Source organism: Anastrepha obliqua, chromosome 2 (genome assembly GCF_027943255.1).
Source record: "Anastrepha obliqua isolate idAnaObli1 chromosome 2, idAnaObli1_1.0, whole genome shotgun sequence".
NCBI classification, from domain to species: Eukaryota; Metazoa; Arthropoda; class Insecta; order Diptera; family Tephritidae; genus Anastrepha; species Anastrepha obliqua.
In genome coordinates, this window is record NC_072893.1 from 99,217,327 (window position 1) to 99,450,990 (window position 233,664).

The 233,664-nt window shown below is 38.4% G+C and overlaps 7 protein-coding genes across 21 annotated transcripts in view; 2 read left to right on the forward strand and 5 right to left on the reverse strand.

Annotated features, from left to right (window-relative positions):
* The window catches only part of LOC129238475 (casein kinase I), a 17,078-nt gene extending 12,111 nt beyond the window's left edge, over nucleotides 1–4,967 (reverse strand). Inside the window, exons 1-2 of one of the 2 annotated variants that reach the window (XM_054873503.1) lie at nucleotides 4,805–4,967; nucleotides 1–113 (exon numbers count right to left, since the gene is read on the reverse strand). The exon at nucleotides 1–113 is cut by the window's left edge and continues 1 nt beyond it. In XM_054873503.1, the coding sequence (XP_054729478.1) occupies nucleotides 1–78 (78 nt within the window). In that variant the 5' untranslated portion in view covers nucleotides 79–113; nucleotides 4,805–4,967. Of the gene's footprint in view, nucleotides 114–4,757 lie in introns of both variants that reach the window. The other variant, XM_054873502.1, reaches the window with a different exon arrangement.
* Nucleotides 4,968–39,348: 34,381 nt separating this feature from the next.
* Nucleotides 39,349–86,770, reverse strand: LOC129237796 (uncharacterized). Of its 5 annotated transcripts, none has more exons than XM_054872733.1 (5): nucleotides 86,670–86,770; nucleotides 64,367–64,546; nucleotides 64,217–64,299; nucleotides 55,814–55,926; nucleotides 39,349–39,843 (listed from the first exon to the last, which is right to left on the reverse strand). In XM_054872733.1, the coding sequence occupies exons 2-5, from the start codon at nucleotides 64,531–64,533 to the stop codon at nucleotides 39,637–39,639; spliced, it is 570 nt and encodes a 189-aa protein (XP_054728708.1). In that variant the 5' UTR covers nucleotides 64,534–64,546; nucleotides 86,670–86,770; the 3' UTR covers nucleotides 39,349–39,636. The 5 variants fall into 5 exon arrangements, with proteins under 5 accessions (XP_054728708.1, XP_054728709.1, XP_054728707.1 ...); XM_054872734.1 differs by having other exon boundaries at nucleotides 86,551–86,749; XM_054872732.1 differs by having other exon boundaries at nucleotides 86,580–86,748.
* Nucleotides 86,771–93,748: 6,978 nt separating this feature from the next.
* LOC129237134 (probable cyclin-dependent serine/threonine-protein kinase DDB_G0292550) lies at nucleotides 93,749–166,984 on the forward strand. 6 transcript variants are annotated; one of them, XM_054871612.1, is made up of 10 exons: nucleotides 93,753–94,079; nucleotides 99,604–99,906; nucleotides 99,974–100,727; nucleotides 119,259–120,332; nucleotides 139,485–139,579; nucleotides 139,651–139,819; nucleotides 165,465–165,555; nucleotides 165,615–165,722; nucleotides 165,797–165,929; nucleotides 166,339–166,984. In XM_054871612.1, exons 2-10 carry the CDS (start codon nucleotides 99,622–99,624, stop codon nucleotides 166,339–166,341), a joined length of 2,712 nt encoding a protein of 903 aa, XP_054727587.1. In that variant the 5' UTR covers nucleotides 93,753–94,079; nucleotides 99,604–99,621; the 3' UTR covers nucleotides 166,342–166,984. The 6 variants fall into 6 exon arrangements, 4 of the variants coding, with proteins under 4 accessions (XP_054727589.1, XP_054727585.1, XP_054727586.1 ...); XM_054871610.1 differs by lacking the exon at nucleotides 166,339–166,984 and having other exon boundaries at nucleotides 93,752–94,079; nucleotides 165,797–165,971; XM_054871611.1 differs by lacking the exon at nucleotides 166,339–166,984 and having other exon boundaries at nucleotides 93,752–94,014; nucleotides 165,797–165,971.
* Nucleotides 166,985–182,605: 15,621 nt separating this feature from the next.
* On the reverse strand, nucleotides 182,606–185,917 carry LOC129237928 (HEAT repeat-containing protein 6). 4 transcript variants are annotated; one of them, XM_054872918.1, is made up of 2 exons: nucleotides 185,502–185,591; nucleotides 182,606–185,436 (listed from the first exon to the last, which is right to left on the reverse strand). In XM_054872918.1, exon 2 carries the CDS (start codon nucleotides 185,319–185,321, stop codon nucleotides 182,649–182,651), a length of 2,673 nt encoding a protein of 890 aa, XP_054728893.1. In that variant the 5' UTR covers nucleotides 185,322–185,436; nucleotides 185,502–185,591; the 3' UTR covers nucleotides 182,606–182,648. The 4 variants fall into 4 exon arrangements, with proteins under 4 accessions (XP_054728893.1, XP_054728894.1, XP_054728895.1 ...); XM_054872919.1 differs by lacking the exon at nucleotides 185,502–185,591 and having other exon boundaries at nucleotides 182,606–185,210; nucleotides 185,285–185,368; XM_054872920.1 differs by having other exon boundaries at nucleotides 185,121–185,210; nucleotides 185,285–185,917.
* Nucleotides 185,918–189,047: 3,130 nt separating this feature from the next.
* On the reverse strand, nucleotides 189,048–189,783 carry LOC129237791 (survival motor neuron protein). Its single transcript, XM_054872723.1, has one exon. The coding sequence runs from the start codon at nucleotides 189,695–189,697 to the stop codon at nucleotides 189,092–189,094; it is 606 nt and encodes a 201-aa protein (XP_054728698.1). The 5' UTR covers nucleotides 189,698–189,783; the 3' UTR covers nucleotides 189,048–189,091.
* Nucleotides 189,784–195,764: 5,981 nt separating this feature from the next.
* LOC129237759 (cystathionine gamma-lyase) lies at nucleotides 195,765–228,855 on the reverse strand. Its single transcript, XM_054872686.1, has 6 exons — nucleotides 228,543–228,855; nucleotides 215,743–215,939; nucleotides 200,754–200,844; nucleotides 198,316–198,580; nucleotides 197,938–198,265; nucleotides 195,765–195,970 (listed from the first exon to the last, which is right to left on the reverse strand). Exons 1-6 carry the CDS (start codon nucleotides 228,690–228,692, stop codon nucleotides 195,820–195,822), a joined length of 1,182 nt encoding a protein of 393 aa, XP_054728661.1. The 5' UTR covers nucleotides 228,693–228,855; the 3' UTR covers nucleotides 195,765–195,819.
* Nucleotides 228,856–228,947: 92 nt separating this feature from the next.
* On the forward strand, nucleotides 228,948–231,792 carry LOC129237761 (piggyBac transposable element-derived protein 4-like). Of its 2 annotated transcripts, none has more exons than XM_054872687.1 (2): nucleotides 228,948–229,234; nucleotides 231,402–231,792. In XM_054872687.1, the coding sequence occupies exons 1-2, from the start codon at nucleotides 229,230–229,232 to the stop codon at nucleotides 231,766–231,768; spliced, it is 372 nt and encodes a 123-aa protein (XP_054728662.1). In that variant the 5' UTR covers nucleotides 228,948–229,229; the 3' UTR covers nucleotides 231,769–231,792. The 2 variants fall into 2 exon arrangements, 1 of the variants encoding a protein (XP_054728662.1); XR_008581772.1 differs by lacking the exon at nucleotides 228,948–229,234 and adding an exon at nucleotides 231,291–231,340.
* Nucleotides 231,793–233,664: the final 1,872 nt, after the last annotated feature.

The following is a 233,664-nucleotide window of genomic DNA, read 5'->3' on the forward strand; positions in this document are numbered from 1 at the left end:
TATTTTTCGAATTATTCTGTATTTCCCGCCAACAATTATTTCTGAGCGATTATCTTTCATGAGTCGTAACTTCTCCATACTGATAGAAAATTGTATTTGGCAAATATCCAATACTAGAAGAAAATAAGAGAGTAATTATATTTATGCGTATTCGTACAGTGAGTAAAATATTCGGTAACAACTATCAGTAAACTTTCAAAAAATAAGGTATATCACTATATTGTAAATAATTTGATCGTTACGCTTTGTATGATCAAAATTCGTTAAGTCGGTGAATCTTTTCTTTGGTTTTATCATGAATAAATGTATGCCATGAATAAATAAAAAAAGTGACTACTTTGACAATTTAATTCCTCAATAATTTATTTTAGTTGGATCTTCGAGTACGCAGCACCGATGCCCCGCGTCCAAGTATAGAAATATGGGATTAACCCTTGCGACCCGACATTCGCACAGCAATCCTGGTATAAAATTGTTTATCGAAGTTGGTTAATTAGGTGATGTATAATTAAAAATTATTAAAAATCTGAGATGCAATAACAGGGTGGCGCGGTGAGTGGTGGTACCACTCGGGATGTTATGTGGTACAAATAAGTACCAGCCGTCCTGTAAAACACACTTTAGAAATAAGAAATAATATACACAAAAATTTTTATTTTGTTTTATTTTTATTTTTTTAATTGTTATATTATTCCAGAAAATTTTAGTGAAAAATATCTTTATACATAAAACTCACGTATGGTAAGGTGCGAAGCACTTTTTGCAAAGCGGTACTTGGCACTCTTTACATATTGTCTTAGTGCGAGTCTGAATTTTTTGAGAACTGCAATTGGTACAACGACGTCGTGTAGTACCTTCAACAGGAAGGTGTATTGTCTTGCATTTGGCAATTTGTGGCTGTAGTTTAAAAGCCGTCCTGGATCAATGCCTTAACTACCATAAAGTAACTAAAAAGGATTTGAATGGTATCTTTTTCCGGTTGAGGTCGTTATAAATAAAGCCCAGACATCTGATCAGCCAAGTCGACTCCTCCCATGATATCCCTATAAAATTTGACTTGGACATTGCATTCGAATTTTTTCAGCTGTTTAACGTTTTTGTAACATTAGTGACATAACGTTCCTGACAATTACTCAATACCAATACTTCTTTCTTCTGGAACATAAACAAGCTAAACCCAGCGACGCTCTTTGCAACTAGTGACGAAAATAAAACGACGATTTGTACGAATAGTACAGCAAAAACACTAGTCAAGACAACAATGCAATGCATTACGACAGGTTGCAACGCATCTATGCCTAAAATAGATAAGAACAAAAAAAGAAATTCTGTATACTGGTGGACACATGAGATCGCAGAACTTATAGATATGTGCATCCATAAGCGTAGAAAGTATACTAGAGCCAGAAGATTGGGCCCGGCGATAACGGAATCCGAAGAGTGCTAAGCAAAATAGTGCTGAGAGGGAAGAACTCGAGTATGAAGCAACGGAACCTGTCCCATTCACAGAAGAAGAGCTTATGGATGCTGCAAAAGCAGTGAAATGCAATAAAGCGCCAGGACCTGATGGCATAGTTGCAGAAATATTGAAACTATTGGCAATCGAACGCCCTTTTTTGCTGCTAAACATGTACAACGCATACCTAAAAGAAGGAATTTTTCCAGAAATATGGTAAAAACAAAAACTAGTACTAATCAGTAAGGGAAAGGGAGACCAACATTAGCGTCCGCTTTTAGACCGTTATGTATGCTGGATAGCGCAGGAAAACTCTTTGAGAAACTGATAAAGCACAGGCTTAGCGAAGCCGTAGAGAACAATGGCGGCCTCTCTGGCAGGCAGCATGGTTTTAGAAGTGGCAGATCTACCTTAGGAGCCATCCAAGATGTAATAGCTAGCGTAGAACATTTCCAGGTAGGCAATCGATACTCCAAACGCTTAGTATTACTAGCCACACTGGATATTAGAAATGCTTTCAACAGTTTAAGTTGGGACGACGTAATTGAAGCCTTAAAGGTAAAATTCAAGATCCCGAATAATTTATTGAAGGTTATTCGTAGCTATCTTATTAATCGCGTGCTCTTATACGAAACGCGAGAAGGGTGCAAGACTAAACAAATAACAGCAGGTGCGGCCCAAGGATCAATTCTCCTACCTGAACTATGGAATATAAGCTACGATGAAATCCTTCGAATAGAGATGCCTGAGGATGCGCATTTAGTGGGATACGCAGATGACATTGCAGCTGTAATAATCGCCCGAAACACTGACGAAGCCAAAAGGAAGTTAAATCAGGTGATGATCCAAGTTCTGACATGGCTAGAGGACCATGGATGAAAGCTGGCTACAGAGAAAACAGAGCTAATCCTTCTACCGAACAGACGTATCCCGTTAGAAGTAGACATACAAGTACTCGATGCCACTTTATCGACAAAAAGAGTGGTCAAGTACCTAGGGGGGCAATTAGACACAAGGCTAACTTACTGGGCGCAACCAATGCTGCCTCAAGAGCTGCCAAAGTAAGCGGCATGTTAAGTAAGCTCATGGCAAACCTTGGAGGTCCAACGCAGAACAAGTGAAAACTTTTAATGGACACGACGAACTCGATTCTCTTATACGGATGCGAAATATGGGCAGATTCGCTAAGGGTGCAATGCCGGCGGAAAACTCTGGAATCTGTGCAACACACCTGTGCTCTTAGAGTGGCTTCGTCATACAGAACAGTATCTGAAGCAGCGGTGTTAGTTGTCAGCGGAACTATCCCTATAGATATCCTAGCACAAGAGCGCAACCGGCGATGGGAGGCAAAAAACACAGGAGTCCCAGTACCACGCTTCTCCGATATTAGAGTTCAAACGCTCACACTTGGGCAGGCAAGATGGAACTCTGAACGGTATGGTAGATGGACAGCGAGACTAATACGCGATCTAAAAAAGTGGGTAGAAAGAAAGCACGGTGAGGTTAACTATTACCTCACACAGTTTTTGTCCGGACATGGATCCTTTCGCAAGTATTTGTGGCGAATGGGTAAAGTTGGCTCACTTTACCAAACTGAATATATGGAGATACTGAGTATGATGATGCGGAGCACACCATCTTTAAATGCGAGAGGTGGAACGTAGAGAGACAGGTCTGCAACGTGCTATTGGTGTATTTACACCTGAAGAAATTATCAAGAAAATGATCATAGGCGAAGAGAAATGGAACGCCGTTGCAAATTTTGTGGAGCATATTATCCGAAAAAAGAAGCGCGAAATGGAAAGTTATGCTGAAAAGCATTGATCATAGGTTTCTCAAAACAGGCGGCCCTGGACGTAGGGTGAGTAAGTAAGTGTCCTTCTTAGGACGCCGTCTTGGCCCTCTACCTCGTAGCAATGCGGAAGCAGTCCCGGGTGGAGGGAAAAATCCAAGAGAAGAGGAGAGATATTTTTAGTGGAATCATCACACACGTAGTAGCGACGGTTACTATATGGTGCGAAGGCATTTTTAACCCAACCTCACCGCCGAAAAAAAAAAAATAAATAAAAATATACTTCTTTGGTGTCGTTTTCAGTTCAGCACAGGGTCGATTCAAGACCTTAAAGATGGAATTTGTGAGGATATCGAGGACATAGAGCTGTCTCTTTGCAATTCAGTTATGGAAAAGTTCAAGAAAAGGGTATTGTCCTGTAAGCGTGGTTGTGGTGGTCATTTGCCTGATGTTATTTTCCACTATTAACAGCATACCTTCCCCTTTATAATGATATAAACATCCGATCATTTATATTAAAAAATTGCGTTTTTTTAATATAAAAATAATACCGCTTATTAGATAACCCTATATATATTATAGGGTTCTTAACTATAATGAAGTTCCCGAATGCACTTTAAAGCAAATAATTAACAAACTATTACTTCCGGAATAGTTGGGGGTTATAAAGATTGTTCCTGAACCACTCCCTAAAATCTCCACCAAGTTTCTTTAAATAAGACATTCTAGTTTGATTAAAATGTCCCGTGTTACATTATAGCAATTCCCAGCCATTTATTCGTTAGATGTTGCGATCTAAAATGATTTACGAATTTTCTTTAAAAAGTTTAATGGTGTTATATAGTTAAAAATTCCAAACCAAAAAAAAGCAAAATTCGAAAACTAAAACACTTTTCTTCATGTTACTTTTTCAACTACCCACAAGAACGAGGACTTATTATGAAAAATGTCTATGAGTTTGTTCGTGGGGCTTTTAGCTTAAGTAACTCGGCATTGTCTTTGCAGAAATGGTGTTTTTACATAATTTTTAAACGGCTCCCCTGCGGCCTGTGCATGGGTTAGTAGTGAAATTTGGGAATTTCCTTAAAATTTGTCCTTTTGTTGTTGCTGCAGTTTATGTACTAAAATTTGTTCTCTTTCTAATGGGTGGTGCTCTATGTTTTATGTCCAAAAACTATAAGTATCCGCAGCTGAAAGTGGGTATATTTAGATAGAGGAGTCCAATTTTCCCACGGTACCACTTTTACCACAAATTTGGTTGTTCGAAATCTCCGCTGAAAATTGTATTGCATTCTTTAATTTCTTGAAGAACATATTTGTGTCATCATATTATATACATTCCCATGCTAGTCTTTAATTATTCCATAATAAATCGAATATAAATCATTTCGCTGTAAAACTTATTGCAGTCAAGCTTAATAACAACTTGAAGTATTAACCTTGCACTTTATTTTGGTTGAATTGCAATATAACTAAGTACGTACATATATAAGTGTTAAGAAAACAAACCTTATACTGCCAATCTTTCTTGGATGGCAGATTCCTAGGTTTCTTACCACACAAACAATGCTTTGGCGAGAATATCCTACTCCAAATGTGTATTCTAAAATTATAACACTACCAATTGTACAAATTTCAACACTTCCAAGATATGCATATATCGCACAAAGATTCGGAATACGGAATTTTCTATAACCACATACAAATGAAAAATTGTTCATTGGGGTTGCCAGGGTCTTACAAAGAAAACCAAAATATTTATTGAGTGATGGCAATTATAGCACATGTAATAATACGTAGTCCGTACTCGTTTAAAATAAAAATATATGAAGTACAGAGCTGCGCAAACAGCCAGGATTTTGCACAACCAGATATATTGCTATTGTGCGATAAGTTATGATGTCAAATTAAATGTATTCCACACCACAGGATATATTGGCTTAGAGATTATTTTACTAAAATTAACACCACCCCTATTCAGTGAACAACAGGTTTTCAGTAATTCAACATTCGCTTTCGACATGTCGTGCAAAATTAATTGTCATAATTATTGACTGACAGGGTGACTTGGTGATAAACAAAACGTATTAATTTAATGGCAATATTTCAACATGTATTAGCATTTCTTAACTCACATTTTCAAAGAGAAAGTGGTCAAGTTTATATGATATTTAATGAATCGCTAAAATAATATTTTTTTTTAAATAATATTCCCGTCTTTAATAAGGAACTTGCAGCTCGCGTTCCTAAGTTATTGCATTCGTGGACTTGAACTAACTAAGGAATATTCGTCTCGACTATCAGTCATAGCACAGAAACCCAAGTAAACACTTTAGATTTTGAAAACATCCTGCATCAGCCAAGAGCTCGCGTAGCATATATCTTGCGGGTGTTTGAGATCTGCAACCCGAATCTTCTGATGAGTAATTGGATGAATTCTTGCACTTTTAGCCAGGTGATAGGGAGAGTCAGCATCGAATCCTTGGCGCTGTATGTTCAGTCTCCTCACTCATTTGCAATATAGGTGAGGAACCAACTTTTGTTGCTAGAGAACTAAACGAAATATATCAAAATATACTACTAGCCAAACATGCATATTTTCTCCGCCTTAATAGATTGCTGTAGCATAGGTATATTGAGTTTAATCTTTTAGACTCCCTACCTGTTTCAATATTTCGAAGAAATATTAGGAATACCAATTGGGTATTGTACAGAACTACCTTTATGGAATCATTTGAAAAGTTTAGATATAAACACCAACCTCAATCAAGCAGTAGAAAAGCTCACTAGTAGCTACAACAAAGCAAGGCAGACCCTGGTCTGGTAGACGATTGGAACGGCATAAAAATAGCCTCAGATTTTATAAAAGTGTTGCTAGCAAAATGTAGTTCGTGACGAAATTTTTGTAACTCAGTTGATGGGTATACGGAAGTTTCTAAGCTTAAGAAATATTTTTTAACTCTAAGCGATCTAAAGCAGATCGCTCTTAATAAGCAGTGGCTCTAATTAGCGGTTTGTTCCCAATATGCTAACAAGTTGTCACAAAGTCAAAGCTCCATCCTTTGATGGCGCTATACCATTCCCGATACTTAAGCTCCAGTATGAAACAACGGCAAAAACAAATCATTGGAGTACTGCAGACAAAGTTGCTGCATTTGTTGTCTCGCCTAAGGGTTCCGTCGTCAAATTCCTGTAAGCAGTTCCAAAAATCTAGAGGAGTAGCTACGATAGTCCGATGGCAGCGATAGAGAGACGCTACAGAAATGATCATAGACAGAAATGTTCGAAATGGAACTGACAAATCGCTGCCAGAAGAACGAGATCTGAACACGAAACGTGTAGCATACTCAACACCGAAGATGGCATATGCTGAGACAATGGCTTTGGACTAACAAAGGAACAGCAGCTCTTCTGAGCAAGCCAGCGTATAAAGTCTATCGTTTTGAAGTTGACGATCCTACCTCGATGAGGAAAGTAATACGGAGCCGTTTCCTCAATTTACACGACCCAAAAGTTCGGATTTAAGGCGTCAGACCGGTCATATGGCCCGCAATTGCAGTATACCTCGCAGCCAACCGAGAACTATGTCTGGTGGAAGAAACAGAAGCGGCTACAAGCTCCAGACAGCTACGCGAGAGAGAGCTATAATTCCAGAAAGGTAGTTTGCGAAGTCGTTATTGGAGTTCTGTCAGTGATTCTCACATTTTTACTGGCTAAATTTTCGGATGAAATAATTAATGGTGAAGATTTCATACTGCTGCACAAATCCACCTTGGATTTGGTTCTGTCGCGTCAGAATTTGGAGATACCGCTGAGCACCGGTTATACGCTGGTTGCCTTTCTTGACTAAGTGTGCAGTCAAGAAACATTACGAAACATTACGTAAACGAAACCTTCAGCATAGACAGGGGCAGTTTCCAAAAACGCCTTTTGGATTATGCAACACACCAGCAACCTTTAAACACCTGATGGGCCCCAGAGGCGACTAAAATCCGGCAGGAGCAGAAGGGGTTAGCTCGAAAGGCCTCATATACTCCGAGTACCTCCAGCGGCATGGTGAGGAGTATATGAGGCCCATAAGATCATCAGGATCGAGACCAGTAAGATCCTGATTACGGTATACTGGAAAATATTATTAGATTAGGAAGTCTATGGGCTGATGAAAGTAGTATTCTATCGCCTCAGTACAGGAGTGTGACACCTCACCGAAATGGCTGAAAGGCTAATGCTATAATCGCCCCCGTCCCATTATAACTCTGGCAAGCCTTCGGATACGTTCCTTACATGTCAACATTAAGTAAGTGGTGCAGGCGCAGTTGAGAAATCCTGACTAGTTCCTGTCCTGGCTCTGAACTCTATTGCCCATGAAGCGTAGAGTCAATCCTCGCATGGCCTCCCTGCTTACACAGATAACCATGGGGACACTTAGGGAAACTACACTTTCGTGTAAGGATAGCGGCCCGAAATCGGGACTCAAAAGAATTTGAAAATAAATAAACAAATTTGAAAACAAACCACCGAGCAAAAAATAGGTGAAGGAACTAGAGATAGTCGAAATGATAATGTGGATGCAAGAGCGGTCTTGAGAAAAAGTTGTTTACTACTAAGATCCTCGCCGGCAAAGATCGCACCAAACTTTAACGCAGCTGGAAACGGACAAGCCGGCAATGCGTTCAAAAATGTTGAAGCTGATAGCCCGGCAAACGGCAACGTGGACAGTAACATCAGCTTTCCGATGAAGGATGCCTCCAATACCACCATTGGAGGGCTACAATCAGCGCAGTATACGCCCACCACCACTCTTACAGTGGCAGAACGGCTCGTCACTCCCATTCCAGCGAATGGCAATACAGAAACGATCCCTACAAAAGAGAGCGCGTCAATCGACACTATTGAAAGCCTCCTCGGCTCGAGCTAATAAAAAACATGAGGAGGATGGAGGAAGATGCGATCTTCCAATGTAAGTTGGTGATAAGGTTTATGCAGCAGGCGTTCAGACGTCAAAAGAACACTAGCAATGAAGTCAAAGCTGGAGTATCCAAAATGGCTGAGATGCTAGATGTAACGCTGAACTACAGACGTTCGTGGAAGGCAGCAGAAGAGGGAAGGTCGCTCTCGAACCCCCGTAAGAACACTGCCAAACAAATAACAGATACTCCCACCTCTGCGACGACGAACCCGAAGCGAATGGCAACCAGCCCGGCTGCCCCTGAGAGCTGTAAAAAAGCCAGGGCAAATGGACCCACAGGCAACAAAAAGGAGTTTGGTATGGGAGAGAAGGTCCCGCCCGAGTTCGTGAATCAGTTGAACAGCACTGTGCAGGATACGGCTTCCATCGCGAAGTTAAAACCGAGCGCCACGATTGAGATACGATATCTCGACTCTTTGACGGCGAAGGTGGAGGTAGAAGCAGCAGTCCGGCAATTACTTACCAATCAAGAGGAACAGATACAGACGAGGATAACGGCGGCGAATGCGCGGGAGCAAGTACGCGCTTTCCTCACGCTATCTGCAGAAGAGGCCGCGAAGCTAATCGAGAACGGCGATATAAAAATCGGTTGGATCCGAGCAAAGATGCGACCATGCGAACAAATTAAGAGATGCTATCGCTGCCTTGGGATAGGGCTCACACAAGCAAACTGCAGTGGCCCTGATAGAAGGGATACGTGCATCAGATGTGGGAAACCGGGGCACAAAAACAAAGACTGCAAAGCAGCCCCCAATTGCATTCACTGCGTAGACGCGAAACGCGACCGCACTGGCCACCTGCCAGGGTCAAGGAGATGCCCTCAACCTACAAAGTGATGCGAGTACTCCTGGTGAATATGCATAGAAGTCGTACAGCAGACGCTCTGCTCGAACAAATAGCTATCGGGATGGAGCTAGATGCGCCTATCATCAGTGAACAGTACGGACCGATTGCCCAGGGAACCTGGTTCGAAGACGAAACAGGAACGGGCGCACTCTGGCTACCAAGCGGTAGCGCAGTCACCGTCACACAGGACGGAGCCGGTCGTTGCTACACATACGTTCAAAATAAACGCTTCACAATGCTAAGCTGCTACCTTACCCGCAGCGACAGTATTGAACAGTTTAGAGCGAAACTGGACCTTATTGAGGATAAGGTTCGGGAAATAGGTGGCCCCTTCATCGTAGCCGGAGACTCCAACACCAAGGCTGCCGAGTGGGGCGTCCCTACTACGAACACACGGGCTTGTAGTGGTAAACACAGGAAACGCCACTACTTTTAGGAGACCAGGAAGTGAACACACCACGCCGGATATCACCCTAGTGACTGATAGCCTGGCTAGGGCAGTCTACGGGTGGGAAGTTCTGGAAGAATATAAAGGAAGTGACCATCAGTATACCACATTCCGGATCAGTACGAGAACTGATCCTACCCCAACCCCTCAAACAAAGGGCGCTCGCAAATGAAACATGGCCAAAGTGAACACTAAAGCATTTCTAGCTCACCTTAATGCAAATTCCATTTCGCACATAAGTAGTGACGCTGGCTCACTTGCAAGCCCCTTGATGCAGCGCATTGTCAAAAGCTGTGACGCATCGGCGCCCCGCGCGGGGTTACGTTCAAAAAGACGACCTGTGTACTGGTGGATGTCAGAAATCGCAGAGCTCAGAAGAACCTGCTTCCGTAATAGAAAGAGGTATACCACAGCCAGACGAAACAGAGAAACAGAGGCGGAAGCTGCTGATATCAGACAATCCCGAAAAGCGCTGAAGCAAGCAGTCATCGCCAGTAAGAAGGCAAAATGGGAGGAACTCCGAAGGGTTCTAAATAACAACCCTTGGGGTCTGGGCTATAAAATTGTAACGGGGTAGCTAAACGCCAACTCCACCGCCGTCCATCTAGACAGTGATGCTATCAGCAAAGTAGTGGACAGACCGTTCCCCACGCACCCTATGCTGTGCGGGGACCGAGACCCCCAATGTGACGAGATGCTCCACTCTTCACCGAGGAAGAGCTTAAGACCGCGACAAGAAGCCTCAAAAGAAACATAGCTCCAGGTCCAGATGGCATCCCAGCTGAAGCACTCAAACTTGTGGCTGAAAGCCGACCAGATTGATGTTTGACGTTTACAATGCATGCATTACTCAAAGCATCTTCACTTAGTTGTGGAAAATACAGAAACTGATGCTGATCAGTGAGGGTAGGGCTGACTCAGCGTAACCGTCAGCTTGGCGTCCCCTTTGCATGCTGGACAGCGCCGGGAAATTGTTTGAGAAACTCATACAGCGTAGACTTGGAGAGTCTGTTGAGAGAGTAGGAGAATTGTCAGCAAGGCAATACGGTTTCTGACGCGGAAAATCAATCCTTGGCGTAATAGAGCAGCGCTCAACGCAGACGCCGCTACCCGAACCGCATCACCGTCCTGGCAACACTTGATGTACGAAACGCCTTTAACAGCTCACGATGGACAGACATTATAAAGGCACTACGAGAAAGGTTTCAAAAACTTGCATACCTGCTAAGGATTCTCCAGAGCTACCTGAGCGAGCGTGAACTGCTGTACGACACACCAGATGGTCAGAAAAAAAAGCGATAACGTCTGGAGCTGCTCAAGGATCTATTTTCGGCTCCGATCTCTGGAATCTGAGCTAAGATGAGATATGGAGCATGGAAATGGCAAAAGATACATATCTAGTGGGATACGCGGACGATATAGTGGCGGTCATACCAGCTCGGGACACTGAGGGCGCTAGAAGGAAGCTGAACCAAGTCATGATAAGGACGCAAATATGGCTTGAGGACCACGGCTCGCCAAACATAAAACCGAAGTCATCCTTATGACACGAGGTCACATGCTACTCGAGGTCAGCATGCAAATAGGCGACACGTCCTTAGTGACCCAAAAAGTAGTAAAATACTTAGGTATTCAACTTGACTGCTGGCTTACTTTCTGGGCCCAGATACTTCATGCGGCTACCACAGCAGCAAAGGTCACGGGTATGCTAAGTAGATGAATGGCAAACATCGGTGGGCCCATACAGAGCAAAAGAAAACTAATTATGGCGGCCGCAAGCAAAATTCTCCTGTGCGGCAGCGAAGTATGGCGAATTGTGCTAAACTGCACAGTCAAGAGCAAAGCACTGGAGGCTTTGCAACGAACAGCGGCACTCAAGGTTTCGTCAGCCTACCACGCTGTCTGAGACCCTGCAATTTTCGGGATCAGCGGTCAGATACCCATCGACCTCATGATCCGGGAACGAATGAATGCGTGGGACTCCCAAAAGAAACATTTTATCACTAGCTTCCCAGAACGGAGACGCCAAACCAAGCTGCGGTAGCAAAGCCGATGGGATACTGAACCGAGTGGCAGATGGACGGCGAAACTTATTCCATCAATTGACAAATTGGTCCAAAGTAACTTCGGAGAAGTGAACTACTGCTTAACTCAGTTCCTCTCGGGCGCCGGATACTTCCGGAGTTACCTTTACCGTATGGGCAAGGTAACCGATCCCAAGTGCATATACTGCGAAGCACCGAGCGATCACGCAGAACACACGTTTTTTAGTTGTGACAGATGGCTCGCGGAAAGAAATGCTCTGAGGGAGCAGATTGGCGATATCGCACCGAGTAACATAATCAGCAAAATGCTCCAACGTGGGAACAGCTGGAACGCGGTAAAGAAATACACAGAGAACGTACTACAAAAAAAAGATCGACCTCGACACAGTGCAACAAAGTGAAGCCGCACAGATGGAGACACAAGAAGACGAGCCTATTGCATGCATGAAAGCTGGCTACAAATATGATGGACCCAGGTGAATAGAATTGGTCCTTTATGGATGCCGTTCTAGACCCTCCCGAAGTAATATAAACAGCAGTTCTGAGAAGGGTGTCTCCCCAGAAGGAGAACAGAAATTGTTTTAGTGGCCACATCACACGACGTAGTAGACAACGGTCGCTGTAAGTGCGAAGGCATTTTGAACCTTACCTCACCCATTAAAAAAAATGTATCGTGCAGCAAGTACCAAATAACCCTAGAGTTACGGTAGTTATGAATGAAAAATAATATCGTTGAAATGATTGTCACGACTGGCTTTACGATCAACTCAAGCTCCAAATTTCATGAATGGCAACTTCGATTTCGTGTTTAAAAGCATCAGTCGTCTCTGGATGGTTCGCATAGCAATGTTTCTTAACGGCTCCCCACAACAAATAGTCCAACGGGCTTAAATCACAGCTCCGAGGCGGCCAATTGATATCGGAATTCAAAAACGGTAGGCAAAAGTTCGAATGTAACTTTGGCAGTGTGACAAGTTGCACCGTCCTGTTGAAACCAAATGGCGTCCATGTCATCCTCTTCAATTTTTTGAAACAAAAACTCGTTGAGCATGTCACGGTAACGCTCGCCATTTACTGTAACCGCAGAAGAAGAAGAAGACTCACCACTTTGGAAATAGGTTTTCAATATTCCCAATTTTGTTCAAGCGTACAGCGTCCCATTTCGTAAATGTCAAACCTTTAAGTAAATTATGAACACATGTTATATGTGTTACCATTCTCAAAAAAATAGGTGGTTAAAAAAGCAAACACTATATGGCCCACCCGTTATATATATAATTGTCGCGTACAGCCTTTTTGGGTGTTTGGCCGAGCTCCTCCTCCTATTTGTGGTGTGCGTCTTGTTGTTGTTCCACAAATGTAGGGACCTACAGTTTCAAGCCGACTCCGTGCTTGAAATTGTAGGTCCCTACATTTGTGGAACAACAACAAGACGCACATATATATATAATTGGCGCGTACAGCCTTTTTGGGTGTTTGGCCGAACTCCCCCTCGTATTTGTGGTGTGCGTCTTGATGTTGTTCCACAAATGGAGGGACCTACAGTTTCAAGCCGACTCCGAACGGCAGATATTTTTATGTGGAGCTTTTTCATGGCAAAAACACACTCGGCGGTTTGCCATTGCCTGCCGAGGAGCGACAGCTATTAGAAAAATGTTTTTATTAATTTTTGGTGTTTATAATTATTAATTCGGTAAGTATGATGATGATAAAATTGATTTTATTTTAATTTCTTCAAGTAAATCAAATTAATAATCCTCATAGAGAAATGCTTCATTACCATGCACGCAGGAAGAAGGCATATGCAAATACAAATATGTGAATTTATATACATATGCACATATACATACATATATATGCTCACTCAAGTAGGAGGGAGCCAGATGTCGAACTTTGCCGAACGCAGCGGCCGATTGTGCCTCTTTGTCGTTCGTTCCGCGCTTTCGCTTGCAGTTGAAGCAAGGTAACGCCGCATGAGGAAGATAACGCCGCATTTTTTGATGCGTGCAGCAGGCTACATCGAAATATAAGACGTTATCATGTGAAAAAAATAATTATATTTGAAATATACAAATAGAGAATAGCTTAATACAGGTAAAATGGGATATTTTTCACATTTCATTTTACTACATCTATTCACATATATCATGTAAAAAGTTTCAACATAAGCTATCCATTTATAAGTGATGTGCTAAGTGCTGTTAGACTACCTTTTGAACAAGAGAACGACATACCAAACCCGCTAAATACAATATACAATGAAATGGACGACTACATGAAAAGGCAAGTGGAAGCTAGGTGGACTAATCTGGCCACATGGAAAACAGCAAAAGTCATGTGTAGAACTAACGACAAAAAACTGACTCAATTCGTACTTACTCTCTCGTGAAAGGACTGCAGAACTATCATAGGTATGCTAACAGGTCATAACCTATTGGCTGCACATGCGTACAAGATAGGAATTGCTAACACGGACAAATGCAGGAAATGCATAGAGGATGTTGAGGAAACTTTAGAACACCTTCTGTGCATTTGTCCGGCATTATTAAAAACGCGTTTGAAATGCCTGGGAGCCCCACTGTTTGAGTGTCTGGAGGACGTCTCAAAAGCGGATCTCCCAGCGCCGCTTAGATTCACCAAAAGCGCTGGCATCCTACATGATATCTACTTTCGATATTCATAGAGGTCGGTCTCCATCTGGTATCGCTAGGGACCAAAAGGTCTATGCGTGGCTTGTTGCCAACCAGGCTAACCTAACCTATCTATTTGTATATGTTTCAACTTTTTGAAGTGAAAACTTCTTTAGAATCGTTGGGAGTGATTTGAGACTCGATGAAACGAAAAGGCGACACTCTTGGCTACGAAGCGTTATATGATGATATACGTATATGTGTGTGGCTGCGTACTGCTGAGCCACGCTAGTATAGTGAGTATTGTAGTATGTATACTACACTGCCTATTACTTGCTTTGGTGTTTAGTTCAAGCATCATACGTATGTATGTTTGTATGTATGCTAGTACGTATGTGTGCGCGCCTGCGTATTACGGAGCCACGGTGAGCGTGAAGGCATGATGTATACCTATACTACACTATCTAATACTTGCTTAGACCAAGCGTCCTACGAATGTTTGTGTGTATGTTAGTACGTCTGTGTAATATACGCGTTACGACGCTCATAATAGTAACCGCGCGTGCTGTATTGCGTCCGTATTTTTATATTCGTAAATATTTTCATTTTTAAATATTTACCGCAATTATGCCGAAAAATAATGCAGAAAAGTGTCGTGAATATCGACAGAAAAAAAAATCAATAAATAGCATCACGGAATTCATTCACGAAAATTTAATAAAGTATACACCAGAAATATCGCGGATACTTAGAAAAGATTACAATAAAGTTCCAATGATTTTAAGTGGCGATTTTAACGTAAATTTTGCATTGGACACAGCGGTTCCTTTAATAGACGTTCTCAATACAACATTCAATTTAAAAATGTGTAACAATCGCACTGAATCGACAACACGATCAAAAACAACAATTGACTCGGTATTTCAAAGACATGTTGACAACATCGAAACCAAAGCATTTGTATCATATTTTAGCTATCATAAGCCACTCGTATCATTTGTTGAAATTGAAAACATTGAGGATGAATAATAATAAAATGAAGAAAATAAAATATGAACTTTATAGCAATATTATAATGAACCTATAATTATCTTGCTCCTAATGCTGCTTTCGTCTTATTCTCTCTCAGTTTGTTTTACGGAAGGTTTCACTTCTATCGCGTCTAACCGTTAGACTGGTATTTTTTTCTATGACTATAAATACTAAAAAAAAGGTATGACTAAATTTTGCTCTCCGTATTTATATAACGTCGAATAACGTCGAAATTTCGACGCATGGGCGATCCTAGTATTTATTAAAACGCAAAAGTTTATCCCAATGATAATTTTCCCCATTGATAATCTCAATCAGTTGTGAATCACTTAAGGTAAATTTTCCGAAAAAGACCTTTCTATATTCTCTTAGAAATAAATATAAAATAAAGTCCCGAAATACGTACATACATATGTACGAATACATGTAATGTAATAACTTCGCATAGAATGCTCCGAAAAGCAAGGTTTGTTTTGCATTTGAAAGCTATCCAGGAAGTTTATTTTCAACATAATTTAAAGTAGTCTGTAAAAGGGGTGTGGCAATATGGTTCCCACGATATTGGAGAGTTTTTATTCATAATGTAACGTTTTGGCGGCCGCCGTAGCCGAATGAGTTGGTGCGTGACTACCATTCGGAATTCGGAGAGAACGTACATTCGAGTTTCCGTAAAACACCAAAATGAAGAAAAATGTTTTCTTATAGCTCCTCATAAAAATATCTGACGTTCTGTGTCGGCTTGAAACTGTAGGTCCCTCCATTTGTGGAACAACATCAAGACGCACGCTACAAATAAGAGAAGGAGCTCGGCCAAATTCCCAAAAAGGGTGTACGCGCCAATCATTCAAACTTTCAAACAACAATGGAAGACTAAATCGTTTCCATTTATGGTGAAAAGATTTTCTACTTATCAGACCGTTTCGGCTCTGAGCGAATTTGACAGAGTCAGCAATTTGGCTGACGTGACTTGGGTCACGAAGCCCTTTCTTTTTAACGAAAAAACTGAGATTGTGTTATGATATACGAAACAATCAACCAATGACCACACTTCATCGCTATCTGAACAACGACTGATTGGACGATTGTGTTAATACTCGTACATGTGAAATGTTTGTGCTATTATGTTAGTGATATATGAAAAAACTCAGATTGTGTTATTGATATACGAAACAATCAACCAATGACCACACTTCATCGCTATCTGAACAACGACTGATTGTACGATTGTGTTAATACATGTGAAATGTTTGTGCTATTATATTAGTGATATACGAAAAATCTGAGATTGTGTTATTGATATACGAAAATTGCAATCAACCAATGACCACACTTCATTGCTATCTGAACAACCACTGATTGGACGATTGTCTTAATACATGTGAAATGTTTGTGCTATTATATTAGTGATATGCTTTTTTCCGTTTTAGAGGTTTTGATTTTGTTTTAATTCATATTAAACAGGTAGCAGTAATAGCGGTACAGTTGTGGGCTTTTTTAAAGGGGAAAGTGAGCAAACATAGCCCATCTAATAAAGCCGCTCTCATAAGTGCCATTGAGGTTGAATGGCCGAAAATATCAGAGATTTACGACTTGAAAACCCTTATTCATTCCATGCCCCGTCGCCTGTTACATAAATACTGTGTATTCAAAATTTCGAACATGTAATTTCAGTTGGTAAAATAAAGTTATTAAAATGTATTTAAGAAGCTTTTATCATGTTGCAAACAATTGACATACTGTATATATTTGTATTCTTAACACACATTTCTAGGAGCAAAGTTCATTAATAAAACGAGCGCATTACATCTGATTTCACGCGTCTGAGTCGCCAATATGCCAAATTTCTGGAACTAAAATTGAAAAAATTGCTGTCGACAATGGAATATTGTCAAATAATTAAGAATTGTGAATTTTTTTAGTACATATGTACGTACATCTGCACGATGGCAGATACTGTTTATTTCACTTTATTTTTGACGAATGGTGGTTGTTTTTTTAAGTGCTGCAGGTAAGTTTGTACAGAGGACGTGTGTATGAATGATTTTTGATTTGGAGATATTAATTTCATTGCATTGATTAAAGGAGTTTAATAATATTGCAAATATATTTAATTTGATATTTTTAAGAAAGTTATAGTTTTTTAATATTATCGATTATGGGGTTGGAAATGCATTGAATAGGACCAGTTTTATGGAATATATAGTATGGTTACAATCATTCATAACGTGATTCATGGATATCGGGGCGGAGTTAAACAACTGACATGTCCCGGGGTATTGCTGTCCATAAGGTGATTATAGGTTAATTTTGAATGGCCGAGACGAATTCGTGTGAGTTTAACAAGGTCCATTATAGAAAGGGAATGGTTGGCATGTTTTGGGAGGTTGCTTAAATGAAGCTCTTGCACATTTTGCGCTTTGTACCAAGTTGAGCATTTTTGCCAAAGCTCAGACTGAAAAAAAATAAAATTAACTTTTTTTGTTTTTAACTAGATCAACACCCGACACCCTAAATCGCCTGCCATTAGGGTGGATAATTGGAAGGTTTCTCAGAGAAATTCCTTTTCGGATCACAGGTTGATGCTTTTCGAAATCAATTTCGCACGGGAAACCATATCTTCCCACAGGAACCCTAAAAGAACTGACTGGTCTCTGTTCAATAGGGAAAGACTTTCCTCCCTGATGGAGCAAGACGCTGACTGACTTGAAAAAGAAGGTTAGAAGGGTTTTTAACGTATGCTACCAAACTAAAAGCTTTAAAAATTACCGTGGAAGGAGTACTGCGAGTCCATTGAATCCGTGAAGAATTCTGCCAGGCTAAGCAAGATCCTTTCGAGAGACCTCTCCTGCAGAACTCTTGCAAAAATAGAGGACGGGGAGTGGGCTGAATCTGCAGAAGAATCTTTGACTATCGTGGTGAATAACCACTTTCCGAAAATTCTTTATACCCCACGTGACATTGTCGACACGAGTCGACAGCTAGGGCTACTCGATGTTTCCCTGGGATCTATTCTGTCAGTTGACAGAATCACGTGGGCAATAAATAGTTTTCTTCCTTTAAAATCTCCTGGTTCTGACGATATCTTGCCTGTGATGCTTCAGAAAACAAGTACCTCGGTGGTTCCCGTCCTGCAAGAAATCTACTTGGCGTGTATCGCTCTTAATCACGTTCCCGCCAACTGGAAGAAAACGAGGGTTGTTTTCATACCCAAGGCAGGGAGGAGGGGTCACGACTCGGGCAAGGACTTTAGGCCTATAAGTCTTACCTCATTTATGCTAAAAATGTTTGAAAGATTGATTGATTATCATATCCGAGAGCACATCGAATCCAAATTATCTCCAGCGCAACATGCTTACCTGAAAGGGAAATCCACGGAATCAGCCTTACACGAAAAATCTCTAGAAGCTTTTAATAACATCAGGGCGGAGTCAATTATCATTTGCTTGACTGGTCGTGGTCGCAAGAGGCGCTGAAGTCACGAGATCCGTTCACAGGGGGACGCCGCAGGAAGGTGTACTTTCGCCCCTACTTTGGCTAGTTGTAATTGATGAAGTTCTGAAAATTCTAAATAAGGGTGGGGTTAAAGTAGTAGCATACGCCGATGACTTGGTCCTGATGGTATCGGGACCGTTTCCCTCAGTCATGGCTGAGATTTTGGAAAGGTCAGTGGGCTGCCACTTATGACCTACAATTCAACTCTGACAAAACGGAGCTGGTGCTATTTACCAGAAAATATAAACCTTCACCCTTTCAACTTCCAACTTCAACGACGTTCTCCCGCTCTTATTAGAAGTTAGGTATCTTGGAGTGATACTTGACTACAAACTACATTGGAGGCTACACATTGAAAATCGGGTAAAGAAGGCCACTATAGCCTTCTATTCCTGCAAATATATGTTCGGTAAAAAGTGGGACTCAAGCCACAGGTCGTCCTGTTGATGTACAACGCAGCGGTTTTACCAATTTTAACGTATGGATGTCTGGTTTGGTGAGAAGCTCCTCGGAATGGCTATAATATCACTAAACTGTGAAGGGTGCAAATACTGCATGAATTGGCATCACCGGAGTATGTAAAACTTGCCCCAGTGTTGCCCTGAATGAAATTGGTAACGGGCTCAGAGACCTCCTACTCGGTCATCGGCATCCCGTTGACAGTTGTTAAAGGAGAACTGCGCAAATTATTTCTCAGGAAAGCGCAGAAAAGATGGAGCTCCATTTCTTCATGTGCTATTTCGAAAACCCTTTGGCCCCAATATGATATACGAAGGACTCAGAAAGTCCTTTGGACTACTCGCCATTCAATTTCCAAACTCGTAGCTATGTTTACCGGTCACTGGATGATCGGCACATACGCGGAAAAGCTAGGGTTAGCATTTAACCCCCATTGCAGAAGCTGTGGGGACCTTTCAGAGAAGGAGACTGTAGAGTGCGTTTTCTGCATTTCCTCTGTAAATGCCCGGGTTTGGCAGCTAGAAGACTAAGGTCACTGGGAGCTCCTTTCTTCGACAGCCTGGGGCAGTGCGGCAACCTAAATCCAATCAATCTTCTCCATTATATCAACAGCTCCGGTTGGCTATAGATATCTGCCTGTTGGAGGTCTCATAATGGTATCAAAACGGGGCTTTAGTGCTACTTGAGGAGTGCAAGGTGCACTTCAACCATTTCGCCTACCTTCCTAACACCCGATATGAAGGCAATTAATCCCGTTGAAGCTACGTTACTAGATCCTGTTAAGTTTTCATTTTCAGTAGTTACGCCAAATACGATTATATTAGTTTGGGAGTCGTCTGTGTGCATGAAGGTGCAATCCTTGAGTTCGTTTTGTATATATGCAAATGCTTGTTAATATTTTATGGCGGGTATTTCAAATTTTTTGTATTTTCAGAGCTCAGTGTTTCAAAAATATATCTTCTTCTTCTTAATTGGCGCTATAACCGCTTACGCGATTTTGGCCGAGATTAACAAAGCGCGCCAGTCGTTTCTTTCTCGTGCTAAACGGCGCCAATTGGACACACCAAGTGAAGCCAAGTCCTTCTCCACCTGATCTTTCCAACGCAGAGGAGGCCTTCCTCTTCCTCTGCTACCACCAGCTGGTACCGCATTGAATACTTTTAAAGCCGGAGCGTTTGTATCCATTCGGACGACATGACCCAGCCAATGAAGCCGCTGAATCTTTGTTCGCTGCGCTATGTCTATGTCATCGTAAAGCTCATACAGCTCATCGTTCCACCGTCTACGATATTCGCCGTTGCCAACGTGCAAAGGTCCAAAAATCTTAGGCAGAATCTTTCTCTCGAACACTCCAAGCGTCGCTTCATCGGATGTTGTCATCGTCCAAGTTTCTGCGCCATACGTTAGGACGGGCATGATGAGAGTCTTGTAGAGTGTTAGTTTTGTTCGTCGAGAGAGGACTTTACTGCTCAATTGCCTACTTAGTCCAAAGTAGCATTTGTCGGCAAGAGAGATTCTACGTTGGATTTCAAGGCTGACATTGTTATCGGTGTTAATGCTGGTTCCCAAATACACGAAGTCTTTTACAACCTCAAAATTATAACTGTCAACAGTGACGTGGGTGCCGATACGCGGGTGCGCCGACTGTTTGTTTGAAGACAGGAGGTACTTCGTTTTGTCCTCGTTCACCACCAGACCCATTCGCTTTGCCTCTTTATCCAGTTTGGAGAAGGCAGAACTAACAGCGCGGTTGTTAAGGCCGATGATGTCAATATCATCGGCATACGCCAACAATTGTACGCTCTTATAAAAAATTGTGCCTGAGCGATTAAGTTCTGCGGCTCGTACGATGCTCTCCAACATCAGGTTAAAGAAGTCACACGACAGCGAGTCACCCTGTCTGAAACCTCGTTTGGTATCAAACGGCTCGGAGAGGTCCTTCCCAATTCTGACGGCGCTGCTGGTGTTGAGCAACGTCATCTTACATAGCCGTATTAGTTTTGCGGGGATACCAAATTCAGACATCGCGGCATACAGGTAACTCCTTTCCGTACTGTCGAATGCAGCTTTGAAGTCGACGAAAAGATGGTGTGTGTCGATTCTCCTTTCATGGGTCTTTTCCAAGATTTGGCGTATTATGAATATTTGGTCGATGGTAGACTTTCCAGGTCTGAAGCCACACTGATAAGGTCCAATCAGTTGGTTGACGGTGGGCTTCAGCCTTTCACACAATACGCTCGCTAGAACCTTATAGGCGATATTTAGAAGACTAATCCAGCGGTAATTGGCACAAATTGCAGGATCGCCCTTCTTATGGATTGGGCAGAGCACACTTAAATTCCAATCGGCAGGCATGCTTTCATCCGACCATATTTTGCATAGAAGATGATGCATGCACCTTACCAGCTCCTCGCCGCCATGTTTGAATAGCTCAGCCGGCAGTCCGTCGGCGCCCGCGGCTTTGTTGTTCTTTAGCCGCATTATCGCTAGTCTCACCTTGTCATGGTCGGGTAACGGAACGACAATTCCGTCGTCAACGATTGGGGTATCGGCATCTTCACATTCTCTATGACATGCGCAGCTGTCACCGTTTAACAGGTTCGAGAAGTGTTCCCTCCATAATTTAAGATTGCTCTGTACGTCAGTCACCAGATCGCCGTCTTTGTTCTTGTGTTGTGTATATTTTGAACATTTGCTATCCTTTAATTCCTATTTGGAGCATAGGGCGTCAAAAAGGCGTGTTTCAAAAATAATATTATTAATCGGGGACGCTCTAAGTGTCCCCATTCAATGTAGTTTTTAACTTATTTAGAGAAAATTTAGGTGCGAAGCCATATAGAAAGAGGTCGAAATCAATTCTTAATATCAAAGCGCTTTCGTTATTTGTATAAGAGTTACTGAATTGCAATTAAATTTTTACTTAGAGAGACGCTTGATAATATTAAGGCGCTGTGAAAGATCTTGTTGTAGAAGTACACTGTGTGAAATCCAATAATATTGTTTGTTGAAAGAGACTAAAAAAATCATATGTACTTTATTTACTCAGATGTTGTTGCAGTGGACTTAAGGCGAACACACTTTTCTACGGAATATATAGTATGATACGTCTTTGCAGGAGTTAGTGCTTTCAAATAAATTATTTAGATAATTACTAACATTTTTACCCTTTCCTGTTTAACTAAAAGATTAAAATCATCTGCATAAGCGCAGAACGAAACTTCTTTGTAAAGGAAATTGTGGTGCTCTGGAACCTTTGGCGCGTAGGCGGCTTGATCCGCGCTTAAAAAAAAAAACACTCATAAATTACAGCGTCATATGTAGTATGAAGGCACAATAACATCATCAGCACTGAACTGAAATATTTCATTTTCGTTCATTCCCATGGCACCCGGTTCTACGTTCCGGGACTGGAAGTTTTCCCGATCAAGAGCTGCCGCTTCAGTACACTAGCCTTGTCTATGCTGCAATGCTTCATCGATACGTGTGGCGCGGTCGCCACCCACCATCAGGCCAAAACATTAAAAGCGACCGAAAAGCGACTCTCATTCCAAGGAGCTTTAAGTTACTACAAATTAACTGCGACAGACTCTACAGACATATTTTAATGAGTAGAGAAGAATAGAATAACGAACTTATAGAAAATATCAACACCATTAAAGATAGCTCCAGCTTGTGGAAATTCGTTAAGAGGATAAAGTGTGAAGCTTTGGAAATAGGTCCCGCTATATCAACGTATGGATTTAAGGTTTATTTTGAAAATCTGCTGAGCCTTACTGCTAATAACAAGGAAATTTTGTATGCACACAACTTTCACGCTGACGATCTGCTTGAGGCAGTTTTTTCACCAGACGAAGTTCGATCTGTGCTAAACAAAGTTAAGTTAAACAAAGCTCCAGGGATTGATATAATTCCTTACGAGTTCTTAAAAAATACCCCTGATACTTTCATTACGGCTATGCTTACACAAATATTTATGAAAAATGGAAAGTAGACGAGGCTTTTAGAACTAGCGTAGTTTTTCCTATCTTCAAAAAAGTGGATCGTTCCCTAGTAAGAAACTACAGAAGAATTTCATTTACGAACTGCATTGTTAGAGTTTTGATGGGCATAATTAACGAAAGAATATCTTCTTGGACTGAAAGGAACAATATTTTAAACAAGTATCAAGCTGGCTTCAGAAAGAATTACTCCACAGTCGACAATATATTCAATTAAGCCGCTTTGTCAATTTAAAATTCAAAGAAAAGAAAAAAGTTTACGCGTATTTCGTCGATTTTAAAGCGGCGTTTGATAGAGTGTAAAGACATGCCTTGATATATTATATAAGCTGGACCATATTGGTCTTGCAACGAAACTAGTGAAGTTCATAGAGAATATATACAGCGATACAAGGTTATTTGTATGGAATGGCTCAGAAATTGCAGATGCATTCAAAACAAACTCAGTCGTCTAACAGGGGCTTATTCTAGCCAATACATTTGCTCTTTACATAAATGTTTTACATGAAAGCTTAGAAGAAGGTTTAAACATACATATATAGAAGGGAAAAATATTAGAATTCTAATGTATGCGGATTATACCATTTTGTTAGCGGATCACCCAGGCAAACTAAAAGAGATGATTAACCTCCTCGAAAATTACTGCATTTTATGGAACCTTGAAGTACCCCGCTCAAAGTCACAAATAATGGTGTTCAGAAAAGGTGGGAAACTTAGTAAAGAGGAGAAATGGTATTATAGTAAAGAAGAAATATATTGTATCTCGATTACTTACTTCGGAGTTGAAATAACACCTCAGATGAATTTTAAAAAACTGGTTGAAAACAGAACAGCTGCAGCAAAAAATTATATTAATGCTTCGTGGACTTGTCTATTAAAATTAAAGAAATTTCTGTTGAAGCTAAATGGTAACTTTTTCTTGGAGTTTGTCGTTCAATGCAGTCATACGCAGTACAGGTGTGGTCTTTTGGGTGGTTTGAAGAAGTTGATATACTGCAAAAAAAATAGGTTGTCTGTAAAGTCGGTTTACTGACAATAGTTTAACGTGACAACGTCATAAGAAAATATTGATGGAATGGTTGCAATTTTCAAAACAAAATTTTAATTTTATTTGTTTGATAGATATTTTGTATGGATATAGAGGAGGAGATAAATGGAATTCCACTGGAATAGGTCAAGTTACCATACATTTACACAAACGTGCAAAATGACGAAACATTTGTCAAATTCATGAAAGATATGTTCAATTTCGATTGTGCATCAGACGTTAATAAGTCAACAACACTAAGAGGCACCATCATCGATTTGCCTTTTTCAAGACACTTTACACTCAAAACACTCCCTTTCATTTCCTACTTTTTCTATCATCGTCCTATTCTCAACAGAGAAATGGTTCATTACCATGCACACAGGAAGAAGGCATATGCAAATACAAGTATGTGAATTTATATACCTACATATGCGCATATACATACATATATATGCTCACTCAAGTAGGACAGAGCCAGATGTCGAACGTTGCCGAACGCGGGGGCCGATTGTGCTCTTTATCGTTCGTTCCGCGCTCTCACTTGCAGTTCAAGCACATTAGCTTACATTTGCTTGCGTACGGAATAGATTCGTATATTTGATATGTCCATATGATTTGTATGCATCTTTACATATAGATTTGTTCTTTTTGAAAATTGCGCGAAATTGTATATGTATATGCATGTTTATATACATATATTAGTATACAACATATCTTATAAGGTATGTGGTAAATATTACCATACATTTTTTCCTTCATATATAATAAAAAAAATTAACAATAATAACATTAAGACAACAGGTATTATTAACAAACTTGGTTTTATTTTAAATTCTTCAAGTAAATCAAATTAATAATAATCAATAAGAGGGCATATGCAAATACAAATACGTGAATTTATATATGTACATATGCGCATATACATACACATATTCGCTCACTTAAGTAGGAGAGAGCAAGATCTCGAACGTTGCCGTTCGTTTGCTTTTTTCGTTCCGCGCTTTCGCTTGCAGTTCATTCAAGGTAACGGCAATGAGCAAGGTAACGACATATGAGCAAGGTAACACTAATGAGCAAGGTAACGACAAATGAGCAAGGTAACGACACATTTTTTCGTGCGTGCAGCCTGTTAAATCGAATTATAAGACGTTATCACGTCAAAAATGTGTAAAGCGAATTCTGAAGCTACCATAACATATGCCTACATACATACTTTTTTTGGAAACTAACATACAAGAAAATCATTCGTTTACTTTAGAACTCTTCCTTAAGTATATGCACAGAATTTTGTTTGTGTACTCAGAAAATCGGCTGCCACATTATCTGTCCAAAATTGTTAAAAAGAAAGAAGTCTTCTGGATTAGAGATTTAAAGAACTTGTTTAGTAAACATACAATCAGAAAGCTGGATAGAAGATGTAAAATTACTTTTTACAAACCATAACGAGCAAGGAATGTGTACATACAAAAAGCCTTAAGTACTAGTAGGATATATAAAAAATTAGATTGGTCAAAAGGTCTGGTTTATTTAAAAAAATATGGCTTGGAAACAAGCATGTGGATAAAGAGGGCTAGAAGTGGCATGGTAATTCTAAATAACAACGGATTTGACACAGAACATAAAACTTGCTAAATGTATAATTCAGGCGAGCTTGAAAACATAGCACATTTCCTAGCGCACTGCCCAATATTAATTGATTGAGATTATCAATGGGGAAAATGCTCATTGGGATAAACCATTGCGCTTTATTAAATATGCCCTTATAATATGTTCACATGTAAGCAGATGATCTATTTTTTCGCGCTTAACTCAAAATCCGTAATTAAAAAGCGCGATTTCAAAAATCTTACAAAATTTCTCTCCCAAAATCTGAGATTATAAAATAATGCCAGATAATAACGATACTTATTGACCTGCAACCATGTGTTTTCTGTGTTATCGATAATTATTATTACGAATGTAAGGAGAAACATCAAAATAAAAACTAAATTAAATGGATGCCGGCAAAGCAAACAGGTCTGTAAACATAATTCTAATAAAATTTTTGTTAAATATTATTTATTAGGGATTCATTTTACAGAAAAAAGTGTGTATCCATAAACGTTTTGTTCTTTTATTACTTATTATAAAATGTAATATAGAATATCCCATGCGCATTGCTGCCATAATTTTTTGCAACCTCAGTAAAGCTATTAAATTAGCTATTCCTTCTTCTTGCATTTTCTTCATATCGTTAATAATAATTAAAGAAACCAAAAACCTCTCAAAACAGTATTAACAGCTGATTGTCAATTTTACAGGTAATCTGCCATATGTGAACGGGTAGATTAATTTGGTGGATTTATAGGTGATTAGTGCATGTGTGAACGTATTATTAGGTAGAGAGATTACTTAATAAAAGAGTTAAACTGGTTTTAAAAACAGTAAACCTAACCTTCTATAATTGAATCATGGATCAGCCTTGAGCTCTTCACTTTTATTGGTATATTTTTCATTAATTATACCTTTACATTTGTTTCTGTTTTCACAAGTATTTCTCGTTTGATTATTTAATATCTCTGTTTTAAAATTTCTATTTTTTTGAGTTTACTTTATGTTCTTTCATTATCAATACAAAATTATTAAAATTAAGATTTGTATCGGCAAATTGATTACCATAGATATTATTTAGTACTTTTGTTGCCTTCTCTTCGCCACTCACCAATATTTATAGGGATTCCAATCCACGAAAAACCTTGAGAGTAGGGTTATAGCGCTTGAGAAGATATTTAGTAAGGCTTTCAAAACGCCCTGTCCCATAAAATTTAGCAAAAAAACTTACCACAAAAAGTAAAATAAGAAAGAGAAAAATCCAGATTAAAGTTTCACCTCAGCTACTCGACAAGAAATTGGGAATAGTACAAAGGGAGTTTTGTTCGTCAATCGAATCTACCAGGGATTCTGCTAGGTTTAGGTTTAGCTGTGTTCTTTCCCCAGATCCTTCAATGGCATCTTGGGTAAAGAAACCAGGTGATAATAGGCCTGTTCGACAGAAGAATCGCTAGAACTTCTTTTAAACACTCATCTACCGGGATGCAGCGCAAGGGGACATGAATCAGCGAAGGATTTTTGGCCAATCAGTCTTTCGTCTTTCCTGTTAAAAACCTTTGAAAGCATGAAAATCTTCGGAGGGCTCTGGTGTATCAACTACTCAACATGCGTACCTTAAAGGCAAATCTACGGAGACTGCTCTTAACGAGGTGATTCGAATAATAGAGGACTTCAACAACGTTAGTGCTGATGCCATCCAACGGGCGTTGATAGTCTTAGGAGTGCACAATTACACTACTAATTGGGTAATATGTGTGCTAGAAACCTGGATCATTAAAGCCAACATGGGTCCATAGGGGCACTCCACAGGGCGGAGTATTATCTTCTTAATAAAACTTAATAGAAGTGGGGTAAAAGAGGTAGTGTACGCTGATGATGTGGGGCCAATGGCATCAGGACTGTGTCCCAATACGATCAGTGGGATTATTCAAAGGCCCTAGGCGAGCTTAACTCTTGGGCTACAGGCTGTCGCCAAAGTTTAAACGCGCATTGAATAGAACTCATGATTTTACGATCAGATACAAGATACCAATCTTTACCCTACCAAATATAAATCGACAAACTCTCTCACTTTAACCCAGTGCAAAGTGATTAGGGGCTATTCTGGACTCCAAACTTAGCTGGAAATTAAACGTCGAAGGACGGGTAAGAAAAGTAGAAAATGCTTTGTACATATGCCTGTAAGCGTATGCTTAGAAGAAGATGGGTTAGAAGAAGATCGGTTATACGACCAATTATATCGTATGGTTCGGTAGTTTGGTGTAAATCTGTAGGAAGAGATTACAAAACAGAATTACTTGGCAGAATACAAAGATCAGTCGGTGCAATGACGGTTGGTGCAATCAGAAGCACTTAATGTCCTGACGCACGTTATTACAATAGACCTACATATTAAGAAGATGGCAACGAGTTAACTATTGATGATATTACGGGCGGTCGCCGTAGCCGAATGGATTGGTGCGTTACTACCATTAGGAATTCACAGAGAGAACGTAGGTTCGAATCTAGGTGAAACATCAAAATTAAGAAACAAGTTTTTTCTAATAGCGGTCGCCCCTCGGCAGGCAATGGCAAACCTCCGAGTGTATTTCTGCCAAGAAAAAGGTCCTCATAAAAATATCTGCTGTTCGGGGTCGGCTTGAAACTGTAGGTTCCTACATTTGTGGCACAACATCAAGACGCACGCCACAAATAGAACGAGGAGCTCGGTCAAATACCCAAATGGATATACGCGCCAATTATATAATATATATATATATATTCACCACATGAAAAGTTCACGGCAAGTGGATGTTGATGGATTATCATTTTTTTGTGAAACAAAAATTATACTTCGCTGTGAAACGTAATATATCAAGTAATCAGTATGGTTTTATGATTGGTAGATCAACTGTCCCTAAGTCCTCTGTTTTTTTTTCAGATTTTAGGACGACAGCTTTCAATAATAGCCTTGTAATTGATGCTGTTTATATGCATTTTTCCAAGGTTTTCGTTAAAGTCTTCCACTAAACCTTCATCTTAAAACTAATAAGTATTGGGTTTCATTATATTTTCCTTAAATGGATAAAGGCTTTTAAGTCCTTTTCAATCGAGAATGTGTAGTTGTTGTCGATAATGCATCTTCTTATAGTCCGGTGTCCCTCAGGGTAACATTTTGGGTCCTTTTACTCTTTGTAATTTTTGTTAGGCGGCCGCCGTAGCCGAATGGGGTGAAAAGGGTGTACGCGCCAATTATATATTGGGAGGTTGAATTAGTTTTAAAGGTTTTTTTTCGAAGATTTGGGGCTTTATTGTGAAAAAACGGTACAAAATATTTTATTCGAAGTATTGGCCATCGCTAGCTACAACTTTCGCCCATCTTTCGGGCAATTTCCGGATGCCGTTTCTCCAAAATTCTGGCCGCTGCTTGACTATCCATGACTCAACCCATATTTTGGTAGCCTCGTACGAGGAGAACCGCTGGTCCGCCAAATCGAGACTCATATGCCGGAACAAATGATAATCGGAGGGAGCTATGTCTGGACTATACGGCGGGTGGGGTAACACTTCCCAGCCAAGCGTTCCAAGGTATTTTTTGACAGGTTGAGCAACATGCGGCCGAGCGTTGTCATGTTGAAAAATAACCTTGTCGTGCCTTTTTACCGTTTCCGGCCGTTTTTCTTTCAATGCCCGGCTTAAACGCATCAATTGCAGTCGGTAGCGATCCCCCGTGATTGTTTCGCCCGGTTGGAGCAGCTCAAAATATACGACGCCGACCTGATCCCACCAAATGCAGAGCATGATTTTCTTGCCGTGAATATTCTGCTTGGCCGTCGACGTTGATGCGTGGTCGGGCAAACCCCGTGATTTTTTGCGTTTTGGGTTATCGTAGTGGATCCATTTTTCGTCGCCAGTCACCACCCGATGCAAAAAACCCTTCCGATTTTGTCGCTCGATCAGCAATTCGCACGTAAAAAATCGCCGTTCGACGTCGTGCAGCTTCAACTCGTACGGGACCCAATGTCCTTGCTTTTGGATCATTCCCATCGCTTTTAGACGCTTGCAAACGGTTGATTTATCAACGCCCAATGATTCAGCAAGCTCTTCTTGGGTTTGGCACGAGTCCTCGTTTACCAATTCCCCCAATTCCGCGTCCTCGAACTTTTTGGGCTGGCCAAGACGCTCCTTGTCTTCGGTGTGAAAATCACCACTTTTGAATCGTCGAAACCAGTACTCACATGTTGAAATCGACGGAGTATGGTCTGGGTAGGCCTCCTGCAGCAATTCACGGGCTTGGGCTGTATTTTTTTTTTCAAATTGAAGCAGAAAAGCAAAGCTTCCCGCAAATTGCGTTTCGACGGCACGAAAGTTGACATACTCGGAGCACGAAAACACTGCATTGTTTATACTTTAGCGAAATGACAGATACTGATAAACAAAGCCTAGGGATGAGGCTTTGTCATGAATATATATTCAGTATTGCCAACGCGATAAAGTGATAAATAGCGCCATCTGTGTGCCACCTTTAAAACTAATTCAACCTCCTAATATATATACAGGGTGGGCCATGTAAAATTTGCTTTTTGAATCGGCTATTTTTTCAAATTTTTTTTTTTTTTATTTTGAAGATTAAACATTGTCATTTATGAATGAAAAATAATATCGTTCAAATGACTGCCACGACTGATTTTACAATAGGCCATTCGATCAACCCAATTTTTAAGCACATTTTCCATTGTTTGGGCTCAAATTTCATGAATGGCAACTTCGATTTCGTGTTTTAAAGCATCAATCGCATATCATTTGTCCTTAACGGATCCCCACAAAAAATAGTCCAACGGGCTTAAATCACAGCTCCGAGACGGCCAATTTATATCGGAATTTCGGCTGATTATTCGGTTTTCAAAAACGGTAGCCAAAAGTTCGAGTGTAACTTTGGCAGTGTGTCAAGTTGCAGCGTCCTGTTGAAACCAATTGTCGTCCATGTTATCCTCTTCAATTTTTGGAAACAACTCGTTGAGCATGTCACGGTAACTCTCGCCATTTACTGTAACCGCGGCTCCTCGCTCATTTGCGAAAAAAAAAATGGCCCGATGATGCCGCCAGATCAAAAACTACACCAGACAGTGACTCGTTGTGGATGCATTTGCTTCTCTACAGTAAGGTGTGGATTTTCTGAGCCCCAAATCCGACAATTTTGCTTATTGACGTAGCCACCAATGTGAAAATCAGAAAAGAAGAAGAAGACTCACCACTTTGGAAATAAGTTTTCAATATTTCCCAATTTCGTTCAAGGGATAGCGTCCCATTTCGTAAATGTCAAACCTTTAAGTAAATTATGAACACATTTGACATGCCATTTGTTTTACCATTCTCAAAAAAATAGGTGGTTCAGAAAGCAAACGCTGTATCGCCCACCCTGTATATATAATTTTTGTTAATGTGTTGTCTGAATGTTTACATATCTGAGTTTCTTTTATATGTAGACGACTTGAAAATTTTTAAAACTGTGCTAAGCCTGTCTGATTCTTATAATCTTCATTGGCATGGTGTGATAGGAATCTACTTCAACTAAATATTAAGATTTGCTCTCATATGCCGTTTTCTACGTCAAAGCATTTAATTTCTACCTCATATTTTATAAAGAACTTGTATCTTAATACTCTTAATGAAATTACTGATTTGGGAGTAATATTTGGGCCCACTTTCCAGTTTCTTAGTCAATTCAATTTTTTCATCACCAAATCATATTCTACACTTGCCTTTATTCGGCAGTTTGCTTCCCATTTTACGGATCCTTACACTTTGAAGTCCCTATTTAAAGGGTTTTTCAATAAGGGCGGGTAGATGTTGAAATGGAATAAAATGGCGTTTGCTGTGTGGCACGTAGCGCCGTCCTGCTGGAACCGCATGTCGTCTAGGTCCATATGGTTCAATATGGGCCATAAGAAATTGGAAGGGCCACCATGTCTACCGAAAAATGGGCATAATGCGCGCAATGTTTAATAAACAAAAGATTTGACGAATGTCACCAAAACAAAATGGCTGCCACAGCGTGCCAAAATCGACCCGAGCCAATTGAAAAACCCGTTACTTCATTCGTACGATCCAAGCTGGATTATGCCGTCTGTATTTGGAGGTCATGTCATCACTGCCATATCAATAGACTTGAACACGTTCAAAAGAAATTTCTTCGTTTTACACTCAGATCTTCGACCATCACTGATCCGATTCCTTCATATAATGCAAGGCAATTAAAATCGTTACAAAATAGAAGTCTAGTTTCACTCTGCTTTGCTTTTGATGTTATAAATGGGACAGTTGACTCGCCATTACTCTTAGAGCGCATTCATTTTCACATACATGCCTCGAAAAAATCTTCTGAGTACGATTTATTCTTCCCAGAGCGGGTTAAAACTGTTTATGCCTCGAAATCGCCTTTGATTAGAGTATTGAATAATTTTTTGATTTTTCGCTTTCTCAATATAAATTAAAATTTTCACTTAATGAATTTTTTAAATAGTAACGATACTGGTATACAGGGTCCAGCACCCGAGCTGTAAGCAACTTTAGACCGCTCAACATTTAGTTAGCTGAATGAAAGTTCAGAATATTGTTTACAAGCGCGCGGAAGCATTTTGCCGAGAGTAAACGCGTTAAAAGAATATCAGTAATGGATTTCAAACGAAATTGTGTGATTGCATTATAGTTGGCTGGAAAATCACAACCAACGATTGTTCGTGAGCTTGAGCACCTTAACGTAAATAAAGTTTTTGTTTATCGTTACAATGATACTGGTAGCATCGCGAAACGTCGTGGAGGTGGTCATCAAAACACTGCAACGTCTCGTGAAATGGTTTAAAAAGTGAAGAAGCGACATGAGCGAAATCTCAGACGAAGTGCCAATCAAATGGCGAAAGAACTGAAAATATCTGACAGTAGCATCCGCCGCATACTGAAACATGATCGTCAAGTCAAGCCTTACAAGATCCAAAAGGCGCATAATCTCATACCAAAGCAGCAACAAGTCAGACTTGAGAGAGCGAGGAAGCTGCTTCGCGTAGCTGAAAGCGGTATATTTCCGAACATTGTGTTTTCTGATGAGGAAAATTTTCAAATTGAGCAATTCGTAAACTCCCAAAACGATAGGGTCTATTTAACCGACCGTCCATAAGAGAATTTGAGTAATCGATTGGCCACCAGGAGGCAGCACCCGCCACAGGTAATAGTTTGGGCCGCTGTAACCGCAGATGCGCGCTCTCCAATCGTTTTCATCGAGACTGGCGTCAAGGTAAATGCGAAATATTATCATACAAACATTGAAGGGGCAGACCTTGGGCATTTCAACAGGACTCGGGGCACCGTTTCGCAAAGCTCGAGTGAACCAAGAATGTCTAAAAAACAACGTTCCGAGCTTCATATAATGCACTCAATGGCTCTCAAACTCACCAGACGCGAACCCGATGGATTATTCTCTTTGGGCCATTTCGGAGAGCAAGGTCCGAACTAAAAGATTCACCAGACTCGAGGCGCTGAAAAATGCTATTATTCACGAGTGGGCCAAAATACCTGCAACTCACATTCGGGCAGCTTACGATTCGTTTCTGGACCGTCTCAAGGGGATAGTCAAGCAAAAGGTGATCATATTGAGCAAAATTAAATTGATTCTTTATTTTGTATTATGTAATATTATATATTATATTATGTATTATTTTCATACATTTCTTACTTTCTATTGAATAAAAGTAATTTTCCAAACTAAATGTATGCCATTTTTAATTGGTTACACTTCGAGTGCCGAACCCTGTATATATAAAATTTTTGCAAACACTGTTAGTTCTATGTATTTTGTAATATACGCTTTATTTCTAGATTAAGTAAATGAAGTAATAAATATATAAATAAAAGGTTCTCGCTACACACAAAACTCTACAAAGCTTGAAGGCGGTACTGTTGTGGCATTTGGACACGAATATAAACTCTTGAAAACAAGAGATTTTCTACTAAACAATAAGGTTCTTCCTCTGTATTCTGATATTCTTTTCATTTAACACAATCTACTCCTAAAAACGTCAAATTCGTATCCAGCTCTTACTGGTACTACTTCTATGTAATTGAGTTTTATGAGGAAACGTGGGATATATCAGACACCGCTTACAGCGGTAGCTAATTCTAAAGAAAGTAAGTATACAACTTTCCAAGAAAATTTGTAGAGATAATTTAGTTAACCAAGAAGAAAACCTATAGAGAATGTTTTCACAAAATGAATCTACTCTCTCCCAAAATCTGAGATTACAAAATAATCCTAGATTATTAAATACCATACTTTTTACATACGACCCTGTGTTTTCTGTGTTATAGATAATTATTTTAGCGAATATAAAGAGAGTAAAGTAAAAACTAAATAAAATGGATACCGGCACAGAAACCAGGTTTATAGACATAATTCTAATACAATTCTTGTTAGGTTTTATTAATTAGTGTCCATAACGTGTGTCCTCTTATTACTTATTACAAGATTTAATATCGAATTTCGAATGCGTATTGCGCCATAATTTTTTGAAACCTCAATAAACGTCGTTTACGGATTTCCTCCAACTGTTTTTATTAGCAGCCAATTGCGCAATAAAATTAGCTATTACTTCTACTTTTTGTTCTTCATATCGTTAATAATAATTAAACAAACCAAAAATTCCAAAAAATTACACCAAGCAAATTTCTATGAAGAAATACCTTTCACTTGCATATATGTATTTTGAATTACATATAAATTTAACGGTTTGAATTCTGCTTATTTATTGACATGCATACAAGGTGAAGTCTAAAATAAACAAGACTGAACTAAAATAGGTAGAAACGACAGGAGCTTTGTTCTGATAACTTCGTCTTTATTTATTCAAAATAGTTCCCTCTGGCCCCGATATACTGTTTTGTACAATCTAAAAGCTTTTCGAAAGAGTGTTTTAAGTCATTGACCGGAATGTCCCTCAGGATGCCGGTACAAACCTTTTGGATGGTCTCTGCGGACGCAAAACGTATTTTTCGAATAGGTAGAAGTCACAGGGAGCCATATCAGGCGAATACGGTGAGTGATTGATGGTTAAAATGCGATTTCTAGTGAAATAATCAGTCACAAGAGTGGATCGATGAGATGGTGCATTATCATGCAATAAGCGCCAGCTTCCTCCTTCGACGGTATTCAGAGCGATGCAACGAACGCTTCAAAACGCTAAGATAGAAAATTGCATTGACGGTTTGGCCCGTTGTCACGAACTCCTTGTGGACAATTCTCTTGGAATCGTAAAAACAAATAAGCATCGACTTGATTTTTGAACTCTCCAAACGCGATTTTTTGGGTGGTGGCTCATCTGGGGCCTTCCATTCGGTACTTTGATGCTTAGTTTCAAGTTCATGTTGTAAAGGAAGTTCTCGTCTTTTCTCGCCTCTTCAATGAGGTCCTTCGAATGTTGAATTCTGAGCAATTTTTGGTCCTCAGATAACTTGTGCGGAAAGAAACGTGCACAGAATTGCGTAAGCCCAAATGATCAGTTAAAATGTTTTGGAGATATTCAACCCAGATTCCATGAAATTCAACGATGATTTCGGTTCATTTTTGATAAATTTGCGAACAATTTCGATGGAGTTTTTGGTGAATACTGATTTGTTCATTGTCATTTATGTCCTCACACCCATCTCTGAAACGTTTAAACCACTCATGAACTCTGGCGCGAAATAGACAATCATCGCCATAAACTGTTTTCATCAATTCAAATGTTTCGGTAAACGTTTTACCGATTTTAAAACAAAATTTGATATTAGTTCGAAAGTCATTTTTGTACCGATGACACAAACATACTGACACTTTAGACGCAATAATTTCGCTTCCACTGAACGGAATGCCACCAAACTTTCAATGGAAGTCAGCTACGGATGTAACTAACTCATTAAAAAGATGGTGCAATCAAAAACATTTTTATGATGCCAGTCTTGATTATTTTGGACTTCACCTTGTATTTATTGACACATGTGCTTGCATGTGCAACGTTGCTTTTGATAGTTTTCCGTAATGCGATATTCGCATTCCGTTGTTTTCGTATATTCCTAAGTTTCCTTATTTATGTTCGCATTCTATTGAATTATATTTTTATGCATTTACCGCAATGTTGCGCAATACCTCAGTATTCGAATACCTTACTAATATATATATTCATTTATATCAGGGAGAAAATGCTTTTAAAAATATAAAAATTACATTGGCCCTTCTCATGGTGCTAATCAGTTTTTCTCGATTTTTGAACATTGTGATTTTTTGATTTGACCGCTTCATGTTTCAATTAGCTAATATGATAAGATTTCTTTGGTATTGTTCTTGATAAAACATCGACAGGTATACATACTTATATGTATGTGCATAACTAATTGTGCATAAAAACATCAGAGCGTTTCTAAAAACATATTTGGTTTTCCGTCGTAACAATTCTTGTGTTTAGACGCCTTAATATTAATATTAGGGTGGCCCGCATCGCACTTTTCAATTTCCCATATAAATTGTATGGAGAAATATGATTTTACATTTTCTATGTCCGCATCGTATTATACGATAACGGATCGAAATAATGGTTTTCTCTCAAACGATAAATATGGAGCCTTAAAATCTTCTTTTGCTTAATCTACAGATTTGGAAGTTATTCAAGGCCAAGAATTATATACTTATTTATGTACACATGCAGATTGCTTTGAAATTGGATTGATGCGCAAATGCATGTGTGTATGTATCTATGTATGTATGTAATTTAAAAAAATTACGCTATAGAAGAAATAAAATAAAAATATCACTTACTTTTTGTTGCTAATGTGTGTACCTAAGCTCGGTATTGAACAACAGATGCATGACATATGTATACAGTGGCTCAATAAAGAACTCGGACAAACCTTAGTTAAAACTTTGTATAGAAAACACTGCTAAAATAAAGGCAATTTGAAACAATATGCACTTCTTTTACAATAACAAAAAACTTTCAAAATGAGGAGAATTCACGCCAAAAAAGAACTCGGACATCTGACATCACTTCGTAATTTCTGACAGCTTAAATGGGGGAATCCCATTTTTTAAATTATATACAGTTAATTGAGGAACGATCGACAGTTTTGGAAGTAAATTGTGTCAAGTAGTGAAATCGGCAAACTTGTAAATCGACCGCGATCAACTGTATGTGACACCATAAAACGCTTTAAAGAAACAAAATCTGTACAAAACAAAGTGAAAACAGGACGGCCAAAGCTTTTTACGGACGCTAACGAGCGGTGGATAGTAAACCAAGTCAGAGCAAATCCTCATTTAAGTGCTCCAAAACTTACAACACAAGTTAAAGAACATCTTGAAATTGACTGCAATCCAGAAACTTTGCGATTAGTTCTAAGAAAAAACAACCTCAATGGCAGAGTCGCAAGAAAAAAACCCTACATTAGTAAGGAAAATAAAAACAAACGAATTAATTTTGCAAAAACCTATAAAAATAAGGACATTGGATTCTGGAAAGATGTGATATTTTGCGACGAAAGCAAATACAACATATTCAGATCAGATGGGCAGTCGTATGTATGGAGGAAGCCAAATGAGGAGCTGAAAGAGAAAAACCTGCGTGCCACTGTTAAACACGGTGGCGGTTCAGTGATGGTTTGGGGATGTATGTCCGCTTCCGGACCCGGAAATCTTTGTTTTGTTGATGGAATAATGGATCACAAGCAATATCTTTCAATTTTAAAAAGAAATTTAATTCAAAGTGCTGAAAAATTGGGTATAAAGGAACAATAATATTTTTACCAAGACAATGACCCCAAGCATAAGGCGCTTGATGTTCGCTTGTGGTTAATGTATAACTACCCGGAAGTGCTCGAAACTCCACCACAGTCCCCTGATATAAACGTCATTGAGCATTTATGGGCGCATTTGGAGAATAAACTCAAAAATCACAAAATTTCAAACAAAAAGGACCTCGAAGCTGCTCTTAAGGACGAATGGGCTAAAATTGATCCTTCCGTTTGCAGAAATTTGGTGGAGTCAAAGCCGAAACGACTAAATGCTGTTATTAAATCCAAAGGGTTTCCCACAAAATATTAATTTTTATTTTTATTGGCTTTTAAAGTAAAATTAATTTCCATGTCCGAGTTCTTTTTTGGCGTGAATTCTCCTCATTTTGAAAGTTTTTTGTTATTGTAAAAGAAGTGCACACGACTTATCTTATGTTTTTGTTATTTTTTAAATTATAATATATAAATAAAGCATTTAGAAATCGAAAAATATTGTTTCAAATTGCCTTTATTTTAGCAGTGTTTTTTATACAAAGTTTTAACTAAAGTTTGTCCGAGTTCTTTATTGAGCCACTGTATGTACATGTACCTACCCTGCTGAGTGGTCAATAGTAGGTAGATATTTCTTTGTATATTTAGTTACAAGACAATATTTGTAATAAATAATTATCACAGTAAATGGCTTATGAAGTATAATTTCACGCCTCAAGCAAGAGTAGTCCGCTAATCTAAGTAAATATTTAACAAAATATGAAACAAAAACAAAGCGCCGACACAATAAAAAGTAGGTAGTATTTTCATTTAATATAAGCCTTTGCGTGGTTTTTGAATTTGCATACATAGGTACATGCACTTGTACAGAAACCGATTAGTAGTCCGCTAATCTAAGTAAATATTTACCAAAAATATTCGAATAGTGAAGTATTCGAATAGTGATGTATTCGAATAGTAAGGTATTCGAATAGTAAGGTATTCGAATAGTGAGGTATTCGAATAGCATTATTCGAATAAACGAATAAAGAATTCGAATAAATATTTTTCGCATTACGAACACCTCTCGAATAAAAGATTTTATTATTCGAATAATTTTTATTCGAATAGTTCCACCACTAATTAGCACTTTTAAATAAAATATGGAACGAGAAAAGTCCTAATAAAGTAACAGAATTATTAAAAGGAACAAACTGTAGCAGACTTTCTGATTGGTATATTTATATGTTGCTGCAATTACTTAAAAAAAAAAAATAAATAATTGGCGCGTACACTTCTGTTGGGTGTTTGGCCGAGCTCTTCCTCCTATTTGTGGTGTGCGTCTTGGTGTTGTTCCACAAATGGAGGGACCTACAGTTTCAAGCCGACTCCGAACGGCAGATATTTTTATGAGGAGCTTTTTCATGGCAGAAATACACTCGGAGGTTTGCCATTGCCTGCCTAGGGGCGACCGCTATTAGACAAATGTTTTTTTTTTTTTTTTTTTTTTTTTTTTTTTTTATTAATTTTGCTTTCACTGAGATTCGAACCAACGACCTCTCAGTGAATTCCGAATGGTGATCACGCACCAACCCATTCGGCTACGGCGGCTGCAATTACTTACCGTTATGTAAACAATGGAGTGAAAAATCTTGTTATTTTCTTTTGCTTTTGTTACTTAAGGATACAAAATAGAATAAATAGTATTGTTTTTTTATAGAAAGGAACCACGTATAGTAGGATCGAAGTATGTGCATAAAATTCATCAGTGGGATTGACGACAATGTATTTGAAACAAGAGTTAGGTGCTTTATTATTTATTTGTGATAAATAACTTAACATAATATCAGACATTTACATAACTACAATCGATTTTTAATTTGTGTATATTAAATCTTCATATTAATAAAAGTTTGGTTACATAAATACTTTTACAATAATGATAAACTCGTACAACTTGTGATGTGTAATTTAAAAAACATGGCTCTCATGACGTCAACTTAAGCTTTCCTGAAATACGTTAAATATATATCCAACAAGTGCAATATTTATAAAGCCGGTATTGACGGAATAAACCGAAAGCGTGTTTTTATTGTATTAAGCAGCACCCTTTGTTTGAATTTTTCTTCTCGTCAATCATAATATGACTAGCAGAAGCTGGACCAGGTACTACTTTTTTTGAAACTTGAGCCACAGAGGATCCATTGCTCTCCGTGGACACTGGAGCTTTTGTCATTACAGCAGATTGCACACTGGTGGATTTCATACCGTTTAGTGCCGACTGATTTTGCGATATCTATAAGGAAAAAACATAACCGTGATCTTATTGTATTAATAAAATGTTAAATAAATACATAAATGAAATGAATAGGGGTATTCTGACCTAGCAACGAGTACATTACCATTCGGTAAATGTGAAAACTTTGGACTTGTTCGAGGCGTGTAATAAAAACAGCAGTATTGTATTGCAGCACTTATAAACGTTTACAACCCTGTTGCAAATGCTAAGCTTATTTTACTTAAATAGATTAAGTGAACACATAAATAAAACGAATGAGTTTTCTATAAATATACTACTGGATTCTTCTTGCAATGAAACGCTTAATACGCAGCTGTGTCAAACGCTGTCGACATAGTTAATTAACTGATGGTAACGCTTTGGCAATAAACCGTTCTCGTTTATACACACCGGCGTCAGCGGCTCGACTCTTCAATATATGAGCAAACAAAGGGTGGAGCAAAGAAGCTGTAAAGGTTACGTTGCGTTATTGTTATTCAGCATAAATATTATCCATACATTTACGGAGAATGCTGCTGGAGTGACAGTCCTTGACCGGATATAAATCCAGTTTGTAGAATCGCCTGTCGTGGGAACGCGTTGCATTTTTCGTCTATCATTCATATTCAATTGGTAAGCGACATCAATCACTTATTCTTGTATTGTAACGTTTTGTAGCTGCTCAGATACCCATAGGTACTACATTTGTTGGTACCGACGCGCTTATGAAAGAAGAAATTGAAGACCTGCTATCCCTCACAAACTGGTAATTCCTGGCATTTTTTACTCCCAAAAACTCCAAACTAAGGTGGGCTTAAACGCACAATGAATACTGCAACACTTTTGAAGAATTTTAGGTATTTGTTTTCAATCGAAGGCTTTAACAGCTGCAGAACTATTTTTTCGAATAGTTTGGACATTATAGGTAGCAAGCAGATGGGACGGTGTAATGACACTTCATGAGGACTTTTGCCAGGTTTTGGTATCATTATTACTTCTGACATTTTCTAGGACGTTGGCATATATTTTAGCTTAAGACAGCCGTTTATGATTTTTATAAGCTTAATCAAAGTTTTTTGAGGAAGATTTTTTAAGGTTTCTGCAGTGGTAAGATCGAAGCCGAGTTCTTTTTTTAAATTTAAGAAGATTTATTTCACGCTTTGTCCCTGCAGGCGAAGACAAAAAGAACTGATTTTCAGCTTGATGAATATCTGTAAGCAGTGGTGCATAATGTGCTTCTTGTGACTTAAATGTTTTTTTCTAAATGATCAGCAAAGACTTCCGTTTTTCTAGTATCGCCCATAGCCCACAACAAGGCATTGAGTTTTTTAAATGGACGGTTTTGAATAGTTGGTCTTTTTAGATATTTTTTTCCGATGTTAGATCCTTTATATAGTGATTGAAAGATGAATTACTTCTTCATCAATTTCATTATATGACATTAGTGTATTTTGTTATTCAACATTTTGGTTCAGTTCCCAATCAGTAAATTTGTTGGTCAGAGTAGGCGCTTGTTGTTTAATTTCAATTCTTTATTTAGTATCAAATATACGCGTGAATGCTCTGAATTTCATATACTTGCATTTTGCAAAATTTTTTTTACAATGAAGAAATCAATTAAATGTGGAGTTTTATTTTGATCTGTTGGCCTATAAGAAGGCTTGCCGGTGGACATATGGTTTTGAAGTAGTTGTTTATACTGCTCTGATTTGATATTACTCGTATGTCCTGGATGACTATGCTATACTGCAGTTAAACATAATTCGTTCGTTTCGACATGCTGGTGGATTGAAATTCTTCAAGGCAGACTTTTTCTTTTTCAATATGTCTTATACTATTTTTAACCAACTTCCTCCTCTGGCGATGTAAGGGTGATTTATATAAGTGATGTAATTTTTAATCTTTGTGCGGGTTATTAAGTGGGTTTCTAATATAAGACACACATCTATTTTTTCTATTTGGAGAACTAGTTGTAATTAATTTACTCATTCGACATTATTCGAAGTGATTTCTCCATTCTTGTAATTTTTATTTGCGATCTTTTCGAGTCGATCTAGATGTCTTTCCAGAGATTTATAAAAAGTTTCTTGCATGGTTTAAAAGTAAAAGAATTTAAGAAAGTGTATCGCTACTGTTGTTTTCGTTGTGTTTTAAATTTTATATATATTTGGAGTTTGTTGGCTGGTATTCGGAACTGTCCCACTGTCGCTTAGTTCTTCTAATACATCGTCGTCCGCTAAGAGAGCAAACTTGTTTGAAGAGGCTGGATTGCTCAGCTAGTACTATTTTAGTGTTGTCTGTGTTGTATTTTGTGCTTTGGGTTTATGTTTTTCGCTGCTCTTAAGCTCTTCTGTTTGTTTGTTTGGTGATTGAGTTTCACGATTTCTTTTTTGACTAAACTGCTCTTTACAGTTGGTATAATTTAAATTATTTGCATATAGTACTTGCGTGTTTGTTGTTAGTGATGCAATTGGGGAGGCGATCGTTGCTGTGGTAGTATACACGGTTGTTGTTGTGGCTGTTGATACTGTGGTAGTTAATTGTATTTGTGTTGTTATTGTTGTTGTAGACTTTTTGAGAGTGCGAAGTTGAAATAGTATAGGTATATTTATTTTTGTTGGAGAGGGAAGCAGTTGGTGATAGTGAAGTGATTGGGGTATTCGTATTGTACGTATTACTCCCCTTTACTAGCTGTACTTCTGTGTACAAGCATGTTATTTTGTATTCTCGCTTTTTAAATTGCTTGTACTACCTAACATATGAGGGTGGACAATGAGGGGTTTTAGTCTCATTTTTCTCGAAACCAGAAACAACTTTTTTCTATTGTCGAATGAAGAAGAAAAAATAACGGAGAAACCTCTTGAGTATCATCGGAGTACAGTAATGAAAGAAAAAATCATGTCAAAGGGATTATTTTTTTATTCATCGCTTAGGAAAAAAAAATCTCACTTCAAGTTCAACTGGGTATTTACTCACTCGTTTATACACTTATACATTTTTGAAACATTTGATGCATAAATATATTCTAATGATCCTATTTCGTAAATATCGCACAAAGCTAGGATTGTATTCCAAAAGGAATTTTCACCTTAAGAAATCAACAAATACATTCCCGTCTACAGTATTTGTCGACATTTGAATGCTCCCTGCCGTGGCGATTATCGGCTACATAGACAGACAGTTGAAAACTTGAGTTTTATCAACGGATTATTCCATAAATTGGTCGGATGAACATTCCTTATTTTAAATTTATACTATACGAAAATATTTCTTGGAATTTCATTATAATTTCTCAAACCGGTTAGAAAGACATAATTGACCTAAGGATATTGCTACAACAACAACCTATTTGGTAAGACCTTCGAATAAATTAGACATACTCTAGCATCGAATATGACTGTATGACGACATACCACAGTTAGCATTACTAGAATCGAAATAAAACCTAAGTCTTCATCCATCAACCGATTTTAAAGAGGAGCCAGCAATACTATACGAAGTAGGCACAGTCGTAATCGATTTATAAAACGTTACGTGGAAGCATTTGTTAATATTTAACCATAAACGACTTAAACAACACCAGTTGTGAGAGAGAACTTCTGGGAGGCTTTGACCTCAGAAATGAAGCATGATATTGTATATATGGAGGCCAAAAAAGGTGTGGAATCGGTTCCGAAATTTGAAAAAGTTTATTAACGAGCTCGTCAACACAACAACTATATCATGAACTATAATTTCCCAGTTCTGCTGATAGTACCTAACTTTCAGCCATATGTCTACCAATTACCCAACTAAAAAATAGAAAATCGCCGGTCATTGACAATATGGATAACGATTTAATCAAATATGGAGGAACAACACTACGCAACAAAATATGCAAACTATTCCACAAAATTTGCGAGACAACGACCATACCGAAAAAATTGTAGAAATACAACAAATCAGACCATCTATGCTTTGAAGACCTTACTAAAGAATAAAACACGTAATAGCGTTGCTCAGCAAAAACAAAATGCTGCAAATATATCTTGGAAATAATTTCCTAAGCATACTCAAAGCCAACATGTCTAATACCGATACCATCAGGAATAAGACAAGGTGACAACCTGAGTCCAACATAATTTAATATTAAAATGGTATAGAGAAGTAAGCACATGAGGACCAAAAGCAAAGTAAGAATCTATAAGACATGCACTCGACCAATTCTTACGTATGCTGCGGTAACAAGGGCGGACACTGCTTTTATGCAAAAAGACATGGCGACACCTGGAATAAAAAGATTGTGTGCAATGGTTGAATACACCATGTATGGCCGAAAGACAAACGAAGGAATAAGAAACATTTGCATCGTAGCAGAAATAACGATATAAAAAGCATGGAGAGACCACGTCCGAAGAATGTCGAATGGAGGCTTGGTGAAGAAGCATTAAACGGCAAAGTTAATCAACGCAGACCAGGAAGACCAAACAGCTGAAACATGTGTGTTGTTCGTCGGGATCTGCTGATACGCAAAGCTATACACACAGTATAATAAAACAAACATTTATATAATATTGTTACGTATTTTATTACGTTGAAATTCAAATAAATATTTCACAATAACTCTCTGAGTTCGATCACTGGATTGTTGAATAAATGACAAAAATTAATGGCAACACACTTGCTTTACTTTACTTTAGATGTACACGTTCAGCTTAAGACTGAATCACTCTTTTACTTTTCCTTTATTCGCTCACAAGTTTAATTTCCAACCTGAATCGCCCACGCATATGATCCTCGGCTTATATACATGTGCTTAATAACTATCGTAATTTCTAGATCTGGCAGCTCGTATCTCATGGCAAGTTCCGTTGTAACATAAGCTTACTAGTCACCTGTCATTGGTTGACTCAGAAAGCGTGCAATGTTTCGCTATCTCCTGTCGTCCCGATCGGGACAGACAGATGTACGAGTACTACTTTGACTTTCTCCTAGTTTTGCATTGCTGTATACAATATACCACATCATTGAATCTTTTAATCATCTAATATGGACCTTCCCAGGACGCTTGTAGTTTTAGAGAAATCCCTTTTTTCTCTGCGGATTATAAAGTACCGAACTTTCAGTCAAATCTGTCCTTCATATTATTACTCTTTAGCTGGGTATGCTTCCTCAGATGATGGTGTAATTCTTCCATGTCATTCTGCAGTGTTTCCCAATGACTGCCTACGTCCATTTTAGAAGCGGTACCTCTTTCAAGTGATAAATCACCCTGAAGCTTTAAATCGCTTCCACAAATGGTTCTAGTAGGCGGCTGGTCAGTAGTCAACAGCATTTGGATGTGTTTATCTCAATTTCGTTGGCACTTCTCAACTACCTTTCGTTGGTGCTCCTCCAGAGTTGAATCTTTCGACCATTCTATCTGATAGGGGGTGCAAGGGTGTTGAACACTTTTTCTTAATTCCAAACAAGCTACGCATTTGTTTGAATACCACGGATTCGAAGTTCCTTGGTCTGAATGCAACTCAATAGGTACTCCAAGCCGAGTCACCCAATTCTGCATAAAAACCGCTGCAATGGTTTTGGCCTATTAGTTTAGTAGAGCGTACACTTCTGGCCACTTACTGAATTAGTCCATAACAATGAGCACATATTTATTGCCGGAATCATTTGTTGGAAACGCGCCCGCAACAACCATGGTCACTCGCTCAAATGGTGAACCTGCGTTGTATTGCTGTAATCTTCCACGACTTCTCTACTTTGGACCTTTCGCTGCCATACACTCCACTCAATTTCGAATCCATTCGGCTACTGATACTATGTAATTTACCCAGTAAAACTGTTGCTTAATCTTCGCCAGCGTTTTGGGATACGCATATGACCCCAGCGTGGCCCATTGTGGAATTCCTCTAACACATATGCAATTCTGGATTTAGAACTATAATCAGATCACGCGGCTGCCGTAGCCAAATGGGTTGGTGCGTGACTACCATTCGGAATTCGGAGAGAACGTAGGTTCGCATCTTGGTGAAATACCAAAAATGAAGAAATAGTGTTTTCTAATCGCATTCGCCCCTCGGCAGACAATGGCAAACCTCCGAGTGTATTTTTACCATGAAAAAGCTTCTCATAAAAAATATCACTCAAACATGCTGCACGCGAAAATTATATGTTTTTTGTTTTTGCCTTGTTCAATCCACTTGGGAGCATAGGGCCTCGACAAGACTCAGTCTTGCATTGGTTTCGTTAATCTATTTTGCTTTATAACAGGGTAGGTGATTAGCCTGCCGCTACCAGTCCTAATTAGTGGGAATCATGCCCACACGTCGTTGCTTAGGAACAACGCCTTCTTACTGCTTGAAGCGCCATTTTTCTGGCAGAAGGATCACACAGATGGTTGAGGGTTTCGCTAAATTTGGTGTGTCTGCGCTATTACCGCCATTACCCGCTTCCTCTTGCTGGCGCCGCTGATGTAATGCTTGTTTAAGCAGCCAAAATTCACTAAGATGCGCTGACTTTCGTGCGGGAGTTCGGGTTGGAAGGATAAGATTGTTGGGGTTCTTGTTTTTTTTTTTTTTTTTTTTTATAGAAACTAAGAAAGTAGGTAAGTTTGGAAAAGTGCGACGACCGTGCTTTACGTGGGGTTTGAACCCACAACGTCTGGCTAGTACACTTACGCTAGACTACCGCGGCCGGCAAAAGTTGTATATATATATAATCAGATCACGGGAATGATTTCTATTTTCATTTTCCCATGCGGAATGCAGAACTCCATCAATTATTTTAAGACTAGTCCACTGTACCCAATACGCTTTAGCCACAGGATCTTTTTTCGCCATTTCATTTTTTAATGGTCTCCTCGAGCCTCTTTCGCCTCCATGATCTTTCCCAGGTAAGCATCATTCAATTGACTTCTTCTTATTGCTCTTGGTTCCCATTCCTCATCGGGTTGCATTTGCATTAGTCTGATATAAACTATCCGCACATATCTCCCGACTTTGGAGCAATGCTTACACTCTTTCCATGCTGTTCCTCTTTTCGATTCTCGATCTCGGAGTCGTAATGTTGCAGTCTTTCGATCCACCGTGCATTTGTCCTTCCGGATGCTTGAACTGGAGTAACCATCTCAATGCAAGTACAAGTATTGTGGAAATGTTGTACGCACTCAACCACAGCTAACAGTTCTCGCCTGGTCACACAGTAATTCATCTCCTGCTTTCCGCGGACTATGCTATAGTTTGCGATTACTTTTTCTTGCCCATAGATGATCTGTGACAGTATTCCACATATTCCGTATGCGCTAGCATCTGTATCGACAACGAACTTTTATCCGCGACCAGATACGCTAACAAAGACACAGTACAGAGAAGCTCTTTCAATTTCTAAGGCTTCCTCCTGTTCTTTGTGTCATCCAAATGCGCAATTCTTCTTAGTGGGATTATGGAGACTCCGAGTAACGTTTGGGAATCCTGGAACAAAATGACGGCAATGCGTGCACAGGCCTAGGAAACTTCGCACTTCTTGCACATTTCTTGGTCCTGGCCAATCTTTTACTGTTTTTATTTTCTCCTCGCCCGTTTAGATGCCCTCGGTCGTCACCTTATGTCCAAGATAATTGGCTTCTGTTTTAAACAGGACATACTTCTTCAGATTCAATCGCAATCCCGCGATGGCAGTGCGCTGAAACACTTCTTCAAAATTTTTCAGATGGTCGCTAAACTTTTTAAGCTAAAGCTCCACGGGCTTATTGATTGTTCAATAATTCCACTTTGCTGCATAACCTTGGTTATTTGATTGGCTACTTCGCGCTCTGCTAGTGGAACTGGGCGAATTGGCTTTGCATCTACTGTATCTATTCAATGTTTCACCGTTGCAGACTTTCCAAAATCTCCGTTGAATAGGTAGCCGTATGTCTTCTTAATTCCTGCAACCAAGTTCTTATCAAATTGGAGATTTTTCTCCTACTTTCTGGAGATCTTCCCTTTCCTGATGTGGTCCATCGCAGCTCACTATGGCTTCTACATCCTGGATTTTCCCAATAACAGCTTCTTTAGCCAAAATAACTGGTAACTTGAAACTATTTATGACTCTTATTGGAACCCTCGTGTCTTTTTTCGTTTACACTAGTGTCTTTCCTACGATTATGTTTGCCGTCTCCTTAGCAGCTTCTATAACGCACATTTCACCTATGCCACAACCTCCTTTCCCATTAGCCCATATGACTACTTCAGATTTTGGCGGAATCCGTTGACGGTGACTAAGGGGTACCTTTCTGGACTGTACACTTGGCTCATGCCCGGTACTCAGCGGTATCTCTATATTCTGACACGACAGAACCTTTTTACCCAAATCCAAGGTAAATATGCGCAGCAGCATGAAACCTACGTCATATATTACTTCATCCATTATTTCAGCCAGTAAAAATGTGTGAACTACTGACAAAGCGCCAATAACGACTTCGCACTACCTTTCCGGAAATCGTTGCTCTCTCTCCTGTAGCTGTCTGGAGTTTGTAGCCTACCAGTGGTTCCACATTACTATTTACCAAATCTGACCTGATGATTGAGTTCGTTGCACCTATGTCTACAGTAAGCACCTGAGATCGACCATTTATAGTTCCCCTTATCGTGAAGTTGTTGCTTTTCCGTCGAGAATGTGAGACAAAGACTGCGAGGTATTCAGTTGTAGCAACCAGTTCTCGACCCTTAGAGCTGGTTTATATTAGTTTAACGCTCGCTGTGTACGGGAGCGCCATTGTCAGGGTCAGCGCTTCGCTTTCTTCCTCCTGGGTTCTTCTTCGGCTGGCTGCATGGTATTCTGGAATCGCGGACCATATGTGGGGTCATACCGCAGTTTTAACACTTTAAATTCGAGCTTCTTCGAGGAAAGAACTTCCTTATTACTTTCCTCATGATTTCCTCCATCGAGACAGCCTCTTCACTCCTGTGGATTTTTTGCACTGGCCTGCTCAAGAAAGCTTCTATTCCTGTGTCAGCGCAGATGATACTGTTTCCGTAAAAATACCCTTCGGTGTTGAGTATGATGCCCCTTTCGTGTCCGGATCTCCTATACCTCTCATGAATGCCTGTCACTTCATCTTCTCAACGAAGTCTGCTGTTTCTTTCGCATACGTCAAATGTGCCAACCTATGGCTGCTATCAGACTCTCGTAGTTTCCCCGATCGGCTTATGTCATTGTTTGCAATAGCCCTTGATTAATTGCTGCTGTTGTTTCGAGCTGGAGCTTTAATATCGGGAATGGTATACTGCTGTCGAATGATGGTGCTTTTACTTTTAGACCACTGCTTAACATATTCGAAGGATTCAATTTCAATTCACAGAGGCGAGTCCTCACTGCATCTAGCACAGTCTCAATCGTTTCCAGTTGCGACCTCATATGTGTCTTCACAACATATACCTCAACCTCCATCGTCTCCAGTTGCGACGTCATATATGTTTTCACAGCTTCTAACTTAGATATACGTTGCGCATCTATCTTCGACAATAATTCGGCGGACATTTGTGACGAAATTCGCGAAAATCCAGCCATATCACACTCATGTCTATAACTGGTGAAGGTCTTGTCTTTTCTTCCATTTTGGTGAATTATCCACTATCTTCCAGCTGGAACACTAATTCATCTACATCGACGCCCTCTGTCTCCATATGTCTCCATAGCTTCGCGCAGTCGTACTTGTAACTCTGCCTAACAAGCTACGCCGTTCCAGCTCTTTCTTAAGCTGCTAAACCTTGAGTTCGCTCAACTTTTTTGCCATTTTCACGATTTTGTTCTTGGGACTTTATTCAACAGTCCTACTTCTGACACTAATTGTTACGAATTTTCTCACGATAAAATTCAAATAGCTCTCTTACAATAAATCTCTGAGTTCGATCACTGGATTGTTGAATAAAACACAAAAATTAATAATAACACACTTGGTTTACTTTATTTCCTACACTTTACTTCTAAATGTACATGTTCAGCTTACTTTCCAACTCAATATCTCATGCGCTTGCACCTCGGCTGATATACATTAGGCACATGTTAGGCACAACTATCTTAATTTCTAGATCTGCTAGCTCGTATCTTCTTGCGAGTTTTGTTGTAGCAGCTTATTAATCACCTGTCGTCTTCGTTTAACTCATATAGCGGTAGATTCAGAAAACGTGCAGTGTCTACCTGCTATCGCCATCAACGCTAATTCATGCTTTTGTTTTAGCCTCTCATTCACTATTGTTGCCAGTCGGCTCACGAAACTTGGCGATTGTAACAATATTATATAGCCCATAACAGTTATTGTAATCCTAAATAAACGATGAAGAAGAATACAAAGAAGGTCGAAATTTTAACAACAAATACAAATTGAAGGACGTCATTAGGGCGCTGTGGGAAAACATTCCGCAGTTCACAATCAAAGTGTCGTTTGGCAGCCTTTCACGCTGAATCATCGCACTACAAGGTGCTAGAGGTAAATGGTCCAAATACTAATCGCCATTATTAGGTGAATGTAACTTAATATAAATTAATACAAAGTATAACTCGAAGAAGGTAATGTTGGTGACTATACATTTTATTGAATATATATATAAGTATATATATATCGTATAAGCCCATACAATGCAGTTTGTTAGAATCGAATTGGTCAAATAAATTCTAAGTTATGGTGGTCACGCTTCTATTAGATAGATTGTATGTATGCGAGAGTTGCCTTTTACATTTTACATCATCAACACTGAGCTCGTGGTTATACCGTATACAGTATGTACAAGTACCGTCTTCTAATCGTATAGGGCCGAATATTCTTCTAAGAATTTTTCTTTCAAATCGCATCAGTAAATTCACGTCATTAACTTTAAGGACCCATGCTTCACAGCCGGTCTTATTATAGTTTGGACATCTGTAGTTTTGTTCCTTTGATATCAATGAAGACTTCATAAGTTTGATATGGCCAAAATATGCTCTGTTAGCTTCCTGAATACGGTCTTGTATGGATAAGAACATATCCTTATTTATGCTAAGTACTACGCCTAAATATTTAAAACTCTTGCATGAACTCAAAAACACAACTTCCGATTCTGATGCGACTATCATGAAAGGATCGAGCAATGTACTTCGTCTTTTCTTCATTCATTCACATGAAAACCTCCTGAAGAGCCTCCTTCTTGCAATAATCACAATGTCGTTAACGTATACGCATATTTGTGTCGATTTATAAAATATTGTACTACCTTGAGCTATTTCGGTTATTGCTGAATACAGTATTAACTTAAATAAAAGCGTTGAATTCGTCAGATATTTCGCCATTCATTATTACTTTAGCGTTTGAGTGTATAAGATTCATATTGATCAAATTCATGTATTTTTGTGGTATACCTAGTACTTTTAAGTGATGGTCGATATATTTTCTGTTGAGTTTATCAAACGCTTGCTTAAAGTCTATGAAGAGACTGTGTAGATTTATATTTGTAACATAACATTTTTCGAATATCTTCGACATGATAACGCATTGATCTGTTGTCGAGCGTCCGATTCTAAAACCGCATTGATAATCTCCGTCGATCTCTTCTGCATACACATTTAGTTTCTCATACAGTTGGCTTGTATACCATTTTTCAGGCATGTTTTCTGTTCTCCAAATTTTAAGTATTATTTCATGTATCTGTCTTATCAACTCTTCTCCGCCATATTTGATGAGCTCTACATTTATACAGTCTTCACCACTTGTCTTGTGGTTTTTCGGCTTCTTTATTGTTCTTTTCGTGTCATTAAGAACGGGGCGTAAGTCAGAATTCGAAAGTTTTGAGAAAAAAGGAAGAAAAAAAAAACAGAAAACCTTATAAATAATATAAACTATTCTATTCGTCCATTAGTAATTTTTGTAACTTTGCTAGCTGGTGGACAGTGGAGATAAACTGTTTCAGACAAACCGACGACAGGTAAAGACGCTTGAGTCAAACACTCACAACAGTATCAAACAGAAGACAAGACAATAGTGTATCAGCATATTGCACATTTTCCGATGTTTCACTTCCTCCAAAGTTTTCTGAAAAGGCAGTGGAAGGAGTAAATACTATCGATGGCGTAAAGTCTCCATACGCCCACAAGAGCGGAACCTGGACGCAGTTGACATAAACGCGGCTCCACCTTGAAAATATGTTAACGCGATCCCAGGATAGAAATCAGCCGAGGAGGAGGAGTGATATAGTGTTAGTGGGAGCATGCCCCACATACTATTGGTGTGACGGCACCTTTACACCTCCTGACTAAAGAAAAAAAAAAAAAAAAAAACATAAAATGATCGGGGTCTTCCAGACTATTTTCTACTGTGTATACTGTACCAATAGGCGCTTCATCTTCATTATTATTTAAGAGCTCATTAAAATGTTTTTTCCAGATATTTAGCTAACTAAATCACCTTTTTTGTTCTTGTTCTTGCAAGCCATCAATCTCGGCTGGAATTGGCTCGTGTGTTTGTTTATCCTACGGTACATAGATCTCGTTTGTTTGTTTGTAATGGAATTTGTGCATTATTATTTTAAGTTCCCTTTTCATATAATCTTTTTTCTGCAGATTTTCTTGCTGCATTCTTTGCTTTATTGAGCTTTCCACATTCTGCGTCATACCATTCGTTGGTAATAACAGCTTTTTGGTCAATGGTTTTATTTGCAGCGCTAAGAATGGCTTCTTTAAGACTTTGACATTTTGATGTTATATCTGCTTCTATTAAAATTTCTTTCATATCACCTAGTTTACGCTCAACCTTCTCTTGATGATTTTTTCTTGTAGACTCATTCGCTATGACTTCCTCAACGATCCAGTGTTTCTTTTCAAATTCGTTTTTTATGATTCGCGATATTATTCTTTTACGCACACGCGCTACAACCATATAGTGATCGGAGTCACAATTTGCACAATGATAAAATCTTACATGTGCCTTTTATCTATTACTATGTGATCAATTTGATTACCACCATTGTGACCTGGGAATTTGCAAGTTTGTTTGTGCACTCGTTTGTGTTATAAATAGTACTGGAAGTTCGGGAAAGTTGCATAAACGCAGAACATTATAATTGCAATATTCGTGTAACGAATGCTTTCATGCAACTTACTGTATTATTGCAGACTCCTTTCCAGTTTTCGTGTTGAAGTCACCGCAGAGTAGTTTGATGTCATATCTGCTTATTTTATTGCAAATGTGTGACATTTTGTCGTAAAATTCATCTATAAAATACGTTCATCCACCAGCTCAAAAGCCATCGCACTCTTCCGGGCTTTTTTATCAACACAAAAACCAACGCCTTTATAACCTTGACTTTCGGCGCTACTACAGTAGATGCTATATGTATAACCTCATTTCTTTATTTCACCTTGTCCTTTCCATCTTACATTTTACGCCCAATAATAAAAACACAGTGAAATAATAATGAAAATGGCTTTTGTTGCTTTTCAAATATTCTTCTTAGAAGTCGATATATTTCTGCAATCGCTTGAACCAATTTTCAAAGCACTTTTACCACTTAGAAGTGGATACCTCCAAAATAAGCTGTTTAAAGGCCAGATTTTCCACGTAACTTTTGTGGGACTAAGCTCGTCTTGGAACACCCATACTGTCGATTAATATTTTGCTTTCGATTGCGCGATTCGTTACGTGTTACGATGTCATAGACGTGCTTTGAACCACCGCAGCTGAATTTCTTTAACATTCCTTTATACCAATCCATATGATTTTTTTTAAGCTATTGCCAAATTATGCGGTATCAAATGAGAACAGATGATCTGTGACGGCCAAATATTCGTGCAATAGTGAATGTATTCTGGCCCCACTAATGCCCAAGGATGGTTCTGACTCGCGACGCACAACATCGACTGTTTCTGGCACAACAGCTATTTCTGGACTGCCATAATAAAATTCATCCAGTACTAAATTCCATCTGAACTCCTCAAAATTACAAATAGTTAAAACTCGAGGTATTATCAGGAAAAAAAGTTCAAAAGCCTGGAAGTATGTCTGTATATTAGTGTTTCAGAAATCGTAAGTCTGGCTTTTTTCATTTATTTATCTTCCAAAATTGTTTCTTAGATGGTTTGCAGTCAAACTAGTTTGTTTGTCTAGCGACAATGCTGACAAAAACGCTATAATTCGTTGAACTCCAAAAATATTCTGTTCCTTTATTTGATTACGAATTCTCAATTTATGTATATCCTACGGTAAATACAGGGTTTGATTTAAAAGTAATGAGCCTTATTTTTTTCAAGCAGTTTTATTAAACCTTTTGGCGTATACAACTAATATTTTTCAAAATAGGACCCTTGAGCGTCAATACACCGCTGGTAGCGGTCCTTCCACTGTAGGAAACATTTTTTAAACTCATCCGCCGGAATCGCGTTCAATTCGGCTGTCACAGTTTTTTGGATCGCCTAGGCGGGTTGCGCCGGCGCATTGTCGGGATGAAGGGTCCAATTGTTGACGAGGTCCTCTCGGCCTTCCTTAACGACTTGTGCCGCCGTTTTACCTGGGCACTGGACAGAGATTTGTCCCCGTAAGCCTCCTTGAGTAGCCCAATAGTTTCGATACTCGTTTTGTTTAGCTTTACGCAAAATTTGATCGCAACGATCGCTGCATTTTCGCCATTGCAAAATCCTAACACACTTTTAAAACAGCTTTCAGGCGCGATGCGATGTTGACTGCACCGCTGTTACCAGCGAACTGGGACCGGTTTCTAGTGGAAGGTCCAACGATAATTTTCCCCCACCAGCCGATTCGGTTGATCGCTTGGCAGACGCTCCGCGCGGGAAGGCTCATTACTTTTCAACCAAACCCTGTACATTGTACATAACATATTTGTAAGTATGGATACCGATGCATAAGTACACAAACATTTTTACATATAATATTTGGAAATTTGCGGAAACAGTGGGTACATATTTATGCAGGAACTATCGGTAAATACAATATATATGTACAATTCTATTTCGCACTCAGATCTCCATGCTTACATACCAACACACATACTTAATTGTAATGTTATTAAAAGTACCAGATCACCTGTGTACTATAATATGACCAAACAGATGGGTTAGTTCTTTCAAAAGAAAATTGGCTAAGTTAGGAGCTTATTTTAAATCTATGTTACGAGTTTTATGGATAGAATAAAGTGGAGAAAAATTGTTGATGAAGCTATGGTCCACCACGGACTGTGAGGCTAAGAAGAAGAAGAAGTTACGAGTTTGCAACATATGCAATGTGATTATAAACTCGTTTTTTCATGACACAACTCAATAAATTAGCTTCATCAGACACTCTATTAGAAGATAATTTTGTCTAGGGTTAGCACTCACCCGCCATCGTAACTTAACAAAAACATTAACCAAGTTGTATCCTTCATCCTTCCAAGAAGTACACATTTTTTTTAAGTTTTTGGAGATGATAAATATTAAATTTTTCGCAATTCTGTTTAAAACAGACAACTAGTTTAGGGGTGCTAAAAAAGTCAAATTTTTTTCTATAAATCTATGACTCGGGAATTTATAAGACATAAATATGGAAAATAAGTATCATTACAAAACAAAAAACCCAAAAGAAAGAGACTTGGTTGGAGTGCGGAAGGTAAAGTCACATATGAGAAGAGCGAATGGAGGAGATCCGAAGGCAGCGGGTGAACCCAGTTCTACTTGACCTTCAAAAACAAAGATTGTCGATTCTATAACAAATGAAACATGATTGATTGGACCAAAACTTATTTAAATCTCATTTACCGGCATCCACAATGACCTATGAGTTCCATTTCATTCTAATACTGCAAGGAGCAAATAAACTTTGAAGAATTAGCAAGTTATCCTTCTGAACAAAGCCAGGCGAACTCAAAGCTCGATTGTATTAACCAACAAAGTTCAATATTTCTATTATAAACTAATAAGCTTCGTTCTAAAGCTAAATTTTTCTCCATTTTGCTCACACCGAATTTTTCACAAACAAAATCAAAACAGAAAAGTAATTATACAAACTTACATTTAATTGATTAACATCGGCATCTATTATAGAACTGCTGCAATTATCTTCAAATTTTGGATTTCCATTCCTTAAAAAGTCCTCCTCCTCTGTTGGTGTTATAGGTTTTCCACCTGGAAAGAAGAATGATTTTAACAACGCTGCAGGATACTCATAACTACTCGCTAAACTTTTTTTTTACAGTACATAGATAATTTTCAGTTAATGTCTAAAAACTAATATTATCCGTTTAATTATCCAAACTAATAACAACATGTATCCAAAATCCCACTTAAAAGCGATATGCGAGCCCTGTACTTAAACAATGTGTCTGTGGACTGGATGGGATACGATGTGCTAACGGATTGTATGACGAAAACTCCGTTAATATGAAAATTCACTTTACAGAGACTAGATTTGGTTATAGGCGGATACAGCTTTCAGAATGGATGAAAACACCGTATCACAGACTTCTTATTGCCGCCATCTCTGCGGAAGGTAGCAGATGCCGCTTTCAATTCGCTACTTCCGCGCTTGCTTAAGCTAATTTCTGCTCGGTGAAGGATAAATATGTAAATGAATAGAAGCACTCTTAAATAATAGTCTGTTTTATTACTTTTTCCTTGCGTACAGTGATCCCAAATGCATATGCAACAAGCCATTTTTGTTGGAATATGAAAAAGGTGATTAATCGAAAGGTAGATAATTATCAATTATAATTGTTCAATTTAACACGAGCCGTACAAAGTAGTCAAAAGTCGATATTTTATATGAGAAAACTTTTCAATCATGAGTGTAATCTCTGCATGGGAGAGATTATTTTTGGTATTGTCCAAAAAACTAGGTTGATTCAAGACTAATAAGGCCTTTTATGTAGATACGATTTTTTTTGCAAAAAAATAAACAAAAAACATGCAGAAAATTCACATCGCAGCTTAAATGATACACCAGCATTTTGGAGGACCGTACTTTTTGCAGACGAAGTAAAAATAAACTTATTTGAACCAGGTGACAGACCTTTTATACGGCACGAGGCCAATACGGAGCTGAAACCACAAAATTTGCCATCTACCATAAAATATGACGGTAGCAATGTTATTTTTTGGGAGTTGGAAATTCGACCTTCTTTTTCGAAGAAGCAGTGAACAAATATGCAAGGAATTTGGTTCAAAGCACTAGAAAATTACAAATTGAAGATGACATTCGCTTTTATCAGAACACACAAAAAAAATGGTTAACTCCATACCACGTAAACTTCAAGCTGTAATTAATATATAATAAAGATACCCAAGAAAGTACTAAATATAGGATTTTTCAGTAAGAGCGCTTCAACTTTTGAACTTTTTTGAATAAAACACAAACGGTTTGACTTTTTTAACTAATTTTTTTTTTATTATCGAGTTTGAACATATACATTTAAGTATGACATTCGATTTCTTTTGCATGACCACCGCGTGCACGTTTTACGAAATCCAATCGTTGAACCCAATTTTCGACCACTCTTTTGCATAAATCGGCCGAAATTCCAGCAATTTCGCGTTCAATATTGGCTCTGAGCTCACAAATCGTCGCCGGCTTGTTACTGTAGACCAATGACTTCACATAACCCCAAAACGGGACGGCTTGTTAAATGGACCGTAAAATGGCCGTAATGCTCTTAAAGTAGCAGCAACAGAACGATTATTTTCATAAAAAATTTGCACGATTTGCAATCGTTGCTCAAGTGTGTAGCGTTCCATGATGAAATGTATACTAATGAAGTTTACAAATGACAAGCGAAAAATAAAAAATATTGCGTCGTTCGCCCTCCCTATCGGAAAAAAGTTGAAGCGCACCTATTGAATAACCCTATATATTAGTTCCTCTTTTTTAACTGCATGTGTTTTTGTTTTGCCTTACAATGAAATGAGTGGACACTTTTTTGTATTTTATGTTGAGAAATGAAATAAAACAAAATAAAAAAAATATCTGCATACTCAGTTTTTCCGTTTCCGCAAATTGTTATGAAATATAGAACACTTTACACAAACATTGTATCTGTATCACATCAGGTGCAAGTGATTGCATACTTCATGAGTTGCTCGAAAGAAACTCTCTGCATATTTAAAAGTGGTTATCTTTCGCTAAAATGGACCTAACTCAACCATTCATTAATTTCTTCGTGCCTTGAAACGTAAGCCAAAATATCAGCTGTGGTGTGTAAACGAAGAAACTACCGGAAAGAGGATAATTCGTTGTTACTATTAGAGCCAACGACAATGGGTTGACGATAGCTCATTCGAACGTTTCGGGTAACCATTTCCTGTAGGGGTTTCAAATACGCAGCAGTGTACATGCATGAGCTGAATTTGGATCCGTTGTCCCAGCAATTCATGTGAGATGTGTACCAGATGAAGAAGACTGAGAAACAACAGCCGAAGCAAAACAGGTTGCCGAGTCAGAGCAGGGGTATATTCAGAAACGCATTATAATGCGCAACGTACTTTTGCAGTGTTGGCAATGGGTTCAGAAATGCAAATATGGTAGTACTTCAAATGCATCGCGTTCCAAAACGCCATTTTTGTATCAAACGTCACGCATTATTTGCAGGAGAAATTTTAATACTGCCGCTGATTACGCTAATATGATGTCTGATGAAAAGTGAGTATAAAACTAATTTTTTTAGCTTTTAATGCAAAGATATATAATATTAAATATACGTTATTAAAACAATATTTTATTACATTTTTCTTGATTTTAGCGATTATCTAAGTACATCGGAAGTAAAGTTGCTTCTCAGAGTCCGACTGAGCATGGAAAGTGAACTTGCTTCAGGGAGGAGGAAAAAGAGTGTTTTGTGGAATAAGGTGGCGGAAGAAATAAAAAAAGTGAATAAAGATTTGAAAATAGACGGGCAAATCGCGCAGCGAAAATTTTCTAATTGTTTCAAAAAACGATTTTTTTTTTTTTTTTTTTTTTTGAAAATTGGAAAAGTAATGAATTACAATCACAATAAATTAAAAAGCATTAGCGACTAGGAAAAAAGATTTATTTTTGGGAATTTTTCGTTTTAATGAACATCTTACTATATGTGATCTTCTTTTTAGCTTTACATGTCTTTTTTTTCTTAAATTTAGCAAAAAACTATCACTCTTTACTTCAAATATATCGTCAACACCTAAACTCAATAATACTTCCATTTTAGTGTAAAACGCGTTCATAAATGCAACAAATCTTTTTGCAAATCTATCAATTGCATGAATTGTTACATTGACAGTGCTGCCAGCGCTGCAAGTACTGCGCATTTATAATGCGTTTCTGAATATACCCCAGAAGCTGCACTTGGCGTGGTTTTCATTACTTTGTCTGCAGTAGAACTATGCTTGGTAGATAAACATAGAGCAGCTTTAAAGGCAAGGCTAGAATTTGGCGAAGAGTTCTCAAAAAAACAAAAAGCATCAGAGGGAAAAGGCGACAAAAGCCGCTGTTATTGACAGCAAAAACACCAAAACTTGGAGGAAAAGTATTTCACCACACTGAAAGTATCAATTTTTTTAAAATCGAGGAATAATTTTTGTATAATATGTATTATAACAAGTGATATCTTTGAACCATCCTCCCATAGCTAAAATGAATCGGTTTTGTGCAGCACCCTCTTACAAGGAAATATGTATACGCCCTACAATGGAGAGAATAGTGAGATGACGCCTATCGTGGTCCTGTTACTTTGTTCTTAACGAATTTGAAAATATCAGCTGATTTTCGTGACATCACACTAGCCCAATTGGTGATCAGTATGTCCAGATTACCATTTTCGTAACATAATTTAGCATTTTTTTTGTTCTTTAGCCCAGGAGTTTTTATTTATTTAATTTAGCAGACAATATAAAGGTTCTTAATGACTATTGATTTAGTGCTAATATAAACAATATATTAATAGAATGACAAAACAAGCTAAAACTAAACCTCAACTTGATTAGAAAGAATACAATTATATTAGCGAATTAAATGATGCAGGAAAGCAAAAAATTTATTTCTAGTTATTGTAAAATCTAACGATGTGGAATTCGAGATCTCATTAAATGCGCGCAGAGTCCGGGCAATAAATGCATTGGACTCGAAATTTGTTTCGTTCTCGCCCGAAAATAAGAAAGTTACTGGGCTGCAAAAGAAACGCACTATCAATTTCTTCTTGAATTACATTGAACACAAAATAAAGCGATAGAATCGATATTCTGCACCCAGACGATTTTAATCAAATTAATAACAAACAAGCGGGAGCTATGTGAAGAATTTGGGACAGAAAATTTTAAAGATACTTAAGAAACATCTTTTGTACCCGTTCTATTCTTGTGATAGCAAATTGGTGAAAAAGTCTCCAAATAAATGAAGCATATTATAGTTCTTTCTTCCTGACATTTTTCTAGCCTTTTTTAATGAAAATCTATGTTTATAATTACATATGTAAAATATAATTTTTTTTTTAATTAGTTAATAATTCACTCAGTTCTATTTAGTTTTACTTTTTTTATCATCTGATCACACTTCCGGCGATTGCGATTATTGCTGGTGTTGGTGATTATTCGTGTGTTTTGTGCGTATATTATAAGCAGGTCACAGATGGGAAACAAATCGAAACAATCGGTTGAAGCTTATTTCGCCACACACGTGTAATTTTTTGCCGATTTTAGTTTCACATTATTCGTTGCCGAGTGAACAGAACATGGCACACGGAAAAAAATTATTGCCATGTATGCTATTTGAATATTTATTTATATTTGCGTGAAAAGGGAAAAGAGCACGAAAAAACGATCGTTTAGTTTGCGTGCAGGACTAGTTTAAAATCTGACACGAGTTTCCGCATTTAACGCGTGATTTTGAACTTCCGTTAAACATTTTGGTGTATAATAGGCATTGTATATTACAAAAATACAAGGAAAAACCCTATTCATCTTCCTATTTTTTGACAGGCACTCTCGGTATGAGTTTGGCAAGCAGTCAAGTGTGTGATGGTGTGAATGCTTGGTCTCTTTGTTGGAGCGTATTGACGCGGTTGCTATGCCAAATTAAAATTTTTATGGTAACATTAAAAGTAATAGAAAGCTTGCAAATGATATGTTTAACTTGAAAAATTTACAATAACAAATATTTTTAATATATTTCTTAGCCATAATAACGCTTTTTATTGAGAAATATCGGAAGTTTAACGTCACTTTTTAGAATTTTTGATACGATTTTCTATGAATTTGAATAATTTCTTATGCCGCCATGTTTCATAAAAGAGCGTTTTGAAATCAGGTGATCTCTCAATTTGGTGCCTCCTGTGTGGAACGAATCGCGCAGGTTTTTGGTACAATGCGGGCGGCAGATTTTTCACTGTACTTAGTGGAAGTGGACTATACCAGCAATATTGGGATGGCTTAGTAGAACACCATTTTAGCCTTGTTGCCACCTCGTTACCTTCTTCTTCTTCTTAATTGGGACGAAAATCACTTAAATGATTTGAACCGAGTTTAACATATCGCGCCAGTCGATTTTTCTCGTATTAACCGGCGCCAGTTCGACACACCAAATGAAGCCAAGCTCTTTTTCACTTGATCTTTCCAACGCAGACTAGGTCTTCCTCTTCCTCTGCCACCACTAGCCGTTACCGCATCGAATACTCTCAGAGTCGGAGCGTTTGCATCCATTCGGACGACATAACCTAGCCAACAGAACCGCTGGATTTTTATTCGCTGCGCTAAGTCTATGTCGTCGTAAAGCTCATATAACTCATCATAACATCGCCTACCATACTCGCCGTCACCAACGTCCAAAGATCCAAAAATCTTCCGCAAAATCTCTCTCTAACACTCCAACGGGCGCCTCATCGGATACTGTCATCGTCCAAGCTCCACATTGTTACCTACGGAGGTAGAAGTGAATGATGAGCTGTTCGCGGAGACGGAAGATTTGTTCACAAAAGCTTGTCTTCGCCTAGACCGAATGCGTCCTCACCTGATAACCGAGCATGTTACGCGAGGTACATAGTTTCTACAAATCAATGCACATGAGATTTGAAGCCGATTTAGAACCCATTTGAATACCAGAATTTGATGGTCAACTTTCAAATCGACTGGTATTCAAGGACATATAAGAGGGGCTTATGCATAAACATGCAACTTGGTAATTTGCTCCAATATGTAAAGGACTAAAGGGTTCCCATGATCGGCGGACTAGGCAGTTATGAAGAAGTATGGTCAAAGCTTAAACACCATTGTGATAACGCTATGTTACTTTTGCAAATTCACATACAGCGCATATTGGACTTGCCTAGCAATCCAGCTGACACATACGAGATGTTGCGTGCCAGTTCATGAGTGAGATGATATCATTGTCCCGGTTGTACTGCCAAACTTGCCGGATGCTGCCAAAAACGATTTTGACATGAGACCGACATTACAAATCATGAGGACTTACTGGTGATTTTAGAATAATATTCCGATCAGAACCAATGCTCGTATGTTGCAGCAACGCCTCGTCGAACTCCCCAACGTCTAGCGAAGGTTCATCTGGGCCCACCAATAATATTAACTTGCTCGTCTTGTCAACAAACGCATTAATTAAACAAATATCAACATTTCCGCAATTTACCAGTACTTGACCGTTGGGCGACAGTAAAACGGTTAGGTCTATACTTTAATTGCTTGCAATGAGGGCACGGGTCTACTTTGCCGCGGTGGAAATAAGGGAACAACAATTTCAACTGCTCTTACTTCATCGGCAGAACTGTCACCAACCGCTTCAACGAAAATGATAACTCCAGCCAATGCAATCAAACATTGAAGTCAATGACTAACCGACAAAGTGCAGTCATTCCTCATCCATGCTGATCACATCGTATTGTTCGCTACAGCCAAAGTACGGATAATTGACCACCATGACAATAAACATCATTTCCGAGCACTGTGTGATATTGGATATTAGGTTAGTATTATAACTGAATCAATGGTTAATAAACTAAATTTTAGTAGAATTTTAGATGCTGTGAGGTGCAGGCGAAGTTTCGCGTAGTGTTCAACTTCTCAGACAAATCTAGCAACGGATATCCCTGAACGATACACACTTTGCCGGTTCTCAACTCCACGACAACCTAGTTGACATTTTACACTGGTTTCGGCAATTTGCAGTGGCGATCTCTGGAGGGAGTATTTTGACGATTCCCTTCGTACCTATAAACTGAGCACAGTGACTTTTGGAATGGTTTGTAATCTATCATATAATGCTGTTCGTGCATTGCAGCAGTGCGCGATTGATTATTACGAAACAATTACTAACGCTAGCCGGGCAGCAGCGGTACTAGATAACTACTTGGATAGTGTAGACGATGCATATGAAGCAGTGATTCGATGTCGCGACGTGTATGTTTAGATGAAAAGCAAATTCGTGGTATATAAGTGGAATTCCAATAGCGCAGAAGTTTTGAAGGCTCTTAATGCCGTCGCGATATCTGCCCCAGACATGTATTGGAGTGTGTGCCACACTAAGGTCTATGGACCACAGTGGGACTTAATAAGTGACGAACCACCCTATAAGGTGCGAGTAAACTGAGAACAGGTAACGTTTATCTCAATATCTCACCAAAGTCGCACGGTTATAAAATCCGATTGGTATATTAGCTCCAATTGTGGTTTCCGTGAAAATATTTATACAAGAACTGATGGAAGCGAATATATGTTGGAACTACTAGCTGATTTGAGAGAATGGTGGGGAACATTTCGTAAAGGATTAGTCTAAAAAGGTCGGATTCGTGCCTCACGTTGGCTTGGAATGCAAGGTACTATCACGTAACGCTACATGGTTTTTGCGATGCAAGCAGCAAAGCTTACGCTGCTGTGATTCACATGCGAAGTGAAACCCCGGACGGGCGGCTTCGTATCGCCCCGATCGCATTTAAAACTAAGATCGCACCAGTAAGGGTTTTTACCATACCACGATTAGAAATGAAGCAAGCCCATCTTCTGGTCACTACTTTAGTAAATATTCGTACGTACCTACAGTGAGATAATGCGCAATATCCTTTGGAGCGACCCAGATGTCGTCATTTACTGGATACAAAAGCCGCTATCAGCTCTAAGGCCATTTTTTTTTACGCCGCAACTTAATAATCCGAGTATGTTTTTGTGCGGTAGATCAATCGTTTTCCCCAAACGTCTGAAGTAACAGACGAAAAAGAATTCGCAGAAATCCCCTTGGAAATCAGAAAATCATGTCCACGGAAACTAATGTATCGACCAGATTCATGTTAAGACTAATTATAATTCATGAGTCGACAAAAATAAAAATTCAGCGAATTTGTTCTTGTCGTTTGCATTGTAAAATTTGTCACAGAATTTATGGCAAGACTCTAAATTGCATATGTATATTAAAAAAAAAATGTTTTTGTTTCTACTTGATACCAAATACCTCTTATCATATTGACTATTTCATCCGCTTCTCTGGACAAATCACCGCCAGGTCTAAAAGGGTTATCCCAACCAGAATCAGTACTAAAAAGCAAATAAAAATGGCCGAAATTAAGTGTTTGATTATTTTTTGTTTAATAGTTATGAGTACCTTTGCTGCCTATTATAGTTTGGTATTGTTGTCACAGTTGCCATTGCGTCGTTTACGTTAAAAACGTAACTATTCAGTATGTTGCTATTATCCTCAAATTTGAAAACTTGTAGTGGAGAATTGATTCGCTCTAATATATTGCTTTGATAAATTGTGACACGTACCATAGAACGTTCCAATCTGTAAAAATATATACGGATACATTTATTATTATAAATTGTTATATATCAGGCTCCGTCATAATTTAAAAAAAAAAATAGCTAAAAAATGTGTAGGCCATTGAATCGCGGTAATCCGAGAAACGCTATGAAAGACGATGTCGATTTATCGAATTTGTCGGTACGACATACAATATATATGAACTTATAAATTGAATAAGATTTTCGTATTGTTTCTATTGCGAATTAATTTATTTCTCTTACAATTCACACAAAAAATGTTTGCAACTCTTAAATGAAACTAAAAGTACGTTCACATATGAATTAATTACCAATAAGTCCCTAAAATTAATATACTCGTTCACATATGGCAGATTAACTGCAACATTGACAATCAGATGTCAATACTGTTGTGAAAGCTTTTTCTTCATAGAAATTATATTGGTGGAATATTTCGGTGTTTCTGGTTTGTTCAATTACTATTTGAAGAAGAAACAAGGAGAAGGAAAGGCTAATTTACTTGTGCAATTGGCTTCTAATAATAAACAGTTGGAGGAAATCCGTAAACGACGTTTACTGAAGTTTCAAAAAATTATGGCAGGCATTCGAAATCCGATATTACATTTTATAATAAATAATAATAGGACACACATTTATTATACACGCTGTTTTTCTGTTATATGAATGCAGGATTAATAATATTTAACAAGAATTGTATTAGAATTATGTCTACAAACCTGTTTTCTTTGCCGGCATTCATTTTATTTAGTTTTTACTTTGCGGTTTTTCTTTACACTCGTAAAAATAATGATCTATTACACAGGAAACACAGAGTTGTATCAAAAAGTATGGTTATTATCTGGGATTATTTTATAATCTCAGATTTTGGGAGAGAAATTTTGTATGGTAAATCTCGCTTTTTAATTACGGATTGGGAGTTAATCACGAAAAAGTCGATCCCCTACTTTTATGTGAACGTATTATAATATAAGTAACTATTTGAAACTAAGTATCATAATTCTTATTACGCACAAAAAGTTTTACAGAAACTTTTAAGCATTTTTTTGGTTTGCACACACATTTTGGTTAGAAAGTAGACATAGTGTAAAGATGTTATTCACGAGTCTAAAAAAGTGCCAATGATCTCCTGGAATCAATAAAGAAATTCAACGAACGCAAGATGCAATACAAATAATACAAAAGCATGTCAAGCAATCATAATTGAAGTGAAAAAATTAAGTTGATAGCTGATATTGAGAAAAGGGAGAGCCAAGATTATGCGAAGCTATGGCGTGAAGTGAAATGTTAGTCAACAATATGAAGAAATAAAATAATCAACCTCGGTGGAAATACAAATTAAACAAAGTGCCAAAGGCACGAGAACAAAAAAACCAATTATCATACAAAGCGAAAACGATTCGGAGCTAAAAAACGTGATTGCGAATTAAATTACCGACCGCTACGGAATTAAGGTGGTTAATGTGGCCAAGCCAAGAGGGTGTATACAATGTGTTTTAAACACGAAATTGAGCTTCTCATTGAGATGGTAAAAAATGATTTTTTTTTTAAATGCACACCTAAATTCGTAAAATTGTTCATGTGAAAAAAGAAAAGGAATTATACTACATATAATGTGCTAATGAAGCCAGATGTGGATTCTTTACAGTCATACGTATGTAAGAAAAAGAAAACATTGGGTGGAAGAAATGTCGCATTAATTAATTAGATACAAAACCTGAGGTCAAAATGACGACTCACCCAGTAAACGAAGTCATGAAAGCAAGACAAGCAATGACTTCACTGAGAAAACGAGATATATTGGTTTGAAATTAGGAGCATGACATACTTATAATACAATGTTTTACATATTTATATATTTACTTATTTTTAATTCTTTTATAAAAATATATTTCACACTACAACTCAATTATTCAAAGATTCAAACTTTGTACGAAATTTAAATAACTACACATTTTCGTAAAATTTTTAACTTTTTAGTCATGCTTACTAATAGACACAGATTATAGTTGTACTTGTTTATACTTAGTAAACAACTTGCCCAAAAAATGTAGGCAATCATATATTTAAGCTAAGAAGAAAACTATAGAAATAATGTCGACTTGGAATAAAGTGCTACCTTCGTAACCACCACTGTATATTCAATATGATTATTAAATTTTAATTCGTTACTAATTATTTTTTTTCTTTGTTATTTTAAATGTTCCGGTAATATTAATTTCTAGCGATTTTGTTTTTTTCGTCCAATTTATGTTTGTTCATTTTTAACCTTTTTTTGACGTGTTCCATATCAGCTAACATTTTATTTTTGGTCATCATTATGAGTTGTATTTTATTTTCGGTCTTCACTGATTATCGAAAGTCGAAGATCAAATTTTAAATTCATAGTAATGCATTCTGTAGAAATTTTTTTTTAACCTTTTTAGAACTTTTTTATTAACTATTATTTAATTGGCGGGATGAAAATCCACACAACTCCAGTGCATCCCACCGTCTACGAGATCACTATTTGAGTTTATATAGACCGACTAAACAGTGTATTTCGACATGGAACTGTACTGGTCTGTACCGTTACTACGGTAGCTCCTTATTTTTATTTCTGGTGTTATATTTTGAATTGAATTAAATTATTTTTATTTGAAATCGCTGGTTTGACTTTTTTCTTCGTGTATTTCGTTTTCATTTATTAATTTTTTTCCTTTGATTTTTCAAGTGTTTTTATCTTGTATGAACTCGGTTTGGAAATTAATTAATTTCGACAAACATTTTCTTTTATTATTATTCTTTAATAATGCGTTCTTGACTTTGAAATCATTTTAATATGAAACTTTTCTTATAATAGAGAATTTTTTTAAATCATTTCAGTTTCTTTACATACTTATAATACTTATTTATAATATATATATATATATATTTAAATAGCCACATCTAACAATTACGATAGTTATTAAACGCACCTCTGCTTAGCAGAAGGTAATCAGTCTTCAGTTGAATAATGTGAGAAAGAATTGACATTCTATAAAATACACAAATTTTGTTGTCATTAGTTTGTGACTTTTATAATCTCCTCTGAGATTATAGAGAGACGTTTAATTGGATAAAAACGTAACAATATATCCATTTAAGTAAATACTAAAATACAAAAATTTATGATGATGGCAACGGAGGAAATATTGAAGCTCAAAGGTCAAATTCACGCATATTAAAAATGTGAATATTTAGAAAACTCCAATGAAAATACCTTTATTCTACTTCAGCTTAAGTTTTTGAGAAAATACAGTTTTAATGAAAAAATTAGATAAAAGTTACACAAAACGGCATTTTTTTTTTTTAAATTACACAAGGAAATGTAATTAATTCTGCTTTTTTCAATGAACATTTAATGCCATTAACTAGCTTCTTATTTAAAATTACCATGTACATCACTATATTTTTAATGGCAAATGTACAAATGTTATGAGAAAATAACATAACAACCATTTGTCTACTTATATATACAGTGTGCCACTTAAGTCACCGTACTCTTGTTATATTTGTACAAATCACCCTGTACTTGGCCAAATTTTTGTTTATTTTAAAAAACTTTGATGCAGTCTAACAAAACAATATATTTTCTTTTAAATAATGAAATAAAAATAATAAGATTTCAAACTTAATGTAAGATTATTAATTAAAACCAAAAGGAACTTCAGTATCTGCGTCAACAAAAGTCTACGTACTCTTACAAACTAATATAAACTTATTATACATTACAACTTTTAACTTAGTAAAGGGTGTTTTTTTAGAGGTTAGGTTTTCAAGTTGGCACTACTTTTTTCGTAGATGGTCTTTTTGACAGCTGTCACTTGATTTATGCTCAGTTTGGTTTGCCATTTCATAATGAATAGACTTACACCTGAACAACGTTTGCAAATCGTGCAAATTTGGGCCCAAAACGAGATGGCCACCGATCCCGATTTTCACAAGAAAATTTTGTTCAGCGATGAAGCTCACTTTTGGTTGAATGGGTATGTCAATAAGCAAAATTGTCGCATTTGGTGTGAACATAATCCACAAGCCATTGCTGAGACGCCGTTACATCCTCAAAAAGTCACTGTTTGGTGTGCTCTATGGGCAGAGGGAATCATTGGTCCATATTTCTTTAAAAATGAAGCCGGCCATAATGTTACAGTCAATGGAGAGCGCTATAGAGCCATGAATAATGACTTTTTCGTGCCTGAATTGGACGATGTTGATGTGGACGACCTTTGGTTCCAACAAGACGGCGCTACATGGTTCCAACAGGCCAACGCAACAATCGATTTATTAAAGGAAACTTTTGGTGAGCGCATTATCTCGCGCCGTGGACCTGTGGCGTGGCCTCCAAGATCGTGCGATATAACACCGCTGGACAATTTCTTGTGGGGCTATGTGAAGTCGCTTGTCTACGCAGATAAGCCCGAGACGATTGACGTCTTGGAAGAGAATATTCGGCGCGTTATTGCTGACATACGGCCCCAATTGCTGCAAAAAGTGGTCGAAAATTGGGACTCTCGGCTGGAATTTATTCGAGCCAGCCGCGGCGGCCACTTGCCCGAAATCATTTTTAAAACATAATGGCAAACCCTTATCTTTACAATAACCTAACCTCTAAAAAAACACCCTTTATCATGTGGGATAACCCTTGATCTTAATCACCTCTCTGAGACGATTTGGCATTGACATCACCAGTTTTTCAATGTAATTCGAATCCATTGCTCACCACTCTTGGTACAATACCTCTCGCAGGAGGTTTTTATTGCTTACGTGGTGCTTTCTTATTTTTTTTTCAGCATATTCTACACGTGTTCAATCGGATTGATATTCGGGATCTGTTGTGGCGTCTCCAAAAGGTGTGGAGTGTTGTACGCGAGGTACAGCCTTGTGTTCATTGCTTTGTGTTTATGGTCGGTGTCTTGCTGAAAATAGAAATCGGAAACTATTTCCAATTTCTCGGCGCTGCTCTTCATCTTTTTTTTTCAAAATATTAATATACACGTACAGGTCCATCGCTCCGTCGATAAATTCCAAATTTCCTACTCCTGATGCAGCTATGCAGCCCCAAATCATAATAATAATTCCGTTTTTTACGGTTTTTATGGTATTTTTTGTATTTAGTGTATGTGTCTCATCTGAGAAGATGACCTTCCGCCAGAAGTTAATTGATTTGTCCACATACGCTTTGGTAAACTCTGAGTGCTTCCTCCTATTATTTAAATTTACGTGCGAGGAGTGAAGGACCTAAAGTTATATGTTTTTATCGCTCTACGGGCTGTTTCTGGGTGCACCTCCTTGGCAATGTTGCGTCCTAGCTCTGACGAAATCTGCACTGCGCTACAAAACGCATCCTTGTCCATCAGATGCCTTATTGTGCGCCTATCACAATAGGTAAATGCAGGTGGCCGGCCGGATCTTTTCTTATTTTTAATGCCCCCTTCGTATTTAAATCCCCAATGACAGTCTGAATAGACCCATAATCTTAACTATTTCTGCATAAGATTTTTGCTCCTTTGTGTGGAAATGCTGGATCTTTCCACGATCATCGAGTGATAACTCTTTTCGAGGCATTTTGTCTATAAAAATCGAATATTTTGTCCAGCTCAAGTAAAACACGCCAACTATAATGAATTTACTCATTACTGCAGACATTTTTCAAAAATCCCCGTTATTTCTAAGAAGAACGCTGCGGTCAGACAGCGCAAGAAATTAAGAGTACGTAGACTTTTGTTGACGCCAATATTTGAGTATGTGTAGTATACATTTGTTGCAATAATATGAGACTAAAATTAAAAGTAATTGTTTTTCCTTTGTACCTTAGAAGAAAATATATTGCTTTATTAGCCTATATCAAAGTTTTTTTAACCAAATTTAACCAAAATTTGGCCAAGTTGCAGGGTGATTTGTGCAAATATAACAAGAGTACGGTGATTTAAGTGGCAGACTGTAGATATATATAATTGGCGCGTACACCCCTTTTGTGCGTTTGGCCGAGCTCCTCCTCCTATTTGTGACGTGCGTCTTGATGTTGTTACACAAAATGGAGGGACCTACAGCTTCAAGCCGATTCCGAATGGCAGATATTTTTTATGAGGAGCTTTTTCATGGCAGAAATACACTCAGAGGTTTGCCATTGCCTGCCGAGGGGCGACCACTATTAGAAAAAACTTTTTCTTCATTTTAGTGTTTCACAGAGATTCGAACCTACGTTCTCTCCGCTTCCGAATGGTAGTCATGCACCAAGCCATTCGGCTACGGCGGCCGCCTAAGTCATGAAAAATGACAAATCACCATTTAACCACTTTGCTTTCCAATGGACTACGCAAGAAGCCCTTTACTTACTTACTTACTGCTGTCCTGATTTCCTCGTGGATCAGTCACGATATTTAAGGCAATTGGCCGGTTCTAAACTATGCTGCGTCTGTCTGGTCACCTGGCACTAGTGACACGCAGTGGATAAAGCTACATACATGTCAAAATACTGTCATTCGGAGAGCGACCGGTTGCCTCCTGATGTCCCCTATTCAACACCTTCACAATGAGGCATAAATGTAATGGAGCACAATAAACTGCTCCGCAAGCAGTTCGTGCTGGGGTGCTACCGTAGGTTTCACCCTTGCAGACACCTGCTTGAGCCACAGCCGCCTCCTATGCACGTCAGGAGAAACCTTTTAAACTATGCCAAGACAAAACTGACAGAAATCTACTGGACCAGACAGTATTTAGACATTCAATAAACGACATTCACCGGGAGACCGTCACCACCTGCTTAAGCTCCCGTCCTGTGAATGCCGTAATCGGAGACCAAACACCACCTATTGCAGATGAAGAGCTCCAGCTTCCCCGTGAGACACGTGTAACACTGGCACAATTACGGTCTGGATACTGTAGCAGGTTATACTCCTACTTATCCAGAATTGACTCCGACATACCAAACATATGTCCGGCATGTGAAGATACTCCGCACAACACTAACCACCTCTTCACCTTAAACCTACTCATCTAACACCCCTCTCCCTCTGGACCCAACCAGTCGAAACAGCTTGTTTCCTGGGCCTACCATTAGATGAGCCAGACGAAAACGATCGGTGATATACACTCACGGGGCTTCTATTACTGTTAAAACAACAACAACGTTCACATATTAGTAGAAGATCTACTTTTTCGTGTTGAACTCCCAATCCGTAATTAAAAAGCGGTATTTACCATACAAATAATCTGAGAATATAAAATAATCTTAGATAATAACCATACTTTTTGACATACCACTCTGTGTTTCCTGTGTAACAGATCATTATTTTTACGAGTGTGAAGAAAAACCGCAAAGTTAAAACTAAATAAAATGGATGTCGGCAAAGAAAACAGGTTTGTAGGCATAGGCATATTATTACCTATTCATTCATATAACAGGCAAAACGCGTTTGTCCATAAACATGTGTCCTCTTTTTACTTATTACAAAATGTAATATCGAATGCGTATTGCCCCATAATTTTTTAAAGAATCAGTAAACGTCGGTTACGGATTTCCTCTAACTGTTTATTATTAGCAGCCAATTGCACAATTAAATTAGCTATTCCTTCCGCTTGTCTTTTCTTCATATCGTTTATAATAATTAAACAAACCAAAAACACCGAAATATTCCACCAAAATAATTTTTATGAAGAAAACCCTTTCACAGCTGTCAATACTGCTGATTGTCAATTTTGCAGTCAATCTGCCATATGTGAACGGGTAGGTTAATTTTGTAGATTTATCGGTAATAAATGCGTACGTTAACGTATTTTAACAGTAATTTTGGAATTAGTAATATAATATTTTCCTTTCTACAATTTTTTGAAGCAGTTTGGTAGAAAAGCATAGGTGGTGCATTGGTGCAATCGATTGTATGGTACATGCGTGGCAATTCTTGTTAAACCCTCCAACAATCCCGTACGTTCTTCGAATATGTTTATGAACAGAAAAGGGTTTAACAGTATTAATTTAGAAAATGTAAGAAATATTTGGAATCGATATATAATAAAAAATGGAATAAATAATTATGAATTTATTTTCTCTATATCAACTAATTCGGCGCCAATAACACCAGCAACAACAAAATACACGCAAGTAAATACACATTCATACACATTGAACGAAGAAAAACAACCAGGACAGGAAAAAACCAAGAACGATCACGTTCTCACGACAAGCAATCACCTTCAAAAAAACCTGAACCCAACACTACACAAACAACCCTTCAAAAATACTGTCTTAGTGCACCAACTTCAACGAACAAGTTCGAACTTTTAGCTGAAGAAAACGACAGTGGGCTAGAAACAAATTCCTATAACCAAAACAAAAATACAGACGAGACTTCAACAACAAAAGAAACGGTGAAAATTTCGAAACCGCCGCCAATCTATGTAGAAGTCGTCGAACAAATAAAAGCTCTCAACTCTGCCCTCATCCAAGCAATTGGTAAGAATTACATTCTTAAAACTTTACGAAATAATGAAGTAAGAATACAAACAAAGGAGTTGATACACTACACAACTGTAACTAAAATGTTAAAAGAAAAACAAACTAAATTTTACACATTTAAGTTAAAAGAAGAAAGGAGCTTGAAGGTAGTGTTAAGAAACTTGCACCCATTTTCAGACCCTGAAGAAATTAAAATTGCACTTAGTGATCTTGGGCATGATATACATGTGCGTATACGTATGCGTTAAATGTGCTGGTAAAAACAAAACACTTGATTGCACTGTGACAACAACAGAGGGACAAGTTAAGTGTACTCTGTGCTCAGGCAATCACACTGCCAATTACAAAGGACGCGAAATCTATAAGGCCCTCAAAATACAACGTTTCCCAGCTCTACGCCATAAAAGAAATAATGCCCACGATCCTGCTACGCCAACCCCGAGTAGGGCTTTAGAGCTACCTGTAAAAACTCCCATTAACAACAACCAAAACGATGGAAAGGAAGAAATAAAGGATATGCTAAAGCAGTTAATTCAACAAACTTCAAACATTGCTTCAAAATTTCGCGATACACATTAATAAATACAAACCACCCAGAGGGCAGAGGGCATGCTGGAACAGCAATAATAATTAAAAATACAATAAAATTCACAGAGGTGGGGCACTTCAAAAAAGATTTTATCCAATCTACAAATATTCAAATTAGTGATGGAAAGTGTATTCACAATATCTGCACTTTTCAGCCCACCTAAACACAAAATCTCTGCAGAACAATGATTACAAATTTTTAATAGTCTCGGTGATAGATTCATATGTGCCGGAGACTGTAACGCAAAGCATACAATTTGGGGTTCAAAAATTACAAATAAAAAAGGGAAGAATCTCTTACAAGCAATCCAATCTATAAGGGGAAAGCACATAAGTATGGAAGAACCAACATATTGGCCCACTGACAGAAATAAAACACCTGACTTACTCGATTTTTGCGTCGTAAAAAATTTGACTGTCATCTTTTCGAAATAAAAAGCCTGTACGACCTTTCATCTGACCACTTACCAATCCTACTAACGTACGGAGAAAAAGTTAGTAGGGCAGGAAAACCTAATAAACTAACAAATGGAAAAACTGACTGGAAATCATTTCGTGATTATATAGATTTAAATCTACAATTACAAATTGCTTTAACATTAATGACATCATACAAGAAGCAGCTCATAACTACTCAATCTGGAAAGCAACCAAACAGCTTCTAAGCAAAACAATTCACCAATCGCCTATAAGGAAGGAAAACGGAAACTGGGCAAGAACGGATGAAGAAAAGGCAGCAACACCAGCAGACTATTACGCAGAAATATTTTCAAGCCCTACAACTCCTAATACATTCCCGTTTGCATCAGAACGAACTTATATTCAAGATTATAAATTAAGACCGGTGACTACATGAGAAATCCAAAAAATAATAAAGACTGATATAAAACCAAAAAAATCCCCTGGATTTGACGAAATCACAGGACTTATATTAAAACAACTACCATCTCGCACAATAACCTACATATGCAACATATTTAACGCTATGGTTAAGCTTAAATATTTTCCACAGGTTTGGAAAATAGCGGAAATAATTGCTTTTCCCAAACCGGCAATAACATCATCATATAGACCAATTAGCCTACTTCCTATTATATATATATATATTATATTATATATATATAATTGGCGCGTACACCCTTTTTGGGTGTTTGGCCGAGCTCCTCCATTGCCGCTGCCTGCCGAGGACTGACCGCTATTAGAAAAAACTTTTTCTTAATTTTGGTGTTTCACAGAGATTGGAACCTACGTTCTCTCTGTGAATTGCGAATGGTAGTCACGCACCAACCCACTCGGCTACGGCGGCCGCCATATCCTTTCCATTTCTATTATGAGTAAGATATTCGAAAAGCTGCTCATTATGGGAATAAGACCAATTATTGACCAAAACAAAGTGACCATTAACTTAGATTCAGAAAAAAAAACACTCGACAATACAACAAATACATCGAGTATCACATAAAATATTAAGTGAGCTAGACGCAAAGAAGTTTGGGGCTGGCATTTATTTGGACGTAGAACAAGCTTTTGACAATGTTTGGCACTAAGGACTGATCACTAAGTTAAAACTAGTGCTTCCTAACAATATATGCAACTGGAAAGTTACATTACGGATCGGAATTACAGCAGGAATTCTACAGGATAGCGTTCTCGAGCCACTGCTTTACAATCTATACACTACTGACATACTGGTGCCCACTGACGTAAATGCAATGTTGGCTACATTCGCAGATGACACAGTTTTATTTTACGGACATACAAGCTTAGCGAAAGCTACAAAGAAGATGCAACAAATATTTAACAAAACCAAAGAATGGAATATTAAAATAAATGCTCTAAAAACGCAGCAGCTTATATACACAACAAAAAGGTACTTCATACCCAGGAACTCCTATTCTTACATCCTTATCTGCGAAATACCTAGGTATACATCTGGACAGCAAACTACTACGGAAGCATCACATTCAAAGTAAGAAGGATCAAATCAAAAATAGATTCACACAACTCTACCGGTTGCTAAACAAAAACTCAACTTTTTCCCTGTGCAATAAAGTAACTCATGACTCCAAAATATAGACTACTTCCAATATTCGTTCGCATCTCATACGTAGCCATATTTTTAGATCAAACAATAGGCAAGGAAGTTGGTTGATAGGAGACCAAGGTCATCCTCTCGAGCTCTGGTTATTATCATCAGAGAGAACGGCCGAGATTACAGTAGAAGCTGATATGGAAAACAACGAGAGGAGAGGATTGTCACATATACCGATTTATCACAATATGCCAAAGATGGTGCTAGAGCAAGTAACCAATATTTTTTTACCCTTAAAATGTATGGAAAATAAAAACAAATTTATCTGAATGAATAAATTTGCCGATTTTTCATCCATTTTGTACAAAGTTTGAAACTCTGGGTTACATGGTATTTGTTATATATGTAATAGTACGAACTATATTTCAATAAAAACTAACGAAACAACATTACCGTGAAAAACATTGTACATATTGTTACGTTAAAATCCAAATAAATCTCTAACAATAAGTCCTCTGAGTTCGATCATTGGATTATCAAATAAAAGTGACAAATTAATAGCAACACAACTTGCTTTACTTTGTTTCCAATACTTAACTGCTTTACTTTACGTGAACACCTTCACCTTAAGACAGAATTACTCTATTATTTTTCGTTCACTCGCTTACACGTTTAACTTATGACTGAATACGAGGGGTGCCTTTTATATTTCGGCATTTGGCAACCCTGGTGTTGCAATCTGGCAACTGACAGCTGTATCGCAAAGTTTTGAAATACCAGCGCTATTTGTGTTGTTTACAGTAACTTAAAAGATTCATCTCGGTCCAAAAATGGAATTAAGCTTCCTAGACTTAACAACCAGCGTCTTACACTTTCATCGGAAGTCAAGTATCTTGGTGTAATACTTGACCCCAAGCTCCACTGGAAGCTGCACATAGAAAATCGAGTAAAGAAGGCCAATATAGCCTTCTACGCCTGTAAATCTATGTTCGGCAAAAAATTGGGTCTCAAGCCACGTGTCGTACTTTGGATGTACAACTTAGTGGTTCTGCCAATTTTGACATACGGTTGCCTAGTTTGGTGGGTAGCTCTTCAGAAGGGCTACAACTTCTCTAAATTAGAGAGAGTGCAGAGAACTGCATGTGTGGGCATCACTGGTGCCTGTAGAACATGTCCCACCGCTGCGCTCAACGTTATTCTCCACTTAATTCCTGTGGATCTGCAAGTTAAATCCATTGCTGCTCAGAGTGTTATTAGACTGAAGGAGTTTGGCCTTTGGAGACAACTTCCTGTAGGACATAGCAGCATCTTGAAGCAGATCTCCCCTTCCTTCTCTGATATTCGCACCGACCTCTCCATCCGCAAACTGTGCTTTGGGGGTTGTGCTAGGGCTATCTTTCCGAGCAGGCAAGAATGGAAAGAGGGGAGAGTTGGTGCGGATATAGATGCCTCTGTTTTCACTGACAAAATGGAGTCTGGAGTGGGAGCGGGGGTCTACTCTAAATCAGCCAGCATTTCGGTCTCTTATAAACTGCCGGAGACAAGCAGCGTCTTTCAAGCAGAGGTCTTCGCGATCCTGCAGGCATGCAAAATGCTTCGGGATCGCTGTTGGGAGGGAGACATTAGTATTTTTTCCGATAGCCAAGCTGCAATCAAGGCACTGTCGTCGCCGTATTGCAGCTCTCTTCTCGTGAACTCCTGTAAGGAGGAACTTAAACGCCTCAAACGTGCAGGAAACATTCCCCTCATCTGGGTTCCTGGGCACGGGAATATAGAGGTAAATGAAATTGCCGATGAGCTTGCCAGGAAGGGGGCGGCAGAACCCGATCCAGCTGCCCTCTTCTCAGACATCGATATCCCCTTGGCCGTCGTTAAAGGGAAACTACACAACTTCTTTCTAAGAAAAGCGCAAGACAGATGGAGGTCTGTCTCATCGTGTGCCATTTCAAAAGCACTATGGCCTCAATACGATATAAACAGAACGCTTAAGGTGATGGGAACCCCCCGCCATTCAATTTCCAAACTCATTGCGCTGATCACTGGCCACTGGGTGATCGGCACTCATGCGGAGAAGCTTGGAATTCCGTACAACCCCCATTGCAGAAGCTGTGGGGATCCTGCAGAGAAAGAGACTGTGGAACACTTTCTCTGCAGATGTCCGGCTTTGGCGGCTAGGCGCTTGAGATTCCTCAGCGTGCCCTTTGGGGATGACTTGATGAAATTCTCCAGCCTAGATCCCTTTTCTCCCCTCCGCTACATCAACAGCACTGGATGGCTGTAGACGGTTTTATCTCCTCCCTTAATCCTTTCACAGGTAGTGGTCCACTTTATGGTATCAAAACGGCACGTAAGTGCTACTTGTAGTGTACCTGGGGTACTCTTGCCATCTTACCTACCTACCTACCTACCTACATGTTCTTAATAAATATCATAATTTCTATATCTGATAGCTCGCATCTTCTGGCAAGTTCTGTACGGTGCACTAGACAGGGCTCGTTTACTAAGGGTGACAACCCTAGGCGGGGAGAAACCCCCCGAGTGATTCAGGTAACGTAAAACCGGCTGCCATGGGCAAGTTCTGTCTCGCCATTTGATGCCGCCATCAAAGCGAATTCATGTTTTTGCTTTGACATTTCATTCGCCCGTTATTGTTGCCTGTTGGTTCGCGAAATTTACCGTTCGAAAAATATTTTACGAAAACTCACTTAACAACCCCTGGGGGAACCTGTTATCCCTAGAGGGTGCGTCCCCAGGTGGCGGATAGGGGAACCCCTCCCAGATATGTGTGGTAGGAGGACATCTCCCGCGAACCCCACAGGTCGAAGATGTAAACTTCGTTAAAAACTCCCACAACCCAAGGTGTGATGCGACCCATTCCTATTGGGTGGGTTTGGCAGCCGGGAGACAAAATTAGGCTGTATTCTATGGGGCGCTGCCACGGCTGACCGGTTATTTCCCCGAAATCCTCTTTGGTCACCGCACATGGCGACATGTGCAGCCCCCTGGCGTGGCAGGTGACCGTACGAAACAGAACGAAATATCGAACCGCAGTAAACCTGCATTGTCAAGGGCCAGGATTTGACTCTTTGGAGGTGGTCCGCGGATACAGGGTGATCAAATGCGATGATCAACTCTCCCTTGATTTCGTGCAAACAGTTGTTGGTAAAGTCCAGAACGACTGGGAAGGTTTGAGACTCAAACTAATTACGGCCTGCGAGAACCCTCGACGGCCGAGGGCTCGCATTTGGATACAGAACATGGAGTTCGAAGCCAAACAGCTGATTCCATACCTACAAGCTTATAACCGCAATGTTCCGATGGATGACTGAAGCATGATAAAAGTGGAGGCTCCGCAAAACTATTATTAAATGTAGTAAAGTAGGCAGGCGTAGCCCAACGGATTGGTGCGTGACTACCATTCGAAAGTGCGTGGGCTCGAATCTCCGTGCATGAAACACCAAAATAATAGAACAAGTTTTTTCTAATGCGGTCGCCCGTCGGCAGGCAATAGCAAACCTCCGAGTGTATTTCTGCCATGAAAAAGTTTCTCATAAAAAACATTTGAGTGATCCTTATTTTCTTATTTTGAACATGCTGCTACCACTCAGGTGAGCGGAGGTTTCTAGAAAGTAAGTAGGCCATTGCGCAATTTAACTTGGCCTACACTCTGTGGAAAAAAAACATTTCTGCTCACAATAAAATATCTATACGTGTTGAAATTATAAACGGCTGATTCGTGAGCCAAATGTAGCTTCCAGGAGGAAACATTGACAAACTGGTAAGGCTTTTCTTTCATTAACGTATAAAACTGTATCGAATTCTCATAGTCATCCAAATGATTTACTTACAGATTGTGCCAAGTCCATTAGCACCCTTCACATCTAGCGCACGCAATATTTTTCGCAATTTAATGTCTGCGCCAAGGAATCGCACATCAGATTTAATTAATTTATCAGTTTTTAATCAATATGATAGCAGTTGCCAAATACAGCATTAATTTCAAATTTGTGCCCAACTCAGCCTTTTTCGACGTTGCACCTTGATAGTTACTGCACCGCATCGGTTTCATTCAATGTCGTTCCGTCGTCTTTTAAATGCAGTAATACATGATGAAAAGCGACTGCCGTAGCCGAATGGGTTCGCGCGTGACTACCATTCGGAATTCACAGAAAGAACGTATGTAAGAATCTCGGGGAAACACCGAAATGAAGAAAAGGTTTTTTCTAATAGCGGTCGCCCCTCGATAGGCAATGGCAAACCTCCGAGTGTATTTTTGCCATAAAAAAGCTCCTCATAAAAAAAGGGTGTACGCGACAATTATATATATATAAAGGGTGGGCCATATAGTGTTTGCTTTTTGAACCACCTATTTTTTTGAGAATGGTAACACAAATGGCATGTCAAATGTGTTTATAATTTACTTAAAGGTTTGACATTTACGAAATGGGACGCTATACGCTTGAACAAAATTTGGAAATATTGAATACCTATTTCCAAAGTGGTGAGTCTTTTTCTTCTTCCGCGGTTACAGTTAATGGCAAGCGTTACCGTGACAAGCTCAACGAGTTTTTGTTTCCAAAAATTGAAGAGGATGACATGGACGACATTTGGTTTCAACAGGACGGTGCAACTTGTCACACTGCCAAAGTTACACTCGAACTTTTGGCTACCGTTTTTGAATTCCGATATCAATTGGCCGCCTCGGAGCTATGATTTAAGCCTGCTGGACTATTTTTTGTGAACGTTAAGGACAAATGCTATACGAACCATCCAGAGACGATTGATGCTTTAAAACACGAAATCGAAGTTGCCATTCATGAAATTGGAGCCCAAACAATCGAAAATGTGCTTAAAAATTGGGTTGATCGACTGGCCTACTGTAAAGCCAGTCGTGGCAGTCATTTTAACGATATTATTTTTCATTCATAAATGACAATGTTCAAATTTTACATTGCCCACCCTATAGTATATATTACATGATGAAATAATTTGATACCGCTACACAGATTGCACCAATATCTTTTCATTAAGCATAATAAACATAGCTTATATGCACGCGCATTCACATACGGTTTATTTAGCGACCATTCAGAAGCCGACATCAGACCGTTAACTGGCTCTCAGCCATTTTGAAGGAATCAGCTGACGTGCTGACGTCTCAGCGGATATGACAGCGATTTGTTTACAGCACTCTGAGGCAAATTATGTTGGTGATAAAAGAAAAAAAACAACGCAGCCATTGTTCATGCTACTTCGTCGAATGAACGGCTAATTGGAAGAGCTTAAGTAAGAATACGGATCAAATGAGCGGGTACAATTTTGCTGCCAAATCCCCTATGACGTGGCAGCCGAAATTACTTTAACAATTTTGCTTCGGATGGTCAAACTTTGTCTCCATCATTCTTGATTAGTAAGCTTGTTCCCCAGTTCATGCTCACCTTTAGATCACACTTTAATTGCTTTAAAGTCAATTATTTAAATACATTCCGCTTATTGAACACGCTCTGAAGATCCCTTGTAGACCCCGACCAGTAAACTAGCCCGGCCTATTGAACAGCATATAACCGCACATATTCCATCATAGGAGCAACTCCTTGCAGAAATCTTGCTCCAAATACTTCTCCTCAGGGTTGGTATTGAATCCAACCCTGGGCCAGAGGTATTCTATTACTGCGTATGCCATAAACGGCTCCACCCGAACTCCACCTCGGTTAGGTGCAATAAGTGCAACGGGTGGAGCCATCTTAGGACCTGTGCAGGCCTTAAGTCACATAGGGAGTGGTCCACCCGGTATGTGGTCACGTGTTGCTCCCGCCAGCAGGCGTCTGATGCCTCAACGGCTACTACACCCCATACCTCCACGGTAAGGAGCCAATCGGAACAACATAACTCCCCCAACACATACCATCCCATTCCCTCCTGCTCCAAACCCAGTGCAAGGACATACAGTCACCTCTTGGTCCCCCGCACGGTCTGTTCCGTGTGCCAGAACAGAATACCTTGGAACCTGGCATCAGTCAAATGCAATTTTTGCAATGGCTGGTGCCACTTTCAGAGATGTTCCAGCCTGCGCACCACCCGTGAGAGAACAACTGACTACGTTACATAATCAGGCCGCAACAACAACTACGGAACGTACAGTAGGCCCAACGAAGGCAACCCCTCGCATCCCTCACACCCCCGAGTTACGCCAGTCTCACCGAGGAGCACCAAGCTTCTGCAATTTAATCGTAACGGACTTACGAGCAAGATAGAAGAGATAATCGACTTTATGAGCCGACACGGAATCCCAATAGCTGCGGTCCAAGAAACCAAGCTGCACGCTAGCTGCTCCCTGATAACCAGAGATGGCTTTAACGTGCGCAGAAAAGATCGCGAACGAGACAATGGTGGTGGCCTAGCGTTTATAGTCCACCACACAGTGCAGTATCGTCTGATCGACAGCACCTTAGAATGTCAAGGTATACATATGTAGCTGTCCGGTCAGGCGATGCCGAGCTCGAAATCTCTAACATATACTCCTGTCACCTACTGCCCGGCTGGATATCACCCTGATATTAGTGCGCTCCTCAGAGCTGAAAACCGTTGGTAGTAGTCGACTATAATTCGTATCACGATCTTTGGCAGTAAAGCCTGCCAAACGATAGTAGGGGGCATCTATTGGCAAAGCAGATAAACGATTCGACATTCAGCATTGTGAACGACGATGCCCGCGCCAGGGTAGTGGGCAATTGACACAACTCGCCTGATATAACAATACCTATCGCGGGTCTGATAAATAGCATAACCTGGCGACCTATGCTATCGCTTGTATCAGACCACTTGACTATTATCGTCTCGATGGAGAGACCTGCCGACTTTGTTTCCGCGAATCATCGATCCTACATTAACTTTGTTAAGCTAGTTGCGCCGGCTTAGCGGAATTCACTGAGGACACCTTCGCCGCTCTTCCCATTCCCCCTGATGTGCGCGTAGGCGAACGCGCATTCCGCAAGGTGCTCACAGCTGCTGCGGCTCGCTTCATCCCTGCTGGAAGACTCAAGGACATTCGACCTAATTTCCCAGCCGAAGCAACCTGTTTAGCAAACGAGCGTGACCACTTATGCCAGGTCGATCCCGGGGATCCCCGCATAAGTGATCTCAATTCCGAGATTCGGCAACTGGTAAATCAACATAAACGGACCAAATGGGTTGAGCACCTGAAGACCTGCAATCTCACCACTGGTGTGAGTAAACTCTGGTCCACCGTTAGGTCCCTGTCGAACATGATAAAGCACAACGAAGGGGTGGTTATCACCTTCAACGGTTGCACCTCGTCGGACCCGAAGAGATAAGCGAGCTATTTTAGCCGACTTTTTACACAGCATCCTCCGGCCGACAGAACCACGCGTCGTGTCTCCCGAAGGCTGCACAAACTGACGAACGACAGTGCGCCACTTACTTTCTTCGGTGACGAGGTTCAGGGGCCCATCAACAAATCAAAAACATCTAAAGCCATTGGCCCTGACGGACTAAACGTGCTGATGCTGAAGCACCTCCGACCATTTGGAGTAGGATTTCTCACAAGAGTCTTCAATCTGTCCTTGGCCACTCTCATCATCCCTGACAAGTGGAGTGGTCCCACTATTGAAACCTGGGAAACCCGCCAACCAAGGGGAATCTTATCGTCCGATAACTCTCCCTAGCCCCACATCAGCACGGCTTCCGACGAGTGCATAGCATCACCACTGCGCTCACCGTCATAAACGCCCAAATAAACCGCGGGCCTAACCAAAACCACCCCTGCGAGAGGACTGTCCTAGTAGCCTTGGACCTGAAGAAGGCTTTCGACACAGTCAGCCATTCCACGCTACTAGATGATATTTATCAGACGACACTTCCGCCAGGGCTGAAGAGGTGGTCCGCAAACTATCTGAGTGGTCGTCACTCGTCAGTGATTTTTCGAGATCAAACATCAAAACATAGGAAGATAAAGCAAGGTGTACCGCAGGGTGTTGTTCTTTCTCCCTTGCTGTTCAACTTCTACATCTCGAAGCTCCCCCAACCACCAGCGGGAATTTCCCTGGTCTCATACGCTGACGACTTCATAAAAATGGCGTCGGGCAATGACATCGATGGTCTGTGCTCCAAAGTGAACAACTACCTCACCGACCTTTCTTGCTTTTTCACTGCGAAGAATCTACAACTTTCCCCCGCTAAACCCACGGCGACCCTCTTTACCACCTGGACAAAGGAGGTCAAACTGTCCCTTAAGGTAAAAGTTGCCAACACACCAATTCCGACGGTAAACAACCCGAAAATCTTGGGTGTAACCTTTGACAGTTTGCTCTCCTTCTCAACCCACACAACCGCAATTGCCACTAAAGTCCAAAACCGCAACAAGGTCCTCAAATCGCTTGCCGGCAGCACTTGGGCAAAGACAAAGAACTGCTGCTATCGGCATTTAAGGCAATTGGTCGGCCGTTTCTAAACTATGCAACGCCTGTCCGGTCGCCGTAACTAGTGACACGCAGTGGACAAAGCTACATACATTCCAAAATACTGTCATTCGGACAGCGACCGGTTGCCTCCTGATGTCCCCTATTCAACACCTTCACAATTAGGCACAAATGCTCCCTGTAGTGGAGCACAATTAACTGCTCAGCAAGCAGTTGCTGCTGGGGTGCTACCGTAGGTTTCACCCTTGCAGACACCTGCTTGAGCCAGAGCCGTTTTTTAGGCACGTCAGGAGAAAAATTTTAAACTATGCCGACGAGATCCAAGTCAAAACTGACAGAAATCTACTAGACCAAACAGTATTTAAACAGTCAGTAAACGAGATTCACCGGGAGACCGTCACCAGCTGCTTAAGCTCCCGTCCTGTGAATGCCGTAATCGGAGACCAAACACTACCTATTGCAGAATCGATCCCTACTATCCTACTTATCCAGAATCGACCCCGACATACCAAACATACATCCGGCATGTGAAGGCACCCCGCCCGACACTAACCACCTTTTCACATGCCCCCTCAAACCTACTCATCTAACACCCCTCTCCCTCTGGACCCAAACTGTCGAAACAGCATATTTTCTGGGCCTACCTTTAGATGACATACCCTACACTGGCGGGGCTTCTATTACTGTTAAAACAACAACAACAGCAACAGCGGTTAGAGAAAGAATTGTATTGATATTCCACACTTTATCTCTAAATTAATATTTTCAGGTATAAGTAAAAAAGGCGAGGACTCCTTACGATGACCCGTCACTTGTTTTGAGAGAAATATTACGAATTTTCCAGTGAAACTCCCAGGAGATGTTGATTTAACGGTTATCTTGCTAAAACTAGCACCAACCTTATTCAGTTAATAATAGTTTTTAAGTTATTTGTTAATAAAATTTGTCTCTTACCTTCACCAAATTTTGATACAATAAGTGCACTTGTCACATTTATTTTAATAATTATTAAAACTGACACACACGTTTCTTACACTTTTTATTGATATATACCATAAATTAAGTTGCAAATTCCAAATATGTTAGGCAAATTGACAATAACTAAAAAGCATCGCTGAAATGGCCAAAAGCAAAGAAAACAATGTGAACGCGAATTAAAACGAAGCAACATCATTTCCACACACTCTTCTATTAGAATAATGAGACGATTTGCGCCTGTAGCGCTTTTTTTTAATATAACTTATATATTATATATGTATCAAATATTAATAATATGGTGAAATCGCGCGATATTTGTTCCGAATTTTTACCATCAGTGCTTTTGTTTTTGTTAAATAAAACATATATATAATATGTAGGTATATATATATATATATCAAATATTAATAATACAGTGAAAATTTGGAATAAGAAATTGCGGCGCTATTTTTTTAGATATAACATATGTATATAGATGTATGTATAAACAAGTATATCAAATACTAATAATATTGAAAATTTGGAATTAAAAATTCCGCGTTTTATATATATATATATTTATTATGCCTAGACGTATATAATATAGAAATAAACTAGAAAATTTTGTATTTTTATTGATTATCTTCTAAAATGTTTTATATTGCTTATTTATAAGATGTCTGGCAGCACTTCTGCTTGTTGAAATATCCAAAATAGGAGAATTCTTGGTCAATTTTACAAACTTCGAAATCAAATAACTTTTAAACTATAACCCCGCGACCGGTGAGGTTTTCACTTTTAGAAAGTAGAATACCCCGTCAACCCCCCTTATACACTTTTTTTTAATTTCTGGGGCACCATATGGAAATGTTCCCCTTTCTATTTCTATTGGGCGGCGCCACGCCCTCTCTCCCTACAAATATATTGTGGTAGTAATGGAAAGTTTAGATCGAGGTTTTGACTTGTAGAACTGGGGAAAAAACCTCCAACATCCCTGTTTCTAAAAGGGGGTATATGACTCCCGCTTTCAATGGTAACTTTTGTACCCCATTCTAATATTTACTGAAGAACACGCAAAAATCATTACATATACATAAATTCACTAGAATCACACTAGTTCGGTCCGTTTGGAGTAACTGTAATTGTTAATCCATAGCTTCACAATATATGGTTCCTAAATCAATAATCAAATGATTAAAACCACTATACAATTCCCAGAGCAAAATTGCAATGTTTCAAAAAAAATCCTTTACCGAGCTCTCCCTTATACTTCAGGGTCACTATTGACGCCTCTTACACCCAAAAATTTCGCATTAAACGATAACCTTTTGAAAATACTTAATTTCACACAAATTATTCATGTACTCTAGTACAACTCCCAAAATATAAAAGTTTTCATGAATTAGTTTACGCTGCTAACAAATTTGTGGGTATTGCTTTAAGCTATGACAACATCATTTCAACAAATACACACGCATGTAAGATATCAATATATTTGTCAACTCCAGAAACACTACCAGCCAATAATTTGTGAAGAAACACTTGCCAATAAAATACGATTTATATCAATGTATATTCTATCATAGCGCTTAAGTTGAACATTTTTAGTCACGTCTTTGCGATCAAATCTAATGACCTTTCCACAGCTTTCGAAATTTTTGTTATTAAACACCTTTCAACAACGCACCAAAATATTACAAACTCCTAAATAACATGCAAAATGTCGTAATATTGCCACACCCTTACGAAAGTAGTTAATTGAAACGCTCTAATACCACGTCTACATAGAGTTCAAACACACAATATCTGTTAAGGAATTAAAAATTATGTATGAGATGGGTTAAAAAATTAAGTAGAATTTAAAAATTTAGCAGGCTACGTACATTCGAGTTTCGATTACTATTTTTTGAATGTTGGTGCACTCGTCTCGAAGATATGTTCACGGTTTTAGCAATATGGTATATCATGTTTAGTTTGTTTGTGAGAGGCATAAATAAGACAAGTGTTTTGCATGCTCGGCGATTTTGTGCTATCGACTCTTAGCACTCTTGGACTATTCCATTGGGACAGCTGGGCTTTGGTTTCGATGTCATAACCAGCTATGACCCTTTTAATAAATCTGGATCGTGAACGATGATCATTTCATAATTCCTCAGCGATGCTCATGCAACGCTGTTTTTGGTACAAATTCAGCAATTTTTGAACGAGCTTTGCTGTCACATGCTTCATGACTGCAATGTCCGAAAAGATTGCATGGTATGGGCCAACCGATATGCGGACATCCTCAGCAACTTCCCTAATTGCGATCCCACGATTCTCCGTAACAAGTTTCCTCACTTTCTCAACCATTTTTTACACGGAATTTAATGCAACTTCTTTGATAAATTTTTTCGATAGCAGAAAATCGCCGAACGCGCAAAACACAAATCTTATTTATGCCTATCACAAAAAAACTAAACATGCTATATTGCTAAAAGTGTACGAATATATAAAAATAATAGTAATCGAAAATCGATGTGTACGTAGCCCGCGAAATTTGAAACTTAGAGTTAATTTTTGAACACACCTCGTATATGTACATCGTGTACAGTTTGCACAAAACTATTTTGGCTCAATTTAACAAAAAGTGTGGCAAGCAATGTTGCTGCGCCGAGAAAAAAATTTGTGTGGGGTTTGGTATAATGTAACATGGGCAATTTGGGAACACATAATAACTTATTTAATGAAACTTCGGGGTAATGTTAGGGGGCGGTTCAGAAATAATCTATATAGCTCCCATATATTCTAGAAAGAATAGATTTGGAATTAATTGTTTTCAAAGTGCCTTGAGAAACTTGACTACAGCTTGGGATATTATAATACGGCGCGGATGGGATTGTGCATGCTTGCTACGTACACGCATATGACGTTTTAATTTTTAGTTTGATGGTTTTAAGGTGGAGAGAAGTTCTACGCAAAAATATTGTGAATTGAATGAGGAGGGCCATTTTTTGGAAACACGGCCGAGGACCATCCATGCGGAAAGAAGTTCTACGCAAAAACACTGAGGATGGCGTAGCCCGAGTTAGACTCCACTAACGCGGAAGGTGGTTCAATGCAAAAATTTTACAAGTTTCCAAAAACCCTTTTAGTCGACGCTACTGTAAAATTCAATTTAATATGTTTATATTTTCAAAAATGTTTCTCAATTCTAACCTAAAGCAAAAAGTTCTGCATATTTACAAACAACTACACGCGAACTTAGTTTTTATTTGAGGTGTCTGGCAACACCAACTTTTCGCTATATTACACAACTCGAACAATAAATTACTTAAAATCTATAATGCTGAAAACAGTGAACGACGTAACGCGGTCCCGTGCCAGATGTTACGATCAAACTAATGAGAACCTCATGTAAATGAAAAATTCCTTCCTTCCGTATCGTAGTATCGTAGATTTTATTTCACGATATTTGATATACGATATACTTATATGTGTTTGCTGTCACCTATAATAAATTCGCCTTGCGTAAAACCTTGTGAGCTGATTGCTCTCTCACCACACAGTGTTGCCAAGCAGTACATTTCGAAATGATTTACAAAATAGACTTAGAAATATTATAAGTTTTATTAAAATAATTAAAAACAATATTGAATAGTGTTAATTGTAGATAAATGAACTATTTGCATTTGTTGGTTTTTGGCTTTGGTGTATTAAAAAATGAAAAATTGTAACTGAGTGCAAAGTGTGTAGGCAAAAATATCAATGGGAACATTGTGTAGATACAACCAAACACACACACACACCGATTTATTGTGTAAATATGTAACTAAAAGAAATCAGTTGTTGTCACGAGATGAGTTTTTGTGCGCGTTACGGGCTGCGGTTAGGGACTGCGTACGTCGTTCACTGTTTTCAGCATAGGCCTCCGAAGAGAGCGGTTATATGTTTTAAGATGAGGATACACTCCTACAACCTGTTTTTCAAAGCGTGTTACGTTATATTAAAAATTTTGCTAAAATCTAACAAAGCAGCGTAAATTGGGAATACAACTTTTATAAGTGGAAGACCGTGAATTTCACTGTTAAAACATGTCTGTCTTACATAATTGTCATTTGCCATCACTGTTTTAACATCAGCTGCCATTTCGTAATATCGCAACCTAATTTTAAATTTACCACGCTGTTGGAATGTGCGAAATCAACCCAATTTGCTTGAAGCGATTTTGAAAATGCAATGTTAAGGCAGCAGGCAAAGCCTCTTCATAGATACGCCCTGGCAGCAAGGCAGCAAGGTGCTCACACGAGAATACGGGACAAAGCCACACTAGTCACAAGTCACAAATTTGAGACACATTTAGTGGAAAGTGTAGATATGGGGTTAGAGGACTCGAAACCGCTATCAACTATATTTTAACTTCGCGAAATTGCATTATATGACTTTTACGGTACTTTGAGAACCCCCTGAATATATGTAAATCTATCCACTTAAATTGTATAGCATATACAAATTCGACATTAGTGGGCTCTTGTGATTACTCTAATAATACATTCACATATGCACTAATCAACTATAAATCCACCAAATTAATTTACCCGTTCACATATGACAGATTACCTGCAAAATTGACAATCAGCTGGCAGTATTGCTTTGAGAGGCTTTTCTTCAGAGAAATTATTTTGGTGGAATACTTCGGTGTTTTTGGTTTGTTTAATTATTATTAACGATATGAAGAAAATACAAGGAGAAGGAATAGCTAATTTAATTGCGCAATTGGCTGCTAATAATAAACAGTTGGAGAAATCCGAATGCGACGTTTGATAAGGTTGAAAAAATTATGGCAACAATGGGCATGGGATATTTTATATTACTTTTAACAATAAGTAACTAGTATGTAACCCCCGAAAATCGGGTGGGCTTTTTTCCCACGGAAAGTAAACAGCATATGTGTTAAAAAAACAAACCGTTTGTGTTTTATTCAAAAAAAAAGTGGAAGCGCTCTTACTGAAAAACGCTTTATGTGAAAGTATTATTACTGTTTTTCCTCAGACTGTGTTCAAGCATACCAATTACCCTATCTAGCAATACCATACTATGGGTTTCACATGGCCTCTTGTCCCGATACAACATGCTTGACTGCGCTTTGTATGTGTTAGTGCAGTCGGGTGGCGTCGTGTCACACATACTTGTTGTCGGTAAAAATCAAAAATTTTAGATATTAGCGTCAAGTACCCGACACGCACACATATAAAGTTCTTGTCAAACAATGCTGGACCGTGGCCAGAGGCCAACAGACATACCTAAATATAAGTAGATGATCTACTTTTTCGCGCTTAACTCAAAATCCGTAATTAAAAAGCGCGATTTCCCATAAAAAATTTCTCCCTGAAAATCTGAGATTATTAAATAATCCTAGATAATAATCATACTTTTGGACATAAAACCCTGTGTTTTCTGTGATATCGATAATTATTATTAAGAATGTGAAGAGAAGTATCAAAATAAAAACTAAATGAAATGGACACCGGCAAAGAAAACAGATGTAAAGACATAATTCGAATAAAATGTTTGTTAAATATTATTAATTATCCATTTATATTGCAGAAAAAAGCGTGTGTCCACAAACGCTTTGTCCTCTTATTACTTATCATAAAATGTAATATCGAATTTCGTATGCGTATAGCTGCCATAATTTTTTGCCACCTCAGTAAACGTCGCATACGGATTTCCGCCAACTGTTTATTACTAGCAGCCAATTGACCCATTAAACTAACTATTCTTTCTCCTTGTATTTTTTTCATATCGTTAGTAATTATTAAAGAAACCAAAAACATCGAAGTATGCCACCAAAATAATTTCTATGAAGAAAATCCTCTCAAAGCAGTATTGATAGCTGATTGTCAATTTTGCAGGTAATCTGCCATATGTGAACGGGTAGATTAATTCGGTGGATATATGGGTGATTAATGCATATGTGACCGCATTATTTTTCTTCTTAATTGCGCGATAGCCGCTTACGCGATTTAGGCCGAGTTTAAAAAGCGAGCCAGTCGTTTCTTCCTCGTGCTTACCGGCGCCAAAACTCCAAGTGAAGCCAAACCCTTCTCCACCTGGTCTTTCCAATGCAGAGGAGGCCTTCCTCTTCCTCTGCTACCACTAGCTGGTACCGTATCGAATACCTTCAAAGCCGGAGCGTTGGTATCCATTCGGACGACATGACCCTGCCAACGTAGCCGCTGGATCGTTTTTCGCTGCGCTATGTCTATGTCGTCGTAAAGCTCATACAGCTCATCGTTCCAACGTCAGCGATATTCGTCGTTGCCAACGTGCAAAGGTCCTAATATCTTCCGCAGAATATTTCTCTCGAACACTCCAAGCGTCGCTTCATTGGATGTTGTCATCGTCTAAGCTTTTGCGCCATACGTTAGGACGGGCATGATGAGAGCCTTGTAGAGTGTTGTTTTCGTTCGTTGAGAGAGAACTTTACTACTCAATTGCCTACTTAGTCCAAAGTAGCACTTGTTGAGAGAGATTCTACGTTGGATTTCAAGGCTGACATTGTTATCGGTGTTGATGCTGGTTCCTAAATACACGCAGTCTTTTACAACCTCGAAATCATAACGGTCAACAGTGACGTGAGTGCCGATACGCGAGTGCATCGACTGTTTGTCTAATGACAGGATTTACTTCGTTTTGTCCTCGTTCACCACCACACCCATTCGCTTTGCCTCTTTATCCAGTTTGGAGAAGGCAGAAGTAACAGCGCGGTTGTTAAGGCCGATGATATCAATATCATCGGCATACGCCAGCAATTGTACGCTCTTATAAAATATTGTGCCTGAGCGATTAAGTTCTGTGGCTCGTACGATGCTCTCCAACATCAGGTTAAAGAAGTCACACGACAGCGAGTCACCCTGTCTGAAACCTCGTTTGGTATCAAACGGCTCGGAGAGGTCCTTCCCAATTCTGACGGTGCTGCTGGTGTATAGCGGTTCTCCTTTCATGAGTCTTTTCCAAGATTTGGCGTATTGTGTATATTTGGTCGATTGTAGACTTTCCAGGTCTAAAGCCACACTGATAAGGTACAATCAGTTGGTTGACGGTGGGCTTCAGCCTTTCACACAATACGCTCGCTAGAACTTTATAGGCGATATTTAGAAGACTAATCCGGCGATAATTGGCACAAATTGCAGGATCGCCCTTCTTATGGATTGGGCGTACACACTTAAATTCCAATCGGCAGGCATGCTTTCATCCGACCATATTTTGCATAGAAGATAATGCATGCACCTTACCAGCTCCTCGCCGCCATGTTTGAATAGCTCAGCCGGCAGTCCGTCAGCGCCCGCGGCTTTGTTGTTCTTTATCCGCATTATCGCTAGTCTCACCTTGTCATGGTCGGGTAGCGGAACGTCAATTCCGTCGTCAACGATTGGGGTATCGGGATCTTCACATTCTCGGTGACATGCGCATCTATTACTGTTTAACAGGTTCGAGAAGTGTTCCCACCATAATTTAAGATTGCTTTGGATGTCAGTTACCAGTTCGCTGTCTTTGTTCTTACAGGAAAACGCCGCGGTCTTAAAACCTTCTGTAAGCCGCCGAACTTTCTGGAAGAATTTTCGGGCGTTGTTCCTGTTGGCAAGCATCTCAAGCTCCTCGCACTCACGTATTTCGGTCTCTCGTTTCTTCTTTCGGATAATACGTCTCTCTTCCTTTTTAAGCTCTCTGTAGCGATCCCACATGGCTCGCGTTGCGCCCGATCCCAGGCGGCATCGTTTCTTTAGGGGGCAGCATGACATTCTTCGTCGTACGAACTGTTTTTTCGGGATCGCCGGAATTCGATTTCTTCTTCGACGGGGGTGCGTAGGGGACGAGAAATGTTGCTCCATTGCTCGTGCCAGCCGGTTTGTTGGGCAGTGCCCCCTCAGAGTAGGAGTGAGAGGCCAATGGTCGAATCTTCCGACTGAATTTTCCGACTGTGGGACCAAAAATTCCCTCCTTGCCCACCCTGCCGTTGAAGTCGCCAAGCACGACTTTTATGTCAGGCAGCGCTCATAGGAACGTTCCAAGCGCCCATAGAAAGAATCTTTGGTCGCATCCTCCTTCTCTTCCGTCGGGGCGTGTTCGCAAATTAGCGAGATGTTAAAAAATTTTTAAGTGGCGGGTCCCAAACCCAGCGCACAACCAGCTATTCTGGAATGCTTCGCCTTTTCTTGTTAGCTCACTCCCGAACGAGTGTTCGGAAGCTACCCAGAGGATACGTGGGCTAATCTCGCACGTTGTGAGCTGCTTGAACCATATGCAGAAGAATCGCCCTGGCCACTCCCAAGTGAATGGCGGTCAGTAACTTTCCCCACTTGCGTGGACTTCGACACGTGGAAACATCCTCCGAACGTATTATTGCTTTCCTTTTTTAATACTTTCTCCAACTTCAACTTCTTTACCACTAGCGGTAATTTTAATTTTGATTTTACTCTTAATCCTTTTAAGTAAAAATAACCTATGGTTGTATGTTTGACTTTAATAATAAATAATAATATAATAATAATAATGATTGGGAGTTAAGCACGAAAAAGTAGATCATCACTTATATGTGAACGTATTATAATAATCATAAACCATTTATTGGATGTAGTAGTTATAGGGAAAGTGAACTCAGATCTAGCTGCTGAATAGTCAGAAATAAAAATTGTGCTCGTAAATGAAAAGATTTTTCTTATGGAATTTGATATATTATTGCAAGCGACCTACGTATGTCAAGTTATGTTACCCAAAACTAAAATTTAGTCACGTTATAAATATAGATGTGCATTTTATGACCAATATATATAAACGCATTGCTGCATTCCTGATAACTACGTCACAACTATCTGACAGTAAAGGAAATCTTAAATTTTACTTTGTTTACTGATGTTGAAGGTTCGAAAAAGTTTTGAAAACTTTTTGTTTACCGGTTTATTAAGATGGAACTACCAACAGGAGTTATCTCATTTGCGTAGGTACGAAAATCGTTTGCCAGCATCGGGGAATGTGAAATGTGTTACAGTGAACGCTTCAAATGCATGTATGTATAACTTTCCATTGATTTGCTATTAAAATCATCTGAGAGGACATTTGTATTGTAATTAAAACTAAAACTTTTCTGTTATCAACGAGAGCATTTGTCGGTTAAATTTTTCTAAAACCAAGAAGTCGTGATCCCGATAATTATGCTTAGATGGAGCAAAGTTGCTAGTAAAATTGGAGAAGGTTTAGATTGGTGCACAACCTAAACCTAAAACCCCACCCTTATATGATGTAGTATAGTCTAAGGGTCGGTTCTTCAGTGTCAGTTTAACTGGTGTATGCCTTAATGAATTTAAGCTTGCAGAATTGTGTGTTTATACTTAGTTTAATTGGAAATCATAGAAAAACTAGTACTGAAAAAGTGGACATAAGAATTTTTTTTTAAGTTGTAAAGTTGTAATCTGCTCACTTCTAAAACTATTTTGAAAAATTAACCACGTAAACGAGTTTATAAGAAATACATGTGTGTAAATGCTACAAATTTTCTAAAAGTTAGTAATACCTGATACCTTAAAAAGGTATTATTATTTATCTGCGTATAGTTACTCTGCCGGGTTTCATAAAGAAAGTTACTTCAAATCCGGCTGTGTTTCACATTTTCGAAAAGACCATTCTATGGGAGACTTTTGCCTGTTATTCAAAACTAAAAAATTAACTATATATGTATGTGTATACATACAGCAAATGTGTATTAAAAGAACTAAGGTTTAGGGTATCGTAAATATGTTCCCACGCTTCTTGGATTAAGAAAGCTGGCCGATGTAATTACGAGGATATAATTTTATATACCATATACTTCATAAATAAGTTACCAGTTTTCTGACTAGGAAATTACAATTGTCTGTAGGGGAGTCTCCTAAATCTAGCTCTACCCAAATAGTTTGAATTGCGTATTTGTAATTCTAGAATTCACAGCCTGAAAAAATGCATGGGTTTTAATGTTGCATACTTTGCGGATATTGCAAATCTCTTCTGGTATTCATTTTGTTTTTGTGTTTCTTCATGGGATGCGGGATCCCTCCATGATCAGTGCGAGGGTTTTGCAAGATTCAGATAATCTCTTTTATGTACATATCGAAATTTCATCGTAAATACTACCAAACAATACAGTTAATTTAAAATAAAATAGAGTACGATAATAAGGCATACTCGAAACGAGTTTAGAATATCATCCATTAAATACAAAATTACATGAGAAAAGATATCTAAGGACAAAGTTAAAAATTTGCAACAACTTTAAAATATCCAAAAATAATTAACCTGTTAAAAAGAAATATGCTAGTCCAATAACCAAACACCTTTCTATTATGTTTATATACATCACACTAATTTTCTCAATTTATGAAAATTAGTTTTGTTGTTTTTTATTTTTTTTTGTCCATAAATTTCCCTAGTCTTTTCTGATTAGAATATTTGTCTAAACTTTGCCTAACGACCACACAGTATTTGAGTTATATGTAGGTGGAGCCGCTCTCATCCGAAAGGGCATACATTAACTTTTCTAATTATCAAACATAACCCAACATTTAGGTCCGTATATAAACCCTTTAAAATACACTGGGCAAAACCAAATAAGCCCACGTCTAGTTTCTGCGTAGGCGGCCTTTCTTCGCGTTTCAAATAAGTAACCTGCATCAGAACAACTCCAGTTACATCATTCACATATTTTATTATTTTTTAATCTATATTACAAAGTACGTTACTCACTAGTGCGAAATGAAAAATAGTTTGTTTTTTAAGCTGCGTGAGAACTATCGAAACCGATAATTAAGGTTTGACAGCTGAGAATGGCAAACTGGGCTTGGCAAATCATCATGCATCGTTTAACGCCAGAACAACGTCTCCAAATTGTGGAAATTTAGCGTGCTCTGGACTGTTATTTAGCCAACTAACAAACAGCTGATGCCAGTGTATGTTGTTATTGTTGTTGTAGCAGCATAAACTCACAATACTTACATACGGGGAATGCTGCTGGAGTGACAGTCCTTGGCCGGATATAAATCCGGGTCGTTTCGGTAACGTCGAACCGACTGTCATGGAAACGATGCCAGTGCATCATCGAAGTTGGTTACACCTCGAGTGCCGGACCCTGTAGTTTAGAACCGGCCGGCCAATTGCCTTAAATGTCGATAGCAACATTTCTTTGCGCTAAGTGCTGCCGGCAAGCGATTTGAGAACCTTGTTGCGATTTTGGACTTTAGTTACAATTTCGCAGAAAAAGAGAACAAACTGTCGAAGGTTGCACCCAAAGTTTTGGGGTTGTTAACAGTCGGAATTGGTGTGTCATCGACTTTTATCTTAAGTTGCAGTTTGACCTCTTTTGTCCAGATGGTGAAGAGGGTCGCCATGGTCTTTGTGCGGGAAAAAGCGAGAAAGATTGGCGCACAGGCCATCAATGTCATTACCCGACGTTATTGTAGTGCAATCATCAGCGTATGAGACCCATGGCAGCCGGTTCTATGTTACCGGAATGACTCTGGTTTTTCCCGACCAAGGGCTGCCGCCCCAGTATACTAACCCTGTCTAGTGGACAGCATATCACCAGGGAGACTGGCTGGAGACCTTTGATGTATAGAAGTTGAAAAGCAAGGGTGAAAGGACATCATCCTGCGGAATACCTTGCTTTATCTTCCCCCAGTAAACTAGCAACAAGTTCGACGAAATGCAACCATTTCCATGGCAGCCGGCATGTGAAGGTACCCCGCACGACACTAACCACCTCTTCACATGCCCCCTTAAACCGACTCATCTAACCCCCCTCTCCCTCTGGACCCAACCTGTCGAAACAGCATGTTTCCTGGGCCCAGTCCTAGATGAGCTAGACGAAGACGACCAGTGAGTGATCTACACTGCACTGACAGGGCAAAGTTACTACTACAACAACAACAACGCGTGAATGGGCTATTTTTCGAAAATTCGGCTGGAAATGCAATTATGTTATCGAGAGGCGTTAGCAGCAGACTTTTGGATAATTATTGATTTTGTGGTTATCACTATGTGGATTCATTGTGTGGACGTTATGAAGTGCGGAAAAATATTTGTCTGCCCACGGCTTCAAAGCAACCTCCAGAATACGAATGCTCAATTGGGAACTTTTTTTCATCAGAAAACACAATGTTAGGAAATTCGCCACGTTCGTGTAAGCGCAACAACTCCTTTGCTCTTTCGCACCGAACCTTTGTTTTGCTGTGGTGAAAGATCGTGTGCTTTTTGAACTTGTAAGCCTTTACCTCGAGCTCATTTTTCAATATGCGTCGAATGCTGTCTTGTGATATTTTCAGTTCTTTGGCCATTTTTCTTCCACTTCGACGTGGATTTCGTTCAAGTCGAGCCTTCACTTTCCGAACCATTTCTGGCGTTGTTGCGGTTTTTTTTGGTCCACCTCCATAGCGTTTTGCAATGCTACCAGTATCATTGTAACGTTTTATAGTGCGATACACAAACATTTTATTCACTTTGAGGTGACTGAGCTCACGAACAACGGCTGGTTGTGATTTTCCAGCCATATTTAAGAAATCATATTATTACGTTTGAATTCCATCACAGAAAAAAAAAAATTCAACAAAACTGAGACGCAAATGCTTTTGATGGCTTATAAACAATATATTGAACTGTCATTAGAACAATTTTGACGTTGATGTCATAAGCTTTTTTACAGATACAAGCAGTGTGAAGTTGGTAACACTTCATATCGTTCACCCTGTATATATTGATATACATATACATATATTCATCAATATACCAATATGCTCTTTGAATTCTTGTCTAAAATTAATTTCGAGTCGAAAAATTAGTAAACATTTTCATCAAATTTGTATGAAGTTTTTAATTTACTAAAGCGCAAACAACAAAATGTTAGATCGTTTTATAATGTATTTTGTTTCAATTCTTCTCTTTAAATTAAATCAACAAACATTAAAGTTACTTTGATTTTAAATGTTGGCGCAGACAATTTCAAATCTTTATTTGCATTGTATTGGTTTGAAAATATAAATTGAATAAATTTTTGGTTATCAAGGGAACATAGAACTGCACCAGCAAATCCCTTGCAAAATGCTGTCGGCATTCGTCAATTTGATTTCATACAGAAACCAAAAACTGACCAATTTACCTGTACATAATTCACTGTAATCAGCTCTGTTAAGAAGTTCACCGCTGTCGAGTTGAGCGAGGTGAAAAAGTCTTCGCGATTACACTTCATTTTTGACAATTCACACTATTCGTGGCTTGTGAGACTTCCCTGTACATAAACGTTCTCTGGTTCAAATTTACTAGGAGAGTTGCGAGTGCTCTTTTTTGTGTTGTTCTCGTTTAGTGTTTGTTGCTGTTGTTTGTTGGTTGATGTTTGCTGGCTAGATAATATGCTTGTTGACTTTATCGGAGCAGAAGTGAAAATTGTTGAAGTTGTTGTGAGTGTGCTATTAAAGGCAAGTGTCGTAACAGGTATGTTGGTTGTGTGAGTGAGAATAGCAGGGGTTGTTTGAGTGGGAGTTTTACATTGCTCGCTAAAGCTGGCAGCGGGGATTGAGATACTTAATTCCAGGGTTTTAGTTGTTGTTCGCATTTAGTGCCGGTGTAGTTTTTGCGCATTTTGTGTCGTTGTTGCTTTGATTCGTTTCTATAGCAGCCTGCAATGGAGAGCAAGATCGAGCTCGCGGTTGTGCTGAGGCCAGATTCGCATTGTCCGCTACTATTGTAAAATATGCGTTAATTTTTTAAGCACTTTGGATTGAGAGTCTGCGTTCGCTCTGGCAAACAACAGACATGTTGGTTGTTTTTGTTTTCTTTTTGTGTTTAATTGGATTTTCGTTTAAACATAAACAAGATATTGATTTTTAATTCTTTTGCGAAAGTACACTGCTGGCACTATTTATCATTTGAAAAATGAGTAAACACTTTTATTCGAAAGTAGGATAAAACACGCTTTTGTTGTAACTTGCCTACGTTAATATAATCTGATTTGTTTTTGTTGTTTGAGGGGTAGTAACGGCTATACTCCGTTCGCGCGGTGGAGTAGGTTCTACTTGCACATTTTTTAACGAATTCTTTTTGTCACATTAATTTAACTGGGGATTACTTTCGGGGGATGTCTTATTTTACAAAAAGTTCCGAACGGAGAAAGAAGGTTGTTATTTGATTTTTGGTTTATTTCGTTGTTGAGTAGATTTAATATTCCGTTTTTTTTTCAGATTTTATTTGATTTTGTCTTGTGTTGTTTAAATAAATGAATTGGTATTCATCTATGTTGTTATAATGAATTGAATAAAAGGAAAAATATCTTAAATGAAACAAACGGAAACGATCAGTAACCTATTGATCGCGTTCTACATTCTCGATAGAAATTTATGTTGTTCAATCAGAATATCACATTTTGGTCACCGTTGAAACAAACGAGTACGTTCAGCAACTCGTTCGCAAATATCAGTAACAATTATTTAGTTTTAAAAATAATATTTATGTAACAAAAAGTTACGTAAAAGAATATTTATATAACAAGTTATTTTTTGATGTGTCTTTTGCAGTTATAAAATTTGTCGGAAATGGATTCAGTAATTAAAATTGAAGATTCCAACTGTAATATTCCTACATCATCAACATTTAACAATAGTTCTGCTATTTCCACTATTTTCCAAATGTGTCAATCAAGCTGTACTGATTATGTTGGCGTTCTTCCTCCGCCTCCTCATGACATGTCTAGCGTGAACAGTGTTGAACTAAATGCACAAACATCGTTAAGTGATGACTCAGGAGTTCCACTTACCACCAACAGTTCAATATCTAGTGGAGATTCATATCGACAGGGCTTATGCAAACATGAAATCGAAGTACGTTTTACTTCAAGTCATGGAATATTTGTTATAATTTGTAATAAATCTTAATGTTTGCTTTCAGATTGTTGAAAGTGACGGCGAAGTATCTCAATTTGATTCACTTGATAACTGCTCTGAAGGTGGAATGAGTGCGGAAAATTTCAACACATTAAAAAAAGTCCCATTAGCACCAATAGATCCTCCACTTGAATTTCAGGACTCACCTGATATAGCAATCGGTCGCTGTATTAAGCAGAAACTAAGGCGTTTATCTTCTTCACACTCTTCTTTGGAACAATCAAAAGACTCTGAGCGTAATGAAAACTCTATTCGGGGGGAAAGAACTTTTTGTAAAGATACTGACCTGGAAGTTTTTACTCAATATTTTGATAAAAAAAAAGACCTTTACCTTACGAAGAAACCCATATACTCAAGCGACTCCATTCTTAGTAATCATACGGAAAATGTATATGATGAGCCAAATAACGTGATAGGCAATTACGCTTTTAAAAGTACTCAAATATCTGAGCCACATACCTATACAATTTCACCATCTTTACCACTAACGTCGCTCGCTTCTATGCGAGTAAAAAGAGATTTATGTCCATATTATCAAGACCACACTAAGTATTTCAAAGCAATACCTTCAGAACAAGATAGTGTAATGAGTGCTGCCCAGAAATTCAATACGTTTGGTCTCTCTGAAATCCACGATTATGATCTGTACTATGGAATAAAACGAAACGCGTTTCACTGTGAAAGCGGTATACAAAAAAAGGTGCTGTATAGTCCTCGAAATGTAAATAATTATTGTCACAGTCATCACATTTATACCGGTAAGTAGAAATTCTATTTTAATAGTTCATACATAGGTGCAGTATATAAGTAAATATATTTTCCATCATCTTAATTTTTCTATAAAGTATTTTTGGTATATATGGGCATGTACATATCTGTTTATCACTTCAAATTATTGTATACTCGTATCTGAAATTTCTTCACCGGATACTACTTCAACACGCCAGGGAAAGACTTCGGAGCAAAGTCCACCAGACGACGATATTCAAATGCTTTTTGAAGTCTTGATCAAATAATACTCCAGATGAATGAAATATACTTAAATCCAATGCAACTCTTAATTGTTATTTTTTAATGCTTCCAATGAGTTTATATACTTTTTGTACTATACATTTTTCAGTGTGCAATTAAATTAACTATGCACCTTATTTTATTTGCAACAATTAATAACTTTGCCTTTGTAATCTAGAAGCCTAAGAATTCAATTTACGTCATTTTGGTTTACGCCTAAATTTTTCGGAATCTACCAATACCTAAATCGAGACATTTCGTGAAAGATTGTCTAAATTTCCTTTATATTGTTACGAGTTTTTTTAAGTTAAAATTAAAATAAATCTCTTTCAATAACTCCTCTGAGTTCGACCACTGGATTGCCGAATAAAAGACACAAATTAATGTCAACACCACTTGATTGAATTTATTTCCAACACTTAACTGCTTTACTTTACTTGTACACGTACATCTTACGACTGAATTACTCTATTACTTTTCGTTGTCACATGTCAGACTTGGGTATTTTGGACAAGTGACTATATTTCTCCTTGTTGTAGAGCTCTATGATCGAAACCATCATAAACGATACAGCCGATCATTTCCAGCGCTACCGAGGTAGACGCCCAATGGGTCTCTCGCACTCCGATGCAGACATTATTTCCGAGGAGTATAAAGTTTTTTCTATAGCAGTCGCCCCTCCGCAGACAAAGGCAAAACCTCCGAGTGTATTTCTGCCATGAAGAACTGTAGGTGCCTCGATTTGTAAAACAACATCAAAACTCACGCCACAAAAAGTAGGAGGAACTCGGCAAAACACCGTAATAGGGTGTAAGCGGCAAGAGTTACTAGAACTAAACTACACTGACTTAATAAGTGGGATCGAAACGAGGTTCTTAATTACTACCCGCGCCACGAGTGCTAGGCAAATATTAAAAAGCGTTGTTACCGATATTTAATGCAATCAGCCGGCCGGTTTCAAATTATTCAGCTTCCGGGGGCTAGTGACACGAAGTGGATACAACTGCGAGCATGGCAAAATACTGCACTTAGGGCACTGACGGAATGTCTCCTTATGTTGCCTATCCATGGAGCATAAAACCATGTTCAGCAAGCAGTTTCAGCAGGCATTTATTGGAGGCTTTTTCGCCTCCTATTCACGTCAGAAAATGGTTCCATCAACTAACTGAAGAGACCCCAACAACTACTGTACCTTACGACAGACCTCGTAGTGAGTTTTCAAATTTCGCGGGCTACGTACATTCGACTTTGGATTATTACAGGGTGCGCCATCTTTTATACCGGTATGAAAACCTTGAACAACTTAAAAAAAAAAACTGATTTGTATAAGTGAAGTATTTTTATTTGGTTTGGTTATTTACAATTTATTAAAACTATTTTTTGAATACAATATCAATCAAGTAGCCACCTTTATTAGCTTAGCAATAACAAACTATGACCTTTTTTCTGCATTTGTCATCACATCTTCAAGCATTTCGGGCTTTAACGGGTCGATTTCAGTGTAAAGCGATCCATGGTTGAAATTGTACTGAATTGACGTATCGAAAACATGTATGTTGAAGTCGATCGGTTGGTAAATGACAAAGTTATTCAGCGTTTACATACCGACATAAAAGATGGTGCATCCTGTATTTTTTTATATTGGTACTCTCGTCTCGAAGACGAGGTTTTAGCAATCTAGCTTGTTTAGTTTGTTTATGAGAGACATAAATAAGAAAACTCTTGGCTCTTCCGGACGATTCCATTGGGACGATTGGGCTTTGGCTTCGATGTCATAACGATTTTATTTCCCCGTTCGTCTCGCGTCGTTCCTTCGCCTCCAATCAATTTTGCGAAGTTTCACGATAATTCGAGTTGCAAAAACTTGCACTGTCCTCCATTTTTCATTCGACTCAAGCATTTGTGGAACTAGGTTAGGGAGTCAGAAACACGCCAGTTGTTCTTGCTAGGTCCTCGCGTTCCTTAACGAACCTGCTGCAATAGAAGGCCACATGTTCGACCGTCTCCTCTTCGTCCAAGCACTCTGGACAATAAGGGCTACCATCTAAGTCTAGGCGATGCAGATATTTTTGGAAACATCCGTGTCCACTTAATAGCTGCGTTAGCAAGAAATCAAAGTCTCCGTGTTTCCGACAGATCCACTCGTTAGTCCGTGGGATCAACTTATGCATCCACCGGCCTTTTGATGACTGGTCCCACTTTGATTGCCAGTTAGCTATCGAGGTAGAACGTTCTACCTGTTTGAATTCGTCTGTCGGCTTCATATCGTGCGAGCAGAACAACCTCTTCTGTAAGTTTGCCCTGATGTTTATAGGAATTTTGTAAAGTATAACGCAGATTGCATCGTCCGACACCGTTCTATAAGCACATGCGGTCCTCAACGCACTTGTTCTACTGGCCTGCAGTAGTTCTTTAAAATGGCACTTTTTTGGTCTAGCCCAGACTGGAGAGACGTACAACATTATGGAGTCTGTCACAGTGGAAAGAATTTTTCTCCTGGCACCCTGTGGTCCTCCTAAGTTCGGTAGCATGCCCATAAGTGCGTTGTTAACCTGAATGTTAATCTGGCATCAATGTACATGCCAAGATATTTTATAGACTTCTGGGATTCTATATAGTGGCCACCATCTGATATTGACAGCTTTTCTTTCTGCTTGCTTCTGCTGATCAGCACCAGTTCTGTTTTTTGTGCAGCTAGTTCCAGGCTGGCGTTATTCAACCACATTTGTATTCTTATTATGGCATCATTACATACATGTTGCAATCTGTCTAAGTGCTTATCAATCACTACCAGTGCGATATCGTCGGCGTATCCCACTATGGTTGTATTAGCGGGCATTTCGGTTTTACGAATGCCATCATACATAGCGTTTCATAGGGTTGGTCCAAGAACAGATCCTTGCGGTACACCACCTGTCACGCTGTAGCTCTTTGCGCCCTCCTCTGTATCATACTGCAGTACTCTCTGGTTTAAGTAGCTGCGGATGATTCTAATAAGATATTTTGGTACCGAGAAGCTGCTGAGTGCATTCAAAATATTTGCCCAGTTGGCCGTATTAAATGCGTTTTTTATGTCTAATGTTATAACTGCACATTTTTTCGTCGCTCTGGTGCCATTGAATTTATTAACAGCCTTTTTGGCCAAATCAACTACCATCCCTATTGCATCAACAGTAGATCTGGCTCTGCGAAAACCGAACTGATTGTCTGAGTGACCTGGCCCTTCTGCTGTTACGAGGTTTTTGCTTTGGCCAGGTCATCTAGTGATCCTTCGTTTGGCAATGGCTGCCTTTTTCTTACCTCGGTTGCTTTTCAGCAGGCCTGGTTCCTCAGCGGACATCTGATCCCCTCTTCGAGCCTTGTTATGGCTGTGCGCTTTTTTATCGGCCTGCAGCGGGGGTCGCATGCGAATGCTCTCGGCCACGTTATAGCGCCATGTGCCGGTTGTTGTTGGCTTTTCTGCCTCGTGTCTGGAGCAACTGACTTTATCGTCCTGGGCTATTGAAACCGTTGGAGTCAAAGTTCCTGCTTCCTCCGAGCTTTATTTCACCGAAAGTTCAGAATCCTTTTCGGTAACCTTGGGCGGATCAATCGGGCCTTTAGATTTTGGCTGAAGTTGGGTTTTACCGAATCCGTAGTTCAGCCAATTGTTGACGGTTTTTATGACCTCTGCGGAGATTGGGTCGATAGCAGCAGTGATTTCTACCACCGTACCCTTGCGCACTCTGTTGAGCACCCGCCAGTCATTCGTGTTGAGCCCCTCATTTTGGCCATCAAGGAGGCTAATAATATCCTCAGTTGAGGAGCTGTCCAATTCTGGAAAGTGACCAACGAAGATTAGTGGGCGCGGTATATCTGCCTCCTGTACAATCTTCAGCTGTGCATCTTTCCACGGCTTCAGCTTAGGAACTGCTACATTTAGCCAATTAGCTGTATCATCGTAGCCGCATGAGATAACTATGTATCCTGGGCGAAAGGTGCAGCTATTAAATTTGGGCTGTGCAGCTCCAGTCTACTTTTTCCTTATAGCCTCCAGGATAGCATGTTGTATAGCCGTTAGTTTTTCCGTCGACCATATTGTAGTTGGATAGTCAGGAGGTATTTTTCCCAACTTCGTGCTACACGCCGCGTCTTCGTAAGACATTTTTGTTAAGTCTACCTTGACTTCTGGATTAGGCACTGCTGCCTTTGTTCTTTCCGTTTCGGTAGTCTCGTCTGCCTTTCTTCCAACGCTAGAGCTCCCCTGTAAATTGGCACGCTTAGAGGAGCTTTGTTTTGGCGTGGTGCTGCTGGAGTGTTGTCCTTTCAGATCAGCTGGTTTTTGAGCCAGCTCTCTTGTCTCGTCAATGCTGTGACTCTTTCTCAGGAAGTACTTTAGATGCTTTCTGGCGGCACCACATAGCCGCACCTTGTTTTTATCCTTTCTTCCTGAGTCACGATTGGGAGAAGCTAGTAGTTTCTCCTCTTCCTCTGGTGATATTGCAGAAGCTTTGCCATCTGACCCCAGGGCCATGTCGTCAACTTCCATATCCTTGATTTCGCTGGCAGTTGGAGGGCATTGGTTGCCCTTAGCTGCCTGCGATGTTGTTGGTAGTTCCGCACTGTTTACCGAAAGGTCGTTATCGACCTGGTTTATATTAGGCACTTCTGCCCTTTTTAATAAATTAATGTTTGACTCTGCCATGTGGTCCCACGAGTAAAGGGGAAGGGAAGTTCGAGCCACGACATGGCCCCGGTGTCGCGGTAAGGCTAATTACAACCAGAGGGCGCTCGATATCTGGAGGTCACCGTTATAAGACACACTTACGTAGTGCCATTCATCCTATATGCACGATTCGAATTTCACCTAGGATTACGGTTTTTTTTTAGTTTTGAATCTCTAGATCCGCCATTTTTAGTTAAAAGCAGGGGCACCTCGTGCAGGAGTGGCATTCTACCACAATGGTCGGTCTTTAGGCTACTGGCACAACTGCCATACGCCTCTGTGTGCATTGCCCCAAGAAGCAACGTACACTTCACCCCCTAGGCAATACCCCATGGATTGTCATCCGCGTCATCGATAATTTTTTTAAAGCATCCCTTTTTACTTGCTTCTATAGCTTTCCTTAACTTCAGTCGGTGTGCTCTAAATTCTGCCCGTAGTTCTTCGAATACTAGTCTTCCCCTCGCTCTTTGAGATCGTCTTCTTGCCTCATTGCATGTTTCGCGCAGTTCACCTATCTCAATCGAGATCTGTTGGCCGGTTTTTTGCATGTAGGCATCGACACATCACAAGCTGCTTCCATATGACGTGGTATCTGGTCGGCAATAATATCTGACGTGCCACCGGTACTTTTTAATCCTTCCCATTTTTCGTTGAAGGCTTTTAGGCGGCCGCTGTAGCCGAATGGGTTGGTGCGTGATCACCATTCGGAATTTCACTGAGAGGTCGTTGGTTCGAATCTCGGTGAAAGCAAAATTAATAAATAAAAAACATTTTTCTAATAGCGGTCGCCCCTCGGCAGGCAATGGCAAACCTCCGAGTGTATTTCTGCCATGAAAAAGCTCCTCATAAAAATATCTGCCGTTCGGAGTCGGCTTGAAACTGTAGGTCCCTCCATTTTGTGGAACAACACCAAGACGCACACCACAAATAGGAGGAGGAGCTCGGCCAAACACCTAACAGAAGTGTACGCGCCAATTATTTTTTTTTTTTTTTTTTTTTATGTTCAAAGACCTGGTCTTCCATGTTTTCGCTTGTACTCTGTGACAGCTTGGCTTTTGATTGCTCTTGCTGATATCTATTGTGATGGGGAGATGATCGCTATGCGCGTATAATTTGTCTTCCCGTTTCCATTTGACGTTTATCGCCGTAGCTCGGTCTATGAAAGCGATATCAATAACTGACTGTCCGTTGTGGTTCTCGAAAGTGTGAACTCCGTGCTCATTCAATAGTACCAGATCCAGAGAAGCGAAGAAATCTTCCAATAACCGACCTCTGGCATTGGTTTTCCTGCTACCCCATGCCAGCGACCAAGCATTAAAATCTCCAGCGACCAGTATTGGGCGTTTTTCCCTGAGCTCTATTTCCATTATTGATAACATGCATCCAAATTGTTCCTGTGACCATCTCGGTGGTGCGTAACAGTTCACTATGTATTTACATGCTGTGCAGCTTTACCCATGTGAAGCCAGCACGCATAACTCATTCTGCATTGTGGTGTTCTGTTCCCAAGCACGCAGATTGTTGCCAGTTTGTGGTTATCGCTTACCCAGTTGTACGACTCTTCTGCTTTATATGGCTCAGACAGAAATACCACATCAATATGTTCTTCGGCGACAGTTTGCCAAAGCAAATCTTGTGCGATCCTACTATGTTTAATGTTAAGCTGCAATACTTTTATGTTCGTAGACGTGCTGCATCATGGTACTGCGGACATTTAGCGCTTTCTGCTACATGCGCTCCAGCGCAGAGAGCACATTTTTCCTCCTGCTTACAGCTCGCGGCTTTGTGCCCCGTTGTTCCACATCTCCTGCATTGGTTTGCTCGATCCGGCTCTTTACATGCCGTGGCCATATGACCATATCCCCAGCATCGGAAGCAGTACTTTGGGGTTACAACTTCTGACACGCGGCGGCGCATCCAACCAACTCTAAGATGGCCAAGTGACAGGACTCTTTTAGCATCCTCTGCCGATAAGGAAACGTAGGCAGTATGTGCATATCAGTGTGTGTGGCTCGTCTGCTTTTTATGGATCCTATTTCCGGCCTCTTAATTTTTGCTTGTTCGGTCAGCGCATCTATTAGTTCTTCAGCCGTGCTCACGTCAGTTATGAGATCTCTGCATTGCACGGTAACCATATGCGTACGTAAATCAACCGTTGCCATGTTTGCTAAGACCTTTTCGATAGTTGCTTGAAACTTCGCAGTATTGGCGTTTTTTACGCCTGAGCTCTATCAGCAAACCACCTTTTTGCGTAGGTCGCATAGTTCCGACATTTTCACTGAGCTCTTTTAGTTCTTCATTTGATTTTACTTTTCTCAGTATGTCTGCATAGGTTACCCCATCGACTTTCTTTGCTATCACCAAAGCATCTGCCCTGTGTCTTATTGCTTTGGCCACTCGCTTGTGATTCCCTGCATTCTTGTCATTTTTGTTTTGAACTTTTGTCCATTCCTGCTCCTTGCATGGTGTTGTCGTCTTTTTCTGTGGGTGTTTCCTGGGTCGTTACCTTCCTTTTCATTGCCTCGGGTGTTCTGCCAGACCCATTTGTAACGTCCTTTGGGCTAGCTTTACCTCTCGACTTTTTCGCTGATTGTGGCGTTCCATGCGCTGCTAGCATAGGCTTGTGACGTGTGTCGTTTAGCTTGGCTCTTCTTTGTTCCACCTCCAGTTCCTTAGTTGTTTCCGTGTGAAAGCACTTCAATATGCTGCACCGCTTCTTCACCTCACCATGTACATTGTGGCGCTGATCACAATAGTGAATTAGTTCGTCGATTTCTGTTCCGAGTTTGACAACTAACTGGGCTAGTATATCCTCACGTGGTAATTTTAAGGTGCAACCATCATCGACATTTGACGGATTCTTGTCATTTGTCACTGGTGTGGTGATCGATCTGGTTGAGTTCCTATCGCACAGTGTTGTGGCCGCTTTAGACACTAATGCGGTGCTGCTGAGGAGTCGTAGCAGTTGTGGGGGTGCCACTTGAGGCAGACGCTGCTGGTTCAGTCGTTGCATTAGTAGGTGGCGAATATTGCATTAACGAACTTCTCCGGAAAACATTGATTTTTTCTGTTGTTGCTGCTGCTGGTGAATTTGTTGTAAATTTGTTTTTTAATGTGTCCATTCTGTAAGGGTCCAAGCTTAAGACCGCTATCTCCACTCGTGTATGTAGTTTCCTTAAGGCTCCATGATTATCTATGCAAGCAGTGAGATCATGCGAGGGTTGACCCTGACCCTTATGGGGTCCAGAGTTTAGAACCAAGCCCCAACCGGAACAAATAGGGAGTCGTCTCAACCTAACCTACATAGCCTAAATCCAAGGCAACGAGTATTGAACATATCCTAAGACCTGCCAGGTTTTATTAGGACGGAGAGTTTGCAATTCTTTCTGAAAGCCATAACGATATACCCATGAGTCGTCACCAGTTATGACCCTTTTAAGCAAATCTGGATCATCGTTGACGTCATACGACGTTGTTTCGGGCCAAAACACGCTTCATGCCAAAAATTTCCGAACCGATATTCCGCGCGTCCAGAGCGACCGTCATCATTCACATCTTCTTAACTTTCTGTGAAAAGCTTGGGCCAGTTGTAAACGGCGATATATGCTATATTTAGCATCAGAACATTTATCCATTATAATCTCGAATGATAGACCTACTGAATTTACTTATATTAACTTCACGATGGAAATTTGTCAGCAGTTATAGCACACGAGACCAGGTCGATTCCGAGAAGCTATCCAAACAATGCACTCAGGACTGCCTCCTTATGTCGCTTGAAGACCATGCTCATCAAGTAGCTTTTGTAGAGATGCTATCGCAGGAATCACTAAGTCATCATTTTAATTTACATTATGAACTCTTTTCCACTGAATGTCGTCGTAGGAGTCCAACCTATTACTAAACATACTATTCCGGATTACCACGGAACAGTATAGGGTAGATAACGCTGACCACGTCTTCAGATATCCTCTAACCCTTATCTGCTCTTTGCGTCGAGTACGATGCACGGCCTATAACCTTTTTCAATTTTTAAGGAGACCATTGACCCGAAAGTAATCAAATTCTTTGACATAGTGCAAATCTTAATTTGCTGGTTGGTTGCATAAAAAGGCATCAGGGAAGGGATGTGCAATGGCTGATCCTACGACAAGATGCCTTCACCTATCACTTCCAAACTCCTCATTTCGCCTGCGCGCCACCTGTCATCTGTTTGATACTGTTGACTCAAGCGTCTTTACCTGTTGTCGGTTTGTCTGAAACAGTTTATCTCCACTGTCCACCTGCTAGCAAAGTTACAAAAATTACTAATGGACGAATAGAATATAGTTTATATTATTTATAAGGTTTTCTGTTTTTTTTTCTTCCTTTTTTCTCAAAACTTTCGAATTCTGACTTACGCCCCGTTTTTAATGACACGAAAAGAACAATAAAGAAGCCGAAAAACCACAAGACAAGTGGTGAAGACTGTATAAATGTAGAGCTCATCAAATATGGCGGAGAAGAGTTGATAAGACAGATACATGAAATAATACTTAAAATTTGGAGAACAGAAAACATGCCTGAAAAATGGTATACAAGCCAACTGTATGAGAAACTAAATGTGTATGCAGAAGAGATCGTCGGAGATTATCAATGCGGTTTTAGAATCGGACGCTCGACAACAGATCAATGTGTTATCATGTCGAAGATATTCGAAAAATGTTATGTTACAAATATAAATCTACACAGTCTCTTCATAGACTTTAAGCAAGCGTTTGATAAACTCAACAGAAAATAGATCACTTAAAAGTGCTAGGCATACCACAAAAATACATGAATTTGATCAATATGAGTCTTATACACTCAAACGCTAAAGTAATAATGAATGGCGAAATATCTGATGAATTCAACGCTTTTATTTAAGTTAATACTGTATTCAGCAATAACCGAAATAGCTCAAGGTAGCACAATATTTTATAAATCGACACAAATATGCGTATACGTTGACGACATTGTGATTCTTGCTAGAAGGAGGCTCTTCAGAAGGTTTTCATGCGCTTAGTGCAAGCTCCATGGCCGGGCCCCAATATAAATGAAGAAAAGACGAAGTACATTGCTCGATCCTTTCATGATAGTCGCATCAGAATCGGAAGTTGTGTTTTTGAGTTCATGCAAGAGTTTTAAATATTTAGGCGTAGTACTTAGCATAAATAAGGATATGTTCTTATCCATACAAGACCGTATTCAGGAAGCTAACAGAGCATATTTTGGCCATATCAAACTTATGAAGAAGAAAGAAAGAACAAAAACTACAGATGCACTACAATATATAATAATAATACAAAACTATAACTATAATATATAATACATATGAAGACTTCATTGATATCAAAGGAACAAAATTACAGATGTACAAAACTATAATAAGACCGGTTCTCTCCTACGGCTTTGAAGCATGGGTCCTTAAAGGTTATGACGTGAATTTACTGATGAGATTTGAAAGAAAAATTCTTAGAAGAATATTCGGTCCTATACGATTAGAAGACGGTACTTGTACATACTGTGTACGGTATAACCACGAGCTCAGTGTTTTAATCGCGAGAGGAAATGTAACGCGATTTATAAAGTCCCAAAAATTACGGTGGTATGGGCACGTTTTAAGGATGAGCAGCGAAAGAACAACTAAAAAAGTATTTGAAGCAAACCCTGAAGAAGCAAGAAGAAGAGGCTGGCCAAGAAGACGATGGTTGCAAGACGTAGCAGTCGATATATGAAAGATGAAAATCTCACAACATAGAGCGAAAGCGAACTGTCGAGAAGAATGGAGGCGTATTGTAGAGGAGGCAATGGTCCACCCCGGACTGTAATACCAAGATGAGAGATGAGGTTGCATAAAAATATATTCAGTGGATTTTATTTAAAAAATTACGCTTATTTTCATGCGTTGTTTTAGACGCATATGTGAAAACAAGTGTTTTTCGGTGGAAAAATTACTTTCAGTTAACTTTTGTGAACGTTGAATCTACTTTTGGCTGATTGTTAAATAAAATACACAAAAGAAGTAAAACAGGAAAAAATAAGATAATGAACCAAAATATTCGTCAAGGGAAGAGATAGGAGCTCTTCTAAATGAAAGTAGTGAAAAAGATACACGTAGTCTATCTGATACTATTGGTGAAGAGTCAGACGGGCCTGGCGATTTGTATTCGAGTGATAGTGGTTGTGATGATGAGAATAATACCACTTACTATGTATCCCCTATTAAAGTACGTGTTGGCGTTGTAAATACCAACCCTCTAAACATTTTAAAAGACAGTATAGTTCGAAAGTGTCACCTAGTTTGCGAAAGACCTGTTAATGAAATCAGAGATTTGTTTCAATTATTTTTTCCTGCATATCAGCGATCTTTGCACTGATCTGTGAAGTGTTTGGTAAATTTGATGCTAAGATTTGTCGATGAAAGCTAGTGGGTGCTATCTCGCGATCCAACGAACGACTTGTACAAAGTGGAAATGGATAATTTGTTTTCTTGGTACAGTCTCGGTCAGAAGCTAATATTTAAAGGTATGAGATGAGGAAAAATAAAATATCCATCTCACTAAACTTCTTTAATTGCAAAAACTGCTTTTATATAATAGAAATCAGCATTTACATTTACTAATAATAGAACTCTTTTTTTTAGCATTGGAAGACAAATATTGCAAGTACTTTGCGCAAATCTAAAGAAATCGGCTCAGGAGAAAAGAATTTCAAAAATAATAGATTATATATAATATATATAAATAATTGGCGCGTACACCCTTTTTGGGTATTTGGCCGAGCTCGTCTTCCTATTTGTGGTGTGCGTCTTGATGTTGTTCCACAAATGGAGGGACTTACAGTTTCAAGCCGACTCCGAACGGCAGATATATTTTTTTTCATGGCAGAAATACACTCGGGGGTTTGCCATTGCCTGCCGAGGGGCGACCGCTATTAGAAAAATGTTTTTATTAATTTTGGTGTTTCACCGAGATTCGAACCAACGTTCTCTCTGTGAATTCCGAATGGTAATCACGCATCAACCCATTCGGCTACGGCGGCCGATTACTAGATTACTATAACAAAAATGCGGGTTGCTTTTTTCCAAACATTTAATTTCAGTATAGGCGCCATTTTTACAATTGACAACAACAAGAGGGTAAACATGCAAGGCGAATCTATTAAAGATGATATAAATAGATCCGCTTATTTGTTTTTTTTCTTTCGTCGGGTACATTCGGATACCAGCACAAAATGAAATAACGAAAAATCCGTTTCATTCGTACTATCGTCGAATGTTTCTAGCTTCAAGTGAATGTCGGCTATTTTCTTTTGTCGTAATATTGTTGTTGTTGGTGTAGGGTAGGAATTGTATTTTTTTAGAGCAGAGGAAGGCTAACACCTTTTTCCGTTGTTTGGTTTCTGTTAATTGATATCGAGCACCATTTCTACTTCAAGGTTCGTAGCTTCTACAGCAACAGTAAGGTCAACGGCCCTATCTTTCCTCTGATTTTGTTTACGTTCTTTTCTCAACAAGTTTGTTGATCAAAAAGTTTCGTCAGTGTTTCACATTTTTAAATATTCCGCCGTTTTAAGTAACTTAACGTATCTGCACGTATTTTCGTTTTTGTTTACAGTTTTAAAAACGCATTCGATTTTGCAACAATGAATGAACCAAGACTAAAGAAAAATCGACTAAGTCCACGGCGACCCTCTTTACCACCTGGACAAAGAAGGCCAAAGTCGACGACACACCAATTCCAACCACGAAAGTCTGGGGGTAACCTTCGACAGTTTGCTCTCCTTATCTGCACACACAAGAGCAATTTCCACTAAAGACCAAAATCGCAACAAGGTTCTCAAATTGCTAGCTGGCAGTACGTGGGGTAAAGACAAAGAAATGCTATCGACATTTAAGACAGTTGGCCGGCCGGTTCTAAACTATGCTGCGCCTGTGTGGTCGCCTGGAAGCAGTGATTCGTAGTGGACGAAGCTTCAGACTTGTCAAAACACTGCCTTTAGGATTGCGACAGGACGTCTACTGATGTCCCAGATACAACATCTACGTGACGAGGCCCATATGCTCCCTGCGTAGAAGCATAATAAACTGCTCAGCAAGCAGTTCCTGCTAGGGTGTTATCGCAGGTCTCACCCATGCAGACACCTTAACCTTCTTAAAGACCTTCTTAAGCTCCCTACCCCAGAATGCCGTAATCGGAGTCCAACCACCACCTACAGCAGATTAAGAGCTCCAGTTTCCCCGTGAGATCTCCGTGACACTGGCACAATTACGTTCTGGATATTGTAGCGGGTTAAACTCCTTATCCCGAATTGACCCCGACATACCAAGCATATGTCCAGCATGTGAAGGCCCCCTGCACGGCACTAACCACCTTTTCACATTGCCCTCAAACTCACTCATATAATACCCCTCTCCCTCTAAACCCAACCTGTCGAAACAACAAATTTTCTGGGTCTACTGTTAGATAAGCTAGTCGAAGACGACCGGTGATTTACACTACAATGACAGGGTTTAGTATTGCTGCTACAACAACAACACAAAGCGATGCTCACGGTTTTTATGCCCTATTACGTGAAGAAATTCGCCAAAAAAATGAATGTGTGAAAACAACTCATGGATTTTGCACCATGATTGATAATGCACAGTTGCGCAGTGCTATCATTATCCGTGAATTTGTCACCAAGAATAAAACGAATGGTGTAAGTGCGTTCAGTTGATGGGGAGTACTTTAAAGGCGATAATATTACTTTTAAGTAATAAACTTGTATGGTATTTTGAATTTTTTTAATATATTCTGGAAACTATTTCATCAAGGTGGTACACTGCGCTTAGTGCGATGAAATAAAAGAAAAGTAAATTAAATTATAATGTGAGCCGTTTGTTGAAAGGGGTATAAGCCCATTTTTTTATATATCGAGTTATATCAAGGACAAGATCTGTACGACAGCAATTTTTCGCCAGCTGGCTTTGGTGTTATTACTAATAATGGCATTGGTGGTCCGATTTGGGTTTAAATTATTACTACAATTTGTATTTACAGTCCAGTACTTTATATTCGAGTGTGTATTTTTACAAAAGTGCTTTTCAAAAGCTTTCAAACAGAAATTCGCAACTTTCAGAACTGTTTACATAAAATGCAAAGGTCTAGACAAAATTGACTTTAGCGTTTGTTTTTACTTTTATTACCTTTTTTTCAAAACATTAATAGTTGTCGCTTTGAATTCAAAATGATAGTTCCTAAATCATTCATATTTTAGGCAGTTTTTTGATAACAGTGAATTTCCGCTTTGAATATAAAAAATGTTGAGAATTGAATTCAAAGTGATTTTCCTAAATCTAACCGGCTTGACTTATATTTAATTGGATTTTTCGACACCAATAAAACTTTCCGCGTTGAATATTAACATGTTCCCGCCGGCGACCGAATTTGTTGTTCTCGGCATCAGTGAGAGCTGCCGACTATGCCTGCGTTAGATGTAAACTATTTCTCTCCTTTTTGCTCAGAAAACCGTTACCAACCTTCTCAAAAAACCGCCCGATGAGACAATTGGGTATGTACCACCAATGGGACAGGCCTCAATGTACCGCTAGTGGTACATGCCGGCGGGAACGTGTTAAAGTTTGTGAATTTAATTCAAAGGGATTGTGGCAACTCTTGGAAGTAATCCCAACAATCGATTTTAATTTTTAACGAACGACAGCGGTTCATATTGTGCTCCCGTTATTTTTGTCATTCCGTTAATTTTTCATTCCGACAAGTCTTTCTTTCTGCGTATTAGTTAAAGATAAATGTTCTTAGTTATTAAATTGTGCACTTATATTTTGAACATTAATAAAACTTTTGAAATAAAGGAAAAGGAAAGAAAACGCACCAAAATCGGTGACCCCGCATTAGATCATTTTATTAAAAATACGTTAGTTGGTCGTGAATGTTAACAAAATGTATAACTACAAAGAGCTCTCTACAGAGATTGAGTCGCTTAAGAGTAAGGGAATTGTTTATAGAGCCATTCTACGATGACAAGTATGACAAATTGAAGAAACAACTCACATCAATTTACTCCGAGTTTGCGACTATTAAATTTGAGAAGTTGATTTGAAACGAACCGCTAGGTGATATGAAGCCTTCTCAGGCACTACAAAAAATAAAGTCACTCGATTCGAAAGATGTTGGAGATGATTTCGTCAAGAACTTATGGTTAAAAAAAATTTCGCAAACAACGAGAACAGTCCTGGCCGTATCAAAAGACAGACTAGATGATTTAGCTCAAATTGCCGACCATATGTAGGAAGTCTCTGCTTCGTTGGAAAGGACGCTGGAAGCCATAAAACAAAAATTGAACAAATTATGGACACGAAACGCAAAACCGTACGACACGTCGAGAAATAACACCACGTCGACTGCATGGCCGCTCATCCAGTACCAAGCGGAACCAAAATCCTCAATCCTAAAACAAACTCACCGTATGAAGGAACTCATACGCAGCAACTACAACAAAATCAATGCAGAGGCGTACGCACATTACTATGATGCAAACGGATCGCCGATACAAACATATGTTAAAACGGTTGCTGCGCATATGCCTTGGATTGAGACGCGAATTTCCATGGAATTCCATCATAGCAGATTGCTCGACATCAATAATCGGTGCAGACTTTTTAAACGAATATGGTTTGCTTGTAGACATCAGAACCTCAAAGCCCAACTACGCCTCGTCGCTGCATATGGCACCAAAAACTAATGGAGACTGGCATCCATGCAGTCGGCAGTTGAATTCACGTGCAAAATCCGATAAATGTTCAATTCCCCATCTGCAAGATTTTGCAAATATCCTGCACGGGAAGCGCATATTCAGCCGTATCGACTTACGCAAAGCTTATCATCAAGTCCCAATTGAAGAGTCGTATATTCCAAAAAAGGCAATCATCACCCCCTTTGGCCTTTTCGAGTATGTTTTTATGCTTTTGCGTACATAGATGACATTTTTATCGCATCCGAATCTTATGAATAGCACGTCGAACACATTCGAAACGTGTTCAAGCGCTTGTGTGATTATGGACTTTGGATCAACGCTGAAAAGTGTACATTTGCTGCTAACAAAATAACATTTTTAAGTCATGAAGTCAGAGATAAGGGTGTTAAGCCGCTACCTAAAAAGGAGGACAATATATTGCCCTTCAAAGAAGCAACTATCGCGAAAGATTTAAAACGATTTATGTTAATGATTAATTTCTACCGCCGCTTTATTAGAAATGCGGCTGAAACGCCACAACGGTTACAAGTTTTAATTAAGACTAGCATATTCTTGCTAGACAGGTATTCCAACATCATAAGCAGCAGTAGTAAATGTTTCGTTATTGGTTCACCCAGCTGAAAATGCTAAGCTAATTCTAGCAACGAACGCCAGTTCAACTGCTATTGAAGGGGTTGTTCATCAAGTTGAAAACAACATTTCCAAATATTGTGTTGAAATGTTATAACACCCCATACAAAAAACTTTCATTTGCATATTTATAAAATTCGTAACTTATACGATCTAGGTCAGGGGCTTTATTGTTTTTTGATTCCTTTATCACAGATTTTAGCTCGTGTATTTCAAAAGGCGCAGCCAGAAACAGATCCGAAATGGCCGGCATGGTCCAATGTATAGGACGCCTGCCATCCTGGCGGAACGATAAAGATTTGAAATGACTTTAAAATTCAGAAATTAAAGCGCTTTTATAAACTCTGGACGAAGGTTTTTTTATATTATTAGCGAGACGCCATCATTTACTACTACTACTGACTGTATTTAACTGGTTCTAATTACACTGCCACTTAAGCTTCTTCTGACTGCATAATTTGTTGTAAATTGTTCGGTAGTTTTAATATTTTACTCTGAGGTTCAAATATTTTCTTCCTCATCATCTTACTTACTGCCGATTTTATCTTTTCTGTAATTATGCAGTTTTTTCCTCTATTGGTACGTCAGACTTGAGGAGTTTATAGTCAGGAAAGTTAAGTGCGTCATAATATTTTTCTGCTTGTTTGGGGTATCACTTTATGGGTGTAACAGAGTTTTTGAAAAACTCAAAGGTTAAAGTCATGTGGTCCGAAAAAGCTTTGCTTCCAAAATGGAATTCCTGAACTAAGGGAATCACAGAACAGCCGGCAGCACCACAAAATGTAAATTCACCAAACGTGTCTCCTCCTGGGTCATTGATCAGTATTATTCCTAATCTTGCATGTTCTATCCGTTTGTCTGTCTATCCCTATATTTATCATTAAGTTTAATTTTTATTTTAATTATACATACATGCTTATATATAGTTTAATTCACTGTTATTATTTTCTAAACTGTTAGTTTTGAGATTAAATTATAGAAAAATAACACGGGCCGACAGCATCTCAGACCCAGAAACCGGACTATATATTTTCGAAGTACTTTGATGCGATGAATCGAAATCTGGCCTCAAAATTGCTCTATCAGCTCTGGTTTTCGAGATATCCTAACCTAAAAGTGCAAAAAACGCCGTTTTTGCCCATATTTGAGGTTATGTAGCCTTGCAGATGTTTTCTTTCACCAAAATTAAAGGATGGCATCTTTAAATACAAGCCTTCTTTTTTCAAATGGCGTTGAGTTTGCTCAAATATAATTTTTTTTCGCTGAGATATTCCATTTTGAAATTTTCATGTTTGGTAGGGATGGTTTCTAGGGATTAGGAGAAACGGGGGGGTTGGTGGATTAGGAGTTAAGTGGTTAAGCCTACTTGTGTTATGAGACATCAAGAAAAATAAGATTTTTTTCAAGAAAGATATGTGACTAAACTCACTGTCTCCAGGGTTAAGTGGGTTAGCCTGCTTGCGGTATTCTAGGGGTTAGGGCTGTGTGTGACTCGGTACCCGTGGGTTAGATAGTGTAGGGGTTTGATGAGTTAGCACACTTATGGTGTGAGACAAAATTTTAAGAGAAATAAGGCTCAATTCAAGAAAATTAGTAATCGACTATATCATGTCTATGTTATCTCAATCGCTTTTCAGGTGTAGGAAAATTTAGAAACATGAAAACTTCAAAATGCGATATCTCAGCAAAAACAATGATATTTGAGCAAACTCAACGCCATTTGAAAAAAGAAGGCTTGTATTTAAAGATGCCATCGTTTAATTTTGGTGAAAGAAAACATCTGCAAGGCTACATAACCTCAAATATGGGCAAAAACCGTGTTTTTTGCACTTTTAGGTTAGGATATCTCGAAAACCAGAGCTGATAGAGGAATTCTGAGGCCAGATTTGGATTCAGCGCAACATAAACCTTCGGAAATATATAGTCTGGTTTCTGGGTCTGAATGTTGGTTAAATTTTGTCGGTCTGTGTAATTGATTAAGAACTTTGTAATTTCAAACAATGATGTATTATAAAAAACTAAAAGTTCTTACAGATACAGCCTTACTTTGTAATGAAAAAATAAAATAAATTATCATATATGGAGAAAATTCCGATGAGCATTTAGTGTTCGTGAACTAACGCATAAACGTAACTAAAAAAAAATATTTTTACTTCCAATGTTTCAGGGCCCAGTGGATGCGCAAATCGGCCAAATTCCCGGAATTCTCTGAACAGTCGTCTCTCTAGTTCACATAATTCACTAAGCACATCATCTGCAAATAAACCGGACGATTCCATATTCATTACTCAGGCAATGTCCCATGATGCATTACTAACTCGGGAAATATCTGATTTTTATAACGTGCCTATAGATTCAGATATATATGCTCTACCAATAGATATGGTGAAAACAGATAAAAATAACAGAGTTGAGTACAAAGAAGATAGATGTAAAGATTATAAGAAATTAAATAATTTAATTTTAACTGAGGAAGATTATTGCAAACATTCTAAACTAAGTCGTAAAAATAATAGAAATAAACGAAAAAAACGGAATGGAGACAATTGTGAAAGCGATGTGAAGTGTGATAATTATCAGTTTGGCTCAACTGCTTTTAAATCCATGAATAAAAAGCCAGATATTTTAAGTGCGACGGTGAATTATGATACTCATGGTGATGGTCATACACTGTTTAATTTGAGCGTGCCCCAGGAACGGCTACATATGACTTTGAATGAAGTAAAAAAATATTACCAAACTCTTTACTCTAGTACAAACAATCGATCAGATACAAACAATGAATCGGTAAAAAATGACTCAATTAAACGATCTAATGAAACAATATGGAGTGAATCATCTCCACGTTTACGAAACAAGCTTTGTTCTATCGGAGAAAATGTTGCTGCAGATTGCAAGCTAAGTGCTAGAAATTTAAATAATGAAAATAATGACAAACTTAACAACAACAACATAAATAACATTGTTTTGGCTAATAACTATAGCATTACCCAAAATCGAATAATAAAGGTTGATGAAGCAGACTTATCGTCTCAAGTCATACGAAACGAGAAAAAAACGCAATTTTCGCTCAATTTGAAACAAAAGTTCTGTAATATATTTCGTATTCGTCGAACCCAACCGCAATGTCAAACGAGCTCGTCGGGCACGGAAATAATTGCTGGTAATCGGGATCGTAGAAACACCGTAGATAAGCACAAAAAATTCCAGTCTAGAGCATTGCCTCCCTTACCCAATAAGAGTAAGTATATTTATATCATGAAATTATCATAAGACGATTAACTAAATCTACATTTAAAAATCTACATTTTTGCCATCAAAATTTTTATTTCGTGATTCGTTGGTTGATTGATTAGTGTGTTCCTGAATACTTAAATCAGGACCTAAATTTAAAACAATTTTCTTTAAAACAATATCCTGTTGCCTCGATTATTGTTACCTTTAACACTAAACCTACCATGGACGGGTCAAATGACCCATTTTAAACTTTTTGTCAGAAGTTCTTAGAAATAACATTATTAAATCGTCGTTTGCCTTCACGACTTTTATTAAAAAATACATCGAATGTATTTTTCAAGATTTACTCTTCTATTGCTAATTGTTTTACCGAGAAATATATGTGATCTTAATAATATACATAATACTTTAAAGACGGGTCATTTGACCCACATTGGTAGAAATAGGAATACATAAAATACCGGTAGGTTTAGTGTTAAATCCGCATCGACTCGTCTATAAATCAGGGGTATCATATCCGTGCACCGATCAACAACCATGCAAAAGAAAATTACGTGATACGCCAATCGTATAAGCTGAATCAATCGCATGAAACCAACTAATCGTAACTTATCATATTTTCAGTTCACAATAGTTTTCAAGTTCCACAATGCTTTGGACCGTATTCTTAGGTCACAATAGACGTGGAATTGTCAAATCTGTAAATACAAATAAAATATAATATAAGTGTAGATCCGACTTTGTTTTAATATACATATGAGTTTTAGTGAAAGTGATGGAGACGAAAAAATAGTGCGAATGTAGTTAAGAAAAAAAGAGCAATTATGTGGCACTCCCTAACCCAACGTCAATTTGTAAATGTTAAAAACTTTTCCTTGCTGATTCCTTATACGATTCCGCCTGGCCTTTGAATTTGTTCTAACTACAAGAAATAAATTTAACGAAATCAGACGCCAAAGCGGTGCTTCCAGTGTCACAATTGGCCGTCACACTTTTACTTTTGGCTAACAGTGGGCAGCGACTATTTCTACGTTCTGAAAGAAATGGAAACGAATGGGGTTGAGTCTATTAAAATTCGTCCTATAATAAATTGATTGCAAAACAATATTCAATTACATATTTTTACAATGTGCTTACATTTTTTTTAATTCGATCGTTTATTGGTGGCTGCCAGTGTTTGAAGACAGTTTGATCAAACGAGTACGTTCAGCACTCGCTAACATATGTCAAATATGCATTTTTCAGGGGCGGGTGGCACGTTCACTGCTGTGATTATTTGACCCCTGCTTACAGTGCTAAGATATGTAAGTATACTCATATATTGGGTTGGGGAAAGTAATGTCGTATTTTTTCAATTGAGCGCGACATTTAAACATATCTTGCGTTGTACTTATTGCATCGGGTCACACTAAACGGCGACTTGACTTGAAGACGACAATCTGTACTACAAGTGTCTCTTTGACAGTGTTGTGATCGTACGTTTCAGTCTTAAGTTATAGCACGTCAAAGATGGAGTCCACCAAGCAAGAAATTCGTCATATTTCACGTTTTTACTACTTTAGAGGTAAAAATCCAACGAAGGCGGCGGCAAAAATTTGTGAAGTTTATGGGCCTGATACTGTAACGATTCGCACAGCACAGAGTTGGTTTGATCGATTTCGTTCTGGTATAGTAGATGTCGAAGATGCACCCCGTAGCTGGATGTTTGGGTGCCACACGTGTTGACGCAAAAAAATATCTTGGACCAAATCAACGCTTGCGATTCTCTGCTAAAACGGAACGAACTTTACCCATTTTTAAAGCGGATGGTGACTGGCGATGAAAAGTGGATCACGTACGACAACGCCAAGCGAAAAAGATCGTCGTCGAGAAGCGGCGAGCCGGCCCAAACCATCGCCATGCCCGCATTGACCGCCAGGAAGGTTTTGCTGTGTGTTTGGTGGGATTGGAAGGGAATTATCCTCTATGACTTGCTCAACTATGGCCAGACCCTTAATTCGGTCCTCTACTGTGAGCAACTTGACCGTTTGAAGCAGGCGATTGACCAGAAGCGGCCAGAATTAGTCAATAGGAATGGTGTTGTGTTCCACCAGGACAACGCTCGTCCTCACACATCTTTGATGACCCGCCAGAAGCTACAGGAGCTCGAATGGGATGTCCTATCGCACCCACCATATAGTCCGGTCCTGGCACCAAGTGACTATCATCTCTTCCGGTCCATGCAAAACGCCCTTGGGAATACCAAGTTGGCCTCAAAAGAGGCTTGCGAAAACTGGTTGTCTCAGTTTTTTGCCAATAAGAACTGGGGGTTTTGCAAGGGGAGGATAATGAAGTTGCCTTCTAAATGGCAACAAGTTTGCGAACAAAACGGGGCATATTTGACTTCAATCGGATAATTCTAAGTACGTTAAATAAAGCGTCAAATTTCGATCACAAATACGACATTATTTTTCCCCAAGCCAATATTTGCATATATGTATACCATATAAAGAGTGACCCATGTAACATTCACGTTAGCTTTAACGTTTTCGTTGAAATAGCTTTAAGTAAAAAACGAATGAGTATTCTGCAGGTGTGGGCTTTTCCTATTTGAAAATATACACCTTGCAGTTAATTATGGAACGGTATTTAATTCAAACGTCTTTCATTGCAGTAGTTTATTCGATAAAATGAACCCAATTTTTCAGTTGAACTCTCGAGATTGGTTGTTCTTACACATTTGAATACAATGATACTTTCGGTAATGATACTCTAAAGAAAACTACCGTCTGCGAGGGGTTTAAACGCTCCAGAAGAGATCGATAGTCAATCGAGGATGACAAACGTAGTGGCAGGCCGTTGACATCGCAAACTGATGAAAACATCAATAAAGTGAAAGAAAGTTTATGAATAACCGCAAATTAACTATCAGGGAGCTGACAGAAGACTTGTAATTAATGGTTAGGGCTTGCGCCGTATTGTTGAACATTTAATCCCAAAGCAACTGAATTTCATGCAAAAAATGGCCGAGTTGCTATCACCTAAGGCATGATTTCCAAGGCTCAATCCGACCTAATATTCATCAAACGCATTATTATTGGAGAGGCTACGTGGGTTTATGAGTACAAGACGTCATCCAGATTTCAGGCGAGTAAATGGAGAGCTCCGAATGAGCCAAGCCCACAAAACCACCTCGTTTTCAGTCAAAAAAAAAGGGAGATGCTCTCGGTTTTTATGGCCTACAGCGGTATTGTACACCATGATTTTTTGCCAAATGGTGAGATAGTTAATAAAGATTATTATTTGGGATCTATGAGACGTTTACTTAAAGCAACTCGCCAAACAGAAAGGGTGACATCATTATTTTTACCAAAAGCGAAACGAATACCATTCAACAGCTGTTGCATCCACCTGATATCATATGGCTCTCTGCGAGTGTTTTCTGTTTGATCGAGTTAATAAACTACTACGGGGAACGGGTTTTGACAGCCGCAAGACATCTCTGACGGCTACACCGAAAATAGAGTTCCAGAAATGTTTTGAGAGCTGGATTAAAAGCTGTCATAAGTGCGTTGCAGTTAATCGGGAGTACTTTGAAGGCGATAATATCGCTTTTGTGTAATAAACCTGTATTTTGATTTTTAGGGAACTTTTTGATCAAGGTCGTATTTAATGGTATACATGTTTTTTTTTATTTTTTGTCGGGACACACTTGCAAGTACAGCATTCAGACCAGACACAATTAAGTCCATTGTACTGCACTCAGGTTCCATTTTAATTTTGTTTAAATCTACCCGACCTCCGAAGAAATCTGAGTAGATCTTTTGGTGCCAAGGAGCCAAGGTGGTTGCTTTTTAACAAATCAGTGCCAAAGACCTCAAGCCTGATTCGAGCGAAGGCCGGGCAGACGCACAGAAAGTTGCCCACCGTCTCTTCCTCCTCTCCACATGCTGGGCAGAGTGCACTGTGTGAGATGCTTACCTTTCCCATGTGCTCCACCCATAGAAAGTGGTCTGTCATCAGTCAAACCAGCTGCTTACAGTCCCTTCTCTGTTATGACCGATCTAGTAGATTGTCAGTGCTTAGGATGTCTTTGTTTCAACATGTAACTTCCAAAGAAGTTTATTATCGAGGATTATTCCAAGATATTTGATTTCTTTGGAAATCTGTACAGTGGCTTCTTTTAGCTTAGGCAGAACGAGTCCATCATCCTTCTGGTAAAGAGGACAATACTAGTCTTGGTAGAGTTTGCCGATAGCCCATTCGCACAGCGCTAAATGTCAATCATATCTAGAGCTTTCTGCACTTTTCTATAGATATTCATAAGGACCTTTCACCAAACAGGCAACATCGTCCGCATATGCTTGTGCGTAGACCCGCATCATTTTAAGAAGGTGAGTAGAGGATTGATCACCATGCACCAGAGCAATGGAGGCAGCACACCGCCTAGGGGGCAGCCTCTATTAACCCCGGTTTACACCGGCAAATCTTCCTCTGCTCGCACTGAGACGATTCTTTGGGCCACAATAGAACGAATCCAATTCACTAGCACCCAGTCTACGCCGTGCCTAGTGGCAGAGCTGCACATACTATTAAAAGTGGCATTATCAAGTCATGCTGATGGGTCTAAAGCTTTTGGGGTTGGTGTAGTCATCTCTTCCAACCTTAGAGATGAAGGCGACCCTCACCATTCTCCAAAAGCGTGGTATATAAGCCAGTGCCAGGCATGGAGTAAAGATTTTCTTCAAGGCTGCAGACGCGGACTCTTTGCCTTCCTTCAGCATGTGAGGATATATGTCATCTGGTCCGGGCGACTTGTAACCGCCAAAAGATTTTATGGCAAATTGAACGGCAGCCTCATTCACCACAGATCAGGCAACGTAGCAGTCATGCCGAGAGGGTGTAGCAAATCTGATCCCTTCTCAAGATCCTAACCAATTTCGCCATGTAACTCAGAGATTCAATACCGGTGCAGAATTCCCTATAAGAAGCTCTTTTCGATTCCAGTCCTCAGTAAGATTAGCCTTGAGGTTTAGAATTTTTCTCGACTCACGCTTCAACACCTGGAGTTCCCGATTCAATCAAGGAAGGGAAGTCAGGTAGAGGAGAGCTCGAATTGGACGAGTTGACTCAAAACAATCGGTTAAGGCAGTGTTGAGTTTCTCAACAGCCGCCTCAATTCCCTGTTCTTTTCGAAGTCTTGGTGGTGTCACGTCCGGTCTGCCGGTCTGTTTTTCTAGGGTTTTTAGAGGGCAATGGTATTTGTGCCTCTTCACCTCACTGAAACTCAGTATACCTGTGATCTGAGCACGAATGTTCGGCAAGGACTCTCCAGTTCTTGACTGACCACTCAAGTTTTGAATTTGATAGGGTGAGATCAATCACCTCCGGCCATCTAGCAGTTACAACCTAGGCACTGTGCCTTTTTTGTGTATGTTTAGGCAAGAGGAAGCAATAAACTCAAAAAGCTGTGAGCCCCCTTCATTGCATTTGCTGTTGCCCCAGATTATATGCTGGGCATTAGTATCGCAACGGAGAATAGGGCCCACATTGCGTCGCTTAAAAAAATACGATTCGCTACACATTTTCAAGCAATCCAGCGCACATTCACAGCCACAGCATTGTGCCAAAAATGATGAATTATGAATTATTTACTTAAACAACTTTTTTGGTCTTTACAATGAAGTAGTACATTATTATTCGATATATGAATTTTAATATTCAAGAGTAATAGTATGTAAGAAATTTTAGAAATGAAAAATATATATTGATTGAAAAATATTAGTTTAACAATTTGCGGTTTTCGTCCCAGTTGTTATGAACAGCGCTGCACAGCTCACATAAGCTTCAATATTAAATATTTGGCATTTTTAGCTTCATCCGAAGGCTGAATGTATGTACAGTAACCTCCAAATAAGCCGCACTCTAGTTTCATTGTAAATTTCTAATTTTCGACATGACAAAAATTCACGATTCACCAAATATTGGAAAATATTTCTATAATAAATATTCCAGTATTGACTATTTTGATTTGATTTCTTCAATCTTATATGTAAATTTTTGTCATCGTTGAGAAAAATTGGTATATAGGCGGCTAGTTTTATGAATGAAAGTATTTTGCTTCTAGATATATGAGTTCGAACTTATCAATGAATTTGTTTTTGTTGTGTTGTATAATATTTGAAACTGTTCAGTGCCATGGCAACAAAAATCATAGCCGTTACGGCTGCGCCTATGAATGTATTTTGTTCTTGTAGCCCATAGGCATAGAATATTAAATTTGGACGACATGCACATTTAGATAAATAAAGTGATTGCGGATATATGTACTCGCATACATATGTGTATACTAATAAGCATTGTTTTGCTGGGAGTTCAGAATGCAAATATGTACTTATATAGGCGGGCATTAATTGTGCATACACTCATACATATGTATGTGCATATGCAAAAAAGAATTGTTTTAACAACTGTTAGGCAGAAATTCGAACATTTGGGTATTTACTCCCTAAATATTGTATGCAGATATGATAAGGCGATGCCTCGTGAGGTAGGCAGAGTGCGTAGAGCGCTCAAAATTCGCTCCTACTCTTTCAAGCTATCACCAAAAGCAATACAACTCATACAAAATATTCTCTGAGTAAATCATTGAGAGGATCTATTTTGCATAAACTCCTCAAACACTTTTATTACTCATGTGTTTGTATACAAAGAGTGCTGGTCGTTCTGTGAGCATTCGCTTTGTTTTCATCCCCCGAGTTTTGTAAATGATGCGCTCTTTATTTGAGCTCAAGTTTATATGAATTTATCAATGATAAGTAATTTGATATTCAATATTGTCCCTTTTTGCATTGCTCAATTATAAATATGCATTTCGAGCATACCCTAACCAATTTCTGCTTTATTTAATGAAAGCAATACATTTGCGAGAATAGTGAAGTTTATTTCATTTATTTTTTTTAAATATAAATAATAAATAAAACTTATATGAAAATAAAAATTTCAAAGAATTTCAAAGAAAGAAAGTAAAAGAAAATTCATTAAAGTTGAGGTTCATTGAATTTAATGAAAGTCGATTAAATATATTATTTAAGACTGATCATCGTTCTGTTCGTCAAAATCTGTACTTTTGAATAAACTTTCATTCAATTTGATAAACAGCAAATTATTAAGATTTTGCTTTTATCTATGTTAGAAAATCAGCCCATTTTTTACACTTTTTACACACGCGAAACACTTGCAAACGCAAACTAGCCACAAAAATGCTTTAATAAAAACAAATGGCGATAGAAATTCAAATAGGAAAATGTGTCAATATAAAAGAGTGATAAAAAATGATGCTTTCAAAGAAAACTCACTAAGCATACAAAATGATTGCTACTGTTGAAGAGAGTTTATCATTTTTAAATAATCTGAGAGGAGAAAATAAGCTAGCGAACACTCAATTCGGTTGATGCTTTCAAAGAGCGCATGTTAAAAGAATGTCGAAAGAGGAATGTTAATAAATGATTTTTTCGCTCTTTCAAAAAATAACTGATGCTCTCTTGTTTGGTTTTAAGCAGAAATGAAAAACTTAAAACAAAATGCATTGAGTTGAGTTTTTATCAGCTGAATGAGGTATATTTTACTCATCAATGATAAGTATTTACGAACTCTGGAGGTAGGTCATGGTTGCTTGAGTACATATGGTATGTCTGTCTATACGAATTAAAAATGCAATTAACACATTGTGTGCGGGACACGTAAAAATACGTTTTTCGCAAACTGTGGGTAGAGCGCGGATCACGTAGTTATACGTTTTTATAGATGGGTGGTAGAATAAGGGAAATAAAGATATACGGGTTATTAATGTTTGTTGTTACCCTTTCTCATACCTAGTATTACAATGTACAAACATATACAAATCAAAATAATAACGGTAAATTGTGTTTAACAGTAAACATCATACGAGCAAATTTAAAAGCAATTAATTTCAAAACAACTTATTTCAGTTTTAGTTAAGTGGCGTAATTCACAGTATACAGAAAGTAGCTATATATATTATAATAACGATAGAGAATACATTCTAAGATAAGAAAACAAAAGTTAAAAAAAGAAATCTGAGCCTTTTTAAATTTATACTGATTTTTAATAACAATAAAATTCGCGCACATTTTTCAATAAATTACCCGCTCCAGCCGTAATGCACTGGCACAAAACGCCTGACCACAATGTGTTAAATTGTTAGTTGTCCTTTTCCTTTAGTTTTCCTTTATTTATTGTAGATTTCAAAGTATTATACCATTTAGAAATGCACATTCAAATGCCTTGTAAAATGCCATCGGCTATTAGCCAATTTGATTTCATACAGACGCAAAAAACTGTGCAGAGCCAATGTACTTAGGATAATTCACTGTAACCAGCTCTGTTAAGAACTTCCCTGTTTAAGACTTAATTTTGGACAATTCACACTATTCTCTACATCATTAATGTTCATTGATATGGACTTCGAGGAATTGAAAGTCTTGGATTTTTGTAAATTCTTTGTTCACACTCATTTTCGGTTGGTTTTATTTCATGTTCAACACGTTTTGGTTCCTTTACTTCTTGTACGCTGTCATGGCATTCGTTGAAGATTACATCTCTTCTTATGAGAATCTTTCTTCCGTATTGCTTGTAAATTCTCTATGTCTTGCTTGCGTCGTTATGACCAATCATCACACTGTTCATACAATTTTTCTGTCTCTTGATTCCCTGTTTTTTCGGAATATGCGATGCTGAGGGTTTCGTTCCAAACCATTTTTGATATGGTGTCATTCCTCCTATGACGTCCGATGTCGTTCTTTTTTTTAAATATGCAGCAGTATAGAGGCTTCTGCCCATAAATATAGAGGTAAATTTTTCTTGTGCAGCATCGCTTTGCGCATTCTACTATCGTTCTATAAAGCCATTTTGCTCAGATCGTTATCTCGAACTAATGCTTTTCTTCAGAAGAAATTTGTCTACGGACTTATTGGAGAACTATAGCCCACCTTCTATCTATAGTTAGGCTTAAGTGAAATTCTATCAACCTCTCCAAAGTTTTCAGTAAGAAAGAAGAAAGAGATATTGGTCTTAAGTCTTTTGGGTGGGCGTGTGAGTTTCTACCAGCTTTTGGAATGAAAACAATTTTGACTTGTCTCCACTTAAGAGGTAGATGAACGTAATGAAAGCAACCTTTGAAGATTGCTAGTAGCCAGTGTGCTAGATATCCAGCGACCTTCTGCGGCTCAACTGGATAAATACCATCAGGACTCGGTGATTTAAAAGGTTTGAAACTTTCAATCGGCTATAAGAGTCGGTCTTCAGATATAGCATCTATTCTGACTTCACGACAGTTTACTGTATCTTCCATGCCATGCCCAGTAATGTCTGAGCAGCCTGGAAAGTGAGTGTTCAGTAAAAGTGCTAAAGACTCTTACTGGTTGTAGTGAAAGTACCATCACTTTTCTGTAGCAGTTCCTAATTTTGAGAACTTCCCGCTAATATCTTACGAAGTCTGGAGGTCTCAGTTGCAACCTCAACCTCTTCGCAAAGGGATTTCGAAGATTGCCTTTGGGCATTTCTGATTTCCTTCTTATAGATTCTCAGAGCATCTTTATAGCCTTTCCAATCTTCTGCGAGACGTGTTTTCTTTGCCTCATTAAAAGCGCTTCTGCTTGTTTTTTGAAGCTTGCTTAGTTCAACCGTCCACCACTTAGTCCTTCTATGCTTTGTGGTACAACAGATGGGCATGTTCCTAGGGTAACCCCGATACAATCTACAATCTACATGTTTTCCTGATATTTCCACCAGGCTTAGGTTTCTTTAGATTTTTACTAACCTCAAACGAGATATATCTGTGATCAGAGAAGGAATGTTCTTCCAAAACTTTCCAGCTCCTAATTCTGTTAATAACGGAGTCAAAAGCAAAAGTAGCGTCTAACACTTCATGTCTATTACTTATGACAAAAGTAAATTTATTACCTTTATTACAAATCTGTAGTTTAGTTCCTATCAGATAATCAAAGAGACACTAAGCTCTAGCTTTAAAATCAGTGCTTCGCCACATCACGTGATGCGCATTTACATCCGCATTAATAATTAGCTTTACGTCAAGCTTCTGCGCCTGTGCTACCAGATCTTTGAATATTAATTTTGGTAGCTCCTGATTATTATGTGCGAGGTAACCAGAAGATAGCCACATCCATTCATTTCCCGACTCCAGGTTAATGGTCAATTGATCGGTGTCGCTGTAATTAGAGAGCATGAAAGCAGTTATCCATTTTCTTATTAGCACGCACGCTCTAGAATTACCTTTGTTGCGAGCATACATGAGCTTATATTTTTGAGTCCTTAGTCCGCACACAAGTCCATGTGCTACCCATGGTTCTTGAATCAGGGCAATATGATGTCCACTTTTTGCCAGGTGGATTATGAGGTTGGCGGACGCAACCTTTGAGTGGTGAATATTAATTTAACATTTTAATTAACCCCTAACATCATGGTTACTGGACTTCATCTCCACCACCGTTTTGTTAGCATCATCCGAGTCTGATGCCAGTAACTCTTCCTCGTCAGTGAGAGTAGCACAGCTGAGCACCCAGAAGTGCTTCAAGCATTGTCCAGATTAAATCGATGGAGGTACTCGAAAAAACCACTGTGGCCACTCAGTATTTGAGTGAGATAGTAGTCAACGTCTCCGTGTTTCCTGGTCACCCATTGGCTAATATTTGAAATAAGTCTATGAATCCAACGTTCGTTAGTTAACGAATCCTATCTGCTTTGCCATTCTTCTATCGAATGCAGTATCTCATCAGCTTTTTTTCTAATGACGGCTTAGCCCGTCGCCCACCATAGAGACGGCTAATTCCTTTGCCTGAATGTCGGCTGGTAGTTTCCGCAATAACGCCTATTGCGTCTCTCGAGACCGTTCTGTAGCCACAAGCCACCCTTTCTGCACTTCGGCGGTACCTGTGTTGCGTATTGTATGCTGAATGTTTTAGCTCCGGCCCATATCGGGGCAGCGTATAAGGCTACGGAGTCTACAACCGTCGATAAGACACGTCTTCTGCTGCCTTGCGGGCCGCCAATATTAGGGAAATACATGTTTGGCACTAGAAAAGGGTAAATCCAAAAGAGAGGAGAGATAATTAACGAGAGGCGCATTGGCATGATATAATGTCCTACTAAAGCCAACGCGAAAAATCTTCCAACGGCGAAAATTTCTTCAAGGAGACTAATCAAACGACAGCGCGGTTCGTATGATGGTTTCGGAGCTGAGAAATTGAGTAAATGTAGTGCGAACCGCTCAAACATTTTTTGAACCCTCTCCACTCGATTTATATGGACTGCATGATAAGGTCTCCAAATAAAATAAGCATAATTTAATTTAAACGAGCTAGATGAAAATAATCCCCTATTGTATAACTTTTATTGCAACTTGTTCATTTCATGGGGAAAATTTTTCAAAGCGTCGCTTTAATTATATTTACTTATTTGAGTGCTTGTGGATATACGACATTTCTGTGTTTTTCCGTCTGCTAAATATACAATGCAGTTGTTCAAGTGAGAAACACTGATACTCCACATCAAATCCACTAATTTATAGGGTGACCTTGTGTTTTGTTGACAAACGTTGCCAAAGCCAGTCCCACCGGAAGCTTAAAATATGCGAATTCAAAATGCGTCCAGTATGTCTCATAATTCTTTTCACAATTTACTATTATACAGTGTCATTATTTTCTTTGCAGATTAGATAACGCCATATTTCTTTGAATTCCTTTTCTTGTAGCAGAACTCTTTGCTGACGGTTTCTATTTCATGCCTAAATAAAAATTGAACACGCAATATACAAAAACAACAAAAAGCAAAATGCGTCATTTTTTGGGTTGTCTCAAAATTGTTTCACAACGCGAAGAAACATAAAAAGATACCATAAACTTAACGGTATACTATGTTTTTTTTTTGTATATTTTTGGTTACTGCTGCATTTAGAGTTGGTACGCCAGGTAGTGATTCGTAAAGTTCATTACATCGCATTAATAAGAAAAAGTTTTTACAATAATGCCGGTTTATCGTACGAGTGAAAATATGTTATACAATGGGTTTATTATATTATAATAACCATAAAGGTAAAACAACAAATGGATGAAATAGTTTCTGTTAATACGAAGGCAGTGTAGAACACTATAAATCGCGCAGAAAACGAAAATCGGTTATAGTTAAAACACTCCAGTGGCAGACTAAAAATAATGGAATATTGGGATGATGTTTTTTTTTATGATGAGACAAAAATAATGCTATATAACCACAATGGACCCAACAGAACTTGGAGAAAGCCGCTAACAGCCCTAATAAGAACATTATTCCCACACTAAAGCTATGTATTCGCAATGGTATTGGATTGAAGACAACGAGACAATAAAAACCTTTCTAGACCTTTCTTGTTAAATATTTTAAACAAAATGAGGGCTGAAGAATCTGTACAATATCAATTTCGTTTGCTGCGTATAATTCTGTAATAAATGTTGAATGTGAACCACACCTAAACGTCAAGTTTTTTTCTGCATTACATTTAACATTTTTCAATTTCAGGCGTTAAAGTTATTCTGGCTTATTATGAAAACGGGCGTTCAAATCAAAATGCATATCGCGCACTTCGTGATTTTTTCGGTCAATTTAATCGTCCAAATGTGCGTACAATCGGAAAAATTGTGTTAAAGTTTGAGCAAACCGGGTGTGTAGGAGATGTGTAAACACCAGTGCATGCTCGTACATCTCGTACTGCAGAAAATATTGCTGCTGTTCGCGATAGTGTGGTTGAAGAGCCGTCCACCTCAACTCGTCATCGTGCCCAACAATTGCACCTCTCACGCTCGTCGTTGATGAACATTATGCATAAATACTTACATATACATGCTTACAAGGTGCAATTGACTCCAGAACTAAAGCCTCTTGACCATTTCAAGCGTCGTCAGTGGTCAGGATGGTGGCAGGAAATGGCAACAGTGAATGACCAATTTTCGAAGAAAATCATCTTCAGTAATGAGGCACATTTTCGCCTCAGTGGATTCGTCAATAAGCAGAATTCCCCCATTTGGGCGAATGATAATCCAAGAGTGATTGCCGAAAAACCAATGCACCCACAAAGAGTTACTGTTTGGTGCGGTTTATGGGCCGGCGGGATCATTGGGCCGTATTTTTTCCAAAATGAGGCCGGGCAGGCAGTTACTGTGAATAGTGTTCGCAATCGTGAGATGATAACGAACTTTTTATGGCCCGAATTGGAAGATATGGATGTGGACGATATGTGGTTTCAACAGAATGGTGCCACTTGTCACACAGCTAACGAAACAATGACTCTTTTGCGCGAAAAATTTGGTGGCCGAATAATCTCACGTCGCGGTGATGTCAATTGGCCGTCAAGATCATGTGATTTGACACCGTTAGACTTCTTTCTTTGGGGTTATTTGAAAGAAAAAGTGTACGTCGATAAGCCAGCACCAATTCAAGAGCTAAAGAATGAGATAATTCGGCACATTAAGGGCATAGAACCTCAATTATGCCTCAGCGTCATGGAAAATTTGGACCATCGGATGGAGGTGTGCCGCTGAGGCCGCGTAATTGAGCCATGCCAGTATTATCATAATAAAGAGAAATGGTAATCATTTCCTAAAAAAGTTGTATTTTATTTAAAACCAACACCTCCCCTTAAAACTAAACCACCCTTTATTTGTCACCTTCAACTATTGGCATTGAATTTAAAGCACTCGAAGATAAATGACTGCCATATTTACTATAGTATTTCGGTGAAGAAAAACTTTCATATCTCGCTCATTCGATTCTAATTTTATTTTGATTTAAGGGGTTAGGGGTAGTCAGAGGCCCGAAAAAATGATGATTTTCACGAATTTTTTTTTGCTACTTAATTTATTTAACAAAAATAAAAACATAGCATAAAAACATCATGTTTTAACTTGACTTCACCAAAATTTCAAAAAAAAAAATTAATATATTAATTGCAAAAGTTATCGCTGTTTGTGTGAAGCCCGTTTCTCCAGAAGTCCCTTGCGGTGAACATCACAAGTCCTTGCAGATTCATCTAAAACCAATCGGACAAGAAAAATTAGTTTTATTAATAGATAATCTTGTGCCTGATCGAAGCTTTTTTTTTTCAAAATGAACAAAATGACGGCCTCAGAAAATTTTTTCCAGATTTTAGAAAAAAAACCAACAGTTAATTGTTAAAAAAAAATCGAAATTTTTGAAAAAAAAAAAATCCTTCGATCAGGCACAAGTTTTTTATGTTTTTCAAAAGCTGTATAAATTTTATTGAAATCTACGTAGCGGTTTTTAAGTTACAGTGTTCACCAGTTTGAAAAACATAGTTTTGAGAAAAACGCATTTAAAGTTTTGCTATCGGCTCCGGAGCGGCCGAGCGCCCTTTGTTAATTGTTGAATAACTTGAAAAGTATTTGTCGGATTCACTTCAAATTTTTACACAATATTTTTAAAACATTATACTTTAAGAAAATGCAAAAAAAAAATCAATTTTTTGAAAATTCTGACTACCCCTAACCCCTTAAGTGCACGATCATCAGGTATAGTTTGCAGCGATTGGTAGAATCGACGTGGTTTCTACTTGTGTTTGCTTGTCGCGATAACAAAGCATGCCGCTCGTTTCTTTCTCGTGCTAATTGCCGCCAATTGGACACATCAATTGAAGCCAAGTCCTTCTCCACCTGAACTATCCAATGCAAATTGGGTATTCCTATGCTACCACCATCTACTCGTAATTCGGCACATTAATGGCATAGAACCTTAATTAAGCCTTAGCGTCATCGAAAATTTGGACCATCGGATGGAGGTGTGAGCCGAGGCCGCGGCGGCGATTTGGCCGATATTTTTTTCCATACGTAATTGAGCCATACCAATATTATCATAATAGACAGAAATGACAATAATTTGTATTTTATTCAAAATCAACACCGTATGTATTTGTTACGATTAGTTGAGACAAAGTTTTTAACAGCAAATTAATTGAGCGTTTTGGTTATCGCAATAGATAGTAGTAGCCCCCTCCAGGCAATTCATCTCGCGCAATAAGTTACGATGAAAGGAAACCTATTTTGCTGATTAACTGATTGCTATATACTCAGCTTCCATTGTGCTAAGAGATAGACTGATTTTTAGACTCCCAACCGATTAAACCGTCACCCTGAAAAATATTTTATAATGGCCCTATCAGCATCTGTATAACAAGATACATTTTCTATGCCCGATTTTTAGGTTATAAAATTCTTCGGATTTATGTACCTCGTTTTGCAGATTTAAAATGTTCAGTATGTGAGTGGCTATGAAATTGTGATAGCTTCGAACCTCTATAAGCAATGTCTGGCCTCGATATATGTATGTAGTTGCTAAGTATGATAAACCACCAACTAAGAATTTACATATACCTGTTCAGCCATATACATTCATTATTATTCAACTTCGCTAAAACTGTTCCACTGCAATATGGAGTTTGTGCCCCATTACAATCGCTCTTCTGTTGAATTTAAATTTCGCCGTTAGGAATTGCGCGTTCAATTTCAATACCAATACTGTTTCGTACGTATCTAATGCCTGGATGATTTGTGGCTGTGCTCTCGATTGCCAAAAATAAGTATGCTTCTTGCCCTTGTAATTTTTGTCCCGCCCTCTCAAATGCTTCTGAGCTCTTAGTGTCTACAAATTTATACGTATGTTAATAAATTAAGTTTATTTATCTCTATCTTCGCCAGAATAACTTTTACAGTTTTATAAAACAAAGAGCATTTTTTATAAAGTGTATCTATTTAATTTATATACTCTTTAAAATTCTTCCTTCGTTTACACAAGCGATCTCACAGTTTATACCGGTGTACATGAAAATTTCATATATTGGCATATGTTTTTGTGCTTACATAATACTCGTATGCACCTAAGAAAACTTCATCTACATTATGCAGCTTCAAATACAAAATTTGTGTAAGAAATCCAAGTTAAATATTTTTATTTTTATATTTTCAAATAGGATTTTAAAAACAGTAATAATAATTTGCAAATTCATTACCTCCTTGTTATAAAAAATTTATCATGCAGCAAAATTGGTGTCAGAAAAAAAATCGGACATCTGGCATTATTGCGATTGTTTGGCACTTTAAAACGGGGAATCCCACAATTAATTTGCTCTTGATAGAACAGTGAAAAGAAAGAACCAAACGTAATAAATTAAAATAAAATTTCGGTCGTGTATTGTTGAATAAAAGTCCAAATTGTATACATGGGTAGACAGCGTGGACAAAGCTCTATTGAAGTCAGAAATTTAGTCATCATGAAAAGAGTAAAACCGTTCGGGAAATCGCAGGAATAGTGGATAGCCCCGTTCGACTGTACACGACGTGATAAAACGTTTCAAAGAAACAAAAACCGTCGAAAATAAGAAGAAATTGGGATGATCAAACTAATTTCGGATGCAGATGAACGGTGGATAGTGCAACAGATTAAAAAATCCAAATTTGAGCGCTCCTAAGCTCGCAACAGAAATCGCCCAACTCCTTAATATTTACTGCAAGCCCGAATGTATACATATAGTGTTGCGAAATAATAATTATGGAAAGAAACCTTTCATCAACGAAATTAACCGTCACAAGAAAATAAAATTCGCAAAGCGTTCCCATGATAAAGATTTCGAGTTCTGGAACTACGTTTTATTTGTAGATGAAAGCAAGTTTAACATATTCAGGTCAGATAGACAATCATATGTGTGGAGAAGACCTAATGAAGAGTTGTTGGAATAAACTTACGTCCGACAGTTAAACATGGGGATGGGTCGGTAATGTTATGGGGTTGTATGTCCGTTGCTGGTGCTGGAAATTTGTGCCTCATTAATGAAACACCTCCACAATCTCCAGACATCAATGTAAGTGCACATCTGTGGGCATGTTATTAAATAGAAACAAGAAAGAACTAGAAGATGCTATTAAAGAAGAGTGGGGGAAAAAGATCCTTTAACATGCAAGAAGCTGGGCGAATCCATGCTAACAATACTGAATGATATGAGAAAAAATAAAAGATTGCCGACTAAATATTAATTATATTATTTTTTCTTAAATATTATTTGCCTAACTCTACCTTATATAAATGTCTGAGTTCTTTTTTGTCATGTATTTGGCTAAGTTTTTATGTTCGTATTTTACATGTACGAATGAGTTGAAGTTTGCTTATGTTTTTTGTAGTTTTGAAAAATACGCTTGAAGAACGAAAATAAATGTGGCAAATTTAATTTAAAACCATATCACTTGGGAGTCCGAGTTCTTTAATGAGCCACTGTAGATATTTATATATATATGCAAAAAATAAAAGGACAAAAAATGTAAGTCCTCCATGACAAATGTATATTGCTTCAAATTTTTTAATAGAGCAAGCAAATGATTTCTCTTTTTTTAAAACTAAATGCATATATGTATTTGTATATCTTAACACTTCAAAAAATCATATTTCTTAAATATAATAAGATCATTTCAATACATGTGGCTAAATAAAAAATTTCTCAATTAATTATTGATTTTATGTGAGCCAATTTTTCATGTGTTATATTTGTTTTTCATACATTTTTGTTCCTTTCATTTTTCTTCACTTTATTGTCTTTTTATTTCTAAAGGTTCGTTTAAAGCGAAGAGAACATTCGTGTTTATTACAACTACTGGTAAAGCTCAGTACATGGACGATTTTTAAATATTTCTTTTAAATATTAGTTCGATGTTAATAAGACATTTAAAATTTTTACAACTTAACTGTCTTTAATGCTTTCACCGTCAGCTTACTCCAATAAGCCTGCACCTGAGCGATTCATTCGCCTATTTACACTACGATTTCAGGTGCCGCACCTTCCACCGAACCAAACCCTATGTTATAGCAAACTGTGTATTTGATTTGTGTAAAGATTTGAGCAGTAAACGCCCTTAACTTGGGAGTGGCCAGGACGATTCTTCTGCATATGGTCCAAGCAGCTCACAACTTGCAGTCTTCGCCCAAGTATCTTCTGGGTAGCTCCGAAACATCCGTATGAGAGTGAGCTAATTTGAGAAGACGAAGCAACTCAGAATATCTGGTTGTGCGTTGGGTTTGGGATCCGCTATGTAAAAATTGCGAACGAACTAAAGACTACTACTTAATGGGGAAAGTGTCTCTGCCCGGCTGGTTGATGTCCTCGGTAAGAGCAAAGGCTGACATCACTGCCATTTAAGATGCAATGGATGGGGCAAGGCAAGAGAAACATTGGAACTTGTGACGTCTACTACAGCTGCTATGTAGAGGAGCGCAAGAGAGACTTCGTCGCCGACTGTCGTTCCGCTACCCGACCAAGACAAGGTGAGATACTTGGGGTGCCCAACTTGTGCCGGTTAGCACGAGACAGAAACGACTAGCGCGCTTTATTAAACTCGCTTCTCATTTGAAACAGTTTACGTACTTACACACAAGACGCTTTGAAAATAAATATAATCACATCACAGCTTGTCAAAACGAAAATAATGCAGTGCTGCTAAACCATGTGCAACGTTGAATACAAGGGCATTTTTTTTTCTTCGATACTCGTTAGGTGTTGGTGAATCCAAGGCAGCTAATATTGTATATTGTGGCAAATCACAAATGTTCGCGAAACTACTGGCAATACCGATCGAATGAAATACTAAAAAAAAATCTAGAATACCAGAAGACAACACACAAGATATGAGTGGCCACATATAGAAATTACGATAGTTGTTAAGTACATGTACCTATATAAGCAAAGGTCACGCGGCCAAAGTAATCAATCTTAAGTTGAGCGTGTGACCGGGTAAATGTATGGTAAAGTGATTAAGTATTGAAATTAAATAAAACAACCAAGATGTGTTGTTTGAGTGTGTGATTTTTATTTAGCGGTCCAGTAATTCAACTCAGAGGAATTATGGAGAGACGTTTTAAGTTGAAAGAGAAAGTTGTAGCATTTTTTCTTTTCTTGCACCGGGGAAAACCGTATACTATTCTTATGTTGTATTACAAATTCTTTTTAAAACAATTAGTGAACAACTTTTAGTTTTAGATCCATATACCAGAACCTTCTTCAAATTTGATTTTAATAAATACATGTGTTTAATTTCATTATTTTGACAAGCTGACTCGAAAATGGCGCAATGCAAAGGAAATTCGAAGAGAAAACAGGAAGCAAGGTCCCTACAATTTACTTCCAGTATTGAGAAAGTAAAGGATGTAAGAATAAAAAATGTTATATGATATTTTATTTTACAATATGCATTGATTCATTTTGTTTTCCTTAAAAGTATGGATGGTACTGGGGCCCGTTATCAAGCGAAGCAGCGGAGAAAGTTCTTTCTACTGAACCAGATGGAAGCTTTATTGTACGAGACAGTTCTGACGACCATTACATTTTCTCCCTAAGCTTTAAACTAAATAATTGTGTTCGTCACGTTCGAATAGAACAAGATCAAGGTAATTAAATGCACTTAGATTCCTCACGATCTAAATTAATTCCAATATAATAAAATTATAATTAGTTTTGAGCGAGTGGAGGCCGGTTATAGAATGAAGAAAGTGAGGAAGAAGATAAACACAATAGTTGAGGGTCCACAAATTATGTATTAGAATCAGAGAATTATTTATTATTTAGAATCAGTATTGCCGCTGAGCAAACTATTACCACCTTGTAATCCTCGAAATCATCATATGGGTGTAATGCATATGGATGTAATCATATAGCTGCTAGCACATTAAAATTCACTTCATAAGTATTTTGTGAATTGGAAATAAAGGTTTATAAAACATTAGCGCATCGAACTTCCGTTGCGGAATCTTCGTATAAGGAAAATCATGCGATAATAATCGCAAGACGCAAGCAAACGTGTGCTAGGCAAATAATAGTAATACTTGTTGTGGATAATAGGCAAACAACAAACTCGTTGGAAGATCAAACGAATTCGCCCAGCCGCTATTACTTCACAAAAGAGTCCTTGATAAAAGCCGCTGCGACGCTGGTTTGTTGTATACTATTTTTATTTTTACGCATTTATTTCACAGCTCTTTTGCACCATCATTCATATATTGCAGGCGCCTTCGATTCGCCTTCTCTGCTTTCAATCTCTGGACTCTGCTCACTTGACGAAAAATTTCCATGTGAAAGCAAGAACAGAGTTATGCAGCAAGATTCGCCGCCAGCGAGTGTAGTTATACCTCATAAAACTGGCTCACTATTTTCAATGCTGTCAACTCTTTTCTTAGAGAGTTACATTAGACTGCGTTTATACAGAGGGACTTTTGTTGCTTCTACTTTCCCAATTCTCTTATGATGTTCCCGCCGTGTTCACACATCTTGCAATAGAACGCAAAGGGTGTTGACAAGGCACGAGCATCACAAGTAACGTGTTTAAGCTACAACAAACTCGGTGAAACACCAAAATGATGAAAAAGGTTTTTTCTAATAGCGGCCGCCCCTCGGCAGGCAATGGCAAACCTCCCAGTGTATTTCTGCCATGAAATGGCTCCTCATAAAAAATATCTGCCGTTCTGTGTCGGTTTGAAACTCTAGATCCCTCCATTTGTGGATCAACCTCAAGACGCACGGCACAAATAGGAGGAGGAGCTCGGCCAAATACCCAAAAAAGGGGGTACGCGACAATGATAAATATATACATATATATAAGTGAAAAAAATTAAGTTCTTGAGTTTTAAATGAATCCATTAGATATATATAAGATATATAAATACTTTAAATTTAAGAAAAACAAAACGGATATCAGAATAACAATCTAAACCATTTCCTGTTGGATTTTATAAAGGGTCGATTGGATGTATTAATGATACATTCTATACTATATATAGGCCATTATTCTGATTAATTTTAAATATTGCTAAAGGATCATGCTATAAATATTTTTTATAAGTTTCAGCAACATAATATCTATTAGAAGTAAATAAGGTGTTACACTCTATGTACAATCTGTATGAGTGTAATATAAAAAATGTGGATAATGAACACGGGAGTGCAATATTAAAAGGAGAATATATGTATGTATATGTATAATGAGAATAAAAGTGCCATGTATTAAGGAATTGTGAGACTTACACGTAATGACAGATTTGAAATATAATGGAGTTATAATATATAATAATAAGTAATATGTAATAGTAAATGAGTAATGCAAATGAGGTGTGACCAATATCAGACCATTCACCGGCTCTCAGCGAATTTAAAAGAAGCAGCTGATTGCCTAACGTAACAGGATTATGACAGCGGTTTGTTTACGAAAAAACTGAGATTGTGTTCGTGATATACAAAAAAAAAATTCAACACAGTCTTCACTAATGTTACTTTGTTGTCGTCTGAACAACGACAAATGAGCGGACAGATTTCTGTTGCCGAGTCCCGGCAACACCATAGGGGATGGCTAAACCTGGTTATCCATCATCCTTGGTTACTTGCGGATGTTAAAACCTAGTAATCTATCGTCCTTGCAAGGAATCAAGGAACAATTCTCGGCCCTTTTTTATAGTTTTTTTTTATTTGAAACTACATGCAAGGCCTTCCTACGACTATTTGTGATTGAAGATTGTGTTATAACCACTTCAGAAAATTCAAGATGTCCTTGAATCCAATTTTTCTTAATCAAATATAAAGAGCTCACAGTCTCTTGGATTTGTTCCACTTGGAACAATTGTTCCGATTATTGGATTTTGATTGAAGGCAAGACTCGGTCTAATAATGTATGCATTTGATTTCTAAAATATGTACTAATAATGCATAAATTCTATTGTATTTGCGGTTTTAACCCATATATCAAATAAAATCTTGTATGGTACTAGATTTTACTTGGGTTTGAATTATGAATGAATTTTTTCCAAATGTATTTTTAAAGTTGTATAACGGTGAATATTCAGAATTATTCTTTGTTTCACAACAACAAAAATAATTTATTAGATGAACTTTTCAGAAAATATTAAGAATGAACTATATTGCTTGCCAAAAAAAAATATCAAGCAGATTGTTAATATTTGCTTAAAAAATCGCGTGGATATGACTTTAAACGCACAACAAGTATTCAAATTACACTAACAGCTTAATTCTTAGCTAATATTCCAATTATGAGTTTCTTTTGTGATATTGTATTGTGATTTTATTCTTGAAAAACTGCTGATTACAGTGTCTAATACCAGTACACAATATGAACAGTCGAACGTTGGCGCAAACAAAGAAGACGTAAGAAGTTTAAAAACTTTATTATATTTACTCATTTACTTCTCTTGTTTATTTCTATTTTATGTGCGTATACGAAAGGAACAGCACAAGAGCAGCTTTAGTTTGCACAAGTTCCTGCAAGCGGAATTCCGAACTGCAAGCAAGGAAAAATACGATAGGAAGTGGCGGGACATCTGACGCGCTAAGGGAACCTTTCCATTAAATTTCAATAGCTACCGCCAATTGTTTGCTCGTAATAACTGCTACCTATGTTATACATTTATGAAAAATAATGTTAGGTTTATGTATTCTCTATGATGATCATGCAACTGAACGCAGGTATTTTGAAAAGTAGTTTATTTCAATTCTAGCCCAATACTTAAAATTTCTATATTTATTTGTTTAACGGTATTGAAAAATACGATACATGTTGATTTGTTAAATTATACAATTTAATATGTGATGTTATTAAATAAAAAAGATAGTACGTTTTTAATATAACCAATAATTTCAGACTTTATCACACTGGAAGGGCCAGATTCGGTATCGTTCACCCAAGGCAAAAGTTAAATTGTAAACTACTGGCGGTTGTTCTCGAACATATAATACATACACATATGTATAATCAATTCAAACAGCAGCAATATTGGATGGATTACCTGAACTCAGAACTGTAGGTTATGAAATAACTATATATTTATATTTAATAGCTATTTTTTCATATTGACTAATACCAAATTTGCTGTAGGAAAGTGCAAGTTTACAAGAGAGTTCAGTAGAGCTTTATAAACACATCAGATATAAATTAACTTTGCTTTCAGTACTTCACATCTCCAGCTTTGAATCCGTTAAATGTATCATTGGAAATTGTGTACAATGCTGCTATAGAGGACGATGGCGCGTCAAGATCACCCCGCTCTTTAATTGCTCATGAGGAGTCAATACCTGCAGCTGTGGTAAAAAAAAAACAAGTTTTGTATGGAACTAATCAAGGCGACTCTATTAAAAGCGTATCAACAGGCCAGCTGATTTGTTTTTTTTTCTTTCGCCGTGTACATTCGGATGTCAACACAAAATTGAATTACGAAAAATGTATTACTTACATTCAAATATTGTAATTTAAAATTAAAGTTTTGTAATGAAGTTATTATGATCATTTTAAAATAATTTCAACGCGTCAAATGAATTGATTCATTTTTCTATTTTGGCTTCACAAATAAATAGCTTCTTAGTTTTCTACTTTGACGTGATATTCTAATGTACGAAATGTTGTTGTTGGCCTAGTGTCACCACCTTTAATGAATTCGCATTGGAACAAACTAGCCCATGATTTTCTGATAACTGTTTGTTACGCTGCACTTCGGATTCAACTGAAACGCCCTTATTGAATTATGTTCAGTTGTATAATGGATATTTCAAAAGACGCGCCTAGATGTTATTTTAAAAGAAAGCATGTAGAAATTTAGATCCGTTCTACCGATCCGGCTACCGTTTTTGAAAACCGAATAATCAGCCGAAATTCCGATATCAATTGGCCGCCGCAGCTGTGATTTAAGCCCGTTGGACTATTTTTTGTGGGGATCCGTTAAGGACAAATGCTATGCGAACCATCCAGAGACGATTGATGCTTTAAAACACGAAATCGAAGTCGCCATTCATGAAATTGGAGCCCAAACAATCGAAAATGTGCTTAAAAATTGGGTTGATCGAATGGCCTACTGTAAAGCCAGTCGTGGCAGTCACTTGAACGATATTATTTTTCATTCATAAATGACAGTGTTTAATCTTCAAAATAAAAAAAAAGTTTGAAAAAATATTGATTAGTTTTTTTTTATAGCCGATTCAAAAACCAAATTTTACATGGGCCACCCTATATAGGTATTCATATGGGAAAAATGACATAATGTAAATGTCCGCCATGAGCACGTCTACGGGCTGTCATACGAGAACTAAAATTTTCAAGGAGTTGGCGCATTTTCGCATTGAATTTAGCAGTCCCGATTAAAAGGCGTATTTCTTCTCTGAAGTAGTTGTTGGTTTATTCACAGAGACTTTACTTTTTAAAAAGTAGTCTAGTGCCATTAGTTCGCAAGATCTAGGTCGCCAGTTCATGTCACCATCATGACCAGGAAACCTAGATCGTAATAAAAAAATATTTTTCCGTGTTGTGTGACTTATGGCTTAACTCCTTATTTTCATTCCATTTCATAGAAATAGTTACAGCATTTACTGATGACTTGGCTGTTGCATATGGTTCAATCAGTGCTTTCAATCTCTTTGTAGATATTAATCACGATGTGGACCTGCTAAGAGAGTGGTCGCAAATCCTATGCTTATTCTAAACAATAAAATGAGGTTAATGGATTTTAATCTTTGTGGCATGGAAGCGCCGAGTGGGAATATTATTTTCCACTCTACACATAAACAGTGTACGACACAAATTATTTACCCAATAATTTAACACTGTCTGTCTAATAGAAGCATTTTTTTTTTAAATTGCATGGTAACTAGCTAATAATAAATAAACTAATGAACAATTTTTTTTTTGTTTTTGTGTACTACAATTAATATGTTTTAATGGTGCTTTGCACAAAACCTGCAAAAGAGTTGATTACTGCATGAGGTTGTGCGGCTTTTGCCGCTTTCGCTGTTGTCAAGCGAAACGGATGTGTTTACGGACCGCTCTGCAAACATGTGTTTTTAAAAATCCAAATCTGGACACAATTGATATTCGTATTGAGACTATTTTTTTTAAATTTTCTACATTTTTCTCTCCTCTGCAAAAACTTATTTTTCATATGAAAAACATAGTGTTTTTTAAATATTAACTGTTTGCAGTAATTTTCGCAATCCATGGATTCCAAAGGTGCAAACTGCAAATCCGTATCATTCCCAATCGAAATGCTTGAAATTGAAATTTGAAAAGGTCGAACTAAGGAGCAGCAGGAGATTTGGTGGCTCCTAAAACACTCAGGCTAAAAAGCCCATTGTATTTAAAGCTCTGGAAAGGGGGTGGATAGTCAAGGAGGGAAGGAGAAAAGTATCAGAGAAAGAGACAGGAAAGAATAGAGATAGAGATAGTTAGTCCTGTGAGAATTTTCCGGATTCTTTGGCAAATCTGTAAATATCCTCCAGTTTTAGAGAACGAATATTACTCATTCTCATAACATCGGAACCCAAAACTCGTAGCCGTGCTCTAGCAAAGGCAGGACACTCACAGAGAAAGTGCTCGGTGGTACCCGCCTCCTCCAAGTATGACAGGCACACCGGGTCCTCGATGATTCCAATGGTGGTCATATGCTGACCCCATGGGTTGTGTCCTGTAATGATACCGACCATCAACCGAATGTCTTTCCTTCTAAGTTTTAGTAGAAAATTTGACATTTTTCTGTTCGGATTATCCATTCAGCTACTTTCAGGATGACAAAAACTTCTGTTTGTGAAACAGTTGCCATTTCCCCCATATCATAGTGATACTTATTACTATCGTTTAAGTACCATCCGGTTCCAGACCTTATTTCATTCTTGGACCCATCGGTAAAAAAAATATCCGTCAATTCCCTGCATGCATTCTGGATTGCTCCATTGCTCACGCAAACTGGCATCAGGTCTGGGTATCAGGTCGTCTTTGGGTGCCAAAAACAGAGGATACTGCTCATATAGTAACTTAAAGATTTCTCTGTGTCCCGAAGCTCCATCTTCGTGCCAGAAACCATATTTATGGAGTCTACACATTGCTTTTATTGCTTCCTGTTGTATCTTAAGATCCAGGTGGAGCAAATCAATCATAGCATTTAGGGCATCACCAGAGGTTGTACTCATGGCACCCTTGATGCATAAACATACACTTCCGTGCAGCCTGTATAGTTCCGGGATTGTGGACTTAACCATGCTCCGTCGTCACCATACCACAGAAGCGTAAGTGATGATTGGTCTGATAAGTGCTGTGTATATCCATAGGACCACAGCAGGTTTCAGACCCTAGGTTTTACCAACGGCTCTAATTACTCCTAGATATTTAACTTCATCGGAAAGACCAAGTGTTACACCTTTCAGTGTTGGAAGACTGAGTCCATATAATTTCCGTTTTCTCGTAAACAAGACTATGGGTGTTTTGTTCGGATTAACTGAAAGACCTTGTCTCATGCACCAGCCATCGATTTTGTCAAGAATCCTCTGCACTTTCGTGCAAAGCCTCCTTAAGGATTTATCCGATGTTAGCGCGCAGACATCGTCCGCATATGTTTAGACATGAAAACCGAGTTCCTGCATCTCCGCTAGTAGAGAGTCTATGACGAAGCACCACAGCAGATGAGAAAAAACACCCCCTTGGGAACATCCTTGCCTAGCCCTGACTGCGTTTTGTTCGTCACCGCTCCCACCAGCGGTTAACAGCCTCTCAGAGCGCATGGAATATATCCGTTTTACAATGGTTTGATTAACTCCGTGTCGTTCAGCTGAAGAACATATCGAGCCGAAAGTGGCATTATCAAAAGCCCCCTCAATGTCCACGAACACGCCCATTGTGCATTCGTCAGCTTCCAGCCCGGCTTCAATCTTGCTAACAAGATCGTGTAAGGTTGATTCACATGATTTTCCACTCTGGTAAGCGTGTTGATTTCTACTAAGTGGACTTCTCGGCAATACCCCCACTCGAATATGTTTCTCCACCACTCGTTCTAGACTTTTCAACACGAACGATGTCAAACTGATTGGTATACAACTTTTTGCTAGGGAATAGTCGTCTTTTCCTGGTTTCAGAATAAATACTACTCTTACGCGTATTTAACCAAATGCAAGACAGGCTGTGAAGATCCTTTTCAGGGCCTCAATCAGCCTGTCTCCTCCTTTTTTAAGTATTGCTGGATATATTCCGTCAGGTCCAGGGGACTTGAAGTTCACAAAGGAAGGCAAGGGAAACCTTATCGATTCTTTTGTCACTATCCGACTAGCAATATACCAGCTGTAGCTAGAGGTTCCACCGTTGCTACCGTTATTGTTCATGCCACTCTCTACTTCAGAGAGAGTTCTACTACTCCGAAAATGGGTTTTGAGTAGAGGATTAAACGTTTCCGATTTTGAAATGGTGTATGAACCATCAGGTTTTCGAATGGAATCCAGCCTTACTGAGCGGTCTAGACGAAGGAACTTACAAAGTCTCGCTGTTTCCCTCATTTCTTCGAAATGCCAATGACCAATATGTGTTAGGAAAATTAGATGAATTTCCCAATCTTCGTTATACGTGCGATGAATGATAGCAGTCGCCCATCGGCAGTCAATGGCAAACCTCCGAGTGTATTTCTACCATGAACACGCTGCTCATAAAAAATACCTATCGTTCGGCTACTTTTTCCCGCGCGCCCGGAGTTTTCAGAGGGGCCCGGACTCGAGATTATACGTATTTATATGAATTAGACATAATTGGAAAGGGCCCGCATTTGCAATTTTCCCCCGGGGCCCGGATATGCTCTCTACGGCCCTGGGTGGTGTACTTATTGCTACATGCAGTCATCTTCGTGCCTCTTTTTATGTGCTATCGGATTCTGATTCTTGATCAATTTTGCGTAAAATTACAAGGCGCGTTTATCGTGTTGTTTATTTGCTTGTCCTATATTCCGCCTGGCAGCTCTGATGTCATATATAAGGCACATATTGACAACATCTTAACACTATATGCGAAAGTTGGTGACGGTTAACTTTGTGTCTTAGGCGATTTTAATTTGGGCAATATATCTTGGAGCTTTATGGATAATAATAATTTTCTCACTCCATCTAATGTTAATAGTTTGTGCAAATCATACTTCATTGATAACTTGCTATGTATATTATTGAATTATCACAAATCAATAGTTTTGTAAATGAACTTAATCGTATTTTAGACTTAATATTTGTTAGTTCTAATATTAATTATACGCTTTCGCTTGCAGCCAGTTACATTTCGCCTTCGAATCGCCATCATAGTCCGCTGGTGTTGGAAATTTAATTTTTTAAATACTTCAAACTTCAAAGTAATAGTCCAACAGTTGCTTTTAATTACTCTTGATGTAATTTTATTGAATTAAATAATTTATTTCCACTGGATTGGTATCGACAATTTGAAAATGTGGATGTGGCTGGCTGTTACAATATTTTTAAATCTGTAATATCTGAAACTTGCGTGAGTCATATCCCAATGTTAAGTACTAAGCCTTCGAAACGGCAGTGGTTCTCTAAAGAACTCAAACGTCTAAGGAACTTGAAGAATAAATTTTATAAAAAACAAAAGCATTCAATGATGCCGATTTTCGTAAGCGGTATGTGTTTTACAGATGTAAACTCAATTTCAATTAAATTTGTACCGAAGATATACTGGTATTGTAGAGAGAAATATTAAATATAATCCAAAATCCTTTTGAAGTTACATAAAATCTAAGAAAAACTGTTCAAATATACCTGCTTCTGTTCATCTTAAAGTGGTCTCAGCTAATTCATTTCTGATGCTGTCAATCTCTTTGCTAATTTTTTTTCTTCGAATTTTATTTCAAGCAATACGGATTTTCAGCTTGCTCAAGACACCCTGTCTAATTTAGATACTTCCATCAATTTTGGGAAATTAAATTTGACTGACGAGGATGACATTGTTGGCATAAATCACCATAACCCTTCCACTAGTACCGATGTTGATGGTTTATCGGTTACCCTAATAAAAAGTTGCCCAGCTTTGATAACGCCTTTAAAGCTCATTTTCAACATGTCACTTTCCGCCGGAGTTTTCATTGAAGACTGGAAATTAACTTACATTACGCCTATCCTTAAAAGCGGCAATAAAAATAATATTGAAAATTATAGGCCGATTTGCAAACTTACTACAGTTTCGAAATTATTTGAGTATATAATCAAAGACAAAATATACTTTGGTGTTAAACATTTACCATGTCCCAATCAACATGGTTTTATCCCGGGCAGATCTACATTAACAAATTTAGCTGTCTTTACGGAGGACTATTTGGAAACATTTTAAAGAGGTTTCCAAATGGATGCAATCTATACAGATTTCTGTAAGGCTTTTGATAGAGTATCTCACTCAATATTAATTGCTAAACTTGAGCGTTTCCGCTTTCACTCTCAATTTCTTAAGTATCGTCTTATTCTTTGATTGCTTCGTCTGGTGTTCCCCAAGATAGTGTCCTAGGTCCGCTATTATTTATCCTCTTCATTAACGATATTTCTTCCTGTTTTTCATTGTGTAATTTTCTTCTATACGCGGATGATCTTAAAATCTATTATGAAATTAAATGTTCAGAAGATTCATCCATTCTCCAGTGTGAGTTGAATAACTTATATTGGTTATGTTGGTGTATGCGTAATCCATTGTTTCTAAACATTAGTAAATGTCACTATACCTCGTATGCGAAAGTTTTTAATGTTGTTCCAACAGCTTACTAGATCTCGAACTCGCCGCTAAAATCAATAAACATAAACTTTATTCTTTCTAAATCGTTCGCAATCTTAGCCTTTATTCGTCGAAATAGTTCTTCGTTTTCTGATCCCTATACTCTCAAACTGTTGTATTCGTCCTTAGTTTGGTCCAGGTTAGAATACGCGGTATTTGTTTGGAGACCGTTTTATACAGTCTATATTAATAGATTAGAGTCTGTTCAGAGAGCTTTTGTGCGTTTTGCTTTGCACTCGATGAAATTCGTTGATCCCATCCCCTCTTATTAATAAATCTAATGTCCGTAGAGTCTAGACATGTTCTGTTGTCGACGTGTTTTGTCTTTGATATTTTTGCGGGCTCAATAGTGTGCGGGCTTCTCAATAAAATTAATTTTAATGTTCGCTCACGCATTCGCCGTTGTAATTAACTGTTTTTTGTGGGTATTGCTAAAACTGTTTATGTAATAAACGCTCCTTTTAGAAGGACGCTAGCTCAATTTAATGATTATTCTTCTTCCTTAATCTTTGATTTCTCTTACTCTAAGTTTACTTTTAAGAAGTTACTTATAAGAATCTTGTCATAAGGTGTTAATTTGTATCTACCTATGTAATAGTCTGCAAGCCTCTTGTTTGTTGATTAAATAAATAAATAAATTTTGCCTCAATCACCTCCAGTAGGTTTTTTATTAAACTAACGAATCTCCTAATGACGGTGATTGAAGCAAAATTTAGCGAAAAAATAGGAGCAATGTAAAAAGCACAAAACGTATGTAAAAGAAGTGTGCGTGAAATACATAAAATTCGCGAAATATATTAACTGTAAGCTTTAACGAACAATGTGACAAAATATGTAAGGAACTACAGAAAACCAGAGAGGAAATTTCAAAGATATACAATGAAACCAAAAATGTAAACTAAACAAGAGATAACGGCCGAATGCCGTATGCAGCAGTATTAAAAAACGGTATTGATCTCAAATCAGTTGTGCCAGTCTTAAAAAAATATGCACATTAATGATTAAATTGAAGCAAAAAAGTGAAAAAACAAAATTTGATTTAAATGCAAAAGTTGATCCGGGAAATTTAAAAATCCAAATATGGAATCACGGAGTTATAGTGATTGGAGCTGAAAATGAAAACGAAAATGTTAGTGAAAGCTACGATATAAAAATAGCTCAGTCTGTAAGAAGAGGCGTATGTTATAATTAATGGAGTATAAGCATATACTTGTCTTTCCAACGATGGGTAAGGATAAACACTTTCACATGGGCATAGATACCACTTTTATTATGATTCGTGTCCTAAGTAGGCTAAAATGTAGATTGAAAATATTATATGTCATCTTAATGCTTAGAGCCTATCATCTAAAATTGATGAATTCAGATATATTTTTGAGTTTTCTGATGTAGATGTTGTGTGTGTATCTGATATATGGTTCTCTACGTGGCATAATGACGATTCGTTTTGCGTTAATGGTTATAAAATTTTCCATTTAGATAGAGTAAAGCGCACAACGAACCCATTGCGAGGTGTATGCGGCATCACTGTTTCTATGTGCGATGCGTCTTCCAAACCTACCTAGAGCCAAGCGTGGTGGTGGCGTTGCAGTATTTGTCAAAAATAGTCGTTCTTGCTCCCTCAAGTGTATTTCAGAAACTGCCAACTTAATAAAGACATTCATTGAAATAACATCTAAGCATGATGAAATCCTTATTGGTTGTGTATGTAGACCTCACTGGTACATCGTCTATGCACCATTTGTTGATTTCATTGAAAATTTGTCTCTTAATTATAAGAATATAGTTGTAGCAGCAGATTTTAACAGAGACCTGCTATATAAAGGATGGTTCGCGCCAGCCAAGCTTGGGCTTGTTCCCTGCTAACGGGTCAATGCCTACACATTCACGCAAACTAGTTAGTATGTAGCTCTTTGCTAGATATATTTTTTGTTAACACGTTCCCTGTCCGCTGAGCCACATATGGTTCAGGAAACGTGCGCCTGATAAGCACTAATACGTTCCTGAGCCATATGTGTGTCAGGGGGTAAAACTTCTAAAGCAAATTATTGGACTGGGCGTAACGGAACTGTGCAGTTTCTGCACTGGACGTGCTGGTACGATAATAAAGTAAAGAAAAACGCCGGGACATACGAAAAAATATTTTTATTGTACCCAGAAATCACAAATTATTTTTAATTATTTCTTATTACGACACTCCCAGGCTTACCCAAATCAGCAATATCGGGGTCACGCCCTATGTAAATATCATAATTCCAGGCAAAACCCTCTTCTGTGCACAGTTTATAGATTTTCAAGCCGTATTTATGAGCTTTTGATGGGTTGTATTGACGGAAAGATATCCTGCCTCTAAACGGCATCATCGACTCGTCAATGACGATACATTCACCAGGTATTAGTAAGCTCTTCCAGTTATTGATAACAAGGTCCAAAAGTGGTTTTATTTTGTATAGACGTTCGTTTTGATCCCTCGGAACTTCATTATCAACAAAGTGCCAGCAACGTTATAATGACGAGAACCGATTATATGACATGTTTACGTTGAGAAATATTGGACTTGTCGGTCAATTTTGCATTTTTGTATTGGGACAGGGAACGTGTTAACTATACCCCAATTCTCCTAATTGACCAGCTTTCTGTTCCTATGAGCATCAGTTTATGTATTACTGCAGTTGGTTCGAAGCAGACGTGGAAAAAATGTCGTGTGATCAGGATCGGAACAAAAATCAATCTATATTCGAATAATTTAATGTTAATGTAAATGTATAAAATGAGAAATTTGTGTGTTTACCCCATTCTGTAAATAATTACAATTCTAATCTGAATGTTGTGATGCCCAGTTTTTGTTTCGAATGCGTCGACAATTGTGAAGAAGTACAGTCTATACTTGGTGTCAAATCCAATGCGGCCGGTCTGGATGGCATTCATCCAAAGTTTCTAAAATGTTTGTTACATATCTTACCTACGCTCTGAATACCATCTTGACCACGTCAATCTTTCCTAATGCTTGGAAGAGAGCCAAAATTATACCAATAAAGAAACCGAATGGTGTCTACCGCCCGATTTCAATGCTGCCGTTTCTATGTGAAGTTCTTGAGCGTATTATGCGCCATCAGATAAACGCGTTTCTGTATAGGAACACTTTGGTGAACACATTGCAGTGGGGGTTTAGATGTAGTAGGAGCTGCACCACGGCACTCCTAACAGTGTCGGGTGATATACGGCTAAACAGTGACAAGAAGCGTGGGACTTTTCTTACTCTATTTGACCATTCCAAACCATTGGATTCCGTAGACCACAAACTTGTAACCCTGAAGCTTAGCTCGGCTTTAGCTCTTCTGGAAATATATTCCAGTGACCGATTACAAGCAGTATGGGGTGATAATACCATATCCTACTTCTTGCCTGTAAGCAGATGTGTACGTTAAGGATAAATTCTTGGACTTCTTTTGTTTGTGTTGTATATTAATGATTTGTTTATATATATATAGGGTGGGCCATGTAAAATTTGCTAACTAATCAATATTTTTCCAAACTATTTTTTTTTTTAAGATTGAACATTGTCATTTATGAATGAAAAATAATATCGTTCAAATGACTGCCACGACTGGCTTTACGGTAGGCCATTCGATCAACCCAAGCTCAAATTTCATGAATGGCAACTTCGGGCTTAAATCACAGCTCCGAGGCGGCCAATTGATATCGGAATTCAAAAACGGTAGCCAAATGTCGTCCATGTCATCCTCTTCAATTTTTTTAAACAAAAACTCGTTGAGCATGTCACGGTAACGCTCGCCATTTACTGTAACGGCGGAAGAAGAAGAAGACTCACCACTTTGGAAATAGGCTTTCAATATTTCCCAATTTTGTTCAAGCGTATAGCGTCCCATTTCGTAAATGTCAAACCTTTAAGTAAATTATGAACATATTTGACATGTTATTTGTGTTACCATTCTCAAAAAAATAGGTGGTTCAAAAAGCAAACGCTATATGGCCCACCCGTTATATATATAATTGTCGCGTACAGCCTTTTTGGGTGTTTGGCCGAGTTCTTCCTCCTATTTCGGTGTGCGTCTTGATGTTGTTCCACAAATAGAGGGACCTACAGATTCAAGCCGGCTCCGAACGGCAGATATTTTTCTGAGGAGCTTTTTCATGGCAGATATACACTTGTTTTTATTAATTTTGGTTTCATCGAGATTCGAACCAACGTTCTCTCTGTGAATTCCGAATGGTAATCAAGCACCAACCCATTCGGTTACGGCGGCCGTGTGTGATAAAATATAGTGATGTCCTTGTATAGGGTCCGCCATATATAATAACTTTGCGGAATTAAAAATGCTATAAAAAAGAAACTACTCAATATTTTTCCAAACTGTTTTTTTATTTTGAAATACAAACCTTCCGGTTAATGATGGAACACAACTTCATTCATATGGCTGCCTCGGCTACCATACCAAGGTCTTTACGGAAAATTCGTCTCAATGATATCTCCGAAATGTCCAATTGTTGAGAACGACGGTGAACTGATGTTCCTGGTGATTCACGAACACTCTCGGCCACAGCAGCAAAATTTTCGGGTGTACGCACGGTTTTTGGTCGGTCACGCATTGGTTTGTCAATAAGCAACCCAGTTTCTCTTACTTTTTTCGCAAAGTAACGCACATACGCTTCATTCGGTGTTTTTCTTCTTCCCATTGCCGTACGTAATTTTCGTACACATTCTGCAACATTACCATGATTTACAAAGTAATGTCGCAATATTTCCCAGCGTTCTTTGAGCGTATACACAACCATTTTTGTTCAGCGAAAGAATAAAACTAATTTTCTGTCAAATCAGATGACAGCTAAGTGTTACCTTTTTCAAATAATACCTGGTTCAAATCCGTAACGATAGATGGCGGGCCCTGTATATGCCGATGACGATGAAAATGAAGGAACATAAAGTAAACTCAAAAAACTAAGAAATTGTAAAACAAAGACCTAAATAATGAAAGGAGAATTACTTGTGAAAACAGAAACATGTTGAGGCACAATTAATGAAAAATATACCAAAAGAAGTGAAGAGCTCAATACTGATCTATATACTCTCGTATTACGTACATGGTATGGAAAACAAATCATTGCAAGCTGCATTTCTTCAATATGTCAAGTCTTTTGATATTTTCATATTACTTGAAACACACATAACAAACTGCATTGGTATTTGCATCAGCAATTTGAATTCTGACTTGAGACTCACAAGCAAGTGCACTTCTGACAACGAATTAATTCTTAATCCTGCTAAATCTCAATGTATCGTTATATAAAAGAAATAGCTCAAGCTTGAAGACTATACAGAAGTCAGACTAAATAACGATGTGATTAAATATGTGGAAGCTGTTAAAAATTTAGGGGTTACATTTAATAGAACTTTGATAGGGAGTAACCACATCTTTATTGCCATAGGCCAAATACGAGTATATGGTATGATACGAATTGTATGGACTACTCAACAGTTTACACCAGTAAATATTCGTGTGCTACTAGCTAAAACGTATTCATCACCAACCTTATTGTGTGGTTGGCATTTTTTGGTGCGTGCAGCAGGCTACATCGAAATATAAGACGTTATCACGTCAAAAAAATTATGATATTTGAAATATACAAATATAGAATAGCTTAATACAGGTAAAATGGGATATTTTTCACATTTCATTTTACTACATCTATTCACATATATCATGTAAAAAGTTTCAACATAAGCTATCCATTTATAAGTGATGTGCTAAGTGCTGTTAGACTACCTTTTGAACAAGAGAACGACATACCAAGCCCGCTAAATACAATATACAATGAAATGGACGACTACATGAAAAGGCAAGTGGAAGCTAGGTGGACTAATCTGACCACATGCAAAACAGCAAAAGTCATGTGTAGAACTAACGACAAAAAACTGACTCAATTCGTACTTATTCTCTCGTGAAAGGACTGCAGAACTATCATAGGTATGCTAACAGGTCATAATCTATTGGCTGCACATGCGTACAAGATAGGGATTGCTAACACGGACAAATGCAGGAAATGCATAGAGGATGTTGAGGAAACTTTAGAACACCTTCTGTGCATTTGCCCGGCATTATTAAAAACGCGTTTAAAATGCCTGGGAGCCCCCTTGTTTGAGGGTCTGGAGGACGTCTCAAAAGCGGATCTCCCAGCGCTGCTTAGATTCGCCAAAAGCGCTAACATCCTACATGATGTCTACTTTCGATATTCATAGAGGTCGGTCTCCATCTGGCATTGCTAGGGACCAGAAGCCTATGCGTGGCTTGTTGCCAACAAGGCTAACCTAACCTATCTATTTGTATACAACTTTTTTCTAGGCCATAAATACTAAACTAAGGTATGACTAAATTTTGCTCTCCGTATTTATATAATGTCGAATAACGTCGAAATTTCGACGCATGGTCGATCCTAGTATTTATTAAAACGCAAAAGTTCATCCCAATGATAATTTTCCCCATTGATAATCTCAATCAGTTGTGAATCACTTAAGGTAAATTTTCCGAAAAAGGCCTTTCTATATTCTCTTAGAAATAAATATAAAATAAAGTCCCGAAATACGTGCATATGTACGAATACATGTAATGTATTATAATAACTTCGCACAGAATGCTCCGAAAAGCAAGGTTTGTTTTGCATTTGAAAGCTATCCAGGAAGTTTATTTTCAACATAATTTCAAAGTAGTCTGTAAAAGGGGTATGGCAATATGGTTCCCACGATATTGGAGAGTTTTTATTCATAATGCAACGTTTTGGCGGCCGCCGCAGCCGAATGAGTTGATGCGTGACTACCATTCGGAATTTGGAGAGACCGTAGATTCGAGTTTCCGTAAAACACCAAAATGAAGAAAAATGTTTTCTAATAGCTCCTCATAAAAATATCTGACGTTCTGTGTCGGCTTGAAACTGTAGACGCACGCTACAAATAAGAGAAGGAGCTCGACCAAACTCCCAAAAAGGGTGTACGCGCCAATCATTCAAACTTTCAAACAACAATGGAAGTCTAAATCGTTTCCACTTATGGTGAAAAGATTTTCTACTTATCAGACCGTTTCGGCTCTGAGCGAATTTGACAGAATCAGCTATCGGGCTGACGTGACTTGGGTCTTTTTAACGAAAAAACTGAGATTGTGTTATGATATACGAAACAATCAACCAATGACCACACTTCATCGCTATCTGAACAACGACTGATTGTACGATTGTGTTAATACATGTGAAATGTTTGTGCTATTATAGTAGTGATATACGAAAATTGCAATCAACCAATGACCACACTTCATTGCTATCTGAACAACGACTGATTGGACGATTGTGTTAATACTCGTACATGTGAAATGTTTGTGCTATTATATTAGTGATATACGAAAAAACTCAGATTGTGTTATTGATATACGAAACAATCAACCAATGACCACACTTCATTGCTATCTGAACAAAAACTGATTGGACGATTGCCTTAATACATGTGAAATGTTTGTGCTATTACATTAGTGATATAGTGATATGCTTTTTTCCGTTGTTCAGATAGCAATGAAGTGTGGTCATTGGTTGATTGTTTCGTATATCAATAACACAATCTCAGATTTTTCGTTAAAAAGAAAGGGTTTCGTGACCCAAGTCACGCCAGCCAAATTGCTGATTCTGTCAAATTCGCTCAGAGCCGAAACGGTCTGATAAGTAGAAAATCTTTTCACCATAAATGGAAACGCAATCGTTGTCATCTGAACCATAGGTAATAGATGCGAAATTCTTTAATGTTGTGTGAGAGCGCGTCCAGGAGTTCGTTTCAAAACTTGCCACATTTCCACCCCATGGGCTGATGAACAGCTGTTAGTCGAAATGGATTTTGAGGTTTTCGTACAATAATTATTCGTTAAGTATGAACAATATACATTTAGTATAAACAATATAAGTTTATTTTCTAGATATATTACGTTAATTCATCCTCGGCAGAGTCCATGTAACACCAATATATTTTGTTTATCCTCATGTCAAGCTGTTACGTTTTTGAAATCTCTATAAATAGGTGATAATTTGGTCAGATGCACTGGCTGATAGTCCTAGATAAAAATTGATCAAGCATTAACATTTTTGAAATTCATGTTACAAACATGGTTGACCGTTGAAGATTGGTTCAAACATCACTTTGAAAGAAAGGCGATATATAAGGTTGTACGTTCATATATGCATGTTCATATATGTACTTCCATACTTTTTGAGAAATCGATTAAATATAATTATAAAGGAAAGCGAATATGTTCTGAAGATTTTTACTGGAAAATAAATGAACTGAAACTGCCATTACCTACGGAACTAAAAAATCTTTTGGATCAATATCTCCAGGTGTCGAATCTTCCAACCATCTGTACGATTGATGCCATGTGTACTCTTCTGCATCTACAAAATAACTGATGTTACAATACGTCTCTTGTTTCGAACACGCCCATACACACGGTAACATTGTTTTCAACATGCCAACTCCCAAAATCCAAAAATTTTAATAACTTCAACCGTAACATTGTTTCAAACATGCCCATACACGGGCAATATTGACCGCTTGAAACAATGTTCCTCGCGTATGCCACGCTTAACAAAGAAAAAAAGTGTACTGTTCTGGCAGTAAAATGTTTTGGCAAGATGGAAATTCGCAAAATTACTTAACTTCAATAAATTGGTACTCCATTTCACCGTCGGTAATTGATTTGCTTATAGAAGTTAAGCTATACAAGTTAAGCAGAAATAACTGCTGGCCACCTTCATACATGGATATGCTCTCTGATGTGTTCCTACCAGCGAACATCTTAAGCATACGACTCTACAGCGCTTCTACAGTTGCAATGCAAGTGTGAGTCGACTGCTGTGAAAGCGAGTTCAGTTAACAGCGAACAGCACACGCATTACTTGCAGTTACAATGAAAGTGTGAGACGACTGCTATGAGAGCGACCAGAGCAAACCAGCGAAGAGTAATAAAGTGTGAAACTCACCATTGTCCAATTAGAATTTGTAAATGGGAGTTCTGTTGCAAATGGTCCTATTTGGCAGATCACTCCGTGGTAAAAGGTTGTGTTGAATAAAGCTTATAATATTTATATTATAAAAAACCTATAATTTTATAATTTACATAAATATGATCTTAATGGCATAGTTTATATCAGGTCAGTCAATAAGTTCGTGCGTTTTTTAAAGGTGGTTTTAAAATTAATGAAAAAGATGTTTAAAGCATTTAGTAATCAATAATATATTTTCCTTTATTATTTACAATGTCTTCCCAACGTTTAGGCAAATTTTTAATTCCCTGCTCAAAAAATTGATTGTCCTTGGAGCCAAAATACGCTTCGTTATCCCTTTTTATACCTTCTTTTGAGGAGTAGTTCTTGTTACTCACATGATATTGAAGTCCATGGAAAAGGTGATAATCACAAGGTGCAATATCCGGAGAGTACGGTGGATGCGGCATTAGCTCCCATCCGAGCTCGTTCAGCTTGCCTAATGTTTGCCATGCGGTATAAGGTCTTGCACTCACTTCACTAAAGACGGTCGATTTTTGTTAGGTTCCTCATTCAGGTTCGATAGATGAAGGCCATCTTTAGGGATCGGTTCTGCGAATAGGATTATTGTAAATGACCCATTCTTCATCACCAGTAACGATAGGGCTCAAAATACTTTCATTTTCAAGCCGTTGCAACAGCTTAGAACACACATTCGCTCTCTGCTGAAGGTTGGCGTCGAAAAGTCTATGCGGAACCCATTTTCCCAGCTTTGAAATCTTTCCCAACTGAACCAGGTGCTTGTGAACTGTTCCATGCGATGAATTCAACCTCTGAGCTATCATATCTACTGTCAAATTTGGCTCAGCTTCCACGAGTTCGAGCAAGGCGTCGGAGTTAAAAACTTCAGGACGACCAGCGCGCGGACAATCCTCCACTTTTGCGCAGTCATTACACTCACGGTATCCTCTCCGTGAACAGGGTTTATTTCTGCAGTAGCAGTTGTTGCATTTTTACCACTTTTATAATATGCCTCTTATACGCGTTCGAAGATTCCATTTTATTTTTTAACAACAGTGCTTCTATCCGCGATTAAAATCACTTGTTGAATACACAATATATCAAGGTAGGTAGGTAGGTAGGGTGAGTGTCATAAAGACACACTTAGACCTTTCGCAGGTCCATTGTGATACCACTGGAGCTTATCCTTACTCTACGTGTTCCTTTTCAAACCATCCGGTTGCTTTAATAAACGAGCAGAGCTTCGTTAGTTTTAGATGGACTATGTCCGCTACATCGGTTAAAGATGCTGTATCAAGCGTGCGCAGCCTTCTCATAGCTAAGCTTTCACAGTCACATAAAAGGTGTCTGACTGTTTCCTCTTCTTCTGTATTAAGACAGCTTCTACAGAAATCGAACTATGGGAGTCCTAACCTTCTAGCGTGGCTGCCTATTAAACAATGACCACTTAATACCCCTATCATTTTTTTTATAGCTTCTCTGTGAAATCTTAGCAAGATCTTCGATCGACCGCTGCTCCAGTTCGGCCATGTCTGTCTGCTTAGTTCGCATGTTGTGAGGTTTTGCCAGGTTGTATTTACCTTTTTGATGGTTTCCCTGTCTATAAGCAGGTTCGAGCAAGTTCATCCGCCTTGCAGTTTCCTGCTATATTCCTGTGGCCAGGCACCCAGATAAGGTGCACTTTGTAGCACTTAGATACGTGATTTAGTAGTTTAAAACATTCTAAAACTGTTTTTGACGAGTGTGTTTTGGATTCAAGCGCTTTTATTACCGCTTGACTGTCCGAGTAAATAAAGACTTCATTTGTGGATAACACTCCCATATTTATTACCGTAAATCCCTCTTTTATGGCAGTGACTTCAGCCTGAAATACACTGCAATGATCAGGTAGACGAAATGATTAGCATACTCCGAGTTTATCGGAGTAAACCCCTCCACCTACTTTGTTGTCCAGTTTTGTGCCATCTGTGTAGATGTTTAAATCATTTTTCTTAACAATAAGCCCGTTATCCCATTCGCCTTTGGAAGGAAATACTGTGACAAAGGATTTATTTAAGTTGATGTCCTTGGTCTTACAGAAATCCGTTGTGCCAGGAATGCAGGGGATTTTTTCTAAAATTGAAGAGTGTCCTCTTTGGTTCGTTCTGAGTAGGCCGATTTCTCTAAGTCTGAGAGCTGCTTTGGCAGCTGTTTGCTTACCGAATTGCTCTATTGGTAAAAGGTCAAGCATAAATTTAGTGCATCTGTGGGTGTGGTCCTAAGGGCCCCGCAGACGCAAAGACTGGCCATTCTTTGTACATGTACCATGGTTCTTTTAATGTATAACTTATCTAAAGCCGGCCACCATACTAGTATGCCGTCTGACAATTGCTGTGTAAAGCCAATATACGATAGATGGGGAGAGACCCCAACTTAGTCCTATCAGCTGTCGCTCTTTTTACTCTATCCTCGACATTTGCCTTCCGCATATGCTACGACGTGTTGTCCTCTCTCCTCTAGACTCTTTAGCAAGGAGTTTAATGCCAGCACCCATAGGAGGGGGGGACAGCACACCGCCTTGAGGTGTTCCTCTGCTAACTTTTTTCTTGATCTTTGAGGTCCCTAGGGTTGCGATCACAAATCTGCTCAAGAGCATGTTTTTGATGAACTCAACCAGAGCACCACAGATCCCGAAATCCGTCAGTGCCTCTATTAAGGTATTCGGTAGGATGTTGTTGAACGCGCCCTCGATATCAAGGAAGGCTACCAGTGTGAATTCTTTATTATAAGTTGTCTTCTCGATTTCTGTAACAAGTGAGTTAAGTGCGTTTCTGTAGATTTCCCTTTACAGTGCGCATGTTGTGAGATACTAAGCTTATTAGGGCTGATGTTAGCCTTAATATGCAATATATCAAAGAAAATATAAATAGTTCCGTTATATTCCGCGAATAATTTTTTGTATGCAAAAATCGTACAAAAGTGAAATTATGGGTAAAATACGCACGAACTTATGGACTGACCTGATATAAATTATAACAAGGTCTTCACTACATAGCCGATCCCAGCGGAACAATGAATTGTCGTTATTCATAGATATTAGAAAGATCGTCTGTGTAGCATGATTTAAATCAGGGATTGAAATTGCTCCGCTACTTCCCAGTTTTCCTTTTTACTCTCTCTACTACTCTGAACTTCAACAGATGGAGTAGTGGAGCAAAAATGTGATACCTGCAACCTCCAGTACACGGACATATTTAATTTGTTGGTTATATACAGTAGGGAGCAAAAGTGTTTCCATAGTTGACATTCTCAACTTTGTGGGCCAATAAAATGCAAACGAGTGAAGCAAATCAAAAAAACTTTTTGTTCTAATAATATGTCTTTAAACCTCAACAAATTGCCGTATTTGATAAAAATAAAACAGAATCAGTAAAATATTCAAACAAAAAAAAACCAAAACAACTCCCATGTGTACAATTTTGCACCTTCCGTTATTCTTACTTTTGTTTGATTTCTTAATTCTCTTTTCAGCAAAAGACATACGGTTTGTTTGTTGTTTGTTCATTCTTCGCTTATAAGATCCAGAAAATCACGTGTTTCTTATTATTCGAAACAGATTTGTTGATTTTAGCAATTAGTCTATAAAGTACCGCGAAAAAATGAAGAAGCTTTCGTCTGATGTCGAAAATAGTATTATTAGCCTAACTGAAAGTGGCTGTTCGACTCGTGCTATTGCAGATCAGCTTAAGATTTCCCATTCAGCGGGTCCAAAAAAGACGAAATGTTGCACCCAAAAACATTATTAATGGCCGGAAACGCGTCTTAAAAGACTCTGACGCCAGACTAATGATGTCGAAAATGAGATCTGATAAGTTCCTAACACCAAAGAAGGCATCTATGGACATAGGAAAAGACGTGAGTCGGTGGACAGCTAGAAGAGCACTGGCTAAGATTGGATATGTGGCAAGTGTGAAAAAAATAAACCAGCTCTATCCGAGAAGAATGTCAAAGCTCGATTGAAATTTGCCCGGGAACACAGAAACTGGACTCTAGATGACTGGAAACGTGTTATCTGGTCAGACGAATCCAAGTTCAACCATTTTCAGTCGGATAGCAAGCAATACTATTGGCATAGACCCGGCGACAAGCTTCAAAAACCCCATGTGAAGCAAACCATCAAGCATGGAGGAGGCAATGTCAAAATTTGGGGATGCTTTACTTGGTGGCACATTGGACCATTACAAAAAATTGATGGTATAATGTTAAAAGAAGACTACCTGAATATTTAGCAAACCCAACTATCAAATTTTCTGGACAAGTGTGCATATCCCGAAGAGGAAATTACTTTTCAACAAGATGGGGAAACGAAGCATACTTCCAAAATTGTCCGCGAATGGTTAAAAAGCCAAAATTTTAAGTTGATGGAGTGGCCAGCTCAAAGTCCCGACCTCAATCCGATTGAGAACCTGTCGTCAATCGTGAAGTGACGGCTCGGGCAATATCAATCAGCGCCATCCAACCTAGACGATCTTTGGAAGAGTGTAGAACTGGAGTGGAACCGAATTACAACAGAAACCATAGAGAAGTTGGCCGAGAGTATGCCAAACCGAATAAAAGGTGTAATAGCTAATAAGGATCTGTGGACAAAATATTAATTTCATATCATATTTCATTTTGTTCACTAAAGGTGCAAAATTGTACACATGCGAGTTGTTTTGGTTTTTTTTGATTGAATATTTTGCTGATTCTGTTTTGTTTTTATCATATACGGCAATTTGTTAAGAATTAAAGACATATTATTAGAACAAAAGGTTTTTTTGATTTGCTTCATTCGTTTGCATTTTATTGGCCCACAAAGTTGAGAATGTCAACTATGGAAACACTTTTGCTCCCTACTGTATATATATACAAAATGCATCTAACAAAACTAAAACGAACACAGCTATGGGAGGAGTAGTAGTAGCGCTAACTGGAGCACACATGAATAATCTCGCAAGTAGCGCTCCGGTCGATTTTAAGTTTTCTGCTACACCTCCAAGAACAGGAAGTAGTGACATTTTTTTTGACTAGTACTCTGAGCTACTAGCAGTGACGAAAGGTAGTTTGGACCGGAGTAAATCAATTGGTCGCACGTTTTGCTCTACTGATTGAAAGTACCATCATCCATATAGCGATATCATTGCCAACGAAGTTAAGCAGTGCCACTGGATTGTGGGACTTAGAGTTTTGACACGAGAAGTCATAAAAAACTGTTCAGTGCGTCGCACATGTCGAGCCGAACCCGTGCCACCACAGATGAGGAAACTTCGTTTTGAGTGGTGAGGTGTATTGTTGCGTACCTACTACATAGGCTGTTTACCTTAACATCGTTCTTTCTGTCCCCACCGATTCATCTCTGATAGTGCTGAAGCCTTTTAACGCGCGACGTGGTGGGCCTAAACGTACGCTTTCTGACAACAGGATACATGTTCGTGGCCCAATTGATTCCTAAAGGAAGGTATAGATATATTGTCACGAGGTGTGGAGGAAGAGTACCCAGAGATGTCATTCAGCTTTAAAACTTCTGACGCTCCAAAGGGAGAATCTGAAGACAAATGTTGCGGTCCATGAAATCAATACTTGCAAAATTTGCCAAAAGCCCGGTTTCGTGAGCAAGTCCTACGTGCATCGCTAATTGACGCTGAATTAACGCTCAACTCCTATCCGCTTACGTATAGGGGTTTCCAATAACAGGTGTTACAGATGAATGGATTGCGCTATCGAGATATGATTAACGATTTTTTTTTGGCCGGAATTGGATGGTATTGATCTGGACAACGTTTATTTTCAACAAGACGGTGCTACGTGCCACACAAGCAACGAAACCATTGATCTTTTACGGGAAAAGTTTCGGGACCGTGTTATCTCTCGAAGACCTGAACACAATTGGCCACCGATATCTTGTGATTTAACACCTTGTGACTTTTTTCTTTGGGGCCACGTAAAAAAGAAGGTCTACGCCAACAGCACAGGGTCGATTCAAGACCTCAAAGATGGAATTCGTGAGGCTATCGACGACATAAGGCAGCCACCTTGCAACTCGGCTTCGGAAAATTTCATGAAAGGATATTGTTCTGTAAGCGTGGTCGTGGTGGTCATTTGCCTGATGTTATTTTCCACTATTAACGGTATACCTTCCTCTTTATAATGAAATAAAGATCCGATCATTCATATTAAAAAATAGCATTTTTCTTTGAATATCAAAATAACACCTCTTATTGCAAAACCCTTTATTTCGAAATTATATCGTTGGGAATAAACGCCCTTTCGTGGAATAATATATGGATATTATTATGACCCCTATGCTCCACGTGGAGTTAAAGGATATATATAGTTATATATATATATATATATATATTATGAGATGGAAACTTTTATTATTTCTATTTCTGTCATTGCAGGAACATTTTCATTTGGCTCATATGCAAAATTTAAGTCGCAGACGATCACTGAATTCATTGAGAAAGCAGTTGAACACTCAAGAAGTGGAAGGTTGGCAGAGTTATAATATAAAAATAGGCAAAAAGTAAAGTAATAAACTTGTGTTCTAGGTACTTATTTTTTCTACATAGACGACCCGAGCATGGTCCCATGAGAGTGCAACTAACAAACCCGGTATCTAGATTCAAGCACGTTCAAAGTTTGCAGCATATGTGCAGGTGAATATTTGTTTTTCAATTGCTGGCATAAAGGTACACTTTAAAACAACAATTTTTATAACTTTAAATTTCAGATTTGTGATTTTAAAAACCGTTATACGGAAAGACTTGATACAATCGTTGCCATTACCGAGAAGGCTTTTAGATTATTTGAATTATAGACACTGTTTCTCTGAACAGATTGAAATTGATAACTCACATCATCAGGTATCCTATTAGATTGAATCAATAAAGATCAAAACGGCTTTAGATCACTCAGAAAAATAAGTTGGCTGCCCAACTAAGGGGCATCAAAAATCCGGGAGGTCCACTCTGTAATGCGATGCGAATGGTAATTGCAATTCGAAAGGAAATTTCGTATTTTGAATCGGAATATCCCATTTCAATATATATATTTTCTAGAAATATTGTTTTAAAGATACTTAACTGCATTGTCAACGTTTTGATCAACAACGGATTATTTTTGTAATTATTTCTTATTATTATAATGCAATTTTCTTTCGCATTGTATTACCGAGAAGACCCAAAAAAATAGTTATAATATAAATATTTCATAAAAAGCAGCATTCAATCTTCTGAACCATCTATATCAATTCTAACATATCTATATTTGCAGTGACTATATGTCTTCACGGCGTTAGAAAAAGTTTTTCCATCTCCTCTCTGAAAGTAATACCAAAATTTAGGAAGGTATTTCCCCCAAAAAATGGTCCTATAAAAACTGCCAGAGTTTCGGACATTGTATTAAATTGCTGGGTTTCCTATATCTACGGCAACATCAAGACGCACATGTACAAAACGTACGCCCCACAATATTATTCTTTTGGGTACCTCTGTTCAAAAAAATACAATATCACAGGTAGCGATATCTTACGAACCCAAAAGATAGATATGTTCTCCACCACTTTCGAGCACATTTCTAGCTGGTGAGAATAAAAAAGTTTTAAATTTCCAACAAAGCGAAAATTGTAAAAATATCCACATTCTTGACTAAATAATAATCATTCAACATTTATATTTCAATGTACTTCATTTTAGTATTGTTTAGGGCTGTCAGGCGTACTTATTTCAGCAGTACAATACTGGATTTTCTGTTCCGAAAATTTAAGTGTACTGGTTTTCAGTAGATTCAAAATAAGTACTATTTTTTGTAGTTCTACTCATTTTGTATTGTACCCCTATTATGGTAACCGACGGATGTGGGAGAAAACTCGTCCCACACTCGCCTCACTTTTTTCATTAAATACGAATGAACTGCATAACCATCTGTGAATTGTATTACATTCATTGGATACATATGCGTATGTATGTGTAAGTAAGTATGTCCATAAACTTTATATTAAACTATGTATAATATACATTGTATATCATATACCCGAGAATGATAGAATACAAGATTACGCCTTCGCAAATCGCCGTGATGTCAATGCTGTAAAGAACCGAAAAAGAAGAGGAAAAGTAAGCGATAGCAGCGGAAACTGCCCAACACAAGAAATTATTTATACACACATACACATACTTTCCTGCCACGGCGTCATCGGCAGAAAAAGCAAGCAAAATTCATTTGAAGGTATTGTTATAATTCGTACTTTCAAAATATAAGCCGCGGCACTTAATTTTTATCAATTTTGTCAATTTAAAAATCACAAATCTTAAGATACAATATTACTAAGCCATTCTCTGAATATGCACAAACAAATAACTTCTCTTCCTCCTGTTTGTTTATTCGTACCACTGATGTCGTACGTTGTCAAAATCGCGAAATATAAAATACCAGTTTTCGGAAGTCGCTACATGTGTTTTAAAGCAATAAAGTTCGGAGAAGTTAAGTAACTTAATTCTCCAAAAAGAAAAATATAAAAATGTACAGACGGAAAAGAATTTACAAATATTTGCAAGAAAACAGGAATTTCCAACTTCGCCTCCAAATGAAATGTGTGTTCTCTTCTTATTAGTTTTGAAAGTTTTTTGCAAACGCGATTTCATAATAACTTGTAACAAACTGGGATAAGTTTTTTGTATCGCGGACAAAGCTTATGTATATCATTTAAATACAGTAGGTTCTGTTTTTATGCGGTAGATACGTTCCGCAAGAAACAGCATAAAGAAAAAACAGCATAAAAAAAGCTACTAGTTCTATAGTAAAACTATAGATACGTTTCAAATGCTAAAACCGCATAAATCTGAAATAATCGCATAAAAAAGGGCACTAGTCCCATATTATTACTATAGATACGTTCCATAGGCCGCATGAATCTGAAATAATTAAATAAAATCGCATAAACAAAATATTGTATCTTTGAAAATTATATCTTTATATATCTTCCATACTTGTAGGGTTAGCATTTCTGATGCAATCTGTGATGAGTTTTTGCTTAGCTGGTTTAGAATCTTGTTTATATGTACAATTCCCCATAGGTCGACATGCATTTTGTAATTTAAAAAAAAACCGCACTATTTCAAAACCGCATAAAAAAAAGCCGCATAAAAACAGAACCTACTGTATATCAAAGTTTTTGAATTTATTGGTGCACCGAGTTAAAAAAGAGCATACATTCTAGTGTGTTTTTTTATTGATTGCGGAAGTAAGCTACGCCTTTTCTCTTTGGGAAAATAGTGATGTTTCATTATGTAGAAAGCTGTAAGGGGTTAGGGGTAGTCAGAATTTTAAAAAATCTTAATTATTTTTGCATCTTCTTAAAGTATAATAAATTAAAAATATTGTGTGAAAATTTGAATTGAATCCGACAAGTACTTTCCGTGCTAATCAACAATTGGCGCTCAGGCGCTCCAGATATTGATAGCAAAACTTTAAATGCGTTTTTCTCAAAACTGTTTTTTGAACTGGTGATTACTGTAACTTGAAAACGGCTTGATAGATTGCAATAAAATTTATACTGCTTTTGAGAAATATAAAAAACTCGTGCCTGATACAAGGATTTTTTTTTAATTTCGGTTTTTTTTTTGAAAATCTGAAAAATATGTCCTGAGGCTGCCATATTGTTAATTTTGAAAAAAAAGCTATTCTATTTATAGAACTAATTTCTCTTGTCCGATTGATTTTAGATGAATCTCCAAGGACTTGTGATGATAACCGCAAGGGACTTCTGGAGAAACGGAATCCACACAAACAGCAATTTTACAATTATTAATTTCATTGAAATTTCATTGAATTTTCATTTTCGTTGAAATTTAGCTAAAGTCAAGTCGAATAATGCTATGTTTTTATTTTTGTAAAATAAAGCAATTGACTAGCAAAATAAAATGATTGAAAAACATAATTTTTTCGGGCCTCTGACTACACCTAACCCCATAATACATGTTTACATGTACCAGCTTAAACTATATGAAATATATATTAGAATAAGGCGGTTGATGTGTGATCACCATTCGGAAGTGCCTGGTTCGAAGCCCCGGACATGAGACTTCAAATGATTGAAAAGATTTTTCTAAAGCGGTTGCTCCTCGGCAAACAATTGCAAACCTCCGAGTGTATTTCTATCAGGCAAACACTCCTTATAAAAAGCCATCGTAGCATTCGTAGACAGCATAAAATTGTAGGTCCTTCCATTTGTGAAAAAAATCAAGACGCACACTACAAATAAGAAGAGGAGCTCGTGCGAGAGTGATATTATACTTTTATGGAGTCCTAGCACAACTTGTAGCTATAGACAAACTAAAAAAACTGGTATAGAAGAAATTTCCAATACACCCCCAAAATCTCATTTTATGGCCAAAAAACCGTTTTTCAGTAGGTTGATGTGAACAATCACTCCTAACTTCACCAATTTCCATCCGATTTGTACTTTTTTTTTAGTTCGAAAGAACAAAACAAGCCTTTTTGACAGTGTGTTCATGATTTTTTTTAAATTGAAAACTGACGATACTGTAGTTGTAAGTTTTTGGAATTTTTTGTTTTTTCTCCATTTTTTCAACTTTGACATCATTTTTACGATATTCTCCGATATTAAGAAATTGTTTTGGTACACTGTTGTTATAGTAAATTTATTTTTGCGTCAAATGAGCTATATTTGACTCTAATTGAATTAAAATTCATAGAGTTGTGTAAGTTTTAAGATTTTATTGTTTTTATTTTACTAATTTGGTATGTAGGTATAACTGACGCTGAATAGGAATTACGGCGTGTTTTGATGCGTTATTATATGTAGATACATAATATTTATTGGAGTATATATGTATACATAAGATCACGGTGTAGTACGGTATTGTACTGCATACAACAGAACTGGTTAGAACTTTCGAAAATATCTGAAAAATACTGTTTGAATCAAGACTCTTTGTTGAATCTCTTTTATTTGTATTATTAATACTATAAAGTGGCTGATTATTATTTGCAACTACAATAATATGCAGCGTAGTTTATAAAACGAAATTTGTTTGCCCAACCTTAACCTTAATATCGTCCAACAGATTTTCAATTTTTTCAGAACTGCAATTTTTTCTTTGGAAAGCCAATTTTTCACTACTTTTGCTGCATGCTTGGGGTCGTTATCATGCGTGAATAACCAGTTAACTGATATGGGCTCGAAGTAATACGGCTTCATCATATTTTTGAGAATATTAAGATAAGTAAAGTTATCCATATTGCAATTTATTCTCACTATTGGCCCAACTCCATTTCAAGCAAATGATCACCAATCTTTCAAGCTACGCCCACCATGCTTTACAGTCTTTGTTTTATAGCGGAGATTAAACTTTTAGTTTTTGCTCGATGATCTAAGGTCTTCCCATCAGGACTAATCATATAAATTTTAGTATAGGCATTTGCGAAAGGCAAACTTGCCTTGATATTTTTTTCGGTAACAGTTTTTTTTTCCTGCTTAAAAGCCCATATCATTTATTTTCTTGAAGGCATCTTCGCACAAATCTGCTTGATATATTCGTCCTACATTCCTCATTTATTTCCAGCGTTATCGCTCGAGAGGTCTTGATAGGGGCACGCTTACTTTTCTTAACGATGGCCTTGTCCTGCTAAATTGTATTGTTTCGATCAGGCGTCTTTCAAACTTTCGTTCTTTTTGTACCAACTAATACATTTGATGACCTTATATTACCATTTTACGTGAATTGCTAATTGTTGCAAATTTTGTTTGTTTTGAAGCTTCTTCGTAAAGGTCTCAAATAATGTTTTTCTTTTCAAGTGAACAGTGAGGCCCTCTTCCCATTTTTGTACCCACTAACGATTTTAAAGGGAACAATTACATTTGCAATTATAACAGGCAAGAACTTACCAAAAATAGCTTTAATTGTCTTAACTAATAATTGAAATTTAACTACTATATATATAATATACATATAAAGAGTTTTCCAATAAGAAGTGTTATTTTGATATTCAAAGAAAAATGCTATTTTTTAATATGAATGATCGGATGTTTATTTCATTACAAAGAGGAAGGTATACCGTTATTAGTGGAAAATAACATCAGGCAAATGACCACCACCCCCACGCTTACAGGACAATATCCTTTTCATGAAATTTTCCAAAACCGAGTTGCAAAGTGGCTGCCCTATGTCCTCGATAGCCTCGCGAGTTCCGTCTTTGAAAAAGAAAAAAATCACAAGGTGTTAAATCACAAGATCTCGGTGACCAATTGTGATCACCTCTTCGAGAGATAACACGGTCCGAAAACTTTTCCCGTAAAAGATCAATGGTTTCGTTGCTCGTGTGGTACGTAGCGCCGTCTTGTAAAATAAACGTTGTCCAGATCAATACCATCCAATTCCGGCCATAAAAAATCGTTAATCATCTCTAGATAGCGCAATCCTATTCAAAATAACACCTGCTATTGGAAAACCCTTTAGCCAAAATTATTAGGCACCCCACTAAAATACAAGTGATTTCAAATGTGGTTACCAGAGTAACCGCAGCTTTTTACAAATGTGTGTCAAACCTTTGATTACAACAATAAATTGTATTGCACAGCAGGTGTGCCATGGACCTGCTGCGTAAAGTCTAATAAGTTGAATTTTTAAAGGTATACTTAAAATATTTGGCATTTTAAATTTGGTCGTCATTGTATGAATAATCTTTAGTGCAAAATTATTAAGCCGATACATAATTTCTTACGGCAAAAAGTGAGAATCCATGTTTTAAGTGATGTTGGGAAGTCTCAGGCTGAGATTGCCAATTTGGTCGTCTGTCAAGGATCGTAAAAAAATTGGGGAAAAGCATTTAGAATGGGCTCTCCGATACCAACATTTTACGGAGGAAGATTGGTCGAATATTATGAGGTCTGATGAGTCGAACTTCGAGGGAGGCGTAGTTTGCAGCATTTTAAAATATTATATTAACAATCGACCATGCCTTAGACCAATTTCGAGGAAATAACACAAATCTTATAAAACGACATTTTTTTTCTTTCCTACAGGTATTTGGAACACCTATTGTGACCTGGGCAATGGTTTGCCGAGGAATACCATCCAAATTCATGGTACCCACTGTTAAGCATGGCTACAGGCATTCTGATGTGGCGCTGTATGGCTGCTGATGGTGTCGGCGAAATGTTCATCTGCGAGGTTCGCATGAACAATGAAAAATACATAAATGTTTTAGAGACTGTACTTTCGCCTTCAATAACGCGCGTTTTCGGCGACACTAATTTAGTTAGAGCTCAACATGGAGGCTCCATGGAGGACATGTGGGCTATTTCAAAACATAAGATAAAATAATAAAGAATAATATCCCAAACAGCCCTGAAAAACGGTTTAATTTACGAGTAGAGCACCATAAGTAGAGCCGAATGTTCAAAGATTGTACGCAGCATGCCCCAGAGAACTGTTATCAAAGGAAGGTGGACCTACTAATTATTAATGTTTTTATTAGTAATTAATGGAGTGCCTAATACTTTTTTCAAAGTATTCAAATTAGAATTAGCTAAGCAATTTTGTGTATGTGCATGTAATAACATAGAGCCACAATTGCACAATTTTTGGCAAATGGTCATGTGGGTAATGTTGGTCGGATGAAAAGAGGAAGAAAGGTGATGTGTTAGAAATCCCACTGAAGGTGCTGAATTTATAGGTACATATAAATATTATAATGGGTTGGGGAATAAGTTCATAGGAATATGTTTTACCGAAGACTTTTATTTCAACAAAAAACAATATTTATATCAATAAGTTAATCAATTATATATTCGCCGTTGCTGTTTACAACCTCTTCCCACCTTTCAACCAATTTGTTGATGCCGTTCCGCCTGGTCTGGTGTCAAAGAAGTTGTTGATCCAGTTTTTAAGGACTTTTCTGTTATCAAAGGTAACGCCTTTCATATGGTTTGAAAAGATGGTAATCGGTTGGAGCAAGGTCTGGAGAATACGGTGGATGCTGGAAGACCTCCCATTTGAGCTCTTGGAGTGCGACTTTGACGTCTTGTCCAACGTAAGGTCCTGGCGTTGTCGTGAAGGAGTATGATTTGATTATGTCGATCAGGTCTTTTTAGTCGATTAGCCTCATTCACGCGGTGTAGCTGGGCAATGTACGGCTCCTTGTTGACCATCCCATTCTCTTCGAGCGTTTCCCAGTGCACCATGCCCTCTCAGTCCCACCAAACACATATCATCTTCTTTGGATTAAGCCGGTTTAACTCTCGGCTTTTACATATCTCTTACCCGCCCACTCCTTTCTTTGCTTCATATTGATGTATAGGCACCACTTCTCATCTTACATGACAATTCGGCACAAAAAGTGCTGTTTATAACCAAGCAATTTGTTGTTCTCTTGAGGAACCGAGGCTCCCAATTTGACGGTAAATCTCATTGAATGAAGATGATTGAGAATCGTTTTATGATTTTAGTTCATTTTTTCCGCCAATTCACGACTGGTTTGGCGACCGTTCTCATTCAAAGGTGGTTTGAGACGTTCTTCATCGAATTCAGAAGCCTTTCCCTGCGGGACGTATCATCGACGTCAAAGTCGCCATTTTTGAACTTTGCAAACCATTTCCATGCGGTGACACCTTCTCCATTCGCGTCGCAAATGTTCCGGGCTGCTTCGGAAGCTTTTTGACCTCGATGAATAGCAAAGAAGAGAAGTGTCGAAAATGTTGATTTTTGTCTCCTAAATATTCCATTTCCAAGCTTCAAGACTAATGAAAGAACTAAATAACTCAAAAATACAATTAACATAATTTTTTAGAGCAGAAAGAGTTCTATCGTTTTATCGAATGAATACTTTCCCTTTGCCCTTGATTTAAGTACAGGGCCCGCCATCTATCGTTACGGATTTGAACTAGGTATTATTTGAAGAATGGTAACACTTAGCTGTCATCTGATTTGACAGAAAATTAGTTTTATTCTTCCGCTGAACGAAAATGGTGGTGTATACGCTCAAAGAACGCTGGGAAATATTGCGACATTACTTTGAAAATCATGGTAATGTTGCAGAATGTGTACGAATATTACGTACGGCAATGGGAAGAAAAAAAACACCGAATGAAGCGTATGTGCGTTACTTTGCGAAAAAAGTAAGAGAAACTGGGTTGCTTATTGACAAACCAATGCGTGACCGACCAAAAACCGTGCGTACTCCCGAAAATATTGCTGCTGTGGCCGAGAGTGTTCGTGAATCACCAGGAACATCAGTTCACCGTCGCTCTCAACAATATAATCGAAAATGTGTTGAAAAATTGGACCGATCGTATGGGATGGTGCATGGCTAGTCGAGGCAGCCATATGAATGAAGTTGTGTTCCATCATTAACCGGAAGGATTGTACTTCAAAAAACCGTTTGGAAAAATATTGAATAGTTTATTTTTTATAACATTTTTAAATCCGTAAAGTTATATGGCGGACCCTTTATAAAAGGTTAGGTAAGTAATGGTAAAAAATCTTCACTAATTCGTGAAGATATTTATATTCTTTAAAAACATTGTATGGGGAGAAGCGCGAAATTAATTTGATATTGCCTGTTCGCGTAATTAAAAAAGAAAACCGCATACGCACAACAATTTAAAAGTGCTGCTCTTTATTAATTTCTGTCCTTATATTGTGCTTAAAACTAAGATTAAAGGAATAGCGGAAATGAAAGAACAGTACGTGGGGAGTTAGAGAAAGTATAGGTGAGTAAGGTAAGTAGAAATAAGAAGAACGGAAGGTATAGCTGTAGAAATAGAGTCAATGATCGAAAGTAAATAACGAAAGGTAAGGAAGGCGAAAAACAGTAATGGATATACTTATATATGTATAGAAAAATAACTTAATATTAAGCTTAAATATAATTTATCTTTACATATTTATTTATCTAATTTCAATTTAAATTTAAAACTTTAAACAATATTTCTATTAGCTACTTAATACTAATTTTAATTTATCAAATTCAGTTTTATTTTATTTTATTCTATTAGAAAGTATCCCACAATCTGGCTTGACAAATGGCAAGGGCGTTTTGACACTCTCTTATTTCAGGGTAGCATTTACGAGGGAAACATTTTTTCCCATTTTTTTTTAAAGGCGTGGTTTCCCATACAAAATTTCTCTCCCAAAATCTGAGATTACAAAATAATCCTCGATAATAAAGAGTGTAAAGAAAAACGTCAAAGTAAAAACTAAATAAAATGGATGCCGGGAAAGAAAACAGATTTGTAGACATAATTCTAATAAAATGTTTGTTAGGTATTATTAATTAGGAATTCATTTTACAGAAAAAAGCGTGTGTCCATAAACGTGTGTTCTTTTATTTCTTATTATGAAATGCAATATTGAATTTCGAATGCGTTTTGATGCCATAATTTTTTGAAACCTCAGTAAACGTCGTTTACGGATTTCCTCTAACTGTTTATCCTCAGCAGCCAATTGCGCAATTAAATTAGCTATTCCTTCTCCTTGTCTCTTCTTCATATCGTTAATAATAATTAAACAAACTAAAAACACCGAAATATTCCACCAAAATAAATTCTATAAAGAAAAACCTTTCACAACAGTATTGACAGCTGATTGTCAATTTTGCAGGTAAACTGCCATATGTGAACGGGTAGGTTAATTTTGTGGATTTATTGGCGGCCGCCGTAGCCGAATGGGTTGGTGCGTGATTACCATTCGGAATTCACAGAGAGAACGTTGGTTCGAATCTCGGTGAAAGCAAAATTAATAAAAACATTTTTCTAGTAGCGGTCGCCCCTCGGCAGGCAATGGCAAACCTCCGAGTGTATTTCTGCCATGAAAAAGCTCCTCATAAAAATATCTGCCGTTCGGAGTCGCCTTGAAACTGTAGGTCCCTCCATTTGTGGAACAACATCAACACGCACACCACAAATAAGAGGAGGAGCTCGGCCAAGCACCTAACAGAAGTGCCAATTATTTATTTTATTAATGCATATGTGAACGTAAATGAGATACAACAGATCAGTTAATTTCGTATTTCGTGCATAATAATATATATACAAGGGGAGTTCAATAAGTACCCGCGTTAGAAATGAAGACACAATTTTTTCAAAAAATTGGCCGTCGTTTGATAGATGGCAGCACATGATACTTACACCAATTCCCCTCAGGAACACCCTCTGTCATCAAAGTGTACAGAAATTGCCGATGCCGAAGCTCAGTCGGTCTCTAACTATAATAAAGCATTTGGAGTTAGAAAAATGAAAAGGACTTTATTTGCATGAAAAATTACAAATTTACTATTTATAGCTTAAAGTTTGTATACCTTAATATATTTGGCGTGGCTAAGAGTTAGGAAAATGTATTCATATGGTCTAAAACTAATACATCTTAAAATTTCATATACTGCTAATGTAATCCATAAATTTACGTTGACCAAATGCCATGAGCCGTAGGTGAAAAATGCGGAAAGTGGGTACAATTGCTCGTATAGGTGTCGGAACGCTGCACTTATTTGAGCACAGGCACATAACGACCGTCCCGTGTCCAACACCTGAAGCTATTTACACCATCACCACAGCACGCTTAATGTCATCCATGAAATTGTCTGTAGCACCCTATATGACAATGGTAGAAATACGCGCATTTTTGCCTTCGTTTCTCTTGCACGTATATGAACTCTTGTAAATAAAAACTTTTAAAAACAATTTATTTACAAAAATTCGAATAAAACATACTAACTGTAGCCGGTGACCGTTATTATGGGCCCTATTATGAATTGGATTCGATCTGCGATATTCGCTGGTTGTCGAAGATCCAAAATCGAATGTCAGGCCCTTATTACTTATTACTCATGAGCAACATTCGATCTTCGACTGTAGTCGAAAGTGCTGATCGAACGAATTTTCATTTGGTATTATGGTGCTCATTCGTTGAAGAATAGGAATATTGTGAATTTCGATCGCTCGACACATTTACAATAGATAATTTGTTCTCAGCTGATACAGCAAATAAAAATAAAAGAAAAACCGATTGTGTTGAAATTCTTTGCTAACAACATTTTTAAAAGTTAAAAAAAGTATTTTTTGTGAAAATGAGTACAACGGAGTTGTGGTTCGACGATTTATCGGACGATGAAAGATTAGTGGAACTAGCTAGAAATAGAAAACAGTTCAGGGGCGCATCCAACCCCCTAGAAATGGCTTCCACTGAGTAAGTTTAGAATTTTCAAAATGTGTTGACGTACTTAATATTACAGAAATTTCCTTACAGATTTTTAAAGAACTTTAGATTATCTAAAGAGGCGTTTATGAACCTACTGTCCAGTACAGAAAACCAGTTGCAGCAGTGCACTCGAGCCAAATCCATTCCAAATATTTTAAAGCTAGCCACAGTTCTACGACTTTATGCTCAGGGATCGAACCAATTGAGTATTGGTAATGAAGGTATGCTAGGACTTGCTCAACCCACTGTGTCTGTTGTGCTATCGGAAACAATATATGTCCTGGAAAATTATATTTGCCAAAGATGGATACAATTTAGTAGTACAGAGGCTGATCTGCAACAAAGAAAAGCACATTTTTATAGCAAATACAGCATAAGTAATGAAAATCTTAGAATATTATAGAAAAATCTAAAAAGTATTAAATAGAAACCTTTACGCCAAAGTTTCTGTTTTATTTTTGTTATAAATTTTCTTTATTCAATTATTCGTCATTCGAAAAAAATATGTATTTCAGTTCCTCTAGGTATTTCAGTCCATACCTGCCAAAGGAAAATAAAAATGTATTTCTATAAACATCACAAAAAAAAAACCATTATTAACCTTAATCCATTTTGCTGCCGTTCTAACTGGTGGTCCCAAGCAATTCAGCTCCGTTGTAAATTCCTCCCATTTTTTTGCTGCTTGAACTTTGGTGCAAATCGATTTTGCGAATTGTAGATTCTCTTCCATTAATGAAACTAGCCTTTCTAATTGCTGTTTGGTACTCACGACTTTCGACCTGCATAAAATTAACAAAATTAGTATATATTTATTATTTGGTTACTATAAATCCATAAATAATCGCAAACAACTTACATTTTAACAAGTTTTCCCACTATACGCTACACAATCGAAAGAAAAAATTGCATTCGACTCTAAATTCGGTATACAACGAAAATTTCGACAGGGTTGCACCGCTCATACCAAGCGGACCGAATGGGTAGAGCATCTGAAGTCCTGCAACTTCACCTCTGGTGTCAGCAAGCTCTGGTCCACCGTAAGGTCCCTGTCGAACCCGACGAAGTGCAATGACAAGGTTGATATCACCTTCAACGGCCGTGCTTCGTCGGATCCGAAGAGATGCGCGTGCTATTTAAACCGCCAATTTATTCTGCATCCTCCGGCCGACAGATCCAAACGTAGTGCCACCAGACGGTTGCACAAACTGCCATACAACAGTGCGCCACTTGCTTTTTCCAGCGATAAGGTTCAGTGGGCCATCCAGCACATGAAACCATTCAAAGCCATTGGCCCTGACGGACTAAACATGCTGATGTTGAAACGCTGGGTCCGTTGGGAGTAGAATATCTCACCAAGGTCTTCAACCTGTCTATGGCCACTCTTCTCATTCCTGATAAGTGGAAATTAGGGAGAGTGGTCCCACTGCTGAAGCCCAGGAAACTCGCCAACGAAGGGGTCTTATCGTCCGATAACTCTCCTTTCCCCAGTAGTGAAGACACTTGAAGCCCTCCTACTCCCACTCTTCACGAAACACGTGGCCCCAGCCCCACATCAGCACGGCTTCCGACGAGTGCATAGCACCACCACTGCACTCACCGCCATAAATACCCAAATAAACCGCGGGCATAACCAAAACCGCCCCTGCGAGAGGACTGTCCTAGTAGCGTTGGACCTGAAGAAGGTTTTCGACACAGTCAGCCATTCCCCGCTACTGGATGATATTTATCAGTCGACATACCCGCCAGGGCTGAAGAGGTGGACCGGGAACTACCTGTGTGGTCGTCATTCGTCAGTGATATTTCGAGACCAAACATCTAAACAGAGAAAAATAAAGCAGGGAGTACCGCAGGGTGGTGTCCTTTCACCCTTTCTTTTTAATTTCTACATCTCGAAGCTGCCCCAACCACCAGCGGGAGTCTCCCTGGTCTCATACGCTGATACGTACGATAATGGCGTCGGGCAATGACATCGATGGCCTGTGTTCCAAAGTGAATAACTACCTTGTTCGCCTTTCTCGCTTCTTCACTGCGAGAAACCTACAACTTTCTCCCACTAAATCCACGGCGACCCTTTTCCCCACCTGGACAAAGGAGGTCGAGCTGCAACTTCAGGTACACGTCGATGATAGCCCAATACCGATGGTAAACAAGCCCAGAATATTGGGAGTCACCTTTGACAGCTTGCTCTCCATCTCAGCGCATACAACCGCTATTGCAACGAGAGTACAGAAGCGCAACAAGGTCCTGAAATCGGTTGACGGCAGCACTTGGGGCAAAGACAAAGAACTGTTGCTGTCGACTTTAAAGCAATAGCAAAAAGCAAAGCCCACCGGTTCTTAACTATGCTGCGCCTGTCTGGTCGCCTAGAACCAGTGATACGCAGTGGACGAAGCTCCAGACCTGCCAAAATACTGCATTAGGACCGCGACAGGAAGTCTCCTGATGTCCCCCATACAACACCTGAACGACGAGGCTCATATGCTACCTCTGAAGGAGCATAACAAACTGCTCAGCAAGCAGTTTCTACTAGGGTGTCACCGTAGGCCTCACCCATGCAGACGCCTGCTTGAGCCTGAGCCACCTCCCAGGCACATCAGGAGGCACTTATTAAACTACGTGGACCAGATCCTAGACAAAACAGGCAGACCACTCCAGGATCGGACAGTGTACAGACAGGCCATAAACGACATTCATCGGGAGACTCTCACCACCTTCTTAAGCTCCCGACCTCCGAATGCCGTTATCGGAGTCCAACCACCACCAATTGCAGACGAAGAGCTCCAACTTCCCCGAGAGTCCCGCGTAACCTTGGCACAATTACGTTCTGGATATTGTACCAGGTTGAACTCCTACTTATCCAGAATCGACCCCGACAAACTAAACATATGTCGGACATGTAATGACACCCCGCACGACACTAACCACCTTTCCACATGCCCCATCAAACCCACTCATCTAACACCTCTCCCTCTGGCCCCAACCCGCCGAAACAGCTAGTTTCCTGGGCCTACCGTTAGATGAGCTAGACGAAGATGACCGGTGATTACACTACACTGACAGGGCAAAGGTACTGCTACAGCAACAACAACCAAACACCACCTATTGCAGATGAAGAGCTCCAGCCTCCCCGTGAGACACGCGGAACACTGGCACAATTACGTTCTGGATACTGTAGCAAGTTAAACTCCTACTTAACCAAACATATATCCGGCGAGTGAAGATACCCCGCACGACACTAACCACCTTTTCACATGCCCTCTAAAACCTACTCATCTAACACTCCTCTCCCTCTAAGCTCAACCCGTCGAAACAGCATGTTTCCTGGGCCTACCTTTAGATGAGCCAGACGAAGACGACCAGTGATTTACACTATACTGAGAGGGTTTAGTATTGCTGCTACAACAACTACAACAACAACAAAGTAGCTTATTGGGTTCAAAGAAAAATGCTATTTTTTAATATAAATGATCGCATGTTTATTTCATTATAAGGAGGAAGGTATGCCGTTAATAGTGGAAAATAAAATCAGGCAAATGACCATCAAGACCACGCTTACAGGACAAAATCCTTTTCATGAAATTTTCCATAACCGAATTGCAAAGTGACTGCCCTATGTCTTAGATAGCCTCATGAATTCCATCTTTAAGGTCTTGTATCGACCCTGGGATGTTGGCGTAGACCTTCTCTTTCACGTGACCCAAAGAAAAAAGTCACAAGGTGTTAAATCACAAGATCTCTGTGACCAATTGTAATCACCTCTTCGAGAGATAACACGGTTCGGAAACTTTTCCCGTAAAGGATCAATGGTTTCGTTGCTTGTATGGCACGTAGGTCCGTCTAAACGTTGTCCAGATCAACACCATCCAATTCCGGCCATAAAAAATCGTTAATTATCTCTCGATAGCGCAATCTATTTATTCAGAACACCTGTTATTGGAAAACCCTTTATAATACACTCTACACCCAGCAACGCACTGGCGGCAGTAAAATCACTAATATACACCTAGCCAATACCCATTTTGCAATGCTTCAGTCAATACACTGCACTCATAAGCCTTTTGCCCTGGACTTGATAGACAAATATATCAGCATTTTGACGGTTATGATTCACTATCACTACTAATTAATTCTTCCGATTCGAACATTTCCAAAAAATATACATTTCTGAAGGATTCCGATCTTCTACGACGTACATACATATATAAACCAGCAATTTTTCAACAGCCAACTGAAGGCCTCCGTTCCTAGCGCTGCGATTATTTCTGTTTATTTGACAATTTTATTATTTACAGTAGGTTCTGTTTTTATGCGGTAGATACGTTCCGCAAGTAACAGCATAAAAAAAGCTACTAGTTCTATAGTAAAATTGTAGATACGTTTCAAAGTGCTAAAACCGCATAAATCTGAAATAATGTAATAAAATCGCATAGAAAAGGGCACTAGTCCCATATTATAACTATAGATACGTTCCATAGACCGCATGAATCTGAAATAATTAAATAAAATCGCATAAACAAAATATTGTATTTTTGAAAATTATATCTTTATTTAAGAAACGTCAGAATAGAAAAATAAATTTAAGTCAGAAATAGAATCAGACAACCCACATGTTGCGCGTTCGTTTAGGATTTGGCGTGAAATCACTTTCGTCACTTGAGGAAAGTACTCGTCTGATCTAGATAGTTATGCAGGCGGTTTTCCATACTTGTAGGGTTAGCATTTCTGATGTAATCTGTGATGAGTTTTTACTTAGCTGGTTTAGAATCTTGTTTATATGTACAATTCCCGATAGGTCGACATGCATTTTGTAATTAAAAAAAAAAAACCGCACTTTTTCAAAACCGCATAAAAAAAAGCCGCATAAAAACAGAACCTACTGTATTGTGTGGATTCCTCCATCTAATGCAGCGCTGAATAAAAAAAAATGCATTAACAAGTACGAAACATGGTGGTGGTGCAACTACGATGAAGGTTTACCGCTAAATCGGTAAACTCTATGCCCAATAGACTTACAAAAGTGTTGAAACAGTTATCCAACAAGATACTGAAAACATATATTTTTGAGTTCTATTTTTTGTCATTGCCTTCCGAGGGGCTTTTAGAAAAAAAAACTTTTTCCATCATTTTGATGTGGCACGGAGATTCGAGCCTAGGCACTTCCGAATTGTGGTCACGCACCAACCTATTCGGCTACGCCGACCGCGTTAATTATATAGCTTCCTATTGACCCCGGGTCCCAGTAATTTGTAAATAATTCGGTCATGGGCAGGTTTTAGTGAAGCAACTACAAAAGCGCCATTTAGAAATAAGTCGATTCCAACTAACATTTAATACAAATTTTATTTAAGTAAACTTTGTTTTCAGTTAGTAGCAAAAAGGTATGCAATCTCTTACAAACTTAATAGCGTTTATTTGCTCTAGATTCAATATTGAACGATTTCTTAGTAATTCATCCAAATGTGAACAGGAAGACAGTAAAGGAGTAGCTTTTCCAGGAATCATGCGTGTGGTCACTTTTATCCACGTTTGTTTTACCACTTCTGCTCTTTGTAAGAGCATACGGGAAAGCAGAGGAAAATCATCAAACGTAGCTAAATTTATTATGTGACACATTACTACGCACAATTTTTCTTGAAACTGATCTCTGTGGTTGTACTCATAAAAATTTTGCAGATTGTACGATTGTTCTATAGCTCTTATTATTGTGCTCCATATTATTCCATAGTGCTCTCCGAAATATTTTCGCTTAGTAATATGAATTATAGCAGTTGTTGCATTAATTTTAACTTTATAATTTGTGTGGCTTTGAATAATATGACAAAGTGTAGAATAAAGTGATGATTGCCAGTTTAAATCTTTATAAGTATACGTAGATAAGAATATATTTTCATTTTGTAACATGTTTCCGACTGCATAGCATGAATTCCATTTGACTTTTGAAGATCCTGAACTGCGTATACTCTCAATTAGCTTATTTATAGAACAATTAATCACAGTTCTATCCGACAAATTACAAAAATGTTTTTCCGAAAGCAGGCGCAATAAATTCCCAAGAGATCTGACTGCGTTGCAGCGAACCTTATCATTATCAATGCACGCATACGTAGAGTTTCTAATCAAGCTCCACAAAATTTCATCCGAAATAGGTTCATTTGATATTTCCATATTATTTTCCACCAAGGCGTCGGTAACGTTCCCCATAGCCCAAAAAATTTTAATGCGTACGGCAATATTTCTACTTTTTGCTAATCGCAAAATCAGTTCTGCAGTATTTTCGATAAAAACAAGATCAATACGCATTGACGGAAAAGTCACGAAAACAGATAGTGCGCGCACAACTGTGGCACGAATTATCTCATCCTCTACAGGGTCACTGCTAACACTAGTTAAAAAGCTTAGCAAAGTCAATCGGATGGACTGTGTTAAATTTTCAAAAACAAGCATGCCAATGTTACTTAATGATTCACACAATACTATTTTAATAGTTGATTCTTTTTCTTTGCTTATTTTATGCATTATGACGGGCACCATACGAGTCCAGAAGTGTTTACATGTTTCAATATTTTCAACTTTAACAGTGTTTTTTAAAAACTCACTCATTTGATATACACATGCATCTAGGCATTTCGAACCGGTCAACCGAAATTCAAATTGATCCTCATTTAAAGCATCCTCCAAAGCAATTGCTAATTCCTCTAATTGATGTCTTAAAAATAATTCAAAATGTGTAGCCATTGCCGACAATAAATTTAGGCATTTAATTCGTAAAGGGTTACATGTTTTTATTTTTCGACACCTTGCGCCGTGCTGTGAACGGTTTATCCCTAAATTGGAAAACACTTTTGAAATTAACCAAAATGGTTCGATACTCGTCCCTTCATTTTCTTGTATCTCACGAGTGTTGTATACACTTTCGACACCAAAGTCCTTCATAACTGTTTCGTTGTTAATATTTTTCCGATACTTCTTGGATGTTTTCAGACGCCCCTTAGGTATACCTAAAGCTTCAAGTAATCCAATAGAAATTTCTGGTTCCATTAACAAATATTCCAACACTGTTAACGCTGAAATTTGAATACGGAAATCGGTGTGAGAGGCAAGCTTTTTAGCCGTATTCACAAAATTATAAACTAAGTCACATTCAAATTTAACAAATGGAGTTACTTGAACTAAGGCCGCTGAACATTTTAATGCTTGCATTATAACAGGTATTGAGCTCTCTTTTTCAATAATTGTAATAAGCGTTTTATAAGCTAACATAATAGTTAAACCAAGCATTTGAGAAAATGGAACGAATGCCGTAGTTGTAACTTTGAATTCTGCTTGGTTGAATAAATCCCTGGAGTTTAAAAACAGATCAGTACAAACATGAAGAGCTGCACAGCGACATTGCATATTTTCGTCAGTTTGGCATACGACAAGGATATCATTCCGACCATTTATACTATCGGCTATATCGCACGGGAAAATGGATTGCCAATATGAATAAAGATATCGTCGTTCCATAGATCTAGTTACATCGCCAAACAGCGATATTGATGTAATACGTATTTTAGCGCTGATATCAGTTTGATGGACATCATATTGATTTACATCGAAGTAATTTTTTGAAATAAGCATGGAATTATCCTCTAAAGATTTTTCGTTTTTAAAAGCAGATTCTAAAGCATTAACAATTCCCCTGGTTCTTGTTAATCGACATCTTTTCTGTTTTGCAGATTTTCCTCCAATCTTATACGCCTTTGGCTCGTCTGCGGCTAAATCATCCGGTGTGTTTTGAGAGTACTGTTGCGAGAATTTTATTTTCAGAGGTCTGGTCTGCCTCCCTGCTCCAATTGGGTTTTCAAAAAACATATATCCCAGAGATATTTCCAATAGATCCGTAATGAAGAGGTTTATATCATCATGGCACAAGGAAAGCAATTTCTTTATCAAAATTAAAGAATAAAGTATTATTTGAGGGACTTTACAAGCTTTAAAATTTGATAAATTGTGCATACTGATCATAAACTCCAAAACTGCTTTAAGAGTCACCATTTGCCAATCTGAGCGGTTTATGTCATCTGTATCATTAAAGATCAAATCTATACATTCCAAAATAGATAGAACATAATCATCACATTTCTTGCCCGCATTATCATTTTTCAATCGACTGTACAATAAAGATTGTGGATGAAATAGTTCATTGAAAACCATCATCTTATATTTTGGGAATACCTTGACAACTTTTGTTATTGCTCTTAATGCATATACCTCGACAGCGCTATTTATTGAATAAACATCACAAAGCCATTTTAAAAAACGCTTTACCCGTTCGTCATCTCTATAATCGCAAAACGAAAGCTGAATTCTGAGCAGTTGACCAATGCATTCTTCTACTATTTCATCAGAAATTTCAATTGTACTCATCAAATCAAAGATATTAAGACTTCTTTCAATCAAAATTTCAGAATTGTCGGTAAAATTCTTCAGCACTTTCAAATCAGTCAAAATTTTTTCGTATTCCATTTTTGTTGCATGCATATCCCGATTGCACACTATACGCCCAAATAATTTAAAAACAGTGACAAATTCGACTGACTTTTAATTCTAATCCCACTAAAAGGTATTTAAACAGTATTTCGATTTCGATATTTGCATGCCCAAAATACACCAGCGATAACTGTTGTAACTGCTCTTATAGCTCTTAAAGACGCTCAAGCATGCAAGCCCATCAGCTTATATATATGTGTGCGTGTCGGGTGACACAAGTACTTGCTCTGTGTCACACATATTATACTTGTTGTCGGCTTTTGCATCATGAAAATCAAGAATTTTAGATTTTTTCGCTTTGCTTAATCGTGTCCCAGTCTGCATGACATGCAGTAGTGTCTCAGTTTGTGTTGACATTCGAGATGAACAGGTGTGTCACAATTTATTGAAATTTACCAATGCTTACCAGCTTTATGGAGTGTAAAGCTGGAGGCATATTGTAATCGGGAAGAAAAGGCGAAACAATACTAGATTCTGCTCGAGAAGCAACTTTAGAGGGCGCCAAAAGGAAAATAACTACTTTCCGTACAAATTACCGTCGGGAAAAAATGCGGTAGGAACAGAATAGCAGAAGTGTAGCTGGCTCCGATAAATCGCAGGAAACAAATTTATTTTATTTTAATGATATGCACTTCATGTGCACAAAAAGACATGAGGTCGAAGTAAAATCTCAACCTGACCGAGATCGGGCGTATAGGAAAGCTAACCTATTAATTTTAACAGACATAATAGAAGTCTGTACTGCGTTTCTGTAAATATTCTAGATAAAGTTCTTAATTTAATTAGGAGATTTGGCATCACTCGTACTTGGTGTGTTTCTGATAAAAAATTGGTCAAACTGAACAACAACTGTGATTGTCAACTGACGTGTTCCATTCCTCTTTGATACGGACCAGCTATTTTCGGCTACTAGCCAGACCAGCGCTGGCAATCATTAGGAAAGCCGAGTTGGTGCAGCTACCCCCCATTCTGATAAAGGCGTCGTCCTATATTGTGCTAAATGTCGAATCGTCGTATGTTTTCCCTTACGGTCGTGGGTGTGGTGGCATTCAAATCACTAATTACCACTTCGTTTTCACTTCTGATAAGTGGATCGATCTCATGGCATCAGGTCACGGGGCATATAGATATAGAACTGGGTATTGCCTTAAAGAACAGCTTGACATTGACATTTTAAGGTCTTGTGAACGCGGACGATGTAGTCATCAATAAGATTGCAGGGAATGGTGAACTATAAGAGCTAGGTTTATTTGTTAACAGTAACAGAAGCCCCGACAGTGTAGGGCATATCACCGGTCGTCTTCGTCTAGCTCATCTAAAGGTAGGCCCAGGAAACATGCTGTTTCGACGGGTTGGGTCCAGAGGGAGAGGGGTGTTAGATGAGTAGGTTTTAGGGGGCATGTGAAAAGGTGGTTAGTGTCGTGCACATATGTTTGTTCAGAGCGTAATTGTACCAGTGTTACACGTGTCTCACAGAGAAGATAGAGCTCTTCATCTGCAATTGGTGGTGGTTGGACTCCGATTACGGCATTCACAGGACGGGAGCTTTAGAAGGTGGGGCAGGTCTCCCGATGAATATCGTTTATTGACTGTCTAAACACTGTCTTGTACAGTAAATTTCGGTCAGTTTTGTCCTGGATTTCGTCGGCGTAGTTTAACAGGTGTCTCCTGACGTGCCTGGGAGGCGGCTAATGCTCAAGCAGGTGTCAGCAGGGGTGAAACCTGCGTTCACATGGCAGCCGGTTCTACGTTACCGGAATGACTCGGGTTTTTTCCAGACCAAGGGCTGCCGCCCCAGTAAACTTGCCCTGTCTAGTGAACAGCATAAGAGCTAGGTCACTACTACTGCGTCAAAACTACTGGACCGGACAGTATACCAAAAGACACTAAACAACATTTATCATGAAACACTTACCGCCTTCCTAAACTCCTGACCTCTGAATGTCGTCATCCGATTCCAACCACTATCTATTGCATAAGAAGAAGTCCAGCTACCCGTAGAGACCCTTGTCACTTTGGCCAATCGTGTCCTGGATACTGTAGACATAACTCCTATCGGGTTGGTGACGAAATTCTGTATGTACAAAATTCTAAAAACAAAATTCTGCTTTTTAAAATTCTGCTTTTTTAAAATTCTGTTTTTTTAAATTCTGCATTCTAAAATTCTGCTTTCAAAATTCTGTATTACAAAATTCTGTATTAAAATATAATGTTAACAATGTTAAAGAGGTAATATAAATATTTAATTTATTATTATTTTTTATTATTATTATTCGAGATATTAAATAAAAAAAAAATAATAATAATAATTTTTTCTTCAGTTTCGATAGAGTCCACAGTATTTTTGCGTAGAACTCCTTTTCGCGTGGGCGGCCTTCGGCCGCGCTTCAAAAAAATAACCCTCATCAGTCCAACTCCGGCTACGCAATCCACCCTATTTTTGCGTAGAACTCTTTTTCGCGTGACGGCCTTCGGCCGCGCTCCAAAAAATAACCCTCATCAGTCCAACTCCGGCAGAATTTTGGAAAGCAGAATTTTAGAAAAGCAGAATTTTTTTCAAATTTACAGAATTTTGTCACCGAGAATTTTGTAATACAGAATAATGACACGCTCCCACTCCTATCTATTCCGAATGAACCACCAACATACCAAATATATGTCCCGCATGTGAAGGCACACCGAACGACAATAATCACAATCATCTAATACCCCTCTCCCTCTTGACCTAACCTGTCGAAACAGCACGATTTCTGCGCCTACCATTAGACGAAGACGACCGGTAAGTACTCGCACCGACAGAGCTTAGTAAGCTGATATGAAAACAACAACCACTGACTCGCATATGATCTGTGAGAAGCTATTGTAGTTTTTTATCTTGGACGGTGCCATTAAAATTTCCTTGACATTCCATGGTATTGTCTAATTGGGAAATCTACTCGAAAGTTCGTTGCAGTTCAATGCTGCAAGCTTCTCGGAAGAATGGCTCAATTTTGGGGCGTGAGGCTTTGTGGTGTTATTGTGACCAGATAATGAGATATGGCCACGATCTAGAGCAAGGGACGACCCAGTCACTTCGCAATCTCTAACGGTGTCCAAAACTGCACATGTCCAAAGATGCCGCCAGCCACTGCAAAAATTGCAGGTTACGAGATACTCTGGTCAGGTTCGCGCAAATAATGATCCGAGGAGTACGAATACCCGTGAGTTCCTTTATCGAAATAAAACATTAACTTAAATCGGTTGCTAAGAAAAACTAAATTTTTATTACAATTAAATCAAGTTTTAGAATTCCTCTTTGAATTTCTAATTTGTATTCCTTCATATATACCCGTATAATAACCACTCATATACCATGACATTAACATTGCAGACAAATGTTCTGAACCGCTTACATTTTGAGTTAACATTGGGGGTACTGGTGGAGGTGGGGGAACTTTAATAAAACTATTTTCTTTAGAGTGACCTATATCTGGCCTTTTATCACTGTGATAGTTATTTGTACTGTTAATAGCTTGTTCAAACTGCAAACGGCGTGCCTTCTTCCCCCAAGTAGGAACGAGATCCTTCAAATTGACCGTTTGCTCATTGTCGTATCCAATGTATTTTACTACACAGGTTCCACTTGCTTTGTTCACCGAAATTATTTTCGCTTCATAGTCACAACCATCATTTTCATATATGGCTCGTACATAGTCACCGACGCTAATACCGACAGCTTCATTGAAATCGCCCATTATTTTTATATTAGTATTTCTAGCAATATTTTTTGCTATATCTTCGTTCGTAACTTTTACGCATTCGTTATAAGATTTGATCAAAATCTTTTCATCCCAGACATCAGTTGGAAGTGACTTCCCAAAACTTTTAGCAGTGAGCTCCATTACTACCAAACACAAATATCAAGAATTATGTTTCAGTTTCAAGAAATCGCCCTACTATCATCAGCCCATAATTATCGAACGATAAAACTTTCGAGTGCGGGTACTACACTACGGTTTAGTACCGAATGGCATCGAATACTTTGTAACGCATAATGTACACTTGCACACCTATCTGCACAACATGTCAATGTTGGTTCCAAGGCTAATTTATTACAGGTGATAGCAATCGCATATTGGTAAAAACATAGATGTATTTGTTTTTGCTTTTGGGAAAAATTTAGTATAATGTAATGCTTTCAAAAAATATTTAAAGGAGGGGATAGAGGGGTGTATCCCCATCTTAAAACTTAAAACCGCACCCTCCGGAGACATATAGTTTTCAAGTAATTTAATGTTAAAGTTTTGTAATTTAGCGAAAAGTTGGTGTTGTGATACACCTGAAATAAAAACGAAGTTCGTATGCAGAGATGTTCAGTGGAGGGTTGATTGTAACTCTGCAGTATTTTTTGGTGTAATGTAAAATTGAGAAACATTTTTGAAAATATAACCATACAGAAATAACGTTGCAAGAGGAAATTTAAAATAAAAACAGTGCGATTGTCCGGATTATGTTATGCGCGTAGCGGAGTTTTAAAACAATAAGTATATCGTATTGTTTCGATCAGTTTTACAAACGGGTCCTCAAGCTTTTTATAAACAGATTTTCTTCACAAAAATTCGATTATCATGTCTGCAAAACAAATAGGATGGTTGTAATTGTCTTTATTAAAAACCTCGTTTCCTTAAAAAAAAAAAAAATAACCCTTATCAGTCCAACTCTGGCTAGGCGATCCTCATTACTTTTGCGTAGAATTCCTTTTCGCGTGGGCGGTCTTCGGCCGCGTTTCAAAAAAATAGCTCTCATCAGTCCGGAAGGCAAATAATTACGAAACTATTATATACCGAATAATTGGGAGTTATAAAGGTTGTTCCTTAACACCTCCATAATATCCAACCAACCAACATCCACCATAACCAAGTTTTATTAATTAAGACATTATAATTTGCCAAAAATTGCCCAATCATTGCGAATCCCAGCCTTGCTTTTACTTTACGCATCACGTCAAAATCAGCTGTTTGGTTTTGGGGCGATTTACTTGTGAAACGTAATTTTAAGCTTCGCGTTGATATTTTTTAGTACTTTCAATTGGTTCAGTAATTTGTGGGCCTGAGTAGATTGCTTTCAAGATACCAGCATTTGTGGTGCGGTGATGGGTATTTAAGTGCAGGAATATTTTTACCTAAACGCGGCCGCCGTAGCCGAATGGCTTGGTGTCCCCATTGAAATTCAAAGAGAACGTGGGTCCGAATCTCGGTGAAACATCAAAATGAAGAAAAAGTTTTTTGTAATAGCGTTCGCCTCACCGCTGGCACTGGCAAGCCTCCGAGGGTATTTCTGCTATGAAAAAGCTCCTCATAAAAAATATCTGCCCTTCGAGTCAGCCTGAAACTGCAGGTCCCTCCATTTGTGGAACCACATCAGGACGCACGTCATTAATAGGATGAGGAGCTCGGCCAAACACCTAAAAAGGTTGTACGCGCCAATTGTATATATTTTCTCTTATGTTTTCCTCTGCTAATCGCTATAAGTATGGAAAACAATCGCCAAAACGCAGCAACTCATACTTATAACGATTAGCAGAGGGGTTTATGGAAAACAATCGTTGCTAATTCGAACGCGTTTTCCACTGTGAATCACTAGCTCCAGCAACCAGACAGGCGTAGCGTAATTTAGAACCGGCGGCGAGTTGCTTTAAATGGCGCCAGAAACATTTATTTGACTTGGCCTGAAGTACTACCAGTAAGCAATTTGAGGACCTTGTTGCCGTTTTTGACTTTAGTAGCAACTGCGGTTGTGTGTGCAGAGAAGGAAAGCAAACTGTCAAAGGTTACTCCCGAAATGTTGGGGTTGTTTATAGTCGGAATTGGTGTGTCATCGACTTTTACTTTGAGTTATAGTTTGACCTCCTTTTTCCAGGTGGAAAAGAGGGTGGCTATTAGGAAGAAGCTAGCGTGCAATTTTGTCTTTTGGACCACAGCTATTGTGATTCCGTTGTAGTCGATCATCTCATATATCTTGCTCATGAGTCCATCACAGTTAAATTTGACAAGCTTGAATCTCCCTGGGAGGACTGTCGTAATGCGGAGTGTGGCGAATGCATGAGGTTGTCTACGTTGGTCCTTCTGTGTGTAGCGCCGCTGTTGTTGCGGTTTGATGGTGATGGGCGGTTGCAGGGCTCTACACCAATTTGCGTCGCGGGAGGTTAGTAGATCAGAGCACCTCCGAAAGTGGTACCACATATTACAAGAATTGCACTTAACTCATGACAGGTTCCGAGAAATTGTAGTATGACTTACAGAACGGACTGTGCGGGGGACCAAAAGCTGCTGCTTTTTCCATTTGGGTTGAAGCAAGAGGTTTGTTGTTCAGGAGTGAAGGAGTTGTGTTGCACCACTGTCCAATAAGCGTTGAAGTTCGATTTGTGACAACGGGTTATAGTGCCAGCGCATTGGAGGATGAAGCTGTTGAGACATGTGAAACCTGATGGCGGAAGCAACACGTGGTCACATACCGTGTGGACCACTCCCTATAGGTCTTAAGGCCTAAGCAGGTCTTAAGATGCCACCACCCGTTGCACTTGTTACACCTAACCGAGGTGGAGTTCGCGAGGAGACGTTTATGGCAGATACTGCAATAGAATACTGCTTGCCTATGGTTGTGCTCGACATGACGCCTGTGATGAAAGATGGGGAGTAAAATACAGTGCACTAAACAGGGCTACTTTACTGGGGTGGCATCCCTTGGTCGGGAAGAGCCCGAGTTATTCTGGTAATGTAGAGCCGGCTGATGAATTTAAGTTTACTCTGTCCAATCAGTAAGAAGGGTGATCCTGGAATCTGTGCCAATTATCGCGGGATTAGTCTTCTAAATATCACCTTTAAGGTTCTAGCGAGCATATTGTGTGAGAGGCAGAAGCCCACCATCGACTTCAAAGCTGCATTCGACAGTACGAAAAGGAGTTACCTATATGCCACTATGTCTGAATTTGATATCCCCGCGAAACTCATACGGCTATGCAAAACGAAGTTGCTCAATACAGCAGCGCCGTAAGAAGTGGGAAGGACTTCTCCCAACCGTTTGATACGAAACGAGGTTTCAAACAGGGTGACTCGCTTCGTGTTACTTCTTTTACCTGTTGTTGGAGAGGATCGCTCGGACCCAATTTTGTATAAGAGCGTTAAATTGTTGGCGTATTCCGATGATATTGATATTATCAGTTTTAACAACCGCGCTGTTAGTTCTACCTGGATAAAGAAGCAAAGTGAATGGGTCTGGTGGTGAACGAGGACAAAACGAAGTAAATCCTGTCATTAGACAAACAGTCGATGCACTCGCGTATCGGCACCCACGTCAGTATTGACAGTTATGATTTCGAGGTTGTAAAAGACCTTGTTTATTTAGGAACCAGCATTATCACCAATAACAACATCAGTCTGGAAATCCAACTTAGAATCTCTCTTGCCAACAAGTACTACTTTGGATTAAGTAGCCAAATGAGTAGTAAACTCCTCTCTCGTCGAAAAAAACTAACACTCTACAAGGCTCTCATCATCATCGTCCTAACGTATAGCGCAGAAGCGTGGACGATAACAACATCCGATGAAGCGACAATTGGAGTGTTTGAGAGAAAGATTCTGCGCAAGATTTTTGGACCTTTCCACATTGGGGACGGCGAATATCGCAGGCGATGGAACGATTGGTTGTACAAGCTTTACGATGACATAGACATAACGCAACGAATAAAGATCCAGCGGATACGTCGGTTGAGTCATGTCGTCCGAATGGATACAAACGCTCCAACTCAGAATGTATTCGATGCGTATCAGCTGGTGGTAGCAGAAGAAGTGAAAGGCCTCCTCTACGTTGAAAGATCAGGTGGAGAAGGGATTGCTTTCCCTTGGAGTCTCCAACTGGCGCCAGTTAGCACGAGAAAGAAACCACCTTTAACGGTTGCACTTCGTTAGACTCGAAGAGATGAGTGATCTATTTTCGCCGACTTTTCACACTGCATCCTCCGGCCGACAGATCCAAGCGTGGTACCACCAGGCGGCAGCACAAACTGACGAACGATTATGCACCATTTACTTTCTCCAGTGATGATGTTCAGAGGGCCATCAACAAATCCAAATCATCTAAAGTCATTGGCCCTGACGGACTAAACATACTGATGCTTAAGCACCTGGGCCCATTGGGAGTAGGATTTCTCACAAAGGTTTTCAATCTGTCCTTGGCCACTCTCATTATCCCTGACAAGTGGAAAGCAGGGAGAATGGTCCCGCTATTGAAACCTGGGAAACCCGCCAACCAAGGGGAATCTTACCGTCCGATAACTCTCCTTTCCCCAGAAGTGAAGACACTTGAAGCCCTCCTACTCCCACTCTTCACGAAACACCTGGTCCCAGCCCCACAACAACATGGTTTCCGACGAGTGCATAGCACCACCACTCCACTCCCCATCATAAACGCCCAGATAAACCGCGCGCACAATATTGCTTCTATCAGGGCAACGACCGAAGCCACCTCGATGGTTGGCAAGATGTGTGAAGCCAAGTTAGAGTGAGTAGTTGCCAATGTACAACACCATGAATAATTGCACCATGTTACATACTCACCTAAGTATATGCTTCGCCTATCTGTTCATTTTCTATTGCTCCGCAATTTTTCTCTTCTAGGTTAAGCTGTTGGCTAAGCAGCAAGGTTACGTAGTTAAATGGATAGTTGAATAAAACAATTTAATTGTTATCATCAAATCATGCGGATGGGATTCGAGTACACCTTTTTTCTCCGCGTTTTACCTGAATATTAGCGTGCGCTTATTGAAGATGTTGCAAAAATTTGCATTGCTTAAAAGTCTCATTGATAATATAAAAGGAGCTATGTGACCTGAATTCTAATGTTTGCATTCCGCAGATAATTTCTGTTACGTTTGTGGATATTAAGTTTTCTAATTTATAGGAAAATTATAATATTTTTATATGAAACTATCTACATAATCAAGATAAAAACTTGGAGCTTCATTTTCTTCATGCGTCTTGCTGAAAAAGTTTAGAAGCGTGGAATCGCAAGATGAATTTTGGTGCTCCAAGAATATGGCGAGAACAGAAAAAATACAATATGTAAATCATTGTTTCTTGTATGATAGACCTGTCACATTTAAAAAAAGTTAAAGAATCGTTGAAGTACAAATACCCTAATAGTAACTCCTGTGAACTAATTTTCTTCGCCTCAGTCAAATAAAAATTAACTCTATTACTTAAAATGCCATATAATCATAACTGTGTGTGCTTCTTTTCTTATGGGTGCAAGTATGTATAAATGAAAAATTATGTATAAATAATAAATTTATTTCATTTGTAAACCCGTAGCTAAATCAGACTCATTAAATTTCGATAAACGGAAAATTCATAAAATGTGTAATGAAAAAAGAAAACCAAACACTTTTATTTTATTTATTTATTTATATACTCGTATTTAGCACATGAACTCGTATTTAGCACATGAACTGCGTGTATTCAATGAGATTTTGAATTTTCTGTATTTTTTATTACTCATTATCTAAAAAAGTTTTTTCTCAATTTGTTGAAAAATGGTTCTTAATCTTCTTTCAATATTCAATTTGTTTTTCCTTCTTTTTATTGTATGTACATATATTAGTTAAATTAATAATTTGTTTACAAATGAATTACAACATGCGGTATAGAATTAGTAATAAGAAATATAATTAAGACAAATTAAATTAATAAAAATAAGGGAAATAGAGCAACTTTTATATTTAAAACGTAGACCATTTATTTACTTCATGGCAGCTGACTTCGAAACTTTAAATTTTTATATCCTGAGTCTGAGTTCCTTCAAAAAATAAAAATCCTTCATGTATCCTCCAAAGCTTTTAAAATAGAAATACCACCAAACAATTTGATTTATCGTGGTATATTTAAATTTATATATAGGAATAAGAAATAAATATTTGATGTCTATAACCCAAATGTGGACGTTTATTAATTACAAGTTAATTGGTAATTTACAAGGACATAACTTTATGCAAAGAACATTCTAAATCTTGAATTAAATCCTCAACATCTTCTAATCCAACAGAAAGCCGTATAAGGGAATCATTTATACCGAGTTTCTTTCGTTCTTCCTCTGGTACTGACGCATGAGTCATAATTAATCTGAAAATAATAGAAAAATTGGTATAAAAATTTTGAACGAAGTTCGAAAAATTTTGTTCTTTTATTTTTTTGTAATAAAAACATATTTTGTGGTTGTTGAAAAATAACAGAGAATACAGCAATTTTTTCAAAAAACTTATCAATCGACAAGTTTCGGTGGTTGAGTTTCTTGACAATGTTGTATTTTATGACACTTCACTACAGACACTACTACGTCTACAGAACATGATCCATGTGTTTTTAGATGGTCTAGTTGTAGAAATTAATATCGAACTATTATGGGGTTTGTGAGGGATCTACAGGAAGAGTTTAAAGTAAAACTATATACTAAGCGAAGTTGTTTTTAGGACTTGAAATTCACCGTGAAGAGGATGGTTTTATTCTCATTTGTCAGAAGACTTATGCCAACAAAGTAATTGATGGTTTAATATGTAACATTTTTTCTTTGCAGTCAGTCCTGAGGTGAGTTAACCAATTTGAGCAATTTTGAAAATGATGATGATCTGATAATGTTTCCCGATACAGCCGTTCGGCAGCCTTATGTTTCTGGTGGTGGCTAAAGAACAAGACAAGCGCGATAAGTATAAGGAGAAAGTTTTTGCGTCTTAATTTTAGGAGGCAATAAGGTTTGAATACACATCCACATTTGAATAACATACTAACCCAAGTTTTTTTGTATTTGTAAGTTTTTTTAATTGTAAACATGAAATGTGGGTGTGTGGAAATGGCAACAATAATCGGATTATTTCGACCTTCTGTCGCAACATACTCCTACAGCCTTTTAAAACTTGCAAAGGGTTTTCCAATAACAGGTGTTATTGGTGAATGGATTACGCTATCGAGAGATGATTAACGATTTTATATGGCCGGAATTGGATGTTATTGATCTGGACAATATTTATTTTCAACAAGACGGCGCTACGTGCCCCACAAGCAACGAAACCATTGACCTTTTACGGGAAAATTTTCCGGACCGTGTGTCACATAACCTTTAAACCAACACTTAAGAAAACACGCCGAGATTAAATCATTCTAAACACAGAGTTAATTTCGAAGTCACCACCTTTTAATTGCATTTATATTCGCCATATACGCTTTTTGAATTTGCTTGCTTTGATGTCGCTGTGAAAAACGGCGAAGTAAGACCGACGCCGACGAGCAGTGAAGGAGTTCGAGTGCAGAGTCGCAGTAGTGAAGTCGCAAAAATATTCATTATATATATTATCTTTTAAAAAGGCTAACTTATAGCCGAATTTAACGTTTTGTAAAATGATACATTGAATTTAATAATAAAAGTGTTCATATGAATTTATATGTGTTTATGTGGACAAAACGTAATAATCGGACATCCTGATATATATAACCCCGTACGCCCCCGCGTGACACGTGTTATCTCTTGAAGAGGTGATCACAATTGGTCACCGAAATCTTGTGATTTAACACCTTGTGACTTTTTTCTTTGGGGCCACGTAAAAGAGAAGGTCTACGCCAACAGTCCAGGGTCGATTCAAGACCTCAAAGATGGAATTCGTGAGGCTATCTAAGACATAGGGCAGTCACTTTGCAATTCGGTTACGGAAAATTTCATGGAAGGGATATTTGTCCTGTAAGCGTGGTCGTAGTGGTCATTTGCCTGATGTTATTTTCCACTATTAACGGCATACCTTCCTCTTTATAATGAAATAAATATCCGATCATTTATATTAAAAAATAACATTTTTCTTTGAATATCAAAATAACACCTCTGTTTGGAAAACCCTTTACTTGCAAGCAGGCACTGCGGATCTAATTGCGTTACATTTTTGTAAAAAAAAGAAATCGAGTGTCACAAGTGGTTAAAAAAAACTTAATTGTTATTTTTACACGAAATAACGCGTTTTATTTAAAAGTATGAATATAATTGGATTTTTCGGAACGTATCCAAGCCGTTAAGCGAGGTTTGTGCATAAATATTAATTTTTACTTACGGAAGTTCCGCCAAGCTTTCATAACCACCTAAGCTTTCGGCTAATGCAAAGATTTTTAAATTTTGAAGAAAAGCTTTCGAATGCCTTAAGCCACCTTTGATATAAAATGAGAACACTCCACTGTATCCGTATGTTTGCTTAAGAGTGAGTTGATGCTGCGGATGAGAGGGCAACGCCGGATGTAAAACTTTTTCAACAAAAGGATGCGCTTCTAAAAACTTCGCTACAGCAATTGAGCTTTTTTGATGTTGTTCCATGCGCAGAGGGAGCGTTTTTAAACCACGATTTACCTGATAGCAATCAAAGGGAGAGGGAACGATTCCCGTTGCTGTAAGAAAACAGAATAAATAGTTTGCAACGATTTTGAAAATTGCTTACCGTTTTGCAAAAATTTCAACTGGCCGAATAAGTCATCGCTATTAGTAGTTATGCCACCCATTACTACATCAGAGTGACCGTTCATATATTTGGTTAAAGAATAGCACACCAAATCTGCACCGAGTTCTAAAGGCCGTTGAAAATACGAGGTTAGGAAAGTATTGTCTACTGCGAGGACGACATTCCTCTTTCGGCATAGTTTGCTAATTGCCTCAATATCAGCAACTTTTATCAACGGATTTGTCGGTGTCTCTATCCATACGAGCTAAAATGAGAAATAAAAAATATTTTTGTATATAGTAATACGTATTAGCTGTAATTTTAAATTAAGAGTAAAAAAACTTCCAGTTTTCGAGGAAGTGGCCCAATTATGACCTTTCACTCTCTACAATGGAGAACTTTAACACTTTGTTGGAACTGTTGAAATGATATATATATTTCACATGGAATGAAGGCATATAAGAAAGCTATAGTTTACAATTTTTCACTTTTAAAAATGGTGCTCGACCAAAAAGCGTTTTTTAAACTAATTTGAGGTCGCTGAAACCAAAAATGAATTTTATTTTTTTTTCAAAGAACGGTTTCCGAGATATTCCCAAAAAACCTGTTTTTTTGGGCAATATTGCAGTTTTTACCTGCAATCTCGAAAACAGTGCGCGCCATTTCTTTGAAGTGCATAAATTTCGAAAGGCACCCATATAACCTACATGGCAATATATAATTCGTGTCAATGGAAGTCGTAGTTTTCGCAAAACAGCTGTTGAAAGTTAAAAAAAAGGCATTTTTGACATTTTTTACTAAATTATCAAAGTTTATTAACTTTTTTCTGGAACAAAAAATTTGTTTAAATCGACATAAGATAAGTTTTCTGAAAGACAATTTTCTCACCAACATTTTAAGCCTAAGTTTGTCTGAATCGACGAAAAATTGTAGAAGTTATAACATATTATGTGAATGAAGACAATTATCCCCCCTTTGCATATAAAACTTGCGCTAATGAAGAATTTTGAGAAAGCTTTGGCAAAAAACCGGAAAACACAACCCTTAAATACTCGAAAACCAAGTTCCCAAGATTGTCAACAGAGAAAATTAAAGCGGGTATATCGTCGGTCCGCAGATAAAGAAATTGTTTACGGACACAGAATTTCAACAATGCCTTGACAGTTCCGATGCTAAAGCTTGGAAAGCTTTCCAAAAAGTTGTTCATGGATTCTTGGGAAACAACAGGAGCAACAACGACCGTCAATTGATTTATACAATGATGAAATACTTTAAAACTATTGGTTAGTATTGTAAAACGTACATTCTCCAAAATATATTTATCATATATGTAAATTGATTGGAAAATTTACAATTAACTTTGTTTTTGTTAACAGGTGCTCGCATGTCGTTAAAAATGCACCTACTTCACAGTCATTTGGATTTTTTTCCTCCGAATTTGGGGGTTGAAAGTGATGAACAAGGCGCGCGATTTCATCAAGATATTGCTACGATTGAAAAGCGTTATGAGGGCTTTTGGGATCAAGGAATGATGAGCGACTACTGCTGGATGCAACTTCGTGAAGATTCCGTGCAACATAAAAGAAGATGTTTGAGAGTAAAAGCGTATTTTCGACCTGAAATATAGCCATGTCAAAAGCTACAAAATCACACGTGTTGACTTCTACAATTTTCCGTCGATTCAGACGAACTTAGGCTTAAAATGTAGGAACCAAAATTGTCCTCCGAAAACCCATCTTATGTCTGTATAAAAAAAATTTTCGTTCCAGAAAAAAGTTAATAAACTTTGATAATCTAGTAAAAAACGTCAAAAATGCCTTTTTTTACTTTCAGCAGCTGTTTTGCGAAAACTACGACTTCCATTGACACGAATTATATATTGCCATGTAGGTTATATGTGTGCCTTTCGAAATGTATGCACTTCAAAGAAATGGCGCGCATTGTTTTCGAGATTGCAGGTAATAACTGCACTATTGCACAAAACACAGGTTTTTTGGAAATATCTCGGAAACCGTTCTTTAAAAAAAAGTCATTTTTGGTTTCAGCGACCTCAAATTAGTCTAAAAACGCTTTTTGGTCGAGGACCATTTTTGGTGTAAACTAGTGTAATTAGCGCTTACCCCCTCTTTGGGTGTTTGTCCGACTCCTCCTCCTATTTGTGGTGTGCGTCTTGATGTTCCACAAACGGAGAGACCTACAGTTTATGCCGACTCCCAACGTGAGATATTTTTTATCACGAGCTTTTTCATGGCAGAAATACACTCGAAGGTTTGCCATAGCCTGCCGAGGGGCGACCACTATTAGAAACAACTTTTTCTTTATTTTGGTGTTTCATGCATATATATAGTATTATATGAATTAATAAAACGGATTATCTTAAAACAATCAACCCAACCCTTAAGTTAAAACTGTTGTACAATTACGAAAGTAATAATTACCTTAGTGTTTGATTGGAAAGCTGATTCAAAGGCCAACAGATCAGTTGGATCTACGAAACTGGATTGAATCCCGAGTCTACTTATAACCTGCCTAAGAAAATAAAAAAAATGTGATATGTTATTAGTATGATTATGAATTTCATGCACTAAAAAATTGAAAATATGCGAATAAATATAATATATAATATAATATAATAATTCAAAAATATGTCCTAATATTTTATTGTCGGTACAAAAACAATTATAGCATGTTTTCAAGTTTCAAAGCGTTGGAGGCACGGGGTAAACATTAAATTAAAAAAATATGTATCCTAAGTAATTTTAAAAGTTCTTCTATGATTTTAATCAATATTGAATCGGAATTGTCAAGCTCTTTCATTATATATATGTATATATAATTGGCGCGTACACCCTTTTTGGGTGTTTGGCCGAGCTCCTCCTCCTATTTGTGGTGTGCGTCTTGATGTTGTTCCACAAATGGAGGGACTTACAGTTTCAAGCCGACTCCGAACGGCAGATATATTTGTTTTTCATGGCAGAAATACACTCTGAGGTTTGCCATTGCCTGCCGAGGGGCAACCGCTATTAGAAAAATGTTTTTCTTAATTTTTGTGTTTCACCGAGATTCGAACCGACGTTTTCTCTGTGAATTCCGAATGGTAGTCACGCACCATTATTTCATCATTACTTAACCGAATTCCTCGAAGTACTGAGCATAATATTTAATTGCTTCAACTCGTGTTTCCCATCTTGTTATAACTGCTCTGGAGGAAGCGGAAACCCGAAACCATATATGGGTGTTAAATAAAGGGTTTTCCAATAAGAGGTGTTTTTGATATTCAAAGAAAAATGTTATTTTTTAATATTAATGATCGGATGTTTATTTCATTATAAAGAGAAAGGTTTGCAGTTAATAGTGGAAAATAACATCAGGCAAATGACCATCACGACCACGCTTACAGGACAATATCCTTTCATGCAATTTTCCATAACCGAATTGCAAAGTACCTGCCCTATGTCTTAGATAGCCTCACGAATTCCATCTTTGAGGTCTTGAATCGACCCTGTGCTGTTGGCGTAGACCTTCTCTTTTACGTGGCCCCGAAGAAAAAAGTCACAAGGTGTTAAATCACAAGATTTCGGTGGCCAATTGTGATACCCCTTCGAGAGATAACACGGTCCGGAAACTTTTCCCGTAAAAGATCAATGGTTTCGGGTGGCACGTGGCGCCGTTTTGTTGAAAACGTTGTCCAGATCAATACCATCCAATACCGGCCATACAAAACCGTTAATCATCTCTCGATAGCGGTAGATAACACCTGTTATTGGAAAACCCTTATGAGGCAAACAAGTAACAATCAACAACTTTTTATAAAACATTTGCGTTCTCCCCATGCATGCCAGACATCATATTCAAAAAATATGAAATTATATATGTATGATATATATATGTATGTATTAGCGCGTACACTCCGTTTGGGTGTTCGACAGAGCCCTCCTCTTATTTGTGGCGTGCGTCTTGATGTTCCACAAATGTTGTTACACAAATGAACGGACCTACAGTTTTAAGCCGACTCCGAACGGCAAATAGTTTTTTCCGACGAGCTTTATCATGGCAGAAATACACTCGGAGGTTTGCCATGGCCACCGAGGGGCGACCGCTATTAGAAATCACTTTTGCTTCATTTTGGTGTTTTACGGAAATTCGAATCTACGTTCTCTCCGAATTCTGAATGGTAGTCACGCACCAACCCTCATTCGGCTATGGTGGCCGAAATTATCAAAAAAATCATTCCAACAATACTTATGTTTTTTATTAGCAATTTTAAGTTCTCAAGTCATTAAAAAACACACGACAGTTTAATTAATACAGTTATATTTGAATCAATTGGTGCGCCATGAGCCTTGTAGGGTTTCAAGCGGTACAGAGTGATTTGATAAAAGACCAGTTTTCGCATTGTTTGATAGTTTTTCCTGCCGTTCCACTTTAATTAAGAGCTTTAAATGATTAAAATATGTTCCACATATGTAATTCAGTGTTCTATAATTCATTTAAATAAACGGTTTCCGGTTTAATATTAAATTTGTAAAAATATACATATAAGTACACTCAATACAACTTAACAAATCATTTAAAATATGATTTATACATAAATCCATTATATCGATTTAAAACTTGTTAAAAACATGTATTCAGAGTATTTCACTTCATTAAAATTAATTATTATTAAAGTATTATTTCGCCATCGAAGAAAAAACACAGGCGTCCATTTAAGAAGGCTGCTCATCTATATAAATACCGGTTGTCCTGATATTTTACTTGTCCGCGAATAGCTAGCCTTTTATATACTAGCTTTTTTTATATTATCGGCTACAGTCCTTCTCGGCCCTTCCTGACTTCCAATCTCTTCTACCTCGTGCCTTCCATTATTAAGTTTAGCGACCACCTTTTACGGTACAAAATACTTTGGCCTCAACTCCACGCCAAATTCAAACTGTTTTCTTTTAATAGCAACCAATTATTTATCTTTTTCCTGCTTTTATTAAACGTTATACGTTTTTCTTCCTGTGTATGTTCTACATATGTTTAGTAGAGGATCCTGCCTTGCTGAGTCCACCTCCGTATGTCCGATATGCGCATATTTAGTCCAGTTACAATTTTGAAGAGTATTATATTCGAGCTGCAATATGCGGTATTGATCAAAACTGGTTGCTACATCATGGTATCACTGGGTCGAGTTATATAGACAAGGTTGAAACAACTGACCTGTGGACTGTATCCATTTGTCCCGTTCCTGGAGGTAGCCCAGTTGCAATCTTTAAATGGTGCATACTATATCTCTCCTCCCGTAATACTCTGTAAAAGCATTTGATGTGAACGGCCCCCCTCCATCTGTTACAACTGTGGACCACTTAACCACATTGAATTACACAATTCGCCCAAGTTACTATCTTGAGACACTTATTCCGCTGGATTTTGTTTTGTGAGCACATAATGCCACGATACATTCTGGGTCCACTCTTGTGTTTCTCTTATTTGCGACTAAAATTTGCAATGCGATGGATACGTTTCAATTTAGTGCAAAACTATTTCGGAGTCTGTCCTGAAAGGTTTTTTTCCATTGGCCGACTTAACAATGGCGAAATTCTTAAACATAATTTGGCCAGAGGGTAAGCTACTGAAGCGATTTCCTTTTCAGTAAAGCCTCTCCAGACTTTGAAGTAAATAGCGTGCATTTTATACCACTAGCGGATTGGCTACTTGTATACACCCAGCAGCAGCAGTACGCTCTTATTGAGAGTCAAAGAAACCAGCTGATGGATCGATGTATCGTGTTTCCACACTAAGGAAGTTCCGGTCGTCTTCGCGTACTAAGATTTCAGAATCGGAAGAGTAGGATCGAAAAACTCTTCTTGAACGATCGAGCTGACCAGCAAAGTGTCATTCAACTCAGGTTGTGTTGATATCCGAGTTGAAGCCTTAATAACTACGGGTAACTTGGTAGTTGTGCGGTCTTAAAACACACGGTGCGGAATGAAATAGTGCGGCTCAATCGAAAATCTATTATTTATTGAACTCATATGCCTCAATTCGCTATATGCTTGCATATAGTCCAGAACTGTTTTACGAATTACTGTTTTACGAAAAACGTTACTTCCGGCCTGCTCTGGAATCAGCAGCGTAGCATTTACTCTCAGCGTATTTCTTCTAATTCTTAAAATTTTTGGATAGTAACATTGATACTAACAACGCTTTCCTCAAGTTGGCTATGATTTGTGGTTTACTTACCAGAAATTATCGAGCCCACCAATATGTTATGCAGTGTTGGCTGTTTTGAGCTGGGTTTGATCTGACACACCGACAATGTTTCAACTCTTAATAGTAAATCTATTTTTTGACATTTTTATATTTTATGGGATTTTTCAGCCATTTGTATTTCCAATGCAATCTGGTTGATTGGCTGATATCGAACGCATTACCAAAACCTCCACTAAAAATTCAAAATCAAATAAATGTAGCAGTAGCTAAAATGATCCGGTCAGGCACGTATGGTATGCATGGGCTGTGATGTTGAAGATTGCGGATCGGTCTCAAAGGAGATTGGATATTGATGAAACATGCATTTTAAGACAGTATATCCCTTGCGAAAGCAATTTATGCAGAGGGAAATAGATTTAACGAATTCCTGTTAAATACCATCCATTTATTTGATTTTTGGCAAAAAATATTTATTTCGAAGCAATAAAAAGTAAAAGAAATTCCGTAAGAATATTAACAAAGTCATACAGCTTTTTACAATGTAGATGGTCATTCCCAATAGAGTACATTTTTGTCGATCTAGTTACACAGTTCAAAAAGAGAGAATCGATTCAATCAACAAGAATCAACTGCCAGTCAACATTCACAATAGAGAAATAAGATATCCGAACAATATGGTCAAAATGACTATTAAATAAGAAATTCGATGAAAAAATAATGCCACGATCTTTTGTTTTATCACCAGTTGTCAGTCAGTTGTCATTAGGGTCAACAAAACATTATGAATTTTTGCAAAAGTGATTTTAAAAATTTCTTAATATTTCAAAAGAAGCTATTCTTAGTACACAAGAGATGCAAATTTCAATATCAGATTGAAGTTTATGTATGTCATCCATATCTTTTATGTAAGAAACATTTTTTTATCATCTGCATAGAGCAAAAAATTTGCGTAGGAAAAACAATTACCTACATCGTTAATAAACAGAACAAATAGTAAAGGTTTAGGTCAAAAGCTTTTGAAAAATCTGTACATATAACGTACGAGTACACACAGTCAACCTGAAATCCTCTTGTAAAACACGTAATGCTGTATTCAATAAAAAGAGTTAAGCTAGAATCTCTTGAACGATTAGAAACAAATTAATTCTGATTTCGGTAGATTAAACTTTCTTCAACAATATATTCAAACATTTTAGAAATTGTTGAAAGCTTAGCAATAGGTCTCTTGTTATAGCCATTGTTCTCATTGCCACTCTTAAACAGGGCGGTAATATAGGTAACTTTCCAATCGAACGAAAATGCTTGAGTCAAGTGATTCGGCAAAAACATTAGCAACATCTGTTCGATAACTAGTAATCTTTTTTTCGAAAAAGACTGCTGATGGTATACTAGAACTATATTTATGGATTTAACAAAACTCCAAAATGCTTTTGGATTACTTTTAATATTCGACTCCAGTCCTAGTATTTACAGCAACATATGCAGACAAATTCATCCAAACATTTAAAATCCAAAGAAATTCAATTGAAACAAAATTGGTTTCCATATTTTTAAACTTTTTTTAAAAATTGAGCCCATCGCAGTTTATAAGGCCTTTATTCAAAATTTGGATACTATTCTTACAGAATTCAAACAGAACTATTTAAAGGTACGATACTACTCTAAAATATCAGTGGAGGAGAGTAGCTCTTCCCAATGAAGAAAGAGGCTATTCAACAGGTTACAATCTTTGTAATTAAATGAATTTTTGCCAATAAATGCAAAAGAGGGAAAGTTATAGAATTAGAAATTCAGATATAAAGAAACATGATGCATAACAGTAGGCGATATCGATGAAAAATATTCTTCAATATTACAATTTGTACAATATTATCACTGCCAAAAATAACATTAAGAATTCTATTCAATTTATGAGAGCACTTATTAACTTGTATTAGATTAAGGCTTAAGAAACTACATATTAACGAAAAAAACTCAAGCCTCAGTAATATTCAATGGTGTGAAAATGCTTCTGACCACCGTATATTAGGTAAGTCAAAGTCACTTAAAACAAATAAATTATTACCTCCTATTTTATGATCTAGAGAAATAGCATAATCAAAATGCAAAGACTACAATTTATCACAGCTGTTGGGAGGAATGTAGGAAACTACAAAAAACAGTGGTCCAGAAGACGGTGATCCACTCATGCAGACACACAGTTGGTCCAAAAGAGTATCAATATTTTCGACCATAACGAAGTAAGAACGTTTCTTTAGTTGTACGCCATTAGAAACACCAAACCTCAAATAATTTTATATTATCCCCAGAGAAAGAAGGTAATAAAGACGTAACCACTTCTTACGACTCACTATACCAAGAATTCTGAGATTTTTACGAGGTTTATTTTCTCGACATTGATCCAACCAGTGTTACTTTGTACATTAGCAGTAGCAAAAGAAGGACAATCCCATCAACGGCAGCGTGTGAGTAAGAAACAAAAACTGGGAGCATTAACATTTCTCAAAGAAGTAGTAATAGTTTCGGTGGCATTGATAGTAGACCTTAACGAAGATGAGCTAGCAGCAATCCTAACAGCAATGCTTTTATCACCAGAAATGGGTATAGCAGTATTAACAGCACGAGATCTAGCAGGCAGAGCCAATACAGGCGTAAAAAAAATAATTGGTGTTAGAGACGTAGTCGCACCATTTTTGATTGCCGCAAAACAAAACAAAAGACGAAAATGAGTGAGCCGCAGTGTGTTCATCAGCGGAAACAAGATAGTTCAAGCTTATCCATTCGAAGTGTAACTCGCAGAGATGATGGTAGTGTCGAAATAGCAGAAGGCGTCATGATCACATTCGTTGCCTTTGTAATATTATAGTAGCAGATAAAACAATAGAAGCACTCGGGGCAGTAGGTGCTGAGAAATTAACAGTACAGCCGACGAAACGAAATGAGGACGACAGACGAGAAAGGGATTGATTAAGAAGGTTAATCAATTGCTTACTATTGTATACATCCGCGCAAGTGCTTGATTTCCCCAGTTAACAGTTTAACTTTAACATCACTAACTTTAGACTGCATGCAAAACAATAAGCTGAAATCGTTCATCATACAAAGCACTAACTAAAGAGATCAGCTTAGCATTTTCAAATCTAAGAGAGGATATTTCCTTGACAAGAGCATTTAAAATTACCAGTTCCACTTTAGTCCAGTAAAAAGAGACCAAAAAAATAGCAAAGTAAGTAAATTTAGGAGCATGTGAGTTTATGATTTTCTTATGTAAAACCCATCACCGTGAACTTAAATTTGAGTTTTCGGGGTCGAGGGTTGTGTCCCGCGGCCGCCATCTTAGAAATAAGGGTGCAACTGGTTTTTTACGTTTATCTCGTGAATTCCGAAAGTTACCAAACTTTTGTAATATAGGATAATTTTTTTGTACATAATAATATTATCTACAACTTTCATTCAAAACTTTTTATTGTAACATTAATAATAAAAAAGTTATAAACAAAATTACGCGAAAAATTAATGGATGAATTGTTTTCAAGCGTAATAAATTTTTATTCGCCGTAGCCGAATGGGTTGGTGCGTGACTATCATTCGGAATTCACAGAGAGAACGTTGGTTCGAATCTCGGTGAAAACATCAAAATTAAGAAAAACATTTTTCTAATAGCGGTCGCCCCTTGGCAGGCAATGGCAAACCTCCGAGTGTATTTCTGCCATGGAAAAGCTCCTCATAAAAATATCTGCCGTTCGGAGTCGGCTTGAAACTGTAGGTCCCTCCATTTGTGGAACAACATCAAGACGTACGCCATAAATAGGAGAAGCTCGCTAATTATATTGTGTATATATATACCTATATATAATAATATATTATATAATGACGACATAGCTCTCGGTGCTTTGGCCAAAATAGCATACTGCAGTGAAAATAGAATCTTGTTTTGATTTCCAGTGGTACGACTGTACTTCATTAACACACTTTTATTAGGTCGGGTTGTATGTATGTATGTATGTATGTAACGGAATCTTTGAGCTTAATTTTCACGGGCTTCTAAAAATCTGATCGACTTGAAATTTTGCACACCTATCAAGGACCGATGACAATGCAGTAATTTGATAAAAGTTGTCCATTATCCTTATTAGGATTGCCAGGATTAATATTTTCTTTTTTTTACTGTGGGCAAAAAGTAAGGTGAATTTGGTTGTAAAATGAAAAATCTTTATTTATTCTTGTAAATCAGTTTCTCAAGCTCCCTCCACGAAATAAGTTCTTCGTCCCGATTTCTTCTTTATCACGGCCGATAACTGCATAGCTTTAGACTCACAGTCGATAAGAAAGGAATTAAATATAACACGAATATATCGAATCATTTATTCACTGACTGCAATGATAACAATAATTTTCATTCATAATAAAAAAAAATTGTTTCAAGAAACTAAAAAACACGCTATTATTGGTAATCGAACTAAAAAGTAGAAAATACATTTTAATGACAAAGAGGCCTATAATGAAGTAATAGCAAATCGAACGATCAGTCATAATCAACTACCTCAGAACAAAATTATAACAAAAATTAAGATACAAATAGAATAATTAACACACTTTTATTAGCTCGGGTTGTATGTATGTAACGGAATCTTTGAGCTTAATTTTCACTGGCTTCTAAAAATCTGATCGACTCGGAACACACAACATAGATGACTAGATGGGAAACTCTTTTTCTCGTGAGAGCGCTGAAAAATGTGCATTTTTTATAACATTTGCCAATATTGCCACACCGGTAGAAACATGAACTGGGTATTTTTTTAAACAAAAATTGGGAATTTTTAATTTCCACACCACCATTGAGGTTAGTATTTAGTGTGCGGTTGTGTAATAGTATTATATATTACTCGTAAACACCTACATATAATAAAAATAAAAAATAGTTAAAAAAAAACTAAAAAACACGCTTTTTTCCTAATCGAACTAAAAAGTAGAAAATAAAAAATAGTTAAAAAAAACTAAAAAACACGCTTTTATTGCTAATCGAACTAAAAAGTAAAAAATAAATTTTAATGACCAAGGGACCTATAATGAAGTAATAGCAAATCGAACGATCAGTCATAGTCAACTACCTCAGAACAAAATTATAACAAAAATTAAGATACAAATGGAATAATTAACGCACTTTTATTAGCTCGGGTTGTATGTATGAATGAATGTAACGGAATCTTTGAGCTTAATTTTCACTGGCTTCTAAAAATCTGATCGACTCGGAACACACAACATAGATGACTAGATGGGAAACTCTTTTTCTCGTGAGAGCGCTGAAAAATGTGCATTTTTTATAACATTTGCCAATATTGCCACACCGGTGGAAACATGAATTGGGTATTTTTTTTAAACAAAAATTGGGAATTTTTAGTTTCCACACCACCATTGAGGTTAGTATTTAGTGTGCGGTTGTGTAATAGTATATTACTCGTAAACACCTACATATACAAAAAACAAAAAATAGTTAAAAAAAAAAAATAAAAAACACGCTTTTTTGCTAATCAAATTAAAAAGTAGAAAATAAAAAATAGTTTAAAAAAACTAAAAAACACGCTTTTATTGCTAATCGAACTAAAAAGTAGAAAATAAATTTTAATGACAAAGGGACCTATGTATAATGAAGTAATAGCAAATCGAAAGATCAGTCATAGTCAACTACCTCAGAACAGAATTATAACAAAAATGAAGATACAAATAGAGTAATTCAAATTAGAGTTAAAAGCGTGGGATGCATTTTGCTTCACTTTCATAACCCTCTGTACATAGGTAGTTGCCAATAGAATGATTGTAATATTTACTATATCAAGCACTGAGAATAAATCAACTTTTAAATTTTACCAAGATAACAATCCAAAGCATAAGGAGCTTAATGTGCAGATGTGGCTTCTCTACAATTGCGGTAAAGTTAAAAATACAACAGCCCAGCGTGCCGACATAACCGACATGACGATTGAAAATTTGTGAGCCCTTTTGAAGAAAATAGTCGCTAAATGACATCCAAAGAATGCAACAGCTTTTAAAACTGCAATAATAGAAAAATTACAGAATATACCGAACGTATACGATGTATGTACATCATTAAAAAGCGGCATCAAAACGTTAGTGAAGCTAACAGAGAGTGCATGACGTAATATTAGCGTAATTGTGAAATGTTGCCAACCCTTTGTTCTTCGCTGTAAATTTAATGCTTTTTTAATACCCCAAAGGAAAAATTTTTGAGTTTATTTCTTGTTTTTTAATTTAAAGCTATCAACATTTAGTATCACATTAAAGTATCACTACAAAAACATGTTTAAAAATGTCACTCCTGCATTTAAAAAACAAAATACGGGTAAGAAATTCAACTCAGAAATTACTTCACTACAAGTTAAAAGTTGGAAATTAAATAATATGGCTGCCGGAGAGAAATGAGAGGGAGAGAGTAACACGTAAGTGTCACTGAAAACTCCAATCTGTTTCACACTCCATATCCTTTCGATTACACAGTCCTGCGAGGGTGAGTTTCTAGAATGGCTGTACTTGTTTCTTGTAGTTTTTTATGCGCTGAAAACGAATCTGACCTTCAAAATGCTCCATCACGTCAGGATTTTTGGTAAATGAAGCCTAAAAGGTCAAAAAATGGCAATTTTAGCCATTTTTGATAATTTTTTTTGGGATAGAAAATTTTTTTTTTTCAATTTTCGACGAAAAGGTCGCATAGTACAACTCTTTAGCTTTAAACCCCATTTTTTTAAATTATTGTACGATTTTTTAAAAAAAAGTTATGACATTTTGAAATTAACAGTTTCAGTTACGTATACGTTGGGTATAACATCTATTGGCGTAACTGAAACTGAAAACTTAAAAACAGTGGATACTGCTCAGATAGCAACTTAAAGATTTCTCTGTGTCTCCAAGTTCCGTCTTCGTGCCAGAAACCATATTTATGGAGTCTACACATTGCTTTTATTGCTTCCTGTTGTATCTTAAGATCCAGGGGGAGCAAATCAAGCATAGCATTTAGGGCATCACCAGAGGTTGTACTCATGGCACCCGTGATGCATAAACATACACTTCTTTGCAGCCTGTATAATTGTGGATTTAATCATGCTCCGCCGCCACCAGACCACAGAAGCGTAAGTGATGATTGGTCTGAGAAGTGCTGTGTATATCCATAGGACCACAGCAGGTTTCAGACCCCAGGTTTTACCAAAGGCTCTGCGGCATTGCTGAAAAATCCTCATTGCGCGATTCACCTTCATTGAAACGTATGTCTCCCAAGTCAGCTTCTTATCCAAGATTACTCCTAGATATTTAACTTCATCGGAAAGACCAAGTGTCACACCTTTCAGTGTTGGAAGACTGAGTCCATACAATTTCCGTTTTCTCGTAAACAAGACTATGGGTGTTTTGTTCGGATTAACGGAAAGACCTTGTCTCATGCACCAGCCATCGATTTTGTCAAGAATCCTCTGCACTTTCGTGCAAAGCCTCCTTAAGGATTTATCCGATGTTAGCGCACAGACATCGTCCGCATATGCTTGGACATGAAAACCGAGTTCCTGCATCTCCGCTAGTATAGAGTCTACGACGAAGCACCACAGCAGCGGAGAAAAAACACCCCCTTGGGGACATCCTTGCCTAGCCCTGACTGCGTTTTGTTCGTCACCGCTCCCACCAGCGGTTAACAGCCTCTCAGAGCGCATGGAATATATCCGTTTTACAATGGTTTGATTAACTCCGTGTCGTTTGGCAGAAGAACATATCGAGCCGAAAGTGGCATTATCAAAAGCCCCCTCAATGTCCACGAACACGTCCAGCCCGGCTTCAATCTTGCTAACAAGATCGTGTAAGGCTGATTCACATGATTTTCCACTCTGGTAAGCGTGTTGATTTCTACTAAGTGGACTTCTCGGCAATATCCCCACTCGAATATGTTTCTCCACCACTCGTTCTAGACTTTTCAACACGAACGATGTCAAACATATTGGTATACAACTTTTTGCTAGGGAATACTCATCATTTCCTGGTTTCGGAATAAATACTACTCTTACGCGTATATAACCAAATGCAAGACAGGCTGTGAAGATCCTTTTCAGGGCCTCAATCAGCCTGTCTCCTCCTTTTTAAAGTATTCCTGGATATATTCCGTCAGGTCTAGGGGACAAAAAGTTCTCAAAGGAAGACAAGGAAAACCTTATCGATTCCCTTGTCACTATCCGACTAGCAATATACCAGCTGTACCTAGAGGTTCCACCGTTGCTACCGTTATTGTTCATGCCACTCTCTACTTCAAAGAGAGTTCTACTACCCCGAAAATGGGTTTCGAGCAGAGCATTAAACGTTTCCGATTTGGAAATGGTGTATGAACCATTAGGTTTTTAAATGGAATCGAGCCTTGCTGAGCGGTCTAGATAAGGAGCTTACAAAGTCTCATTGTTTCCCTCATTTCTTCGACGTTACTGCAGAAATTTCTATAGGATTCAACTTTGGCTTTCGGCACATTTTTCTTATATTGTCTCTATGTAAGTCGATAATTAGCCCAGTCCTCTTCTATTTAGGTCTTTCAGGCCTTATTAAGAAGTTTGTGGAAGTGGACCGCACACGAAGCTTCGACAGTTCAGGGTTCTACCAAGGAACGGCTTTCCCCTTATTACTTTGCCTGAGTGCGCACAGTTTCCTAAAGCAATTGATTTAAGTACCTTCTAATTTCTTAGTAGCATCTTCAATCATTTCTACTGATTTGAGTTTTTTCAGGTTTGGTAATCGCTCTGTTACAAGCTCACCATACCTGTCCTGGTCCACATTTCCAGGATTCCTACCGGAAGGTATTGATATTGTATCAATTCCCAGTCGGAATTCGATAAGACGATGATCAGAGAGAGAGCCCTCTTCCAAAACTCGCCATCGGTTGATTTGATTTCCAACTGACCTATTGGTAAGTGTTAAATCAATCACCTCTTGTCTCCTTTTGGTCACAGAAGTTGGATTTTTACCAGTGTTTTGAATGACCAAATCGGAGGACAGGATAAAATAAGTAACTTGAGACCTCTAGGGTTGGATTTGCTGCTTCCCCATACAATGTTCTGTGAATTTGCATCACAGCGCACTATTAGCCACAGATTCTGTTAGCTTCCTCTAAGGAGGTGGCTGTAAAGAGTCGTAGGGTAGGTAGGCCGAAGCTATGATAGCTTCGACACTGTTCCCACTCTGCAAGTACTTTATCTTTGCAACAACGATATATCCGGAGCATAGCTCTTTTAACGTCGTGTGTTCGATCAACCTCGGCATGATAATTCATGCTCGCGGTCTCACGTCCATCCACAATGAAGTATATGTCCCCGCGACATATCACCTAGACCACAGATACGCTTATGGCATACCCATGGTTCTTGTATTAATATTATGTGTGGGTTTGTTTGCAGTTTTGTATGCCTACGGCACAGGAGAGCCGTAGACGCTTTGCTATGCTGCAGATTTATTTGCGTAAATATTACTTCAGTCATGAGACTGAGTATATTTACGCTTTGCCCTCCACCTTATCCTGGACACGGAAATGGATTCGCCCCAGATGTAGGTGGGGACGGCACCCGTACTTCGACTTCAGCACCTTGAGGGACCCAGATCGATACCCAGTACCAGGTGGGAACCCGCCTCCGAAGTGGTAGCGGATTTCTGCCTGGTGCACGAGTATACTCTCCAGAGAGTCGAGTCAAGATCTTTGTTCTGAACACGGATGGGTGTGAGGAGTTCTGCTGAACTACAGGAAGGACCCGGAATCCGGATACTCGCTCGTACTAGCCTTTCTTTGCTACTCTCAACAAGAATGAACTAGCTGTTTTCGCAGGCTTCATTTTTTGCTATCTCTTTTTCCAGCCATTCTCGTGAAAAAGCATTGGGGAACAGTGCAGCTTTACGATGCCGTCCACCACGCTTTTCCCCTCGAAAGTCGGCGCGTCTTTCGACTCACCGATAGCTTTCCAAAGATAGCTGTCAAGATAGTGTTGTTGCCCTTTGGATAGTAGACCGTGTTGTTTTTCGGTATGTATCTCCACCGTCATTGCCTTTGCTGCCATTCTCGCGAATGATTCGCCAGACGGAAGAGTGTCATTCGACATTTGAGGTCCCTTAGCCTTTGCCTTGCCAGGTAAAGGTCTGTCTGCCTTGAAATGGGTCGAGGAAGCAGGCATTTCCGAATTCCGTCTCTTGACTTCCCTCTTCTTTGCTTTCTCTTCTTCCCAGTTGTTGGCACAGACCCCGTTTTGTTTTCGGAAGACCGCAACGCTACAGAGGAATCCTCTGTTCTGCCACCCGTTTCCATTACAGATGTCGAAGTTGACGGAGCTTGAGTACTTACCTTAGCTAATGCTTCGGCTTTCTTCGCTTTCTGTTTTCTTCTTGATGCACGTGAGGACGACCACTTCTATTTCTGTCTGTCACTTCAGATGTTTGATCGTGTTGTAAACAAGCACTCTTGAAATATTAATTTTTTTCAGCAATTTGCAAATCTCACTTGCACTTTTACCACTTTTTATGTAATGCAATTCCAGCAATGTGATTTTTAATAGCTCCCCACCCACTCCATTGTTAACAAGCGAATTTTGCCATTAAACTGAGTATAATTTATGAGTAAAAAATGCATACGAACAAAAGCAAAAATAACGGAACTTTTTTCTGCGAATTTGTTCTCGCCGTATGCGTTGAAAAATTTTTGACAGAATTTATAGCAAGACTAAATATATATATATTTTAAATATGTAAATATAAAGATAGTTTGATAATAAAGGGTTTTTCAATTGGCGCGGGTCGATTTTGGCGCACTGTGGCAGCCATTTTGTTTTGGTGACATCTGTCAAATCTTTTGTTTATTATTCAATTGTTTATGACAAATCATCATGGCAAGTTACATGAACAGCACGTTCAAATGATAAAACTTTATTATCAAAATGAGTGTTCATTAACGCAAACGTTGCGCGCATTGCGCCCATTTTTCGGTAGACGTAGTGGCCCTTCCAATTTCTTATGGCCCATATTGAACCATATGGATCTAGACGACATGTGGTTCCAGCAGGACGGCGCTACGTGCCATACAGCAAACGCCATTTTATTCCATTTCAACATCTACCCGCACTTATTGAAAAACCCTTTATAAAGATAATATTAAGTAAATTTAAATGCATCAAAATTAGTTTAAACTATTTTTGATATACGTATGCTTACCTCAGCAAACGTCCTGTTCCTCCATAGACATCATCCGCCACAACTACGTGGTCGCCGTTTGACAACATAGAGAATACGGCCATTTCTGCCCCAAGTCCAGATGAAAAGGTTAGACCATACCTAGCCCCATCTAAAGATGCTAAACATTTTTCTAACACGTTACGTGTTGGATTTCCACTTCGAGAGTATTCATACCCCTGAAAACAAAAGGTTATATATGTATGCATATTATTAGTATCAATAACAAATAAATTCGGCTTAATGAGAGTTCGACTATTTTAAGCTCTTAAAAAATTGTTAGTTTGCAATATTGGCGCATAATTCTTGATGTGTATAGTTTAGGCAAGAAAAATTTTATTGAATGGCCACATCCTAAATTTTCCAAAAGTCTATATTAAAAACGCTTACCGCTTCTGGATATAATGAACGTTAAGTTGTCAACCATTTGTGCCTACATACACACATGCACGAGTATATGTAAGTATGTACGCTTATGCAAAGACAAATAGCACTTGCTTCGTGTCGATTTCTTTTTGTGTATTCGAGCCAAACATGTTAAATTCCAATTAGAATTAGCAATTGATGCAATTGGTTTATATTCTCTAATTCATTAAACCATTAGAATTAGTTCAACTAATTCCCATTAGATAATTGAAATTTTTATTCCAATGGTAAAACTAATTGCAATTAGTTGCCATTAGCAAAAAAAATTGGTTTACCTTTACAATTAGAAATCTAATTGACTTCTGCTAATGCAATTAGATATTTAATTAGCTCGAATTAGATTGCAAATATATATATGTGTGAAATTCATATTATGAATATTTCAGTTTTTGTTTGTTTTTCAAAATATCAAAATGATTGATTCTAATTCGATAAATTGAATATCTAATTGCATTAGCAGAAGTCAATTAGATTTCTAATTGTAAAGGTTAACCAATTTTTTTTTTGCTAATGACAACTAATTGCAATTAGTTTTACCATTGGAGTAAAAATTTCAATTATCTAATGGGAATTAGTTGAACTAATTCTAATTGTTTAATGAATTAGAGAATTTCACAAAAGAAGGTTAATTAGCAATCATTAGCATTATCTAATCATTATTTAACATCTCTGATTCGAGCGGAGAAATCGCAGGTGAGCCTGTTTTGCGAAACATCAATACATCTGTGCTCATTTAACTAAGTCATCTTATTTTAAAACGATACACTGCTTCTGTGTACTTATATTTATAACTTTTATGAAGCGCTTGTAGAATATTCGCAGAATAAATTATTAAAAATGGGTAAGAGCATGACTACTTCTTGTTGTTGTTGTAGCAGTACCTTTGCCCTGTCAGTGTATCGTAATCCCCGGTCGTCTTCGACTAGCTCATCTAACAGTAGGCCCAGGAAACTAGCTATTTCGACGGGTTGAGAGGGGTGAGGGAGAGGGGTGTTAAATGAGTGGGTTTAACACGTTCCCGCCGGCGCTGTTATTCATGGTCTTCGCCCACAGACGGCAACGTTTACATCTTTTCGCTCTATCGGAAGCGATTGCAGGTTATATAAAACGAAATTTTTTCATAAGGGTAGTCGTTTATGGCTTCTCATCTCATAGGTACCGTCTAATAAAGTACCATTGGTGGTACACGCCGTCCCATGAAGCAATCTTGTGCGGGCCACCGCTGGTACACGCCGCCTCATGAAGCAATCTTGTGCGAGCCACCGGTGGTACGCGCCGCTCCATGAAGCAGACTTGTGCGAGCCACCGGTGGTACGCGCCGGCGTGAACGTGTTAATGGGGCCTGTGAAAAGGTGGTTAGTATCGTGCGGGGTGCCTTCACATGCTGGACATATGTGTCGATTCTGGATAAGTAGGAGTTTAACCTGATACAATATCCAGAACGTAATTGTGCCAAGGTTACGCGGGACTCTCGGGGAAGATGGAGCTCTTCGTCTGCGATTGGTGGTGGTTGGAATCCGATAACGGCATTCGGGGGTCGGGAGCTTAAGAAGGTGGCGAGAGTCTTCCGATGAATGTCGTTTATGACCTGTCTGTACACTGTCCGATCCAGTAGCTGTCTGTTGGTTTTGTCTGAGATCTCGTCCGCGTAGTTGAGGAAATGACTTCTGATGTGTCTGGGAGGTGGCTCAGGCTCGAGCAGGTGTCTGCATGGGTGAGGCCTGCGGTAACACCCTAGCAGAAACTGCTTACTGAGTAGTTTGTTGTGCTCCTTACTAGGCAGCATTTGGGCCTCGTTATGCAGATGTTGAATAGGTGACATCAGAAGGCATCCTGTCATGGTCCTTAAAGCAGTGTTTTGGCAGGTCTGAAGCTTCGTCCACTGCGAATCACGGGTTCCAGGCGACCAGACAGGCGCAGCATAGTTTAGAACCGGTCGGCCTATTGCTTTAAAAGTCGACAGCAACATTTCTTTGTCTTTGCCCCAAGTGCTGCCAGCGAGCGACTTGACAACCTTGTTGCGATTCTGTACTTTAACTGCAATAGCGGTTGTATGCGCTGAGAAGGAGATCAAGCTGTCAAAGGTAACTCCCAAAATTTTGGGGTTGTTAACCGTCGGAATTGGTGTATCACCGACTTTCACTTTGAGTTGTAGCTTGACCTTCTTTGTCCAGGTGGTGAAAAGGGTCGCCGTGGATTTAGTGGGGGAGAGTTGTAAATTCTTTGCAGTGAAGACGCGAGAAAGGCTGGCGAGGTAGTCGTTTGCCTTGGAGCATAGGCCATCAATGTCATTGCCCGACGCCATTATCGTGCCGTCGTCGGCGTATGAGACCAGGGAGACTCCCTCTGGTGGTTGGGGGAGTTTCGAGATATAGAAGTTGAAAAGTAAGGGTGAAAGAACACCACCCTGCGGTACACCTTGTTTTATTTTCCTCTGTTTAGATGTTTGGTCTCGGAATATCACCGACGAATGACGACCACTGGTAGTTCGCGGTCCACCACTTCAGCCCTAGCGGGAGTGTCGACTGTAAAATGTCATCTAGTAGCGTGGCGTGGCTGACTGTATCGAAAGCCGTTTTTACATCCAACACTACTAGGACAGTCCTCTCGCAGGGGTGGTTTTGGTTGAGGCCGTGGTTTACCTGAGTGTTTATGACGGTGAGTGCCGTGGTGGTGCTGCGCACTCTTCGGAAACCATGCTGGTGCGAGGCTGGGGTCAAGTGTTTCGTAAAGAGTGGAAGTAGAAGGGCCTCAAGAGTCTTCACTACTGGGAAAAGGAGAGTTATCGCACGATAAGACTCGCCTTCGTTGGCGGGTTTCCCAGGCTTCAGCAGTGGGATCACTCTCCCTAATTCCCACTTATCAGGAATGAGAAGAATGGCCATAGACAGGTTGAAGACCCTGGTGAGATATTCTACTCCCAAAGGACCCAGCCTTTTCATTATCAGCATGTTAAGTCCGTCAGGGCCAATGACTTTTGATGGTTTCATGTGTTTGATGGCACCCTGAACCTCGTCGCTGGAGAAAGCAAGTGGCGCACTGTTGTATGTCAGTTTGTGCAACCGTCTGGTGGCACTACGTTGGGAATGGGGAGAGCGGCGAAGATGTCTTCAGTAAATTCCGCGAATCTGATCCAATCAGCTTTGCTGAAGTTGACGTATGACCGGTGATCCGCGGAACGCCAGGTTAAGCTATTTATCAGACCTGCGCTGGCAATTGTGATATCAGGCGAGTTGCAGCAATTTCCCACCACCCTGGTGGGGGCGTCGTTGTTGTAGCAGCATAAGCAATCCCCATGCTTGCATAAGGTGAATGCTGCTGGAGTGACAATCCTTGGCCGGATATAAATTCGGGTCGTTTCGGTAACGTACAACCGACTGTCGTGGAACCACCACCCTGGTGGTGGCGTCGTTGTTGTTGTTGTAGCAGCATAAACATTCCCCATACTTACATACGGGGAATGCTGCTGGAGTAACAGTCCTTGGCAGGATATAAATCCGGGTCGTTTCGGTAACGTAGAACCGACTGTCGTGGAAACTGTGGGGGTGGGGGCGTCGTCGTTTACAGTCCTGAATGTCGAGTTGTCCATCTGCTCTGCCAATAGCTGTCCCCTACGATCATTTAGCAGGCTTGTATGCTAAAGATCGTGATGCGCATTAAAGTCACCTACTACCAATCGGTTTTCACCCCTGATGAGCGCACCAATATTAGGGTGATATCCTGCCGGGCAGCAGGTGACAGGGGGTATGTAAATATTATATATTTCGAGCTCGGAATCGCCTGACCGGACAGCTATCTCTTGACATTCTAAGGTGGTGTCCCTGCGGTCGATGCCTTCATCGATAAGACGATACTGCACTGTGTGGTGGACTCTGAACGCTAAGCCTCCACTGTGGTCTCGCTTGCGATCCTTTTTGTGCACATTGTAGCCGTCCCTGGTAATCAGGGGGGAGCTAGCGTGCAGTTTTGTCTCTTGGACCGCAGCTATCTTGATACCATGTCGGCTCATAAAGTCTACTATCTCGTCAATCTTACTCGTGAGTCCGTTGCAGTGAGTTACTTTTAAAACTCCTCGGGAGTGTGATCCTAACTCGGGGGGTGAGGGGCGCGTGGTGTTGATGGACGAACAGAAAGATCTCTAACGAAAACTTGATCGCGCGTCGTAAGATTAGTGTGCACAAAGGATTTTTCTTTTGAGTGCCAAATAGTATCAACTGAGCAAATATTTCTCATGACTTCTCGAAGATGTGTTACCACTTCCGTTTCGCTGATCGGTCGGCTGCCTTGTATAAAGAACTCCGATGGTAAACGTAAGGTTGTTCCAAAAACTAATTCAGCCGGGGATGCGCCATGTCAATCTTGAATGAACACCGAAGTCCTAATAAAATAAGTGGTAAAAAACTTGTGCATCGTTCGACGTTATGACATAAGATTGCCGATTTTAGAGTCCGATGCCATCGCTCGACCATGACGTTGGTTTGCAAATGATAAGCAGTTGTGCGTAGATGCTTTATGCCAAGACGTTGTAAAAGATGTTGAAATAAGGAACTTTCGAACTGGCACCCAAGATCTGAAGTTATGTCAATTGGAATGCCAAAGCGCGCTATCCAGCTCTCTATAAAGGCTTTTGCTATAATCGGGGCCGTGCTGTCCGGTATTGCTATCGCGTCTGACCATCGAGTGAAGCGATCAATTACGGTGAGGCAGTAGCGTTTACCGTCCGATAACGGAAACGGTCCTACGATGTCTATATGTAAATGTGAAAAACGTAGGCTCGGGCATTCACGACGTTTGAACGGTGACACGCTATGTCGCCCAATTTTGTTACGTTGGCACGGGATACAGTGCTTTGCAAACTGGCGACTATCCCGTTGTATACTAGGCCAAACGAAACGTTCGGTCATCAACTTTGACGTAGTTCGCATGCCTGGATGCGAAATGTTGTGTGTTGCTCGCAGTACTGCCTGTCTAAACTGTTTTGTTACAAAAGGTCGTATGCGGCCAGTTGAGCTGTCACAATAAACTCTCTTCGAGCCTAAAGGTAGAACATAGCATGTAAGTTTAAGTTAATGATTTACGTTACCATTTAAATAGGATTGGGGTTCGTCATCGTTGACTTGGTGATCGGCTAGGTCATCGTAATTAATCGGCTCCGCTGTTATGGACTCTATGCGAGATAGGAGGTCTGCCGTAATGTTTTGTTGACCAGGAACATGCCGAATGTCCGTTGTAATTTGAGCGATAAAGTCTAATTGACGAGCTTGACGATCGGAGGCTCTTTCGAGGCGCTGCCGAAAAGCATAAATTAGTGGCTTACGGTCGGTGTAAACGTGACAACCTCGTCCTTCTAGCATAAAACGAAAGTGGCGTATTGCACGGAGCATCACAGTAAGATCTCTATCGTAAGTGCTGTATCGTTGTTCAACGTGACAATCTCGTCCTTTTAACATAAAACGAAACTGGCGTATTGCACGGAACATCGCAGTAAGTTTTCTGTCGTAAGTGCTGTATCGTTGTTCAGCCTTTGAAAATGATCATTGGAAGAAACCTAATGGTTGAAGCGTGTTGTTGACAACCTGGTGTAGTACATCGCCACTGGCATTGTCCGAAGCATCAACCCATAAAGAAAGTATCGCGTTAGGCATCGGATGAGCAAGTAAGGTGGACTTTGCGAGGCTTTCCTTACATGCTTCGAAATGGCGAATGCTTTCATCAGACCAAGCTAGCGTATGTTCCCAGGGGCCATCTTTAACAACGGCGCTTGATGAAGCAGCGGTTCTGACAAGAACGGTCTGTAAAAGTTAACCATAGTGAAGAAACGTTTCAGGTCTTTAGCCAATGTAGGCAGCTTAATTTTTGTAATTGCCTCCACACGGCATGGGATTGGTGTTATACCATCTCTTTTGTTAAGATGACCAAGAAACTCAAATTCTGTTACGCCAAGAACTGACTTTGCGACGTTTATGGTAAGTTTGTGCTCACACAAGCGTTGAAAAACCAAATGCAGATCTTTACGAAGATCCTCTTGAGAACATGAAGCTACGCAGATTCATCCAAATAGATGAAAATGTTATCAATACCATGCCAAACCTCGTTTAAAACTCTTTGAAACGTTTGCTCGGCGTTGCGCAATCCAAATGTCATGTGTGTAAATTCGTATAAGCCAAATGGTGTTATAATGGCAGTCTTATAAACGTATTTTGGGTGAATGCGGAACTGGTGGAGGGCTCTCAGCAAATCGATTTTCGAAAATATTACTTTACCAGCAAGTATGTGTGTATAGTCGTGCAGAAAGGGCCATAGGTACCTATCGGATACTGTAATTGAATTTAAGGCGCGATAGTCGCCACATGGCCCACAGGACCCGTCAGTCTTGCGGACCATGTGCAGTGGGCTTGTCCAATTATTGGGCTTACCAATTACATATTCCCAGTTTCATCAAAAGCTTAAATTCAGCCCGCGCGGCGGCCAGTTTTTCTGGAGAAAGACGTCTCGGTCGGGAAAAAACTGGTTGACTCGTAGCGATGATGCAATGGCTTCTACAGGCGGCGGTCGAGTGATATCGGAAAACTCTTTAAGTAAGCTTGGAAAATTTAAGCTTGCATTAACTGTTGACACACTTGTCGAGTTGATTTGAGTTGAGCAACTGAACATAGCGTTTTGTAAGCAGTTTTTCGGTCTAGCAAACATCGTCCATTAAGATCAGGTAGCAGGTCGTAGTAAGATAAAAAGTCGGCACCGATAATCGCTTGAGTTACGTCAGAAATCACAAAACTCCACACAAATTCCCTTCGCAGGTTTAGGTTAAGGTTTAGGATTATTTCACCGAAAATTCCAATTGGTGTACCGTTCGCGGCAAACAGTTTCATATCCGATGGTGTTGTTCTAACCAATTTCAAACTTTTTGGTATAGTAGACACGTCTGCACCTGAGTCGATTAAAAAATTTATTTTTGTGGACGTATCAAATATACGTAGACGAAAGTTCGAGGGCGTTTCAGACCGTTTGCAAATATCTGAAAAGTCAATGGCGGAGCAACCCTATTGTGGAACGTTTGGTGGAATTTTCTGTGATACCAACACATGTCATCAGAACCGTTGTCTGACTTTCGATGGCGTGCTGGTGTTTAGAACGCGAACGGTAATGGGTTTTGCCGTTATCTAACGCTTTATCGAGGCGCTGTGTAAGTGTAGCTATTTCGGTCCTGAGATCTGAATCTGAGTTGTTTTGTATGCCACACGCTTCGTTAACCCGTCCTTCTCGTAGTTTTCTCTCGAATTGACTCAACAATGGAATCGGTAATCTTTAATTTTTCGGATATCGGTACATTAGTTGCTATAATGGCTGCTTGCGCATATGCAGGCAAGCGGTTAACCCACAAATCGTGCAGAATAATCTCACTCAAAGCGGAGCCGGCTGCACGCTTCATCTCATTGAAAAGGTCGCTGGGACGGCGATTGCCTAATGGCATTTCGCGAAGTGGGGTGTAGGACAGATCGCCTCCGCGTGGTGCACCCTGGGTAGCGCTAAATGGCCTTCCTGAACGATGACGACCCCCCCGCTTTCGGATTTGGACTTATTTCTCCTTCAACAATTTTTTGACTTTTTTGACCCCTGTGTTGGTAGTCGCGGCATTCTGCCACCTGAGTATGCTGAGGTGAAACTCAGCAGAAATGGCTGGTGGCCTAATGACGTGACTGCCCCCGTCCCGCTAAAGCCTTGGCAGGCCTCGGAGTACGTTTCAAACCCGTAGCCATTGGGTTGGCGGTGTAGGTGCGGTTGAGACGACTCCCGTCTTTGTGTCCGGTCTGGCTCTGAACGCATGCCCCATAAGGACATGCGTCAACCCTCGCATGGCCTCCCTGCTACGGCACAGACAACTATGGGACCCTTCAAGGACGACTACACACTACGGGTTTGGACAGCGGCTTCGAGTGGGGACCCACTCAATACAATAATGAACTTGAACAAAACAACAACAACACAACTAACAAAACAATAAACCTTAACAAAGCCTCAGAAGGTGGCGGTAACTCGGCTTCGAGTTCCAAAACCACCTCCCTCAAGACAGGAGGAGCGAAATCGTCTGCTCGAAAATTGTTGCCCCGGGGGCAGTCTCTGGTGGGGGTAAGGCGTCGGAATCGATGCGTAAGATAGGACTCCGAGGGAAAGTCGGAACCGACTTTCAGTATTAATCGGGGGGTAAAGGGTGGGAATCCACCTTTGATAGGTAGCGGAGTACACACGGAACCGTCTGCAATTCCTAAAGTAGGGGCGATGGATGGGAAAGCCAGCATCAGCAAGGGGCTTTCCCCTAGTTTTCCGGGGACCCTCCACTAGACCTAAACGGCAGCAAGGGCAGAGTAAACGGTCCTTCTCTGATCTTCGTATGGCTACCAAGATCCTGGAGCGCTACGGTGGGCAGAATGTCTCTCAGTTATCTGAGAAGCATTCCCAGACGCTCGAGTGGGCCAGTAAGGTCATCAGGGGAGCAGAAGAGGGCAGTGGAAGCGAATGCGCCACAATCGGACTCGGGAGTTAAAAGGCAACGCTCCCAGGAAGAGGATATCCCGCAAGAAAAGAGGCCCAGGATTGGTGGTAGCACACCAAAATCATTTAGCGAAGTCGCTAAACAGGCGGGCTCGATCATTCTTGGAGTAATGGACAGCGGTAAGGAAGACGGCGCTATCTCTAGGGAGGAATGGATGAGGGTAGCGTCCGCCATCTCCGCAGCTTTTATGAGGGTAGTGAGGAAATGACGTCACAATGGAGGAGTTTTAAGTTTTTTTTTTTTGAAAATTTCAGAAATTATTCTTTAAATATGTATGTATCTATAAGACAGAAGAAAGTTTGAATGAAATAAATAATTTAACATAGAAAAAAATATTGAAAAAGGCGTGTTTTTACCCGACGAAACCCATGTAACCCTTTAAGGGGGGGGTAAGGGATAAAAATCGATTTTTTTTTTTTTGCATGTTATTGTAGTAAAACATTTCCAAAATACCGTGTTAAAATTTTAAGTCAATCCGAGCAAAACTTTTTAAATTATAGAGCATAAAGCCGAGCCGCCTCAAACATCTGCCGAGACGCAGCAGTTGCGCGCGTAGTCCGTTACAAACTTTAAACGCGGTTTTCTCGAACCTTTTTTTTTAAAGTGCGTAGTTATTGGCATTTGAAAACTACTCAACCGATCCTTTTGAAATTTTGCACACATATTTTACATATAAAAAACCTCCTCCCAACGTTTTTTTTCGCCATTTTTTTTTTATATTAAGGTGGTTTTACACCTACAAAATGGCGGCATTTTTTCGTCAAAAATCACTTTTTACTTCAAACGACTACCAAATGGCTGAAAATGAAAATAAATCGTCAAAATAAACGTTGGGGGGAAGTTTAACTCATACTTTAACTAAATTATTCGATTTTTTTGATTTCAGATGATTCTACGCTGAGATATGCTGACTGCTGCAAAATGTATTTTTGAAAAGACGTCTACGTAAATGTGCTCTCATTCGCTCATTTTGCAATATTTTTACATGAAAATTGTATCAAATATTCTTGAAATGTTACTTTATAATATGCAACAACTTTTAATAAACTGACTTGAACCGTTTCGCTACAATAAATTCATGAAAAAAGTGTTTTTTTAGCGTTTATCCCTTACCCCCCCTTAACAGTTAGCGATAGAAATCTGCCTAGAGCACTAACAAAAATGCAAGAAGATCTTGACTTCTTACACAATTGGTTGTGCGTAAATAAACTTAAACTAAATGTGACAAAAACAAAGTTTATGATTCTTTCTAGAGCAATAAGCGCGGGGACCACAACTTATAATTAAAAAATGAGAGAATTGAAGAAGTAAAAGTAATTAAATATCTTGGAATTTATATAGATATGTTAAAATTTGAAGAGCACGTTGAATATACAGTTAATGAGATTGCGAAAAAATAAAGCTCGTGAAAAGACCATGCAAGTACATAGGAAAAAGGTATAAAAGTTACTTTATAGATTAATAGTTGAGTCGCATTTTATGTACTGTCCAACGGTTTTGTTTCATGGCTAGCGACACACAAGTTGAGAAACTCCAAAACAGAGCTGTGCGATTAATTTTGAGTAGGCGTTATGAAACATCCATATAAAAAATGATCAGGGACTTGAATTGGCTGAGCGTGAAACAGCAAATATTTTATCACGCTATGAAGTTCGTTTTTTTTTTTAATATAAAGCAGGGCAAGTTACCGTATTATCTGAGCGATAATCTTAGATACATAAACGCAACCCATTCATATTTACTCAGGGAAAGTAATAGTTTTAGACTACCACTGTTTAGAACAGAAGTTGATAAGAAAAATATATTATATATAGGATTAAAATGTTTTAACGAGCTACCAATTCAAATAAAAAATTCTGTTAACATGGGCACTTTCAAGAGACTGCTATTTAATCACTGTAAAACGTTGCTGATTAGAAAGGAACTAGACCCTTCATTCCCAAGCAGCGGGAATATGCATTACATTAACTATGTTAAACTATAAATTACGCTGTAAAAACTTGATAATCGTAAACTATTTATAATCTGTTTATGTGGGAAATTATAGAAACTAAATAAATAGTATAGAGTAATAAGTATTATCGATAATAATGCTCCATCAAATACAACTTGTAAAGAGTGGTTTCGACGCTTCAAAGCGGCAATGTTGATGTGAGTGATAAAGTGAAAAGATCGCGAAGGGATACCGAAAAAATTAAAAGATACTCAACTACAACAATTATTGGACGAAGACGCATGTTAAAGAGTAGGATGTTTACAGATCTTCTTCTTAATCGACGTATCTATGCTGGATGTTCGCGATTACATATGAACGTCATTCTGATCTTAGACGTACGGTTGTCAGGTCATATTATTAATGATGTCATTATATTTTTGATGTTTCTCGCTGCCGATTGTTTTGAGACCTGTCAAATCCTTCATGTTGTCTAGCCACGTCATTTTCTTCCTACCAATTCCTCTTTGTCCTTAAATGTTTCCTTGCATCAACAGTTTAAAATATCGTATTTGCTGCCTCTTGCTATATGTCCGAAATAAGCGAATTTTTTTCTTTTTATGTCCGATAGCATGTTCCTAGAGGTTTGCTTTCTATTTAGCACTACGTCACTTGATACTTCGTCATTTCAGCTTATAATCAACAATTTACAGAGCAACCGTGGGTAAATGTTTGCACGAGGTGGGAATGGTAAAAAAAGCAGGGAAGTGGGTGCCACATCAATTGAAAGAGAAGGATATCGAGAGACGTTTGGTGACGTGTGAGATGTTCTTTTTAACGACAGAAAATAAAAGTTTTCTACATCTAAGCGCAGAAAATGTTGGAGCCTGCCAGGTGAACCAGGTCCATCGATTGCAAAAAAAAAAAAAAGCATGCTTCAAAGATTGTGTTGTGCATCTGTTGGGATCAGAAAAGTGTCATCCTTTATGAACTCCTTAAACCATCTGAAGCCATAACTGGCGATCCTTACCGATTGTAGCTAATGCGTTTGAATCGACCTCTCAAAGAAAAGCGGCCGAAATGGGATGGTAGACATGACAAACTGATTTTGCTGCATGACAATGCCAACCTACACGTTGCTAAATCGGTCCAGAGAAATTTAGAGGGACTAAATTGGGAAATGTTGCCCTACCCGCCGTATTCCAAATATATTACACCTTCGGATTACAATCTCTTGCGATCAATGCAGGAGAGCGGTTCACTTCTTACGAGAACACAACAAACTGGCTCAATGAAAGGATCAAGTGAAAAGAACTAAAATTTTTCGTCAGAGGAAACTGTATGTTGCCTGAAAGATGGAATAAAGATGTATCTTCCAATGCCACATACTTCACATATCATTTATTATTTAATTGTTTGAATAATTCGTAGCTTTGGCTCATGATTCATTGAATAATGGCTTTGGCTAAGAAAGGACGGAAACTTATTCCCTTACCCAATATACATAGTATTATATATATGTATGTATGTATATATGAATATAGGTATATATTTTATATACACAGGCAAATATAATATACCATAGAAATAACCAACTAAATTTCGTAATTATATTCATTTCTAATCTTCTTAAGTGTTTTATATTGTTTATTTTAAGTCTTGCAGCAACTCTGCTTGTTGAAATAACCAAAATCGAAGAATTCTTGCTCAATTTTACAAATATTGAAATCATAGAGTTAAAGACTATAACCCACCACTAACGGTGAGGTTTTCATTTAGAATGTAGGATACCCCCAAAACATTCAAAACTTATATCAGGATACCAACATGTGTATGTATATATAAAGATACATAAATCTCAATGATGCATACCTCGTGTTCTCCAGGACCACGTTGCTTAAATGTCGTACTTAAACTGATAGGAGTCACAATACATTTACTACTCCATTGGGAGGGGTCTTGACCTGCGTGAATGGCTTTCGTAGCGAAACCCTTGGGCTGTTCTCTGAAGTTCGGTTCCATTACTAGTTAAAATGATCCGTTGTAATATGTTTCGTTCGAGAACAAAATTAAAAAGAAATTTAGTAATAGCGCAATAAGGAACAAAGAAATTAGCACCGATACATCCGACTTTTTAAGTATTCTAACAATATTAACACGGTGCTTACACTAGTACGTTTTCGCTTAAAATATTTATTACTTTTATTTCTTTCACATCATTTCATTCACAATTGCTAACATCATGTTGGGCATAGATAATAAGATGGGAAACATACATGATGGAAACATAGATAATGATCTGAGCGCAACTACTACACACAGAATTACGTAAACACTGCAATTGCAGAGATAAGGTAAAAGTTCTTCGCAGTCGACTATAGTCGACACTCGGGTGTGCGTGTTCAATTGTGGCCGTCGACTATAGCCGACACACGTACAGAGGTGGTTAAAAATAAATTTAATAAACAAATAATGTTTGTAAATTGATCTGATGGACTGGACTAATGACGATATCTTTGAGGTGGCTAACACGTTGAGTGCCACCATACAACAAAAAAAATGGGGTTCGTCTGGCCACGATTTTTTTTACATAATACAATAGAATATTGTTCAACAATTCTGAATATCCCATTTTTCTTAAAATATATGTAATATTCGATAAATAGCGGTACTTTTTGTTTATGGTGACACGTTGGTCTCACAGGGCCAGGAGATTGACCGTTAGAGCTTCTGTGCCACATGAGACCAACGTGTTACCACACATTCTTTTTTGCACTTTAAACCGTTTTGATCAGGTTTTAGCTTGCAAGCTTTAGCGTTTATTTTGATTTCAAATTGTTTGACTGAATAATTACAATAGTTAGTGATTCTGTGTGCGTCGGTGAAAAAGTAAAAAAATGTCGTCTTATGAAAAAAACATACACTTGCGCTATGGCAAGAACTTATGTCCGATGAGGAAAATAGGAGGAGTGATCCGTTTGCTAATAATGATACATCGGATGAATATCAACCAAGCTCAAGTGATTCCGACTGTAGTGAATATAGCGAACCATCTCCTCGTAAAAAAAGAGCAGAAGTAAATCCTAGGGTGAACCATCAAGACGCGAAATGGACGCTATTGATCAAACGTTTTCGAGTGTTATTGAAAATGTGCAATTTTACGATTCCGAAGAAGTAAATTTATCTGAAAATATAGCAAACAGCTCTCACACAAACGAAAGGAGTACCTTTGACTGGTATCCTGCAGATGGAAATAAATTTAAAACTTTTGAAGTGAAAACTTCTTTAGAATCGTTGGGAGTGATTTGAGAAAAAGTGAAACGAAAAAAGCGACACTCTTGGCTACGAATATTACATATAAACGTAGCGACGAACTAAATAACTTTTAGGCCAGCGCCGACAGCATGACGCGATAGCCGAGCGGCTAACAATGTGAGCTTCCGATCCAAAATTCTTGGTTCGAATCACAAGAAAAAAAATTTTTTTATACAGTTATTTTATTTTATTTTATGATATGTTTATGAGGGGCTTTTTTTCATGGCAGAAATACACTCGGTGTTTTGCCATTGCCTGCTGAGGGGTGAGCGCTATTAGAAAAATAGTTTTCCTTAATTTTGGTGTTTTCACCGAGATTCGAACTGACGTTCTCTCTGTGAATTCTGAATAGTAGTCACGCACCAACCCATTCGGCTACGGCGTTTGTTTAATTTTACTGATGCAAAAATGAGGAAAAATATATGAATAAAGTTTGCTTACTGTTTACACATTTTCCAAAGGTGACGGAGAACCAAAAAAAAAGTCGATGTTCAAACAAATACGAGTGCATATGTGTAATTGTGTTAGAGTTTCGGTCACGCCCCAGCAAAACCTGCGTGCATATGTGTTTGTAACATTCAAAAAAATGTAATTGTGTTAGAGTTTCGGTCACACGCTCATAATAGCAACCGCGTGTGTATTTTTATATTCGTAAATATTTTCATTTTTAAATATTTACCGCAATTATGCCGAAAAATAATACAGAAAAGTGTCGTGAGTATCGACAGAAAAAAAATCAATAAATAGCATCACGGAATTCATTCACGAAAATGTAATTAAGTATACACCAGAAGTATCGCGGATACTTAGAAAAGATTACAATAAAGTTCCAATGATTTTAAGTGGGGATTTTAACGTAAATTTTGCATTGGACACAGCGGTTCCTTTAATTGACGTTCTCAATACAACATTCAATTTAAAAATGTGTAACAATCGCACTGAATCGACAACACGATCAAAAACAACAATTGACTCGGTATTTCAAAGACATGTTGACAACATCGAAACCAAAGCATTTGTATCATATTTTATCTATCATAAGCCACTCGTATCATTTGTTGAAATTGAAAACATTGAGGATGAATAATAATAAAATGAAGAAAATATAATATGAACTTTATAGCAATATTATAATGAACCTATAATTATCACGCTCCTAATGCTGCTTTCGTCTTATTCTCTCTCAGTTTGTTTTACGGAAGGTTTCACTTCTATCGCGTCTAACCGTTAGACTGGTATTTTTTTCTTTCACCGAAGAGTCTTCTGGCTTTCAAAGTAAGCTATACGATATGTACAATAAAGAGCCAGTGGACTTCTTCAAATTGTTTGTAAATAACGATATATTGGACCTAATTGTAAGTTGTCGCCATTGGAAGCAGGTAGATATATTCAATATCTAAAATTGTTTGTGTTTAGGTACTGGAAATTGCTGAAAATGCTGCACTTCAACAATAATGAGGATCTGACAGAAAATAGGTTACATAAGCTTTCACCATTAATAAAAAAACTTCGGGAATCATTTCAGCAACATATTATTCCATCTGAATATGTCTGTATCGATGAAACACTTGTACCCTTTCGCGGAAGGCTAAAGTTTCGCCAGTATATTGCAAATAAAAGACACACGTTTGGAATTAAACTATTCAAGCTGTGCTTGGAATACGGGTATCCCTATGATTTCAAGGTATACTGTGGAAAATCGAAGGATGAAAACATGAGTGTACCATCTAAAGTTGTCATGGACCTTATGGAAAAACTACTTGATCAGGGTCGTACACTTTGAACAGATAACTATTATACGTCTGTTAGCTTGGCAAATACTTTACTGCAACGTAAAACGCATTTGATTGGTACTCTGCGATCAAACCGAAAATTTAATCCAAGAGAAGTAATTCAAAGAAAACTGAAGATAGGAGAATGTATATCCATGGAATGTAAGGAAGGTATTGTGGTTCAAAAGTGGAAAGACAAAAGAGACGTTCTTGTCCTAAGTACGAAGTATGGGAAAGAAATGATAAAAGTAAAACAAAGAACGAAAAGTATTGAAACCAAAAAATGTAGTTGAACAAATAACAAATACAAATCCTACATAGATATATCTGACCAAATGAAATCTTACAATACCTGTCTTCGCCGTTCTTTGAAATGGTATAGGAAACTTGCCATAGAATTAATAACAGGAACGGCTTTAGTGAATGCTTTTGTAGCTTATAGAGAAGTAACCAATGAAATAACGGAATTCAAGGAAAAAATTGTTGAAAGTTTATTCGAAAAGGATCATGAATTGGACGTACCAGAATCAAAAGCTCATAGATTGGAAGATCTCGGTCGATCAAAGCGCCGTCGGTGTATAATATGCTACAAAAGAATAGCTGAAGAGTCGGGTAGAGAACAGGCTACCAGGAAAACAGCGCAAACCACATTAAAATGCGTAGCATGTGAAAAATACTATTGTCTTCAATGTTTCTTTGACTGCCATAAAATAATACAAAATTCAATAAATTGATGTAAAAATGTTAATGTACTTGAAGTGAGTTTATTTTTTTACTTTTTTTCTTAATGAATTGATGTAAAAATATTTAGGTATATGAATTTGACTGTAACTAATAAGTTTATTTTGATCAAGAACTGTATCCAAAAGCTATTATTTCTCCCTACAAATGTAAATAAAATCTAGACGAGTAAAAAATCCGTTAATTTTAATCACTTTTTGAATAGGCCATATGATGCCACATTGGTCTCATACCCATACATTACGATAGAACGTAAATTCATACAGAAGGCGCAGTCCCGGCCGGTCTTCATTTTGGGCTCTAACAAAACACGGGTAAGAAATTCAACTGAGAAATTACTTCACCGTAAGTTAACAGTGGGTAATTAATTAATATGGCTTCCGGAGAGAAATGAGAGGTAGAGAGTGATACGCGAATGAGAAAAAATGTAGTTTACATTAGCTTACATTTGCTTGCGTACAGAATAGATTTGTTCATTTGATATGTCCATATAATTTGTATGCATGCTTACATATTAGATTTGTTCTTTTGGGGTTTTTATTGACAATTGCGCGAAATTGTATGCATGCATGTTTATATACATATATTAGCATACGACATACATATGTATAATAGGTATATGGTAAATATTACCATAAATTTTTTCGTTCATATATAATAATAAATCTATTTATATAAAAGAAAGTCATGTTAGTTACACTATTTATAACTCGAGAACGGCTAAACCGATTTGGCTGAAAATTGGTGGAGAGGTAGCTTAGAACCAGGAGACGGACATAGAATACTTTTTATCCAATTCGAACGCGTTTCCGTATAAAATGTGGTATAACAAAAACGCATCTGATATGGAATAACAAAACGCAAATGAAAGCTAAACATAATTTTGTCTATGGTTAAGTAGAAACTTTGATAATATAAATTTTGTCAGATATATATAATCACAGTAATTTGTCTTTTCTTTGAATCCTCATTATCAGTGCCGCGACCAAGACGATAGAATCTTTCCCGGCAAAGCCGAAATGCAAGAAGGATACGAAACACTGCGAATGAAGCGACTGAAGAAGCACAAGGAATTGCCCGTGAAGAGCGCCGCGTTAGTATGGGTCGACTTCGTGCTTCTCAATCACAAGAGCAAAGCGAGGGAGCCCGTGAAACGGCTCGGTTGG

Bases quoted from the DNA above. Each gene is read 5' to 3' on its own strand.
- LOC129237796 (XM_054872730.1), bottom strand. From the start codon at position 66,861: ATGATGACCAAAAATAAAATGTTAGCTGATATGGAACACGTCAAAAAA. The intron at 55,927-64,216 runs GTATTTGGTATC...TCTTCTTTCCAG, and splicing joins AATAGTCAATATGATAAGAG to GTGGAAAACCTATAACACCA. The intron at 39,844-55,813 runs GTAAGTTTGTAT...TTTTCCTTATAG, and splicing joins CCGATGTTAATCAATTAAAT to ATATCGCAAAATCAGTCGGC.
- LOC129237134 (XM_054871610.1), top strand. From the start codon at position 99,622: ATGGATTCAGTAATTAAAATTGAAGATTCCAACTGTAATATTCCTACA. The intron at 99,907-99,973 runs GTACGTTTTACT...GTTTGCTTTCAG, and splicing joins TATGCAAACATGAAATCGAA to ATTGTTGAAAGTGACGGCGA. The intron at 120,333-139,484 runs GTAAGTATATTT...TATTTTGACAAG, and splicing joins GCCTCCCTTACCCAATAAGA to CTGACTCGAAAATGGCGCAA.
- LOC129237928 (XM_054872918.1), bottom strand. From the start codon at position 185,321: ATGGTGACTCTTAAAGCAGTTTTGGAGTTTATGATCAGTATGCACAAT.
- LOC129237791 (XM_054872723.1), bottom strand. From the start codon at position 189,697: ATGGAGCTCACTGCTAAAAGTTTTGGGAAGTCACTTCCAACTGATGTC.
- LOC129237759 (XM_054872686.1), bottom strand. From the start codon at position 228,692: ATGGAACCGAACTTCAGAGAACAGCCCAAGGGTTTCGCTACGAAAGCC. The intron at 198,581-200,753 runs GTAATTATTACT...TTCTCATTTTAG, and splicing joins CTTTCCAATCAAACACTAAG to CTCGTATGGATAGAGACACC. The intron at 195,971-197,937 runs GTAAGTAAAAAT...TATTATTTTCAG, and splicing joins GAAAGCTTGGCGGAACTTCC to ATTAATTATGACTCATGCGT.